This window comes from Melospiza melodia, chromosome Z (assembly GCF_035770615.1).
Source record: "Melospiza melodia melodia isolate bMelMel2 chromosome Z, bMelMel2.pri, whole genome shotgun sequence".
NCBI classification, from domain to species: domain Eukaryota; kingdom Metazoa; phylum Chordata; class Aves; order Passeriformes; family Passerellidae; genus Melospiza; species Melospiza melodia.
Window position 1 is genome coordinate 24906721 of NC_086226.1, and position 288358 is coordinate 25195078.

The 288358-nt window shown below is 37.6% G+C and overlaps 2 protein-coding genes and 2 long non-coding RNA genes across 10 annotated transcripts; 1 reads left to right on the forward strand and 3 right to left on the reverse strand.

Annotated features, from left to right (window-relative positions):
- The first annotated feature begins 16555 nt into the window (after positions 1 to 16555).
- FER (FER tyrosine kinase) lies at positions 16556 to 171708 on the forward strand. 7 transcript variants are annotated; one of them, XM_063180765.1, is made up of 20 exons: positions 16558 to 16603; positions 29516 to 29629; positions 34759 to 35017; positions 38711 to 38884; positions 42235 to 42334; positions 57660 to 57843; positions 60749 to 60886; positions 61718 to 61837; positions 67589 to 67711; positions 71106 to 71295; positions 94254 to 94346; positions 100770 to 100973; positions 104447 to 104569; positions 119035 to 119091; positions 122013 to 122128; positions 123716 to 123810; positions 137590 to 137713; positions 160490 to 160644; positions 164347 to 164469; positions 167871 to 171708. In XM_063180765.1, exons 3-20 carry the CDS (start codon positions 34811 to 34813, stop codon positions 168011 to 168013), a joined length of 2469 nt encoding a protein of 822 aa, XP_063036835.1. In that variant the 5' UTR covers positions 16558 to 16603; positions 29516 to 29629; positions 34759 to 34810; the 3' UTR covers positions 168014 to 171708. The 7 variants fall into 7 exon arrangements, with proteins under 7 accessions (XP_063036842.1, XP_063036841.1, XP_063036835.1 ...); XM_063180766.1 differs by lacking the exon at positions 16558 to 16603 and adding an exon at positions 17000 to 17124; XM_063180767.1 differs by lacking the exon at positions 16558 to 16603 and adding an exon at positions 22212 to 22340.
- On the reverse strand, positions 109424 to 120801 carry LOC134432249 (uncharacterized). Its single transcript, XR_010031276.1, has 3 exons — positions 120673 to 120801; positions 114852 to 114956; positions 109424 to 109634 (listed from the first exon to the last, which is right to left on the reverse strand). It is a non-coding gene; the product is annotated as an uncharacterized LOC134432249 (long non-coding RNA).
- An 11818-nt stretch (positions 171709 to 183526) lies between the features above and the next one.
- On the reverse strand, positions 183527 to 198993 carry LOC134432279 (uncharacterized). The gene is made up of 2 exons (XR_010031281.1): positions 194550 to 198993; positions 183527 to 186818 (listed from the first exon to the last, which is right to left on the reverse strand). It is a non-coding gene; the product is annotated as an uncharacterized LOC134432279 (long non-coding RNA).
- Positions 198994 to 213913: 14920 nt separating this feature from the next.
- On the reverse strand, positions 213914 to 235182 carry PJA2 (praja ring finger ubiquitin ligase 2). Its single transcript, XM_063180813.1, is given in 10 exon segments — positions 213914 to 214005; positions 214008 to 214083; positions 215308 to 215423; positions 215713 to 215827; positions 219984 to 220092; positions 222135 to 222320; positions 223722 to 223907; positions 228428 to 229439; positions 233063 to 233254; positions 235163 to 235182. Coding segments are annotated over 9 exon segments (2043 nt in total). The 5' UTR covers positions 233253 to 233254; positions 235163 to 235182; the 3' UTR covers positions 213914 to 213952.
- Positions 235183 to 288358: the final 53176 nt, after the last annotated feature.

The window sequence follows — 288358 nt, forward strand, 5'->3', positions numbered from 1 at the left end:
ACCAGCTTCTACTCGGGAACACCATGACTTCCTTGTACTCTGAAAGAGGGAACAAATCAAACCTCAAGAGCTGGTCCTACCTTTAAAACCAGTGTCCCTCCCACCAGAAACTTCTTTTTCTGTTGTGATAGATGAGTGATGTGATGATTGACTCTCACAGTTAATTGACAAATATCATGTATATAAGTTAAGAAAAGTTTACAGATTTATAGTTACGCTGTACCCCTCGTGTGGTTATCAAAGGACAGCTGGGGTTGGGACATCTGGGAGGGCTGGCTTGTCGCTATGGCGACACCTGATCCCAGTCAGGATTTGAGGAAGAGCTCTCCACCACTGGGCAGTGAAGAAGGGGTTGATGGACAGAACTTTGGGAGGGGTTAAAGGGTTAAAAAGGGAAAGCCTCCAGTGTGAGGGGGCTGAGCACATGGCGAGGAAAATCTTTTGCTGCCGGTGCTGTAACCTTTTTTCTTTATTCAGTCTTCTGTTGTATTTTTGATAAGGTTTAATAAACCTTCCTAAATATGAAAAGTGAGTGGCTATTTCTCACACTGTGCTCTGCAACCCTCACTCTTTATTACAATGAAATGCTTCTTTTTATTAGGTTTACATCTGTTCCATATGCTTTTATGAGCTTTTATGCCTTTTTATCTATATATGTTTAATGCCACTATCTGCTTATTGCGACATTCCAGGAATCCCTTTTGACTCTTCTCTCCATATTCCTGCGGAAGGTCAGGTCACTCTGGGTTTTAAAAAGATATTCTGTAAATATGTCTCTTATACCTACATCTCACATTACTGTTGGTAAGGCCATTTGACAAACAAAAATGCTGTTATGATGAGATGCAGGACAGGCTTCAAGACAAAAGACTGGAGTATTAGATATTAAATTGCTCACCTAAATCCCAAAGATGAAGAATTCCCAACTTTCTTTCACATTGATCTTAATGCTTTTCTAAATAATAAGAGGTCCTTGTTTTGCTGAAACAATCTGTTCCCTCGAAACCTGAGAATTCACAGGTTTCAGGAGCAGGCAATTTACTAAGTACTGATCCAGTTTTTTGCTCCTGCTTTGTTACATTTTTAATCAAAAGTAACTCTTCCCAAGCTCACCTAAACTAGGAATATTGAAATGCACCCCAAATTTATAAGCCTTGATGAGCTGGTATCCAGCCCTGTTTAGCAACCAGTGAAGAGCTACGACAAAGAGAAGGAGTCCAAGTTGTTGAGTCTGTAATGCCTGTAGAGTCTGCATTACTCAGCCAAACTGGCAAAGCAGCCTGGCTGTCCTGAAGAGAGGAAACAAGCACCAAACAGGCACAACAGCCAGCATTCACTGTCACTCCAGAAAATCTGAGAGGCAGGTCAAAACAAACAGACAGGGCCAGAATTCCTGTATGGGAGGTTCTTGTACAGCAGGTTACAAGATTAGGCTCTGTACACTGGTGAAGCAGGTCTTGCATAACAAGTTTCTCAGAAAATTTTCTTCCAGATATTTCTAATGCTTACAAAGCTGTAATAAGATACATGTCACATTCATGTGATGGTTCTGGGAAACAGCACGCAGATTATATTTTTATTCCAGTGGAATTAGCATGCATCCCTCCATGGAGATCAAGAACAGCAGCTCTCTAAATTTGGCAGATCATGGGTGGTAGCCAAGGAAAAAAAAATATAACGTGATTTCTGAAGGGTAACATGAGGTATGCTTCTTGACTGTATCAATCAGAGAAATCCAAAATTTGAAAACACACAAAACCAGGATATTTTCTGTTAACTATGGTTGAAAAGTACTTTTCTTAAAAAAAAAAAAAGAGTCCAAGAAGTCCATAAGTGACATAAAATCTGAAAATTCTCTAGCTGTCATAAAATACTTTTAGTTACGGTAATGTGGTGAACCAACAACATCAGGATTATAAGGCAAGCAAAAAAACTCAGTAGGGATTTAGTAGAAATAGCAAGATTGAAAAAAGCAAAATAAAAGGAAAAAAATTACTTCAATACAGTTGAAAATTAAGAAGAAAAAAGGTTTCATAGAACAATAGTCTGTTGATATGCCAGTGCACAGAAAGGTTACATCAGCAAAAAACAACAGCACAGCTCTGGATATATTATGCCATCAATATGCACAGCCAAACAGAAAATAAATTACAGCAGAAAATTACTCTTGCATAATTGACATTTAGTAATTATTTTCTGTTCCTTACCTTTCCAATTTCACTGTAGCAGAATTTAATCAGAATGTAATATTCTTTACTAGACTTACCTATGTGAGAAACAAGACAGGTTCTTCCTATCTTCAGAAATAAAAGGGATAAAATGAGCATGAAATAGAAAGCTATCAGAGCTTCTAAAATGGACATTTCATCTCTAATATACTTATGGCCATATGCTATAGTGCAAGATTTAAAGTAAGATACAGTTCAAGGGTAAAATTTTTACAATATGGCACAATAATTTTGTCTTACTGTTGCTAAAGGATTTGTGCCACTTTCAAGTGATCCATTATTAAAACTCATATTAACCAGATTCCAACTTGGAGTGCTTGTTTAAAGCAGATAGTGTTTAGAATTTTGAATAAATTGATGCAAATTCCCCTCCCCTCCCCTCCCCTCCCCTCCCCTCCCCTAATTACTGTCAAATGTAGGTAAACAGTTTTTGTTTAAAATGAGACATATACAATGAAGGACTAAATAATTCATAACTACAGACTTCATTCTCCAGGTGTAACACACGAAAACTTTTTGAATTGTATCTGTTAAGATGATCCCGATTAATCTGGTTGTACAAAGAAAGTTTAAATCTGCCCTTAGCAGATACTGTCAGTGCTATAACACCTTTCAACAATCCCAGTATTTGGCCATGAAAAAAGGGTTTTTGTGTCCTGCTGTTGGAGCTGTCCATTTGGACTGTGGCCCTGAGGCCTCATTAATAAAAGAGGGATAGAGGGTAAACATTTTTTTCCAAGCAAAACAGCTTACAATCAACTCTGTGATCACAATCAGTATTGCCTGCCCTCAGTAGAGAGAAACATCAGAGACCCTGAGCATCACACAGTTGGTGCATGACTAATATTTTCTATAATATTTAATGTATGAGTATGAAGTCAGCACTAGTCAGGAGTATTTCTGCTATCTGAGGGATGCCGACATACTCTCATACTCTTCCCTTGCTGCAGTGTCAGGAAATAATGACAGAGGGCAATGTAGGCAAATCTTATGGGACTTGCAGACTGGGATTTAGGGAATTGGTAGCTGGGAAATAATTTTATGCTACTTTGAAGATATCATTCTGACAAGGGGCAATTTTTATGTCACTTAAGCATGCACAAAGAAGTGTCCATTTTAGAAAAACTCTCTCTTGTCCAGTAGATATGAGAGCACCCTGAAACAGCACTGAGGAAAACTTCAGGTCCTGTCAACCTGCTCAGAAGCACCAGTAAATAAAGGTACCAGGAAAATATTTGTGATAATGAAGGCCAACTGGCACAAGAAGACTGCAGCTCTTCCAGTCAAGTCTCTAGACAGGTTTCCAAGAGAGGAGCTGCAAGTAAGCTACCTGTCAGAAGTGGAGGGGCCTGATGAATTCTGACTCCCAAATCACACCCAAGGATAATTCTAGGCAATGTTAAGCAATAGAAAAAATATGCCAGGAAATATATGAGGGTAGACAAATCCAAAGAGTTTAGCAGGCTTTGGATCTAATAGCTTTGAAAGGAACTTTTGTGGCTTATTAGAAATGACTGCGCACACAGAGCTAGACTGCTTTGCTGTTACTGCAAGCCAGGAACAGAAGAGTTCTCATTTTTATACCATTGCTCCTTTCAGTGCCCTATAAATTTTGGAGATTTTATTAGTTGGCATTTCTATCTTAAAAGTATTTTTAAAAGCATTGCATGATTTATGCAGTCTTAGTAAGAGATTTATGTCAGAATTCAAGGCTATCACCCAGGAGCCTGAGAAGAAAGTTTAAAAATTTAATACACAGGTGGAATGTGGGACATTTATCCTTCTGAAGTAAGAGGTAGATTCTAAGCTAAATTTCACATTTCTTTTTCTCATTTAAAGTGCAGGTTATTTTATAAGAAAATTAGAAGAATGACTACCAATTAAATAAAGACAAGTAATTTTGGAGTTGAACAATTGGAATTTGATAGTTGCCTAAGTTGGTGACCATTTTACAATTAGACAATCTTGTTGCCCATGAAATCTATACTCCCTCTCAATTTGTCAAGTTACAATTTTTAGGACAAACACTTATGGGCCTGTTTTTTTATTAATCATCAGTTCATTTTAGATTATGAACTGATAATTAATACATTAATAATTAACTGATAATAAACAGATTATTTTCTTAATAATCAGTTCTTCAAATAATATTTTTCAATAATTTTTGGCTGTCTACAAGTTCCTTCCAGAAATAGTATAACAAAGTTAACCTAAACCCCAAATGAATATACCACACACCTTGCAGGTCTTCTGAAGAAATGCTACAGGCTTTCACAATACTGAATGAACTTTTCAGTTTGCCCACTGGTGAGACTCGACATTCATTATCTTCAGAAGCTTATTTGTGCCAAGCAATGAGAGGAGAAACAATTTGTTTCTGAATTTGACTATAGTTACATCTCAAAGCCATCAAGAGAATTTAGATTTAAGGAGGGATATGATTCCATAGCTTACTTCAAAGTTATACCAGATTCTCTTGTCGTGCTAAACTGTGACAGCTGGCCATATGCAGGTTTGAAACTGGGCTATTCATATGGCACTTGAAGATGAATGTGAGGAGCATTTTTAAATGCTGCTATTGTCTTTAAACAGCAGAAAAAATACATACAGCATTTACTGCTAAAGTCAAAGTCAGAAAATTACTTCTGTGCTTCATAAGACCAGAATTGCAGGGAAGAGGAGGACTTTATGAACTCAGATGAATTCTATTTAATTGCATATGAGGACCTGTGTCTAAATAAGCTCATTACAGTTGACATATCAGGTACTCATCAAGTACACATCAAATACACCCCAACACAAGGAGCCAGTGCTGGGGTGAATACTTTCTAATACTTTCATCAATGGCATAACCAATGGTTATCGAGTGCACAATAAGCAGGTTTGCAAATGACACCAAGCTGAGTGGTGCAGCTGACACTCCTGAGGGACAGATGCCATCCAGAGGGACCTGGACAAGCTCGAGCAGTGGCCCATGGGAATCCCATGAGGTTCAACAAGGCCAAGCTCAGGTGCTGCCCCTGGGTCAGGGCAATCCCTGGTGCCAGCCCAGGCCGGGCATGAACAGATCGAGAGCAGCCCTGCCCAGAAGGGCCTGGGGGTGCTGTGGGTGAGAGCTGGACATGAGCCAGCCACGGGCAGTGCCAGCCCAGAGAGCCAAGTGTGTCCTGGGCTGCACCCAGAGCCCCTGGGCAGCAGGGCAGGGAGGGGATTCTGCCCCTCTGCCCCGCTCTGCTGAGACCCCACCTGCAGAGCTGCCTCCAGCCCCGGGGTCCCGGCACAGGAAGGACATGGAGCTGCTGGAGAGAGGCCAGAGGAAGCCACAAAAATTATCAGAGTCAGAACTGTTTAGCTAGGAGAGGAGAAGGCTCTGGGGGAGACTTTTATGTGGCATTTAAATACTTAAATGGGCCTGCATAAGGGGAGGGAGTCTTTAACAGGGCCTTTAGTAATAGCACAGTGATGATTTAAACTATAAGAGGACAGATTCAGCCTAGATAAGGAAGAAATTTTTTTTTTGTAATGATGGTGAAACACTGGAACCCGTTCCTTAGAGAAGCTATAGATGACCCATTCCTAGAATTATTGAAGATCAGTCAGGATGTTACTCTGAGCAGCCTGATTTTTTTGATGTTGCTGCCTATTTCAGGTCATTGCACTACTAGATTCTTTGATTCTATGAAGAATTAAATTTGTGGTTCTCAGAACATCTACAAGTAGGGAAACACAACATAAAGGCTGCATAACAAAGTGACTAACTCTGATTTGCCTTAACCTTTATATTTTTAAACTACTTTTTACCTTTGCAGTTTCCCATTTATTCACTGACTTGTAAGATTTGAACATTCTCCTCTACAATACTTTTATACTTAGAGTAGGATGTTATGGATGCAACGACAAACAAACAAACTGGAGAGCAGCTTTGCTGGGAGAGAGATGAAGGTCCTGGTGTACAGCAATTTGAGTGATTCAGCTCTGTGCCCTGTAGCGAAGGCCAACACCATCCCAGCCTGAGTGGGATAACATAATAACATGAGCACAGGTTAAGGGAAGTGATTATCCTGCCTCATGCAGCTCTTGTTAGACCACATTCAGAGGACTCTTGCCTCCAGTTTTGGACATACAGTGAAACAAACATTGACAAACTGGAGCAAGTGAAGCAGAAGGCCACCAAGAAGGTAGCTAGCCATGTCAACCAAAAATCCCTTCTTGGCCATCTTCTGGTGCACTGCTAGTTGACCTCTGGGGCACTAGTTGACCTCTGCAGCTCTGCTCAGCCTCATGTGGGACCCTAATCCATGTGACAGACTGCCACCTTCTCCCACAGGCACAGAGTGACATTCAAGGAGTGCTGCTCTTCAGCCTCACCTGCCCATAAGTAGGGTCTGTAGAGCCATAGATTGATCTTGGACCTGCCCTATCCTCATAGATATGTGAGATGCCCTGGACTTGGGATTGCTCTTACTTTTAGCCCATCTGCACTGAGCACTGCCCTGCTCCCTTCCTGGAGTGCTGAGATTGATTGCAGCGAGATTCCTGTCCTGACAGAGATGGGATCCCCTTGTCTCCCTGGGCCTGGGGACACCCTGGTTCTCTCCTGTGCTCTGGCACCTAGTTGTGATAACATTTTCAGTTGGCTGGTTCTCTGCAATCACAACTCAAATGTTTAGACATAGGTGACTAGAAACAAGGCATTGTCATGTGGTGACAAACATGTGTGGAGTTCACAGCTATCCTTGTCACTACATAGAAAGTTCAAGGTAACAATTCTGACATGCCTTGCTTGAATAGAGAAAAAATATGTGAAACATGGATAGTTAAAGATGTTTATTGGAATAATCCATAGAAAAGGTGCCAATGGAAATCTTGGACTAATGCAGCAAAACCAGTCTTGCTACATACACTTCTTTCAAGGTTAGACATGTTGTTGCATTTATAAATTATACAAGAAGACACTCAGATGAAACACAGAGGATGTGTCTTTAAATGTACTTCTCTCATCTTCTGGAAGTATAAAAAATCAGATCAAAACAGAATTTCCTGCAGTTGAAAAAGATTATTTTTTAATTAAGCACAAAGCAGATATCTAATATAAACTAGCCAAGAAATTTCTGTAATTTGATATTGAAAGTGAGGAATGCTGATAAGCTACAGATATTATATTCTGTGCACTTCCATCAACAATTTAAGAGCAATTTCAACTAAAATGGTATAAACATAATCCTAGAATATCTCTGAGCAGGGAAAATCCCATGTTTTACAAGACACACGCTTCATAATTACATACAATGTTAAAAAAGAAGGGATTATGTCATCATCTATGAAACAAAGCAAACTATTTTGATAAATGCTTAATTTAAAATATATTTTATTTAAATAATGAAACAGAATCAAGTCAGAACTTGTTTTATCCTGCTATGGATTCTAGAGGGCACAATTGATTAACTGCTGGTGATTAGACAAGGGCAAAAAAAAGTAAAAACCTAGAAATACATTTCTTACAGCTTCACCTACAGGTATTCAGAGCTGGAAGATGGATATCTGCCTATTTGTCATTTGTTTCATATTGCTGCAAGCTGCAGAATCCGTAGTGCTGGCCTTTGGGAGCGCTCCCACTCTGTCAGCGGTGATACACGCTGGCTTCAATGGGCAGGGTATCAGCACTTCCCAGGAAAGGCTTCCTGCTGTGTGGAATAGTGCTTGCTGTTGCGTAAAACTCTTGTTTGCAAATCCTACTGCCGGTTTCAGGGTGATTCTCTTGCCAGAGGTCCACGGAACTCTGTGTGTGTATTCATCCATCCTTAAGACATGGTGTAGGCCTGACAGGCCTAAACTGTATAAATGTGATATAATCTACTAAATACTCAGTACAAGTCTAGTGGCACAACATATTGGATACACTAGCAAGCGCCAGCTTAATTTCCAGGGCTAGGATCTAGTCAGCTGGCCATAATTTACCAGTAGCAGTTTTAATAGTTGTATTAAAATCTGAGAAAACTGTTGATCTGCACTCTTTCTCTCTCTCTCTTTCTCTTATTTTAAAATATTTTTCTAAATTTATTTTCCCTCCCAACCCACTTTCTGAGAGAATCTATTTGTTAATGTATGTATGCTTATTCACAGACCTGACTAGCTGGTCTTTCCAGGCAAGATGTGTGAGCTCTTACCTAGTTAGAAACTGTTTGGAATGGACTCTGAGAGTCAAAAACTGTATGGCAGATAGCTCTTTGTACCCAGTTATTATTGCTGTCCTGAGTAATACTTGAAAGACAATTTTAGTTGTGAAATACACTGTGCTTTAAAAAGAGCAATGCTGTGTAAAGTATCCCAGGCAACTAAGCTCCACGAATCTAAAGCAGTTTCTGATAAGCAGAAATTCGGCTTTAGAGAACTTCTAAAAAAATCCCTGTGTCTCTCCATAAAAGCTCCAAAGTAAATAAAGTAAATAATGGCAAAATTGACATTTTTTTGCCTTGGGAGCTCTACTGCTGTTTCTTTCTAAATTTTTCAGCTCCATACTTTGCAATGACATGGTGTCCCTCCAGGTATTCTCTTTCTAATAGGTACTGAAAAAATATTACTGGACAGGACAGTTCTATTACAAAAAGACATAGGATTTTAAGAACATGTTTCTGACATCAGGACAACAATAATGCTTTGGCTTTTCCCTTAAGGTTTATCTATGTAGCATAGCCAAAATTATAAAATATGGGGCAACTTATACCCCACTGAGGAAAAAACTCCCAAGTATGAAAATGAGGAAACGAGAAAAATATTTTAACAGGTTTTAATATTGAAATTACCCTTGGCACCAGAAAGGTAAAAATAACAGAAGAGTAATCCAATTTCACAAATCAAATCTGTGCAACCTTTTTTGTTACATCTAAGGAGAGGTTTAGAGGAAGAGCTGCATCTCTTTGTACACTGGCTCTGGGAAACACCTCCATCACTTTCCTATAGAGATGTCAAGTCACTTAATCAACCATGGTGCTGTGGAAACAAATTTATATAAACTCTTCACCCTAAAAAAATGCTTTGCCTTAAAGGAACAACATTTAAGAAACATGTAATCTTATAAACTCTGTTTCATGACTGCCTTCTTGGTGATTTTAAGTTTAATAAAATTTACTTTTATCTTCTGCAGCTGCTTATATTTTAGAAAGACTCCTTTTCTTTACTGTAGTAAATATAAACATTATCTATCAAGAATGATTAAATCATCAACCTGTTCTGCTGTCTCAAGGCAAAGACTGAACTTCTAGGCCATGAATTAACAACTTGTGTTTTAGAGTGTTTTTTGTTGTTTGCTTGTAGGATTTTATTTAGTTCTATCAGTTTTCTTCACTACGTAATCCAACCAAAAGCTGTGTCAGCACAACCTAGGGTGGTAGCATATTGCAGCATGGGAGGAGGAATGTACATTGTTTGTGAGATGCAGGAATACTTTAAGGTGGAATTTGTCCTCAAGTTGGGTTTTCTTAATACACTGAAAATTGTTTTATACAAATGGATTCACAGTGATGGCCATGATTTATTTAATCATATAAAGTAGCTTAGCCTGTGCATTACAATTTTGTCTTCTCAGAGTAGAAAAATTTTTTTCCTATCCCAGGTTTGGATAGGAATGATGACACAAAAGAGGTAATTCAACCCTGTTGCTTCAGGAAAGGCACGCTTTAGTGGCAATGATAGCAATTGGCACGCTCATCCTCCTTCGCCGACTCCTCACTGCGTGGCTGAGTTGTGCCGGCCCAGCTCCTTCCTGGCTGTGGTGTTCAGCAGATAGGGAACACGCTTTGTTTGAAAAATCGTAATAGGACTTACATAATGAAACCATGTACATTTTAAAGTGACAATACTTTTTTTAAGCCCGGTCATCTCCCTAATGTCTTTTGCAGAACATGTGCATAAACTTCTGGTGCACTTCTGGGAGCAGAAGTGAGGAAAATGCTGAAGACTGAGGAGGGAAATACCTCTAAGGTGGAGGGCGTCAGAGGAATCGATGCTGACTTCAGGTATTGTATCCAAAGATTTAAAATCATTAACTGCAGTCGGAAATAAAATACCAACAGAAGGCTCAGTGGCCTTTTACCTGGGTACATTCACACACAGCTGGCCTGCTTTCTTGCAGCTGGGAAATGAATTTGCTTTAACACCATTGAAATATTTTAAGGTGGTTTCTGTATCATCGGAATGTTAAATATTTACCCTGTTTTCCAGTCTGTATAAGTAAGTAGCAAGATTACCATGATTTTCAAGGAGAGACATTTATTCAAGGAATTATTATTCCATTAGCTTAAGAGTAATAACGAGCTCTGGTTTTGTTGATGTGTTAGATCTTTGTTTGTTTTTGTTTTTGTTTTTGCTTTTTTTAATTAGACAGGAGCATAATAACATAGATTAGCAATGCTGCTCCACAGAGCTAGAGGTAGAAAAATTAAATCAGTGTGTCAGTCTGTAATGCCACTTAATGCACAGGATAAAACTTGGATAAAATTTTATCCCAGGATAAAACTTGGGCTTGTCATATCAGTAACGTGGGATCATTGTAATGACATTGCAAAAACTCTGTAATTATTTTTAAATTTATTTAAATGCTCAGGAACTTACCTATAAGTCTCCCTCCTCATCACAAGTTGATACAGGATGTTCTTTAAACTCTGTTTGATTTCAGTGAGTGTGTTCCAGTATTTGAGCAGTGTATCTGTGACCATCTATTAGGTTGAAGCTTATGACTCCAATTAAGGCTAAATTTATCAGGACTTTAACCAGTTTTAGGAAGTCAGGTGTTTGAATGTAAAATCAGAAATTCGAATGCAAAATCAGAGATTTGAATGTGTGTCTTTAGCTTTGGATTATGAGTGGAAACTCCACTACTGCACACTTGTTCTTTGTACTCAGGCATTAGCAAGGATCAGTAGCAGCTTTTAAGAAAAAAACCATTAAATTCCCTCACACCACTGGGAATCTTCCCTATTGTCTTCTGAGTTTTAATTCATTATAAAATTAAACTGAATTTGGTGGTTCCTTTGACTTCTCTGAGAAGTTCTCTGGCAGATTATAGTTTACAGACATGAAAAACAAATTGTGTATGTGCACATTGAGCCTGCTTATTTGTTTATATATATACACATATATGTACACATATGTAAATATTTATGGAAATAAATAAAAGTAAAAGTATGCTTACTTCTGTTAATTCCACCATCATTTATTTAGCCACCATAGAAAAGAAAATAGTCAAATTAATGTGAATTGGGATGGACAAGCATTGGCAAGTATCAGGATTTAGCAATATGTATCTGCACTATAGTTTAGAGCTGGGAAAATCCTGTCAGGTTATTCTAAGGAAACCTCCAGGCCCCTTAAACACAAAATGTGTAGTTTTAAATAGCACAGCATAGATTTGAAAAGGGTCTGAAGGCAGCACTAGTCAGATCATGGTGTTGCCATAGCAACAGACATTGAAATTCAAAATATGAAGTACAAAATGGGGGTGGGAGAAAAAGAAGGGTAGAGAGGAGAAAAATAGCAAGTAATAATGAAAATCTCTAAAAAGAATATGAAAATAAGACTTCTATAATCAATGACAGAATAACTATAATATCCTTACTTCGCTTACTATTATTTGCATTTTTTCACCTTTTCCACACAAAAATTTGAAAATGCTTTGTAAATATTAACAATCTACACCTTCTACCATCCTGCAAGGAAAGCATTGATGTTGTCATTTACAGATAGAAATACTGAGGCAGGGAGTGCTTTGCATAAGTAGAATACCTATGGCAGAGGTAAAAAGGGAGTTCAGCTGTTTGCTTAGCTCCGTATTCACACGCTTTTTGCTTCATTGCTTTAACATGCCTCAGTTTTATGATGTTATTATCTGGATATGCAATAGAAGAACCAGAATAATTTTCGTAAGAGCAGTAGCAACATTATTCTCCTTCTGACACAAAAGCTCCGGTGCTTTAATACACATTTGGTATAGTTATTTAAAGGTTTCTTGGTATTTCCTTACGATGATAGTGACAGAAATTAAGAAAAGAATGAGTAAAATGGTAAAATGCATTTTTTTTCAAAGATGTTCAATAGTTCAGAAAAAGACATTAATTCATGCCTAACTCATCAAGCTACTGCAGCAAATCTGATTCAACAGGAAGGAATTAATACGCCTTTGTTGGGGATCAAGGATACATACTGCAGGTTAAAAGCCTGAGCTAATGTTTTTGTTAGGTATTCTTTGAAAATTTATTATTTTATCTTTCACAGAAATCTCCTAAAAGTCTTTACTTCTGAGTGTATATCTATATTAATCTTTCTGTATTGCTGACTTGTATATAATAGAATCCTTTAGTATATCCAGGAACTTTATTTAATCTTGAATTTTGCAATGACTCCCATTTTACTTCAGCACTATGATGGAGTGATAATGAGGAACTTTCCATCTCTCTATTTCCTACATTTATATTTCCCTTCCAGGCATGTAATTTAGCTTACAGTCATTATTCTTGAAGGAATATAATACTACAGTATGTCTCCTAAGAATAACTTTGAGGTTTTTCAACATCAGTATCAGCAGTATAGAACAACTGATAACTTGCATGCCACATCCAGGAATTTTAGGCAATGAGCCATAAACAAAGAAACTAGATAAAAGGTAGAAAATAAAATATGCTGACTGAATTACAGACTTGCAGTGTACCAGAGGAGTTGCAGCAAACAGAAGAACAAAGGGGAGAGAATTCTTGAAAGTTATAGCTTATCTGAATAGGACAAGAGTTTTACTATTTAAGAAGCAAAACTCTGGTATTTCTGGGATCATAAAGGTGTGTGGATAGATTATGACAGACTGACAATTCTCTAGCAGCTGGAAAGCCAGAAGAAACTGAAGCATGAGCTTACAGAAAATGAGTAATGTGAGAGGTAAAGAATGACCCAGGATAGTGAACTCATTTCTTCAGGTATTTTTAACCAGAGAGCTGCAATCATTTTAGGTGGTTGGGCAATGAAGTAATCTGCCTGGTAGCTGTTGAGGAGTTGCACCATGGAACCCAGCACGTGTCCAGGTTCTGCTGAGGTTTTTCTGGGAGGCAGTTTTGCAGTAAGGTCTGAAATAATGCTTCAATGCCACAATCATCCAAACCAGCAGGTTTTAAGTACTGATGCTGATCACCTCTGGTCTAGCATGAAGATATTATGTGTAGGAGTTAAGATTAGGAGCTGCTGAGGGCAGAATGGAAAGTTTCAACAAGGTTTATGAGGGAAACCCTCCTGCTGCATCATGATGTTCAAAAAGGTTCTAGCTTTCTAATGATCTCCTCAGAGAGGAAACCAGGTGTGGCTGGATCCACACCCAGTCCCAGACTTGGTCAAGAGTTTATGTCCAAAGATTTTTATAGGCATAATTAAACCTTAGTACAGCTTTATCTTGGAGAGTTAAGGATTACAAGACAATATAGAATAATTATTCATTTTAATTGATGAAATCAAAATGCTTAATCAGAATTTGTTACTACACAGTGAACAGTTATAACTACTAGTATAATGCACAATTTATTAAATACTGAAGGAATAATATTAAAGCCAACAAAACAATTACTAAGCAGAGATTGATGTTACCCACAACAACAGAGGGCAAATTTCTTCTGTTCAGCCTTGAGGAGTAGCCTTGAGGGGCATCCCTGTCCAGGGATGGAGTATCCACAGTCGCTCTGAGAAGTGGTGTGTCAGAATTCCCTGCAATTAAAAAGAGGGGCTGGGCTTTTGTGGTACAAGGTGATTCACAGTCAGATGTCTCTGGGCCTGCAGCATCACCTCAGCAGCTTCAGGTTATCAGCACTATGACCTGATGGTGCCTCTCATAGCAACTTCACCTGGCACATCCTCACCAGTGCCAGTTCATGTCAGGAAATGTTCTTCACATCCTCAGAATGTTTCACTTTGGGACTGATCAATCAGGCTGATTCTTCAACACCAAACACAGTATGAGGCCCCTTCCCCACCCAGTACTGATAATTTTTTCAAATAGGGTCAATTTTGAGCTGTTTTACCCCTACTTAGGCAGAGCATCCTGCTACAGCAGCAAAGGGGAGTGGCTGGAAGAAAGTACAGCCAGAATGTGTTGAGGCAAGAATATATAAATTTCCCTGATTCTTTTCATCTCTTCTGGATACTTGCAGGAAGCAGCCTCTCCAATTTTGTACTTAGGCAGTGGGCCCTGGGTCAGGCTTGGGAGGAAAAGGGCAAAGGAAATATGTACTGGGCTGAGTGAAGGAATGTGTGCAGAACTGGAACACTGGGATAGGGAGGATCCTTTTACAAATAAACTTGCTAATTTGGATTTTAATTGCATGTGGTGATAAAATTATAAAGCTTTATGTATTCAATTAATAACTGCACTTTCTATATAAAATTAACAACTTGATTTTTAAAATATTTTGCATATGTCTAGACTACACTGCAGTGACTATAGTATAGGAACATCTCTTTTTCATATTTATTTTAAAAATATTTGAAAGCTGCAGGGGAAAAAAAGCCATCCCTGTTACATGAAAAAGCACACAGAATCCTCCCTTCCTCAAAAATCAAGTAGATTCTTCAATAAAGTTTAAAAATTTCTAATCAGAAAACTAATGAAGAAAGGTTTTTCTACCCTTGTATCATTGCCTACCAGTTTTCACAAAGCTGAAGGGTCTCAAGGCCAGGTAAACTACTGAACTGTAGACAAAAATCATGCAACATCTGCAGGCACACGAGACTGATAAGACATCTGCCCAATAAAATAGTCTGTGTTTGAATATAGCTGAAGAGACTGGCTCATGCTGTTTGCACCAGCATTTGTCATAAAACACTCTAACTGATGACTTACAGCAAATTCAGTACTAGCATATAAGATATTTATCCCAGATCTAACACAGTTGGAAATTTACAAATGTAAATTACAACTTAAACCCCCATTTTCTACAACTAAATAGCTTTTTTGTTTTCCTTCAGTACAATGCAAATTTGTTTATTATTGCATATAGGTCTCAATTTGCCTCAAGGTGCATAGAGACGACGTACGAAGGAATGTAATTTTTTCTTATTTGATAAAGAGGTCAATCCAAAGGAAAATATTTTTATAAGTTGTTTGGGAAGCAAATGTGTGAATGGTTTAACAGAGGTAGAGAACTGCACACACCAAATTTCATTAGTTCTCTTTAAACACTTGGGTCTAAAAAGAAGCCATGAACTGGAATATGAGTGCTCTGTGCCCATTTCTGTTTTTAGAGTCCTGAATACCAATCACTACCAATCTCTCAGAAAAAAAAAAAAAAAAAGAAAAAACAAAACAAAAGATACCTCTCTGTAAGTTTAATCTAAACTGTTAAGGGGCTCTTCAGTATCTCTGAAATAGATAATGCAATCTGATTTTGTTATTGGTACTTCATTAAATTGACTTTTTTTCATTTGTTTTCAGCTTAATCTATTATAAAAGACAGTATTAAAAACTTTAATATTAATGGAATTTCCTGAAACCTATCAAGGGGATTTTTTTCCTCCCTCTTTTTTTGTTTTTCTTTTTGTTCTCTTTTCTTTCCCTCCCATCTTTTTCTTTCTGTTCTTTTTTCTCCTCATTTTTCCTTCTAGTTTTTCTTTTCCCCTTTTTTCGTTTATTCCCTTCTTTTTCCCGCCACTTTTTTATCTTTCTTTTTTCCTGCCATCTCTCCTCTTCCTTTTGCCTTGTTTTTTTTCTTCCATTACCCACCCTTCGTTTCTATTTTGTTTTTCCTTCCCCCTTTTCTTTTTCCCTTTCTTCCCACCTCCCCATTCTTAAATTTTGCCCCTTTTATTTCTCCCCCTTTTGTTTTTCCTTCCACACCCAATTTTCTTCTTCACCGCCTTTCTTTTTTCACTGCTCGCTGCCTCTCTCTGGCTGAGCTGCTGCAGCACCAAATCGCCAAATTACTCCTCGTCCACCTGTGCGGCAGCTCAGGAGTCACTCTCAGTCAGCATCGCGCACCGCTGAGCCTCGCACGCCCCCCTCCCCGCCGCTGGCGCGGGCAGCAGGGACCTGCGGGGACACGGGGCTGTTCCCCGGGCTGTTCCCCGGGCTGTTCCCCGGGCTGTCCCAGGCGTGTCCCCAGGGAAGTGGCTGCCCGGGGGCGCGGAGCGGGGGCGCGCGGGGAGGTGCGGGGAACGTTGCCGGGAGGCGTTGCCGCGGGAGCGCGCCCCCGCTCCCCGCCCCTCCGCGCGCGCGCGTCAGCGGGAGGCGGACCGCGCCGCCATTGGCCGGCGGGGCGGCGGGCGGCGCCGCGCGCATTGGCCCGCGCGGGGTCACGCGGCGCGGGCGGGCCCGTGACGCGCGCGGCGGCGGAGGGGGCTCGGCTTGTCAGGTAGGGACGGTCCGCGCGCGCCGCCCGCGCCCCCGCCGGCGCCGCGCCCGCGCAGGGGTCCGGCCGCCCTCGCCCCGCCGGCGCCGCGCCCGCCCTGCCCCGGCCAGGGACCCCCGGGAACGCCGGGACCCCCGGGACCCCCGGCCGGCAGGGGGACGCTGGCGGGCCCCGCGCCGGCTCTACCTGCGGGCGGGGCGGGGCGGGCAGCGGCGCCGCTCGCGTTCCGCTCTGCCGGGGCGGCGGCGGCGGCCGCATCCGGTCGCGTCCCGGTGGCGTCCCGCGGGGAGGTGTCGGAGGCGCCGGTCGCCCGGCGGCGGCTCCGCCCCGGCGGGGCAGGGGCAGCGCGGCGGGCGCGGGTCCCGCCCCTCCCCGGGTGCGCCGCCGAGGTCCGGCCGGGGGGGAGGCAGAGGGCGGGTTCGGCCCCGGTCCGGCGGTGCCGGGCCTGTCTGTTCCCCTCCCGTGCTCCGGCCGGGCTGGAAGTGCTGGGAGTAATGGGAGGACGCGCCGGCCACCGGCAGGAGGTACGATGTGTGACCATGTCTGCTTCCCAATAAATGCAGCAGCCCCGGGAGGCGGTTTGGGGTTTTGAGTTCCTTTCCTCCTTGGTGCCGCCTGACAGTTCTGTGCAGCACAGCGGCCGCCTGCGAGAACTTGTGCCTTAGTGCTGGAGTCTGCACGGTGAGGCCTTGTCAGCGTCGCTGCCCTGGCGCTCTTCGTGTGCCTTCTGATGCATTGTGTGTTTGAGACTGTGGGATTTGCACGTGTACCGAATACTTATATTTGGTGTTCGAGTGGGCATTAAACATCCCTTTTCATGTTGGAGTATGTTTCTGTTTGGTTGGACTTCACATGAGCATACACATCCCTAAAATGACACCTCTGTGCGAGCACCAGGGTTTTGTAAGACCTTTAAAACAAGCCAGCTCATTTTCTCTTTGCAGGAGGGCATCACTGCTTTTCATGTAGGTGAAATAATTTTTCCCTGCTTTGCAACAGACCTGCTCAAAGTGGCTTTGGTGGTCTGCTCTGTTGTACTGCAGATTCCTTCAGGAAGTTGCAGTGTGAAAAATGATGGGTGATGCATGAAACTAGACAAAAAAAAAAAATTGGGTATTAAAATAAGTTTATTAAAATAAGTTAGTTTTACTTGTTTACAGTACCTAACAAGGAGATTGCTTCTACAGTTTATTTTATGTAAATGGTAGTCTTTGAGAATCTCATGGAGGTGGGGCATTCACACATCATCTGTTCACAATCAAATCAAATTGCAAATGATGGACATTGTAAGTTGAGTTAGAGTAATGATTATTGTTGTTGAGACCGATGTCTGTTCCCTCTCCTTATAAATTCCTTGTAATGTGTTGACTAAAATTGTCAGTACAATTAGAACTTTAAAATACAGGCGTGTGGAATGTTAACCCTAGTAAACTTGGGCTTTGGAGATATTTCATTGAGGGAGAAGATTAGGTCTCCTATGTACAGTGTCACTTACTAGCGGAGTAAAAGCTGAGTTATCCATCAGATTTCCTGATTTTCTACAACTGTAACTTCATGTCACAGCTGAGTCCTTTGTCCTTTGTCAGTTGGTATTTGGATTGCCAGTGTATAAAGTGATCATGTAGAAATAATTCTGATCCTTGAAAGCAAGACAGGCTAGAGAAGGCAATGAACAGAGTATAGAGAATAGAAATTTTCAGTTCCTCTGGAGTTGTTTGATGGAGCTTAAAGATTAACTTGCAAAAAAGAATGTATCAGAGTGTGCACAGGATGTCGGGCCAATTTCAAAATCAGAACTTTAGTAATGTGAAGGTGAGATGGGCCTTTGTAAGAGAGGGGGAGTGACATTTGCTTCACTAGATTAGAGGTACTTAACTAAGAGCATAAAAGGGAAGAAAGGTTTGCCTTCAGGAGGTGCACTGCAGTTAGGTAACATGGGATGCATTTCCATACTTAAAATGTTCAGAGTTCAGTGTCATTCTTCCTGCAGTGGCGAGCAGAGGTGCTTTGGTGGTAGGAGAACGGGGCTGGCATCTGGTGGCCTGTTCTTTGTCCATGGGAAATCCCCTCTCCCTGCCTGCTCTGACCTCCCAGTTGCCGCCTGTCCTCAGTGTTCCCTCAGCTGGGAGCAGCAGGGTGAAGGAAGATATGTTTGCCATGTCAGGCTGAAGGCGGAGAGAGCTGGCAGCAAGTCCAGAATTGCTCCATAGAAGGAGATGGGCTAGGAGCATGAGGTCATCACTTTGCAAGGAGGAGGTTCTCTTTGCAGTGTGTGGGAAGTAGCTCTAGGAAAAGAGACTTTTTTGCTGGCGGGGAGAAGAAACAGAGCAGTAAGGGAAGAAAGACTAAATGCATTCCACTGGGAAGTAAACTGCATAGATGCTCGTGTTCTAAGATAAAACTGTCCACTTAGTCTTGCCCTAATTATATTGGTGCTGTACTTGCCTTGTGAAAATAGATTTCAAAAACCTAGTGGAGAGCTTTATTCTACGGTAGAGATAGTCTTGAAATTGTTGAGTATTCACCATTTTATTAGGGAGTTAAAGGATTTAAAATTTGGAGCATGAAAATATGCAGAAAGTCTATGCTGTTTATCATTTGTGTCAGATAAATCTAGCATTTCTTTACAAAGGTGTATTTTTGAAACTTTTTTGCAGTAGTGAATCAGTGAAATTCATAGCTTTGTTTCCAGGGTTTGAGAGAAGATAGTCACCTCTTATTTCAAGAGTGTATGGTATCATACAGTACATAGGAAGTTTTGGTAAGGATTCTTAAAAACCAGCAAGAGTCGTTCTAAAATGGCGTTTATTTTTGTGTTAGGGAATTATAATTTTTTTCTTGTGGAGCAGCTTCACTGGATGGAAGGCTTTGATTGCTGTCAGCTTGTAGCATGAAATCATATTTTTGACCATTACGGTAATTCTTCTCTATTTTCTCTTTCAAGTTTAAGTGCAGAGTTCAGTTCAGTGTAAGGAGTCTGAAATAATATGGAATTTTTAAATTCCTGTGTGTTTCCCTGATACTAAAAATAAATTCACAATAATTTAGGGCTTAATGCTGTTTTTAATCTGAGTGAGTGAACTGTACCTCTTGACATCATTCTACATTGGATTTCAGACTTCTGTTTGCTCTATAGTAACCAGCTTCCCTTGCATTGCTGCTTTCTACACTTGAGAGAAAATGCCAGGTGCTTTAACCACATATAATTTCAAACTTTTTTCTTCATATCTGGGTTTCTTACTAATCTGCTTACAATACTCAGATGGGTGCCTTAGCAGTTTGTAGAGACAACCCTCTGTACTCATAACTTTACTGCGGTTCAGTGTCTGATTTCTGTCGCCATGTATGGGTTTCACAGAATTACTAATCTTTGTAGTGTACTAGTTGGCTCTTTAGAGCATTGTTGATGTTGTGGGCTTGCACCTTGAGCAAAAAGGATATTTTGTTAGGATATCTGGTATGGCTGCTCTCATTTTCTGCTGAGGGCACAGTTACTGCTTGCACCAGATAATTTCTTCAGGTTGTTGACAGGGCGAATGTGGAGTAACAGCACTAATTGCATACTGTGAGAGCTTTCTGCCATGTAGCCCTCTGTTACGACAAACACATGCTGTCAGCTGTTGAGGGGAAAATAGAACAATCCTGTGTATGCTGTTAATCTGTTCTTTAGGTATGCTGTACAATACGGCCTGCAGAATACTGTAGTCCACTTGCAACCCTCTCTTAGTATGAGCTAGTAAGAAAATACTTAATGAATAAGTTCTTAATGGTTCTCATGTATTTGGCATTTTTCAATACGGCATTCAAGTCTTGGTCTGAAGACAGGTAGCTGTCTTAAAATTGTCTTACTTAATCTTAAGAGTCTCACAACTTTTTTTTTTCATTCTGTGATTCTGTAAGTGATTTATTTCAACATGAGGAGCTGAGACATTTAGAAATTATGCTTAAGCATAAAACTAAATTACCATAATTTAGACTTAATGAAAAACTAGTTATCTTGTAAGTAGTGGCAACCTGTGAAAAGTCTGTGATTTGTTGCGTATTACATGAGCACTCTTTGCCAGAAGTAGAAGTTAAATCCAGAGCAGTGTTAAAGTGCATTAATCATGAGCCATTTGTTCCTTGAAATTGCCTGTTTAGTAAATGGGAGACACACAATTATAGCAATGAGCCTGATAAGAGTCGTGAAGATGAGCCCCTCTGACAGAGTGCTGAATCATACTCAGAGCACTCCATCCTCTCTAATAAATGGGTTGGGCATTTCTGGAGAAAAGCTCTATGAAAGTAATTACACAATCACATAGTGCATATTCCAAAGAGGGTGGAATTTGGGTTTGCATCCTCATTTTGTGAGTCCTAATTTCGTACTCGGTTTGTCAGCTTTGCTGCTTTTTGTCAGTTCTGTTTATGCCTAACTTTTTGCTTTAGAAAATTTGGAAAATCTTACTGCATACATTGACAGCATATTGTAGCTTACATTGTCTGTCATCACATTTGTTATGCTTGCTGTTTGAATTGAGAGTGGCAGTTATAAGTTGTTTTCTTTCTTGTAATAGAGAGCTGGAAAGGACATAGATTTAATGGTTATTTAATAAGACAGGAATTATTTCATTGAATATTTGGTGCTTTAATACTCAGGCAAATAACCTATTAATAATGTCTGAGCTGGTGGGTGTTGTTAGCTGCTACACTTGTAAATCACAAAATTTACCTTTGGTAAACATATAAACAAGTAGGAGTAGCATCATAGGATAAATCCTGATTTTTGAATATATTAAGCTTGTTTTATCTGCTGTTACATTGTATAAATTTGTTAAATTATGATCATTGCAGTGTATTACTATTGTGTCTGCTCAAGTACAGCTTTTTAGAATTATGCTAAAGCTTCCTTTCTAGATTACATGTGTCTTTCAGATAGCATCTGACTTCCTAGTTGTGGCTTCTGCTTTCAAATGTTCATGAGTGTAAAATAATAAGCTGCAGCATTTATTCTCTAAGTTTCAGGAAGTACAAATAAGGGTTACAGTCAGGCAAAGTGGTTAAGTTCAAAAAATGTGACAAGCTTTGTAAAAATGTGAGAATTGCAGTGTTAAGAAAAATCATACAACTTTACAGCAGCTTTTTACTGGTTAAAAAATAGAAAACATGGAATCAGATAAACACATCCTTGTTTATTTTAGGTATATTTGTTGTATGTCAATGCTGTGAATGCTGTGTTACCTCCCAGCTTTTCTGAAATTTTCATTATATTGTTGATAAACTGAAGTTCATCAGATAAAAGAAAACACCAAATACAGAGAAAATGGTGTCAGTTGAAGTGAGCATCTGAAAAAGCAAACAGTTCTATAGGGTCTGTAACAAAGATAGAGGAAAGCTATACAATACCAGTTCTGCCTTTTGGATTAGGTGGATGTTGAAATTGGAGCGCAAAATCTCTCATCAGTGAATGTGTTAAGTAAATTTGAAGCTACTATTTTAATAAATTTAATTGGCATACAGATAATCTAATTTATCTAAATGATTTTTTTAATGAGAGAAGGTAATTATATGTCATTCTTACTGAAGTCAAAATCTCAGAGTCAGTTGTTGTGTTCTAGCTTCCAGCTCTCCGTCTCTGGAGCCAGGTGGTATCCTCTGAAGGGAAGCGAACTGATGGCAGTTTACTCCAGGCTCTGCTTCAGACACAATGTGGGAACTCATTGCAGGAGATTTGTGCCCTTTGCAGAGCAGTCTTCAGGAGGTATCCTGTCCTTGTATGCCTTGTGTCCCAAGGCCTCATGTTTCCGGGAAGCATGCAGTGCATACCCTGTGCAAAAAATCAGTCCAGTGGGCTGTGACACAGCAATTTCTTGTGCTCTGGTATTTCATCACCAGTCACCCCATCCAGGCTTGGGGAGCCTGAGTGGGGCTGTAGGGGTTAGCAGTGTGGGTGTGGTCAGTCTGCTTTTGGTGGGGGGGAGCTGCCATTTCCAAAGCTCTGATTAAGCAGATGGTTATCAACATTTGGCCATTACAATAGTGTGGCTTGTGTCTCTCTACAGAATTTTTATCAGATTAAGTTGGGATTTCTGGTTTAGAGATGCAGTCAAATTCCCTTTAGGTATCTCAGAGTACAGTAAGACAAGAATTCTGAGGGAGCTAAATAACCCTTGTCTACAGTACAACAATATTGTCATCTCTAACTTGTTTCTGAATGACACTATGTTATGAAGAATATTGTCCTTTTAACTGAAATATTGGCTGCCTGGTATAACCTCTGGAAAGAACACTTTTGGGCGGCAGAAGGAAAGGCTGGATATGAAATAATAATCTAGTTCAATAAAGATCAGATAGGCTGAATCTTATGTATGCAAATAAATTTCCATGTGAAGACTCCAATCATGCATGTGCACTTCAGGATCACTTGTCCAGACATCTGGAAGATTATGTCTCTACCACTTTTATTTGTTTGTAATAGCATCCATTAATTAAAGCTAATACATTTTCAAATGAGAGTAATATTCTTCAGAAGGAATGTTCTTTAGCTAGGATGGCTGATGAACCCAAACAGAACTGACTGGAACTAAGAAAAGAATAGGTAGGTTTTACATTTTGGTGTATATCTCTAGAATGCATGTAATAAAATTTGTTACACACTTAAAGCATATAAGAAGGTTCAACAAATGCATCTTTCAGTCATTTGCATTTCTGGTGAGAGTAACTGTGTCCCATTTAAGACAGAGAGTTATCACTGTATGGAGATGAGAAGGAGCAGTCAGTTGAGGAGCAGCAAACAGAGGCTTGAGGCAACACCTTTCTCTGAACCACAGGATAGGTTGTATCTCCCGCAGTGCAACAGCCTGGAATATCAGTAGTTAGGAAGAGACAGTTAGGAAGGTCTCATGGACCTATGGTCCTCATGGCTAGTATTTTCTGTACAAAATACTGTGTAATCAAACTACATTAAATGTGCTACAATGATGCCAAGGAAATAAGTGACCCCAAGAAGACTAAATGAACAGTGAGTTAACTAAGTAGAAGGTTTAATGAACCAGAAGGATGTGATTATATTAATGAAGGAGGCAAGAGGAAGAAACATCCTGATTGCTCTTTCAGTTTCTTTCCAAAGAGCAATAAATACTTGGAACTAGATTATGTTTCTCCTGAGGAGACCATATTGTCATTTATTACAGACTAATGGCAGATGTCTTACCTAATTGTTTTGTCTGAAGTGAGACATTCTGGCTGATATTGGGTCATAGGAAGAAATGAAATGTCTCTAGACTTTATAAAGTACTTCACATCCTGAGGATTTATCTTTTTCTATGGCTGTTCTTGAATCTTGAGAGCTAAGACAGTGCTACTGGGAGAAGCTTCTGGTAGTACTCTGGATTTCTAAGTTGAAATGTGCAATGGCAGCAGGCAGTGAATTTTGGGACTTGAAGTCTTCAGGAGAAGTCTTAGGTGTAGCTTTGTGATGGTGAGAGGCCCCCAGTAGGAGTATTCTTCAATCTTGTTCCCCTTACATAGGCAGCTATGCTTACATAGGCAGCCTTGGGACTCAGGATTTGCATGTGGGCTTTGTGTGTGTTACTTCTGACTTGCTATGTATTCATATCGAGACTGATGATGGATACCAGGATGTGAAAGGCTGCTTTCAGAGGTTTGGGGTATTTTTTCAAATACAGGAGGCTGCTTCCTTCCTTCCGACTAAAGAACTTGGTAGCTAATTGAAATCTAAATATCTAAGAGAAATCAGCAAAGATATAAGTTAACATGCTTAGAATAACTCTTCAGTTGAGATGGTTACTACAGGTACTTTTTAATTTCAGTGTTGACTTTTTCTAGAAGTTTTTTCTACCTTCACTAGTTGTCTAAGACAAGAAATCCCTTGAAAATGCAATAGTTTAATTTTCTTTAGCTTCTCTTTTTTTTTGCTCAGAGGTTTCTTTAATACACTGTATAGTACACACTTTAAGTGAGCTTGAGTCACTGATGTATTTTTTATTCTGTTTTCAAATTGTGGCAAATTTTTGGATATTTTAACATTATGTATTTCTTCGTAATTCTGGAAGTCTTTCTCTTTAGCTGGTAGAATTGGTTAACCAGGCTGGAGATGCACAGTACCTGCCCTGTGATAGTCACTTTTAGCAGCCTTGTCCTGCTCAATACATTTTTCTTTTAGGATCTAGTGTGGTGATACATGTTGGTGGAACACTGCAGAGTTGAGAGGTCAGTAAAAATTTGTCAGTCAGGAATTCTCTATTGAGGCCATGCTTTTCTCTGCCTTTCTTTGAGTCCTGGAGCTGAATTTAAGGAAAGTGTAATTCTTGGAAAAATAGAGGAAGGAAAGCTTTTTCTTTCTTGTAAACTCATGAAAGGTAATGGGAAACTAGGTGTGTTTAGCTTTGAAAGCAAAAGAAGGGTGTGTGGCTCATTTTGTCACTTTCTCAGAGTCAACAAGACAAGAGAAGAGTCTTGAAGCATTAGTGACAGGATGTGACTTCTGTCAGCTGGACTAGCTCTTTTCTTCTTAACCTGTATCTGCCTTCACCTTCTTGTTTGTCTGCCTGATGAGATTCAGTCTTGCTATTTAGCTGTGACTGTAAGGTAGAAACTTCTGTCGGGTGGAAACAAAGCTGGTTAAGTAACTGCACCTAAAAAGCACTTAGTGCATGGTTTGCTACCAGATGTCAGCTCTACCCTTTGCCCATTCTTTCACAAAAGGCCTGAGATTATAAAGAACATGCTGAGCAAGTTACCAGGCCATGGGAAGTAGCAAACAGCTGAAGATGGGGAGGAGAATGAGATTACTGTTTCAAATAGTCTTGGAAAATGGAAGATGTCATCTGGAACAAAGCAGAGGTCAGTGAGTATGAAAGCTCACTGGCTGTTTGTAGGCTGGACAGAGTGGATATGTGGTGGTGGAAGATGAAGTTATGTGGAAAAAGAACATGAATTTTTGGATAATGAACAAATAAGGATATATTATCAAGTTGTTAGAAAGAGGGTAAGCACATGGGCAAGGAGCTTGAAAGTAATTTGAACTAATTTCTTGTTCTTGTCAGAGTTGGTTGGTCTTACAGTTGGTCCTACAGTTTCAGCTTTTGACTTCTTATGTGAGATGGAGACCAGTTGCAGGGTGTTCAGAGGAGAGCAGTGGTTTAGAAAGTGGTTTAAAAGGAAAGATTGAAGATTGAAAAAAATTAGAATTGTCTTGTGATTCTAGGTAGAGAATCTGGGGGCTGTCTTTTTGGGCTTCTGTCTGTTTCACTTTTTTTTTTTGGATTGCTGCTAAGTGTAAATCCTATTTTTTGATGAATCCCACTACTTCTTATTTGCATTTATTTTTAATAACATCACAGCTGCAGGAACTGCTAAGAAAAAATGTGGTCTTTCTACAGGTGCACGAATGAAAGAGTGAGAGTGCACTGTTTGAGGATGTTAGTGCCTGACCAAGTAAAATCCATGTATCTTAGTACTTGCTACTGTCAGATAAGAAGGGGCTGTTGGCATAGACTAGTAGTTCCTGTTTTGCTTTTACAGTTTAGAGACATCTTGAGATGGAACTCTTACTGTTCTACAGATCTGTTTTTAAAATGAATTTTTATGATAAATTTGTACTTCTTTGTTTCATGGTCTCAGAAATGTCTTTAGGCATTGAATTATCTAATTATTTTCTGAGCAAAGAAGGACATAAGAGCAACTTTTTAAAAATTCCATTTGATGTTCTCGAGTTCTTCTGGAAAACACTTTGGGTATTTGACATAGCATATCACTTTGTGCTACAATGATTTTTCTTTTGGTGTACTTTGATCTTACACCTGTCATTCTTACATTTTTTGTGAGCTAAAAATTCTCTTTATGTGTAAGCTGCTCCATGCTATGATCAATATTATCTATATATTTTTTTGTGCTTTAAGTTTTTCTTTAGCTAGAAGAACTTCAACATACAGGGATACCACTAATCTATCAGCAGCATAAGGCTATGTTATGTTTTCCCTTACCTTCATTAAAAAATAGTTTAATATTCTGGATGGTTTCTAACCTGAGTGCTTGAAAGCACTGAACAAATGTTTTTGAAGCTATGTGTTCTGTTACAGTTTTTTCTGGCACTGTTATTTAATAACTCCTACCAGTGTATTATGTGGCATTTATTGACATGTGACTTCATCTGCTGCTTTCTGTGCTTGCTGCTCAGTGTTCTGAGGTTTTGCAAGTTTTGTAATGGTTTGTTGGTTTTGATGAATCAGAATAATTTTGTATAAAGCACAGATGCTTCTGTTATGATGTATAGGCAGGTAACCATTCTGAAGAGCAGTCCAAGTCCTGGCACAGATTATGGAGAGGCTTCTGAGCTCTTTCCCCTGTCAGGCTTTGTCTCTTAATCTTACCCTGCAAGGTCTTCAGTTCTCTAGTAGCTTCCTATCAGAGACATCAGCAGAAACTTCCTACTTCCAACACCTTTTCCCACAGGATCCTTGATGCCTTCATAGAACTCTTCAAGTTGTGAAACATGATTTTGCTCTGTAAAAGCTGCGTTGTTCTTTTTTCCTTTTGATTTATTCTAGTCTACAGATTCTTAGGCATGGTTTTAACCACCTTGTGCAGTATCAGAGTCAGACTGTGTTGTGCTTCTGATTGCCTTGTCCTATCTGAGGAAAAATTTATTTATTTTCCTCTCTTGATACTTCTTTGCTTGGCTCACCTTAAGCCCAAGTTTTTGCAGAATTACTATTTTGGAAATTTCAATGCTTTGGCTCAAGAGTGTTGGACTGGTGAATTCTTACTGATAATTTGATATTTTTAATTGCCTCTTGGATGCTTCATTTTTAGAAAATGCATTATATATCCTAAATCTGAAGAGGATCTGATTTGGGGATTGGCCTTAACTGTCTTGTTAGTAATTTCAGAAAACAACAGATCATCTAAGTTTTCTGTTCTGTCTTTATCATCTTATAAGTTTGTCTTTTATACCTTCATTAGCTAGTGAATTATTGCATTGAGGTAGCAAGATGTTTGTAACTATCAGATTCTGCTATGTTTGAGCTCAGAAATAACAGTGGACATATTGTGAGATTTTATTGCCTCTGGCAGATGGCTGTGCAATTCACTGGAAAGCTTTTATTATGATTTCATGTACTAGCTAGTCTATGCCTGTCAATTGGACTTGCATTACCAGCTTTAAGTTCTACTAATGACCTGTGTACATATGAAAAAATGCACATAGGTAAAAAGTTAACAGTAACAGGAATTCTAAAGAAAAGTGGGGCTTGCGTTTAGTTTTCTTATTGACAAAATTCTGCACTCCAAAATACGTGATAGCTCAGTTCTTTAAAAAGAGAAATAAAGGTGTGTTGTTTGTGTTCAGGGAGCAGAAGATAGAACTTTTTTTGTGTTGAAGTGGCTCCAATCTGTTGTTTCATTTGATAAATGGAATTTTTTTATGGGCTTCATTTTACCACAAGCAGTTCTTCACATCTGCATCAAACTTGAATGTGCCCAGGTGCTGGTGGTGGTATTTGTTCCACTTTCATGAGTCCCATTTGAATGGGGATTAGGATTTATGTTCCTGTCCAGTGACTGGTGCTTCTTCTACCCACTTTGTATTTATGTTAGTAAGATGAGCCAAATTTACTCTAATGTTTTGCTCTTGCTTGTACTTTTTTGCTAGTGGAGACTTACCCTTGGGCTGTGCAAATTTGGAACAGATTATTTTATATCTGTTTCTTAGAAATGTGATTAATTTTATAATGCTTGTAACCTCCTGTGTGTTTTTTTTCTCCTTTCGTATCTACTTGCTGATCCTTTTCAGTGCCTGAATCTTAGCATCACTTAGTCTTTTCTATTTTTGGTCATGGAGAATAGAAGTTTTGTATTTATATTAGGCAGTTCTTTGTTTCTCAAACATACTAAGTAACCAGAAGGGAATACTAAATAATGCTGCTTGAATGTGAGCTAAGACTGTCCCTTCTCAAGGTTTTATGAATGTGTCTGTGAGCAGTGCTTTGTTTTAAATAATGGAGAATTTGAAAATAGTTTTGTTTTCTTCACCCCTACACACTTGTCTTTCTTTCAGTTTTGCTTTATGTGTTTTTTCCTATGAGGGCATTGCTAAACTGTTATGGAATGTCTCATTTGAAGTTGGACATTGTGGTGTGAGATTGTGAGTGAATGCTTATCATGGGTCCACACACAGAGATTATACAGTATACCTTACACTTGTAAGTTGTGTGCAAAGCTTGTTCTTTATCATTCTTTAAACCCAATATATTTTTTCCTTAATATAAACCCTCAAAACCTTCTGTGTCAGTTTGCTTCACCTAAATTGTGGTCCAGATTTATGATTTGAAGTTTTGGTCCTGCTTGTCATCCTAACTTCTTGACATCCTACTTTTCTAGATCTTAGAGTAGTTAGAGCCAGACAGAAATGTATGTGTCTTGAGTGGTTCCTTTCTCTAGTTGCCACTTGTTTTCTTCCACTCTTATGAAATTACCACTACTAACTTGGTCTTTCATATAACAAATTTCGGCCTTCTGTGCTTTCATTTTCCTTAATAGGTTTCTGTTTTCATTTTACCAAGGGCAAGATTCATAAATAGGTAAAATTGTCTAATTTTTCAGCTACAGTACACTTGTCATAAAAAACTTCCAAGAACTTAAAGAAAAATCTTCTCTTACATGTGTAGAGACAAAATTATTTCTTCACTCAAAATTATGTGTATTTAGTGATAGTATACTATTGCTAGCAGTCATTTGAGAAATCTGCTCTTTTCTTTTAGTTGTACTGTCTGTTTGTTTTTGTTTTTTTTTTTTTTAAAAAGCTAGCCTCTGGTAATCTGAAAATGCAGGGCAACTTACCTAAGTTTGAGTTTTGCAATGTATTTGAAAATGGTGAGATAGTTAAAAGAAGTTTGATATGTTTTTCTTTCACAGAGTCCCCAGAAAAGAAAAAAAAAAAAGTATCTTTCAGTAGGTGAAAATCAGAGGAAGTAGCTGCTGACGTAGGAAAACTGTACTAAAGGACATTTCTGAAGGAAAACTTTTAAGGTATGTGGGCTAAGTTACGCTTTGCGGAAGGGCTTTCCTGAAAATTAGGTGCCTGCTTTGCTTTGAATGGACCAGTATTTCAAGTCAGCTTTGAAATAATCAGGCAAACTTTTATTACCCCTTGAGATGTTTATTGTTGACAAAAGCTCTGCAGAAGGGTTAGTTTTACTAGTTTATGTTGTATGCATCATATCTATGGATACAAAAATGATCTTATGAATATGAGATTAGTGTACACAAAGGGTAGATAATGTATGTGTTTTGTGTTTCATGGTCTTGTGCATTCCAGGAATGGATCCTACACTAACAGAAATGTCAGTTGTTTGACTGTCTAATTTTTGTTTAAGGTGTGGATGGAACACTAAGAATGATTTATTTCATTATTTTAATGGAATATAATTATTGTAAGCCTCACATTGAGAAATTGAGAAGGACTGTCTAACAAATTCATAATCTATTGTAAAAACGCTTTTAGTTTGGTATAGAAGCCTTGATTTTAAGGATTTGTCTCCTGAATCCAAATCCTCTTTCTTTTTGATTTTGAAATATTTTTAATGTTTGTAGAAACTGTTTGCACAATAAAAGACATGCTGTATTCTCTATGATTTGGAGCCCATGCAGATTTAGGAGTAATCTAAATTCATGGTCAGCATATGAAGAGTGGGAGAATCCAGATCTGTGATGTGCTTTCCTATTCCAAATTTAGCTGGGGGCCAGGTGTGCTTTCTGGGTTTGTGGTTTTTTAGTTGCCTACCTTGTTGCTGGTACTGTGAAACCACAAGTTCCAACTTTAGATCCATCATTATTTTAAGTTTATAAAGTCACAGCCTTGGATATAAGTGATGGCAATATGTAGCGGAAGACACCAGTTGTTACAAGTGGAAGTGTTGCATTGTATCTGCTCTGTTCTTCCTTGCTCATTTGATTTCAGTCAGTGTCAGACACAGGACCTTTGGTCTGACAGCGTGGCCACTTTCCTGTGACACAGTCAGATTGCAGTCTTTAAATTAAACGTACATGGGTTATGGAAACTACTTTCTTCAGAGTTGCTGCTGGAATCCAGCAGCATGACTAACTGGAATGCTGGTTTTATTTCCTGAGGGGAGTGTTACAATGTTGAAGGATTATGTGACCAGCAACTTCCTTGAAGTTTCTCACTGTTTGGCTGAAAAAATTTAACATTGATTTGTTTTGAATCTGACTGCACCACTGTGTTGATGGTTGACAGAAATTTTAAATTGTCTTTGGTAACTCTGCTTAAATTTAGAACAGGTTGAGATCTGCTTGCTCATTCACGCTATATTATTGAATGTACATTCAGTGTGTACTTCCTGTGAGTGATTAGTTCGTTGTTTTGAGCGTAACACTGTAAAGAACATAAGTCCTACTTTCTTGGAATTGATTGTGAGATGCATTTTACTCCTAAGTTTAACAAATATTTTTTGACTAATATACAGGTACAGTAATTTTTTTAGCCATCTGTATCTATGTCTGTAATAGATAATATAGGATATGTAATATCTTCTAAGATATTGTATATATCTTATATTTCAAAATATAAAAAAATAGCTGAAGCTCATTTGTCTTATTTGGTGGTACTGGTATTTTATTGCTTTTACAAGACGTGGTGCAATTCTGTTTGAAACTTCACTGGCGTGTCAAATTGTGCAAGCTATGTTCACATATGGAAAAATAGATAAACCTCATGGATATCTGCCAGAAGCAGAAGAAATCTCTTCACAGTAAGAGTAAAGCAATTCCTGAAGGTTTCTATTTCTGTATGAATTTAGCATATCGTGTTTGTTATTATCACTTCTCTGTCTAGTTTGTTTTAAAACCTCATGCCATCTCTGGTTTTTCCGTTAAGATAAAATACTCTCCCATGTTTTTTTGAGAATTTTTTTCCCCCAGAATAGCATTCACACTGTATTTTCATCTTTTGAACGTTAGAGAAGAAAGTATGCTTGTGTCTCAAACTCCTCATATCTCATACCAGTTCCACATTAAATCTTTTCTGGGTTCAGATTTTGCTGGTTTTGCTGATTTTTTTTGCCAGTGGTCTGTGATTACAAAATCTGTCAGGGAATCTTTGTCTTTCAGTGTGAGTGTTTTAGTGTTGTGTGGTAAAGCCAAAAAATATGGGAATATTAGTATCCCATAATCCAGTAGCTGTGAACGTGGGGAAGCACAAGGAGAATCACACCATGAATAGCAGCCCAGCTAGTCTGCTGTTCTTAAATGTCTTGTGGTGCCATGGTTGGAGACACAGGGCTGATCTAAATGCATTGCTGTGCCTGGGTGATCACTGTAGGTCCCTTCTGACTGAAATATTCTGCTGTATTGCTCTGGCCCTGTAGGGCAGCTGTCGTCTCATCTGTGGTCACTAACGAGGGACATAGCAAACTTGGAAAAATACCTGTCTGTGTTGGTGCTAGATATAGTATTTTTGAACACTGCTTGAAAATTTGCTTGTGTTTTTTAAGAGTATTTGAAAATCAGATTTGTGTGTTCATGTGTTTGGTAAATCTTACATTTCTGACTTCAAATTAATGTCTGTGTGATCTGTACTGTTTTCTGTTGTTTAAAAACATTAAAAATCAGAAGTGGTTTAAAGCAACAGAATTAGTTTTTAGTTTATCAAAATTTAAGCTTAGTCAAGTGGCTTAGGTCTTGAATACTTCTTCACCATTTCTTAGCGTCCAAATAAAGCACTTGAATTTGGCTGGATGTCTTGGTTGAACATGCTCTCAATTTACATGGAAGTCACATGGCAGCTGACTTACCCATTTGGGAGTCATCAGTTCTCAGTTTCTGTGCTTGTTAGTTTTAGCAAATCAGAATTGTACCACTTTTGCAAAACAATTCTTTGCTGTGCTGCTTCTGTCACAGAGAAAGGAATAATTTAAAACAAAGATGATAGTCCACTATGTGTACGATGTTTGCCTATGTATCCAGGCATCTAATAGTGGAATTGGAAAAAAAATCTGTTTACTGCTTCATGTAGGGGAATTTAGCAGGCTGCAGTAAGATATTGTTGGGTCTTTTGTTCTATTGATTTTTGTAATCCTATATCTCTTTTGTATGTCACTAGAAGCAGACTGAAATATCACATGCTGAGAATATTTCCTCCTTCCCTTCCCATACTGCCTCTCAGTAAAAAACAGAGGCTAGGGTAAAAGCAAGCAAGCCATTTGTTTACTCATAACACAAAGGCGAACTTCACTGTGAGACTCATTTCCCATCTCTTCTAAATCTGGATATAAGGAAACAAGGGTATTATCTTTTCTCACAGCTATTCTGCTAGGAGAGTTTGGTAATGTGCTAAAATAAGGTAGGAGAAAGATGAAAAGTCATAAAAATGGGTTTAGATGTAAAGGACATTGAAAATTCACTACTGCAGCTTTAGTCATGTTAACAAACAGGAACTTTAAGGTTTTTTTTCTTTGGTTCATGTTGCTAAAATGTTTGTAGTTCTACAAGAGTGTTCCTCAATTTTAACTGTGGAGGTATTTTCATAATGCTACTAATAATGACATAGTTCATAAATACAGCCAACATAAACTATTTACTGTTGCTGCGTATGACTGAATTCCTAGCCATCAAGAAAGATTCTGACTAAAATATACAGCTTCAAATTAAAGAGTTTATGAAAGCTTACAGGTTTAAAGTTACTCATACAGCTTTGACTTGTCTGTATTGTGTAGATACATAGTAATGTGTCACAGTTCTAGTTTTCTTTATTGGATCTTTGTTTTGTTTTGTAGCAATGTTTGTGTTCTAAGAATAAACACATAGTACATGAGGCTTATTTCAGAGGTTGCTTGAGGTTCTAAATTGCAAAATCTTCAGAAATTTTGTGCAGTCCCTGAAGCCAGTAACATATTTATTTTTTCTGAATACCTAACATGCTAAAATGCTAGGCACTCTGAAAAGTCTGTCTTTAAGCTTTGTACGTATTGGTGTGAGCTGCCACAGTGTTGACATTAGTTTATGTGTATCAGTTCTTAATGCAAAATAAGAATATTAGACCTACTTCCCTCAATGCACTGCTAGGAAGATAAATTTGTTAATGTTTGTGGAACACTGCTAATTTAAGTGGTAATGTGTAAAGTCTATTAAGAAATTGGTATTTCTGTGTTAAAAAGAACCAAGACTTTGCTGTAGTGCAGGAATTAGTGAATAGGCAGTGCACAGGCTGTGGCTGCACTGCAGTCCAGACATAAGGGTTGCAGTTTATATAAGTTTATCTTACCTACTTGAAGCTGATTAATATAGGAATGGGTGGTGTGTACACAGAAAAGAGGGTTCAGCCCACATTACAAAACCTTGTGCAAGAGTGTGTAGGAATTACTTCTTTGTGTGGTTTCAGCTCTTCCACAATGTAGCTGTGTGTTTATCACCATCAGATGCAGGTGTTTCAGAGCTAACAATTGATTCTGCTACAGGGTTTCACAAGGCAGCATATTTAATGTGTTTATCAATCTTAGTTTATGTCAGTTTGGTACAGTAAGACTGGCCTGTCCTAGGGTAAAATGGTGTGAACTAAAGAACTCTGACCCAGGGGACTAGTGTATGGTTGGATGGGAAACCTACTTTGGGATATTTTCTGGTTTTTGGGAGGTTGAATCTGCAGGTTTAATGGCCTGTTAACTCAGGGCTTAGGAGCAAGCTAGCTTCTAAATAGTTACCAGCTTCTCACAGATGCAGTGCTTTATGTGGATTTTTCTGTGCTCTTAGGAGAGTAAACATGAGAAAAAATGTTTCAGGTCACCAGGAGTAGAAAAGTGCAGCTGGCAGCTTGTCTGGAGATACTGTGCTTATTTGGTTAAATATGTAGATTGGTCTTAAGTGTTTGTCTTAGATGCTGTTATGTTTACTTTTATACTGTACTTTAGGTTAGGAAGGAATGATTTTGCAGAAATGTAAACTGGAATTCTAAGGCTGAAATTTTTTCCAGTCAGAGTTTGTTGTGCTCTGAGCCTCCTTTCAGTTTACACTGAGGAAGTTAATGTGTGTGGTTAATCTTATGATTAGGTAATTTCAGGGTTCAGGCATCAATAATTGCCCTTTGTCTCACCAGAAGTTTTTTCTTTTGATAATTGTCTCATCAGTCTTGTTCTCCCTTTCAGATGTGGTGAAGAGCCTCTATTTTCCCCTGTCTGGTATATAGTGCCTTAAAAAATGGGGTTTGGAGGTGACCTGAAGTATTCTCATGATGCTTTATTAAAACTGCAAGATTGGGAACTACGACTGCTGGAAACAGTGAAGAAATTTATGGTAATGAGAGTAAAAAGTGATAAAGAATATGCGTCCACTTTACAGAATCTTTGTAACCAAGTAGATAAAGAGAGTGCTTGTCAATTGGATTATATCAGCAATGTGTCCAAGGTAAGTCTGAAGTTTGAATTTGGAATATCCTTGGGTTTTGGGTTTACTTTTGTTTTTTTGGTTTGAGTTGATTCCTGCCCATTCAGTTTCTTGAGAGTTAATGTTGACAAAGTATTTAAAATGGATTATTTTAGTTTCTCAGTGAAATATGCATAAGTTGAGCTCTAGTCTTGCTTTGAAAAAATTAACTGAGTGAGAATCAATCCTGATTCTTAAAACTCAAGTGTTTTACATAAATGGGTTGAGCCTGTTTCTTTGTTTAGCTTTGAAAATCAAGTATGCTATAGTAAGCTTTTCTTTTAAGATAGGAACTATTGTTTATGCTATATAGAATTTGTGACAGAAATAGAAAAATGCCAGGAAACCAAGGCAAACCCTAACATTCCAGCTGTTGCTCACACTGCAGCATGTGTTGTAAGAAGAAAACATTAATTCAGGATGTTTCTCATAATTGTGAGGTTATTTTGTATTCTGTTTAAAAGAACTATGTTGACTTTTTTAAAAGGTAAGGCTATTCTCCAAATTACTGGTTTCTAGATTTAGAGCAACTCCAAGTAAATGTAATAATTAAGCAAACTTCCCTTATCATCTGTTTGAAAGTTTTACTCCAGACCTGGAATCTACTGAAAAGAGAAGACAATTCTGTTTTGATGGCTTATTTGGTTCTGGCCCTTGTTCTGTAGCAGAGGTTACACAGTCCATTCAGTCTGGAGGGAATCCTCATTTTCTCTCTGCAGGAAACACCCTTTCTGGGTCAGGTTAAATTTCAGACAAAGCAGTTTTTATGTCATGGGCTTATTGGATGGCTGCTTGGAAAGTGGCTGTGGTGTAGCATTAGGAACTGGAGTGCTCCTTGTGCGCAGGATGGATGTATACAGGGTGAAAATGGCTGTGTGTGACTTGGAGGTTGTGCTGATATAGCTGGGCTGCTTCAGCACTGTTATATAAACTGCAGTGTTTATGTATAACACGTTTTGTTGTTGCTTCCCTCCCTCACAATAATTCTTGCCTTGTAAATTGAAATACTGCCCTTTTTTTTCATTGGCACAGAGCATTTAGCATTATAAGGTTTAAACAACCGTTAACCTTCACATAGGTATCTCAGTCTAGGACAGATCCTGTTAATAACATGAGCACTTCTTGTGAGCAGATAAATCAAAAAAATCTGGAGATCTGACTTAAGCCATCTTCTTTTTGCCTTGAAAAGAGGTGTGCATGTAACATTTTGAAATCGTTTTGAATGAAGGTGCTCAAGTTGTCCTTCAGCATCATTTTCATTCCCTTTTTTTTTTCTCTTAAGGAGGTGTAATTTTTCAGCGTTGCATCTCTGATTTCTATGTTTTCTCTGTTTCCCACATTTTAATAGCAAAAATATTCATATGGACTGGCTGATCTTTTATATGGGCTTGCCTTATAATTTCACTGCCACCTTGGATTTTGCAGTTGTGTAGTGACACTTTATGTTACTGTTTTTGGCAGTTAAAAAGCCTGAATTATTGATTATTTAATAATCTCATTCCAATTTATTTTAATCCTTTGTGATACTTTTTTCTCTCTTCCTGACATTTTACAGAACCAAAGAATGATGAAAATCTGGGAAATAAGTCTAGTTTTTACATCTTTTAATATATAAAATACCTGTTTTTGTTATTGTGGTATTATTTGGCATTTTGTGGCATTAAAACCCAATAGCAAGCTGTTTAATTTTTAATGGGTTTTGTTTTGTTGGTTTTGTTGTTGTGATTGATTGTTTTGTTTTGATTTGATCTCTAAGTGTACAGTAACAATGAGCACTTATAGAGAAATGGTGTTTGGGAAAATCTGTCTTCTGGTTTGTTTCATGTGGAGATAACAAACTTGCTGGAAGGCATGGTAGCAGGAACTGGTAATGCTAGAAAAGGGGTGTTTTTAACAGCTTCCAGACTGCTCTTTTCTGTGTGTATATGTCTGAAAAATAGTGTTAAAACAAACAACAATGTGTTTTACTGCATTTGTTGAACTGTGGTCATTTTTTTGGGGAAGGAACTGCTCTTTACTTTTTCTGCTATTCCCACCCAGCTTTTTTGTCCCATATAAATCTCTGTTATTGAAGCATTTTCATGTCACCTTCTCCTAATTTAAAATAATAAAAACACAGCACAGAAACTGTGCTTTACTAATATTTCCCTATGGAAACATCACTTTCCCCTTTTCCTGATGGAAAGAGTGATGTGAAGAACAGGGAAATACATGATTTTTTTTTTTAATAGAAAGGGAAGTAATTGCTATGTTTCTGACTTATTTAAGCTCATTTGGTGACTTATAAACTAAGCATTTCCTTAGAATACCTGTACTGTTGAAAAATGCTTTTGGTGTGATTTTTCAGGATTCAAACAGTAGTTGTTTCATCAGTAACAAATCAGCCTTGCGGAAAATGGATGATTCTAACTACATTTTCACCTCTGAGAGCACTTTCATGAACTCTTCTGCAACCAGAAAGGCCCACTCTTTTCACATGTGTTCAGTGCTGTTTTATCCTATGCAGCTTTGCAGTATGGCTTCTGAAATGGTCTCCAGCCACAGCAGGAAAGCTTTAGGCCTTGACATTTTATAACACCACACTTCAAGCAGTCCAGATATCACTGTGCCAATCTGTGGGACATTTACAAGCTGGAAGAAATGTTAAAGATAGTCCAGTATGTAGGGGAGTCAATTGTCTTCTGTTCTGTATAATCCAGTTTCTGTTGCAGCATTGTCATGTAGAGATGGAAATATTAGGTATATATATTTGTGTGCAGGATATAAAGAAACCCCAAAGCTAAGAAACAAATTATTTTCTAAAGTTTTTATCTCAGATTAAGAGCCAGGATAAATGCCAATAGAACTCTTGCTAATGCTAGGTGTCTTCACAACCTTGTAACACTGTGGCATGTAGCCACTCTGAAATCTTAGCTATAGCACAGCATTCATTGTCAGGGAGTTATCTTTAAGGAATCCAGTGTATGACAGCAATCTTGAGGGTAAGCAAGGTTTTATTTGAACTGAAGTTTAATTTCACATTTGTGTCTCTGCTATCTGTAGATGTATATCTGTATTCAGAGCCACTCACAGCACATTAAGCTGTCCTGAAAACTGACAGAATGTCCGAGCAAGCTATTAAAGCAAGGGTTCAGAAGGATGCTGGGTTACAGTGACAGATGGGTGTTGTGTCTGTGCTTTGATACTGGTGGTCTGACTGATGCTGCTGTGTGAAGCAGCTGATGTAATGGTGTCCTCTTAAACCACCACCCCTCAAATGCGTATTGCTGTCAGGTATTCAGACAAAGGTGGAAGTCAGCTTGGGCAGAGCAACTATGGGGGGAAACTGGAGGACAAAGGATGTTGGAACGTGGTTCTCAGGGATGTTAGGGGTATATTTAAAAAAAATAAGGCTGCAGTGCTTTCTTTGGTGTAGAGAAATACTATGACAATGCTGAAGGGTGAATATTCAATACTGTATTTTTCTCTCTGGTGCTTTTTTATGATTTTATGAGTGAGATTGAGGCATGATTTTCCTGTTGCAGGAGGATCTCAAATGCATTTGGGTAAGCTTAAAATTATTGCTTTACTGAATTTTTTTAAACAATGATGCATCTTTTCCCACAGTTCATATTAATTGTATGGTTATTGTGAGCTGAAATAAATAAGTGCTTTTCTGTTCTGACTTTTTTATAGTCTTGGCTGCTTGTGGTACAGCAAACAGAACAGCTGAGCAAAATAATGAAGACACATGCCGAGGATCTTAATTCTGGGCCCTTGCATAGGCTTACAATGATGATCAAAGATAAGCAGCAAGTTAAGAAGAGTTTTGTAGGTGTTCATCAACAAATTGAAGCGGAGATGTACAAGGTATTTTATTCATCTGTGCTTGATAAGTTGATTATAATTCTCATATTCAAAATACTAAATTAAGAGTGGGTTTTTTGGGTTTTGTTCGTGCTGTGGTAAAAGCGTAGTGGGTGATATGTAGAATGCTTAGTTTAAATTTTAATCATTTTCTTCACAGATTTTCTTTTCCTGCTAGTTGATAAGGCAAAGATGGAAAGGTTTCTTCCATGAATTTCCGTGGACAGATGGAACTGGAAATGTTATTCTAGTAGAGGATAATGAATTCTTGTGTGACGCTTCTCTATTCCATCTATTTTCCTGTTGTAATTCCACTTTAGACATTCATGGGACCAGGGCACTGTAAACTGTTCTCAATGAGTGCTCTTGGCAGTCCAGACTCTTTTGGGAGGGGACAGGGTTCTAGTCCCTATTCTAAAATATAGAGCAGGTGTAAACTAAACATTGAGACTGCAGGTAAAACTCTTCAGAGTGTTTTCCATGACATGTCTGTTATCCTGCTTGTGTTCAAAGTGCTGTATCTTGTCAACAAAGCTGACAGAAACCACAGTTTCAGATGCTCTGGGGGAGATTTAGCTACAGATGTCAAAAATCAGAGCAATAGTCTGAAAGGTCTACTGAGAGAAGGAAAAGCACTGTTTCTTCTTTCTTCCAGCAGAGAATTTGGGATTTGAAGTAGTGTAATTAAAATGTAAATCTGAGTAAAGCAGAAACACTGTCACGGATTGATGAGTAAAAGATTCTTGGTCAGTTCTGAGAAGAATTTGGAGCTATTCTGTATTTAAACTAAGACTATTTTAAGTTAAATACATTGGCTCTAATAAGATTGCTTCCATAATATGCTAGAATCCTGGCGTCTTCCTCAGGAAGGGACTATGGGGATGTCTTTTTTGATGCATGGTCAGTAGGCTGTCATTATCTGATAAAACTTCAAGCCAAATGACCACTTACTGCTACTTGTGAATTGGTGCACCTCAAAAAAGTCAGAATGGGAGAAAAGGAAAAGCTGGTAGCATGTGTTAGAAATAATAGAAGTTATAAAGAATTGCAGAAAGAGAAAAAGAAAGATAAGAAGGAAAGGCTGAATGGAGTAAGAGTGCCATAAGCTCAGGTGTACTTTGAAAAAAGACTATGCAATGTTTTGTTTTCTGTTAATAGGCCAAACTCTAATAGAGGCTCTTATAAAAATGTTTTTTAAAATAAGACTTTTCCAAAAAACCATAATGCATACTGAGCACTTGCCAAATGATTATTACAAACCATATTAACTTTATTTTATTATGGGTTGCATAGCCATGAAAGTATTTTGCATCCTGCTGATTAAGCTTGCATTGTTGTTTGGTTAAAGGGTTTTTGGGGTTGTTTTCTTTTTTTCCTCTTGCTGAATTTGCAAAGAAGTATTTGAATAGTATTCTCCTATTGTTAGCTGACACTGTTCAAGGTTTTGTGTACCTGGAGCACTGTAAGAATGAATCCCTGAAATTCAAAAGACTTCTGATGTTCTGTGGTAATATTTCTGATTGTTATGCACAGAGGTAAAATGCCAATTATATCTCAATACAGTATGCAAAGTTTGTGAACATCAGTGTCTGTGCAGCTCCTATTTTTAGGATAAGATGGCATAAAAATATGTTTAGTTGAAATGGATGTATGTCGTCCTTTCTTATTCTAGACACCTCTACAGTGAGCAATCTTACGGGGCAGATTCTTAAGAATAGTAAATAACATGGCTTTTGCACAAATGTAGTGGACTTGTATCTTGTAGATTTATTCCAGTTTCCATTAAGATGTTGTATAATTTTCTTTCTTCATGAAATTTGAAGGGAAAAAAGTACAGTACTGTGCTAATTAGGTGGGTAAGACTTTTGAAATAAAAATGGAATTTAAAGAAATCCTTGACTGTCTTAATTCCTTAAGTGTTCTTTGGGAACAGACATGCTCTTGGTGTTGGTTTTATCTGTTGGAAAAACACAATCTAGATTAAGAATCATAATGTAGTTATTATAAAGGTTTCCTAATGCTAGTGCTGTTTTATTTTTCAGTTTTCTGTAAGAGAAGCTGTTCTTATTATTTAGGTCTTAATTACTTCCTAATTACATCTTTTTCTCCATTTGTGATGATGTCTTTAAATACAAATTGTCATAAAGTTATTTCTCCTATAGTGCCTCTATTGGTGTATAATAACAGCAGATGTGTATAATTAACAGATTGTAGAAATATGAGATGAGTATATGTGATTGATGTGGAGAAAAGGTTCTGCCTTCAAATTAAATATTGCACAGTTGGCCCAAAAATAGAAGCCGTAGACAGCACTTTGTTGGATCTTTAAGGAATTTCATAAAGTTTTCAGATGTTGATGAAAGTAGTGTTATCTGGGGCTTGCATCATGAAAAAAAGGGAAAATGGTGAACTTCAGCCTTCTTCCTGCCAGCTGCAAGAGGAACAATTTTTCAGTAGAACAAATTTCTTTTTCTACACATTCACTGAGAGGAGCACTTCCATTAAAAGTAGTTAATAATTTCTCTTCCATGATTTTCCAGTTGATGTCTGTTATTCTGTTGGATTTTTTTTTTTGGTTGGAATTTTTTGTTTTTCTTACAATATATGGTAGGTGATTTGGTATTGTGATGGCTGGTTTTGTTTGCAAGTTCATTATTTGGGATTATTTCTGAACAGTGCACTACTTTTGTCACACACTGAATGAATACTGGCGGAAGAAGAGAAAACTTTAATTTTGTGATCAAAAATGTTGTGTTCAGTGCTCAGTTTCATGGTAGATGTTTCTTATTTGGTTAGTTGCTTTTGTAGTTGGGTTTTTGTTTGGGTTTGTTTGTTATTGGTTTGGTTTTCCTTTTAAGGGTTTAAATTTTACCATTGATAGATTATTTCATGCCAACTTACTGTTCTTAGTCAATTGTAGGAAGTGTAATGTCTAAAAATCTTGCTTTTTATTAGGTGCAAAAGAAATTCCTTCCTTTGCATAGGACATTCTAAGCCAGTATGATTTGTTAAGCATCTTTTTGATTTTTTTTGCCTTGTAATTGGAATAGAATGTTGTTGATGATTAGCAGGATTTTCTAAATATTTTTAATTACGTTGATGTGAATGGGGATTTGTGTCTTGGGCCTCTTACTAAATTACATGCATGTATTGATTTTGATTTCACACCATGTAATGTACACCATGTAATTTGCACCATGTAATATCCTTTTAAGATTTTCTCAATCTAGTAGAAAGTGTAGCATCCTTATTTTGGATAATAAATTCTGTTAATTCTGTTTTACTAATGCTATTTTTTTTAATGTGGTGAGAATAAGTATTTTTAATGCTTTTAATATTTCCCTTTTTTAAAGGTCACAAAGACAGAACTAGAGAAACTTAAATCTAGCTACAGGCAACTAATAAAGGAAGTAAATTCTGCCAAAGAAAAGTATAAAGAAGCTGTGGCTAAAGGTATGATTTACTTCATTTTGTGTATTTATTAGTGCTTTTTTCAAATCTGCTAAAACTCTGACAATGAAATAAGGTAATTTTTTTATTTTGAGCTGCTTGATTACAATATAAAAGATAATTTAGTATCTTAAGTAAGCCAGGCTGACTGTCATCATGTATGTTTGATATAACCTCTTAAAAATTAATTAAATATAAATGGTGATTCTTCTAAGTTCTTGTAGCATTCCTTCAGTGGATATTTTTTAAATCGGAAATTGCTCAGATGGACTCTGGTCTCACCTGTGTTGTAGCTACAGCCTAGTTGCCTGTGAATTGCTATTGTTGCTACAGTGGAATCAGCATCAGTTCTTGTCTGTGTAACACATCAAACCCTTGTCAACTTCATCTAAAAGAGGAAAATAAGTCATTTGCACACAGAGATTGAGCACATCACCCCCTAAAAAAACAATCTGCGTGGATTTTGATTCCTGTTGAATTGTGCTTGAATGATGAGATAAAAAAGAGCCGTTGTTCTATTATGTATTGAAATATTGTGCTAATAGTAGTTCTTATGTGTCCTTCTTAGATTTTATTTTCTTCCTTTAGTGAAAACTGTCTGGCAGTATGTAAGTGCGATTCCAAGATCCATCTTAAGGTTTTGTTTGAGTGTCTAAATCACAGTTAATCTTCTTGGTTCTGTTGTAGTACAATTATAGTAGCTCTCAGTGAGGAGAGATTTTTCTTTCCAAATTTGTCTCAAATTTGGACAAAACAGCAGGAGATAAGAAGTTATGCTTAGCACTGTTGAACTTTTACTGTTCTTTTTCTTTTACTGAAGTTCATAAACACTTAAAATTAAAAATGCATACTTTGATGTCAGTTTCATGCAGTTCCATGTTTTCTGTATGTAACTTAATTTGATTACTTGGTTTATTCTCAAGTAACTACTTAGCATTGCAATATGTAGTATCTATCATGGAAAATATAATAGGGTGTTCGGATCTTAGTATGTTATTTTTAGCCTGTTTTATCCTCTCTTCCTGTAACTAATTTGGTCCCTCTCTATTCCTGAAGCACCATACTTTCCCACTGGAATAAAGGAGTGTTTTGTCTGTCAGCAGCTGTGATGTTTTGATGTGGTTTTGATTAACTGAATTAATGTTTCTTCAGATAGACAGCAAACATAAATTATTTTTAAGACACATATCTCCTATGGTTTCTTTGACCTTCTCTTTCAGACTTTTATCTAATATTTGTCTTATATAATTCATACTTAATTTAATTTCTGGTAAAATCTTGCTTTGATAAACACTGATGCCCATAAAAATATTTTTCTCCCAAAAGTTGCAGAATTGCTTCTCTCCTGCTCCATCCCAGGCTCTGTTCCTGTTTATAAATACTTGTGCATTTGATGAGCTACTATAGTTTATTAGCTGCAGGTCAGCTGGGCTGCTTGAATTTTTCTAAGTCATGGTATTTCTGAGCTTGTACGTTGTCAAGCTGGTTTGCTGGTGAAGTGAAAAGTTAGGGAAGTCTTAAAATTACAATGCTTCATTACAAGGTATTCTTTATTCAGTAAGCTAAGCTTATCCACATTATGTGCTATTAAGATATATTACTTTTGTTAATGTACAAACTGTTTCAGTCTTTCAGGATTTGAAGAATTATTGAAAACAAGAGAAGAAATAGTGCTTACCAGAGCAGTGGGAGGGCATAAATAAGTATTGAAAATAAGCTGAAAACCAATTTTGTTAAACAAAAAAATGAAAATCTTTTCACATCAGCTCTTGCAAGTAATGTGTTAAAATAGCCCATCCAGGTTCATTTATGTAAAATGTTGTTTTAAACAGAATCTCTTCCTCTGAAAGGACTGCACAAGTCTTTAAGACAGTGACTGGCCTTGCCTCTCTGGAGGCAAAGGGGAAAACTGCCTCTTAGGACATAGAATTTTAGCTTTACCCTGGGGGTTACGTGCAAGTTCATGGAGCACCTGTACGAGCTGGTCCCCAGGAAAAGAATGAAAATCATACAAAGTAGACTGACAAATGTCTCTGTTTTGCAAGAGTAGTGATTTTGAAATGTAGTAACTTTTTCTGCTTTGTTTTAGAATAGCAAAGCTGCTTTCTGGTGAGAGAGTAGGTTTATTAGACCTAATAGTGAAAGAGGTACAATTGGTTCTTCAGCTTGTGAAGACAGTTGCTTCCTAGTTTTCTAGTTGAGTTATTAAAAGTGATGTTAAGCTCTGGGCTAAACACACATGGTAGAGGATATTAACTGATAAGGGTAAAGGCTGGCAAAGTCTGTACAGTTAAAAGTTTGTACATAACATCACTTTCCAAGTGATATGATTTTCTGGAATCAGGAAGTAGTCTCAGGTAAACTTGAATGTCTGTGTGTGATACTTTGCACCATGAAGTGGGTAGTCCCTTTGAATCAATGGCACCCTGCTGCAGGGTTACAGGTGTTTTCATTTTTTGGTGAAAACACTAGGAGGACCATTGGAAAGATTAGTAAGTGTTAAGGACTGAATAATAATACTGGTTAGTTATTGGAAAAAGGCTCCCAGTATTACCAGTTAGATTGTGCCTGGGCCAGTCTGACCCTCGCTGCTGGGCCAAAGGCAGCAACTGCGGTGTATCACCCCAGAGATACCTTGGCTTGCTGGTGGTTGCAGCTGGGCACTGAACAAGTCCAGGCTTGTTAGGAACTCCGTTTACCTCAGGAGGAGAACTTCAGGCGATGGTGAAGAGAAAAAGGAGAGGATTCTGCTGGAGGGTTTAATGTCCAGAGGTTTATTCCATGGTTACAGAGGTCTGAACGTGAGGACCTGCTCCAACAGAACCCCGGCCGCATGGTCTGATCACCTTTTTAAGCTCAGGGACAGGGGGAGGGGAGGTACAGGTGAGCCACCAACCAGGTGAGAGGGGCAGGGTCTCAGGGGAAGATGACACCCAGAAAGGCCAATGACCTTTGGGCATAGGGGCATCCTTTGAACTTGACCAACCACACAAAGCCTTGCTGGAATGTTAAGCCTGATTGACAGGACTCACTCAGCATGGGGGCGAGGGGGAAGGGAGAGAGGTATAGGCACACCTGGGGGAATGACCTGGAAGGCCAAAATGGGACATTACAGCACACCACAACAGTTAGTTACAGGTTTTGTTAGTGTTTGGGCAATGGGTAAAGCATGTGGTGGGAATTTTTGGATAGTTTTTTAGTCGGGAAAAGGGAATTGGTTTCTGAAGGAATGCAGGAGCTTCATTACAGAAGACTTTGTGCTGTCGAGATTTGGAGGAAGGTGAAAGCATCTGAGATTGTGTCCCAGGAGCTGTTCTGGGGAACCCTCTGCTAGCACTGCTTCTGCTTGTGCCCCAAGGGAAGCAGTGGGACTGTTGTGTTGCAGAGGGAGCACCACTGAGACTTGGCTGCCACTTCCACCTTGGGCTGGGTTGCACTGCCTTGTTGTGGCCACCTGTGTCTGCCTAATGGCTCAATCAGAAATGACTGAGTTATTTTGTTTGTTCTAGCCCTTACCCCAGTAAGTCATTTCTGGACCAGTGATTACCATAGGAATCACAAATGCAGTCTGGTTGGTTTTTCTTGTGCATGGAGGCTCCAGGTGTCAGGCAGTCTGGTCATTTGCATGATAATTTTCTGCCCTTTTTTCCCCCAGACATTCGTTCTTATGTTTTTTAATGTATGGTAAGAGATAACAGGCAGAGAGAGGATGAAGTCAGCAAACTGAACTAGTCCAGTGCCTCTTAAATGAGGTGTGCTTCAGATTTTGGGACTCTATGGACAGATTGGATGCAGTATTCTCTTCTGGATTAGAAAGCTTTGTTAAAAAAACTCCACAAAGTATGTGTAGTGGGAATGCAGAGCATGTTCCTTTGCAGAACTGGGTCATTGGAGTCATAAGGCATGCAGGGGTCTTTGGAACAAATATAAGACAAGAGCTTGTTATATTATTTTTCTTTAATGAAATTGACAGCCCTGTGAAACATTCTGTATGTGTGATACTGACAAAAAACAGTGTGAACATCTTCCAACAGCAGTCCAGAGTAGCAGTCTCAGAGTGTATATGAGTCTGCGTTTACAGGGCTGTGCTAATCAGTGATGCTGAGTAACAAGGTGGTTAGAATGTGGCGTGTCGATGTTGCTGCTGTAGAAAAACACATCAAGCCAAAATTTGTGCCAGGTGGAAAAACCATGATTTCACCAAAGAAGTCACAATTCTTCTGAAATAATTTAATGAATGATGTATTAAGAATACAAAATAGAGACTGTAGGACAACTGTAAATATCAAGTGTGATATTTCATTACATTTTGAATGTCATTTGGTTGGATCAGTAACTGCTTCCACTTAAGTTTGCTGTTTGCACAATTATTTTTGTTTCTGCTGGACTGTGCATCTGTAAGTATAGTTTAGTGTGTCTGTGGGGGTTTCAAATATTTTCATCCTTGAACCTTTGGATTAAACATTACTTACTGCTGTATAAATAAGGAAATAATGATAACATGAAACAATAATTTACTCAGTTCATTACAGGTTTTTAAAAAAGTTGAAGTGCATCAATAAAATTTAGCATCTGTTTTTGTAGCTTATTTTGGTGTTAGATGTTGAAGTGTGAAAGAGTTCCTCATATATCAGTAAATATTGCAAATTGGAACAGAGCCAGTGTAGCTTTGGGAGGTTTATACTGAATTTTAATACAACATACTCTTTAGAAAAACTACAGTTTTTGTGTAAATACATTAATTACAGGTGTTACTTAGTAGTCTTACTCCTGGTTCATTACTGATTGAATGTAGAAAATATTTTGCAGTGCTCTTACGTGACACAGTGGGTCTGAAATAAACAGTAAAGGAAAAATACATAGATTCTAAGTATTGAATACCATAATTTCATTTTATGCTGCTACAGCAGCATAAAGAATATTTCACTACATTTCTCTAGGCTTGTGTTCCCTGACAACATTGTGATCTAGAGGAGCCTAGAAATATTAAGTGTACACCTACCACATTATACCCCATTGCTTCTGCTGTAAGAATGTTTTCCCTGCAACTCAGGTGATTTAATACTTCAGAATTGATGTGACTTCTGTGGCACATACTGAAGTTTCACAGCAGCATAAGCTCACATCTATGATAAATAAGGGAGCTGTTAGAAAGCTTTCATTATATCAAATTATTGTCCTACTATTCTTTGTAAAGGCCAAGTGATCAGAAAATACTTACTAGGTGGCTGGTGCATTCATTCTCAGATGCCTGTAAAATTGTTATTATACAGCTACATTTCCTGGTGGTATATGTTGCCTGGAGTTGTTGCTGCAATGAGGGAAACTCCTAGTAAGATTTTTTTTTTAAGCTCAGCTTTGACTGAAACTCTCATATTGTTAAGACAAAACAAGTAACACTGGCTGAACTGGTCTTGTCTTACAGAGGCCAGCAGCCTGCATAGATTTAAAATTAATGCTCTACTGCAAGTGTTTCAACACATATTTACTACCAGTGCTTTTGCTTGGAAGGGGTCGGGTTGTTTTTTTCTGTGTAAAATAAAGCTTCTAGAGCAGGAAACCCCAGGGAGTGCAAAGAGATTGTGGTGACTTCTTATGGAATGTGAGACCAGCTGGGACATGCTGTTTCCTCTTAACACAGACATGCAGCACCAGGAGGTGCTTTCCTCACAAACCAGCAGGCACAGGGCTGAGAATTGGCTAGAGGTGCTTAATAGCTTGCCCTGACAGTATCTGACAGCAGTTCAAAATATAGAACATTCATGTTTGATATTTTTATGCTATGTTACTTACTTAAGATTACGCTGATAGCTTTGGTGAACTGATTCTTTACTCAGAAGTTTAGATGTGGTATTCTGTAAATTTGAACTCTTTAAATATACACAAATAATTTTGGGGTTTTTTTTCCCATTACAAAACTATTTATTATTTTCAGTCATTAATTTGTCAAGTCATAATTGGGAGAAACCTATCCTCTTCCCAGAAACTGGTTGAGTGGAGAAAGGAGTAAGTGATTTTACTTGTTGAAGAAATAGATTAATGTAACAATCTTGCAAGACATAAAAAGGAGGAAGACCTTTGAGATTGAAGGTGAAGATCCTATCTTGTTTCTGTCTTTGTGATTTTGGTGTTGTAAAACTTGTGTTAATTGAGACCACTCTGTTTGCATCTCTTGTTTTGCAGAATGATGATAAGGCTGGTCACCCACTAAACTTCTGAGCATGTTTCCAGAGACAGAGCTGACAGTCAAAGCTGTCCTAGTTTAATGGCAGCAGTTTGCATAAAAATTGCTTTGTAGATAGGAATATTTAAAAGTCTTAACTGGGAGTGGAGTGGCTGGAGAGCAGCCCTGCAGAGGGAGACCTGTTGTGCTGGTGAATGGCCCGCTCCACATCTGTCAGCAGGGTGACAGATGTCATCTGGGGTGCATCAAACACAGCACAAACAGAGAATCAGCAGTGGGATAGTCTTCTGTATTTAGTGTTTTATGAGGTCTCACCTGGAGCACTGAGAGCACTTCTGGGCCTCACACTTGAGGAAGGGTGTGAAGGCGCTGGGCTGCACCCAGAGGAGGGCAGTGGGGCTGGTGGAAGGGCTGGAAGGGCTGTCCAGTGAGGGGCAGCTGAGGAGTTGGGGTTTGTCCATTTTGGAGAAAAGGAGGCTGAGGAGTGACCTCACTGCTCTCTGCAGCTTCCTGGGGAGGGGAAGTGGAGAGGGAGGGAGGTGCTGATCCCTGTTCCCTGGGATCCAGGGACAGGACACATGGGAAGGGCTCACAGCCGTGCCAGGGGATGTTCAGACTTGACATTAAGAAACATTCATTCATTGAGAGAGTGTTTGAACATTGGAACAGGCTTCCCAGAGAGGTGGGTGATGCCCTAAGGCTGTCAGTGTTTAGCAGACATTTGGACAATGCCCTCCAAAACATGCTTTAGTTTTTTGCTAGCCCTGAATTGATTAGGCAGTTCAACCTTGTAATTCTTGTAGGTCCCTTCCAATTGGAATATCCTAGCCTAGTTTTAGGGAAGTGAAGTTGGGCTCGGTATGGGAGTCCAAATGATTCAAAAGTCATGTCACTGGTGGTTCTTTTTGGATCAATAAGAACTATTGTATGAGGAAGTGATTTTCATAATCACCTATGGTATTTACATGTTTCTAGCATTATAGTATGAAATATGGAATTTTATTAATTTGGATCAGAAAGGTCCTGAAATCACTTAAGTGGGTAGTACAGAACAATCAATTACAGAGCAAGTTCTACAACCTGTGTCTTTCCTATTGCACAATAAAAATCTGGGAAATTGAACAAACTATGAGGAAATAGAACTGGAGAAGTAGAAGATTGCCTCCAAAAGCAGGGTGCAATTATTTTTTTCTCAAGAACTAACTGTAAGTTGTGTAATGTACTGTGTTTGGAATCAATTTACGTAAGTATACATTGTTACATTGGTTTGATGTATAAAAGTAGTTTTTTTTTCCCCCCACCATATCTAGGCTTTTAAATTACTTGCTGTAATTTAGGTGCTTAGTCCATACTAAAATTCAGTTGAGATGAAGACCCTGTTCCACTCCAGTATCAGTCTGTGGAGTAGCTGAGTCAAGTTTTATGATTCTCTCATGTAAAAATATTTTACTGTGTTAAAAAAATATGTTTCTAGAAAAAGAGCTATTTGAAAGCCACAGCCATCTCATTCATGTGTGTAAAGAATGTGTTCAGTGTGTTTGGTACTATAATGTAAGCAAATAATGTAATGGAGTGTTGTTTTCCAGGCACTATTAAATATTGCTCTGTGAAAAGGTGTGTCTCCAAAGTTGAAATAAATAAGGAAGTTACTGTATTGCACTTTTGGAATTGATAAACAAATGTAAAGACAGCAAAACCCTCAGAAATGGTCTGTGCTGTTGAAAATGCTGGAAAAATGTGTAGATGGAAAGAAATGCAGTTCTGGAAAATTATTGAAAAACGGCAGTCATAAAGAATGGGAAATTCATTATAGATCACTGTATGCGTTGTCAGCTTTATAGTTTAGTGCTGGCATTTACAAAAATAAAAGTTTCTAAATCAAACCGAGGAAGAAAGGTTTTTTTCTGTCTTAAAAATTATTACATGCTCAAGATTTCCATACTTATTCAGGGGAAGATTGTTACTTCCTGAAAAAAAAAAAAAAAAAAAAAAGAAAAAAGAAAAATAGCAAAATCTCTGATTCTCTCCTCTTTTTCCATTTAAAAATTTTCTGAAATCAAATAATGTGATACTTAGTGAGATTTTAATCCAGAAAATTGCAGTAACTCTGGAGCCAAGCTGCTTAGTGTTCTGTGGGACCTCACCTGTTCCCTCCTTAATCCTAACTCACTGGGTCACTCCTTTGTCACCCCTCATCCATCTTGAGGCAGTGCTCCATGCACTCCAGCTGCTCTCTCATGTGAAGAGCAATTCTCTCCTTGACTTCCTGGACTGCTTTTCCCCAGGAGACTGAACTCAACATTGCATAGCTCTGGTTCTGCCTCCGTGTTCCTGACAGCATCCTGGTCCTACAGCTGTGCACAGACACCCAACTCACCACGTTTATCACCCACACTGCATGCAGGAATACACAGGAACGTCATGGCAGCATGCTGAGGTCCTGGAAAGGATTTCTGTGACTTCTCACATTTGTGCTTTGCAGGGATCTTCTTGCCCACCTGCACCTCCTGTTTTGTTTTCTTTGTGACTGATCCCTTCCCATCTTACTGTGCCCTTTCCTTAGCAGTCTCCTTCCTCAGGACTGTAGGTCACCCTCTCCATCCTGTGTAGTTACTAGTTTAAAGCCCTCCGAATGAGGTCAGTCATCTTACTGACAAAAATACTTTTACTCTGCTTAGGAAGGGGCTTCCTATCTTTCAAGCAGATGGTGGTCTGCAAAAAGGGTCCCATGGTTGTGGAATACACACCCAGGTGGCTGACACTGGTTCTGCAGCTACTTACCAGCCTGGATTGTCAGTGCTCTCCTTGCACCTTTTCTCTTCCCTGGCAGCACTAAGGAGGACACAGCCTGATCCCTTGTGCTTTTCATGTCTGCCCCTAGATCTCTGTAGTCACTTTTGGTACTGTCCAGGTTTCCCCTGGCAGCATCATTGCTGCCCACATTTCTTATGACATTGCCTTTGCTGCTCTTCCCTGTACTTACCTATACCCAGAAATTTGGATGGATTTGCTTTTTGCAGTGCCTGAACTACAAGACATGGTTATGCTCCTGACATATATTTTAGTCCTCAGTCTCTGTGGATTTTTAGCCACGGTTTTATTTACGTATAAAGACTTTCTTCCTTCTTGTTATTTGTGTAGATAGTCACCTTGTCCTATTTTTCATTTTGTTTGTCTGTTCCTACAATTTTAGCATATTTAAAGTTTCTCACTGTGTTTCTGTTGAAGGGATGTAACCATATATTGTGACATCAGATGTGTCATTGGCTCCTTTTGAAAATAAATGAACTTAATTGTCAAAAACTGGCCTTGTGTAATATTGTGTCATTGGTATGTCTACATGGGATGGTGTTCATTGTGTGCTGAAGCCAAAGGTCACGTTTCAGTACCGGGACTATAAATCTAGAAATTTAGTTTGTCTGTTGTGAGCTAAGCCTTTATAATGATCTCTGTTGAGTCTTTTGTGAATACTTTGTCATCACTTCGGAATGAAGGTCTAGCTGGAAGGAGTTGGAAAACCTGGGAAAACGGGGAAAAGCCTGAGCTCACTAGCATAATTATTTCTTTTAAAGCCAAAATATGTGTGAAAACTTTCTCTGTCTGCATTGTTTATTTCCTTAAGGTCAGCTTCCCTGAGGCATTTGGACTGTACATTGATGCTGATTTAAAAAAAGATTAACATTATGAGCTAAAATTTTTCTCAGTTTTTTGTCCCATCCAGTATTTTTTCTTCTATTCTAGGTGATTATTAGGCCACAAGAGTCTAACAATTATGGTTGCAAGAATTTGGGATTGGCAAATCTGCCTTTTAATTGAAAATAGACTAAAACATTCTTTTCCTGGATGGCTCTGTTGTACTGTATGCAGTAAAATCTTAAATGAGTTTCTATTAGAAACTGGAATACTAGACTCCAGAATGAGTGAAAAAGAATGCCAGCCTTTTCTCTGTAAATATAAAACTTCCATAATTGAATTTTGCAAGCTTCACAGTACAGTTTATGGTGTGACATATTGTATACCCATCAGTTTCTATTAACATTAAACAGTTTTGTCAACAGCTGATGGCAGTAGAATTATAATTATATCTATTTATGAAATTCATTGTAGAGATAAAGAAAATTGGATGTTTTCCTCTGTGCTAATTGACATGTAGAACAACTGTGTATGCTGCTTCACTGCATTTTGCTACTTTAAAAAATAAATTACAGTATGAAAATAATACTGTAACTATGTTCCCTGAATTAAATATAGATCCAAGGGTCTAATTTAAAGTTGAATGAATATGATAATTTGATTTATGTCACAATTAGTTGAGGTGTTCTTTGGAGGAATAATGTGTAGCAAAGGTGTTTAGTCCTTAGAACAGATGGGAACATCAGATAGTTTAGATGCTAATGAGTTATTCTGAAGGAGATGTAGTATTACTAAGTTGTGAGTTATTTGATAATTTTAGTGTAAATTTTCAGTTTAGTTTAGCTGTTGAAGGTGGTTTGCTGCAGTTCACTGGTCACAAGCCTGATGGTACATGGTATGATTTCAGATGTGCTAATATTTCATAAGCTGAAAACTGATAAAGAAGGTCTTTTAAACACATGCATAGACAACTTGTAGCTCTTAAACTATGACATATGGAGATAATTTTAGAATATTTGACCCAGGGGATGCTTGAGTATGAACAGGCAAACACAGAATAACCCAAGAAATGCTGCAGCATTTTTGCCTCTGCTACCACCTTGCCTGACTCTTCTGGCTTCCTGAACAGCGTGGACTGGCAAGCAAAACATTTCAGCCTTGGCTTCCAATAGTTTGTCCTCTCCTTTTTCATCCAGTCTTCATCCTCTACTGTACATGACCTGTTCCTTTCCCTTCCAAACTCTCTTCAGTCATCTTCCAGTATTTCCCGATGCTCCACATACCTTTCCTTCTCCAGAAAGACCTTATAGTGTTTATGTTTTACTCTGAAGATGACCAGGTTGACTCTGTAACCTACTGTATTTGAAAAAAGCATGTATGATACTTCTGTATAATACTCTGAAATTAGTTGAGGTTTTCTGGTCAGGAATAATGTACATACAGGAGGAATTTAGTTCCTAAGGCAGATAGGAAAATAGGATTTTACCCTCCTGTTACGTTGTTGTGCTGATGTCAGACATGCATATTTGGGGATATTTAACTTCTGGGATGTTATTCTCATGTGTTGGATTATTTTTTCCCTTATAAATTGTCTATATTTCATTTAGAAATAAATACTGATAAGTACGGTGGGGTTTTTTTTGGTGGGGGGGAATTGGTCTCCATATGAAACATAAGTTTAGATGATATGCCACAGACAAAACCTGCTATGTCTGGCTAAAGTTTAAGATAGCTTTGTGAATGTTATCTCTCCAAAACAGTTCTACAGAAATTTTTAAAGTGGATTGTTTCATTCATACCTACATGAAAAATTCTCTGGTGACAGCTCTGGAGATGTGCTTTGTCTTTGTTGCACACAGTAATTCAGATAAATTGTAATGTAAGAAATCTGTACCTTCCATGTACAAAATTAGGTCAGCAGTTGGATTGTTTTCAATTAAATGAAAGACATAATATCCTTTTAAAGTGATTTTTATTAATCTGTGTTTGAAATGCAGCTGACAGTGGTGTGAAGTAGCAAGTGTCTAGAGCGCCATAGGAGAGTACAAACTGATAGAAACGTGCTTTGGCTTCATGGTAATTTGTTACCTAGGGAGTTCCGAGTCAGAAGTGCTGTCCTAGTTCTTAGTAACTCTTCAGGATTTTTTTTCCCTTTATTTTTATTTTACATATACTTGTCCCTTCACATGTAAGTTTCTTTTTTTTTTGCTGATGATAACTTTTACCAGAAGAAACCATAGGTCAGCTGTGTGCTTATTGAAGAAGGTCTTTTTTTTTTGACTCTTTCCATATAATCTCATAAAATGTACGGTTTTTACATTGAAAGTGGTTGTGCAGATCTGTTAACTGTGTCTGTTCTTACACGTTTCTCCTCAGACTCCTAGTGCTTCAGGATCCTTCACTGTAGTAACTCTTCCTGTGTTTGTCTTGTTTCCCACCTTTCTGATGGTAATGCCCTTTTCTAAACCTTTTGCACATCAGATATATTCTTCTTGAGGTCAACAGATTTCACACTTTTAAGTGGATTTGATCAGTAGCATAACAACCCAGTCTACTCCTTTGCTAAATAGCATTGTGTTCAGCAACTGCTGAACACTGAGATCATATTCCTGTCAAGCTTGCTGACAGAAGTGCTGACCCCAAGATCTCATTTCTGTGTGCATTTAGATTACTAAACTGGAATAGTTCTTTACCCATGTGCACCTCTCTAAATATTCACTCTATAATTTACTGTTGTTTTAATCAGTACCTCTCAGGATTTTTATCTTGGTTTTGCATGGCCTGGTTTTGGTAGTGGGGGGCTAGAGAGGTGGCTTCTGTGAGAAGCTGCCAGAAGCTTCCACCATGTCCGGCAGAACCAATCCCTGACAGCTCTGAAGATGGACATGCTGCTGGCCAAAGCTGGGCCAATTACAGAGGTTGGTAACAACTCTGTGATGACATATTTAAGAAGAAAATCAAAACAAAGGGGACACAGTTTTTTCCTATCCAGAGAAGAGGAGGAGGGAAAACAACATGGAGACCCCAAGGTCAATGGAGATGGAGGAGGTGGAGCTGCTCCAGGCTTTGGAGCTGAGATTCCTCTGCAGGCTGTGGTGAAGACCACGGTGAAGCAGCTGTGCCCCTGCAGCCCATGGGTGCACAGGGAGTGCAGAGATCCACCTGCAGCCCATGGGGGAGCTGCCCATGCTGGGGCGGGTGGATGCCTGGAGGAGGCTGTGACCCAGTGAGAGACCCAGTGGAGAGAGGGCCCTTGCTTCCAGGCTGGAGCAGCCTGTCCTTGGAGGAGTGCACCCCCTGGAGTGAGCCCTGCCACAGCAGTTTTGGGAGGAGTGTCTGCCCATGGTGGGAGTTCATGTTGCAGGAGGTGCAGTACGGCTGTTGTTTGTGAGAGTGGACCCACACTGGAGGAGTTCATGGGGAGCTGTCTCCTGTGGGAGGGACGCCATGGCCTCACAGGGGAAGGACTCCTCTCCTGGAGGAGTGGAAGAACCCCTCAGGTGATGGACTGACCAAAACTGCCACGCCCTGTCTCCCTCCACTGTTGGAGGGAAGGAGGGAGGGGGTGGGGGAACAGAGGTGTATTTAAGGGCTTATTTGACTTCTCATTATCCTCCCCTGATTTTGTTAGTAATAAATTCACCTTGTACCTTTAAGTTGAACCTGTTTTGCCCTTGAAATGTTTTTTCTCCTTCCTTAACTCAAGAACCCTTCCTTAACTTACTTTCTCTCTGCCCATCTCTGTTATTCATTAAATTATTTTCCCTCTGTCCAGCTGTGGCAGGGGAGGTTGGGGGAGCAACTTTCATGGGTGCTTGGCATTTGGCCAGTGTCAAACTATGACAGCTTTTATTCCAGTTCTTCACATTTGGTTTCCCTGATTGCTACTTTCAGACAGCATCATCGTCATTGTCTTCATCACCTCATCTATCAGAGTCCAGCTGATGTTCCTGGGACACTCCATTGAGTTCCTACTTCCTCCTGTATAATCTAATCATAATATTTTAGATAAACTTTCTCAAGTACCTTTGAAGTTTCATAGCTAAGCACCATCCAGTCCTCATAATTTGTTCTCATTTCATTTATTCTCAACAGCCTCTTTTTCTGACAGGTTAGAAAAAAGAGATTCTTTGACTCTTTCACGAAGTAATATTTCATCCTGGAAATCTCTGAAGGTCTGAGGTAGTGATCACAGAAGCAAAAAAAAATCTTTTCTTGTACCAGCTCCTTTTATATGGTGACTCTTGTTTACTTTTTCTGACAAGGTTACTGACTCCAATGTATATGAAAGAGGATTTGTTACTGGTTTTCCCTCAACTTCTTTTTAGTGTGCCTTTAATGTTGCTCTGTTTTGATTTATTTGAGTTCACAGTCCCTTGTGTATTCCTTATATGACACAGCTCTTCAAGGTCTGCTTTCAAGCAGCTGTTTTGCCACTTAGCTATGAATGCTTACATTTTCTTTTTTCTCAGCTGCTTTGTGATGGGTAGTAGACGTGTTTTTACTTACATAAATTATTTTAAGTTTCTAAGAAATGCAGTAGTCTGAATGAGATTGCTTGAGGTAGTATATATTTATCTGTGCAGGTACTTGTGACTCTGTGCTTGATATTTGCAGATATGAGAATAATTTAAAATGCTCTTAGTTCCTGAAAAAGTAATGAGATACTTGGTAAATATCAAGAAGACAGCAAGGATGTCATTAAAAGCTTATGTGTGTGTTGTGGTTATGGTTATTTTCTTCACAGTAGCTGTTGCAGGGCTGCATTTTGGATTTGTGGTGGAAAAAGTGTTGATAACATACTTCACGTAGCTGTGCAGTTACTGTGGCAAAGAATGGAATAGGTGACCTCATGAAATACCTTGTAGTTCTGCTATTCAACTCTCAGCTGGTCCTGTCAGCTTGAACTTGAGGAATTCCAGTCTCAGTGGTGCAATGCTGGGGCTGTAGAGCCAATCTTGATCAGGATAGGGGAATGTTAGGGTGTAGGAGAGAAGCTGGGCATTTTGAGCAGGAGTAACAGTGTGAGGGTTCAGCTGCTCATGTGGACTGACTGCATCATTGCTTTATTAGGATTATAGGTAGCAATAGGAATGCTTGAATACAAAAAATAATATATTTTTAGTGCATCTAGTATAGGAGGACATCGCTTTATCTTCTAAAAATATGATTTTGCAAATAAAAGAAAAGTTTTGAGATAGAAATCCAAGATTTCTTTGTTGTTGATATTGTATTATTTTTATACTTGTGGTTTTTATATACTTTTAGATAAGAAATTCTTACATTTCTGCTCAAAGAAAATAACCTTTTTTCTTATGAAGTTTATTAACTAGAAAACCTAAACATTTGATCATACTAATTATCCGGAAGTGGTTGGATTTTACCTTCCTCATAGAAGTACCTTGGAAATTACTGCAGATAAAGAGGCAAACCTGACATAAATTTACCAGATGTGTCATCTGTAGGCCTGTATACTTTTTAAATCACCATTTTTGTTTTGTTTTCTCTCAGGAAAGGAGACAGAGAAAGCCAAAGATCGGTGTGAAAAAGCCACTATGAAACTCCATATGTTGCATAACCAGTATGTGTTGGCGCTGAAAGGAGCACAATTACATCAGCACCAGTATTATGATACTACACTTCCTCTGTTACTTGATTCACTACAAAAGATGCAAGAAGAAATGATTAAAGCCCTGTAAGATGTATTCTTAAATATTTCTAACTTGTAAAATTTGTATGTGTAGTATTCTAATTAATTTATAAGAATAAGTGAAAATAAGAAACTGTGATTAATTACTTATATATCAGGGGATAACAGTTGAAAAAAGTCGGTCCAATTGAAACATACAGTAGTTGTGAGTGCTCACTTAAGCCTATCAACAAGACACCATCTTTTTATAAATTCTTACAGATTGACTGCAGTGTTTATATTTGAGCTCATGACTTTTCCTTCAGTTTATAGACTATAGCAAGTTTGTTGCTTCTCTGGTAGTCATTATTATGAAATTCCACCAGCAGTGAGTTTGGTTTAAACTGCCCAACTGTCTTGAAAGTGATTGTGGAGGCGCCACAATCGGATGCATAGTTAATGGTATGGGTGGGAGGATTAACAGAATTATGTAAACTTGATCTCTCTGTAAGGAGTCTCCCCTTAAAAATACTGTGACCTCTTCCCTAAAAGATCATTCTTACATCATTACAGAGTACATGCAAAGTGGTGATATCTGAGAACAGATAGTGAGGACTTTCAGCCCTCCTTTCTGGTTTGTAACCACCATGCTGCCTCCTTGTCTTAGCTTAAAAAAGGGGTGGTTAGCTTTTTTTTGTAAGTTCTTAATTTAGATGTGAAATACTCTTTTTTAATTCATTGTCTTCCCTGTTCTGAATTCAGAATTCATCTTTATTTCAGTGCACAGGAACTGAGGGAGAGTCGGGGACTCCACACTTTATATGGTGCAGGAATCATTAGCTTCCCTGTGCAGTAACATTTTAATTTTTTTGTTTCAGGGGCTGGTATTGAAGTAAAGCTTTGTAGTACTCCCTGTATGGTCCTTTTAATTTTATATGTAAGATCACAGCAAAAGGTTACAATTAAATATGTGTGCTCTAATTCATGTTATTGTTTTAGAATCACGAGCTGTAATAATTAACTGAGGAAATTTATGATGAAACAAGAGCTTATTGAACTTATCTTTACTCTTCCTGGAGTAAAAACCTGTAGAAAATACTTTTTTCACTACATAGACTTTTTTGTGAGTTCTGAATGTATTGGAAAATGATTCTATTATATTAACTTTTTTTTGGTGCTTGTATAGAGATGCTGATTTCAGGTGTAGAGCTTAGTGTTACAACCTCTGTGAAGCAAATCTTCCTCAATAGCCCCAATTTTGCAGGTGAATTTGTTTTTTAGACCTGAAAAAGTATAGATTAATATTGCTGATGATATTTTTCCTCTTTTTTGTCATTGTAATTGATATAGATTCTCTAAGATATGGCACTGCTATTGTTGATGTTTATCTATCTGTTCATCACACTCCTTGAAGTATTTTCTAGAACTTTTTTACACATATTCTCAGAAAAAGACAAGATTTAATGCCTTCTCTTGCCTGCTTTCTGCTCAGAATTAGTGCACTGAAAAAATCCTATCACACCATTCTCTTTTTACAGAGCAAACACAACTTGAGATCTTATCCAGAAAAAATGCATTTACACTTTTTCCTCTGCATATTTGACTAGCCAAAATTCATCAGTGTTTTTTGAGTGGCCACCATGCTTCAGATCCTGGCAAGCTAACAAGTTTATCAGAGATAAAAATGAAATAGGAAATAATTATGAAGGTATATGATGAAGGAAAACTGAAAGTTAAGGAGAATAGGAGGGTGTTCTGAGTGTGTGTCACTGGATGTTATTAAACAAGAGTAGTGTCACAATACCACCTCTTCCTTTGCCATTCCTTTTCCACTTGGATTTTCCCACTCTTGAAAGCAGATGAAGACAAGGTTGGGTGGCTTGTACTTTCTCACATCAACTTCTTGGTTAATTTTCTCTCCTCTTGTAAATGTATGCTTACTTGTGATTTATGCCTATTTTTGTCTGAATGACGAATAATATACATAAAAAAGTTAGAACAAGATGGAAAGCGAGTGTTGAAAGGAAATGCACACATTTCTGTAAATCATTTTGCCTTATGCCAGAATATATTTTGCCATGAAACATGAAAACCTTCAGTATTATGAATGGGTAATGTGATGATTGGCTCTCACAATTAAGAGATTAATATTTTGCATATGTTAGGAGAAGTTTTTGTTGATGTATGGTTATGTTATAGTAGTTTGTTTGGTCACCCTCTGTTCTCCCCATAGTCCCCTTTTCCTTCCTGTATTGTTGCCATTGGACAGCCTTGGTTGTCAGGGTCATGTGGAGGGAGGGTGTGCACTTGTGCCCCTTGTATAGTGCCTTTGGGAATGGAAAAGCTTGTTGCATGACAACACATGACCTCAGTCAGGTTACAAGAAAGCAGTCTCCACCAGTAGATGGTGAAGAAGAGTTGACAGACTTCAGGAGGGGCCAGGGTTGGCTGATGGGACCTCCAGGGGTATAAAAGGTGGAGCAGGCATTTTGAGGATGAGCCTCTGGCAGTTGATGATGCTCCCAGCGCTGCCCTTTTTCCTGATTCAGTCCTTTGTTGTGTTTGTTGAAGTTTAGAAAACCTTTGAAATTTTAATGTGAGTGGTTGTTTCTCACTTTCAGTGTAGGTTATAACAAGCGTGGCAAGTCCTCTGTGAAGAAGAGCATCCTTTCTGAACTATATACATTCCCTTTCCTTGTAATCTCTCCAGTTTTTAGTTTAGCTATGCTGTGTGTTGGTGCACTGAGATCAACAGAAGGAGCATGGTCTTAAGAGCCAGCGTAAGCCTGTAGAAAAAGTCCTCAGATGATAGATTGTTTGTTTCTTTGAATAATATATTGTCATACTTTTCCCGTTTTAGCCAGCTGGAACAAGACTTTGTCAAAACAACAAATAGAAAATTTGAAGCATCTTCAATGCCATCTGTGCCTTCAGTGCCATATTATACACTAGACTTTTTTTTCCTTTCTAGAAAAGGGATCTTGGATGAGTATAGCGAAATCACCAGTCTTGTAACAGAAGAGATTGTGAATGTCCATAAAGAGATTCAGACCTCAGTGGAACAGATAGACCCTAACTCTGAGTATAATGACTTCATAGATACTCACAGGTGAGCATTTTAATCTCATATTTCTTCTTGAGAAAACACTGCAATAAACTCCTACTGTTTAAGTGCTTAGAGGAATTTGTTTCTGTTTGATTCCTTTTACCTTGTTTCTTGTAAAACTTCATCCTCATTTGAAAATTGTTTTACTTTGCAGATACAGAAAGCTGGCTGAACAGTCTGTTTGGCTGGTTCTAGAAAAACAAATTTCCAGTTACATGAGAATAGCCAGGACTTTGATACTGACAGCAGACTACACATTGCAGTCTAGACTCAATGTGAGCCAGTTTGCTGTTTATTTGCATGCAATTTGCATTCTGGGCTAAACTTTAAACTTGTTCTAGTTTAAAGTCAACTCTGCAGTTATTGCAGGTTGAGACTTCAGAGCATGCAGATAACACATGCTCTGTGTGTATTAAAAAGTGTATTTCCCGTTTACTGAACTGTTACTCTGTTTTACTGTATGAAAAAATAGCTCTACGATTTCTTTCGTTTTCTTCTTGTTATGGTTATCTGTGAATTCGTGGTCATCATGTGCAGGTTTGTGATGGAAGCAGATAACAGGCACCTGTTCACATTGGTAGTCTTTGAGAGTCTTGATTTTGCTGTGAACTTTATTCAAAGAACTGTAGTGTGTTTTATCTCATGAGACTTTAGAATTATGTTTTTTTTACAGGAAAAAGAATATGTATCCAATTGCTATGTATCCTTATATGTCATAAATAATTTTAGCTATCATCTAGTTAATGAAATACTTCAAAACCTAATGATCTGCTCTATGATCCACTCAAAGATACATGTTGATTTTTAAATGATAACAATTATTTACTAAATTAGGTCATCAGAAGTTGTTGAACAAGAAATAGAGTTTGATACGTCTTTACTAGAAGAAAATGAAAACCTTCAAGCTAATGAGATCATGTGGAATAATTTAACAGCAGAAAGTTTGCAAGTCATGTAAGTCGCTACAAATCTTTCATCCTTTGGAAATGCTATTCTGTGTTATATCTATGCTCACTTAGATCCTTGCATGGCTGTGTCTCCATTTTTAAGGGCCAATTTCTATCAGGGTACAGACTCTTTCCCATTCTGGTTGTACTGTTCTTTGCACAAAAATCCTTCTCCTTAGTCTCCTCAAAAACTTGTCCTTATTTTCAAAGTATGCAATTCTTTGTGCCAGTTAATAAAATGCCCCAAATCTATGATGAGTCCTCTTTGGGAAGGAGCTGGTTCATTTTCCCAAAAGTGTTTCCACATTCACTACCCTAGAAGCAGCAGCAAAATATTTTGATGAAATCACTGAGTAGAGTTATGTGATCAGTGATTTAAATCACTGTGTAGAAAATTTTCATGAATAAATTTATCTTGTTTTTTAAGTGTTCGCTTTTGTTTTCTAAAGGAGATTGTGCGTCATTATTGTAACCTTTAGAGTACATTAACTTAGTAACACAGATGTAGCAGTTGTATAGTGTTTCACAGTTTTAAGCTATATGGGGTGATGAACTACCTCTCTGTGTTTTCTTAATATATTGCCTAGTTAAATAGTTTCATTACTTTTACCAAGTTCGCCTTTAATCATTTGTTATGGGGAATGAATCGACTGCTGAGAGTATTATATTTGTATATTATTGGCCTCAACTTTTGACATAAAATGGTCCTGCGTGGTCATCTGTGGGATTGCAACTGTTAATCGTGCATTAAAAATGGGAAATTTAGAATTTCATTGGTTGATGTTTTTGCTGTGTCTACTGTATTTCAGTTCATGTGAGACTTATTTGAAATATTTTCCCCTTATAAAGTAAAACTGATGCAAATAAGACATCAATGACATATTGTGGGAATTTTTACATTTAGTTTTCTGTTCTTTAATTTCACTTCCTTAATCAAACTATGATCATTATTTTTTGTAGGCTTTTCTGAAAACCAAAATTAGTGTGAAGTATTTTCAAATGTAAACATATAGCAGTGTCTTCTGCAGGTTACTCTCCAGCCCCGTGTTTTCTCAACATGACAGAAACTCGGGATTTTATTAATTCCTTTTTAAGGCTGTTAATCATCCTCTCTTTTTTTTCTGTATAATTTGATTACTTTCTGTAAATCTATTCCCTTGGTAAGTACTGAAATATTTTTTTAATATGAAGTATCTGCCTTCTTAATCATGAAGAAGCTTTATCTTATGAAAAGATCCCATGATAATCAAACCCCCCCAATTCCTTTAAACATGCTTCTCTTTTTAATATATTCTGCATCATTACTGTATTGAGATTATTCCTGCCTAAACTCTGAGATGATGTACATCTTGATGTACTTAAGCACAGCAGCAAGAAATATATAGATACTAAGCCTCCTTTTTAAATGGAATATTAATTTTTTTCTAAAATTCTGCCTTTGGCTTGTCTTTTGTATCCAACTGTTTAGAAATATGACAGCAGCATATCTAAATAAAAGAGATTAAATCTTGCTTTTCTAATTAACATTTCTGATGAAGTATATAATTTTGTTATAAATGTATGTCGGTATATTTACCTACATATATATATATATATATATATATATATATATATTCTGTACAATTTTCATAGTATTCTCTTCATTCACTTGAAATGGTTCTGCAAACCATTCAACCACTTGAACCACTTGAAATGGTTCTGCAAATTGGAGAAATTTTATGGTGTAGCATTATTTCTGGAACACAAATCAGGTAGCCCTTTTTCGTGCTGCTGTCATTAAGTTGTTCACTTTCTGGTATATATTTAGGGTTCTGAGAAAGACAGTTAAGCCCTGGTAGGTCAGACCAAAGACAGACACTCAACTTTCTTCATTCCCATGTTAGATAACTGGGAAAAAGTGTTGAGAGAACAAAGCCAGGATGATCATATAATGCTAATTCCTCAGCCTCCCATAATTTTAACCTCTGAAATATTTTGAGATAAATGTCTTTAATGGCTGTGGAGGTAGTTTATAATATCCTTGGAAGTACTTTACTTCTGTGGTCTTTTTCAGTCAGGTTCAGTGTGTAAAAGTATCTGTTGTCCATAGAATTTTTGGTCAAGGAATTCCAGAAATTAACTTTCTATTTTGTGAACCTGCTCTTATCTTTTTCCATTTTATGGTTCTTAATCTGTTGTTTTGGAAGAGAAGACAAACAATCTGTTCCTTTCTGCCTATGATAATGTAAATTTCTGTTCAACTTCTGTTCTGTGATCTCTTTTTCAGAGTGATCTTTTAGCTTTAATCTGGCCTTTCACAAAGCTTACTCATCCTTTATCCGTCTGGTTGTCTTTATTTGAATATTTTCAAGGTTGCTATATTAGTTTTGAGATGAATAACTAGAATTTCACAGGTAATCCAGATAGAGAGTTTAGAGGGAGGCCTTCCAAGGTTTTCTGTGTTCTTGCTCTGCTTTGGTTTTAACAAATCCTAGAGAAGCATTCAGTTTGATTTTCTGACCTGAGCAGGTCATCAAGCAAGTGTTTTCAGGGAATCACCAACTGTATCTCCAAGATTTCATTTCTGAGTGGTAGTGGTCATTTGAGATCCATGCTCCATTCTCTACATAAATAAAGCTTTGGATTATTTTTTCCTCACTACATATTTGCTTATTTCCATATGTATTGAAATGACAGCCCCGGTATGGAGTGTCATAAGGTCCAGAATAATCCTTTTTTATTTTTCACATTCAGCCTTCCCCCTACCTCAAATAACATTATATGATCAGCATTCTTTGTCACTTTTCAAACTGTCTTTTTATTTGGGTTATTATGAATATAGTAGGGAGTGCAGATTATATATGAAGCTCCACTGTCCCACGGTACTGTAAAAACTGTTTATTATTATCCTGTTTGTCCTTTTGCTTTTTAATGCAGGTCAGAACGCTTCATTTTTTTCATAGTTCTTGGTAACTTGGTCTTTACTCATAGCTCTTGTTAACTGTGTTCTAGATATCTTGCCTTAAAGCCACTGCAGCCAAAAAACCTGTATTTCTGTCAGCTGTGTATGATGAGAAATTTGCAAGCAAGAGAAGTGTACTACATCATTTATCCATAGTTGATGACTTTTAAAACGTCGGCTTTACATGACGAAACAATAGAAATTTGACTTTTTATCTTCAGCATTAAAATCGTGGATTTGGAGCTTTAAAATGCTGCATTATGTTTCTGCAGAGGAAAACTACCTTCAGTATCTACCAAATAAAATAAATGCACATGACGGATTTATTACACAAACATTTAAAACATTCGAAAACTTATATTGATTTATAATCAATAGTATTTAGTTGAATCAGCTGTTTTATTGACTATGCAATGAAAAAATGACAGCTTTACTTACATAACTGTTTAATCATTTTAACAATGTGTATTTTAAGGGAGCATGATGAGAAAACTGGTTTTTAAATTTTAAGGTGAGCTTATATTTATGAATAAAATTTTGACAAAGGGAGGTAGTTAAAAGTCAGCGTTGACTAGCTAACCTTTCTAAAGAATGAGTTGTGGTGTCTCCTGATTAATATTCATAGATGTCACTGAATAGTACTGAGAAATTCTGAAAAGTGTAGCAGGGTAAGTGTTTATGCTTTGAAGAGAAGCATTAAAAGCTGAGAGGAAGCAACCTCAGCTAAAGGCTGATCAATGAGCATAGTAATGTCCAATTCTTCTGAAATATGAATTCTCTAAGATCAAGCATTTGTTTTAATTGATAGTTGCAGCAGAACAGAGCTTAAAACTAAAGGAATAGAAATGGAAGCTTTCCAGGCACGGGCATTATGTGGTTTTCAAGTGTTACAGTGATTAACTGTTAAGTCATAGTAACCCTTCTGTAAACTGATTGTATCCATAAGGCATATACAACACCACAAGAGAATTCCTTTGGTGAACAAGGGCCAAGATGATAGAAGACAGATGCAGAGTTGTCAGCTGTAGCCAGTTTGAATGGAAGTTATTGTTTAAACAAAGAATAGATGTGAAGTGCAAGGAGGCAAGTGGTTTTGATGTACCTGGTAGCTTCTTTTTTTTTCCCATAAGATAAATAAAAATCTTTCTGAAGTATCTCAGAAGTTTCAGGAAGAACTACATCAACTTAATGTTTCAATCTGATATTGCAATATAAAATGTAACATCTAATATTTTTGAAGTGGTGAAATAATAAAGATGTTGTGTCTGCATACTCATTCCTTCTACTGATGAAGTCTTATCAGTTTCGTTTTAATTTCATGACTGTTGATGCTGGATCATTAGATAAAACATGTGCTTCCTGTAAATCAGTTGTTAAGCAAATACAATATTGATTAAAATTTTGTTTAGAAAGCTGTTTAAAAAGCAGTTAAATTTTTTAAAATTACTTTCTTTAGCAAAGTATTAAAATAAAAAAGTTAGTTGGTAATAAGTTGGAGACCCAGTATAAGGAAATATAGAGAAGTTCAGCATAGAGATTTTGACAGCCTAAAACTGATAAAGTGTATATGGAAAGCAGAGCTGTGATGATGTTACTTTGAGGGAAATGTTTTAAGTATTTATCTTATCTCAAACACATGTGGAAGGTTTATCTTTTGGGAAATAAATCTTCATCATTCACTCTATGGCTTTTTTTTAGTGGTTCTAGTCTCCTAGAGTAACGTACACGACTGGGTACAGATCATATATAATCAACATTGTATAAAATATATTGGGAAGCAAGGACTTGATTCAGTGTTTAGAATCAAGTAACTCAGTTTGGCATATATGGACGTGTGGAATATGCCTCCTAGATATTTAGAGAGTTGGGTGTACCACTCCATGGTTTGGAATGGTTTTGGGCAGTAGATCTGTGCAATGGTAATTGCTACATATATTTTGCTTGTGTTCCACTTTTTTCTTCAGTAATTTTATTGAAATTGGGCTTGAAAATATAGGGAAAATAAATTAAGATAGTTAAAGATGTATAGATAAATGACAAAAAGGAAACAAGATGTATATGCTTATTTATCTTTAAGAGATTGTTCTGATTTAACAATCTTGATTGATACACATTTTAGAAGTTGTCATTATGTAAGCCATTTACATGCATTGTTTAGAATGCAAATGGTGTTGTACGTTCATGGAACTTTTTTTTTTGTTATTGGAGTATTTACCAGTATAATTATGAATTGTTAGTAATAGTTTTAAAGTGTAATACCCCTTCTCTGTTAGTATTGAGTGGTTTTACTTTTTTATTGAGTGGCTTTACTTTTAATTAAGCATTACCAGAGATTGTAACCTGAAAAGGATAATTGTAAAGAAAGATACAATCAGTATTACAACAGAAAGGGATCATTTGTACTTTTGCTATTTCTAGAAGTAAATACAACCCAGCTACTGATTCTGTGTATTTATTTAACACATGTTTTATGAGTCAGAAAGCTTTTGTCTTTCTTAAAGCATCTCACAAATTAGCAATATATTAGAAAGGCATTAATTCATGGAACTCATCACATATTCTGTAAAAATATTTTCTTGATAGGAGAACCTACAGACAGGAGATCATTCTGTAACCTTGTGTGTATACAGAGGCTCACACAAAATCTCTAACAATACAGATTAGCAACGTGAAGGTCCAGCCACACAAAAAAAGAACTATCACTAAGCACTGAGTAACATAATCTAAAAAATAATGCTCTTTTACGTCTTCAGGAAAAAGATTACAATGTACACAGTTTATGCATTCACAGGCTGGGTTTCTGAAATTTGTTTACAGGTTAAAAACAGTAATAGAAGAACTTATGCAAACGCAGCAAACCCTTTTGAGCAAAGAGGAACTTGTTTTGGAACTAGAGAAAAAAATAGAAGAGTCATCTAAGACATGTGAAAAGAAATCTGAGTAAGTTGAAATTTAAATTTCAAAATACAATAGTTTGATGGAGAAAAATGTCTATAATGCAATTCCTAAAACTTAAGTAAGAAATAATCTTCACTAATCTTGTTCTGCCTTTGTGTTTAGGAATTACTGTGAAAAACAACGGTAAGTTAATTTCTTGTCTCTGAAATAAACCTTGCCCACTGCAGACCCCAACTCACTGAAGAGCTGTGCAGCTCCATAAGTTTAATATAACTGCCATGGTTTGGCAAGAGCTTTTGGCTCAAGAGCTGGACCTTTCATTAATTCAATTCAGCTTGCTCAAAGAAGATGAGTGAGTTCAGTTGCCTCTCTGTTTGGCAGAATTCCTTGTGGAGGTGTAATTCTGTGAAAGGCTTTCAGAGCCTTGTGCAAGACTTTCTTATGCAGTAATATGTTTGCAGCTTGTCAGGTTAAGTTCATTCTTCTTTGCATTTCCTTTACAGAAGTGTAAATGTAAAGTACGTAAATCTCATACCCTGTAGTACTGCATAGTAAATGCCAAAGGTGAAACATTGGTGAATGTTTTAGTGCACCATAAATAAAACATTATTATAAAGAACCATTCCTGGACAACATCTTTAAGTATTTAGTTCTTCTACCTTTGGTTAGAAAAAATATTCACATACTCTTCTAAACTGCTGTCGGTACAACAGATAAAGAAACCTTTTGTCTGTAGTGATATTTTTCTGATTCTTGTTGCAATCAATCTTAAATCGTACTAATTTCGTAATAAATATTTGTTTACAGTACCAGTAGTGAATTGGAATGCAAGTCCTTTAGGTAATCCTTCATTTACTGAAAAAGTCTTGATGCTCTTTGTTGATGGAACCTTGTCACACAAAACATTGTATCACATTGTTCCATCGCACGAAACATTTAATTATCATCTGAAACTTTATGTATCTGTTGTCAGTGTTTCAAATAGATATTTTGTGTCCTTTCTGTGGTGAAGTTCACATGCACTCACAGTGTGTTTTCCAATTTTTGGTTCTTGACCTGTCTTCTTCGCTGTATGCTACTTAAAGGATGAACTATATTTGAAGTAGCTGAGTTTAATGGGGTGCTGTTTGGGTTTTTTCCCGTCGCTATCGTTTTGTTACAAGTTATCAGTCCCTGAAAAAAGTTTAGACCCTCACTGTGTTTCTTTCTGTGTGAAGGCTTCTGTGACTGATCTTTTAGCAGATGTTTGTGATATTGAGAAGATGATTTCAGTTCAAATTGCACCAGTACCTGTTTCTCTTATTAAAAGGCAGGGAATCTGGCTTAGATGTGTAGCTGTACAGTGAAGGCTTCCCTGAAGTCATCCTTGTTCTGATTTGTCATTGATCACGCCTGCCTCCAACAAACTCCCTTTTCACCTTTTAGCTGCAGTGCAGAGTTGATCAGGACATTTCAGGATGTTTACTGTCCCCAGAAATATCTTGTCCAACTGTAGCATTGGGTTTAATAATGACTGCATAAGGTCATACCTTATGACGATGTCTGGGTACTGTTGTCCCTACACTAATATTCCTTTCCATCTTCAAATGATGATATCACCTTCAACACAGAAAATGTTTTAATTGTATTTTATTTATATATGTATATCTCAAGCATACCAACTGCCCTTAAAACATGATAGCGTATTGAATATTTAGGTTTTGGTTTAGTACACCTTTTTACCACTTTCTCACATGTAGCTGTGATTTGCGGGGATCCTTCATAAAAGATGTCACTCTGTAAAGTTGCTTGTAGCTATTACTAGCAATAAGAACTTTGCAGTTTACACTCATGCAAGCCACAAGCAAATTATTTTATAGATTCTAATTCCTCATGCATGACTGGAGTGGCAAGCACTGAAAGTTGGATTTGGGAAACCAAATCAGATTGTAATCCATATTGCCACAGTTCAGAAAGAGACTAGCTTATGAGTGACTTTTCAAGATATTATTATGTCATGTTATTGTTGTGTCCTGTTTAGTTGAAACCATTCTGTGTTTGGGGATGTTACCCCAGCCAGTGTGTATTCACGTAAAGCCTTGCTGATGGTTGAAACCTGTTGTTTTCACATGGTGATGTCCTTTTTCTCTCATAAAGGAGACCAGATGAAAACACATTATCTTCAGGATGACTTCAGAATAGTTGTTCATTTGCTTCTCTGATGCATTTAAATATGTGCAAGTCTATGCCAAATCTCAGTTTCAGATTTGAGAATTGTGTCTGCATACCTCACACTTACTGTTTTTGGATGAACAATGATTTTGCTGATAGTGAGGAGTTTTGCTTATTACTGACTTGATGTAATATTCACCTGTATCAATACAATTTGTATCTTTTCCTACCAAAGAGGATTTTATGACATATGGTTCCCCTGGAACCATATTTGAAACCCATTTGAGTACTCATTTGACTGAGCATCACTTTGTGAAGGATCAATCCCTGCATGAACTACTTTTGCCTTTATTTTTTTTCTTCAAGGGTAGGGCTTGCAGAAGGCTTGTCTTCAAGGGGTTATCCTGAAGATACAGAGTAACACAATACTGTGATTTTTCTTCATATGGTCCTCATTCTTCATAGTTCTGGTCCATTCACCTCCTTCATCTATTCTTGTAGACTGTGAGAACTCAGCATCTCCTGTAGACCACATATTACTGGGCACTGGTTGAGTGCTTATAAGGGTGTCTGCATTATACTGTGAGTGATAGTGTCTCTTAGGCAGCTTCTGTCAGTCTTTGGTTTTGGTAGTTGTTTGGGACGATAGAGTCAACTGGGTACCTGCAAATACTCTACGTGCGTGTCCTTCAATATGATTTAATCTCAACTGTCTCAAGTATTCACGAGTATAAGTGGTATTCAAAGAAGAACTATAAAAATAAGCAGAAGATGAAAAGTTGCTTTTAGCTCCTCATAAAGATACGTTTATTTAGCTTCATAAGACAGTTATAACCCAGTCCAGAAATACTTACAGTGCAGAGGAAAAAACAGATACCTCTTATGTGATGCCGTATGAATGCATACTGGATGTGAGGGGAGTTTAATATTGCAAATTATTACTGCAACAACTACACTGATTGGAGTGAATTTCTCATCACTTCAAATCATTATCTAAAATTTACTTATTCTCCAAGGGAGGGGGAGCCCCAGTGTTTATCAATTCAGTCAAAATTGGATGAAAACAGGAGTTCTACCTATATTTATGAAACATTATTTTTTGTGATAGAGAGAGAGAATGAGTGTTTGCTTTTATTATCTTGTTGCTTTGAAAATTTTCTAGAATTGCTTCATCTTTGAATAAATGATTATGTTGAGTTGTCATGCTTTCTTCTCCCCAGATTTTATGAAGCGAATAGACTATTTTGATTCATGTACATTGTTAAATTTTTATTATTCTTTGCAGTATTGTTCTCTTGCTGAGCCAAAAGCAAGCGCTTGAAGAACTTAAGCAAACAGTCCAGCAATTAAGATGCTCTGAGGCAAAATTTGCAGCCCAGAAAGAACTACTGGAACAAAAGGTTCAAGAGAATGATGGGAAAGAGCCACCACCTGTAGTGAATTACGAAGAAGATGCCAGATCAGTGACTTCTATGGTAAGTTTTACATCTGTTTTACTGAATTGTGTAGCCCTGCCATTGTACTTCAGACCTGGGATCAGAGTATCAAGCTGAGGTGATTTCAAGTGAATGGGCTTCACTTTGCATTTCTGGGGACTTGTTTGGACAAGAAGTTCAGTTGCATGATATTTTTTCTTTTTAAGTGTCAATAATGCATAACAATCTGTCTGTGAGGACTTGGATTCGTCTTCTCTACACTTGATGCTTAGATTTTCATTACACTGTTTAACAAAGAAAAGTCTTAACCCTTACATAGATTTAGTATATGTGACTGCATAGCTGTTGGTAATTTCCTTGGCTGTGTTGATGAAATAAATTTACAGTTGTAGGTATAAAATTAACAGCAAAAGCTCTTGGAATTGCTGCACATGTTATCTAATTGAGAAAAATTAATGTTATATACTGTAATTACTCTTGTCTCAAACAGAAATGAACATTGGTTTCTTTACAACTTATTTTTAAGTGTTTACATGCTCTTAATAATTAAAAGGATTTTTTTTTTGTCTGATGAGACCTCATATAGTTTAAATAAGTACCTTACTTTGCTGATATTTTCTGTGACTTCCTTCTCTCAGTTGTGTGCATCTATATGCAGAGTTTGTAGGTCAAATAAAAAGGCAAACAAACAGTACCTGTTTACTGAAGAGGCAAACAGTTCTTGCCTTTGTGGATTAGTTTTGACATATTGGAGATATTTGTGACTTTTTTTCTTTGAGGTTTAGCCTCACATTCTTTTTGGCCCGTGGGGTAGTAGCTCTGTGAAATGATAATTAAATAGTTATTTCTGAGGGGAGAGATGTTTTTCTTCCTCTGTCTATTTGTGGAACCGTTTGATTCCCATTCTACAAATATACTTGATTGTCAGCATTCTCTTTTTCCACTGCGGTTTAATATTTACAAGGCACTATGAGATGGTTCTCATTTACACTGGTACAAAACATTATTTTACAAAGCTTGTATGCTTGTCATGACCTAGAAGGAGTTTAAAAAAGTACAAAAAGATGAAGAGAAAGGAAGGATCAGGATAATGATTGCAAAAGATTAGGAGGCTTGGAGTCTTTTTGGTGCAGGCTATCTTGTTAGTTACTTAATACCATATCCTGTAGTAGTGTTAGTGATTAGTGTCTGCTAGTATTAGTTGAGATGATGAGTCTAGTCATAAGAGTGGTACTCTTCCCCTTCAGCTCAAGGTGACTGAAGTCTGCTTTCTGGTGTCTAAACCTCTGTTTCATTGAGTGGGAGAAAATAATCCTGTGTGCTGAGCACAGGCCTACACGGGGCCAACAGGACAGAGACACAGCAGCTCCATCGCTGCCAGCACTGTGTCACCTCCAGCGTCACCTTCAAGGTGAGAGGGCTCATCACCTCCAGTGCAGCCACTGATGGGCCCGCTGTGCCCCAGGGCAGATGGCACAGGGTGGCTGGGTCTGTGCTCAGGGCACAGTGGCCTCTGCAGGAGGGCAGGGAAAGGGCGAACAGAGCCATTGGATGGTTTGGGTTGGAAGGGACTTCCAAGATTGCCTAGTTCCAACCCCTTTCAACAACCTTCCACTACAGCAGGATGCACCATTTACAAAATCTTGCCGCTTTAACTCAATGCAAGGTTGCAGAGAAAAGCCATGAGAGCAATTAGAAAGGGGCCTAATGATGAGAGGCAGTCTGGTCAGCTTCTCAGGGAGAAGGTAAAACGGAATCAGGAAGTTGGTACAGAAGGAGGCAGAAATATTTAACATACTAAGGTGATGTTGTGTAAGCTGAAATAGGATAATGTTGATTTTTGTTGTTTTATTTTCTAAACCAGTAGGTAAAATTTACTGTTAAGGCAACTTCAAAAATAAATCAGGTATGCATTTGTATGCCAGAGATAATGTTAACATTCATTTTTAACATGGTTTGTGTACTCTAAGTAACTTGCTCTAGTTTATGCAATTCCATCTGGCCTGTGTTATCTGAGAGTTCAGAGTGCCTTCACCTTTTATGAAAATAATGCAGATTATTCAAGCTACCTTGAAGAGACGACCTGTCATGAAGTGTGATATGTTAAGATTCATCAGAAGAATAAATTGTGCAGAATTACCGCTTTCCTTGCTTCAAGGCAAAGCTTGCCAGGAGGGCTAAGCCACTCTTGGACTCTTATTTTTTGGGTGCCAGTTGTGGAAGTCCTTGTCTTGTACAGGAGACTGAATGGGATTGAAAACAGGCATGTTTATTTGCACAGCTAAGTCAAGTTCAGCATTTACATGTACAGGATACAGCATTTACATGCAGGCCATTGGTACTGAGGCTGCCTTGGGATCAGCACATATTGCCTCAGAAAGGAGATGGTCGTGATCTACTGCAGCCTGCACTGGACCCTGTTCATTCTGCTGCTTATGCTGTTTTTTCCCTTCGGACCTGAAGAAGCTCCTGCACCTCAGTAAGGAATTCTAGCAGCTTTTAGACTTGAAAAAAGACAGGAGCTAAGCGTGCCTGATGGTGTTGATATTGTACTTGCTTTCTGAGAAGGGATTTGAAGTGATCGTTAAATGATTTGATGCCTGTGATGTTGGATAAGTCCTTACACCTGAGCTACATGGTAGAAGTGCTGAGAGGTAGTACAGACTCTGGGGCATTTTTCTCTCACACAGCCTATTCCCCAGCTGGTTGCTCCAGTGAGCCAGAAGTAGTCAGCCTGTTGCCTCTGCACATGAGAGGACTGCTGCTGTCACCCAGCAATGGAGCAGAGAGGATTAAGGTGGTGTTGGGTGGTCACTGTCAATAGTGGGGATGTCTCCTCTCCCACAGCTTGTGCCAGAGCTGTGTTCCCAACAGGGTAAGACTCTGCTCAGGTGCTGGAACCTCTCCTCTTTTAGAATAAGACTGGTTCCCCTTATATCACTGTCTGCCAGCCTGAAGAGTCAGCCTCCATCTTTCTTATGAGCTTCCTTTAAGTACTTAAGGGCTTCAGTGAGATCTTCCTGGAGATCTTCCTTTCCTTCTCCAGGCTGAACAACTCATCTCTCACCCTGTTGTCATAGGAGTGGTGCTCCAGCACTATGATCAGTTTAGTGGTTTTCCTCTGGGATTGTTCAATCTCTTTCTTGTCTTGAAGACCCCAGACCTGGGTGCAGTTTTCAAGATGGAATCTCACAGGGGCAGAGTAGAGGGAAATAGTCACCTCCATCATCCTGCTGCTCGTGGTGCTTTGAGTGTAGCCCAGGATGTGGTTGACCCTTTGGGCTGCAAGTGGATGGTCAGCCCATTTTTGTCTACCAGCACCCTGGAGTCCCTCTCTGCAGGGGCTGCTCTTGGTGTGTTCTTCTTTCCCACAGTCTGTGCTTACGTTTGGCGTCACCCTGACCTGGCAGTCTTGACTATATCTCAAGATGGAAAAATAATGCTCTGATGGGTTGTTTCTGTAAATAAACATAGTGGTGATTTTTAAAATGGGATTTTTTTTTTTTTTTAGTAAAACTCCTTAAAAATATAGGGTTGTAAAATATCAGAAACTAAATGTTCTTGCTGGTGATTGCTCATCCTGATTTAATTCAAGAGGATGACTGTTTCTTCGGCTATAAATTATGTTTTCTCCACTTTTTCTGAGAGCAGTTCATCTAAATGTCACTCTGATACACTTGAATGTAGTTATTTATTACTGTTCAGAAATTAATTGTAAACACTTGTTTTGCAATTTCTTTTTCCTAACAATTAGAAAATCATGGTTGGCTTGTGTTGTCAGCATCCATATGAAGCAAATTTTCATGTCCTCAATTCACAAGTAATTTTTTTGTTTTGTAATTTAAAATATAAAAGACGGATATGCAAAGCAATTTTGTTTCATATCTCCTAAGTATTTATATCATATAAATAGAGCCAATTTCATGGTGGAATAGTTTGCAAATTGTTTTGTTTCCCTTCTTTTACATTAGGTGACTGTATAATAGAATACTAACACAAAGTGAAATTCTGAAATGCTGTTAGATATGTTTTTATAGACAGTATAATGTTATGTGAGTGTTTTTACTTAGTTTCCATGTTCTTTTTTCCCTCCATTAAATGTAGGAAGTTTTGTATTTTGTTAGTGTCTCCCATATGGTTTGCTTTAGTCAATATATTTTTTTAAGTATATTTGCTGTGTATTGGTAGTCATGCACTCATTTAAGGAAAAAAGGAAATCGCCAAACCATTCTCTTTTTTTCAATCAGGATATATCATGGAGTGAAACAAAAATTTCTGAACATTGCATTTAACAGTTTTATCATTGTATATGGAAAAATGAAACATTTTATTGTTACTAGCAATTATACTTTTCTACTGACTTATCCATGCAAGACAGAGATAATTATAATTCTGATGTCACTAGAAGTTTAAAATCTTGTTTTTTAGCCCCCTAGAGTTATGCATTTATGCCATTCACTATGTTAATGGGAGATTTATAGTTCACATTTTTTTCTGTACTTTAAGTATGAAGATACTAAAAAAAAGCTGGTTATTCCATGTAAATAGATATATTTTGACAAAAATTCAGTAGTATCCAAAGTGTTATGTATTATGTCACTTCATAAAATTTAACTGAAAGCTACTTGAGCTAACTTTTCCATATTTAGGTGTTCAGTCAGTGGACGTAGGGCCTGTCATTTGTCTTGAGTTACGTAGGGTGTATTTTTGCTGTTGATGTGATCATCAAAGCATGGCAGTAGTCCATGGTAATTCAAATGAAGAAAACAACAGCAACAAAACTTTAATATGTCTGATGATCAGATTAGAAATAAAAACATCATTAATTTTTGAATATGGCAGTACCAGCTAAACATTTACTCAGGTAATTACATACAATTATGATAATTTGCATTTCATGGTAAAGCTTTAAACTTACAACATCGGTATTGCCTTGGAAATTGTTACTGGATAGGGAGTCTTCAGGGAGTTCTTAAACCAGGCAATAAATTCAGTTAATATAAAATAGTAATTAATTTTGCGTAGCAATCAAATAGTGAAATCCCTATACCACTTTAGCATATCTTTTCCTTTTTCCATACATGATAAAAAAATTATGAAGGCATAAACTTGTGACTTTTAAGAATATGTGTTTGAAATTAAATACTGTTCTCACCATAGAAGTGTTTCATGTAGATTTATTTTGCACACTGCAGCATTTTCCTGGAGCTGGTTGACAAAACTGAGACTTGATGTGCAAGCTCTGCAACACTTGAGAGACTTGTCAGCAGGTGGAGCTCAGTGCCAGAAGACTAGTTATGACTGAATAAACCAGAGCTGTTAGCATGAGCTCGGGAGAGATGCCCAGGGCAGAAGCAAGCTGAAGCACCATGGTACAGCCGTTGGGATCTTGTAATGCCTTGTGCCGGTAGAGTTCGAGGCTTAAAACTGTACACAGTAGAAAATGGTTTTATCTGTTCTAGCATAATGCTTGAAAAAATACCACAGAAGTTCACCTCATATCTAATCACTTTTGTTGTTTGTTATTCTTTTTTAAAAGGCTTCAGAGACCTTATCCTTAGTGATTACCTTAAAAATAAGATAAGCCAGCTTTTTAGTGAAGGTTGTGGTAATTAAAAAATTAGATCTCAGTCATTACACAAGGAAAAAACCCCTAAATACATGAAACAGAGCTGAAGTGCTATTTTATTTGTTTGTAAATTATTCTACCTAATGTGAATGTTTTATCTTTCCATCCTTGCTTTCTAGAATCCAAGACATGGTCCTCTAATTAGTATGATCTTAAAACCAATTGCCAGATTCTTGTTCTGCAGGTTTGTATTTGAAGAGAATGTGTTCAGAACTCTCACTAAAATAGTAATTGACAAATTTAATCAATTTGTATGTTTTGATTTTTTCACTGTCAGTTGTACAGGTATGAGAGAGGCTCTGCATGAGTTTGTGATTTCATTAAAGATGCTTCATTGCATACATTTTTGATGTTGGATCGCGGGGTCCTGAAACGTAATCTGCTGCAAGAACTACCACACTCTTGGTGGTTCCTTTTCCCCTGCTGTGTCAGACTATGCAGGTTCTTTATTTTGAAACAGATGCAAGGAAGTGATTGCCTTCTGAGACAGGCCTGCAATTGCAGCAATTGCAGAAAGCAGAACTGTAGAGATAAATTTGTCACTTTTCTTACTGATTCAGGAGATACATTCTTATGCTCTGTAATGCATCACCAAACATCTCCCTTATCTGTGTAAGTAATTCTCTACTGATTTGAGGCTCATGACATTTATATAAAACTAAGATTGTATTAGAGCATGGTAGGGGAGCCCTTCACAGTAATTTGATTTATATATTTATAAATCTTGTACACTTCCACAATGTTATTACAAAATCTTAACTTTCTTGTCAATAGACCCAGAGCCAGAGTTAGTCTGTGCAGCCTTGGTATCCTTATCTTTTATTTTATTTTAGTCTCTGCTGAGGAAGTGCTGCCAGTACAGTCATGCTGTAGAAATTTTTGCCTATCTATTTATTAAAGACCTGGAAATAAACAGTTTTATTTGGTGGCTGCCTGGACAGCTGAAGTTCAGTTTTGTTTATGGCCACCTTCCAAGCTTGCTGGCTTGGACCTGTGTTTCTGGCATAGAGCCAGAATTTGACATGGATTAAAAGTGTCCCAAATGTCAGATGCTGTTAGGAAGTGTGGAGAAGATGAATTCTATTAATCTTTCTCTCTTAGTGAATATATTCTAGCTTCTTTTTTAAATCTCAACTGCTGATGGACATATATCAGAGGAAGAACAATACAAAAGGAGATGACAAGGTAGTAGGCAGATAAAATAAGTCATGCTTTGTCCCACTGACTGTCCAGAATTTATAGGATAAGAGGTCAGTGGAGCTGCCAAGACTCTTGCCATTGAACATGCCTAGAGACTTTTGAAGTAAAAGGCTGGACTAAGTTCGCACACTAAGGCTCAGAACTTAAGTATTTCTTAAGGTTAGCATATTATCTATCAGAAATGTGTTGAGAAATTACTTGGTCTTGGGGAAGAGTGAAATTAGAAGTATAAGCAAAATTTTTGAGGAATTGAAGGAGGTGGATCATTCACAGAAACAGGACTCTTTAGAATATTTGAAGTGCAGAATTAGTTTACTCTTCTGTATGAAGGAGAGTTATAAGCACTTGAGATACCTAGACCTCTCTTGAGCTGCCAAAAATATTTCAAGACCTTTCACTTCTTCCTTGAGGAAGCAGGCTTCACCATAGTAGTGTTCAGAACTGCATACCCACTGGGGATTTGTTATTTCAAGTATATTCAAGTATATTTGATATTTCAGTATGAATCTTCTTTGTAGATTAAGAAAGCCTCACAGAGAAGTTTCCTTTCGAACAGAAATCACATAGTAGTATCCAGCATATGTTTCTCTGTGTGCTGGGAGAAAAGTAGTAATTCTTTGCCAGAATCATCATCATTGCCTTCTTGCATCTTTTTCATAGTGATGGGACTGAATTAGTGTGATTGCTCACTTCTCATAGCCTCTAGGCAGTGCACAGGAAGTAATATGATAGAATTTGGCTGCTTTAAATCACTTCTCTGTTTTTCTCTCTTCCTTTTTAAGTGCCTGATTAAAAATACCATTGTCCTTAAAGGCAATTATTATGCTTCTAAAACTCCTAAAGTCTGCTGTAAAATAATTATTAGAATTAGGATTTGTGTTTTTAATCTAGTGTCACTGGTAGTTTTCTGCCAGATAGAAGTGTATGATGTTATGCTTAGCTTCTGGTTTTTTTCTGCCATGTGGGGAAGTTCTTGCCTGCTACAGACTTGAGAAACCAGAATGGCAATCCAGTTTTCAGACCACTGTCTTCAAGTTACAGAGCTATTTTTTTGTTCTCATTTTTATTTTTTTGGGTTTTACTGCTGCTTTTTAACAGTGGGGTAAGTGAAATAGCATGTTTCAGATGATCCTTTCTTTTTGTTTTTGATCATCTAGCAGTCAGATGCAAAACATTTCTGGCCAGTTTAGGATCTAGGTGCTTGAACATCAGCACTAATGCCCGATTTTAGATTGCTTAAGGCATCCTGCCTGTGACATGAAGCTGTGACTCAAGTCTGCCAATCGCATGTAGTTGTCTTGGAAATCTAGGCCATGAAGAGCACTGGATATTAGTTTTCAAACAGGTGAAGCCCTCTTTCCAACAGACATTGAGGTTGTTCCTTGTTCAAAATAGTCTTTAATAGTAGGGAAAATTGAAGTTCTATGTGAGACAGTGGTAGTCACTGTAATTTTGTCAAAAAATTCCAGGATACTTATCTCAATTTCTTTTAAGGGAAGTATAGAAACAGGTCATCAGAAAGTTAATTTCTCTTTGGCTGTTGTGTTAGGGTAACGTGATAAAGTCAGTGGCATTTGCGTGAAGAAAATAACAGATATCCAGGAGTTTCTGAAACTGATATCCTCATCCTAGAGGAAAGAAAGCTTGGAGTATCACAGCCAAGATACGTGGAAATTCGTAATTCTTGAAAATTATTGAAGGTCTTTACTTTTAGAGCACTGTAGGATTTTGTAGACCAAAAGCAGGTTGTTTTCTGGAAGTTACTGCAAAATATTTCTGCAAGAAAAATGATTTCTTAAATCTGATTTTTTGTCAAGTTTCTGAAGAAAGTAAGATTTGATGGTGTCTAGAAGCTAGAGTATAGATTAGTAAAACTAGAGGGGAAAAAAGGAAAGAAACCAAATACAGGATAGAGTGGCAGAGCCAGACACTGGCAGCTCAAGAGGCAGCAGATTGTTTAGTCGGGGTCAGAGTGTGCCTAGGAGTCCTATCAGGAGCAAAATGAAAAGAGGTCAGGGACAGTGCTGAGGACAAGACTGTCGTGTTGGTCCAAAGTCTGTCCAGGACACAGGACCAAACATAGGATTGGAGAAACCTACCGCATAATCATGTAGGACTCATGCAGGACAAAGGGCTGGAGACAGAGCAGTTGTCAGTATAATTTCATGAGACAGTATGAAATTATGTGAGACTGTGGCTTCATCAATGCATGTTGCCACGGTGGTAAATTGAATGCTAAATCACAGCCTATATGGTATGATAAAAAAGTATACAGTATATAAAAGACATATATATATATATAAAATATACAAGAAAAGTATACAAGTAATATACCTGAGCTATGTCTGCAATTTTTTGTTTCTGATGTGCCTCAGAATGACTTGTTTTGTTTCTGGATCTTGGCTATGAATACTAAGATGAAATAAAATCACTTAATGTTTGGCTTTATGTATACTACAAACTTCTGTCATTCTCCTTTAGATTAAATTTACTTAGTTTTGCTAGTACTCTGTAACAATGAGGACTTTCACAATACCTAACTGAAATTATCTCACTCTGGAAACCTCTGTAGCATTTACTTAGCAACTCCTGTAAAAATGAAAATAAAATGGAAACACAAATATGTTGGTTTGGGGGGCTCAAATGAGATGCTTGACAGTCTTGACAGTTTCTGTATCATGTTAACCTGAAATTTTTGTCTTCTGTGGTAATTGCTGTTTAGAGCAGTTGAACATGTTGATTTTTGTACTGAATTCAGTGTAATGCAGTACACAAGGAGCTGGTGTGACTGAGCTGGCCATAGGCAATTGTAATGAAAGATGATGCAGATTTTGCATGGCTTTTAAGTGAGGGGAGATGTTTTTAGAGAGTTCTAAAAATGAAAAATTTTGAAAGTAACTTCTGAGCTAGAAACAATGAAACAAACAAAAAAAAAAAGTAACTTCTGGTTTATAAAACCGTAAGACTAAAAAAAGTAGCTCTGGGTTTAAAAAAACTAAAAACCTTTTAGGTTTGTATTTTGTTAGTCTGAAAGAGAAACACGCATCCTCAAGGAAAATCAAAGTGCAGCTGATATAAATTCAGTTTTCTTATGTTAATTTGTTGGCTCTTATAGCATAACACCGAGATGATGTTTTCTCTGTAGGGGGTAGGGAAAGACAAATCTGCAAGTGGAATTATAAACTTTTCCTACCTAATAGGATCCTGCTATGATGTGGTTGTGCTCATTTAGTGATGATTCAAGTTCCAGGCCACAGTAATATGTGACAACTACATAAGTACCATTAATGAAGGAATGATTTGTTTTAGACTAGTTTTGATACAGGCAAATGAGATAGCTTTTTGACAAAAATGCAACTGTTTTCTTCTTAGGCTGTTTTGTATTAGTATGCAAAGCTGTGACTGTGTGTTGGTCTGCTTGAGACTGCTGCTGCTTTTGTCCATTTGATCTGTTCACTCTATAGGGATTTTTTTTATAAAACATATAGAGTAACGCTGGTTTTGTGGATAGTTGTATGTGCAATTTGATCTTGGTGTCTCAGGAACTGTGTGACAATGAAATTTGTAGCTGATGCATTGAATCATGTATAGCTATACCTATAAAGTAGAAAATACTGATTTTTTAGGGTGGGGGGGGTGTGGGCACGAAAGGATTTTCTTCTGTAAAAGAAGAGACTGGTCTTTGATTCAACAAGCAGCTTGAGTATGCCAAATAAATACAGCTTATAAAATTTGAGGGAACGCTGCTTGGTTGTTCAGACGCTTTTTAATAACTAATGATTGAAGTAAAAAAAGGAACTCTATTGACTGAACTAATAACTCAAAGTCTTTGCATTACTGTAGAAAAAGTGCTGCCTTGTTTATTTTGTTTCATCATGCTAGATAAAATTTATGAACCTTAGCTTGAATAGTATTGAAATCTTTTATTTGGTACATTTACTAAGACTTACACACTGACTCTGTCCTCCGTGTTTATTTTGATGATGTTTATACTTTCAAAGTAGTCCGTGTTTGTGTCTAGGATTTGTAGCTGTAATCTGTGCATGAGTTCAGTGGACCATAGGCTTCACTCAGAGTTGAATTTGAGCACTGCCAGTTTTGAGGGTTGGCATTGATGTTGTTCTGTTGTTTAAATTGGCAGATATTTGTTGTTTTGGCACCCTCTGAGGATTACTTATTAAGCCTACCTCAGTTATGATGCTAAACTTGTGTTCAAGCTGTCACAAAGTTGGTCCATTATTTTATCTATTAACATGCAGGCTGATTTGTGCATAAACAAGTATCTGTCAAGACCAAAAGTAAACATCACATTCTGACTACCCTGCCAAACAGCTGTCAGACAGAAATACCTGATCAGATTTGAATCTAGGCATACTGCAAGCTCCTTCCAGTTATGAAAGTTTCAGTTTTATTGTTTAACACATCTAATCTAAATGTGGATTTGGCTAAGAACCTGTCATGTCCCATTTGACTGAAGCTCTTCAGAGTCAACTCCATGAAACTTTGTTTTGTTATGATAAAACAAATGTACCCTCTCACAGTAGGATTTTCCAAACAGGTTACAAACACCAGTCCATATTTAGTAATGCTGTTTGTTGGGAGAAGAAAAGGGCTTCACATCCTGCCTGATCACTTAACATATAATGCCATTTCTTGGTGCCTACTCTGCATTTGCCAGGTGGTTTCATTAGAGCCAGTCAGTGAGTCAGCTCAAGCCAGTTAATGAATTATAAGAGGAATCTTGATTAATAGATGCCAGTAGATGTGTAGAAGGCAGAAGTGAAGAAATCTTTCTTTGTACCCGTCAGAACACGGTGATGACAAACATAAAGGTAGCACCCCTCTGGTGCAATGACATGGTGGTTGGCTGGGGAGGCAGGATTTCTCTGCTGCCTATAAGAACTTCCTTTGAAGTTAGGGAAAAATTTGGTGGTTTCCCCTCTTCATGCCCCTAGAGAATAGTGTTTTCTGTAGGTTGGCATGGACTTCTGCTGAAGTTGGGCTGCAGGTCCCTGCCTGCAGCCCGGGTCTTGCAGCTATTGGATATTTAGTTTTCGATGTCTTTTGAACCATAGGAGGATCTATGGATTTCAGGATCATGCAATATAGTGAGGCTGTTCTTATTCTTTATTCTTTGCACATTGACTTCTGTCCACTGCTTCCCCAACAGCTGTTCAGGTTTCAGCTACTCCAATATATCTAATCCCTTCCAGGAACCAGACTTTCTTGAATTAAATGCCTAAGATCTGGACTCCACCACTAGCTTTGTAAAGCACTTATCTTCAGCAGGTATTGCTGAGTGTAAATATGGCTGAAAACCAACCATATCCATCAGTGTTTGAATATATTTAATGAGATCTGGAAAGACTGTCATTCCTCTTGTTAGTGAGTAGTGCATTCTAATTAAAATAATTGACCGATGTAGTAAGTGCAGTCACTAACAAATGCCATAGTCAGTTCATGCTATGTTTATAAATACTGCATTTAGATATATTTTGGGCTTAACCCCCTGTTGGCCCAGTTGGAAGAAGCATAATCTGCTTCATTTGCTGATGCACAGAGTACTTGCTCCCATAGCTTTACTTTTCCCTTTATGCAGTTGGTACAGCATCCAGTTAGTTGAATCAGTTGTCTTCCCATGTCTTTGCATACAAAATGCTGAACTTAAACACATGCAGTCCTTCTTAGAAAACCATGTTTTGGATGGAACCTTTGCTTGAGTTGAGGTCAGGAAATTTTTTTTTTCAGAATCTCTAGGAAAAAACTTCCCAAACTGTCCTTCTCACTGACCTGTTGCCTTAGTTCTCCATTCCCTGTACTTTACTGGAGCATCTTCTAACTAACCTCCATGGCAGAAATAAATCGCCTGCTTGCAGCTCATAGCTGTAATTCTCTTCTGTGCTGACTTATAATCCCCCCCCCTACAAACTGCTATACAGATTTATTTTATGAGATCACATTTTGTCAAGATACTGATGACATTGTACTCAGTGAGAACAGAGAAGCTCTGCCTCTGCAGATCTGGAATAAAAGAATGAGAACTGTTTTTGTTTTGTTCTCTGCAGAAATATGGCTTGACTTCCTGTTGTAGGGTTTTAGTTTTAAAATAACTAACACAGGTTGTAATGAGGAAAGGAGAATGGCTTGTGCTCTCAGTCTGCAGGGTGTGTAAGTATATATGGATTTCTGGCAAGCCTGTTACTGTTATTTTAAGTTTGTGGCTAGTAAAGACAATTTCCAGTTCCAGATGGCATTCTTTGGCATGCACACTGCTCTTCAGGAATTTGTCAACATGCTTGTGGTAGCTGTGGATGATCTTCATCACTTCCTTACTTCAGCTGCAGACTGTTGCAGAGAACATTAGGAGTTGAGGTATTTTGGAGATTTATTTGCAAGACTTTATGTTTACCAGTCTGGATCCTTGTGTAAAAATGTCCTGGACATTGAGTTTGTATTTGCTTGGCCTGCTGAGTTCATTGTGTTGAGAACTGTATGCATAGCTTTGTTCTTCAGGCACTTGCATTTTTATGCCTCTTGTGAAATGTAGCCTAGAGGTTCTTCACTTGTGGCTTTTTGTTATCAGCCCACAGAGTGGTGACTCTAGTTCTCTTTATTAGGCCAGTAGTTGTATTAAAGTTCTTTTGGTCCTTGAGTAATATTTACCGGTTTGAAAATCTTGATGTTAACTTTTTTAAAATTGAAGCTAACTACTGTACACCTAAAACTCCACCATTCTGTTGAGGAAGTGCCATTACAGAATACTGTAATTTTTGACCAAGTGCCAAAACAACTCTCTACCTTTATACTTGGTTTTGTGAATAAATGAGTATATGAAAACATCAGGACATAAATTTTATTTCCTACACTAATTCCCATCTCTAGTGGAGGAGTACTGTTTTCTTGGTTGCTGTTTTATCACAATCTAGTTCATTAGAGATGCAGTTTTCCAAGCAGGAGTCATGCTGCAAAACAGGTGTTTATGTAGAAAAAAATCAATTTCTTCTATTACCTTAGCAAGAATTTTCATTCTAGCTCAAGCTTTGTTTTGTTTTGTTTTTTTCTTTTTTAACTTGAAAGAAGGATGGCAAGACCAGTCTTTTTGTGCATAGATGCATATAAGTTCAAAAATATATTGTAATTGTAAGACTTGAGCACTTCAAATGGCAACTGTAGTGTTGATCTTGATTAAAACTCTGGGGCAGCATGAAGCACTACTACATTTCTCTGTTTTTCTGAGAATTCTGGTCATAAAACCCTGAAACTATTTCAACTGGATGTATGCAGTACTAAACAATAAAATTGGTCTCTTTGATTGAAAAATTCTCCTAAGAATTTTAACATTGAAATGGTTTGTGGATGCACATTTATTCACTGTTTTTTGACTTGTGGGTCTTGGTTTTCTTGAAGCAGCAGCCAGCAGCACAGCCCAAATGTTGAGCATGTTGTCCTAGCAGATGCTGACCTTCACCAGCAGCCAGTTCATCATAGCATTGTTTTTTTTCATGCCATTGATTTTTTGAATTATTAGCTGCCAGTGGATGTAAGATGTTTGCTTTCTTTTGTGAACATTAGGTACTGCAGTACAACTATGAGTACTCAGTGCAGTCTGTTTTATGTTCTCCCATTGCAACTTAATGAGCACAGAATTATAGCAAGAGAAAACTTGTGAGTATATTTGGAGATCTGTTACTGTGTCGTGGCTCTGACAACAAAGAGAAGGACCATGCCATGAAAAGATAGTTCCCTTTCATATATAGCAAGAGCAGTCATATACAGACTGAAATTTACATTTAATAGTTTTTTATTACTTGAAACAAGTAAAATGATGTTTTGAGAATTAATAATTTTTGTACATTCAGTTAATAATGGCATTGTTGATTAATAACACTGCTCTTGAAATCAGTGAAACAGTTCATATCTGAAAATGTACATACAAGCCTGAGGTTTTTAAAGGATGGAGGTCTTAATTTTCCCTGTTATATGTTTCCAAAGTTAAATAAGATAATAGTGTTTAAATTTATTTTTTAAAAAGTATTTATTTATTCTAAATTTGTCCATAGGCTTTCAAAAGTTTTAATTGGTTTGTTAAATTGCCTTTATTGATATCAGGTGTAATTTACTTGGCATCATTATGTAATCAATGGATAGAAGTGTCTTGGGATTTAGTGGTGTAGACATACAGTCATTAAACAGAGAAGGAATACTTAATTTTGGGGGCCTATCTGCACTGCAAAAACCCTTGTCTGGCTACCTTTTCCTTCCACAAAAACAGTTTTTATACAAGATCTCAGTGCCTCAGCTTAGGTGTTGAGGTACATTTAGTCATCTTTTTCTCTAGAGAGCTGTTGACATTCTTGACGATAATTTGCTGAAATCCAAGTATCATCTTTTTAAAAATAAAAGTGCTGTTAGGTGTATATAAGAGTTAAAATGGACTGTGTTTCTGGAAACATTATTGCTAACCCCCGTTAAGAGGTGCTCGACTTTCGTTAAGACATTTAATACATGTTCATGTGTTTGGAAGATTTGCTAATTATTTAAAAGATGAAGGTGACATTTCCCTGACATTTCATATGTAGCTTGAAAAATTAGCCTTCTGAAAGTCTTAATTAAAACAGAAAACAGAGCAGACAACTTAACTGTACATTCTGTTATGATAGATAGGGATTCAAAAAAGAGAGTGAAGGGTCAATCATATTGTAATATCTGTAATTCTTTTTTAAAAATCTGTAATTCTTTTTTAAAAATTAATCTATTTACACAGAGTGTTTGCTGATGGCCAAACCTTTCCTAGGTAAAATCTGCCGAAGATTTTTCAGGTTTTTGTCTCCAAATATTTCACCAGTCTCTCGCTTAATACTTTTTCTTGTTGCTGTTTGTAGCTACTGTTGTAACTTCAAAATCTGATATATAAGAAATGAAATACATAAAAGTAATCATAAGAGAAAAAAACTTTATTTTGAATGAAAACAAATATTTTTGATAATAAGTTAAATAAATCCCTGAACTTTTTACAAATTGTACGTATTATTTCTAACACCCTTTTAAAAACTTTTAACATTGACATTGTATTGTGTTACTACATTCCTGTATACCAGCCTGTAGTAATACTGCCTGATTTCATATAAACCATTAATAACTTCTGATTTACCACTCAAAATAACGTCTAAATGTTCCTGAAGATGTGAGGTCACTAGAAGTGATCAAAACCAAAAAGCATGCTAGAAAGTTTCAGGAAAAGAAGAATAGAGCAGAAAACATTACATCGCTGTACTAATTGATGTGCACGTGCTTCCCAAATGCCATAGAACTGCAGAATAATTTAAATTGGAAAAGATCTCAGGGGGTCCATCTGGTCCTGCTTCTTTCTCAGAGCAGAGCCATCTTTAATGTTATACCAGGCTGCAAAATGCCTTATGCATGTTGGGGTTCTAGCAGCTCCAGTGCTGGAAGTCCCTCTGGGAAACCTGTTTCAGTGTTTAATCACTGTCCTCATTGTGAGGTTTTTGGTTTTTTTCAGTATCTTAACTGGTGTTTTCCTTAATGCAAATTGTCCTTTTGCTATGTACCACAGAAGAGTTTGGATTTATGTAACTGATTGTATTTTCAGCTCCCTTAATTAAAAAACTGATGTAGGAGAATTCAGAAAGACTAAATAATAATGCTCAGATATGTGGAGGAGCTTCTGTAGAATTAGTGAATAAGTAGATTGGGCTTTACAGACTTGAGAAGTGCAATGAAGGGGATTGTGATAAAGATGTAGTGGGTGTGGGGATACCTGGGGGAAGTGAATAAGGAATAATGACTTTTCTTTGTCTTTGCAGAAGCAAGAAGTAGGGCTCATCAAATAACCACATTAGTCAAATGATTCAAAACAAGCACAGAAGCATGTTCTTCAAAAGTGTGTAATTAACTTGTGCAAGTGGTTGCTACAGTAAGGCATTGTAATAAGTTACATAAATTCAGAAAACAGCTAAAAAATATGGAAGGAAAATCCTTCCATGACTGTTGCATGTAGAAACATCAGATCTTAACCAGTGAGGCTTATCTTATACTACAGCTGCTTGGAGAACAAAGACATGCTCTGAAGAACAGTCATTCTCCTTTTCTTACAGGTTATTAGTCCACTGGCGTAGTCTAGGATATGCTTTTGGTCTGAGAAATTATAACAATTATCAAATTTCACACTAAGTCTTGTTTTTCAGGCTACCCCCTGCAATGCAGGATAGGTAGCATTAATTTTCATCCAGTGCAGTGTTTTATAATAGGTATACATCAATTATGCATAATTTCTGCTGCTTTGGAAGGTATTTAAAACAGAAAATGCTACCTTATCATAAAGTGATTTTTGAATACCTATGTTGTTTTAACTGGTTTCACTGTGTACATGAGATATTTTTAATTAGCTTTGAATATTTAAATTTTTAATAACTGTATTATATCTACATGGCTCTGCACAGTTCTAGATATCTACAGTAGTAAACTAAGAAAATGCATATTACAATTCCTGGAAAGGGACTCCAAAAAGATGATCTGCTCAACTCAAGCAATCAGCTTATATCCAACCAGCAACTGGTTTTGTGTGTGAGTGCCATGTTAATAATTTAAAATACTCTGTGTTTTTTTGTAAAGATGGCATGATTCTTTATCTGGTTTTCTGCATGTGGTCTTTCTGAGATACCTAATTCTGTCATGAATGGGACCAAAAAATCCCCTAAAAAAACAGAGAACAGTGTTTTGAGGAACAAAATTAGTCTTATTTCTAAAACCATGTCATAGGCTTTAGGGGTATTTGCCATGTTCTGCTGTATGCCCAAATTTTAATATGTCAGCATTTATATCTCTTTCAGTCAGTGCTAACAGCTGTGAAACAGACATACAAGACATACAAAGTTTTTTGTGGTTAGTATATCCACTTATCAGTTGGCAGGCCAGAGTTAATGTCACAGTAAAAATTTATGACATGCTTTTGGGGCCTCTCCTTAGTAACTTCTAATCTCCACTACTGAAGTGACTAATGCAGATGATCATTTTCAGAAAGTTATTTTCTCTATTTTGAAGAGTTTCTGCTTGTAAATCACAAAATATCATTCTCACTCCATACTTCCGTAGACTTCAAAAAACCCCAAAACTATTGTTCTGCCTTGTTCTGCCCATTGTCTAAATTTAAAGCCTTGAGATGAATGTTGTTCAGCACTTTTTTCATCGGGGAATGTGTATTATCAAACAAGAAAGGAAGCTAGCATTCCCTTTACAAAAACTGTATTAATTACTCTGGCAGATGCTGTCTGTATGCCTGTTTCATCTGTATGTTCATTCAACATCGTTTGCAGTAGCTGCTGGAATTTCCCTGTCTAAATTTATCTTAGAGCCCTTGTATTCTACTGAATTTTCATCAAAATGTCTGAGGACCAGTTCCCTAGCCAAATTACAGAAACAGTGATATCATTCTCATCTTTTAGATATCACTGATGAATTTCTTCTAATTGAAATCCCTTTTCTTCTGAGAGCATTTTCTCTTTCACTTGTAGAGTCATCATCACATTTCCTCTGAGTTTTCTGTGAAGGTTCTATGATTTGGTTTGCATGCCCACATTCAACTTCTGTATCCATAGGGACAGTTCACATCTGACTCATGAGACATTTTTTTCTTTGAACGGAGTAATGTTAGAGTATGGGCTTATTTATATCACTGTACATACATGGCTGACTAGTGCTTTAGGAATATTCAATATATGCTGCACTGTCCTTTGTCTCTTGCTGATAATCATGCACCTTTGATTTGTAGTGTTACTGTTTTCTTGTCTCTCAGAAGCGTTAATTCTATTTTATTTTTATCTTAGATCTCCCTCTAGCCTCTTACTTCATTGTTTTTTTAAAAAGAGTATAGACTATTTTTCTTTTATAAAAACATCTAAAATACAGCCCTAGTCCTGGATTTGTACCGCTAAAAAACTCTTCTGGGCTTTTACATCACACAGTTCAATTTAAGCAAAACCTTTTTTTCCTGTTGCTTTTTCTTGCCTATGTTCGTTGAAAATACTGTTGTGACTCTGACTCATCTGGTCTGCCTTTTTGATTGTATCACTCTGCTGGGTATATTGTTTTATTTCTCGTACACTGTTAAGATTTGCAGTGATTGCACTCAGTGACAAGACTGTGTGCTTGGCAAATGAGCGACTTGTCCATAGGAATGTATCAGTTAAAGGGCATGACCATGGAAGATAAACTGTAGTGAAAAATCCACTAAAACACACAGGATCTCACACTGCACAAGATCCCCCAAAGACAGTACAGGAAACACAGAAGCCCAGATTCTGGTCATATATAAAGATGCAATTGAGGAAATCCTCTAGTAAAATAGCAGGTGCTTCACTCATGGTTTTCTACTGACCTAAATCCTGCTCTTGTTTTTTGGTTTTTATGCTTATTTTCTTCTTTCTGTCACTTGTGAGAAGAGAAAGAATGGAAGAATGTCAGAATGGTTGTCTTCTGTTGTGGCATCTCTTGAAAAAAGCTGAAGTAATTTTTCCCCTCTTAAGAAGGAAAGAAAACTGAACAGCTTTTCATCCTTCCATTCTGACACTCCACCGGCGCTGCCCTACCATGCTTCAGTGATACCAGTGAGGTTATAGCCCTGAAAGTGTGAGCACATCTCCAGTTCTTCCTGTTTACTCCCCTGCTATCTGCACCTGTGTAGAGTCATTTCAGTGGGCTCCCAGCAAGGCTGACTCTGTGTCTGGGGTGGCTGAAATTCCCTGGTGTTCTTTCAGGTGTTCTCCTGCTGACCTGCCTGCCTACCCCAGGCTCTGGGCATCTCAGTGGTGTGTGTGGATGGCATCTCATCCCACAGCTTATCATTGTTAAACCTGATGATATCCCCTGCCTCAGTTATGTCTAGTTTATGATATAGTTAATTTCAGTTTGTTCTGGGGAGTCATTAGAAACATGGCTAGTTATAAAAAGGGAAATATCAGTAATGCATTTTTCATAATTTTTATTATGTGCTCCCATGACACAGATGTGTTTAAACACACTTAAAGAAATAGGTTAAAATGTTTTCTGATGACAGCTTGTATTTGCGTACATACCTAGCTTCTTAATGGTAGAGTACAAGTTTTTCTGTAGTAGTTCAGTTATTACATAAAATATTATGATCTACAGGTTAGTTTGCTTTCTAGTGAAATTGTGTTATATAAAATAAGTGAGAAATCATGTTGCCATTTTCTTGATGTCTCTGAAACTAATTAATTTGAGCTGAAATGAAACTGAATCAGCTAATATGCTTTAGTGGCTGTGTTGTGTATGCTAGTAAGTGTAATACTCCATAATGCTCTCTATAGCATCACTGGAGCAGAATTCCTAATACCTTTCCAGTGCCCAGATTAGATTGTTTAGTCTGATAGTCACATGTCTTACAACTTTGAAACTTTTGTCATGACTACATATTTGGCATGTTTGTTCTGTTTGGTGACATGATGTCTGTTGGAATGAGCACTGTGTGGAATTGTAATGAACTTTCTGAGTGAAGAGTGCCTCTGCTCTCTGCTAGGTTCCTTCAGAAATTTTAAGTTACCTAATACCCTGAAATAATTCTTTCAACTACAAAATCCTTTGTTGAATTGAGAGTGTCTTGACTAAGAGGTTCAAAATTTGGGGCTGGGGAGAGATCACTGAAAGACAGCTGTGATGTACATTTGCTTTTATTTTGTAAATCAGACTTAAAATAACACCCTGATTTAACTAGTAAGATATTACACACGCATGTACATAAATACATTTTAAAATAAGTAGATGGGATCTTCTGGGTTGCAGTTCTACACTAGTTCAGAAAAAAGATATACTTAATGTGCATTAAAAAATCCCTTTATACTGATTTTTATAATATTCTGAGTGAAAAAGAGGTTTCCTGCAAGATCAAACAAGATCAAACAGCTCCTTCTAAGGCACACTGCAGCTGGAAAATGGCAAAAAAAGTCAGCAGAAGACCACTGAGGTAGCTCTTTAGCTTTATCTAGGTGGCCCTAAAAATACTTGAATGGAATAAATAAACTCAGTACTGACTGCAGTTGTGTTTTGTCATATGTTTGGTTAGGCCTGCTTTGCAAATTCTGAATCTTCATTGCTGTAAGATATAGACTAGTTTCAATATGTCAGGGGAAAGAACTGTAGAAATGCTAAATACTGTTTATAAATGTGCTATAGTTGGAACAGGATGTGCTACATTTTGAACAAAGCCAACGCTTATCCCTTAAATCCACATTTCAATACTCACTCTATTTAATGCAGAAGTTTGTCTTTGTATGTCGTTCAGTGGTGCTTATCAAAGTTGTCCCAGGCCTTGAGCCTGATATTTTGAGTGAAAAAAGCCCCCTGTTGTAAATGTGTTTTTGTTAATGAGAAATCGGTGAATGTAGAACCTTACTTGTAGTTTGATGTTGTTGCTAGATAAGCAGGCTGTTAGTGTCCACTAGAAAGGGAGCGCTTGAATTTTGGTTGTGGGAAGTGAAGTAGAGTTTGTACATCTTTTGGTAACTTATTTTCTCCTGTTATGTAAGAAGTATACAAATAATTGGTGTTAAATCTCATGGCTCACTTCTGAAGAGATGTGCAGAGTGGATCATTCCACAACCAGCATGTGAGCTAATGTAGACTTTGTGTCTTAGTTGTTAATGAAGTTTTTTTGGTTTTGTTTGTTTGGTTGGTTGATTTTTTAAGAGTATTTTTGGTTTTTCTTTTTTTTTGTGTAAGCAGTTTAATTCAGCAGCATTATAAGAAAAAAAATCAGGTTTCAGCACAGAGTTGTTTTACTAAAATTAAATTACTTAGTATATGATAATATTGAGTCCGATAAAATGTATAAAAATGTTATTGATGGGTAAGTGGGCACCCGGTTAATGAGTATTTCTGTGACAGATGCACTCCCTATCAGAGTTCTCACAATTTGGCTGGTTTTTGCACTCTTTTATTCAATAGCGTACAAATTAAGGCAAATTGCAGACTTCTGCTAAAAAAATAAATAGCGTTATTTTGCTAAGAGAGCGCTTAACCTGTATCTTGTAAAATAAACTCTATTTGGAAATAATTTTCAAAGACTGCTAAATTTGGTGTGCAGATTTGTTGCTTGTTTTGAAATCTTGGAATAAACTGAAGCTGCATTTCTGAATGTAACTGAATTTCTTACATTATGAGATCTTTGGTTTCTTCTCTCAAAGGTGTACATTGGAAACTTGGAAGCAATGTTTCTTTGTAACACTGGCAGTTGTAATCTGTCTTCATTATCAGTTTTTTACAGTTTTGAGTTAACCTAAAGCATGAGGTTATTAATGTGTGATTTTTCTGCTTCAAGTTTATATAATTTATGAGTACTCATTGAAGTATCTTTGCTGTTTCTGAAGGTGATTTACAAGTAATAAACTCAGTTTGTCCATATTGAAAATACTTTTTTTTTAAAGGTTGTTATTACTTTGAGAGCTGATAGTAGAGATGAAGAAAAATACAGTCTTTGGACTAAGTCAGCTTTTGATACTTTGGAATTTATATTGATTTCTGCTGAACTAGAGATGCTTAAAGGCTGTTTCAGTGTTCCAGTCAGAACCCTCTTCTTGCAGAATTTTAAATTCAGGCAGTGGCTTGTCAGAAGTGACAGTGGCACTTAGGTTTACAGTAATATCAGAAGAGAAATGGCTCCAATTACTTGCACTAATGGATGCTAATATTTACAGGTAGTCTGCTGTTAGAGAAGGACATGTTAATAAAGGGAAAAAATCTAAAAATCTATTAAGTAAAGATAATGCACATACATAGAGTTTTTTACTATGTGGGGATTTTTATTACATATTTTCAAATCCTTGTCCCTTTAAAATTTCAGGTATTTCAGGAGAACTGAGACTTATGTCTCTTGTTTTTGGAGTAAAAAAGAATTTCAGTTTTCTTTATAGTTCAAATATTTGCACAGAATATTTTAGGAAATTTAAAATTTGTAAGTGGTTCAATTGATCTCTGCTTAATCCTGCTGATTTTGACACTTTCTGGCTTGTATCAATAGCAGTTCAGCCCTTATCTTTTATTTAAGTGAAATTCAGGATTCTATATTGTACATTCTCCAATAAATTCATGATTCTACAGATTTGCCTTTTTTCACTAAAGATTATGGCCTTTCTCCTAGGACAAGAAGGATAAAGTGTCAAGGTTTGACACTATACGTCATTCCATAGCTGGAATTATAAGGTCTCCAAAATCCATGTTGGGTTCATCATCGGTAAGTAGTACCAATACTGTAGTTTGTGATATTGTTTTTTCAGCTTAAATAAGATTTCTTTTTCCTTTAAACATCGTGCATTTTCATCTGAATGGACAAAAATTGCATTAAAACAATGTTATATAAACACTGTTCTGACTGATCAGCATACAGGATAATATCATGGTATAGTGGTGTGTCAGAACAACTTGCCACACTTCAGGAGAATCACAGTTTGTATGTTCTTTGCAGCTCCCAGAGTGGTGCTATATTGTTCAGAGTATTCTTCCTGATGAAGCTGATTTTCTTGAAATGCACTGTATGATAATAATCTCTATTAGGTTAGATGGCCATACATGTTTTACCAATTGTTGCAGAAATTGTATTACCCGTATTTTTTTAAAAAAAGCTCCAGTGTACAAGCATATTGTTACTATTGCTACTACTCCTGTACTATATAAGTTAGTTGAAGTAATCTTGCTTAAAGCCCTACTAAAAATGATTGTTGAGTATCTCTGAGATATAGTTTGCTTTTCTAGAAATTCTGTAATTGCTGGACAAATGTCCTTGTTTGTTTTACTTTTGTATTTACTTCTGTTTGTTTCATATGGAAGCTTGCAAGATTAGTTGGAAGCCTTGAACCTCTACTTGTGGATGTATGAGATTGTACTTGAAAACTTGAAAACCTTCTGCCTTTTTCTTGAATATGTGATCACCATAACCCTCCCAACTAAAAATAAAACAAAAACCGCAACTCAAAAGCCAAACAAAAGGGGAAAAAAAACTGGAAGAAATTTGGGTGAAGTTTTAAAAATTGTTTAAAATTGCCTTTTAATTGTGATCTTGTCACCTAAAATACAAGCTCAAAGTGGCATTCTTGAGAAAACTTCAGAAGTAATGGGTCTTCTATTTTATGCTGCAGGATTGCATCCAAGGACCCATTAAAGGGCACAGCAAACCATATCTAAGCTAGATAGTATTCAGAAGGGGTGGAAGAGATAACAGTTACATATGTGTAAATACACATGTTGTATGCAGAGGACAACTGTACATAGTGATGAAGGAATGGAAATATAAATATAATAATGAGATAAAATTAGGGTAGAAAGGCTTTTCCTCTGAAAAACATAAAAGTTGTTTGGCATTTGAAAAGTAATAGGAAAAACCTTGCTAAAATATTAAAATATCCTTGATGTTAAACAAAATCTCCACATTATTGTGATCTTCATTTTATTAAAGTTCTAGTTGTGGTAAAAAGGCAGCATTTAATATTAAAAACTGATTAAAATGTGTATTTCTGTGACCTCTGTTCTTTATGTAGGTGAGACAAAGTGTTCATCTCTGTTTCTCTGTATTACAAAACTTATGATTTCAAAATAAACCAAAAAGCTTCCACAAACCACAGAAAAAACTTATCTGAAACTGCTTCAGAGAAAATTTGGAAAATAAAAAAATCTTGAGATAAAAAAAAAAAACTTGAAAAAAAAATCTTGAAATAAAATGCTTAGGTTAAATCAGGGAAAGTCAATGTCGAAATGTCAGTTGGCTTAAAGTGTCATTTTAAATAGTCTATGTGCCACACTCCGATTTCATTCCATGTAAGCTGATGTAAATCTGGCTATAGTGCATGATAGATAGGATTGGTGAAACCTTGGAATGTATTTGGAAGAACTGAGATTGGTGTTAGTTCATTGAGTCAGAAAGTAAAATCTAGTAACAAGTGCAATCTTGATTACCTGTTTCTTAAATGACACTTAAATTACTTCAGTTACAATGTATAAATTTCAGCCAATTTTCACTTTTGCTTTGTATTTTGATTTAGCGGCTTTGTGTATGTTAGAAAAACTGACCATTGTGTACAGCTCAAATTTGCTTCATGAATTAGTACTTAGCTATTAAATGTGGTCAGCTATTTCCTTCTGACAACTACATAAGCATGTTTAATTGCTAAATATATAAACTGGTACTTAAAACTTATTATCCATCAACAAAGTATTCAAAATTATTACTGAATGTGTATTATAAAGTAATACTAACATCCATTAAAAAAAAATTTTTAAATAGACCAGTACAAAAAGGATGTCAAAGCAGATTTGCAAAAGGACTGGTACTGATCTTCTCATATAGTCTAGTCTAAAATGATCCTACCTACCTGTTTTCAAATTATTGATTTGAAGCATTTAAAGTTTTTAAAGTATTTCTAAGTATTTAATTTTCAAATATATTAAAACTTTAGAAATGGAACAATATAATGATTTAAATGTAGTGTTATATTATAAACACTGTCCAGTATTTTTAATTGGTGTAATAAATTGAATTTTGTTTGTATAAATTTGAGAGGACTAATTTTTTGTATGTTATCTGGAAAAAGTAATAGAGAAACTGTGCCATTGTAAAAGCAGACAGGGGTTTTTTGTGTGTTGACATTGAAATTCTGTATGTGCTCTCAGAATGAGAGGGTAATACAGGAAAAAAATGTTGTTTGAAGAGAAAGAAACAAGGTGAAGGATTCAGATAGTTTTTGGACAAAATACAAGCCAATTTTCTATAACAGCAAGAGATGTAACTTAAATGAAATGAGGAGAGGAAACACAACAGTGGGGGTATCTTTCATGTACCAGTAATGAAATGCTGTGAATAATCTGAATGAAGAGTCTGAACAAATTGCATCATGAATGCCAGCTTCTGCCCTTCTGCATATTTTTTTTATATGACACATTTGAGCTTGACAGAAACATCTGCTTTTATTTATAGGATTTTTTTTTACTGTTTATAGGTTAATAGGTGGAATTACTGCTTGTTTCTGATGGTGTACTATTAGCATGTGGGCATGAGCCAGGTACACAAAGACTAAATATTCCATAGGGTATTGTCTCCAATTATCAACTTAAATTTATTGCTTTACATTCTTATTTGTGTCAGTGCTATTCTTTTACACTGTGAGAGAAAAAATACCTTGAGAAAATGTTTTGTTTGCTCAAACATGGGAAATAAGAGATTACTGAACATTTGCATTCAGAATACACACAAAAATAGAATATTGAGCATGCTGTTAGTGCAATAAAATATCATCCCCATTATTATTTTTATTTAATTCTTGGTGCAAGTGCAGGAATAATATGAAATTTTTTGAGTAGAAATAACACACTGCTGTTTGCTCAGTTTTTTTCTTGAAATAAGGGAAGCAGCTGAGGACTGCTTCTTTTTACTGTTGGAGAAAAGCATATGTTTTAATGGGTTGTTACGCAGGGAGAGAGAAAGGAGCTTAGTATAAGGAAAGAGGACAAAATACATGAGGATTTGATGATGATGAAAACCATGAGAAGCATGGTGAAATACATGAGGACATCTTGTAGAAGAAAAAGTGTGATGAAATATATAAGAACACCCCCCCTCCCCCAGCCCCACCCAATAATCCGTCAGTGAAATATGGCAATAAATGGAGATCTTAAAGGGCAATGAAAATCTTAAAGATAGGCAATAAACAAAAAGTTGGGGAGAGGGAGAGTTGAAATTTGCAGTGTGAGTTCCTTTCTCTTTGCACAGTTTGGTTAATTATTGTGACCGTCCAGCAAAATTAACAAATCCTAGAAGCAATATTTCTTCCTTTAGGCTATTGAATAATTGAGTGCTTCTGTAAGTGTATATACAAATGAGCAAGAGATCCATCCCCAAATGAGATTGTAAAACATTATGGCCTAGAATATAAACTTGTCATATTAACTTGCTGGCTGATATTTAAGTAGAGTTTAAAGAAAAGCAGTGAGTGAGTTCAAAGAAAATTTCATTTTGTGCAGGTGGGGTTTTTTTTCCTCCTCTGTTTTCCTTGAAGACTAATCTGTTGTCTAATTCTAGCTATAAAATGCAGTAGAAATATTAGTACTAATAGTGATAAAATGAATTGAAATCAATATTGAAGTAGATATATATCCTGCATTGGTACTCTTTTTCTAGTCTTTCAGCCGTGTTTTATTCTATAGCCAGTTAGGGTCAATATTATATCACAGAGGAAATATGTTGGAATCAGAAGACTTGTTCATAAAAATAATGTGATTTTAATAACACTCAAGACAAAAATAATTGCTGCTTACTTCATCAGAAAAACCACCTTGATATGATAAAAAGTAAAGGTAAGGTAAATTGAAGGACAATCAACAAAGAAAAGTCCATGGAATTTCCACTCTTTCTTTCTGAAGTAATAAACAATACTTCAATCAAATTTTAAAGGGAGGGAAAATTTATGATAGAGTTATAGACAATACCATTGTTATCTGTGTCTAAAATTGTCTGTTTTCCTTCCATAAACTCTTTCTCTGTCATAAAGGCTCTTAAGATGCTTTGTTTTGGGATTTGATCCTGATTGTCTGAATGGTGCCTCAGCCTGAACCCAGTTTGTACATAAGCATATTTTACAATCTGGTGGCTTCATTTTTAAGATATAAATAAATTGCATTTCTGGTTGGTTTTTTTTTAACTTTCTTTCATGAAGGCCATGAAGTAGATTAGTCACCCTGTACAGTCCTTTTATCCTTAGGAGCATTCCCTCTCAAGTAGGAATCTGCTCCTGTTAAAGAGTTTGCTACTCTGAACATAACAGAGATCTAGGTTTTCTTTCAAGTCAAGCTCAGAATATTTGAATAAATAAATAAAAAAATACTTACTTGAAATAAATGTTCAAGTAAATAACATTGTCTAACATTATGAAAGCTTTTCTCTTTCTTTTAGAAATTTGTGAAAGAAAATGTCATAATGTCATTTAACAGTGGTGAAGACTTTTCACCTGGGATGTTTTTTAACTGTTGATGAAATTGAAAGATATGACTATCTTCTTGGCCAATCAGTATCTCTGCTTTTAAACTGCTCATTGTGCTGATAAACACATAACCTTGGAGTACAGCTTTTGCCTCTAAAAACTCTGTGCAATTTTTGTTCAAGCTGTAGTTATTTCTTACATAGTGCTTCCTATCTCTGACTCTGTAACAGAGCACAGTCTCTCTTATGATCAGCCTGTTGGTTATAGCACTTGTTTCAAATCTCAGGTGTGAAATTCTCCTGAATTTCATCCATGATGATTCTCTCTCTGTTGATACCTGAGACCACAAGGGTCTGTCAGGTTCTTAAATATGTTCTCCAGTTTTCCGTCAAGATCCTGACCAAGGATCCTGACAAAGAACTAAACTGGTTCTTTGAAGTATAACATAGGCAACTGGAAGCTAACAATGATATTTTTAACAGCTAAAAATATGTGCAAGTACTAAAGAATTGCAGATATTTGGAAACAAGAATTCCTGTGTAGATTCCCATCCTTGGATCTGCTCATTTCCACTCTCAGAGTCTGAGACCATTCCTAGTGTTTTTTGGACTAGGTGAGGCATTGTAGTCTAAGTATCTTCTGAGAAGAACCTTAAATGTACAGATGGCCCCCAGCCTGGGATGTTATCAGGACAGAGCAATAGCAGAGGTTAATTCAGAATGGTATTGCTTTGCTTGCATCTGTTTGACTGTGCTTCACTGAGACAGAGATCTCTGTGCCATTGCCTAGGTGCACTTCAGGAGTCTGGGAAACATCCACATACCTGTTCTACTCACAGTGTGTGCTGTGTTACATTGTTCAGAGCTTTACCACTCTGGCTGTGAGAATTTCTATGAGCTTTTGAATTACATACAGCTTAAATGAGGGCTTGCCTTCCTACCCAAAGGTAGGAATAAATAAGTCTGAAGTGGTCAGTGACAAAATACAAAGTTTTAGTCAGTGTTTTGTTAAACAATGTAGGCATGTTAAAATTAACGTGTGAAATAATAGATTAAAACTCATTAGCTTCCACTTATAGCTAATAGCTTCCATTTGCAGCCAATTCCATGTAGTGAAAGCAATTCCTTACAATCTTTGTGTCTTACAATAGAGTTCATAAGGACACTACACCCAAGTGTGTACTCTGCACTACAGGGTACGTGTTAGGAAAAAAGGCTCATAATTGTTAATTGATTTGGGATGCAATTGATGAATTCTCTGAAAACAGTTTATCCAATTCAAGTGCTTTGTATGAGTCAATGTGTTATGGTTTTGTCTGAGAAGTTTCTGTCTGGATAGACAAATGATTAATTTTTAGTTGTTAATAGCATGTCAGAATGTGTGAGAAAGAGTTGGTCAGTATGGCTTACGAAAAACTGCAAGCTAGATGAAAAATATTGCATGCTTTATAGATGATTCCTTAAACTTCTGCTTTTGATATATTGATTTTTCAGGTAAAATGAAAAGAAAGCGACGAACATGCTTTTGTGCAAGTGTAAGAGCTGTAAGAGCATTGATCTTGTTGGTTAATAGAAATAAATAATTTAGATACATAAACCAGAAATTATTGTTGTTTGTGATACTTTTCATGTACAAGGAAATTCTTAAAGTGTACTGTTATAGTAACATTTTTCTTCAATATTTTTCCCAAGTTCTTTGATGTAATCTCAACCACTGAGAAACCATTGGCTGAGCAAGACTGGTATCATGGTGCAATTCCAAGAATAGAAGCCCAGGAGCTATTAAAGCAGCAAGGAGACTTCTTGGTGCGAGAGAGCCACGGGAAACCTGGTGAATATGTCCTTTCTGTGTTTTCAGATGGACAACGGAGACACTTTATCATACAATATGCTGATGTACGTCTCTGACATAGTACTGAATATTCAATTTAGGATCTACATAGTTCGCTATAGCAAATGGATTTAGCCTTGATGTGCAAATATGAAAGCTGTTAGAAATATTTCCATCTGTGCTGTAATCAGGAGTAAAGGTCATTCTGGGAAATAAAGGAAAAGTAGGAAGCATCAGGTTATTCAGTATCTTTTGTCTTATACTGAAAAGCCAAGATATTTCTGTAAATGTTTTGAAATCTGGAAATTGTTACTGTTTATTTATGCATTTACATTTGGTTATTGATTGGTTGGTTACCCATTTTCATAGTTGGTGCAAATTTAGCTACTTCTAGTTCAGACTGTAATGATCCCACTGCATCTTCCTGAAAAATTGAAATAGCCATGCAGAAGAAAATAATGTGTGTTGTTTTTTATAAACATGGGAATTGAAGTCCCTGTTGCACTTCGGGTGCCTATTTTCTTTTTAGTCCTGTGATAATTGTTTTGTTCAGTATAACACAAACACTTTTGGATATTGCACAGTGTGTATGCTTCTAAGGACCAGAATTGACCCCCTTGTTGCTCTGAGGAAAAATCGATGACTTAATGAACAATATATTAATTATTATCTACCTTTACAGAGTGTGGGTTTTTTATTGTTAATGCATTGCTTGGTTTTTTTTAATGTATGTAAGTTTCTTTTTACCTTGCCGAATTTTAAACTTATTCAAAATGTGACAGTTCCCATAACATTGCTAGAAATTTTTCTTGAAGTATGAAATTGCAGCAAATCATTCTCAGTTTTGATTCAGTAGTGCTGTCTCTTCAGTCTCTAGTAATAAAGTTTCCCATGTACAGAAAAATTCTCAAATTTAATTGCATAATGATACTACACTTGAGGGAATTTCATTGCCTGAATCCCCAGATGATGCAGCATGCCTGGGGTAACTCAGTATTATGTACCTGGTTTATTTTCTTTTGAGAAGCAGTAATATTTTTCTGAGATTCACAGAGTTTGCAATGCTTCTCTAGGATTAATGATTATGGACACTTGTCGTGCTGGAAAGTGTTCATTAGTTCTCACCTAGAATTTTCCTTGTAGAAGTGAACACACAATCAGTGTTTATTTTATTTTGATTGTATGACCTTAAAGTATTTTGATATGTCAGACTGCTAAATGAGAAAATTAAAGCAGTAAAATTACCTCTACCTAGAGTCTTACAAGGTGCTTGGTGCACCCTGATCTGACCCAGCAGAAATAAAAGGACATTATATATGTGGTCTAACTGAAATAATTTTGTGCAAATCACTGTATGTGCAAGTACATCTTGAAGAGGTAGATTGGACTTCCAAGTCCAAGTTTCAACTATTACTTTGGGGCCTACCTGTATGCTGGCTTCATCTTTTGTGTGTCTGTGTAGGAGGGTTTCCACCAAAGCAAAACAAAACAAATGAAGCTATCTTTCTCTCCATAGAATCTAGCAGTTAAATTTGAAATGTAAGACTGAAACTGTTGCATGGCCTGGACAGTCCCAGCATTGTCAGGTCGAGATATTTACTTGCTTGTACATTTACTAATCTACAAGCATTATGTTCAGCTGCTCTTGGGATTAATTTGTAGTAGATTTTCTTGGCAATCATGGAAGTTAACACTTTCTTTTTTTCTTAAAGATGCTCTGTCCACTGTATGCATTCCTATTCGGTGAATTTTCTGAGAATGAGGAAAAAGTTTATTAGCTTTAGAAGGCTGTTTAGCTTTATTAAGGTCTAGAAAATAGGTGTTGGGAGTGTTAGGGTCACGTAATGAGGTATTTATTCATGGACATTTTTGTAGGCAGGTTTAAGGAGAGTTTAGTACAAAGGATTTGCTGTTTTGTTTACATTGGTATGAACAATGTAGAATTGGGTTTCTGACTGGTCAAACCACACTCTTGGATCATTGACAGGTTCCCTTTTTTTTTTCTGACTCAATTACTGAAGATTAGAGCAGGACATCTGTTTTAACAGCAATCCTTCAGTTGTTTAAGTGTTCTGTCTCTGGTTTTACCATTATTTTAAAAGCTAATCTTGATACAATTATGTGTGTGATAAATTAATTCATCATTCAGCTTTAAGCATAAAAATTCATTGCTGTCATTCAGGGCTGCCATTGTTTTCATTTCTGCTTATTTGAGGCTGTGCCATTTAAAAATTTTTGTTTGTTAGTGATCTTAGTAAGGGTCACAATTGGGTATAAATACACAGAATGAAAGGACAGTGGCTCTGCTCTAAAGGTTTTACATAAATGGCAGCAGATGGGCAGTGGCTGGATCTGGAATGAGGAAATTATAGGCAATAGTGGTAGTTGTGCTGAGGAGTCTCTTAGGACAGCAGATTTTTTGGATCTTCATCAGAAGTATGAAGGAGCTTATTTTAAAGGGATGGGAACTAGTGTTAGTGGTCAATCAAAGCTGAGTCACTATTTAACAAACAACAAAACATTCAGACTGTGGAAACGTTTTTATGATAGAGATCGGTGAATGTTAAAAACAGCTGACAAGACCCTGCTGTCTTTACCAGCAGCAATGAAACATTTCAGGAGGTTAATGCTTTAACTCTTAAGGAAACAATGAACTTAGAAGTCGCTCTGTAAGGAATTCAGCCCTTCAAGCTAGAAAGAAAGCATGCCAGTGGCAGAGATGTTCACTGCCCATTTGTGCAAATGAACTTGAATCACCACCTGAGCTCTGAGTTTTGAAAATTGCAGTACTTGTTCATTGTTGCATTGTCAGACTTGTGGCAGCTACTGCCTTCTGGGAAAAGCTCTCTGTCTGTAGATGCTGAGACTTAGGAAAGCAGGAGACTTTATCGTGTTTCACAATCAGCTGCAGGATCCTGCCCAACTTTTCTTTGAAGCCTGTGTATCACCTGCCTTTGTCTCTAGCTCGTTTAGACATTCCTGATAAATACTCTTTTTACAGACCAATCATGCATTCTATACTCTGTGCCAGGGATTTACTAATTTTAGGAGACACTAACTGAAGGAAGATGAGATTAGGATAGCTATTGTGTATCTCCCGTTTGTTCTATTGCTTGTTGTATTTTATCATATAGATCTTTTAGTTTGCTTGCTGTAATTTTTAGAAATAAATAAGAAATTGGTGTTGTTTTTTTTTCTGGTTTATAATATTTTTATTTCATTCTGTAATAATTTTGATTTTAACTGGCCTATCTATTTAAATTATGAGTTTAAATAGTTATTTTATCATATTGCCTTAAATGACTGATGCAGTCATTTTTCTTTTATTAATTTATCATTTTCATAACTGTCATTCCTGTTAAGTGAGTATAAATGCTACTCAATAGGTCAGAAAAGAAATCTAAAATAACTCTATAAAAGTGTACATTTTTTTTTCTGTGTTGTTACTAATGAAGAAAGTTTGGTCAAGCACTTTTGCAGTTTCTTGTTCAAACTATTGCTTATAGAAAAATAAGTTTTTCCTTTTGCCTCCATACAGAATCAATATCGTTTTGAGGGAACTGGCTTTCCAACTATTCCTCAGCTTATAGAACATCATTACACAACGAAGCAAGTTATTACAAAGAAGTCGGGTGTTGTTCTGCTTAATCCTGTTGTTAAGGTAATGCATACATTCCAGAACCTTTATTTGACAGACAATAACTTTGGGGGTTTCTGTTACTATTTAAATAAGCTTCTATGGAACTTCTCAGCAGATTTTTAATTTTTATTTATTTTGTGACTCTGTTCTTGATCTCTATTAAACTTCTCACCTCTGTGCAATACATTCACTTGAAACAGCTCTCCATCCTGATTTTTGCTATTTTGAAAGAATGGCATTCAACTTCTTATCAAGTATCCTCATACTTTTATTTTTGGTTTCACATTTGGATTTCCCTACTAAGTAATTCAAAGTAGTCGTTCATTTTAGTTCCTTTTATAAAGTAAAAAATCTATTTTATACAATGGAGAAGGTCTCATGAAATTTTGGAAGACTTATGACAACTGCATTTTGTCCCTATTTCATATTGCAAAAATAAGTTAGATACAAGAAAAGGTACTGATATTCCAGTATCAATGAAAATTTGAAACAAAAATTTACTTTTTAATCAGGAAGCTATTGCAGAAAGTATTTCAGGATGGAAATAAAAAGGACTAAATATTAAACTGTATCAGTGTTTTAAGAGTCTCCTTGAGTTCTTCCAGCAGTTTTACAGTTAATATTTATCTAGCTGGTACTTCATTCATAAGGCAACTCCACTTGTATCTTTGCATCTCAACTATGGATAAGCCTTTTGTTCTTGATATATTTGTTTTTTTCAAGACTGGTTACAAACCTGTGTTCATCAAAATTTTAGGAAGTACGACAATTTATATTTCACCATTAGTTACCTATTCCAAGATCCTAGTTTTTTCCTGCTAATAATACTAAGAAAGTCAAGTATGTTCTTTTTCTCAAAATTTCACTTTTTCTGCCCTTAACTATTCTATATAATTTTAAAATTTTAAGAGTGGGACATTGGAAATACACATTTTAGGTTAGTATCTTGCTGATTACCAAACTGATGCTTCATTGAACATAAGTTACTGCTTACATTCATTCTAGATCACATGTGAAAGCAGAGAACATTAATTTAAATGTGCAATTATTTTTGATATAAATGGTTTAAGCTACAAATAAGGGGTTGTCAAAGTCAAAATTAATTTTTCTAAAGACTTTTTGCAAATTTCTCTCTCTCTTTAATACTGTGTTTGTTTTAAATGTGACTGTACATAATGTGAGAGCAGCCCTGTTTTAGCAAATGTAAAACAGTAGTATAGAATATTATCACATAATCTTAGTTATTGTCTGATAAACTGGAACATCTTATCTGTAAAACAGCATTCATTTTTCATCCCCTATTGTTTACTTTGATGATAGGGGGTTTCTTACTCCTTTTTTGCTTCATTTTGTATTTTCTCTTCATAGAGTTAAGTTTTAATGTAACTATAGGCTTATGTAACTATAGCCGAATAATTTTTCTAGTCCCTATCTTATAGAAGAAACATATTCCCAAAAGGCATTCCTGGTCATTTCACCATTACTGCTCTGGTGGCAGCAGCGAATTCCCCCCCATGAGGCAGCTCCGACCGTTCTCCAGAGCCGAGGGAGCAAGATGGAGCTCGCAGCTGCCCCAGCCCTCCTTATTTCCAGCTCAGTTCTTAGGGTGTCTGTGCCCTTCCGAGAGAAAACCTCACATAAGACAGTAACTAACCGCACCTTTTGGGGACAACGTCTTTTTTCTTTCAAGTACCTGGTCATTATGTCTCTTAGCAACAAAATGGGAAATAATTCTCTACGAGAAAGATAATGAAAGGAAAACCCCAAACTTCCAACAGGCCTTTTGTTTTTCCTCTATTCCGGGGGAAAATGAAGTGGGTCCACTCCTCCCTGGGTTTGTTGACTTGAGTTAGTATCAACTAAGCTCAGTATTAACTAAAAATTAGTGGAAATAATAGTATTTCCTCTAGAATTGTGTTAGTTGGTAGTTGATCTGAGGTGCAGTGCACAACTACTTCAGTTACTCAGGTTTCCCAAAAATTATGCAAGTAATCAGCATCTATTTGTAAAATCCACAGGCTGCATCTGTTTTTTCATATGACTGACCTTTTCCTGGTGTGCATCAGTCTTAATACTCAAGAGTCCTTTGGGTTAGTAAGCCTTTCTACTTCCATTCTGATATGTTATGTAAAGTAATGGAAAGGGTGACTGTTAGTACTAAGAAAAGTATTGGGTGACAGGAAAGTGAATGTATAGATTTTTTTAAATATACATGTTGCAATTGCATGTAGGCTTTCATGAATTTATGAAATAGGATGTCAGTTTCTACAGCTGCTAATACTTGGTGTAAAGTAAAACCAATGTATAGTATACTTAGTGCTTCCTGACCAGCAGTTTGAGCCAAACAAGGCAGTGTTGAAAAGGGTGTTAGCTACATGATTTGAATTTTTTAAGAGCAACTGTTCTCAAAAATGTTTAAATTGTTTTGGTTTGAGCTATAATTTTATGGTGGTTTTACTTCTCCCAGATGATAAAAACTATTTGCAGTATTCTGAAAGATGTACTTCGGAGTTAAGCAAAAGATTGTTGTGAACTTTCCTTTTTAATTTGCATGAACTCTTTCATATGGGAAAGTGGAGACATTTCAGGTCGTTTTCAGAAGTAGCATATGCACTCTGACACCTAGTGTTGGGGGTAATTTATGCATCATGTGCTATTACCAAGATGTCATTAATCATTTCCTTAAAGTTCATTTGGCATCTGCAAAGACTGTTTTTGCATTATAGCTGCAGAGCAGTCATTGTCATTTCATGTAATCTTTAATCTTCTTATGCAAATTGCTGTCCCTGTAATAACCTATTTAGAAATTGAAAGTTAAATATGACAAACTTCACAGGAAAAAAAAAAGGTATTCTTTTTAGTTTGCTTTTGCTTTCCTTCCTTCCCACAGTCATTCATTCTCCTTTACTATATTAGGAAAATTAGTGTTCACCTTCTGTGATGTTGCCCTTGAAAGGAACAGGCTTAATTGTGTCACAAAAGGCCTGTCCCATGTCCCATTTCATGTAGACTGAATTGCCTGCTTGGAATTTTAATGATTCTGTAATAATAGAATTTAAATTAGAAAAACTGATGGCATTTAAAAGATATTTGCTAGTAACTTCTTTAATGGAAAAGTGTCTCATACTTATTTATAATCTTCTTGAAAAAAGTGTACATTACGTTCTTCAGGTTGTTATTGATGGATTGACTGGTACACAGAGCCGCTGAGTAACTCAAAGCACACCCAAGGACTTTATTATATAAAAATGCTGTTTTAACCATACTGGATGTATTTTAACCTTCTAAGATCTTTGACCTCCTGTTTTCGAGGGTGATAGATTTCTTGAAATATAATTCCTTTTTATATTTTTACAGATTACACCACCTGTATTAAGGTGTGAATGTGCTTCAGTTTGACTACTAGAACAGAGAATGATCAAAAAAATAAGGGATACCATTTTTATTTAAGTGTACCTGTATTAAAGTTTTCATTTGGATCGTAAATACACCTTTGAAGCAAATCTGCCCAGGATGCACAGCTGCTCATGGGAGGGAGCTCAGTTTTCAGAACCAGGAAAGATTCAGCCTGAAATGATGCTTTTCTCCCAAATACATGTTTCAGATTCTGAGCACCAGTTGATTTGCTCTGAAGATCTGCTACTATTTCACTAGTGCTGAAATACTCATGGTATATGAATGCTCTGTAGTTAATTCAAATTCTGAACTTATGGAAAAAATTAACTGCTGCTTTGTCAGATGAGTTAAGCCATGTGTTTGTTACTAGTAACTTTAATTTTAAAATTCTGGGTCTATTTTTATGTGACAAAGAAGCCTGTGATATGGTCTGATATGTTTTGTGTACATAGGAAAATGATGGATCAATCATAAATGATGAGGTGAAAGAAAAGTGCTGAAAGAAAAAAAACCAGGCATTTCTTATTAGTGTTTCTAGTGCTGATAAATCAGTTTGCAAGTGACGTGAGAATTCTCTGCAGATCTGAAGCTGTCTTGCAAGGTATGAATGTATTGAGGAGTTAGACTTGGAAGGAAATTGTGAAGAGCTGTAAATTTAAGTTAGATTTTCTTCATGAAAATGCATTAGTAAAAATCTGAAATAATGCTAATTTTTTGTTGATGGATTTTCTGGGGTGGTTTGTTTTATTTTAGCAAAGCAAGCTGAGGTTCACTGTTGCAGACAACACATGTACTTAGAGTACAGGTAGTGTGTGCCCCTCAGGCCAGCAAAGCACAGGAGGAGGAGGAATTGAAGGAGGCTGCCGAACAGTCTCCGTTTCAGGGAAGCACTCTTAAGCCTGCTGGGAGATATTGAATAGAAACAAGGAGACTTACAAAGGCCAAGTTAACACAAAGTAATGCTGTCACACAATTACAGATGCTCATTTCATGGCTGGAGACAATTAAGGTGCTGCAGAGGGAAGCAGTGGCAGTAATGGTGCTCCCTGGAGGGAAGATCATCTTGAGTCTGTTTGACCTGAGGACAACTCTTGAGGAACAGGAATCCAAAAGACAGAAGAAGCCTGTAGCAGGGAGTGATGCAGTTATTGCAGCTCTACCTTGGCTAGATCTGTCACTCCAAAGAGGATTCCTGTGGCACCCTGGCTTACCTGTGTGATACCCACCAATTTGGCTAGGCATTCTGTAGAAATGCCAAGAAGCACCTGGTGGTAGTGATCTTTGGGTGTTGGTTTTTGGCTTAAAGCTGTAATTTTCATGGGTGTGGTTAAAGTCTAATACATGCATTTTCAAATGTCAAAATACATCTTCAGTTTTCTTTAAGAAAATTGATCACCATTGAAAGTGAGTGTTTATAATACGCAAAAGACATACAGGAAATGAATGTATTTATTGTATGTGCACTAAATTAATCAATAGCCTGCAGCTATTGACATTTGAGAGCAGAGTTTCATATCCTAATATTAGAGAGTACATTTCAGTTACATTCTCATTCCTTCAGAATTTGGAGAAGTGTCACAGAATTTGCTTTTAACATTTTTTAGCAGAGATTATTGCAATATTTCTGTCAGATAACAAAAGGAATGCATCATCCTTAATGGTTGGTCTGTACTTGTCAAGGCATGTCATCCTGTAGAGAAAAGGGAAAAAAGAGAGTAATTTACTCTTTGTGCTAACAAAGTACTGAACCAAATTTATGTATAGTTTCAGGAATATTGACTAGTTTCAAAATTGAAAGGATTTATTTTCTCAAAAAATCTCATTAAAATGCTTTATAATAATGGAGGCAGATAAGGCTACCTGAACAAAGAGTAATAAGGATTGTTTTATATTCAGTGATTGAAGTTTTTTATCGTTTTTTTAAGAGGCCATGGCAATAAACATCAGCTCTGTTGAATGTTTCTGGTTCAGTCTTGTTTTTCTGGTATTTCTTTCCATGATGAGGTTTAGATTAAAATTGAAAGATAACCCTCCTAAAGGGTGTAAGCATTACGCTCAAACCTAGAAAAAAAAGTATTTTATCAAGTATATGAATTTCATTTTAACAAACACAATGTAATTTCTGACCAATTTAATAAAGAAAATTCTCTGTCCTTGAAATTTTAAACCTTGGCAACATGTGCATTCCTACTTTCTGTGCAACTTTTATATAAAAAAATTACAGAATGCCATACTGCTGTGTGGAGTGCAAATTGAATAAAATGAGTTATCTCAAACACAACTGAAACAGTAGGAAGCAGAAAAAATAAGCAAAATTTATAAAGCAAGAGATGGAAGCAAGCAATTCATTCTTAAAAAAATAAAAAGGTGTATTATTAGGAAAGGGTAAAAATTTTTAAATGAAAGGTTTAAGATGATCTTTTTTATAACTGATACCTAAGAGAATAAACTACTTCAATCAAAGCATCCTTCATCAAAGATTATTTAGATTTACTAGAATTTGCTGCTGTTCATTTGGCTATACATGTGAAAATCAAAGGATTGACTGTGTTCTGTAATATTCTGGGTGTAAATTGTGCCTTATGGAGCACTTTTAAAAACTGGGCCTTTTACCAAAAGCTTTATAACCAGATGTCAATATAGTGCAATAAAAAATTTTATTGGAATTGTGTATGATTGCAGCAGTTTTTCTGCTGAACTAAAACTCTTGTAGTCCTTGTAGTAAACTTCTTGTAGTCCTCTAATTATATTCTTATTCCTGTTTTCACTAGTGCAGTCAGGATGACTTTAAGGCAAATAATGCTTTGAGTTTTCAGTGTTTTCATAGTATGTGGCTGACAAGCACATAACCTTCCTTGAACACTGGCTCTCATGGGTCAGAAAACACAGTGTGTAGATTAAGAATAGGAATGAGTGTCTGTGCTCTTAAATTCCTGTGAAGTAGCTTGTGGTTGCTTAAGTAGTTGGCCTCCGCCAATTTAAGTGGAACAAAATGTTAAAAAGGAGCGAAATGGCATTTCAGCTGTGGAGGAATAAAGGATACACACAAAAAGGAGCTACAGGGTAAGAAGGATACGTTTTCTTAAATCTGGTTAGTGCATCTGATGTATGTAATAGTGTCTGAATTCTCAAGAAGATCTGTTTATTTAAATGTTGATTAAGGAGGAGTTCAGAGGTGAGAATAGGTAAGGCTTCAGGATTCCTTATTTGCAAAGCAAATACTGTACTTAGCCTACTATTGAGGGTAGTGCATGGATTTCATGCTCAAGTTCATAATGAAGTAAATGCTATCACCAGTTCTATCCTTTCTGTCGCTTGGATTTTTTCCTAATAGAGTTGCCAATGATTTACATAGTGTATTACTAAAATTAAGATCACCCCTAGAGGGTGGTGATCAGTTGTGCAAAGTCTAATTAGAGGCCAGTAACTACTGCTCTACCCCTAGGGTCAGTTGTATGTCCAATCCTTCCTTCATCCCCTTCTTCATTAACAAGCTGGGTGATGGCTAGCAGTCTTACTGATGAGACCAGTCTTGGAGAATGGGCTGATACACCAGAGGGTCAAGCTGCCATCCAGAGCAGCAGGAAAGGCTGGAGAAATGGATTTGACAGGGGCCTTGTGCAGATCAACAAGGGGGAAAACAAAGTTCTGCAACTGGGGAAGCACAACTCCAGGCACCACAACATGCCTTCACTCCAAACATCTTCCCCCTTCCTTCTTTTTCAGCAGCTTTATATGCTAGGAGTGATGCTGTATGGTATGGGATATCCCTTTGGTCTGTTTGGTGTCAGTTGTCTTAACTTTGTCTCCTCACAGCTACTTGTACAGCTGCTAGAATAGGTGGTAAATTCTTCAAAATATTCACGTTCACTGTTTATATTTCATGTTTAATTTTAGAGAAGGATGTGCACACATGCATGCCAAAGAGATTGCTTCATGGGTAATCATCTTTGTCAAGAGAATACTTTAACATGTAAAACCAAAATATAACCCCAGACTAGCAACTGTGAACAAAATTACCCCAGCCAGAACCAACACAGTAACAAAGATTACTGTGTAATCTGTCTGTAGAATCTGTAGATTCTACAGACCAACCACACAGGAAAATTTTGTCACTAATACAGGAGAAAAAAAGATTGCGGAAGACAGCATTTAGAAGATTACTAAAGTAATAATAGAATCTGCTAATATCTAGCAGAACCATTTCGTGTATTTGCTGCTTCCCTTTGTGCGTCCTTCATTGATCAGCTTTTTTTTCTGCTGCTAAGAGATTTTCCATTGCTTTTGCTATCTGAATATTGAGTTGGTGGTATGTGAGAAAATACCAATATCTTGTTAAAGAACTGTATGCATTTGATGTAAAAAACCCAGTGCAGCATGTTCTTTTTAAACTCTTGGCATCCATGTAGTGTTGTATGACTTCTGATTCAAAGCCAACATCTTACATGGAATGCAGGTCAAGCTCACTGGTACACTGAAATCTCAAAAGTTAAGGCTACAGTTTCCTTTCTGTGTGGCTTTGCCTTTTTCCTGTGCTCTCACAGTCACAAATCGGCTAATACATCAGAATATTTGAAATTTGGACAGTTTATTTCTGTTCCAGCTCAGTGGTTTTAACATGCTGTCTGAAGCTTATGAAAGACAATGCAAAATAAACATGTGTGGCTAGAAAAACTTAGGATGAAGAATCTTGGGGTTTTGCTTTGAAGAAAATAGTAATTTGGTGGAAGGTCTAATGTGGAACTGTAGCACTCTGAAGGGCATTGCATGCTGACCACTGAAACTTAAACATTATTTTTGAGGGATGAATTAAGCTTTTCTCTTCCTGGGGTAAAGAAATCTAAGTGGAAACAACTGGATATGGAACTAAGTATGTGGCTAAGTGTCTTATAATAGTTCAAGGAGACTGTCTTGGACATTGTTACAAACACCTGTAGTTCCCCCAGGCCCATTTGACATAACCTTTCCATATGTGGGTGGAAGTGAAAATGTGTTTGCACATATGTGAAAATATTTTAGCCTATTTTAATAATTTGAGTGTTTGGGGAGTGTGTTGTGCATATATAACATGACTCTGCTTTTCCATTCCTCTTTGTTTAAATTACATGGAATGTTTAACTGAAAAATCATGTTACCCCATGGTTTTGTTTGCCTTTGAGTGTTTTGTTGGTCATACCTGATCCAGAGCTGATAATTTTTCTGTTGGAATATATTTGGTTAATAGATGATTCAGAGTACTTTGTTTTGGTAGCTGAATTTACTGTATTCAGTTGAGAGGAATAGTGTGTGTTTTAATGTGCTTGAAGTATAAAGGTTTTGACATAAAGTTGACTTTCCTTTTCCTGTGCTTAAGTATTTCACATTCTATGTCTTTTTCTTTTCTCGGTCATTTTTTAAAACTTCTTTATTTTTCTTTATTTCCTGGAATATTTCCTTTATTTTTCTTTATTTCCTGTTTTTTTCCTGGAATATTCTTAGCATCATTTTAGCCCTTTCATAAAAAATAAAACATAAGTTTAGGGAAGTACTGCAAAAAAACCCTGAGGAAAACAGGTATTGTATGTTGAATTGTACAGTCGCTTTGTCTACTGATCTTCAAGAAAGAATGGTCAAAGAACAGCTGTGCAGGTAATCTGAGGTCACTTCTGCAGTTTATAAATTGCACAGTAGCTTTTCCAAATCTTACTTCTCCTGTTATATGATAATTCAGAATTTGGTTTAGCAGGAGGGTTGAACTTCACAGAGTTTTTATGTAATAGTAAGAAGTCAGATAAAATAGTACTTTTTTCCCAAGGAGCTATTATTCTCTTTTACAGCTCACATTGAGTTTCATCAGTGTGGCTTAATACAGTGCTGTTAATAATGCAAAGCAGCTTCTATAACAATTTTTACAGCTCATGAATCTTTATTCTGAAACAGTTTTAAAGAAGTTGCCAGTGAGGTTTTTCAAAACCTCTCCTGTAAAACCCACTTATTCTTATGAAAAATCTTTCCCATCAGCTACCTTTATTTCTGTACTTAATCTGAAGGACTTGAAACACATAGTTTATGATTCATGAAATTGATATGAACATTAGATCTACTGGCATAGGTGGTATCAAAAATAGTACTTCTCTAAAAAGACAATTTCTCATTCCAATGCTGATATGCCCTATCCACATGTACACAGCTGTTACTTTTTTTTTGTCTGGTTCATCAAGTTCTGATAAGTGAGATTTGAATACCCATCTGATGAAAATTGTCTGTGATTCTGATTTTCTTAGCCATAAAAATAATTTTACTCCAATTATCCTTAGTATTGGAAATGAAAGATTAACTTTCCATTTTTGTTGATGTGGAAAAATAGCTCTTAGCTGAAGTAATTCATACTACTGTATTTCCTATTTAACTTGTAAGAAGGAGAGTAAATAATACTTTCCAAAGTATTTTTAATGCATTTTTTCTGCTTAAACCATGAAGAAACAGGCATCATCTTTGTTTGTGCACTTGACTCCTGAGGTGTTGACCATATCCCTCTATTTTGAGTTTTTTTAGAAGAATGTTAAGGATTAATGTACTGGGATGAGGGAAAGGGGAAGGATATTTAGGTTTTTCACAAATGCCACATGCTGTTCTGGGATAGATTCTTAAGATTGGAAAGTCATATGTTTTGAGTTCTCTTAAAGCAGTAAGTTTTGGTTGATTCCTTCTGGGGCTCCTTAAATCAGCTGAAGTTTCCAGCCTATAGAGTTTTTTTCCAGCCTGTAGAGTTTTTATCGTTTTTCACTTTGCTACATCTACAATTAAGATGAAAAACAGTGACAGTGTTTGTTATAGATACTGCCTTCTGAACTAGGAAGAGTAAATAATGTGACAGAGAACATGAGATGAGTAAATAACAGTGATGATAACAAAAAGTCTTACTTACGCGCAGTGTTGGAGCCTGATCAGTATTTCCTCACTATTCCTCTTTGAAAAATCTTGTATTGGAGTTTGGGTAAGAATCTTGATGTTGTTTGGTGGTTCTCTGAAACTGAATACAAACACAGGTGGCTTTTTTCCTCCTGCCTTTTCTCTCTCCTTTTAGAAATGGTAAGATTTTTAGAACCAAGTATTTAAGCTGAGGCTCAAAAATTCATACCTAATTCTCAAAACATCTGTTTTTAAAAGTTTATTTTCTGATTGCTTTACTGCTGGTTTTTAATTTGAAAAAGTACCATTTTAGGATTGTTAATGATTGAAATTGTTACTGAGAATTATAGAAAAATAATGCTAAGGGAATTTGAACATTAAGTATTAGATCGTGATTATGCTTTCTATTTTATTGAAAGCTGTTTTAATTTACTGCAGATGATTTGTAAACTTTCTTCCTGGTATAGTAATTTGTGATCTCTTTGATGTAACTTCTCCTAATGAAGGGAGATGGGCAGTATAAAAACTGCATTTATGCGTTTTGAAGATGTTTAGGGTAACAGTGATAACATTTCAGTCTCATAGCTCAGACAAGGAAAATTGAGATTTCATTTTTTGCAGCAACCAACTGCCGTTCAAACTGTTTTCAGTGCCTTGCACACAACTCCACTGTATGCTCACTAAAGTAAGGAATGATGAACAATTCCATCTTTGCTAACAGTTCAAGGTTTGAACCTTATCATGGCCCAGGGAACCATGAAACACCCTAACATTATAAAGGAATGCTGTGTATCCAGGAAAAGAATAGTGTATATCCAGAATACTTTATTTTATGAGTAAAAGGAGACATTTCTTATTATTTCTAAGTATTGCTTTTCACAATTGAAAGTTTTATTTCTTTAATTACTGGTCTGTTTGAGGTTTGGTTTTTGTCACTTAAAATTAACTTCTGAAATAACTCTTCTCTTTGAAAATGCTTATCTTTGTTGAAATCAGACAAGTGTGCTGAGTGGTTGCCCAGAGTCTAGAAAGATAGTCACTAGCAAGCTGCTGCATATAAAAACCTTGTGTGTGATGTGGGTTATCAAGTGCCTGGCTGTTGGGTAGGAGTAACTGTCATGGCTGACCAAGTTCTCCCCTTTATGAACTGTCTGGTTGACAACTTGTTTCTCAATGTTTGACCAACAGATGTGGCAGTACCTCCAAAGTAAGATAAACTGATAGGATTCCTATCATCTTATTAGTAAACCTGTTCTTCAAGTGTGATGTTCATGTAATTCAGTTTCTCCTCCTGGGGGAAGCTAGAGGACAGAAATAAAGCAGAATGTGGTAAGCTTGTAGATGTCCCAAGTTATTCCATTTGGAAATAAGGTATATAATTAAGATTACAAATGAGTATGCTCAAATGCTAATTTGTGTGACTGAATTTTTCTGAAGTGTTTTTATATTCTGTGGTCCAAAATTAACAAGAGAAAAATCTGAACAAGCACAAGGTAAAGAGATAGCGATGTCACAAGAAAAGGGCTGCATCATAAGTGTCTTCCTTCTGGGTGAAATTAATGGGCATTAATAGTCTCAGGAGCTCTGCTTGCTGTCATTCAGATTATTTTCATTAGGTACAAAAATGTACTGGATTTGCTCCATTTGATTTAGAAGCAACTAACTATTGAAATGAAAAATTCTGTGACTTAGATTGATATGCATTAAAGTGTCTGTTGATCTATACCTACATTCAAGAATATTTTTGTCCCATTTTGCTGTCACATTTCTTTTCTAACTTTCATTATCTTTTGCACACTTGATGAATCTGTAGACTAATGGCATTTGACAACTGGAAAAATCCTTACATTCTATTCCAATCAGAATTAAGCAGTTAGAGAAGATGATGAATTTCGTGATCAGACACATTATTTCATAACCTTTGTTTATGAGTGCTAGTATTTATGCATTGATTTTGACATTGATAAGTGTGCCTTATTGATGTCTTTAATTACTGACAGCTATTCAGATTATTAATTGATGTCATATTAAACTCAGAGCAATTCAAGTAGATTTTGTGAGACAACAAACTTGGAGTAGAATGTCTTGTTATTTTTGACCTTACTGTTCATATTGTAGTTTACTAATTAAAGGCAATTATCTGACCAATGACACTGTGTTTTGAACACTATTTAAATTAATGTCTAACACATTGCAAATTAGAAAATTTGGTTTGTTTCTTTTTTAACGTCAGAATTGTACATTGGCATGATGTATTTGACTCTCTCTTCTGTTAGATTTTTTTCTTACTGTCTGCTGAAGGAACTGCTTTTGTGCAGTTTATAGGAGTAGTATCAAATGAAGCTGGTCAAGCTTTGACTAATTCGATGACTGTGAAAAATCTGGCAGAACCACAATAAATTAATAAATGAGTTAAAGTGGTATAAGAAATGACTGAAGGCTTTCATAAAAAGTACAGATTAATGTACAGATGCAGTGATAATAAATACTTCAACAGATAATTTGATTCCACTTTATGTTGTTATTTTCTTTTGTTAGTTCTCTGAAGAATTATCAGATTTTTTTCCTTCATAAACAAGCTTTTGAAATGTCATATTGTCAATTTATTCAAAAAGTTATTCACTGAAGTACAGAATCCTTGTAGTTAAGCAGTAAAAAATCCATTCAATTTTAATTGTCTAATTTGTCTAACTTTTTGGCTCTACCGCACTTATTTCAATGTTAAAAACTCTTATGTTAATACCTCTAGGTAGTAGTTTTTGTGGTGTTTTTCTTTTTTTTTTTACAGCTTTCTTTGCAAATTATTTTCTTAAATGTCAGTATTATTATTGAAAGAGTGTGCAGTTTGATGGCACTTCCTATCTATTTGTAGTATAACAGCTTCTGAATGTGACATTCATTCTGCAAAAAGTATCAACTGAGATGAAGGAAATTTCTTATGATATTTGATCAGTGAGGCTGTAGTTTTAAGCAATAATCTTGTGTATAGGGGAAAAATAAACTATTGTATATTGAGAATTTCCTCTTGAGTCTCACAGTTTCCCACCTGGGGAAGAGATACAGTAAAGATTGGTTTCCATCATGCAGCATGGTAGTGTGGTACAGGAATTCTTGGGATGGGACTGAGAGGTGGTGTGTGCTGGGAGTTTGGGTTAATGGAGGCATTCAGAGAGTCTCTGGAATGCACACTTGTAACATTCTACTTACGGACAAAAGCGTAGAAATCACAATAGCAATGATCCCCACCCCTTTTTAGATTTGCTGAATTCATGTTCGACAAAAAGTCTCCAGAGAAGGTGAATCCATGACCTCCCTATGCAGCTTACTCCAGTTCCTAACCACTCTGTCAGTTAAGATTTTTTTTCTAATTTTCAATCTGAACCTCCCTTGGCACTATTTAAGTCCATTTCCTCATGTCCTTTCATTTGGGATGTGGCAGAAGAGACTTATCCCCACCTAGCTTCAACCTCCTTTTTTTCGGACATAGCACCCCCAGTTCCCTCAGCTGCCTCCTATCAGGCTTGTGCTCCAGACCCTTCCCCAGCTCCAGTGCCCTTCTCTGGTCATGCTCCAGCCCTTCAATGTCCTTCCTGAAGGGAAGGGCCCAGAACTGGACATCAGTGCCCAGCACAGGGGAATGGTCAATTCCTGGACAAATGCTTTACCTGTCATGTGTTATCTTTTCAAGCAGTTGCCTGTATTATTTCCAACTTCCAAAAAAAGATATAAGATATGCAAATATGTGTCTTGTTGACAAGTCAGAAGATCAGTTCATTTCCATGTGCACTGAGGAGAAAAATGTGGGAGTTTTTTTTTTTAATTTAGTAGTAAGTTATTCATATACTAAAATGAAGTTTTCTTATCTAATTTTCACTTGACAAATGGTTAAAATCAGGGTGCTAAATATTATTTCCAGAGCTTGTGTGAAACTTTGCATAGTACTAATTTATCTACATACCATCATGCTGTAGGCTTAATTTCTAATAAAAATTTGCTATACGATACCACCCACTATTTTATTGTATAGCAAGATTTCTAAACTCTTGAACTATAAATGCGTATGGTTAAAATTTCTTGGTATGCTTGTGATTCAGTGCTCTAAATGTAATACTTCTTCAGCTCCATTTCTGAAATGTGTCTTAGAGAAACTGTATCTGGCATATTTGCACAGCCTGAAATTTCTGCTTTCCTTTTCATAGGATAAGAAGTGGATTCTCAATCATGAAGATGTCACGCTGGGGGAATTACTGGGCAAAGTAAGTAATAAAGTGAGCTAAATAACATTTGAGTAAGTATACTTTAATAATTAAGCTATTTCTGTATACCTTTTCTTTTAAATTGCTCTGGTATGTAATTTTTATGTCAATTTTTTACACTAATACATGAGACAATCTTATGCTTTAATCAGACATAAGTCACACTTACTAGTAAACATTATCATGATTGTGCTGAAAATATTTAACTAGCATACATATTTTTTTCTCTTTTGGAAGTGTTTTGAGGTAACCAGATTTCTATAAAGCATGATGTGGCTGTTTTACTTTCTGTAGTTGGAGACAAATGTTGCAAAATATAAATAAAAACACAGAGAAATAGATGTATGCTTATGCATTTGTGTATAAAATTTGATATGATGAGATGACTAAATAATTATTTATTAAAACAAATGCTAATTGCTTGTGCATGATTATTTTCACTCATTCATTGATGGAATTAGATAATTTCACAATCTTATTAAATCTTGTGTAGTTTATAAACATGTGGTTTACAAAGTCTGCTTAGGAACTACTGATCTTTAAAATCAAGCAACTCCTCACTTTTTTGGCACCTTTACACCTGCAAAGACCATTTTGGGTGCTGCTCTGGACACAGAGTAGTTTGAAAATATTTTCCAAAAACTGAGAAAATAAGATTAAATGAGGAAGAGACAAATCAAAGTAGTTAATTGCCTTCTTACTATGGTGCACACTAAAAAAAAATCAGTAAGAAATTCAAGAATGGGGGGAAAAATATTTCCATAAACTTCTGTTTCCCAGTATAAAAGATTTTTGGGAGATTAAGATGACAAAAAATATGACCATATTGAGCTGTGCCTTCATAAAATACAGATACTTAGGATCTTCACATTCTTAAACAGGATGGTATCAAGGGAGAAAAATGAAGATGTTCCAGCCACAAAAAAAGCTTTGACTTGTTAAAAAATAAATTTGAATTAGTTTTGAAAAGCATTTTTAGTAAATTCAATTTACATGGTATTGCATTTTTTTGGCACAAAGCATTTTTAACATTCAGTAAAGGCAGCTCAGAATTTTAATTATAGAAGGATGTTCTTTAAGAAATACAGAATAGGCTAAGAACTTTATTGGAACACAGCATGATTCTTATGCATTCACCTCTAACAAGATGTGTTCATACTAAAATATATAAGAATGACAGGAATATTGACATCTGTATGACAAAATGTGAAATAAACTATAGCCATCCACCACAGAAGTGAGAAATCAGAGTCTACAAAACCTTGAGCGGCCTGGAAAAGATGAGGAAGAAATCACAAAATTTTAATGTGTAAAAGATGCAAGCTTTAGAAAATATGCACCTCAGGGGTGAATGGTCAGTTTATTTACTCAGCGTTAATTCAGTAATACCCCACAAAATGAAAATTGCAGAATTGGAATGTGTTTTACTAAAAATCATCTATCCAATAATACTTTAATATTGTCAATAAAGAAGTAAAGCATTTTCAAGACTTAAATAAAGCTCAGGATAGATTCAGATTTCACTGTTAAATACTTCTGACCAGAATGGTAAAGTGGCCTGGGAGCAATTCACCTGCTTACCTTGGGTGCCTCATGCCATTTCAGATCTGAGAGGTAATGTGCTAGCCTCTGGAAGTGCTTTAGAAGGGCTGTCAGAGATCCTGAGCCTCATTTGCCGGCTACATCTTCCTTGTCCCAGCATACAGAAAACAATTCTGCAGGCGTGTTCAGCCCTGCATTTATTCCCTTGTTACTGGAAGCATGTTACTCTTTTCCATCTGTGAGTTTCTTTTTTTCCTTTTCTGTCATCTTTCTTTGGCAACACTAAATTCAGCTGCATGATGTAATGAAATCTTCATCACTCAGGAAAGGAAGGCAAACATCTCCAGCAGATTTTTTTGAAGTCACATGCAGCTCCAGACACCAGGACACAGAACGGTAGTATGTGTAGAAATTAATCAGACATAGTTTCAAAATTGAGTTGTGCTTATTCTTTGGGAAATACAAAGCTTACTAGATGTATCAGATCTGTAGTTTTCTTCTTGTTTCCTTCTCTTGAGGGTTTTTTTCATTGATACCAGTGCTTTATACCTCACAATTTCCTTCTTCTTTCAATTTGTGTCCTAATTAATTTTCCTTTTCTTTTCATTACATAAAAATGCATCAGGTGGAGTCTTTTATGGTATTTAGTACTTCAATTTTCTTCTATGAAAGCTAAAAAAACTTAAATTGCCTTGTGGGTATGTTATTCACTACCTAAAATGTCTGATGATAAAAGGAGCTGCTTTCTAAAGTCTTGTCCAAATGACAGCCTTACAGATTTGTCTTTATAGAACAGTGCTGAGCTTGAGTTTTAAAGAAATTCTGGATCACCATACACAGCAATACATTTTGAAGTGGGTTTAATTTATTATAAAAATTAATATTCAATGTTTTCCTTCTTCGTATTTTCTGGTTTTTCTTTCTTGTATATGAGAATGTTTATGTTATTTTGGTGTGTTGTGTCACAGTTTTTGAGATCAGTTTTTAGTCTCTTCCAGACTGCAAGTTAAAAACTATTCAGAAAATACAATTGTGTGAAAATGAAAGAGGGCAAGAGTAAGAATAAGAACAAAGTGCTACAGCTGATTTGAAAAGCCACTAAAAGGTTTTATGAGATAGTTCTAATTACTTAATTAATGGTGTTTTTTTCCTCCTTCCAGCAAGGTCAAAACAGAACTCATATGCTGTGTCCACATAATAGATGTACTATGTCAGAGTGAATGGCTTTGATTAGGACAGATACTGAAAGAAAACCTCATTTGGCTTCATAAACACATTCCAGAGTTCTGGTCCACTTTCAGTAGCTCTCTGCATTATTTCTTCTGGCAATTCATTAAGATTTTATTTACCTAGAATGATCTTTTTTCTCCTGATTTCAGGGTAATTTTGGTGAGGTGTATAAAGGAACATTAAAGGATAAAACCCCTGTTGCTGTAAAAACTTGCAAAGAAGATCTTCCTCAAGAACTGAAAATAAAATTTCTGTCTGAAGCCAGGTAGGTTCTCTAAAGTTACTTGTGGCAGTTTTTTGCAGTTTTTATCACCAGATGCATTTACAAAACCTGACCTTCTGAAAAATTCAAGAAAGCAGTTGTCAAACTTTTCTTTCTTTTCTCTCCCTCAGTACATTCCACAGCTGTCACCCTCGTAACTAAACACTGGCATTTTTAACGTGTGAATGCAGTAGCATTTTCACTTGCTGAAACCATCTTGTTGACAAAGCAAGCCATGCCTGTAAAATAAAATTTTGTTGTCTTAAGTGCTTTCATTTAGAACTTCTAAGATAAACCATGAGGATTGGGATAAGAAGAGTGGAAATGTTGTTAATTTAAGTGTGATTATACCAGGCCTAACTCCTGCCTTATATTCATGGCTAGTAGAGGTGATCAAATGTGCGCAGATTGCTTCTCTTAGTGTAATTCAGTAATTTTCTCTTTGTAAGAAGAGTTTGCTCCACTAGAGCTTTTTTTATACTGTGTCAATCAGCATGACATTATATGCTTATTTTCCAAATTATATGACATGATACAATGTGCAAAGCATTCTGAGTATCAGCTAATGTACATAGGTAGATTCTCAGACTCCAGGGTGAGGGCTATCTTGAGATAAATGTCATAATTTTTAAACTACCTTGCTCCTTCTTGTTTTGAGGATCCATATGCTTTGATTTCCACTTCCAAGTTAGTGTGATGAGTATTGGAAAATAAAAGACACCATCTGTGTTTATAGAATGAGGATCAGCCATCCTATCTGTTGAATAATTTAAAACAACTTGTAACTTGGCAACAGCAGAGATATGTAATTTTTTAAGCAGCTTGACTCTAATAGGAAAAAATGGTCTGAAAAAATGGAATGTGTTATTTTTTGCTAAATGTGTGTGTAGGCTAGTATTTTACTCTTGTTCCTTGGGAAAAAGGGAAAAAGAGGAGGTGCTTTGAGTCAGCAAATATCATCAGAAGGAACATTTAAGTTACAAGGTCTCTAGAATTTTTTCTTGCTCTTCTTTTCACTTAAAAATCATAGCATGCTGTTTTAGGCTGGAAATGTTCTTATTAAAGCATTGTGTCAAAAGATGTAAATAGTTCATTTAATTCTCAAAACTGATGTCCTTATAGTCTTCTCAAACTTACTGTATTAATTAATCTCTCAAAGTAATATTGTAACAAGTGTTCTTTTGAACAGTGCAGCAGGGAAACATACAGACAAGCTGTGCATACTGTTTTGATGTTGCTCTGTTTCTGGTCCACCACTGAAATTCTGATTATATACAAGCGTTCTATCAGGCCATTTTTTAGTTATATATAGATAAGTGTCACATAGACAAATGGTAAAATTACAATAAGAATAATTTTTTATTTATTAGTGAATCAGTTATGATATTCATTTAAAACAGAGTGGTGATTGATCTAACAGATTCTATCAAATCATTGATTTTGATAACAGTAGTGATATTTTTTCTTTGATAACAATAACGATATCTTCCATTAAAGTAACATTAAGGGTTTTAGATATTCTCCTATAATGTTTAATCAGCCTGTACAATAAAGTTTATTAATATAATAAACTTCTTGTGTGTTTTGCAGAATACTCAAACAATATGATCATCCTAATATTGTAAAACTTATAGGAGTTTGCACTCAACGACAGCCTATATATATTGTTATGGAACTTGTTCCAGGTAATTGGTTTTTTCCTTTTTTTTGCAGCATATTTCCATAGGTTTCATTGGTTCCATATTGTGAAATGTATTATTTTCTATTTGTCTTATTCTGCCTTCCTATGGCTGACCTCAAAAATCATCTGTATTGAAAATCTTTGGAAATGCTGGGTTCTACTAGCTTTGGAGTGGTTGAGCTCCACAAATCTGTTGAGAATTTTACTGTAGCCTTTAACCACAACAGAAGCTTCATTATTCTCCTCATAAGATATAAAATGTTATTTCCTTTAACAATAGAGTTCAGTATTGAATAAGAAGTATTTAAAGAAACTTCATGTCTGGGTAAGGTCTCAATTTTAATAACTCTTGTTTGGGTCACCTTTATTAATATATATTTTTTCTTTACCAGAATGTATTATTTCGTTTTAAGGTTGCTTTATTTTTGGAATTGGGTTCATTTTATTTAGCAATGGCTGGAGTGAATTTCAAATTACCGAGATGATAACAGCTTTTGGGCAATTTTACCTCTTTGTTGATTTTCTCAGCAGCTGCAAAATATGTTGGTTTGGTAGCCTCTAGTACTGCTTAATATGCAACACTGTATTTGTTTTGTATATCGCTGGATTTATCTTCAGAATTGTACAGCAAGCTTCTTTAATAACCATTTTATTCAGGAAGACTTAGATTGCTTATAATTCTTGAATACTGGCTGTAGAGCACTGATGAATTATTTGACCTTGTGGAGTTTTCTGCCTTTATTAAATTAGATTATATTAGATTATTATATTTGTATGCACAATTAACTTTATTAAAATGGAGACTGAAAGCAGTGTCCTCGGTTTTAAGGGGTACTTTAGTAATCAGCTTCTCCAGACATCTCTGAAGATAAAAGTAAATCCTGATCTTTTAACACCTTTATCATTCTGGTTCAGGTTTTCCAGAGCCTTGTACAAGTTGTTGAAACATGCTAACGCAATTGAGGAGGAATTGAGTCAGAACTTTCTTCTGATTCTTATGCCTATTTTGCAGTTCAAGTCTATCCAAACATTCTTGGAATTGAATTTGCTTCAGAAAGAAGCTTCTTCCAAAGAGAACTGTTGCCCTGTTTCAGTGGTCTGTAAACCCCCTGGGCTGGCTGCTCTGCCTGCACACCCAGATAAACAAGGGACTGCCTTCAAGCCATCACACTTCCCCATGTGCTCTTACTTCTTGGCACACTAAAAGACTGACCATATGAGCAGAAAACATAAGGATGCCAGAGAAATGTCAAATCACTTAGATGAGTAGAGAAGCAGCGATTCTGTTGTTTTTTCTCTTTTTTTAGTGACAAATTTGGATGAGATGACAAAAAATGGTAGTTAATATTGCTCTGACTTGGTATTTAACACTGCGCTTTGAGGAACAGGATAATGGTAAACTTGTCTTCTACTTGACACTAAACTTTCTCAGTATCTTCATTGTTTTGTTTTAAATGTGTTTATGCTTGAAGGGGTTAAAGCAGTTTAACTCTGACATTCTGTTTAATAACTAAAAATGTCAAGTTTTAACTCAGAATTGTGTTCTGTGAATGTATGCCTGAGGACACATGTAGTTTATAAATGTCTGACAGTTTTTTCCCTGAGGATAAAATTAGAAGCATCTCCATAAAACAAGGGATTTCTCCTGTGATTTTGGACTTCTGTCTAATGCTTGCAAATTTTCTTCCCTTTTTATGTCCCAAATACACATCGGCTGCACACCTACTGTGTCTTTTGAGACTCCTCTGGTGTGGTTCCATAGCAGCTAATTCTGCTTTGCATTCCAAATTATGATTTCAAATCAGAGTCTTAATTTATTCAGGTCTTAGAAATATATATTGAAGCTTAGCACTTTATATAGAGAGGTGGTGCTCTGTTGGTGATTCTGTTGTAAATTGGCTCAGCAGAAATATCTTTGTTGAAGGTGTAAATGGGATTAAAAGCAATGCACACAGGCATCAGTGAAAACGGTAAAGAAGGGTTGTAGATGCATCTTTAATTACGTGTCCATCCTTTGGTACGTGTAAAAATAGCCCAAATGTTGCCAGCAAGTAACAGAGAAACAAAGTTAAAGACAATTACTTACCCCTCTTCTTAGGGGTGTTAACATGAGTGATATGTCCTGTAATAAAGAAATGTCAAGATGGGTGATGTAGGAAGGATTAACTGAAATAGTAAACAATGTAGCATGTCATGGATATCTAGAATCATAGAATGGTTTGTGTTGGAAGGGGCCTTGAATATCATTCCATTCTAATCCCCCTGCCATGGGCAGGGGACACCTCCTGCTGGAACAGGTTGCTCAGAGCCCCACCTCACCTGGCCTTGACCATAACTAACTACATATTAGTGAGAAAAAAACATCCTTTGCTTACTGTTCACTGGCTGTTGGCCATACTGGTCTCACTGTACATGTCCTCCCAGTGTCAATCCATCACAGATTACTCCAGTACAGAAGGAAAGACTTGGTTGTTTTCACAATCTGTCTATCAAGATATTAGGGAAAGGTCTTAATGTATGTGTGTGTTGTACAGATCTCTCTTTAAGGGACAGAGAAAAATGCATCTGATCTCCCTGCCATTGGCTGGGTTTTTAGAGGGCCAGGTCTCTTCTCTCCTGAGTCTTTTCCTACAGGTCTTTCTGCAGGTTCCTCTACAAATGGGAACGAACATCTTGTTCCTTGCAGAATGTGTGCATTGTTTATTTATTGTAGAATTCAGATTTAGTGTTGCTTTCTATAAACTATTTTTTTAATTGTTGAAGAAATAAACTAAGTAAAATGTTCTTTGTTGTATACTAACAGAAGCTAAACTGTATGTAGCAGCAATTTCCTTCATGTATATATGGAAAGTTACCTGTATGCAAGAAATGAGACCCAAAACCACCATTCAGGAATCTGCAGTTACTAAAAGTTAAAGTTTTTTTTAATCCTAAACAAATTGTCTTGCTTTTCCTCCCCTCACCTTCCCAAAATTACCAAGATAGCCAAGGAAAATGAATCAATAAACTGTTACTATTTTTCTTATTAACATTTTATGTATTTGTTATTTGAGATCACACAAATCTGATTTGCAGGCTTAAATTATGCTAGCTAGTTTCTGTGAAAAAGGAGTCTAGCCAAGCAGATGGTTTATAAATTTTTGTGGTTGCATAATGGATAAATTTGCAATAACCTTTAAGGCACTCTTGCAAATAATTGGTTTTATTCTTTTTTACCTAAATGACATTGAAATACTAACTAAAAGGATAGACAGCCCGGATCTTTATAAGGGCCCAATGCTGTAGTTGCTGGATTGCTTTTCAACTATCATGTAATAATAAAACCCCCTGAATTTTACAGTGGCCTGGTTTTCTTCTGTGAAATTTATAGCAGACTAAGAAATGAGAAAATAACTCTACTTGTAAATTGTTATCTTTCTATTAAAACATTTTGTTATTAATGGAGAATGTACCATAGAGATTTCCCTTCTTCTGTGACTTATGACTCTTTCTCAATGACAACTGTTGTTCCTAGTTGGAAAACATTAGGACTGTTAAAAAGACTGCTGCTTAGATAAATCAGACCATTGCAACATGTTAGTGTCTTGTATGACTCTGAACATCATGTAGGTTGCTATAGGTTATTTTCTTTGTAATATTCCTCTTCATTTTTACTGCTTTATAGTGAAGTGCTGTTTAAGATGGGTTTGATAAGGTTTGTTGCAAAGGTCACATTTGGTGGAGTTTTTTTTCTGGTATCTTCTGATCTGAAAATAGGAATACTGGACTGCTTCATAACTGAATACAGTAAAATTTTATTAATCTGTTGTGATACACTTTAATTATGCAGTTTATCCTAAGAAAGAGAGAGGAAGTTAAAATGAGAATTGCTAATGAATTTTGGGGGAAGAAACTCTGTATGTTGAAACTTGCCAAATGCATGATGGTAGTGTAGAGCCGTGAGTTTGTATTGTCCTATGGACTTGACTAACCTGACTGAAAAGTAATGAAGTAAATGTGCAGCATGAGTTTTAAAGCTGTTCAGGGGGAATTGCTGCGTATTTGCAACCACTGGAATTTTCTAATGCAGATAATCCTTTGTTAGGGATTGTTTCCCACATGAAAAATAGCAGAACTTTTTGTAAGAGTTTATAGTGCTGTGTAAGAAAGAATGTTACTTTCCTGTAATGACAAGTCAATCTGAAAAACTGAGCATTATATTTATATTTTCTGTGTTAATTTATTAATTTTTCTTTGCTCTATGTCTGTTGTCCCAGTGGAATTTCTGTGCTTTATCTTGCATTGTTGACCTTAAAACTGAAGAAAGCGAAATAATTATGAGGAACTGCTTTGGTATTCAGAACAGTGAAAGAACTAATTGCCATTGTCTCTTTATGCCACACAGGGCATAAGGAGTTTTCGTAGCAGCTCATTTCCGGCAAATTTATATGATGATCAAAAAGACTGCCTGGAATACTGCCCGAGTCCAGACTGACAGCTGAGACAAATGGATGCTGTATTTTATTGGGGTGTGGAAAAGATTTATCAGGAGCATTCTGAAGGGGCTACAAAGCCTGCTTCCCATTCTCTTCTTTTCAAAGTGAACTCAACATATTTTCATTAAAAAAAAAAAAAGGAAAAAAAAAGAAACTAAAATCCCCTTCTCTTTTACCCTTTTTAACTGTTATCTTTCTGGCCCCAACTTCTCTTTTAGTGATCATGGGTGACAAAGTGTGTTTTAATTCATTGCATTACTCAGAATCATTAAACTACATTTTCATTTGCTTGTAATTTATCATCCAATCTCCCACGTAATCAAAAAGGAACTGCAGGAGTCCCATTAAAAATGTGAATGTTTTTTCCTCTTTCTTTAGGGGAAGAACAAATCAAGATCAAATGTAATCTGTAAGATGCAAAAAGCAATCCCAAGCTACAATGCTCTTTCTTTTCTTCTTTATGTTAATTTCAATTCACTTGAATCTTAGTCCTGAAAGGAGAATTTTATTTAGAGGTAAGAACTTGGTGTGTCCCTGAAATATGAGTTCTAGAACAGTATCTATTTTGAGGGTAGATGTGGAATCCTGTGGTGCAGTTACCACTTCATGCAACTATTTTAGCAGCTTATCTTACAGAATCTTCCATGGTGCCTCTGTCCCTCCAGCAAAGAGTGTGCAAGATAAGCACTATCATCGTGCTTGCACCAGCTCTCTCTGAAAAATTTGTCTAATTAAAAGTAGATGCAAACATCTTTGTGTGTTCCAGTGCTTGATTCAAGGTAGTAGATGGAAGCTTGAAGTCACATGTTTTGTGACCTCTTTCTTTTCGAAGGTGAAACGTTTAATCTCAAGTTGGTAGCCTGCTTTCTCTGTTTTGGGTTTCTATATATTTAAACATTTTTATAACCAACATAGTTAAAATTAAAACCCCAAAAATATCTTGGAATAATATTATTTCTGCTACGTCAGGCATTCAAATATAGGCAATTGAAGTGTCTGTCTTGTCTCTTGAGCCTTAAAATAGCTTCCTCTAGCATATGCATTATGCTAATATGATCCATGATGAGGATATTATATATTATGACATTATGAAAACTAGATGATATTCCTGTTCCAGGTCCAGTACTTCAGACAGTTCTAAACAGTTTCCCAGAAGTTGTCTCTTGGCTCCTGATCCATTCTGTGGCCACATACCATATTTAGTCTGTTCTAGCAGTGATCTGCTCTGATTTGATTCTCACCCCCTCTCCCCAGTGTGTTCATGGACATTTTTCATTCTCCTAATGCATTACATTTTACTGGGGTACCAGTGTGCCTTACTGATACCACTGTAGAATTCCTTTCTGATAACAGATACATGCTTTTAAAAAAAGCAACTTCCTTTTTAACTTAACAGTGAATTTGTGTTTGTTGTTTTAGCTAACTCTTGTTGGTGTGTTCTAAATGCTGGCAGCTGGAAGGAGGTAGAGCTATGCCTGTACATGTAAACAGCTATGGCAATATCCAGTAATCTAGTGGGAAGATTGTCAGAATTAGGTTTCAGCTATACTGAACTTATATCCAGACATGTGCAGCCAGCTTCCAAGGGGGAGCAAGGTCATAAGTTCTGTCTTTGCAGCTGGATAACGTAACCTGTAGAGGTCTGTTCTGAATCATTTGGGATGCAAATTGCCTGTGCCACTGATGCAGAAACAAATCAGAAGTGGCAGGTTTTATGAGCTCAGGTGCAGCACTGCTGGATGTGCCCTGACGCCCAGGCACACCCGGATTGAGCATGGCCATTTCTGCTGTGCCTGTAGCCAGTCACCACTCCTGGAAGTTCTCAGAAAATGACTAAACCTAGCATTTTGAAATATGGCTTAGTGAGCATGGTGGTGTTTGGTTGAAGGTTGAACTTGATGATCTTGGAAGTCTTTCCCAACCCAAGGGACTCTATGATTCTTAACCCAAGTGTGAGATTACCTCTGAATCCTGTTCATGCTGTCCTACCTGTGGTTGGGTTTGGTCTGGCTTAGTTTATTCACTCCCTGTCTTCTGAAATGTGGTTCCCATTGCTATTTTCTGTATGTTAGAACACTTTTCAACTTCCATGGGGTGTGTTATGTCAGAAATGTGCCAATGAAGTGTGGTGTCTTCCTGACCTACCAGGCTCACTTTTTGGCTTTTTTTGGAAAAGAGGGCTCCCGGGCATAAAGTGTAGGAATACCTACAGATCCATTATAGGTGGTGCTGGGGAGCTGATACAATTTACTAAATCTTAATTTACTTTTGTGGAATTGCTCTTATTTCCTGCACGTAGTGATAATCTGGAGTATAGCACCAAGCTGAGTTTATGCACTTCTCTTGTTACTTTCACTGGAACCAGTAAACCCATTTATAACTAAAAACTCAGTTCTGAGACTGAGATGTGTATAATTTGTTTATTAATATGAAACACAACATCCCTATTATCTTGAGCTTTTTGCTAAATTAATTCTCTACTTGGATAAAGGAGAGCAGATGCTAAGAGCAGCTGAAGACCATGTATATTGTGGCTTACTTGAGCCTTAGATTAGACCTCCTGTCTCTGAGGTGCCACTGATTTCATGCACAGGCCTGGAATTCTGGTTGATGCTAGGAAATATGTGAACTTTTACTTTCACATTGTGTGATTCAGCTGCTGTGTCTTCTACTTCAGTATTTTTTTTCCTCTTTCCTACTTTTGAAGGCAGTGAGATCTCTGTAGAGATCATTCATGTTTTTTTTTCCTAATTGCTTCTCTTTAGAGAGTCCCTTCAACTTTAAGAAAGTTTTGCATGATCTCACCCATTGTTTGTATTGGTTGTACGTCCTCTGTAGCTGTCTTTTGTGAGCAGATTTCAGATCTGAGTCCTATCTTGCAGTCACATCCTGAGTCTTTACTGCACACTGTCCAAAATTAATACAACAGAAAAAAAGAGGGATCCATCAAATTCCAATTAGAGATAAACTGCAGTGATAGTGACTGTCCGGCTTTGTTTCTATTCTGTTTCTCTTTTTTTCTCCAGTCAAATAAGTTATCTTCTTATTATTACTCGTTAGTGAAGCCATCTTCTGTCTACCCTACAGTTTCTCTTCACACAGACTCCTGTCTGCTTCTCTAGGTTTTCTCTCTCACTTTATCCTATTAGGTTTCCAGCTCCCATTTTGATTTGTCTCTGTGTCTCTGCAACTGGCTGTGCTTCTGCCCGTGCCACCTCCTGTTGTTGGGCGTTTCACTCAAAGAGCCAGACACCTCCCACAGATTCCTTCTCTCCATATGTCCCAACTTTTCCCTCTCCTCACCAGCCCTCGTGCAGTATGCACACAGATATGAACAGAACCTGTTTCTTTTTCCTTGCCTTGCTCATACCTCTGTAGGGCATATGGGTCTCTTCCTCCCTCTTTGCTTCATGGATTCCAGATTATTAAGAAAAGTCAGATTCCTTTGTAGGTGGTGGTGATTAAAAATTTCTTTTTTCTCCGAGCTACTGTTTAGTAAAACAGGACCAAAGTTCTGGTCTCTTTTTATAGTAGCATTTCAGACTATATTTCAATTTTTTATCTCTTCACATGTTCTAGGCTTTGATGTTACTATATTTTGTATCAATATTGTACAAAATCAAATCAGCAAGTAGATTAAACCAGAAATTCCATTTTTTAAACTGAATAAAACCAACCAAACAGAAAAAATTAGTGAAGTGTTTTGGTAGTTTCAAATACTTCTGTATTCAACTTTTTTCTTTTTATTTGTTGTTATTCACTTTTTTCTTTTTACTTTGCCTAGAGCAGTTTTTGCTATAGTAGGTATTTAATTTGTCTGTGTTTAAAAAATGTTTACTGGTTAATTGTTTTTCTTTAGATTAAAAAAATCCTCTGTTCTTCAGGTACATTCTGTTTCTTAACAGCTATCATGTCTCTGCAATACTTTTTGAGGCCTTTGATTATGGATTATTGAGCATAATCAGTTTACAGGAATTATTTATTGAAGAATGGGAAGGCCTTCCTTTCAGGTAGCTTCTGAAGTAGGTTTTATCTCCACTCACAGTGGGTATCCTTACAGCCCCAATACTAAAACATAAACAGTCCAAGTAGTCTGGGTAGTGTTGTTTTGGCAGCACAGAAGACAAGGGATGCTAGCTGTTGATGTCTTGCTATGATTTCTGATATCTTCTTGACAGGTGATTACAGATTCTGTTTTGGACAGGCACTTACGTCACACGGGACATTGGGTTCATGCTCTACCTTATTTGATCCTCCTGAAATCTAAAGCAGGACTGCTGAGCATAGTCAATATTTCCTTTATTTTGATAATCATATGTCTGTGGTCTGTCATCCAGTTGAAAGGAAGTGAAATAGCACGTATAAATGTGTTGTAACCTTCTTCTCATCTTTATCACAGTGCAGTTATATTTTGTGCTCATGAGTCATCTCTGTTCTGATCTCATCACAGGTGTCTGCTAAAAAGCCATCCACAGCACAGTTCTGGTACAAGCCACATTTTCTCTGTTTACTTCTTTGCTGCTGTTGCTCCTGTCCTTGGGTCTCAGTGCGCACTATTAGTTTAATTGGTTTTTTCTTTCTTCCTCTTTTGTTTTCACATACAGATATTTCCACTCATACTTCAGTACTGCCATTGTTAATACTACATTGGCAGCACTTTGCATGATTATAACAACTTTTATTTGCTTTGCTTTACAGGAAAACTGAAGTTTTAACTGAACTTCACAATAGCAATAGTACTCTCTATGCAGTTAGAAAAGTAAACCTTGGGTTTATTTACAATTTCTGTACTGTACAGAAAGTTATATAAATACATATAAAAATATGTAGTATTTCTGGTACTACATATATAAAATAAAAGAACAAAAACAATATTGAAGTAATGCATTGCACACAAGTGATGCATTAATTGAAATGTGAAGGTGCAGTACTTTACTGAAAATATGTTTTAGCATTTTTAAACCCTTGTACTTTAAATAGGTTGTCAATCGCTTCTTACATACTTAAAAAACTTATCTCCTAGAATTCCCTAGAGATGCATGTTTACTATTTTAAATTCATAGTTTTAAGTAACTCCATTTAGGCTTATGTTTTTGATGCCATGCATATAGTATTAAGATACTGGACAATAAAGGAAATTCAAAATTGCTTTAAGGCTACTTGGAATACTGACCATTTAAATTCTCAAATTTATAAACACTTACAGGTGTAGATAAAGGTAATTTCAATAATATTTCAATGGCATGTAAAGCAATTAGGAATACTAAGTTCTAAAGCTCCCCAGGGTTAGGTGACTTTTAGGACATACGGCCACAAGCAAGATGCATCTGCATGGTGAATGCGTGTATAAATATAAGAAGAATTAAGCAACCTCTTTAAACAAACACAATTAAAAAGGCTGTTTAACAAAGGAAATTACCCCACTTTATTAAAATTTGTATGTGAATAGGAATACATATAGCTTCCTATTGTTCATAATAACTGGTATTGTATTAAGACATATGTTAATATTTGTATAATTGTTTATAATATTATTAGGATACTACATAGAGATACTATATATAAAGAATGTATGTGTATATACCAATTCAGTGGGAGATTTCCCATCTTCATTTCAAAACATATTTTACTTGTGGTCAGCATCAGAATTGTTGTCAGAATTGTTGCCAAGAGTGCCTAGAGCAGGTGGGTAGGTGTCACTATGGACACTAGCTCAGAAAAACACTGAAATATGTGGTCATAGTTGATGATAAATGCCAGTCAAATCAGAGATTGCCATAACTTAATACTTTGTAAACCTATTTAACATTTTCCATTGTTGTTTCTTGCATTTCTGGTCTCTTCTCATAGATCACAGGGTTTTTTTCTCTTCCAAAGCAACAGCTTGCATTTTTGTGTGCAGAGGAGTGAACTGTTTTATTACCATGATATGCCACTTATTGTACAACAAGAAGTTTATGCTGTAAAGCACAGCCAATACTAGGAATTGGTGATGCGTGGTATTTTCACTCTCAGAATTCCAGCATGTAATGAGAAATAGTTCCCATCCAGAGCAAAATACACAAAGGACTATGTTCAGAAACCCAGTTATAACAGGCTGCTCTCATGGAGCTTCTGCTCATGAACTGTATTTTGTCCTCTACTTAGTAAAATAATTCTGTTGTACTAGGAAGGGATTCTGGTACTGTTATGTATCTTCCTGTAAACCCAAAACAGGCAAGCCATTTCTGCTAGATGATAATATATATAAAAAATGGTCTAATTTTTTTGATAATTCTTAGTGCTGTTAGATCATACCCCATTTTCTAGAGATGTTGTGGGCCATTAACGGGAATCACAGGTAGCTGTGCAGAATATAATGGAAGTTCCACATAAAAGAGAAAACATTGCTTACTATTACGTAGTCTGCTGGTCTGTTTATTTCATTTGTATCAACAGCTATTACACTGGAAATAATGCTGTGACACTCTGTGCTGCAAATGATGAATTAGGGCTTTTCATATTAAAATTTATTTTTAAAAGTACATAAAGATGTTAGCAAACCACTGCTCTGCACTGAACAGTTTGTAGAGAAATACTCTTAATTCAGCCTTGGAGATATTCATATGGGTGCTTTGCTGTGAAGATGAATAGTTGGAACATTGACCACAATAGAGGTCAGAATTTACTGAGAAGTGACTCTGTTACTTAAAGGACAGACACTTAAGCCTTTGTTAGTATCACAATGATGAGGATAATCAGATTTAGCCTAAACATTACATATAGTATACAGAGGGAGATGGGTGTTACTTGGCTCTTTTGTGTAACTAACAAAAGCTACTAACACTGCTTTTAAATTAATATTAAACAGAATATTTAGAAGACGTTTTTGCCATTTCTATGCAAGGGGAGATATTGAGAATATTTAGAAGACATTTTTGTCATTTTTATTCAAGGACAGGTACAGCAAAACGGAAGATGAAAACCCTGAGACAGATTAAAGTAATGTAATTAAAATTTAGTGATAGGCGTCTAGTACACTGTATACGGCTCGACATATGGTGCTGTTTTTGCTGGAAACTCTGGAATTTCATACAATGCATGCCACGCTCTGAAAATCAGCAAGTCTAAATCACTACCTGATGGTAGTGAATTGCATTGGCAAGTAACAGGCTTGTGCTTTTTGAGTTTGACATATTCTGATGTTAGGAACTGAGCAGCTTTTAATATCATTCAGAAACTGAGTGTTGAAAATTGGGATATTAGTGTGATTGCTTGAGCATATTGAGAAAGAATTTATAACATGTATTATTTTAAAAAAATTTAGTGGATACGGTTGGGTTTTCTTTTGTTTAAAGTTTGGTTGAAGTTTCCTTATTGTCTTTAATACCTTGCTACTTGAGAACAGATAGTTTCACTGTTGATTGTGGAGAGCATTATCTTATTATATAAAGAATTTATATGTATTGTGAGAATTATAGTTTACACTGGTGCTGTTATAGCAAGTTTTTTTTAAGTAGAGAACTTTTGCAAGATTTTAGGGGCATTTGTTTCTGCGTGTTTTTTTGCTTGTTTGTGTTTTGTCCTTTTTTGTTCATTTGGTCTTTTATCTATTTTATTTTCCCAGAATATCAAACTGAGCTTATCTGTCTTTTCAGTTCTTCCTACATGAAGTTGCTAGCAATTATTAATCTTCAATATTGAAGCACTGATTGATTGACAGTAGAGTTTTTTTTAAGATCTTAAATGCCTTTTAAAGTCTTAAATGTATTTTTATAAGCTGCCTTGATTTACTGCTCTTATTAAAGTAATCCCACAGTCTGTGAAGAAGGGAAGATTACACATTCATAAAGGCTTGTAGTCATACTTTCTCATTCAAAGATGATTCCTGCATAGAGAGCAGTGAAGTCTCAGCACATAAATAACAAAATTTTCGTCAATTTGTTATGTGTGTTGGAGGGGTGAGTTGTTTGCAAGTTTTTTTTAGCTGTCTGCTGTAACTAGAATCATTCTGTTTACATATACAAGAAATTACACATTATTTTTTGGAGTGCTTATCTTACTTTCCACTAGCAATACTTACTTTTTACCAGTTACCAGACTATGTCAGTAACCTCTCAGATTAAGGAAAAGATATCATTGCCCAGTCGGTTTGCAGAAGTCATCTGTCCTTTTTCACTGGAGTTTGAAAGTCAGTATAGGGTGTTTCTGACTAGCTTTAGAGTCAAGGCTATATAGTCACCTCTTGCTCTCCTGTCTATATGTTACCCAGTCTGGGACTAAAGAGCAGCTCCAGCATAATATCTGAAGGCTTCATAAAATCTGATTTTTTTCTTTAATATGGTCTTACTTTATTTCTTACACCATGAAATATAAATATAGATAGCCTCTTAAAAGAAATCACATATGAAACTTTTCATGTAATACCATAATTTCATATTTCTAAGAAAAGGCAGTAAATAAATTGTGTAACAGCTTAGAACAAATCCTAATAGTTCAGTCCTAAATGAACAGAAACAAATACTGGGGCAATGACTGGCTACTCACTATCAAATAACTGTGTTATACAAAAAGGTCTGCTGTGATTTTTTGGTCTTTGCCTGGAACAATAAAATGTATTTTGGAAAAGTCTTTTAATACATTTGTATCAGTTGGAACATGGCTTTGCAGTGTTTGTGTAACATTCTTCCAGCTTACCTTTGTCCTAAATTGGTTTTTCAGAATACTTCTTGCTAACACAGTTTTCTTTTTGGAAACTCTCCACCTTGACCCCTTCCACTTCTCAGATGAGAGAACAGTGCCTTTGCTCCTCTGAGGGCAGAGTAATAACTGTTCACCTTCTACTGCCCTGGTGAAATGTCCAGTTAACACTGCCCCAGAAGAAAAACACTTTGTTACTCCTCCAACACATCTGTGTAGAATTAGAGAAGCATCACTGCAAATGATCAGTTAAAGTGTAAATACTTTCATGTAGTTAACAGGACCTAACCTCTTTATTCACAATTAATAATTCTGTGATTAGAGAAAAATGTGCATCACAGATTATCAGTTATTTTTGTCAGCAGTTTGTGAGTCTGTATTTAATGTTCACTACTCAAGACTAGATGTATCAAAAGCATGCTATGCAATTTTCACTTTCAAGCACCTACTATTTAAGGGGAAATGTATTTTTGAAAGATAACTTCTTCCCTTGTTCTTGGACTGGCCTCAAACTTGGGATGAGGAGAACAGCTAATAACCTGCATTTTGTTTGGTCTTGCATGCCTAATGAGAAATGAATGTGTATGTCCTATCAGTCTGTCTCACTGTCCATCTGTCTGATTTTCTAGGAGGTGATTTCCTGTCATTCCTAAGAAAAAAGAAGGATGAGCTGAAAACCAAACAGTTGGTGAAATTTTCATTAGATGCTGCCTCTGGTATGGCATATCTTGAATCTAAAAATTGTATACATAGGTAAGGAAGATTTTTTTGCTCACTATTGTACCTTTGCTCAGTAGAATTGCAAGGTGTTTAAAGGTGTATGGTGTTTACTATAACAGAAGTGAACCTTACGATTTAAAAATACATACTTTTTCTGATTAACTGGTCATTATTACTTGTCTAACTCAAAAATATTCAGTTGGGTAACAAATATGTGCTACGTTATTTGATGTCTATAGTTTGGTGCTGTTAGTGTAAGTTAAAAATTATTTTTCACCATAATGATATGCATTATAAGGAACCTGATTCATACAGTGAGAATGAATCATAGTAAGAAGCAATCTGTGAGGCTTATGTCGTGTCTGAAATTTACAGATACTTGCTGGGCCAGCATAGAACTTACAGTATTAAATTAATTCCTTAAGTTTTAAGAACTAAAATTCTGTATTTTAAAATACTAATTTCCTGAACTGCTCTCTCAGAAGTATGGAAGATTATGGAGCATTATGCTGTTTGAGTTTCTTATTTCTGTTCATACCATTCCTTTTTCTTGTTTCTTCTCCAGTTTGACTCTGCCATTGCTGTTTATACTCCATTTGTATCAAAGAGGATGGAATTAGTTTCCACCTGTTTTGTTCTTTCAGAACAGCACAATGTACTTAATGCTGTGGCTGAAACACGAGATGTAAACATATTGATGACCTATTTCACAGAAAAATTATGGAGAACAAGTTTTCATTTCTGATCTTGATGTCTTACACTTTGTGAAACATGCGACATCTCATTTACATCATCAGTTCATTTCGGATTTAACGCCTTTCTGGTGAATGCTCTTACCAGAAACCTGAGTGGCATTTCTCTTAGATTTTCATCAGCAGTGAATGGGTCAGTTGCAATCCTGCACATTGAGTTAATCAAAACAATTCTGCAAGATCATGAACTATAAAAACACTGAGAGAAAAAAACCCGAATTCATGATCTAAAACTATGTAATACTCCCTTAGGGAAATCCAAGAAAGGGATTGTAAGCATTCTGTCATGACAGAATGTGTTTCAGCCTGGCTCTGTTTGTCAAGGATATAATGGCATAAAAATCAGAGCAAATAACAGCATTAGTGATTTATGCTAGCCTCATAAATGCTCCTGTGCTTAATTACAATCAGATCATTGTTAAATCTGAAGTGCCTGTTTAAGCTCTTCTGTTCTTAGTTAATTAAAGCAAAGATAAAAATAGCAGCTGGATAACTGAAGTTCGTTATTGCAATTATTGAAAAAACTTGCAATATTTATTCATTAAATGGTAGCGTGCTGCCTAATTATAAGTAGCTTTATATTTTAACACTGGGAAAAGGGTATTCCTACATAGATGTATGAAAAAGAATGTTCTAGTAGCTGTAGATGACATTGTGGCTTCACTGTAGCTCTAGAAATTTGCTCTGCTGGTTGGTGAATAGGAACTGCTGTTCCTAAAATTTTTTTACAAAGCTGATAGTGATCTAGAGAATGTGTTTCTGAGAGAAGATATGTGGAGTATTGTCTTACTATATGAAGATTTCAGTTTTTCATAATTTTCAGTTGAAAATCCGAATACAAATGTGTCATCGAGTTCCCGAGTCAGAAGGAAAAAGAGATGAGATCTGACACGTTTTGTTAGTGCCATGGACGTGCCAATGCAGTCTGGGTTACACCCACTGTAACACAAAGAGAAAAGAACTTCTGTCCCCTTGTTTACTTTTTAACTTCTAAAATATTAATGAAATTTGTTGGTTACTACAGATTGTCAGAGAAGGTTATCACAGAGAGCTAACACTTTCCTGAAGGACAAGCCAAAATTTTTAGGAAACCTATTCTAAATAAAAATAGTTTTAATGTAACGAAACAAGCAAACCATGCGTTCAGGAGAACTTCCTACTTTTATGAAACCCACAGATTTAACCAAAATATGCATTTCCAGTATTAGTTTACTGAAGCGGCGCGGCTGAAGACGCAGGCACGGCAAGCACGCCAGCACCGCTTGCAGCCAAAGGGGCACTGTCCCCGCCTCGATGCCAGGACAGCGCCTACGGTCAGCACCCACCGTTATAGTAGCAGGGCGGCCTTGAACAAGGACGTGGCCGCCTTAAAGCTTCCGCCCGCAGGAATATGAGAGAGTTACACCAAGTCTGGCTTTATTGCGAATCCAGGGAGGCCAGCAATCTGAAAGGAGGACAGAGGGATTACATGAACTTATAAAGGGAAGGGAATCCAGGGGAGGAGTCGTTCTCTGGACCAGTAGGGTGACAGGGGGGAGTGGGGTACAAGAGATTGACATAAAAGAAACACCAATTATAACAAAGTGAGGGAGGGGCCCCGGCCCCTGAACCAATCACTCAACGCCCTAGCTAGAATGTTCCAGAGAAAGAGGTGGGGCTGAAGAGTGACTGGCAGGGCACTGGGGTGGGGCTTGGAAGAAGATACATTGGTTTCTAAGGAAACTGGGGAGGGGTTCAGGAAAGGATACATTTGTTGTCAGGGCAACTGGGGAGGAGCTGGGAAGACTGACAGAAACAGGGAGGGGAGGAGAACCAGGGCAGAACCATTATATAAAACAGAGGGAAGCGGAGCAAGCCACCACACCACAACAGTTTACCAGTCTTATTTTCTTCCGTATACAACATTCTTTATTGTTTTATGTGGTTAGCTATAGTATCTGCTTACTTTATTTATGAGTTAATTTTTCTAAATTTAATAGGTAAACATAATGAAAATTTCTGTATCAGCAAACAACCAACAAAGTTTAGTGATTTTTGCAGTAATAATAACGAACTTGTGTTGGTTGGTTTTATTTTTAGTTGCTAACACAGGTTGATTACAAATGCTTACTCTGGGAAAGAATCTCCTGAAGTTCTAAAATGTATTTGATCAATGGCTAAACTGTAATTTGGTAGGCTTGGCATACATAGAATTTTGCTAGGTCTGTCCCCTCTTTGAGTGCTGATCCAAGATTTGTGGATACTCTGGGGAGTGGCTGGAGGTGCATCAGTCCAGAATCCCTGTCTGCTGCAGGAGCCCAGAAAAACAGGGAAAAATCAAGCTGTGTTATGCTCCATGAGCAAGTTCTTGGGTGTTCTAACTCAGAAGCCCACTGGAATTTCCCAAGCACTGGAAGTGCAGCCATCTGGCTGCATGGTCTGTACAAGAAATTTGGGAGTCTTTGCTGCCTACAGTTTAAGTCAAGTAGGACAGATTGGTCATGTGTAAGTTTAATGTTGACAGGAGGTCAGTGGGAATGGAACGATTTAATTCATAGCAGTAAGAAGCTTTAGCACTCTGTAAAAAAAATACAAAAAAAAAAGTGGTTTTCTGAAAGAACATTAAACTTGTTCTTTTTTTGTCAAAAATTCATCTACTGAAAGCGGTTCTCAGGTAAAAAAAGAGGTGAGAAAATTAACTAGAGGCAATGGACTAAGCAGTGGTTAAAAAACCTTAATCTTTTTATTTGTTTAAAGGTCCTTAGGCCTTGATTACTACTGCTTAAAGATCAGTAATGTGTAGTTAGAAATAGTTTCTATTACATAGATTGCAGTAAAGTGAAATTGGTTTGCTTCATGCTGTTATCTTTTTGTAGTGTTCAATTTAAGTTCTTTGATTTAAGGATTTTTTTCAGAATCCCACATAAATATTTGTAGTATTTTAGATGATTAATTTAGTACCATGCATAATTGGCTACCTGCTAAGAGAAATTAGGGCTACTCATCCCTTCATTTGCATTATTTTTGATGCTGCTCTTTAGTTGTAACTGCAGTAGCTACATTTAGCCTTTATATTTTCAAATTCTACCCCAGTTTGTGTTGGATTTTGGAAATTATTGTCTGAATTACACTTTAACTTACCCTTTAAGTAGTTGGGAGTGCGCCACAACTAATGTGCTGTTTGTTTTTCATTTTTTAATGTGTTAAATATATCAGTAGGTGAAAATGCTTACATTGGCATGTAAGTGATTATTGAATTATTATTTGATCTACATTTGCATTTTCTCTAGCATCCAGATATCACTTGTTCTTTGCTCTCTCTTTAAAGAAGAGAAATGACTTCACTTTCAGGGGGAAAAAAGCTGCATGAAAAGATGTTATTAAAAAAATGAAAAGAGTAGTTGAACATGCACAGAAGAATGTAGTCATTTCATCTCCATTTAATTAACATGAGATTGAAGAATTGTTTCTTGCTTTCATTTTTACCATATGCTATTGTTTAGATAGTTCAATTTTTCTGTTAATTAGAAACAGAAGATAAGGATGGAGATGTGATAATTTGAGTTGGCTTAATAAGCATTTGGGAGTGGCCTTCTTTTCCAGTACTTGATTTGCATATGGTGAATTCATTTGTCCATAATTTATGTTCAGGTTTCAAAGCTGTCTTGGGGGCTATAGGAGGGAAGCTGCAATTTCTGTTGGACTTTACTGGATGTGCAGGGATGTCTTCTACAAGATCAGGTTGACATTTTTGCAACAGATGCACTATGAATGTGAGGAAACAGGGACTAAGGTCCCTGCATTCAATGTCAGATTTTCCTTTCAGTCAATGAAATTATCTTCTGGAGGTGTCCTGTATTCTGAATTAAAGATGTGTTGGTTGGCAAGAAGATCATGTTTTCTGGTCTAGTTTTTCCATTTTTAGTCATATTGCTATTTCTTCTGTTTGCTTTGGTTATGTAGCTGTGAAAACACCTATGTTATGTTAAATCTGGCTTACTTTCATGTTATAAAATCCTGACTCTGTGGATACTCTGTGGATAGTAATTCAGGATTTCTAGAGTTTTCATTAGATTGTATAATTTAATTTAATTACATATAAATTGCTAGGAACATACTTGCTTCCCTGATACTAATCTAGTTTAGCCGATCTGCTCTGCTATGAGAACTTTTTTGCCTCTCAAGTTTGGTAACTGCCAATGTATAGAATTTTGGAAATAGAGTGTCAGAACACTTTTATAACCATGAACTTAAGAGCTATAATAAATAGTTAAGTAGGTCATTTATTTTTTGTGAATCTTCTGTTTCTACTTGGAACAACAGTTCAGTTACCGTGAAAAGGATTAAAAGTGATCCTTTTCAGTTTAACAAAGGTGCTGCTCAATTCTCTGTGTTTCAGGAGGGATTGGAGCCTCCTGGGAGCAGGAGAGTGACTGTTTAGCTCCAAAATGGAGCAGTCTCCTTCCTAAGAAGGAGGAACGACCTGTCTGCTTGATTTCTCTACTTAAATCCCATGAAAGACAGTGGCTCAACACTTCTCTGTGTATGCCCTTGGGAGGCTCCACACAACTCTGTGCTCCCTGGAATAACAGCTTTGGTTCTGTTCTGCAGCAGCTTGGGCACTTGTTTTTCCTCCTGGCCAGTTGCAATGCCTGAGACCTTTATTGCAGTTTCTGTAATTTTATCTGCTACTGTATGACTTACAAAGGAAGACAACATTTAGGTGGTAAAGCACCTCAACTCTCTGAGGTTTATTGCAAGGATTAATTTGCCATTATTAATTATCTTTTTATGATTCCTTCCAAATTACATGTATAAAACAATGATCTGAGATTCCATTTCTATAGCTTTCTTTCATAGAAAATTTATTTATAACTGAATGAAAAAGTATGTACTTCTGTGTTGGTAATACCTGTTGATCATGCTTCAATGAATAAGTGTTTGAGAGAATTATAGTCAGTGCTACAGTTGAAACACTCTGTAAATATAGTGAATAATCATAGTTTTGGTCCTTTTTTATAAGAAGATGTTTCTGCTTTATATAAAATGGTGTTTGAAATATTTTTTTTCACTATAAATGTTGGAGATGTTTCTATTCTGTTTAAAGAGAAAAACAAATGGAAACTTTGATGAAGAGCTGTTACTTTCTGCAGGCCACTTTATATAAGATATATTGTTAGGTTTAAAAAAATCCACTAAAATTTACTCTACTATGTCAATAAAATACTTTTAAATCAAACTTTGAACTTGATTGACACATTACCATGTGTTGAGCTTTTATTTCTTAATATGGGCATGCCTTTCTCTGTTGCCTTTTAACTGGTGAGGGTTTTTCACCAAAATGAGTATTTCCACTGACTTTATTAGATTATAAATATGCTGTGCAATTAAAGCATTGCCAGTTTTATACACATGATTGTTTTTTATTAATTCTATTGGTCATAAGTGTACTAATGAAGGAGCCATTTGCAAGATTACAAAAACCCTCCTTCTCGTAGTTCTGTGGTGGGTAAATAGGGATCTGTCTACTAACTCTTTCCAGAAAAAACTGAGTTCAGAGAGCTGCTCTTGGGACTCCCAGCTGTTGCTAAACAAATAGAGGAAGGCACTGTTTCCAGAACAGTGGTGCTGCTCATCTCTCAGCACATTAATGCCAGCACTCCATGGGTGCTGCTGGGACATTTGGTCTGCCATGATCCTTCTTTCATTAATGGCTATTAAAACTGCATTTCAGACCATAACACTGGCAAAGACAAATGTGTCGGTGCCTTCAAATGCGCCAGGAAATTATTTGTCTAAGTTTTCATTCAAAATGAGGTGTTTCCAGCCCTAAAATAACTAATACAGGGCTCTCCAACTGCTGTCATCCAGGAGAGGCAGCTGAACATTGCTGGATTTCACTAAGCTTGCCATTTAGGAATAGTTTTTAGAGTATTATATACCAGGTTTCAGCTTTTAAGAATAGATTTTTAAGAGATTCCCGTCTCTTTTTTTTCCTGCTGTTACATTGGTAAGTGTGGTTTGATCCTAGAGAAGTACATTTGCGATTTAATGTGGATCAGTTCTGAATTAGTATTTCTGGTTGTCTGAGATCTTACTTGAGCAGAGTGATTATTTTTTTCTTTAGTGAGCCTGTATGAATCTAATCTGAAAGTATTAAAGGGAAAACAACCCAGGAAACATGAGTATCTAAGCCCATGAATATTGTATACTTTAAACTCATTATAATAAATTAGAGTGAGTATTGAATTCGAAGTATATTGTAATGGAAGTGCCTGTGAGCTATGGTGAAGAGTTGCTTCTGAATAAAAATTGAACTTTCTTCTAATCTATTATCTGTTTCTCTAAGCTATTCATTTGTGACATGGTTGGTAACAAAAGAATTTAAAAGGAAGAGAAGTACAGTTTTTTCCTTGTGGATGCTGTGCAATTGTTCTGCTGGTTGATACTGCTTTCCCTTGTGGGCTTCATTTGAAATTCACCCCAGGCTATAATAAAAGCAAACTAGGCATCACAGATTGAGCTTTGCCATAGCTGCACAAGGCTTGTAATTAGAGTAACAGGTGTGTGGGTTTGGATGGCCAAAGTGTGGTATAAGAAAGGTCTGCATACGTTTTTGTTTACTGTAAATCCCCACGTCATTCTGTCTCCCTAAGACCATGCTATCTTTATATATTCCTGATGTATGCTCAAGTTATTGCTGTTACCAGAGGAGTTAGTGTTCGCAATGTGCAGGAAAAACATATTTGAATTGTGGCTTTTTCATGTTACTGTATTAAATAAACATGCAGTAGACTACACAAATACCAAAGTATTACATTAACTTAATAATTGTTACATTAATGATAGAACTGGATGCTCTGGTGCTTGCTTTTTTCTTCTTTAGGAATAACATGATAGTTTATTCAGCTGCTATTAGGACAGATTTTATTTGCCATGGGGATTTTTCAGTACTACTTAGTTCTACCACTTACTACTCTTCTCTTAAAATATTAAAATATAAGGTATCTATTCATACTAGTGGAAAACAAAGTTCTTGTTCAGCTGTGGTCATTCTGAGGCTAATATTAATAATTTATTTTCCCAGAGGCCAGTTTAGTATAGGATATTAGATTATGCTGTTCCTGAGCTTCAAATGGCAAATTGAGGTTTCTTCGTATTAAATAAAGGGAAATTACCTTTTTCTTTCTGTGTTTGTATTTTCTTTTGAAAAGGCTGTTACAATGTTTCATCTTTATTTTTGCCTAATTGACATTTCCTTTAGCTTCCATTTTATGTCTGAAGATTGCTCTGCCTGTATATCAACTGAATGGCATCAGGGATAACCCAGTATGATCAGTTAAGCATAGTTCTTGATATTGATGTTTTGAAGTGTGTGTTAAAATACTCAGTAAGGCAGATATTTTCATTTTATTGTGAATTTTGCCTAGTGATCCCTATTCAGTATGTGCTTAAGTATCACCTTCCATGTGTTCTCCATAAAATGGGGAAAATATCCAGTCCTCTGATCTTTCAGTATTCCAGTTTTTCTAGGATGGTGATTTAAAATGTCATATAGTGTTAAACTAAAGATAGTAATAATTAAATTGGTTGGCATGTTATTGCAGAATTATTTTGTAGACCTAAGTATTTAAAAAATATTGTGTCAATATTGTCAGTAACTTGTATTAGTACAGATAAATGTGGTGATAGAATTCACTGATAACTGCTAATACAAGGGAAGCTGAAAATCCATTACTTTTCAGAATAGCTAGAAATTTATAATGTCTTATAGTTTTTCTTTTTGTTTGGTACATTTCACCTGTCAGTTAGCAATAAGAGGTTGGATATTTACCATTAGAAGGCAGATTCTTCATTCTGGTCAGCTGACTCTTGCATTTTTAAAGAACATTGAGCATTTATGCATAACTTATTTATGGTTTGAGGTCTTAGTCTCACAAAGAAGAACATGAAAAATCCTTGCTAAGGATCATATGTTGTGTGCAAATATAAAGGGACAGAAATGTGCCATTTTAAGGATAATATTTTGTAAGAAAGCGACCCTAAACCTTAAACTTCTTGAGGTTCTTTTACCTTCTGTTAGTCCAGGGCTTTTCCTTCTGAAATTTCACAGCTTTCCTTTACATTGCTCCTGCCCTTCTAGATTTTACTGTACAAGTGGGTAAGATAGTGAGTGAGAGAAAAAATATGCAAAAAGAAAATTTGTTAAGAAGGAAATATTTTTGTTCTTATTGCATAGGTAAATACATATTGCATAGGTAAGGTTGTATTACTTACTAGCTGATATTTCTGCTCTTACAGGTGTAAGTGAATAGCAATGAATCTGTTCCCTGAAATCTCACATAATGGTCTGCTCTTTCTGCCAGGCTGAATTCCTGTTTGGATTCCAGGAATCATCAGAGAATCCAAAAAACCAACACAAAGCTCAAAATATTTCCAGATACTGTAACAAAATGTATGTGATGAATATAGCTACATGATCTCATCCTTTAGAAGTGCATCTATGTTATTCTAGGGGGGCAGTTGTTCTGTGTAAACCAAAATGAAGTTATTAGAATTTAGTAACTATTTAATAGTTAGTGTTTTATAGACAGTGAGGAGAAACATTAAGTATTGAAAGCTAATTATAAAAAGGCTTATATCAGAATAAATTCTCAGGTAGAAAACAATCCGTAGGAAATGCCAGAGAGATTTAGTTTTTTTTTTTTCTTTGTCACAGAAATTGCATAGTATGAAAAATATTTATTTCTTGCCATTGGAGTTGAATTAGTCTATTTCTCATGAGCTATCCCTGATACAGAAAGCTCCCTCCTAAAAAATTAGTAACCTTTGCTAGGAATAAAGAAAATAAGGCTGAAAGAAGTTAAAGCAAATTTTCTTAGACTCTCTCATTCTGTTTAACAAACAGTAACATTTTAAGTGTAACATTATTGTACTGTATTTGTTTTTATTTTCTGCAGTATCACTTTCTTGTTGATAAATATTAGGCATCTACAAATATTGCTCAGTAAAATAATTTGAATAGTATTTTTAGTATAATAAATCTACTCACTGCATGAAAGCAACATGCTCTCTCTAATTAAAAAGCAAAAAGGAAAAAAATGAAAGTTACAGGCTGTTGAAACTAAGATAAAAATAACATGCTGTTTGTGTTAGTGGAAGCTGTAGTGCTGACCATAAAGTCACATAGCTCTTCTGGATAGTGTAAATAATATTTTCTCTAGTCTCATAATCCTGGTACAGTGGTGAGCAGTGAGTGAAATGTAATTACTTTCTAAGAAAGATGGGCTGCAGTATACCATTTGTGCAGTGGGCAAAGGAGGTATTAGTAGATGATGAACAATGAATTAGATGATAGGATAAGACAAAAGCAGAAGATTGAGGGAAGAGGAGAAGGGGGAGAAGGCAGAGAACTACATCAGTTGCTTTAAAAATGAGGTTTAGGGTGCTCTTTGAGCACAAGTCATTGACCACAGGGTGTGTCAGTGTTTGTATAGGGAGGCTAAAACATGCTTTCATGCACCATTTTATTTTCTTTGGGGATCTTTTCCTGGTTTCTTTCCTACAGCAGAAAATTCTAATCATTGTTTTTGAAAAGGAAAAATATGTATATCTAAGATACAATGCACTAAGATATTATCTAAGATACAATGCACTAGGATATTATGTATAACTTCAATATTTTCTTGGCTTCCTGATACTAATTCTTGACATTCCAAAGAGGAATATACCACAGTTGTCTCCGAGTGGTAACAAATTTCTTTTAATAAGAAATTTTTAGGCTGTATGTGGTAACAAACAATTAATTCCCAAATTGTTTTCCAGAGGAAAAAGTTATTTCTCTTTTCTGTGTTTTGTACATATACATACACACAAATATGTATATATATGCTTACTGGGTTACTCCTATTTTGCGGATTTGACAAAATATTAATCCACTGTTTTTCCAGATAGCACTAATGATAATATACTTTACGTGGTTTTTATCACTGCCTCAGGAGGTTTTTCAGAAGTGCCTGCAACCTTTATGGTGCTGTAGTTTTATTACTGATGTATCATATTCAGCATTGTTATCTGGCTGTGTATGTAGTGAAAAACAGATGAAAGAAGGACGTGTGATGGGTTTTAGTGTGTATTCGTGAAATAACTTGGTTTTAAAGTTTATGGAACTGGAAAACTTCATGGCATATAGGTCTACACATCAAATCATATAGAGAGGGCTGTTTTCTAGATCTTTTTGTAAAATCAGGACATTTTTCTTATAAAGGTAAGAGAAACTTATGCCTGTTAAGCTAGGTTCAAAGGTAAATTCAGTTCCAGTAGGTACTGCTCACAAAAAATGTTGTGATCAAATTTAAACTGTCTGAAAGAAATTACACTTGCTGAGGATGAGTACAATAAAACACACGGAAAGCTTAGTGCATGTTTTGTTTTTTGTTCTTTTTTTTGCCATTGCTCTGTTGTTCTCAGCCTCTTTCCTCCTCGTTCAGCAGAACTGTAGTGCATGGATACACTTTTACGAAACAGTATTTTATCACTGTGAGTTTTTATTCAAATAAGGAGTTACTCTTTGTCAAAGGCTATTTCAAAATCCTTATGCAAGGTAGTAAACAGCAAGAGAGAGCATACTGGCGTGTTAACTGGTTTGGAAGGTAGATGGAGATCATCAGGGTACATGGAACTGTGAGAATTTTTCAGTCAATGTTGCTGTATTTAAAGGCTCACAGATTTCAGCTGAGTCATTCAAGCCAGACATAAAAAGCTCCTGGCAATGATGGATGTCAGATACTTCATCAAGTGTCCTGGCTGCTGGGAAATAAAAATAGATGAGTGGAATAAGGCCCAAGCTCCAGTTTAAAAAAAAAACAAACCTCAAACTATATGTAGGAGTTAGGATGCTGTAAGTAAAAATACCTGATTTGAAACATTTCTGCTTTGGAATAATTTTGATTTTGGAGATCAGTAAGATAGTTAGCCTGCATGTGCTCAGAAGAAAGGGTTTGAACTTTACTGCTCCAAATATTGCATCTTAGTAGTTAGTTGGTAATAAGCATCTCCAGGCCTATCCACTAACAAATTAATTGACTGTCCTTTCTGCTTGGTATCTTAGACCTCTCTGACTTCTCATCTGCTTCCAGGAAGCCACCCTTGCTGCCCACCTTTGCAGACCATGCTCTCTTGTATGAGATTATCTGGACTAGTTTCTTACTCTTCTTCACGGTCATGTAAAATCCCACTCCCTCGTCATGGAAATTCTGAGTATCCCAAATGAAGGGCAAAATTGAGATGACAGGATCTCGCATGCTGCTATTGTCTTTTTTTGGCAGAACTCAAGTATAAAATATTAGTTTTGTTGTTACAAATATATATATATCTACCCTCATTGGTTTTTAATAGATATTTATTTCAAAGGAGTTATTAAACTTCTGTATATATTGTTAATCTTCTATAATACATCTCGACTTATGTTGTAAATTGAAACCAGTTGTTTTTAGTTTTGCAAGTCAATAAGCAATCTCTCTAACCACAAGAGAGCATTATGACCTTCAGATAGAGTCAGGTAGACAGAACTCTTAGAAATTAGACTGTAAAAGTCATGGAAGATTTTTCTATGTCGAATATAAAGACCTTAAGCAGGCAGTTTCTGCTTCTTTTAACTATCAAGGAGCTGTTAAATTTAAGTGCTTCAGTTCCCTTTTGGGTAGTATTTTACAGTAACTTATACAGAGTTTGGTAATCTCTTAGATTTGACAGTGGGCCAGTATTTTTCTCTGATGGTTTTAACCTATTCTTTAAAATGGCGCATTTCACCTCTGCTGATGTCCCAAGCCCCTTGCAGATGTCTGAACCTGGAGCTGGGCTCTGAATTGCCACTGATGTGCTGCTCACACCAGCCTGGGTTAGGAGAAGGGGCAAATTGGTACTCCCTAACGAAGCCTGCAGTTGAGGAAGCCAAAATTTGTGTGATAGGTTTGCTACACGCAGTGTGGGGCCACATTTGACTTGTGAAACTACCTCTAACCACAAATAAATACCTGAAGCTGCCTGATGGAAATCTGAGGAGACTCGGCAGCGGCTGTGTCTTTCTAACTTCATGGGAATCTACCTGTACTCGACTGGCAACACCCGTAACCCTTTTCTGTACAGAAATTAGTAGTTTGTGTCATTGCATTTGGAATTTTGTTGTTTCTCCAATTATGTGATTGGTTGAAAAAGTCACCTTTTCATATGATAAAATGAACAAATGCACTGGGCCAGGAAATTAATCATTCTTTGGGTCTCTCCCTCTTTGACCACTACCTTTTTGTTGTGTACTTACTTTAGTTGTGTACTAACAATAGATTCCAGGGCATATGACAATTCTAATGTTTACTGAAAGTCAGTAAAAAATTGGGTTCATTTACTTAATCCATCCCTTTGAAACAGACACTGGTCTGTACACCTGTCAAACTTTTTTTGGTTTATTAAGTAACTTCATTAATAAAATAGAATTTCTTACTTTTCCTAGACAGATTTCTCACAATCTAGTAGATAATGAGCTTTTATTTTTCTGATGCTTAATTTAATTCCTTTACTCCTATTTAATTGGAATCCATATCTTTTTAGGCTCTCTTTTTTTCTATATGATGGCCTAGTAGTATTTGTTTTTTACTGAATGTTTGGATTTAGGCTTAATTTTTTAAAATATAATAGTTCCTGTTTTACAGGCTATGTCTAACACTTATCCGAACAGATATGTTTTGTCCCTCTCTCCCCCTCTTCCTCCTTCTTTCCTTTCCTTCTTTTTATTTATTTGCCCTTACTGTTGCTTGCAGCTGCTCTTAATTTGATATTATCTGGAAATGTAATTAAACTCCTGTTTGATTTTTCCCTCAGATCATGAACAAAGCTGCTAAATGAAAACAGGCAACTCTAATTCGTTGCCCTATATTATATCACCTTCTAAGATATTTCTTACCCATGATTTTTTAAGCAGGAAAATTTTAAATGTTTATCAGTTGACTAGCTGGACTTCAGTTATTTTATAACCTTTGCCCACAATAAATGATAAAATGATTGTAACATTAAATGGCAAAGAGGATCCTGTCTTCCTAAAGTATAATGGCAGAATAGTTTTTTCTGCAGAAATATTTCAGAATAATAGCCAGGTGCAGTAAATCCATAGCTTTGCAATAGCTTTCTAATAGTTTTCTCTTCCTGTCTTACATTAAGCACAGGAAAGTGTTTTCTGCACCTCCAACAAACTTTGAATCCTGGTAGGACAAGGAACATTCAGATCTGTAGGGAGTCAACCCTATACAGGAGAGAACATGCTTCCACAGAGAGCAACCAGAGGCAGAGGAGCTATTTCTAAATACAGAACTCTGGATTTTCCAGGGCAGGGACATTCTTGTAACAAGCAAATGACTTTTGCTATCAGATAGCATAAGGTTTTAATAGAAGAAAAAGGATAGATTTCAGTACGTGATGAACTTGGAGCCCCTGGACTTACTAACATCTCTTCCTCTACTCAGCCCAGCTGTGAAACTCTACCATGGTGAATGTGCATGTGACGTGTGAGTTCATCCAGTTCCCAAAAGCTGTGGAAGTCCTATCCTGTCTCCAGCTATCCATATGAGATGTAATCATGCTCCTTAATCAGCACTGTCATCTCCTTTTTTTCTTCAACATCTCCCACTTTGAATGTCCCACTATAATTCCATGAAAATTCCATCACTTATTTCTTTTTCTTGTGATGAAAAAAGTGCAAAATATTTTCTTTCACATAGAAGTTTTATTTTTGAGTGGGAAAACTATTGTGGATTTTAAGTAATAGAGACAAAAGCCAGGAGAGAGGTTCACTTTATTTACTGTCTTGTTAATTTACAGGAAGTTAATAGGTAATTTTATTCCTCTCAATTTCTATATATATAATTCTCCGCAATGTGTTAGTCACCTGAAATTTCTTTTGTATTTCTCTAAGCTAACTGTGGATCTTACTTAGCTGTCTAAGACAATTAGTAAATTATTCCTCATCTTTATTTTCATTCATCCTTTTTTATTATAGTTACAAAACAGGCTATTTTTATTATACTGAAATATTTCAAGTATTTGTTGGTAATCCTTGATTAAAGGTAGAGAAATATTGTAAAGTACAAATTAGAATTTTTTTTCTCTGACTGGAAAATTATGAATTAGTGGGTTATTACTGTACATCTTTATCAATGGTTTCCATTATTAAGAATGCTTAGCTGGCATAAGTTACCTGTGCCATTCATCTAAATTCTTTTCTCCCTAAATAAGAAATGTTCCCAGATGAATAATTGCCTTAAAATATGGCTGACTTTCCTCCCTTTGCTATTGGCTTTCTTTGTGAGTGTCTCTTAAAAATGCAGGACATTTTATTTTTGCTTTCTAGCCACTCAAGTTAGGACTGCAGCACAATCCTCTTGTCTAGCAATGCTTGATTTTGCTAATTCTTTGTTCTGTCTTTTCCTCCTCATTTCTAATTAGACCTAATGTATTTGGTTTCTCTCTTATTCCTTGTGTATTATTTTCATGAATATGTAGTGTCTTGTACCTTAATTATGCTGTATGCTTCATTTCTTTGTAGCCTGATTATTACTTTTACCTTTTTTTACCTTCATTAACAAAGTGTTTCAGGATCTAATTCCTATAAAATACTTTACTGAAAATCATGCTTGTCTGTTACTTTTAAAATCTTAAATGATGCCTCTTGGTTGTAGGAACAAAAATAAATTTAAGTGATGGAAATGCATGGAGAGATAACTTAAACTACAGCTACTGTTTCATACCACATTATTGGTTCTGGCTATTGAAAAAGCAATAGAGTTGCTGCCTGTCTCAGATGAACTTTGATATTCACCTGTGGCAAGTAGTTAAATGTACCCTGAGAAGACTTTGAAATATTTTCTGTTTCATTAGGACTTCAAAGGCCCTGCAAATACTGCATTACTGTGCTATTTTATTTCATTCTAGTGAAAAAGGTGGGAAAAAAGTGACCCATATTATAATCATACTTTTGGATTTCTTGATTTCTTGTGCACTTGCAGTGTTTTTCAATTCCACATGCTCTGCTTTGAATTATTAGTCATTTGAACTTAATATATTATGATATTAACACTAGAAAATGGCTTTATTTAATAGAATGAAAAGTTTATTTTCTAAAAACCTTAATCATCAGAAAAATCAGTGATAGAAGCTACTCTGCTTTAGACATTTTCTTTTAATCCAGCATGCAGCCTTTTCTGTCACTGATACCTTATGGGCAAGGGAATGTGACCCGTGACCATATCTGGTCTGCCTCTTCGGATGATTACAGTTTTATAAACAAGTTAAACCAGTATTTAATGCTTCTGTGCAGAGATATCAATTACATTTTTACATTATATTATATAATAAGGTATAATAATAGAATTATTGTAGAATTAGTAGAATAAGGAAGAGATTAATTCAAAACTATATTCAGAATTAAGCACTAAATTGAGTGATCCTTCAGGTCTAAAAGGGCAAGGACACTCATTGTAACAAGACTTGTGTTATCACGTATGTTGAATAAAGCCATGATACTATACTAAAAATGTTCCTGTTAGCAAAATGTTGTGCTCTACTGTTGTGTTTCATTTTAGTTGCTTCTGTGAATGATACAGTGTAAATTTTTGCTTGAAAATGGTATTTTTCTTCCTATGAATAATACAATATCCTTATATAACTGGTTATGGAAATGGATGGCATTGTGATTGTAATTTAAGTCCACTGTAATTTTATCAAGCACAAAATGTAAACTTGTGTTCTGGTACATCTTGGATAATTAATTTTTGGAGACTTAGTTTCCCCTGTAATTCAGTTAATATCAAAGAGACTTTCCAGGACTGTTACAAGCCTTACACATTAATAAATGTACCCATATATGTAGTTATGTCCTGTAATGTTTCTCTTGATATCCAAGAGCTTAGGAATGGTTGCATGGAACCCAGCAGAGATGTTTATTCCCATGTCTGTTCTGTCATTAAGGATTTCTAGATTGTATATTTAATTTTCCAGTCACTCTAATACTGTAGGATCTCCATGAAGTTGCCTGTCTTCCTCTCTAATTACTGTCCAGACACTTCGTTTTTCACTAAAATGGGCACACAAAAGAAATTGGATTGCAAATCTTTGTTTCAAGATACAGCACAAAGTAAAAAAAAGGACATTTTGTTCAGCATTATACATATAATCAGCAGTGCACAGGAAAAATTGGTTATAAAAGTCTGCAGTGATATCAATGCATAGAAGACTGTTTAAGACCAAAATGACTGTGATGTCATTTTCATCAAAATAACTGTTCGGAAGAATACAGGCAATAACTATTAAGTTCTAAAACAGTTGAGAAACAATGCAGATAAAAACCATTTAGATGGTACTGATAGGAATGTTTCTGTTCCAGGAGCAGGCATTGTGAAGACAACCTTCGAAATAGGAAAAAGTGGGGAGGAATAGATGATGGCAGCAATTTATTGCTTCATTTCCGTCTTCATAGTCTACTGCTTTGATTCTCCTCAGAAAAGTGCTCATTGTCTACTATTCCCTTCTTTATCTTTCTTAAAATTGCTGGTACAGAAAACTTGCCCTGCTAGGAAAATGGAGGGCACATTTTTGGTAGCAATAGCCTACCAAAAAATCCTCAAAGATAAAAGTTTTCTAATGTGTCAGTAGATCTGTACAGTCCCTTGAGTCATATCTGGGTGGGAGACAGTAAATAAGATGACAGTTGTGTTCAGCTACTGAATACAATTTTTTGGGGGTTGTTTTGTTACTTTTCCTCCTTTTGAATTCCTTTCGCAAAATTTTTAAGTCTTTTGCTTAAGTGCGAAGTGCTTTATAAAGACTAATTGATGTCCACCAATGCTGTGAGGTGGGTGAAGTTGCTTATTTTATTTATAGTTGAGAGAAACTGAGCAATATCCGAAACTGGATGGCAAGCCGAGCACCTGACATTATTGAGAAATCACTACTGTATCCACTGTATCCAACTTGGAGTTTCTCTGGTTTGCCAGCACCGTTCATCTGTGGAGGTGAAGATGGACTTGCATTATATATGAGGAGCTGAGAGCAGTTATTAGCATTGTAGTTAATATGGCTCCAATATTTTCATAATAACTAAAATAATGTAAAGAAATAATTAAATCAAAGTTAAAAGGGGGAAGAAAACACAGAATTCATGAAAGGTTGTTCTTCTAACCCTCTAATATTTTCCCAGTCTCTTTCTAGGCACGTGTTATTTGTCGTACCCTCCACATACAGCAAAATTAGCATATCAAGAAAGTTCTGAAATAGATTTAGGCACGACTGTATTTTGATTTAGACATTATTGGAAATCACGTCAGGTGTATGAAGGCGAGGTATCTTACAGTTCACAAAAAAACCAGCAATTTATCTTGTAGTTTCACTTCCCACCCCTTTTTTTGTATTTAGGTAATAGACCATTTTCATTGAATTTAATGTGCAGAGGAGATAAACCCATCCTGTTCACTAATTAATTACTTGCTTCTATCACCTTAGAGTATTTTAACTGCATAATCCAGGGATGGAATATAAAATGGCTAATTAGTTCAGTGAGACAGTCTGTGCTGCTGATTTAGTAATGAGGAGTTTGCTCTCTAATTTTGATTTGCTTTAACTCATGGAATTCCATTTCAATGCTAGGTAGTACTTTCTCTGCAGATCCTGTGGGATGTGGAGGGGAAGAGGGGAGGGAGTGTAAGAACGTCCTTAGAGAAGGCTTTAGTTGGTTTATGTCTTTACTGACAGATGTGAATGCAGGTGGTAACAGCTCCCAGCACAGAGCTCTACTTCCTCCTTGAACTGGCTGTTGAATTTTTAGCCAAAGTCCTATGACCTGTCTCTTAAAGTTTCAGCAGATTTGACCCATATTGACATCCCTAGGAGAAGTCCTGTTTGTACTTACAGGAACTGCCGAGCAATGCTTAAAAAGGAAATTTCCAAATTACATGCTAGTTTTTACTTGTTAGTAGCTGGGGGGAAGAAACTTTGTTTCTAGCAGTACTAGGAGCTTATATAATCTTGATATTAAATAGTGAGATTCAGCTTCTCTTTTACTAAGGAGCTTACTCTGTAGCAGTTCAGTGTAATATGTGCCCAATTTGTAGAACTTTCGCAATGTAAATAAAGACTATTTTCTTGCTTTCTGTGTTAAAGATAAATACTGATTTTATGAAATTACTGCTTTAAGTAGCAAGTGCTTTATGAGAAAAAAAAATCCTAAACAGAGATACCAATTTTCATAGAATTATCTCTGTGTTTCTTCAGGACGTTGTCTTTAGAGAGCATTAGGGAGAAGGAAGAGAAAGCAAGCAGAATACACTGGTTTTTCAGAGGCAAGAAGACAAATAGACTGTAGTTGATTTTCGTGGAGTTTTTTTGTTTGGGGGTCTGGTGTGCTGGAGTTTTGTTGTCATTATTTTTGGGGGATTTGTTGTTCATGTGTTTGATTTGGTTTGGTTTTTAATGTCCATGTAGAAAGAGTAATGATTTACTATGAAAACTTAACCCTGATGAAGTCTATAATGTTGACATCTCAAAGTTAATTTTGGTCATCAGACCTCTGTATTTATATTTTCATGTTTCCCCCAACTCATGTTGTTTATCTTAAAAATGGAGTAGAACTCCACTGTGGATTTCTTATGGAAGGTTAAGAAGTAAAGGGTCTTTATAAACCCTTTGAAATTATTATATTAGAACGCCTATCTGTAGAAAATAGAAATTAATTATAATTATGGAAACTGAAAGAAAATTAATGTCATAATTTATTATTTTAAAGTAATGAGAGTAATAGTTGCTGCTGCCATTTTTTTCCCAGATTCTGGCTATAAATTCTGTAATAAATCTTGTTGACTGAAAGCATCTTCTGTATTTTTCTCTTATGTCTAGACTGAAAAATAAGATTCTTTTTAAGGAAGCTGTCAGACATAATGAAGAACAGTGAAGAATTTATTTGAAAAATACTGAAAAATCTTAACCAAACCCTCAGAATAATAGTAAAAAAAACCCGCCAAAAGCTGAGGTACCCGCAGCTTTCACTGTAACTGTTTAAAAAATGTTTTTAAGCATTACATGTAAAAATATGTGCAAATACATGTAAAAATTATCCGTAAAATTAAGCAACAAATCACTGAGGATATGAAGCAGATGTAAAATGACAGTGGAAATACTAAGAAGGTAATATAACTTTGTGACATTTATATGCTTGAGGAATGAAATTATCACATCTAAAGTATTTTATAAGTAAGTGGTAGTGTGAGCATATCATACTCAGGATGATCGAAGAAGGCAAATTTGCTTATGTCAGAAATAAATATATGAAGTGCGCACAAGACTTTATTAACAGAAATTATGTATTGAAAGTAATACAGAGTGTTATAGCATTTAAAATGGGAGAGTTTTAGCTAAAGGTGGAAAAAGGCATTAATACTGTGAGACTCAAAACATGCAGACATTTGATTTCTTCTTTGAGGTGTTAATTTACATGTATCCTGAACAGAGTGTCACAATCTTTATGAACTTCTACGAATGCCAGTTGATTTTCATGGAAGTGTTTTAGTCAATTTTCAGTAGGGATGAAAAGCTTTTTCTCTAGTTGATTCTGAATGAAAAAGAAAACTCATATATATCTCTATGTACAAAACTGACAAAAATTATGCAAACTGAGTGTAGTCTTTGTTTATAAGCACCATACTGTGCATATTATTTACTATCCACTTTCCCAAATAATCAGACTTATGCATGAGGAATAAACCTAAGTCAGCTCAGTATATAGATTTTTCTTAACTTGACTCAATATTTTTAAATGCTAGGTGATACTTCAGGTAGGGGGATGACTGCGCTTTCAATTAACTATAAATTTTCTTTGAGATACAACCTCATTACTTTTTCCACTCCTTATGTGCATCAGTTGCAAAATCTAGACTATATTGAGTAACATGATGAAAAACCTAATTACTGAAGTATGATTGGAACCTAAGTCATAAATTCTTGAAGTTCTTGGTGATACTTTTTACACACTTGAGTATAAACTATAACAATTTGATTTTGTTTTGCAGCTCGCTTGCTTTAACCAATATAGCTGTATGTAATGATACCGCATGCTAATATCAAGCTATGTAAAACAGTGCACACTGAGCTGTTTTATGCATTTGTGCACATCTTCAGCTGGTGCCTGAGAGTTCAGATTTGTTTGTAGTGATCTGTCTTCTCGAACCAAACTAATAACTTTGTTTCTATCACTCAAGCTCTAGAGCTATTAATGTTCTTAGTGGCAGAAAAGCTGTGTGAGTCAAATATGTTAAAATTCTTAAATCAAGTTATGATATTTAGGATCGTACCTAGGCTCTGACTACATATTGAATAACATAACCCAGTATCAATATGGATGAGCTGATTAAAGCCAGTTGTATGAGCTTCAGCATCCTTAAATATGGCTCAAGACTTTTAGTTTGGGTTAAGCGTAGTTCAGTCCTTTGTCATTACCGTGGGTAGTGCTGGAAGCTGTTTGCCACTGGTTCAAACCTTTCTGCATTAGCGGTAGAAACAAATTCCTTGGAAAGAAAATTGTGTCGCTAGAAAAACAAATTTCGTGCCTATCATGAGCAGAATTCTAAGTTAGTTTCTTCCAAGAGCAATGTAGTTTGCATGCACCAAATTCATCCTTCAAAAACCAATGAATGTGCATTAAGTGCTCAAGGGATTCACTTCAGAACTACATTACAGGTCCAATTCAAAATATCAAAGTTAATATAGTTTTTCTGGAATATTCATGTAAGCCATTTGTGAGCATATTAGCTATTTGGATAAGCAAAACCACAGTAAGGTTAGTTTAAAAAAATATTTTGTCCATGTTGTTCATAATGGTATGGAATTAATCCTCTTGCTTGACATGTCTCTCCCTGTTTATTACATTACCATGGGAATAATAATATATATTTTATTATGTTGTATTCTAATAAACTGTGAAACACTGAAATGTAACATACGTATAGTATGTTGATAATATATTATTAACATGTAGAGAAGTCACAGTAGGTCTTTTATCAGGTATTACTGCATGTCTTCTGATCTAAAAAATAAAAAAAATTGAGATGAAGGGAAGGAGTTGACTTTCTGAGCTTCTCATCCATCCATCACTGAGCCAAAATTTCTTTTCTATGCTGAGTAGCTTTAACTTTTGATAGAAACTCTAACGGGCAGAGGGAAGATGGAGCGGTTTCTCAGGTTTCTCACTGAAACACTTCCTGAACACATTTCAGGATCCTTCTTCAAATTCTGTTTCATTTTACGTAGGATCCAGTTCATTAATCTGGGATTTATTTTTGTGGAGGAGTAAATGGAGGGCAGTTGTGGTGGGTTAACTTTGCATGGCTGCCAGACACCCACACATATGCTTTCTCACTCTCCATCCTCTACAGGATAGGGAAGTAAAATAAGACAGAAACACTTGGAGGTCAAGATAAAGGCAAGGAAATCATCTACCAATTACCAGCATAGCAAAACAGAATGAACTTAGGTAACATGAACTTAATGTATTGCGAATTAGAGTTACATGGTGAGAAATAAAAGCCAAAAACTGAAATACTTTTTCCCTTTCCCTTCTTCTGAGGCACTCCTTCATTCTGAAATGCTTCACTTCCTCCCCTGAGGGGTGAATGGGAAATGGAGGTTCGGAACTCTCCATAACAGCTCGTGTCCTTCAGCCTCACACTCCTTCCCTGCTGCACTGTGCCTCCTCTCTGTGGACTGCAGGAGAGTCTCTGCTCAGGCACTTTGAGCATCTCCAGCATCCCCTCCCCTTGCTTTTTCATAGGATTATTTCTGAGATTTTTTTCTCCTTTCTCTCACTTCTGTTTCCTCATGACTGCTGTGAAGTGTTTTTTACTCTTTTGTAAATAAGCCTCTGAGAGGTACGACTGTCTTGGCTGAGGGGCTTGGTCAGTTTAAATGACTTCCAATTACTTTCAGACCTGTATAAATGTGTTGGTTTGGGTTTTTTTTTTTGTTTTTTTTTTTTTTTTTTATAATTTAGAGACCTGGCTGCAAGGAACTGCTTGGTAGGTGAAAGCAACATCTTGAAAATAAGTGATTTTGGGATGTCCCGGCAAGAGGACGATGGCGTGTACTCATCATCAGGCCTAAAGCAGATTCCAATCAAGTGGACTGCTCCAGAAGCTCTGAACTATGGTAAGAGTATAACTGGATTTTCTGGAAAAAAGAATAAAAAATCCGAAGTGCAGTAAAGAGCACCAGAGCTGCAATATTCGAGTGTATGTACATACAATTCTTTTCCCTCATTCAAATTAATGATGTTTAAAATAATTTTAGTATTTCAGTCTGATTTATGTAAAAAATGCAGTTGTGCTGCTGGAAAATAATAAGGCAGCAACATCAAAATTGCTATTATGCAGCAATAGCAGAGTGCTTTGGCTCTGTTGCTGACTCATTCTTGTAGACAGCCTCATCAGTCATCTAAATTATGATCGTTAGCAAAATGAATGGCAAGTTCTGCATATTTATAGCCCCTCACTGAAAACAGTAGAAAATGTTAATGTACTATAACACTGTGTTAGATAATTCATTGCATTGGTGAAAGATACAGTCATTGTTTTATTTTCAGGGGGTTTTAACCGCAGTTTTACTTTACCTGCATTTTTGTGTATCACTAGGTTTTTATATTGGGGATAAAAATTCATTATTTATCACTGAGGGAAGTGGTCCAAGTGGAACTACTTGGTTCCAGAATAGAAGCTGAAGCTGCTGCTCTTACCTTTTTTTGCTTATATGAAACTATAAAAATAAGTTCTTCTAGGTAAAGGGGACTGTGGAGAAGCAGCACATTTAATAAATGATGACATGTTTTGAATGTACTTCTCTAAAGCAGTTCTTTAGTTGAGTACACAGAATAAAATATTTTTGAATTCTTCATCTGAAGTGTCTATAAATATTTCTACCATCTCTTAAATTTAGCCTTTTTTCAGAAATCATGCATTGGAAGTCATAAGTTTGTGAATTATGATTGATAGCAGAATGCTTCCTCTCATTAGCACTTTTGCAGCAATTAATGACATAACACAGTAATGCAGATCTTCCCTTTAAAAGGCTGACAGTAAATTCAGTTTAGTAATTGATCCTGTATTACCAGTTACTCTAAGAGGTGTTAGTGTTGCCAACATTCACTGGTGAATGCTTTGCTCTTTTGGGTGTTTGATCCACTATAAAAGGTGGTTTGAGTTTTTATTTTTGTTATTTTGGAAATACATGTGGTGTTTTTGATGTATTATGAAAACCTATCTTTATAACCATGTGTGGTCCAGTTGACTGCATTCAGCAGGAAACAGGCTCTTGTGACCACACCTTCACTTTGTACTGCTGAGTCTGTTTTTTCTGCACAGTACAGGAGAAGAGGGGATTGTTGATTAACATCAACTTACGTTGTGTTTCCTAAAGCACATACATATTCCAGCAGCTATAGGTCATTGTCTGTAATGTTTGGTAAATAAGCTCCCTCAAACATGTTGATATGTCCAGCAGTCAGTATTCAACTTTCAAAATGTCATGGAAGATTTCTGTGTGTTTTTGAAGGATACATTTTTCCATTCCCTTGAAAGATACTAGTAAAACTTACTGGATTATGTTTTATTGTTTTCCATTCTAATAATAAGGTTGTAATAATTGCATTGAATTGTGTAGGTATGATTGGTGGTTTTTAAGATATCAAAATGAAATAAAATTAAATCTGTGGTATTTCAAAACTAGTTGGTAACCACTGGCCAGGTCAGTCCTGAATATCAAGATTCAAAGGCTGGAGGAAAATGAGAAATAGGATCATTTGGCCATTACATGAATGCCAGTGTGGTTAAGAAGCTACAAAAAAGTTCTTTTTTTTTGTCTTTGCTGAAGTCACTGTATATGACAAATTTAAGAGTGGTCACTAAAGTATGTTAATTTTAAAAAACCCCCAAGTTGTGAAGGCTAGGAACCAGGCTAGGGCAAATGTTGTGGTTCTGTTACAAATTGTGTCAGAAGTTAGAAGCAAAATTCAGATGCCACTGGAGTTTTTGAGAAATGGAAGCTTTGGTTCTGTGGGTGCTGTTCAGAGCCATTCAGCACCATTATTGGGAAGGCAAACACCATCACTCCAAAGAGTTCCCCTTTCTTCCTTGGTCCCCCCACCTCATACACTGAGCCTGATGTCACATGGTCTGGAATCTTCCTTTGGTGTGTTTGGGATCGCCTGTCCTGGCTGTGTTCCCTCCCAAGGACCTCCAGCTTCCTCACCAGCATGGCAGTGGGAAAAGCAGGGAAGGCCTTATAACAAAACCATCACTGAATTATCAAACCTGAGTTCAGCACAAATCTAAAACAGAGCCCTGTACCTGGTACTGTTAATAGAATTAATCCTACCCCACCAAAATCGGCACATATTTAGGATGATTATGGGGTATTTTTGCTTCCTGATCTTTGAAAATAAAATACATTTAATATGTATGTTTTCTCCCTAAAATATTTTGAGTTATTTGTGATGTTAGTAGTAATGTGGGGAGGACTTGGGTTTTTTTCCTAAACAGATCTTCTTTTTTTCCCCTCAGATAATGTAATAGCATAAAATCTAATTAACCGTACAGAACTTGTACTTTCTGTAAAAAAAGCCTAAAAACCAGCTAATCACTTATCTTGTATTTGCTGAATGCTTTCAGTGAAAAGTGTTAAATTACTGGATGCCCAACTGTGGGAAGTTGATACACAGACAAGAAAACTAATCTTACTCCAAAGAGCATAGTGAATATCCATAATTGCCAACCATGAGGCACACAAGCTAACATAGCACAGCTTGAAGTGATATTTAGTCTAAGAGTAAACTGAGATTTCTGACGTCAGAAGTTGTCACTGTCATCAACTGTCACTGTAATTTACATGTATTTTCATTTTTTTCCTAGTCAGAAGTGGCTTAGTTTGGCTTGTTTGATGATTAGAGATAAACAAGCAATACATTCACAAGTGTTGTTTTTAAGAATAAAGATATGTAAATACAAAGTAATAGTACACAACAAAGAAGAACAGTCATGAAAAATGTTGAAAGTGATGTTGAAAATGGATTTTTAAGGTAACATTTTCACTGATTCTGCTGCAGAAGGCTGGGAGTCTTAATTTTCTAATGAGAATCCATCAGGGACAATAGAAATATCTGCTCCAAAATGTCTCCCTGTAATAGAAAGCTACAATTCCACAAAGAGGCTTGGAATTCAGTTATCTATCAATTATCTGTTTTGCTATCTCTGAAGCATAATTGGAGGCAATTGAACCAGCAGGCCTGATTTTTTTTCCTTAAACTCATTGGGTGTGTCAGTTTTGCAGCATCCAGCCTTACTTTGATTTTCAGAGATCAGTTTCTCAAAGCATAAGAACCAGGCCTTCTTCACACTTAGAAGCAGTGTTGGTGGTAGCTCCTCTCAGAATAAACACTGCCATGCTAAAATGGAGAACTAGAAAAGGTAACTTTTTAAAGAATATTTGGAATTGAAAGCAGTTGTAAATGAGTAGGAAAACTCTGACCTTTTTTTGTCCTTTTATATTAAAAGAAAAATATTTTCGTACATTAAGAGGTAAAGAAATTCTTAATTTGCTTGACAAACTGGAGTTGTATACTGTGTAGAACTTAAAGTTAGCTTATGTTACTCCAGAGTGTTTGCTTTAATATAATTTGTTCATTCTTTGAAATACTGGAGACTGTGAAATCTGTAGAATGTTTTATTAGTAGCTACAGCTTTGTTTTGCCTGAAGATTGCCAGTGTAACACTTTTGCCTTTACAGGAAATTTGGGCCATAATTATCTGAAATACCAGTTTCTCTGTATGTTAAATTCAAGGTTTGCTTTCCTTTTTTTAGGGAGATACACATCTGAGAGTGATGTATGGAGCTTTGGAATCCTTCTGTGGGAGACCTTCAGTTTAGGAGTGTGCCCATACCCTGGAATGACCAACCAACAAGCACGAGAACAAGTTGAGAAAGGTAATTATTCCTTGAAAGTGAAACAAATGCTGGATAAATGGTTAGGATTCAGCGTAAAATAGCCAAGAAATAACATATAAGTTTTGTAGCAACTTTAGGAAAAACAGTATGAGGTTTCCTAAACTGCTGACAGGCTCTCTGGGAGGAGTAGGGTGATGTATATAGGCCTTTTGGAAAAAAAGGAATACACTGACCAGTAACTTAAACGTTGGAAGACTTACAGCATGCTGACTTTCATTATTGCAGAACTAACAGGTGAGATGGAAAGGAGGGATTTACTGCTGTGCAAAGCAGAAGCTTGAACAGAATGAATTATTTAAGATTATGCTAATGCAGGTATAAATATTCTAAACTGCCAGAAAAAAATCTCTATCATTCCATCTTCTTTATTAAATAATTTCACAGAAAGATTTAACAATTATGGTGGAGAATGGTAAGCTAGTTGAGCATTGCAAGCTGCATTTCTCTTTTACTAAATAATCAAAAGGTTAAAATAGCAAATAACTGTGGGTAGCAGTTCAGGAGTTTGATTTATTTTCATTGTCTTTAGTGACATTTCAGAAGTGTTCCTTCCTTACATAATACTACTGTAAAATTTATAAATATATTCTAAGCTAGTAAAACTTCCAAATTATTTAAAACAAAAACAAACGGCAAACAAACAAACTCTGGTTTGCTGATTTACACACATTGTCAGTGTTTGTTATAGTTTTATAAGCACTGTAGGTGATAATAAAGTTTCTCCTTAAAGGCCAAATCAAACCCTGGAGCCTGAGCCATATTTGTCTGATAATTTGTGGAATCGCAGACTCAAAGAATGTCTGAGGTGTGCAGGGAGCTCTGAATGTTGTCTGGTCCAACCACCCAGCTCAGCAGGATCACATCCAGATGACTTTTGCATATCTCTGTGTGAATGTGATTGTCTTTGGACAATCTGTACTCAGTCACCTTCACAGGGAAAAAAGTGTTTCTTGATGCTCAGGAGGAATTTCCCATGTTTCAGTGCTCATCACCTCCATGTCCTGTCACTGGGCATGGAAAGAGCCTGGACCCACCTTCTTTGCACCCTCCCTGCAGGTGTTTATATACATTGCTGAGATCCCCTGAGCTTTCTCCTCTCCAGGATGAGCTGCTCCAGCTCACTCAGCATTTCCTCATAGGAGAGAGAGATGTTTCAGTGCCTCCATCACCTTGGTGATCCTTCATGAGATTCTCTCCATTGTGCCTGTGTCTGCCTTGTACTGGGGAGCCCAGTACTGGACCCAGAACTCCAGATGTGGCCTCAGCCAGTACTGAACAGGTTGGGCAGATGATTTCTCTCAACCTGCTTCAGCGCTCCTTCTAGTGCAGCCCAGTGTGCCATTAGCATTCTTTGCTGGAAGAGCTCATGCTGGTGTCCAGGAGGAGCCCCAGGGAGCCCCAGGGCCTTTCCTGACAAACCGTTTCCCATGGGGCATTCCCTGCCCTGCTGGTGCCTGGGGCTGTTCCCAGCTGCAGCACTTGGTTCTTCCCATTCTTGAGGCTCCTGTCAGGCCCTTTCTCCAGGGGCTCCTGGCCCTAACCTCCTGCCTTTCTCCAGCCTGTCCCTGTGGACAGCACCACCACCCTGTAGAGTATCAGACCCCCTCACGGCTCGGTGCCACCAGCAAGGGGGACAGTGCTGTGTCACCATCGCTGAGGGCGCGCCTGCCCCTCACCCTCAGCCTTAGTGAACGTGCGACACAGGACTGGACCCTGGAGCTCCACTCAGACTTCGAACCACTCATCACCTCCCTTCAGGGCTCACTGTTCAGCCTGTTTTAAATCCACCTCCCTGTCCTGTCTCTAGCCCATAAATTCAAAGGTGTCTTTGTGGAATTTTACAGTGAAATCCCCTCATGTATCAGGCCACTCATCTCATCAAAGGAGTTTCTCACACTGGTCAAGCATGACGTGCTCTTAGTGAATCCATGCTGACTTTCTGCATGCTTACTCCTGATGACTTCCCTGTACTACCTGGAAATTGCTTCCAGCATTAGGTGGTCCGTCACCTTCTGGGATCACTGTGATGCTGACCAGCCTGCAGTTCCTTGGGTGCTCTGACTTGAAGATAGGAGTGGCATTTGCTTTACTTCTGTCTTCAGGTACTCCTCCCTGTAGTTGAAGCGATGTATGAAAGATGATTTGGAATGATGTGGCAGTCACATCAGGCCGTTCTCTCAGCACTCAGGGGTGCATCAGAGCCCCTTGACTTTACTAAATCTGGTGTGCTTAAGTATTCTCTGATCAGGTCCTTTTCCATCAAGGGCACGTCTTCCTTGTTCCAGCCTTTGTCACTGATCCCTGGAGTTTGGGATTCCTGGAGGCTGGTCTTGCTAGTAGGGGTTGAGATGAAGAAAGTGTTCAGTACCTTAGCTTGTCCCTGTCCTGTGTTGCTGAGTTGATCAGTGTCTCATTCAGCAGTGGGCACACATTTTTTCAAGCCTTTTATCCCCTGCATAGTGAGAGGAGCTCTGCTTGTTGTTTTTGATATGCCTGGCCAGATTCAAGCCCTTCTGGGCTTTGTCTTTCTTAGCTTCGTCCCTGGAGGCTCAGGCAGTGTTTTGGTATTCCTGCCATTACCTGATTTTGTGTTTGATTTTGTCCAGGAGCTCCTTGTCCATACATACAATCCTCCTGGCATTTTTCCCAACTTCCTACTCATTGAGAAATTGTCTTCACTGCTGTGAGTACACCTCTGTGGTTCAGGCTATTGATGATATGCCTGAATAGCCACTTACCTGCGACTTTTGAATGATTAGCTGCTAATTTACTTAACTGATTGTCCATTCTCCTGCTCATTGTCAAGTCAGAGAACTCCTTGGCTGATGGCAGCAGAGAAGTGTGGAAGACACTGCCTGTTTAAGCAAACCAGAAGAGAAAGAGATTTGAGATAAGATGGAAAGATCCAAAAGTCAAGAAAACAGAGGGAGGAAAAATTAATTACTAAAGTGCAGGTGGGGAAGAACTTCCTTAAGGAGACAAAAAAGGGAAGAAATGTGAGAATAAAAGTGGATACATCTTCAAAAGGAGCAAATACATTTACTCACATCTTCATTTTTATTATCAGTTTCCTCACTGCAGTGAAGTAAGGAAATACAACTGAAAACCAGAGGGTAGCTGCTTCCTAAGATACAAGAAAGAAATCTTTGTGAGTTGCTGCTATTAGGGATGGGCAGCATCGCAACTTGAATGTCACTGGTACTGAATTTTAATTAGTTTCATAATTATCTGTCATGTATAGGATACGTATTTAAGATGTTCCTCATATTGCCTTGAAGGTCTGTATAATATATTTGAACTTTGCTCTTATCTTTTTAGATTTGTCGATAAGCATCTGTTTTCAGTACTAAAAAGTTTTCTCCACTTTTTCTGTGTAACAGGCTACCGAATGTCTGCACCACAAAAATGTCCAGAAGAAATATATAAAATAATGCAGAGATGCTGGGACTACAAGCCAGAAAACCGGCCAAAATTCAGTGAGATTCAGAAAGAGCTGTCTTCAATCAAAAAGAAAGTGACATAGTGATGAAGAAGTGCCAAACTCAATGTCTGGGACTTTATTTTCCAGTGAAGTAATTGTTTCCCTCAAACACTATGCATTTATATAGCATTATTTGCAATATTCTTCTAGGATTACTTTGAAACTAACTGGTGTACCATCTTGAATGGTGCCTACACCTGCATTAAAGATATATACTGCAAAATGCTATATATCCAGTCACAGTAATACTGTAATTTAGGTTACATGTACATAGGAAAGCACATACTATAAATTTAAGGGACTGTGGCTTTTTTCTGTTTTACAGCAAATAACTGCTAGTGACATTTTCAGAAGTATTCTACTTTAAGCTGTGCTCCCACTCTGCTATCCCTGTCCTGTATGTCAGCATATTAATGTGGGGATTGTCATACATGTTGGCCTTAAAACTCAAGACAGTTTTGACAAGTATTTCAACTAGAAGCTTTTTTTTTTAAATTCTTTCTACATTTAATATATTTAGGTGATACTTGGTTTGAAGCATGAAGCTCGGTTAGATTCTGGATGCAATTATGCTTACCAAATGGAAAAATCCAGAATTTTTGGTAGTTGAATTACTTGTGCATCTGTTACCATACAGTAGAAATACTTCTGACTTTCTATGTGATCTATTTAAATAATGCCTTTTTTTCTCCTTCAGTGCCATCAGAATTCAGTAGCATGTTTCTTTTATGGTGACCTATGTTTATTTTAGGAAAAAAAAGACCAATATAAAGTATATTTCTTAGCACATGTTAAGAAATACTGCAAACTATCTGCCTTCCAAAAAATATGTGAAAGTACTAGGCCAAGAAAAAGAGGTTTATTAATGATAGCAGCAGATGACAAATATAATTGATCTTAGAGGCACTAAAAAAATATGCTGCTAGATTTGCTTTTGACCCTGATTTTTTCCCTAAAATTGGTAGAAATTCTCAGAATGCAGCTGGAGCATGCAAAAGTTTATTCTAAACAAAAGAACATTTCATGCATAGTGTCCAAAGGAAAATACTACTTCTGTATGGCATGAGGAAGTTGTGCAAACAACCAAAAGGAAAGACGTATGTTTAAAGCCTCTGACAGGGAACAGCAGAGTAGAAATACTAACCTTCTATTTTTCTTACACTATTGCAATCAAATATCAAAAGACTGGGGATAAACAAGGTTTAAATGCACCAAGAATATAAACCTTGTGTTTGTATATATATACATATAAAATATATATTAAAAAAAGCCAGAAAGAATAAAACCTTACTAGATAGTGGAGGGAGGAAGTGCACCATTTGTTACTTTGACTCTGGGTCCTCTTTGCAGCTGGAATTGTTTTCTAGGACTCCGAATAAAAATAGGAACAAGTTAGTGTATCCCTGTCTGAATTCCAGCATTAAGGTGCTTAAAATACTTCTAGGAATTTACTGAAATATTCAGATCAAGGGATACTAGTTGCTGCTAATGCAAGTAAGAAACAGGGATAGTAAGTAACACAGCATCTGGAATGTTAATTAGCCTTATATTTTAGTGTTACAGTGGGAATGAGATGTAGTGAAGTCAGTGGCTACATGACATTTTTATTTCTGTTAGGGTGGCTTTTCTATTGTCCACATCATCTTTTGCTCTCTAGAGTATATTTACAGTAGTGCAGAGTGGTGGTTTAGGGCTATATGTGACCAAAATATGTGTAGGCTAGAAGAATTTGTCTGTTACATAGGAATTAGTGTCCAGCTACAACAGTGAATGGTTGTGTGGGATCACATCACCTGCCTTTGAGGTGGTACTGTCAGTATCCAGCTGTAAGGAATGGTAAGTGCTTCTTGCATTTTGTTAAGTGATTTTTTTTCTTGGAGATAAGGAAGCATTTATATACACATACCCATTAAAGTGTAGTGCTTGGAAAACTTGGTGGCATAAATTAAAACTTCATTGTAAGTGTACTGGATATATTTACTTAGTTCTGTACTTCAAGTAGCCCAGAGATATTTTTCAAGAGCTATAGGAAACGTTCTTGTTAGCTTGTATGCTTCTAAGTAGTACACAGAGTCTGTGCCTTAATTTGCTAGTATGCTAATGCAAGTGCAAGTGTACTAAGATCTAAGAGATGTTTCACAATCACTTGGGAAAATCCATCCAACAGCGTTTCCTCACATATGCATCCCTGAAGTCTGCAAGTAAGGATGACAGTGTCAGCATTCATAGCTTTTCTGGAGAGTTAATATTCTTTTATTAGAGAGATGGACTGTTTCTTTGCCATATGCCCTCTTGACAGCAAGAAATACTGCTCCATTCAGATAAAATAAAATACTGTTTTATTTGTCATAATTTGACCAGTCACCATCCTGACTCTCATAGAAGGATAAAAACAGTACTAACATTTTATTCTGGAATTGTTAACCTCCATACATATATATCACACTTCTGTTTAAATTTGAAGTCTTTTTAAAACAGGGAATTTCTACAGCATTGGAAAAATTTGTTACGGTTACTGAAGTAGGCACCAGTTCAGTTCAAAACTAGTAATACTTTGGGAGAATACCAGAATGGCTTTGTAAGTATAGAATAAATTTCAACACAGGTACATGTCTTTTCGATTATTTAAACTTTTTGTAGCATTCATTTAACAGTTTGTGGCAGAATTTATTTGTCATGTCTGACTTGTAAGTGTTGAAACTATTCAATTTAGGAAGTGGACTCCGTACCTATAGCTACTGTAGGCTTCTTACAGGAGCATTCACAACCAAGCCTGCCATGCCATGAAATTTAAAAGAAAGACATGGCACTAAAGAAGCAAAGCTGCAATATCTTCTCAACATGGCCTCTTGATGACTTAATCTTGCCAGGTTAATCTTACCAGGTTAGCCAGGTAATTTGGCTCATGTACTGTGTTTAGGGAACTTAAAAAGAGAACTTACAAAGAAGTTAAGCTTCAGCCTCTTTGGCAAGCATGGATTTCAGGTTAGGTTGTTACACTGGCATTGTCACAACCAGAGGGACCCCGAGAGAATCCTGAATTATTTTATATTGTTAAACGTTGGAAACTCTAAATACTGTTATCTTCAGCTTGTAATGTGAGAGGGATTTCAACAGGTTTTCTCTTATTTTCATGTTTTTCCTAGCAATTGCATTCATTGTTGTAAGAAAATTGCTTTGACAGCAAGAAGTGCATCCTTAGTTTGTTTTTAGTAGAAAATTAGTGCATATTTTCTTCCAAGTCCAGTCCTCAGTGAAGTCATAAGTTTTTCTCAGCTTCTTTATTTTATGAAAAGTAAAATAGGGAAAGTATCTTGTCTGGAAACAAACCTTGGTTCAGCAAAGGGTGATGATGTAGTGTTAGCATCCCACAAAGGCATTAACTTTGAAATTAGTTCTTTGAAATTAGTGCATTTTCATTAGTTCTGTAAAAAAACAATGAACTAGCTTGTTGTTTATCAGCTACAGTTATATTGCATTTCTTCTTAACAAAAATATGCCCTTTTGCAGAATTGCTTAAAACTTTTTTGGAAATCATTATTGGGAAGTGCATCACCAGAAGGCCATCAGTGAGAACTGCAGCTGGTAAAGCCCATTCTCACTGACAGGAAAGAGAAAACTGGTTAAGGAAATACTAGGTTATTCATACTCAAGTATTTTTTCATTAATGTCTTTGACCACCTGTTATGCTTACTTAAATACAAGTACATGATTAAACTTGACTATGAAGTTACCTATTTATTATCTCTTTATAACTATTTTGTTACCCCTTTTGCACTCGTTGTAAATGTTATAAAGAAAACAAAAAAGAAGAAAAATCCCCCACATTTTTCTGAGGTTACAGTGTAACCAAGTCTCAGAAGTATTTACAAATGTCTCCCCTCCAGTTTTCTCAGATGTGCTGCTGCACAAATATTAACAACAGTGATGAAATACTAGCCCTGTTTCCAGTATTCTTGCTGTCATATCCTCTAAATGTCAGTGCTACTCACAGACTTAAGGGAGTGCAATATTTGAAGACCTAAGCTAGTGTGTAGATAGTGTCATCAAACATGGTATTCAGCAGTTCTGAGAATAATTGATTGTCACAAATAATAACTCATTAAAAAGATTAAATAAAGAGAAAGAAGCTGAGAGAGTCCACTTTCTGTGACAGCTGTCCTCTTTTTAGGCGCTAGAAATATTTGTTTGTGCCAGTGCTCTTGGATTTGTAACATTTTTATGGCTAAGCATAAAATAGTTTGCTATTAAAGGAAAAGTTTGCCAATTAATGTTTTCTTCTTGTAAAGCACAAAAGGACTTCAGATATTGTTGGAAGCTTTCTTCCTAGGCTAGTCAGGCTACCAATGAAGCAATGCATTTTTTCCCTCTTAGAGTGGTTTTCATGCAATCCTTCACTTCTAGTAATTAGTAATACAGGACCTCAATTAGTAATCAAAAGGTGCGTGGCAAGCACAGGGCAAGTCCAGTATTCCTGAAGTTCCAAACAACCATGAGTTTTTAAGAGATCTGATCAATTTGAAATATCAGCTCTATTGAAAATGTTTTCTTTCACTCCCCTTTTGCAGATTTACTGAAAAAAATTAAAAAAGCAGTCCTTAATAACCAGCAACAACTTACTAGGAAAGTGAATCAACCTCAGGAGCCTATCAAGGTTTTCTAAGAGTAACTATTCCCTGGGGTAGCTTCCCATTATAAACACATAAAGCTTAAAGGTGGAAAGCTTCAAATTGAAATGGAAGAATCCATTCACACGTCACATTATGAAAAGTCAAGTATTACTACCATTTATTTCCTCAAAGTGATACTGAACTGTTATATCCAGCTCCTATATGCGTTGCAGAGTTGCCTTTTAGTATGTTATTAATACGAACTTTACTTTGCTGAGACCTGAAATTTTAAACAACGGAAGATTCTCTCATTGAAAATTCCAGCAAGATCTGCCTGTAGCTCCAACATTTTTGCTTTTTTTCACATCCAGTTATCAGAGTCATTGTGTTCATTATAATAAGTACCATATAGAACAGGGCTGGAAGCCCCTGACTTTAAACTTTCAGAGTTTTGACCCTAGAATCCACCTTGATTTCACTTCTCTGTCAAATAAGCAAAAGAAATATCTGGTTTTCAGCCTTAGTACTACTCTATAAAACAGAAAGTTTCAGAGGTGTATTTACTGTTCTCTCCCAGGGAATGCTACCTCCACCAACAACCCTAAGTTACCATTATGTCCCCTTCTCTTTGATATAAAATTTCAGCTGAAATATATGTCCAAGTATAGAACTTGGGTGTTAACTCAGATTTGTTTTATTTTCAGGCATGTATATTTTTGGCTATTTCAGAGTGCCATTTTCTCAGACATCATCTAGGCAGGACTTAAATTAGAAGTTTCAGATGGTTTATTTGGGGGTGGGGGTGTGAGCTAAACAACTAATTAGTTCAGTAGCTGAATTGTTTTGTATGTGTTTGAGATTGTAGCTATGGAAGGGTGGTGCATTTAAAGATCTCAGATCCATGTGCCTTCCTCAAACAAAAAAATTCTAGGCATATTTAGAAAAAATTGATAAATAAAACCCTTAAATCTAGTTGACTGAGGTCATGAATTGAAAACATAGAAGAGCCATGAACTCTGAGCTGTTGCCTCAATTCTCAAAGAATCATTCTGCTCTCTAGTGAGGGTTGCAGCAATCTTACACTTCCAGCTGAGCTCTGCTGTAATAATCTTTACTGTTGCATCTCTCAAATATTTCCTAATTCTGAAGGCTCCATGTATCACAGATGGCACCCTTTCACTTATCAAATGAAATTATTCTGGTGACAGAAAAGTCCAAATACACTCCTGCTGTTGTTTAATTAAGAAGTAATGTGGTGATGTTAAACTTTAAAACCTGGGGCAGTGGATTTGTATGAAAATGGAAGTAACCATGAATCAAGGTAAAACAAATTGTTCAAATCACATTTTTAATGAAATTGCAGACCCTAGCTATATCACAAATTGTCCACATCATAAGATACATCGGAGGAACAACATTTGTTACTGTCTGGTTTACAATACTGAACATCCTGCTCCACATATGGAGAATTAAAGAGCTAAATATGCACCTTGACATTTTGCTGTCAGGCTAGATTGGAACAGCGTTTTCCAAATCAACAGCAATTACTTAATTCCACCTCAGCCTTATTATGAACTTCCTTCTTCTTAAACAGACCTTTCAGACAGTGTTAATTTTGATCATTTTGCTTTCAGGAATTTGAATTCGTTATGTCATACAACATTTATTTACAGAAATAATTGTACAGCCCCACCACTATTAAGTGCTGAACCCTGCAATTCCAGGAGATAAGCATTATTGTTGTGTACAGGGAACTGCTCTTGCACTGGGTCTCAGTTGAAATGCCTGTTTACATATCTGTTTCCAGTGTTAATTGTACCATTACCTGTAAATCACAAGTTAATTTGTTTTTTTTTTTTTTAGCAAGATTCCCACTTAGTTTTCACTAAAATGCTGAAAACATGTAATAGGAAAAAACTCCATGATAAAGGTTCATCACACAGGACACACAAGGCAGGCAGACTCCTGCAGAGAAACATTGAGGAGTGAAAGCCAGCATTAAACACCTGCCTTGTACCTTCTGTTAAAGGACTTCCAGGGAGGAAACTTGGGCTGGGGTTGTAGGACTGCTGATTTTAAAATTGCATGTGTTGCTTTTCCTTTGTTTAACTGTTGGCAGCTGGAGACAGAACAGGGGTGTTAGGGAAGGAGGGAAATTCACATCACTGGCTTGCCATCACAAGCCAGACTTTTGTCACCAGTAGCCTTGAGTGGACACAGATGCCATTTGCAGATGTCTTTAGGTATCCAGTTCTCAATTTTGTGCCAAAATACGCACCAGCAATATCAGGTGAAGCACCTTTTATGCTCTTTGTTGTTTAAAAATAATATATTTGTGAAACAGATCGATAATACATAACACTGGAAATGGGTCCTTCTTCCCTAAAGTGCATGTAAAATAAAATTTAAAAAAAAAGAAACAACATTTGTGAATTTATCTGGCTTTTAATCAAGTCTGAAAATTATAACTATGTTTTACAGTTGCCAGTTGTCGGTCCTTTATAATTTTAAATAGATCTGCATTTTAACTTTATTTATTTGCCAATTTTTATATACTTTTAAGTTACACTTTAGAACTCAAGCTAACTTTTTATTTTCCTAGGCTGTTATGTAAGAGATTTTCAGTCTTCTTGTAAACTGCAGACCTTTTTTGAATAGTTCTTTGTCTTCTCCTTTGGACCACTTACCACTAATGAGTCTGCAGTCCCCGTTTCACTGTACTCTTCCAATAAATGTAAAACATTTGTATCAAGCAGTCTCATTTTATTTGATATTTACAAGTTGTGTTTCTTCATTTGCCTCTGTAATCAAGTGGAAGACCAATTCTAGTAACATTGCTTTTGGGAATAGACACAATTCAAAATACTCTGTTTCACACAGCAGGGGGAGACCCAATTTGATTTGATTTTGTTTTGAAATTTCTGGAGATAATCTTTCTCTATGATCCTCACTCGCAGTTTTGCATTACTTTTGTTTACCTTTTGCATATCAGAAGAAATTGAAGCAAGAAGTAACCTAGAGGACAGAAGGGAAAGGAGATGTTGAAATGGGCTGAGAACTTTGTTATGAGAACATTATTATGCCTTAAAAATACAAACATATTTTGAGATCCTATGGGTAACATAAAGTATGAATACCCCTATATGAAGAACTTCTTCCACTGCCTAATGCTCCCTGCAAATGCACCTTGTTTGAAGACCCAAAACCAGGCAGAAGGATGTGATTTTGGGTACCTGCGCCTTACATGGTGTTGTTAAGCACTCTGCACACTGGCAGAGCCCTGTGATTAGTGCCTGACTGAGGAAGGAGTTTGTAGCATGTAAGGCAATTTACAGCTCTGGTTCCTAAGTGGGACTGAGGTACCTGGGATTTGTGTCAATTTTTTTTCTGATAGAATACAGTTGTTCCCTTTTAAAAACCTTTGAGGTGTTTTTCCCCACCATCTCCCAGTAATCATGAATGGATAATGCGTAAGTCCAAAGCTTGTCCACTGAATTTTCCCAGTGTGTGTTGAAACAGAAGACAGCAGGGCATGGGGTTGCACACAGGTCTGGTACAATTCTGCTGAGACTAATTTATTAGCAGGATTATTTTAGAAAAAGTTACTGAAGTTACTGCAGCCAAATCTGTTTTTCTCAGTGATGCCTGGCCTCCAAATAGAAATATGTTGTTTGAAAATCTGTGACTGCCAAACGCTGAGCAGCACAGGATGGTGATAGATTTCCTCATTTGAAGTGACACTGCAGTGAAGTCGAAATGAGGCTGAAGAAAGGAGCCTTGAAGGAGATCAGGGACTTTGAACAGTCCTACAGTTTCTCCAGTTTAGAAGTACAGTTAAAAGATTTGCTGTTGAAAAGATTTAGTTGATTAAGACTTCTCACAAGATCCCAAAGGACACTGGTGCACAAGGACTGCTTTAAATGGCAGAGCATAGCATTTCCCTATTCTTGAGATGGCAAATTTAGCCATGCAGGTACATCTTATCCTAACAAACCTCATGGCCTGCAGTAAGAAAATGCTCCAAGGTAGATACTCCCCAATTCCCAGGTGACCATAGCACCTTATTTTGTATTTCAGTTCAAGTTCTTCACTTGGGACTTTTTATGTCTTGCTGACTTGTGAGCCCTAATGCAGCTGGCAAAACTGCACACAGAGGACATTTGGACACAGAAGGTTTGATCCTGGGTAGCAATTCTGTTTTGGGGTTCTTTTTCCAGATAGCCAGCATGTCAAAGCTGGATCTGTTCTTTTTCTCCCTTTTAGATCCAAATACTGTGCATGCAAAAGTGTTTTGATACTTGGGTTAAAATCCTCTCTTGATATTTGGCAAAAATAACATTTTTGTTAAATGAAGGAGAGATTAATCTTGCTCAGAGACACAGAAGAGGCTCACATCTGAAGACTCCAAGTAGAAGAATGTGCCTGCCTTCAGCCTGGTGATGAGGGGAATTTGTGCAAAATCAGGGATGGAGAGAGTTGTTTTGGGGAGTGAGTTTTTTCAGCATATTCAATTTAGAGGCACACTAGGTTTGCTGACTTCTGTAAATGTTCTCCTAGATCCCTGTGTTTCCACCAGCTCCACACTCTGGAAGCTTAACTTAGCTGAGGACCATAGAGAGATCAAAAGCCAAGTATTGCTATATTTAAGATTTTTGGTAGATCTACCCCCTAAAAATAAGTCTGAGGAAATCTGCAATAAGATGCACTTAGTGTAGAGCTCAAGGGCCGTTAGAGATCACTGAGTATGAACTTTCACCAGGGCCGGAATTTTCTGATAAGCTCCTGATATGAAAATTGTTTAAAGGATTGTCTCATCACACAATGCAGCTACTGTTCAATCCTCCTTGAACTCCTGTTCCAGCCATTAGAAAATGCAAAAATGCAGTAACCTCACTGATATGGTCTTGATTACAGCTGGACAGTTTACACCTAAAGGGACATGATACAGATAACCACAGAAAATACACAAGCCATAGCACTGACACATGCACATAGCACTAACACTGCAACACACAGAGGTCTTTGATATTATTTCATCAGTATTCTCCTCCTCCATCACCCTCCATTCCTTGCAGGTCTACTACACTAAAGGCACTGCTGCTAAACTGTGTGCAGAAATGCATCAGGACTAAAGAAATAGCTCTGTCTTGAGAATACAGAATAATGAGGCACTGTGCTCTCTCTATTTTTCTAATAACTAAGCTCCCGTAGCTTTCAATGACCTAATCTGCTGCAAAAAGAGGTCAAGGGAGAGAAAAATCAAGCTACTAACTAGCTTAGAATCTTCAAAAGAATCCTCAAAGGAACAGGCTGCCATTTGACCAGGCTGTAACGGGCATGTATCTTCAAGAGACATTTCCAACTCAAGATGGATTAATTCTCTGACAGCTGAAAAAAAAAAAAGAGATTGCATTAGAAACACCTGGAGTATATTGAAATATTTTTCTACTCTCTATTTTAAAAGCTTGCAGTGCCAAATGCAATTCGCTAAAGAGAAAGTACAGAGAAGGGTTAGTAGGATAATCCAGTTGCTGAAATTTAGTCTGCAGTCAGTAGCTATGAAAGCCCATCCTGTTAACATTAAGACATGGAAGCCACAGCCCCTGTAAAGTCAGACAAACACATACCAAGCCCTTACCCCCAAGGGTCATAAAGACCTTCACTCAACTAAACCTACAGCCCTGTGCATTCAAAAATCTTTTCCACTACTCTATTGCCCTGAGTCTGAAATGAAAAGAATGCAGTGACCTAGATCTTGCTAAATATAATTAGAGAACCTTGAAATATGAAGGAGCTAGACAGCACTATTTCTCTCACTATGGACCCAGAGGGTCAGGTGTCTAAAGTCTGAGCCCGAACAGGGGTCATTTTTGTGCTATGCATCTGATTTTCAGAGAGATACCTTGACTTTCTGTCTTTCTCCAATACTTCAGGTGGACCAGGCCCTGGGGCTTTGTCAAGCCCTGTGAACGTTAGGATAGGATGCAGTTTTTTTTCCTTTTTATTGTTTTGTTTTGGTTGGGTTTTTTTTTGTTTTGTTTTAATACAGCAACAATATTTCAGCAGGAAAACTATGGAAAAACCCCTTCCGAGTCCTTTTGCACTCCCAGCTGGTCACTGCTGGGGTGGTATGAGAGGCAGGAAAGCCCTTGCCTTCGTGCTCCAGGGCTTTACTGCTCAGCAATAACTAAAACATCCTTGTGTTATCAACACTGTTTTCACCACAAATACAAAACACAGCTACTGAGAAGAAAATTATCCCGGCCAAACCAGCACAAGAGAGCACACGGAGAAATTTTAGGTCTGAGGGAGTGTTCATGCATCTCCTCAGGGTGCAGCTCACAGCAGCAGTCACACTTCACACTCCAACCCCACGAGTCTGAAAGTGTCTTTTGTGAAAGAGCTGCAGATGTGCTGGTTTAAAGCAGCAGGTGGTCAGGGCTGTTCCTAGGGCAGGGTGGAGGGATAAAATAAAATAAGCAACATAAGCACCCTGTAGGTGTTTACATCAGTCGCTAGAGTAGCTCCTCCAGCCCCATGAAGTCTGTATTTTCACAACAGGGAGGAGCAGAGAGAAAAGCCCTTGTCCAGCACTTGTGACCTTGGCTTTTAGGGCTGCAGGGAAAGGCCTTGAAACAAAGTAGATTGCCTCCCTGCAGACCCAGTTCTGGCTCTAGCTACTGAACTGGGGAAATGTCCATTTTGAGGCTCTCAGACATGCTGAATCCAGAAATGTGTGGGAGACACTTAGCTAAGCATGGAGGTGGCACCAGATATTCCCCAAGGGGCTCAATCTGCCCCTTAAAAACTGGCGTCTATGCCAACAGCAGTCTTGGACCTTGGCAGCTCCAGCATCCTGCATCCTTCCACAGCCCTGTCCCTCCTCTGAGCTGAAAATACCACCTAAAGCAGTTCCTGAAAGGCAGAGACTATAGATGACTTTGAAAAGCATAAACAACATATGCCACAGTCTGTCACTCAGGGATTATTAGGTTTATAGCTGTAACTCGTCTAATTACAAAATCACTGTGAAATACAAGGTTTAAGTGAATTTAAAACTAGCAAATGGGAAAACCCATGCAGCCTTTTAATTTTTCTGCAGTTTCTTCATGATCCACTTGTAAGCAGTATCTGCTTTAAATTCGGATGCTCATCTACACTGGTATAGGCAAGGTTTTATTGAGGGGAGGGCGAACAGTTCATTAAGGATTAGTTTCAGGAAAGAAATTGTGCCAGAAAATTACAGAAAAGTCAAAGTTCAGGCAGTTTTATGCTCAGCTACTTGATATATAGAGTGAATACTAAACTGCTAGATCTTTTCATACAGTGTTGTCATCACCAATGGTCCTTCTTCTCTCTGTTTTACTCTTCACAGAGATAATGGAGAAGTCAGATTAAAGCAACAAAATCAAAGAGTCAATATGCTATTATCTGAAACAAGCACCTGATTACTATGGGGGAAAAAATTTGAAGCAGATAAATTCTTACCTTTTTTTACAATAAAAGTAGCCTTCAATTTCTAAGACATCTTGGGGTGCTCCTGCTGTGAGGTTAAGGGCAGCTTTTATGCCAGAAACACATTCTCCTGAAACATTTTGAGGCAAGAAAATCTGACAAACATCAAAAATCAGAACATGGCCTATCTTTCTTTTATTCCTTGTTATTATAATATTCTTCAGCCACAAGGATATCAAAGACTTTTGTGGCAACGGATGCAATTTAGCTGCTCCCTAGAGATGGCTTTAGAGAATGCATAATCAATTTTAGAAATGAGCAGCTGGCCTGCACAGCAAGGTGCACTCTGCGTTTCACCAAAATGAATAATGAATTGCATATACTCTGTGTTAAGAAGATTGGCTTTCCTCTCAGAAACTGATATGACTAAGTCTTGTTTGTTTCACTTGTCGAAAGATAAACTAATGCCTGGCTGTTGCTTAGTGTACCCAATGTTTTTGCGTGGTAGCCAGCCCCAGCAGAGAGAGGCTGTGCTGGGAGGAGGCTCCCAGGCACGGGCCATGGTCAGGCACCCAGGTCAGCAGCTCATGGATGTCAGTCTGCCCAGACCCTGTGGATCCTTCACTGGAGACAGCTATCTGTAAGCCTGAGGCTCCAGCCTTGGACATTATCTTTTGCTGGCCCAACAAACTGATAATCTCAGCTAAATGGCAAGTATTTATTTTTATATTGAAAAAAATATTTCATTGCAGAAACATAAAAACAATTTCCAATGCCACATCTATTTCTCTCAAACTTAGTGATCTCTGTGATCCAGGACAAAAGTTTGCTCAGGCCCAAGGGCATTTTGTTCACTTTCCACTGGTCTTTAAGTCTATAATGTGATTTCTTGGGTCTCTGTGTGGAAATGATTTGTGACTCTCATATTCCCATTGAGAATAACCCATCCATTATATAGCCTCCAGCAAAAGCTGCACAGTGACACATGTTTGAGGTCAGACAGGCTACTGCAATGCTTCAAATGGGCAGCCATGACAGGCCTGCTGCTCCTCACAGGGCACAGAAAGCAAGCAGGAAGGGAAGCAGCAGAATGTGGCAAGTAAGAAACAGAGCATCTTTACAGGGGCACATTCATACTCAGATGTACATTTTTTTCCTGACAAGAAGTCTCTGAATAAATATGACTTCAGCTGCCCTACTCCAGGCCCCAGGAAATGTCCTTTCCAAACCAAGTCTTTCCTGAGATTCCTAGGTGTGGCCCATGAGATTTCACTGGCATTTACATTTTCATTTCTTATTATTAGATGTACTTGTAAGACAGCACTAAGGGAACTGTCATCACTGCTAAGAGCTGGCTCCAAGACATCTGTGGGGGTGGTTTTTTTTTCTGATCATGTTGGTGTTTTAAGAGAGTTGTGGCAACAGTGGTGGAAGCTGTGCAGACTTTATTCAGCAACAACATAAGACAGGAGAAAAAGTACACTTGTGGGAGCACATAGAAAGGGTGCTAGGCTCGGTGTTCCATGTGTGCTGCAGGAATTCAGCACACAACACCCCTGACATCACTGTGGCCCTGCTCCACCCCTGCACTTTCTAATGACTGAAGCAAAACACCAATCATTCTGTCTGCTCAGCTTTTAACTCTCGACTACTTTTTTTGACAGTTCAAGCTTCTGAAGATAGAGAGATGCAAAATGAAATGCAGCATCTAGTGGTCTCATTGCATCACTGCTTATATGGTAACTTCCCTCTTTTCACTGCATAGAATACAATAAACTTAGTCAAGACTTGAAGCATCACACCTTTATATGAACCAAAGAAAACCACGTGGAGACCTTGGCACATAAGTTCTGTTTCCAGCACTAAGGCCAAGGATAGAAGCCCTGTATGGAATAACACACCACCCTATGGTCTCCCAACCTTTGAGCAACCGTCCAGGATGTGATTAAGGCTCCTGGCTGTTACCAAAAGCTGGCAGGGCTCTGCTGGGAAACAGAGCTTTATGCTCATGACACACCAGCAGCTGCAGTCCCAAGCAAGCACAGCAGCTGCTCTAGTGGCAGTTCCTAAACTGCAGCACTGCCTCCACTGGCAGCCATCCCAGGTGGCCAGGCCAGGCATGGATAAAAAGGCCCGAGCATCCCTCCTCTTCCTCTTGCTGTTCTAGGTGTGAAGACAAGGAGCAGGGACCCAAACTGGGGTTTGGCAGCTGCTCCTCTCAGATGGCACCAGAGCTCTGTCCTGCACATCCAAGGCAAATTTTTGGATCCTGTTTGCCTTGTTTTACTGAGACCAGCCAGGTAGCCCCTCCACTTCTGCATTCTGCTTCTTGAGTATTCAGCTGTGCTTTTCCTCTGTTCTCAGATCAACTACTGATCTTTTTAACATCAATAATTCACAAAAACGTCATGAAGTACTTTCTTTCTAAGTTCTAAACAAGTTCATTATGTGACTACTAAGTAATTAGTCTTAAAACACATTTTTAAAGGCAGCTGTAGACAAGATCCAATCTGTTACTAAACCTTGAAGATATTTCTTCATGTGGGAAGCTTGCTTTGCTTCAAAAATACTACCACAGCCTCACTAGGAATGAGCCTGGTCTTTCTCTGTTTCTCGCTCGTTTCTGGAGAAATGCTCCAGAATCTAGGACTGAGGAGGGCATTATAGTACTTCAGTGTCACTGACACTCCATGTGCAGCAAGCAGACTTATCTGCACCCTCCCTTTTGACAGCAAGGCTGTTTTCCAAGGGGAGGCCAATTTGTGTGTCAGAAAACACATTTCCAAGTCTTTTTCTTTTGCTGTTGTGTTCAAGAATAAACAGCACACTGCAGCATGCCAAGTGGAAAAATGACAGGAGGCTGACACATTGTGTGCCATTTGGATCATGTCATGTCACAGAGTCTTGGCTGTGGCAGGACTGCCAAAGGGAATGGCTCCCCAGAAAATCTGGGACTTCATAAGCTGGAGAGAGGAGATCAAGTCCTCAGAAAAAAGGACAGAAATAGTCAATACAGGGACAAACTAATCCTTATGAACAATATATTTTCCTGTATGGTTTTTACTCCCTTTAGCAAGAATTCCAAATAGATGGCACTAGTCTTTAATTATTATTTAGGGGGGAAACCAGTGAAAACTAGTAAGAAGCATTATGCAGGACCTGACAAGAAACACTAGTTTTACTTTCTCAGTAAAATCTTAAAAGGCTGCTCTTTCATCATTCTCTCTGACAGCAGCTGATGTCATGAACAAAAGACTTGGCAGTCACCAGATTCTTCTCTGATTATGTAAATGCTATTACTCACACACACAAAAAAAAAAAAAAAAAAAAAAAAAAAAAAAAAAAAGTTAAAAAAGATGCTAAATTTTCAGATGTTTGAGATATTTAGCGTTTTTTGTTTTTTGAACAAGAACTCTTTACATACCTATGCCTGTTTATTTGCCTACCTATGCAAATTCTGAGGATCAAAAATGAGCCACCAACTTTCAGATACATTTAAAATAAATTTTATTTTTGTAAGTAGATGAAGCAGGTTATAACCAGGCAGCTTGGGCACAAATACAGCTATAAAGGAAAAAGGCTGATTGGGTAAATAACCTATAGTGCATGGGCAAAATGAGTGATGCACAGGACTGTGAGCCACGGGTAAGAGCTGCTTCTCAAACTCAGTTTTCACGTGTGCAGCTGGTCTGTGTTGTAGGGAGGGCAGGGCAGAGGGGTGGAAAGCCCACCTGTGGCACCTTGCTTTCCAAGGCAGAAGACCCATTTTGCACCAATTGTATTAAGAAGCTCATAATTAAGTGCCCTGTCAAATTTCCTCATTACCCTGCCTGTGCATGCAGAAGGTCAGTTGTACTCTACTCATTTGATAGTGGGTACATGCACCAGTGTCTGAGGATTTAGGTGGCTCTGTAGGAAATGTTCACTGTAAAAGCTAGAGGAAAATGTTCCAGCAATGGGAAAAAATATGAGTATTGCAATAAGGACCTGCATATCACCTCTTCAAGATGGCATCTTGATGCTGGTGTTAATATTTAGGGCTTTTCTCCAGTGGTCTGCCTGTATCCACCACCAAATCTTTTCCTCCTCAATCAGCAGGAGTTCTGTGCTGAAAGTACTAGTTAATTTTTTGTGAGAGGTTTCTGGTAGGATTAGTTGGATTAGTTCTTTGTTGTTTTTGTTGAGTGTTTGGTTTTTACTTTTGTTTTTAAAGAAGGTAGCCACCAATTTACACAATTATGAGAGGAAATAGAGCAGCAAAATAAAAGTTAAACTGGTATTGAGTTGTAGTCTTTACTAATAGGGTTTTTTTACTTTACCTAATAAAAATGAAATGTTTTTTCAGTAAGAAATAGGACTCTCACATAAGTCAGCAAGTATTACTTATGCATTAGCAGAGATTATTCAACAATTCAGTGCAATCCTCACAGCTGGTCTTTGAACAGAGGGTGAATAAAGGCAATGTAGTTTTTGCTAGATGAAAAGCACATCAGCAGAGCTCTTGTTAGAGCTACAATCACAAAAGACACACTTGACAAACTGCATCCTAACTGTGCTGTCCAAGGAATTCACAGCTGGTTTCTGCGCAAACATTATTCAATCAGGCATTTTTCTTCTGTGGTCACCCTGTGGGCAAGCACAGCCAGGGGGAGAGGAGGCCAGGATGTTACTGCTGGTACCATTCCTTCCCTTCCCATAACTGTTACTTTGCCCCTTGGCACTGCGAGCACATTGAATTTCCTCGCTATTGATAACACAGTAGGCGATGTATCAAAGGCATTTCATTGCTGGGTGGGAGCCCTGTCACTGCTCCAGCAGAAAAGGAGGGCAATTAAATTTCCTGAGGGTAGGTGGGGTGGGGTTACAGAGCACAGGCCCCCGAAGATCACCCCTGCTCAAAGCCTGCAACAGGACAAGTCTGGAATCATCCATGCAACATTACAATGGATGTCCCACCTGCTTCCATTAATCCTCCCCATCTCAGCTGACTCCTTGCTTGTCATAGTGTCAGAAAATACATGGAAGTTCAGCAGAAAAGTTTGGTCAGACCTCAAAGCACAATGATTTCTGTCTATTTTTCTTTTCCAAAACACAGGCACTGTTTCTCAAAAAATGAGATTTCACTTCAGTCTCTCAATTTGTTTAGTTTATATGTATGTTTATCCTGAAACTCCTCTTTTGATCTCTTCTACAGTGCTTGAGCCATGCAACAGCTGATTATTTCTGTTTGAGAGAAATCCATTCCTACAAGGCACAGGTGTCATCTTACTATGTATCCATACATACTTTTAAAGCAAATTATTATTAGAGGCGAGCAGAAGGCAGAGCTTCTCTAATTCCCTCCTGTTCAAATGTTAACATTTTAAGTCAAGCTCAGATGACAGGACTATGCTTCAGTGATACTGAGCACAGATGGGAAAAAGAGAGTGCAACAATATAGGTTGAGAAAAATAAAGAAACGTTATCTTCCATGTAAATTTGTAGGTTTTTCTCTTAATTAAGCCAGGCATGAGCTGTTAGTGTCGCTGTCCAGCCAAAGGGTGATGCCGCTGGGCAATCAGCTCACACTGAATTGAGGCATGGCTGTCCTGGGAAAGGGTCTCAGCCTTCCCCTATCCAGCCTCCCTGTGGGGGAGAGGCCAGCCCTTGGGGCAGGTGGGTGCAGTGGGCAGCCAGCTCTGACCATCAGGGCCACCCTGGCTCAGAGCAGGGAGGTGGCAGCTGCTCTCCAGATGGTGCCTTGGCTTCGTCCATCGCCCTTCATCGCACACCCCTCACTCATGCGTAAAACTGCGGGTAGGGATTGCACGGAAATCCAACATCAGTTGCAGTAAAATGCAGCCTCAAAGAACAGCAAAGCGCTTGCAGAAAAGCAAACATAACCAGGAAGAAGTTTTACTGTAAGTATTCTAGGTGTCTTGCCCATTTATAATTTCTTGATCATGAAGATCAAAGCTAAGCACTTTATTTTTATTTCTTTGTAAGCTTTGCTTCAGAGGTGCTTTACAAAAGAGTCAGAGGGAAGAAAAGGCGTGATTCTGCTATCACTACTATGACACTATTAAATCCACATGGAGTAGTTCAAATATGGAATAGCTCCCCCTCTGAAAATAGCATTCATCCCCTGAAGCTATAAGCTAAAGACACAACTCTTCCACAGAAGATGCTGTTAAGGTTAGATTGCTTCTGAATTTAGGGAGTTTTGTATCACCTTGACGTGTGGTAGCATCCAGGAATTAAGGAGGTTTTGGGTGGGCCCTCCAGTCATGCTGTCACCAGGCTGGCTCTGGGAAAAGTAGTGCCCTTAGCAGGGATCCCAGCCAGGCTGCCTCAGTCAGTGTCTCTCACTGCTGCTGGTGCTGATGAAGCTGCTGAGGTCAGGAGGGTTGTGGAAGGCTCATTTACACCACCAAATGTTCTGCTTTGTATCAGGCAGAACATTCAAACAGTGCATCTTGTAGCTGAGTGGTCTTCTATCTCCAGGTTCCTCTGACTGTCCCTTGCTGTAACTGGAATTGGCCTGGCTGATGATGGAAAGTTATTTCAAGGCTTCTGTAGCCTTCGGACTCAGGTTTCAAGACCGGAAAGAACATTACATGTTTCTCTTAGATCCCAGTCAAGCCATGGCATTGATTTGTCAAGGACCTTTCAAGGCTGTTGATTTGTCACTATCCATGTAAATCCCTACAGGACACATCTGTACCCACCAATTACTGCAAAACATTTTCCTTGCAAACAGGAACCTCCTGCCTTCCCACATCCACGTGCACTTAGACAAGTACCTGAAAGACACAGAAGTTTTAAATGTATTTTTTTAAAGGGATGTGAATACCATCAGCAAGAGTCAACTTTCACAACTCTCCCTTGTTTCAGCATCATTTAAAAGCTCTCAGATACTCTATAGAATTGAAAAATCAATTCTACTTTTCTGAGAGTAAAGAGAATCTGCTGAAAAAATCATGTTAAAATAAAAAATAGCACCGAAACCACAGTAAGTATGGTCTCTCTTTCCTTCCTCCCCTGTTGCTCCTGCTATTAAAATTCTTTTTGAGTACTTATTTAAGCACTTCTTACAGTGTTTAGTCATTCATTATGAAAATTGTCATGTCCTTATGTTCATGGTTTCCCGTCCTGCACAATTAGGAGACATCCATCAACAACATCGTAAAACATACACCTGCACTATAATCAAGTCCAATATTAACTGCAACAACCCTTCCAACAAAATATTGTGTGCATAGTTAGGAAATTTTAAAAGGGCACATGAGTCTTAAAACCTTTGCACTGAAAGAAAAAAGAAGAAAAAAATCCTGACTTCCAGCACCCACATACATAAAACATCACTTTGAGTCATAAAATGCTCAAGATCTGTCCTACAAAAGAAATGCTCTTAAATATCCCACCATTCATCTTGGAAACTTGTTTTTGAACCTTCTGTGAAGACTAGAAGGTGCTTCTTACCTATTCCCCAATTTATCCTCTCATTTTTTGTGCTGGTATTGTCTTCCATGTCATAAAGTTCTTTTTCTCCAACCCTGGCCAGTTTCCCTTCAGGGTTTGATCCAGCATCATTAAACCACCAATCAAGAACAGCAGAGAACAGTAGTTGAACAGCAGTTTAAAGTATTTTAACAGTAGTTGAAGCTCCAACATAGATAATACATTTCTGCAGTATACACATTGTGCAGGCTGTGGGAATAAATGGCTTGGAGTGTCTTGAACATCTGGTCCCTGAAAGCTGTGTCAAGTGTGGAGCTGCAGTGATGGACAGGACAGAGATCGAGACCTTCTCTGTGTATTTCACAGGGAGCTTGATGTGTCCTCTCCTGAGAGCCCAGCTGAGCGTCCAACCAATCTCCCTTCCACAGGTTAAATGGACACAGAAGAGCCAGCCAGTGAGTCTGCACTCCTGCCTTATTATTTTCTGTTTCATCAACTAACCTTTTCCTTTTACATTATGTTCTTTTTCTGGAAAAAGTATTATTTTATGTTATTGCAGACACCTCATGTAGCAACAGATTGAAACAGACCTTACACATTAAAGGCCCTTTCAGACATCTTGAAATGGAGATGTTTCAGGGCAAGAGCCCTGTTGCTTTTCAGGGACTGATATTGTCCAGTGAAAAGATCGAAGAAAAATGAGGGTAAAAGTGGGGGTTTCTGCAATGTTTCTCTTTTACCAACCAGTCTTCGTCCTTCTCATGACACAAAACTTACAGCAAAATGGAATGGTATTTTAGGGTACTGCACTACTGCAATTTGCATACTCAGTAATATCTCCTGTCCAGTTTTGAAAGAGCAACTTAGTTTTGAAAGAAGAAAATGATGAAACATACAAAAACCTCAAGAAGGTTTTCCATCATTGCATGCCACATTACAAAACCTTGAGAGAAAGGAAACCTCCTCTGAACTACTGCGAGCTGCACAACCACCTTTCCCAGCTACACCTCTGCAACACTGCCTGCAATGCAGCATCTACAGACCTGTCTGGCTCACAAATGTGGAGCTCTGGTTTTACTTTGACTTGTGCTGTAGCACGCAAGAGGCAATATAACAGCCAATACAAGCAAGAAAGAGAGAGGAAGGAACATGGACATTCTAGTTTCTTTCATTGTAAAATAGAAATTATCTGGAATGTATTAAATGACTGTACCCAACCTTTGCTCAGTCTATGGCCATAATGACAAGTAAATTAGGGAAAGAAAAAACATGAATAAGTGTTCTGCATAAAATGCCTCCCTTCAAAGTGTAAATTATCATGAGTCACTGTTGACTAATCTAAAAGGTCAATTTGCAAAACTGGAGAAGCACATACAGTCTAGAAAAACATGCTGTCAGCTCCTCCAAAACTCAAAGCAGCAATGGTTTTGTCCTACTTAAATCATATAATCCCAATTGTTGCCAGGTTAGTTTCATTCCCTGTAGAAAGTCACTCTAAGGCAATAATTAGATTCACACCTTTTAATTGCTTTTTTTCCTCTTTGGGTTAAAAAGGCCAGAATTTTTGCATTTCTGTTGGGAGGGAAAAGAAAGCAGAGACTGAAAAAAAGCCTGCCCTAAGAGATCTGTGACTTCTCTCTCAATCCAAGACACATTCCTGCTCTTATAACCTTTTCTGGGCACACTGAAGGAAGAGTTTCTGTATGATTTGGGAATTGCAAAGACAGATCCCCATATCAGCCACCTTATGGCCAAGGAGCAACAAGGAGAGGAGCTACCACATCTCTGGATTTGCTCACCTCTGCTGGGAAGAGGAGAATGCTGCATGTGCAGAACCAGGTCGAGGATGCAAACCAATGTAAAACTCCCTTTCTATAGTCCCAAATCTCTTGCCTCCTTTCTCAGAGAAGTGAACATCATAATAGAGACTAAGACTAATCAATGAGAAAGCAAGGGGGAAACCAAAGGCAGAGCAAATAACTGGGGAGGCCAAAAAATAAAAGGGAAGTTCAAAGAGCTAGGGGGAAAAAAACTAAGGAGGAGGAAACAATGAGCCAAATTCAGATGGGAAATAAGGGATAAAAACTTCACTGTAGTCACTGTTATAGAGGTATATTGCAAGCAAAATTCACAGTCCAGCGACTGCAGGATGAGGCAAAGCTAGTTAATACTGAACTGAACATCCCCACTGAAATTTAAATGCATCCAATGCATAACACAGGGGCCCAAAGCCTCCTGGAACTGTGGAATTAAACAGCTTTATAGTTAACAGAGTTCCAGGAAAGACTGTGAGACACTTTTAGGCAGTGAGGGAGCAAAGAACATTTCAAGCCAATAAGTCTTTGGGAAAAGTTTGAGTAGGCAATGAGAAGGACCAGCAAACCCTGCAGAATGATAGATGAAATTCAAAAGGAGCAAACAAAAAAAACCACTCTTGAACTGCTGAAGTTAATTTTTAAATGTGAAATAAGGTGGCTCTCAGATGTTCTGCACCCCTGGTAAATAGCAGTGATGCACTTAAAAGTGGGTGCTAGGGTTGCCCTGGTTATAGAAAAGTTGTGTGGTCTTAGCACTGTTTTTACATTAATTTCTCCCGTGTCTGGGACCCTCAACACATTGTTTGTTCCAGCACAGCTTATGTTGTCACTGAGAAGGCTCCAGCTACATGGAAACACTGTACAGAATAGTGGGGCATTAGCACTGGGAATTGAAATAGGAAGAAAAAAATATCACACATATTAAGAAAAAAAAAAAAAAAGCTGCATACATTAGAAGTTATCTAATTCCTAGCATAAGTAGGCTGAAATAAATTTTGTTCAACTTGGTTAGTTCTTGGGTTCTTTGGGATGATCCTTGCAAGAACATAGACAGAAATTCCAGGAAGAAAAGGCTTGAAATCAATGTTACAGCAAATACAGTCTAACTGACCTAAAGGTCTGGTTTATGTGAAGAAGGAACAGGAAAGCTAATTTTTTTCTCTCTGTATTTGAACCAAGGAAAAACATCCCCTGCTATGCTTGAATTACTCCTAAGTGTTTTCCACAGTCCACTACAAGTTTTCCAGAGCATACTTCATGTCTCCCTGCTTGTGCAGCATTCTTAGGGCAACTCTGGCAACCCACAAAAGTTTGGTTCTAATGTCCTTGCTTTTGAAAATCATCAAGAATGCATCAAGCTGTTTCCATTCTGGTTGACAAAGGTATTTTCCAGTTATCCCTCAATATTCTCTTTCCTGCCCACGCCTTTCCACATTTCCACCTTCCACCAGGGATAAAACACATTGCACTATACTAAACACAGAATTATCTCTTAAGAAATTCTGCTTGCTTGAAAATCAAACCAAACAACTAGAGGTGCAATCCTTGGTATCCAACACAGTGATCCAAGAAAAATCTTTGTCCCTTCCTGAAATCTACAGCATCCCTCACTCTGCTATAAACTGCAGACAAAGGTACCAATCCTTTCTCAGAAATACACAGGAGCATCCTGGAAAAACCCACTGCCTTTTAATCAAGTAGCACAGGTCCTCCCACCTGCAGCACAAATTCTTACTGAAACTGAATTTCTCTGCCAGCAGTTTTCTGTGTAAGAAGCAGCATTCCAATTCCACTTAACAACCAGCTTAAATTTTTTGCTCTGCAGCAAAATGGGCAATCCTATGGAGGATTAAGGAACATTAAGATTTTAAAGTGCAAAATAAGAAGGAAGATCAAAAAGCATAATATACCACTAGCTCACTTGGAAGAAGAGCTGCCTGTTTTGGACACAGCAAAGGATAAAACCAAGACAAGGCATGGGAAATTAGAGGGCTGGAAGAGGTAAATTTTAGGCCTGGATGCACAACCTCTTAACTTTACCAATAATAAATATTATCTGTGTATCATACAGTGATACTACTTTCTCAGTGTCTGTAGTACCGCTCTGAAGGAGAGATGTACCTTGCAAGGACATTTATCACTGTCTGCTTCTATGAAGTTTTGCTGTCCTAGGTCTTTGCTGTTCCTTGCTCTAGCCACATCAGCAGGACATCTTGTTACAGCAGGACAAAAGTATTAAGGAAAGGCAGCATGTTTTATTCTTGCTAGAGGTCAATACCCTGTTTTAAAAGTTGCAGTTGCATTTTTAGGAGATATGGCTAAAAGTATGTAAGCAATCATTTTTCTGAGGGCAAGGCTGAGTTAATGAATTGACATGCTTTTCTGTATTGTCTCTTTACACCATTCTTTGATACAGATATATGACAAATGTGCTCTACAGGGTGTTTAGAAAAAACTTAATGCAGTTTTTCCTCCTCCTCCAAAAGTAAGACTGGTTTCTCTGACTGTGATGGATGTGCTCTACTTCTGTTTTCCATTGATCCTAGATTGTAAAGGAATAGTAAAACAGCCTTTTTCCTGCATTTGCATCATCCAGCTACAGGTCAGAAATGTTGATTTAGGATTTCAAGCGCTATTTCTAAGCAGGGTTTGCAACAACAGTTCAGGAATTCCTTGTGTCAAATAACTCAGCAGCTCTTTTTTTTTCTTTGCCTCTTAAAAATTGCTTTTATCAGCTTGTCCTCAAATGAAGGCTAGTCTGTCATTAGTTAGAGCAAACAGGGGGTCTGTTGGAGATCACTGCACAGGGAAGCTGCACAGAAGGACTTCTGTGCTAAACATCACCCCCAGGGAGCCTGCAATAACTAACAATATCACAGCTGCCTGCATGTAGTTTAACTTTATTCAATGAACTTTTTGATAAAATTTTGATGCTCACTGGAATGCTGGGGAAAACAAAAAAATTCCACTATATGAAGGCATTATCACTGTTTTCTTATGGAAAACAACCTGTGTATGCATATTCCAGGACTTAAACTATGCAGTGAGTGTGCCAGTCAGTACATGAAAAGAAAAGCACGTTACAGCATTGTGGGCTGTACAAAGTAGAGGACAATAATATCTGTCACCAAGGCCTACGTTTGGGTCAACTTTGGTGAAAGCTTAGTTTTGTTTTGGTTTTGGGTGAAGAACAGGAGATCAGACAGAGACAGCAGGATTATTCACTGCCCTTGTAGGATTCAATTGCGCTTATTACAAGTGCAAGGGCCACCTTCTGCTTCCATTCCTCACACAAAACCAAAGAATAGAGAAAACCCACAGATTTCCTTGTTCAGTACAAGCATAAATCTCAGCATGATTATCCAAATGATAAAGGGCTCCTGTCACTGTGGCAGATGGCTCATACATTGTTCAAGGCAAGGATATTACAGGGCTTAGACAAGAGGATCCATGTCCTCAAAAACACCTCGAAGCCACCTTAAAAAACAAATTGCAAGACAAATTTACCCTTTTACTTCTGATAAAATCCCTTCTTCCTGAAACCAGTATGTTGTTCTTAGGCTGAAGGACAGCATTAGAAAAAATTCAGATATGTAAATCCTACACACTTTATGTTATCTCAAAGTTGTTTCTAATAAGTTGCCAACATCTCAGCTGAAAATTATCATGTACAGCCATCATTTAGTTTAGAAGTTATATGATGTCTCATTAATTGCCTCTGGCTGCTTTTTCCAAGACAATAATCAATAACCTGTATTTCAATTCACAGGTTTGGTATCCTGAGACATGCAGACACGTTTCAGTGACTCAGCTGGACCTGTGAGAAACAATATGTTTAGTTAGCTTTAGGTGACATATTACTTACGCTTGATCAAAATATGAACTAGGAAGCACCATGAAGTACAGCTTTAGCACTCACTGCCATGCCCACCAGGGTCATTTAGAGCATTGTGATTTTAGACAAGGACATTAGTGGAACAAGGCATACAGAGGCTGATCAGTCACACACAAGTTTTGAAAACAAGACAGATAACATTACCTCTCAATATTTCAACAATTGCAGTGCTCTGAATTTAAAAGTCCTTGGGTAGTGTGTTTCTGGGCCTGCAATTTCCTTCTGTGCCTAGGACTGATGTGAGCAGAAAGCTTTAGAGAGGATGTGGTATCCTACATTATCAGTGTAAAAGCCAGCACTATGCCTTACAAAATTTCACTACCTGGTCAAGAGATCCAAACTAAAATTTAAGTGGTATCACTGGATATTTGCTTCTTTAAAATAATTTAGAAATATGTAAAAAAAAAAAAAAAAGCTACAAAGCATTTCATTTCAAAAACATTTGAAACATAGCATCTCTAGCATGGAAAAGAAAATGTAGAAAAAATATCCTGCAATTATAGAATATTCTGAGCTGGAAGGGACCCATGAGGATCATCAAATGCAACTCCTGGCCCCACACAGCACCATGCCCAAGAGTCCCACCATGTGTCTGACAGCATTGTCCAAACACTTTGTGTACTCTGTCAGGCTTGGTGCTGTGACCACTGCACAGGAGAGCCTGTTCCAGTGCCCAGACAACCTCTGGATGAACACAATTTTCCTGATAGTTAGCCCAAGCCTCCCCTGACTCAACTTTAGGGGACAAGACCCATTCCCTTGGGTCTTGTCACTGGTCACCACAAAGAAGAGATCAGTGACTGCACCTCCTCTTCCTCTCACAGGGAAGTTGTAACTGCAATGTAACTCAGTCTCCTTTTCTCCAGGCTGAACAGATCAAGTGCACTCGGCCTCTCCTTGTATGGCTTCTCCTTGAGGCCCTTTACCATCCTCATGGTCCTCCCTTAGACATTCTCTAGTATCTTTGTATCTTACATGGTGGTACCCAAAACTGCCCCCAGCACCTTACATGAGGCTGCCCCAGAGCAGAGTGGGACAATCCCAGCTGGGCCTGATGCCCCCAGGACAGGATTGACCCTCCTGGCTGCCAGGGCGCTGCTGACTCAGATCCAACTGACCATTGACCAGGATTCCCAGGTCCGTTTCTGTGCTGCTTTCCAGCCTCTTTTCAGCATCTCCCAATTGAATGGGAGCAAACTTTAATTTACCTTTGAATCCTGTGTCTAAGTTTTTTATGAAGATCTGAAGAGCACAGGGATGAGGATGGAGCCCTGTGAAATCCCACTAGTCACAAGTCACCAGTGTGATTTCACTCCATTCACTGTCACCTTTTGTGCCTGACCCATGAGCCAGTTACTCACCCATCACTTGATCTGTTTATCCAGCTGTGGGCTGGGTGTTTTGTGTTCTGGGTGTTTTGTCCAGAAGGGTCCTGGAAGAGACAGTATTGAAATCTCTGTTGAAATCCGAAAGACTGCATCAAAACTGCATGGTTTCCCTTGAGCCCCATAGGTGGGTTACTTTGTCACAAAATTAAATCAGATGCAACCAGCAGAACTTTCCCCTCACAAAGCCATGCTGGCTGTGGCCAAGAGCTGCATTGTCCTTCAGGCATTTTTCAGTACCTTCAGGAATAATTTTCTCCATAATTTTACCAGTGACACCACTGAATGTGTGACTGACAGGCCTGCAGTTTCCAGGGTCATGCTTCTTGCCCTTCTTGAAAACTGGGACAATGTTCACCAGTTTCCAATCAACTCAAGCATTTTCACAGGCATCCTTACTCACAGGTTCTCTGAGCAGCCTGAAGAAAATATGATCTACTGAGACTGCATGGTGTCATCAAAAATCTGGACAGGATGAAATGGAGATCTATTTAAAAGTTAATCACCTTACTTCAGCTTTTAAAGTATTTTAGCTTTCTCATCAGAATAAGTGTGCAATTATTAATAAGTCACAATTTCAGCCCAAAACATACAGGGAGCTCTGCAACAATAATTAGTTTTTGATAGTACTAAACTCTGGAGAGGGGAATGAATCAATTAATATGAGGTGGGAGATAAGGGACCTGAAAGAATTGGAGGCAGTAAGTGAAGGGAGGAAGCAGTTTTGCATTATTTTTTAAAAGAACACCACCAAGAAACACAAAGTCAAGAAAATCTGCAAAAAGTGCAGAAAGTAGAAAAGATACAGACGAAAGGCAGCAGCAACACTTGAGAAGAATAAAAGCAAGATATTTTAATTCTGATTCTGTCACAATTCAGTGTATAGGCTTGGAGAAATGGTTTCTCCCATGACTCAGTCCTCCTCTGTTTGAAATTGGAATGACAGTTTTTCAGAAGTGTTTTCCCCCGACCTTTCCACAGCATGCTAATCACTGGTGAAAGAAAAGCATGTGAAGCCTTCTAGCAGGTTTGCAATTGCTAAGTAATGGTGTTACTGCCTGTAGTTTTGAAAATATTGGTAAGAAATCTAGTACTTGCCATGCTGTGCGGGACCTGTGGTATGTGAGGTCTCACTCCCTCCTGCACAGAGGATGCTTCTCTGGAATTTGCAGGTGTTCAGTGGAATAGTGGAAGCTGCCAGACACTCAGGACTGGAGTAGGCTATTGGCAAGAACAATGAAGAAGGCAGACAAGGCAAGAGCTGAAGTGACAGGTGCCTGAGTCATCACTGCAGGGACACAGACACCATCTGAGTCAGAGCCCAGGTCTGTGTGACAGCTCGTGTCATCGCACGGAGGAACTTCCGACTGAGGACTCGCATGTGGGGAAAAATGAACTGCAGTGGCTGCTAAGGAGCTTGATGTATGAGGCAAAAGAGCTATCACTCCTGAGCCCTCCTTGGAGACCCAGTGGGGCTGCCCCTGCAGCACTTGCCACCAAACCATCTCTAGACTCTCTGGCCTGAACAGAATCTCTAAATATTCAGGATCTCAAAACCTCAATGTTATGTCAGATACTGTGTCAAGGTGTCTCCTTGAAAGGAAAAAAACAATGACAAGAGCTAAAGTCATCTGCAAAATTGGGTTTAAAAAAGAAAATAAGTAGAAATTCCCAGCCAGCAGTGGTATGAGATTGAGATGTTTTTAATATAGAACTCATGTTGCAGGACCTGTGATTTACATACTGTAAATAACCAAAAGTAGTAAGGAAAAAAACCACATTCCAGTTCTCAGCAAAGGTTTGGAACAAGGAAAAAAAATTTTTTTGTCCCTTTTAGGTATTCACACTAATAACATAAGTGTTCTATAACTTTGATTAAAGGAAATAATTTCATCTTTAATTTCAACTTTGAAGTAATTTCCAGCACAAACACATTTTAATTAAAATAGGAGTGGACTTTTTTTCCTTGAATAGTAATCATTCTTTCTGTCCTTGGAGATCAGATGAGCATGTTGAAGTGTCTGAAATTACAGCAGAAAATTTTGATTGTTTTTAAGGTTAAATTATGTAAGACAGTAGCATAAAGCAACAGCTTCAGTATTGAAAGAAGAAAAGTGTTTATTTTTGAGCACTTGTTATGAAACTGTAATGAAAAAAAGAAATAAAAAACAAACCAGGAAAAAAAAGCACCCCAAGGTTCCTAGATTAGTTTTGTTTTTAAAAGCAAAATGGTTTGCAATCCTGTAGAAACCTGAAACTGCCTGAACACAGCAAGTCACTTGATCTGTATTGAATCTTAAAGTGGAAATAAAGCATTTTTTCATTTCAACCTAAGGCCCTCAGTAACACTGAGGTGTGTTTAGTGTGTGTGTATGTGTAAGTGTTAGGGAAGGAACCCATGCCAAGGTTTTTATTTGTATCCCATTGATATTGTTCAAGATCTTTATTATGGTGGTTTGTGTTGTAATATGCTTTATGAAACTTCCTCTGCCAATAATTTTCTATTAACAAGCTGGTGAGACACAGCATTGAGTGTTGAGCTCAGAGCAGGTATGACCTCTGCAGTGAGAAGTTGTCCTATGCTGGACAGTCTTCTTTGTCACTGTTTTCAGGCATGGCTGGTTTTGCTGTTGCTGATGTATTGCACCTCTAGTCCACAGGAGCTAAGCGAGGCAGAACAAGGACACCTGTGTGAGGTGTGTGACCAAGTGGATGACGGCAGAGCTTTGAAGGGAAGTGGACTGGTTAAGGAAACATCAGGGAGTCTGAGAAAAAGCTGCTGGAGCCACACACTTCCTTCCCTGAGACAGAAATAGGAACATGTGTGAGAAAAAACATCAAGATCCTGTATCCCACACCCTGCACCCCCACCCCCAACCACAGAGAAGGCAGTACCTTACAGTAAAGGAGAGAATAGAGGCAAATCTGTGCTTAGGGTGGCAGGTGAACCCTCTCCAGGTATCTGCCTCACCTCCTCTGGTGCCTCTACACAAGAGGTGTGAGGCTCTGGAAGCGGCAGGTCTGTCAGCTGATAATGAGGATGATGGTCCATCTACCCCAGAGGTGCTGCCAACCTCAGAAAAGCCAACCCTTGTGTCATGACCACCTCCATGAGGAACAAAAGATGGGTTACAATTGTTCCTTGTCCTTTCAAAATGCTTAAAAGGCATTCCTTATCACCAGACAAGACTTCATGTACATCTTACAAATATGCAAATTATAGTTTTACTATAAGCTAATTTGTGTTTATTTTTCTAGGAGCACCTAATAGGAAAGATACACAAAAGCACAGAAAATTGGAAGAAAATCCTTATTTTTCCCCTAGAGGAAAAAAAAATGCCTTGTGCTACACTTCTCAGTATTGAAAACATTTATCACATAAACCCCATGAATACATGCCTGAAGGATTTTACCAAGCAGAGGTGCTGAGGCACCTCAGCAGATCCCCTCCCCTGGTTTGGCATGGGGGGTTGGTGCAGACTAGCTCTCACTCCCAAACCAGCAATCCCTCTCCCACAGCCCCTGCCATTGCCTGGTGCTGAGAGGGGAGTTGTGATGAACAGTGCTCTAATAAGCAAGACAATAAACAAACAAATAAATAAACAATTATATAACCACAGTTATAATTAAAGCTGTCTGTATTTTCACCTCAGACATCTCTCTGCATTTCCCCCCATGAAGTATTAGTGTTTGATTTTATTATTGCTTATATATATATAATTATTATTTTTGTTTTATTGTTTTAGAGGGTTTTTAATTTTCTGTTCTCTCCTAGATTTCCTCAATTTCAGTGTCAAAAGAACTGCTTGACTGCCAGGCACCCAGGCTCCCAACAGCTGGATGCTCTCTAGAAGCTGCTGCTCTCCACCCAAAGGGCAGCCCAGCATCCCAGAGAAGTGAGAAAAGCGCCCCCCCACAAGCCAAGGAAGTATCAAGCGGCTGATTAATGGCAGGCAAAAGCTGGGCCACATGCTGCAGCTCACACATCCAGGAAGCCCTCTGGCAAAGATTAAGCTGCAGCTCATGGTCCAAGGAATTGCACCCTCTCTTTAGCCCTGAAGGGGAGTTTTTGTTGTGTTGCTCTCTGCTCACTGGCTCTCGTGCTGGGGCAGGCATTGAGGGGCTCATCCCCACACCTGGCCTGGGCCACCCTAGCTCCTGCAGCCCCTCAGAAGCCCTTTTCTATGCCAAAGAGATCTGCCTCCCTCGCCCAGATCCAGGCTGGGAGTTTTGACAGGAAGAGCAATCCTAAGAGTGTTTTTTCATAAAAGCACTGCTGACTAAAATACATCTGCCACTCAGTGGATTGAGCCATTTGATTTGACATTTAAATGCAGAAATCTCTTACTGTGAAGTGATTTAACACTCCACTGAAACATCATGGTTACAACATAATTTTCAGAGTAAGAAAAGTTTAAAGAGTCACCTGTCCAACTAAGCTGTTCCCAGAAGTTTAACAAGGTCTGCAGTTGTCTCTTTTTGGGCAGAAGCCCTAAAGTTGTTGCTGATGCTGGCAGCATTGCCTGTCCCTCTCCCTTCTGCTTTACAGGAGTAGACAGGAGCAGAATAGAAGGGAACAGATAGGCGCAGAGTGCTACAGCACTCCCTAGGCAACTGCACCCAGCCCCTCCTCTCCTCCTTCTCCCAGGAAAAGGCTAAAGGGGCAGCTTTTCTGAGCACTGTTTGGAGAGAAACGTGTTGTTGTGGCTGGGAAAGAAAAATGGACAGTGTAAGAGGGGATAGAGGAAAAGCTGAGAAAACAAGAGGCCTCTGAAAAATTTCATGACTGAACACAACACAGGAATAATGGAGGAAGAAATCAGTTCTTCACTGGAGAAAAATACAAAATAATAAATAGCAAGAGAAACTGAAAAATCCAAAATAATAGTTCCAAACCAACAGATTAAATCAATGCATTCCTCTCTGCCTTTTTGGCAGCACTAGGCTGATGATTGCCCACTTATCCACAGCTGAGGATAATACATTTCACATGAGGATTAATAGGAAGATTATATTTTTTTCCTCCTTACTATTTCTGAAAATAATATAATACATCCATCCAAAGCTAATACAACCTACTTTTCAAATCCAGAATGCATTTTCAGTGACCTTTTAAGGAAATCCAATATTGACAGTTGATGCACTGTAGAGTATAGTGGAAATATGGGAAGGTTAGAGGACAGTGAAAGACAAAAAATATACCCATGTTCCTCCTTTCTTGTGTGTTTCATTTTTCCTGCTCTCAAAAAAGAAAGGTTTTCACCTCATACACATCTGAGTGCTCAGAAACATGATGATGACCAAAAGGTTATTAGAAAGCATTTAACTTTCTGCCACTTTTACAAGAGATGTAATAGGTATGTGCTCTCTATCTTTCATTTTCATCGCTTGCAGCAAAATATTTTCCAGGTTTCAGCACAGTGCCTTTTTCCTTTTCTTGATGATGCTCACCACAGGACTATTTCTGATAAGGATAGTATGATTTCTCTCCTACACCTGCAGAGTTCTATTTGTCTAGTGTATAAAAACACAGTGCACTGCCTGGAGTTAATATGCCAAAGCAAACTAAGAAAACCAGACTGAAATCAATGCAGTTAAAACATGCATGGATTTGGTTCAATTAAAAAAAATTATTACAAATATAAGAAGAATCTATCTAAATTCTTCTTTTAATACCAATCAGACCAATGTCAACAATAAAGTTCCAGTAACCAAACAATAAAAATTTTGTATTTTCATCTGCACTGTATTAAAACAAAATTATTTCATTTTGTGTGGGAAAGCACTTCCAAAGATGCAGGAAAAATGGGCATAGATGCAATGAACAAAACATTACAGTCACATGCAAAATATAATACATACCAATGCATGTGCTACATTTGATTCCAATCATGCTTTTCACTTCCATGAACTATTTCTAAATTGCCTCATGTCATGGAGAAACTGTGCTACAGTTTATTATCAGATTTCTTTTACCCCTAATCTTCTTAGTATTTTCCTCTAGCAATCACTGTCACAGCCTTTACCTTTCTCTGGGGTGTTAGAAGGTGAATGGTGGAGCTAAAAATCCAGGGATGCAGAAAGAACAACCAGCTTTTAAATGAACCGTTGAATTTTGGCACTGAAAAAATAAAAAAAACCCCAACATCTGCATGAGCCTGTGCTAGAGCAACCCATAACTATATTCAGCTCTGGTCAAAACTGCATCACAACTTTTAACCTCAAATGTCCTATTCTAAAAGAAATGTGTCCTTTTCTAAGAGAAAATAGACTTACAGCCAAAGAAGACCCAAACAGAAAAATATTCTGGTTCTGAAGATATTTTAAGTGCACAACTGACAGAAATTTCAAGTTTTGTTGTGATGTTACATCATCCTCATATATGATACCATCTGGAAGCAACAGTAACACATCACAAAATCCCTTCACAAAAACAAAGTAGAGACCACCCAAACTGTAACCATTCACAGCACTTTTCCCATATGCCAAAGAAGTATACTTTTAAGTGAATGAACCATCAGCTTCTACCCTCTCATCTTAATGTCCATGTTTTATTGCTCTCTCCTGTGTACCTACATGAAGAGATGCAAAAATGTACTAAATTGCATTTAGTTACTCTAAAATCACATTGCTGAAATTACAGAAATGTACTCATTTTTAAATACATGATAAACACTAACCCATCTATATAATGACTTTTTAAACAACATAGGGTTTGTATCCTTCCAGTTATTACAACATAATATTGAGATTAAAAAAATACTCTTTTCTGACTTTTAAAACTCTTGGAAGGGCAAAATTTTCTTGACTGGAATTTGCACAAGTGTCTGTTGGCCCAAATTCCTTTTTGAGTATCAGGGAGCAAAGTCTCCTCCTTCCTTCTGTACATTTGGGAATAATGCAAAGCCCTGTTGCTCCATGCAAGCCACCTCCAACTGATCCTGGAGAGCACTGCAGCACTGGCAGCACTTGGCAGAGCAGCACAGACAGAAGGGCTACAAAGGACCTGGTGAATGTTCTGCTCATACATCATGATCCTATGGCTGCACCCAGGAGCATATGGCCTTCCATGCCACACTGTATAAATCTTCCTTGTCTCCTCCAGTCAATGTCAATTCAGTGATTCTCAAACATATTTGGGGCATGATTTTTGGACAGTATGGAAGTAGTATATTGTGATGACCTGTTATGAGTGTATTGTCCCATAATGGCGCACACTAAGTTTCTGCTGACTACATGGAGCAATAAAGGCCACCTTTGAGGACACCATAGCACAAACCACCTGCTTCCAGATACCAAAGAAAAGAGGTATGCTAGGGGTGCTAAACCAGGAGTCACAATTCTGGCAGCTCACCTTAAAAAAGTATGCCCCAGACTTAGAGGAAAATCACAAAATCATTGATTCATTGATTCATTGAATCACAGCATCACAGGATATCCTCACTTGGAAGGGAACCACAAGGATCATTGACTCCAACCCCTGGCCCTGCAAAGGACCATCCCCAAGACATGGGGATGCCCCAAGACATGGCCCTGCACAGGACATCCCTGTGGCATACCATGTATGCAGCACTGTCCAAACGCTGCAGGCTTGGTGCTGTGACTGCTGCCCTGGGGAGCCTGTTCAGTGCCCAAATATGCACAGGCATGTTTTCACTCTCTAGCTGAAAAAACCCTATTTCTGATATTTAATCTTAACATTTTCTGACTCACCTTTAGGCCATTTACTTGAGTCCTGTCAGTGGTCACCACAGAGAAGAGATCAAAGTCAGTCCCTCCTCTTCCTCTCACAAGGAAGTTGTAACTGCAGTGAGTTTCCTCCTCAGTCTCCTCCAGGATGAACAGACCAAGTGCTCTCAAGCCTTTCTCATACTGCTTGCCTCGAGGCCCTTCACCGTCTTGCCTTCCTTTGGACACCCTCTGATAGCTCAATGTTTTTCTTATGGTACCCAAAACTTCCCCCAACACTCCGGGTGAGGCCATGCCTGCCCCAGAGCAGAGTGGGACAATCGCCTCCCTTGCCCAGCTGGTGATGCTGGGCCTGATGTCCCCAGGACAGGGTTGGCCCTCCTGGCTGCCAGGGCACTGCTGACTCAGATCCAACTTACCACCAACCACGACCTCCAGGTCCCTTTCCACAGGGCTGCTCTCAAACCTCTCATTTCCCAGTGTGCTCATACATCCAGCGTTGCCCATCCCAGGTGCAGCATCCAGCACTTTCCCTCACTGAGCTCCAGATGGCTGGTGATTGCTTATCTCTCAAATTTGTGTAAGCTTCTCTCCAGGATTTAGCATACTTATGGCTACACCATGACTTCTGAAATCCAATATTTGGCCAGACAAAGTGCAGCAATAGTGTACACTGCAATAGTGTGAAGTGCCGGAGAGCCTCCTGTCCCCAGCACCAAGATGCCTTCTGGAAGAAAAGTGTCACTGCAATGCTACCTGTCAAACTCCATAAAGACTCTGTCTTGTCCTCCTTCGCAACCCGTATGAAAGCTCTGCAGAGATCAACCACTTTGTAATCTGATCACGCTGAGACAGCTGCTGAGCAAAGACTGTCCATTTGTATCTAAAATACATTTATTTTGCCGACATTTCAGTCTCCAGTAGACCATACACTCCTGCTGCACAGTTCTTACTAGTGCTTTGTGTAATCCCACACTATTTTATACAAGCATTTAGGAAATGTAATGTTTTTCTTTTTCTTTTCTTTTCTTTTCTTTTCTTTTCTTTTCTTTTCTTTTCTTTTCTTTTCTTTTCTTTTCTTTTCTTTTCTTTTCTTTTCTTTTCTTTTCTTTTCTTTTCTTTTCTTTTCTTTTCTTTTCTTTTCTTTTCTTTTCTTTTCTTTCAATGATCCCTAATGCTTTATCAAGTGCTCTGGAATTTACTGCATCAAAATTATAAAAGCCACAAACTAAAGGTTTATGAATAGCTAAAGAAAACAAATGGCATATGCCTTGAGGTAGTAGCAAATAAAAACTCTTAGAAGAACTCAGATGCTTCTGCATTGAATAATACAGTTGTGAAGAGAAATTTAAATCTATTTAATATTAATTTAGTACACTGATTTCAGTGGGAATATTGCCTGAAAAGGATGTCACTACAAAGATTTCTGGAAAATAACCAAGCTTTTCATTTTCCCTTGCACATTGCAGTCTGTATTTAGCTACTGAGGGACAGCCTTCAATCTTCTGCTTCCCTACTTTGAACTATAAATCACTTCCCAGTTGCATTACACAGATGCTCAGGATGAAAAAAAGGATAGTGGTCATGGTTAAGAAAACATAATAAAGCTCATAATAAAGACATTTAAAGGCTGAAAGATTAACACTTGAGCATCTAGTACTATCCTCCATTAGCTTTTTAAGTAGCACAGAAAGGAATGCAAATGCTTGCAGGCTTGTAGGCAAATTTGCAATGAATATGTATTTTAGAATTTCAAACTGAACTTTCACAACATCTTTCAGCCAGTTCTGCCATTCTAAGTTATATTCCTGAAATTTTGCAAAATTAGTCATCACCTCATATGTCAAACTGTCACACATACAGAGGACAAGAGACTCACTTAAGGAAACAGACAAAGGCTCAGCTACTATTTTGCTTTCTCACTCCTTTTTTACCTCAGGAAAGAAAAAAACTAATTTGCATCTGAATGAGGACATGTGTCATATAACAGCAACAGAGTTTTGCATTTGGGAACTGCAAATATATTTGAATTTTATGCATGGAAAGAGCAGCAAGAATTTTGAAGAATCAGACCTTCATCAAAGCTTAATTTATGTGATACAGGAAGACATAAATAGCATTCATAAGAATGATAGCAAAAAGCTGCACGAGAATAGTTTTAACTGTAGCAAATAAAAAAATATATATTTATTTTTTAGACTAGCGTTTTTTAATTAAAATGATGCAATGACAGATCACAATGCTTCAAGAAGTTCATCAATATTTGATATATTTTTTACTTGGATAATGAAAAGCCTGAAAGGATTTCTAACTGATCTCTGGAGCTTTAAAGTGAACTAGAAATTCCACCATATCTTGTACATAGCTGTGATCTGTTTTGAAGGCAGGTAATTATGCTAAAAAAACCCCAAACAGTTTATTCAGATACTGTACTTCAGTCTAGCCCTGTGGTATCAACTCAGTATTCAGATGATTATCCAATGAACATTGAAACCATGCAAAAAAATCTATGAAAAACTGGATCAGCCCTGACATGCTCCCCCCCCCCCCCTTTTTTTTAAGGCAATATTGTCTAAACTCTTTCTGACAAGCTGCTACCCTGCATTGCAGCACATTCCCTGAGTGCATCTGTTCTGGTACTGAAAGGAGTTGAGCCTACCTTGCACTCTCCATTGTGCTCCAATTCACAGCATAACAAGGCAACCAGAATGTTAATGCAAGTTAACTAATTATACTGCCTTGCTGATAACTTCAAAATGCAGCAGGTGAGTGGGAAAAAATTTAGTTTCTCCCTCATATGCATGATGTCATGCCTAACATAAGACAGAAGAAAAACAGTTGCCAGCAGTACTGGCATCCCAAGTACAAATCCTAAAACATAAAAATCATCTGTAATTGTTTAGAATGTAAGTTGCAACTTCAATATGTATTTATTCTGAAAATGAGACACCCATAGGTTGCTCTTGGTGCTCTGTGCTTGAATTATGCCCACAAAGAGACACCTTCTCTCTGGAAGGTGTATAGAAGGAGAAAATGCTACCCTTAGATACTTCACTAACACACACTGACTGTAGCAGCAATATATGCCTCTGATTACTGTCATTCATCAAATCAATTTCAGTGACAGAACATAAATTAATTTTTCTCAACAAATTAACTGATGCTTCTTTTTTTCAGTTAGATATGATAACTGATTCAGAGCAGGAGAGTGTACAGTGACACACTCTGAAGTGATAATTTAAGATAAAGACCCTTCTGCAGGTCACATGTGTCTCTTAACCTGCAGGGCACACAGGCATCCTTTCTGTGTCCCTGACACCAATAAATGCAAATTATTCCTCTCAGAAAAAACCTGTCTCACAGATAATGTAAGATTTAGACCAAGAGATTTTGAATCTATTTTAGTGATCAGGCTCCACATTTCCTGAAGAGCTAGAGGAGTGCAGTGGGCCAGTCAGCAATGCCTTGGGAGCTTCCATGCTTTCTGCTGTGGGACAGAGCTGCCAAAAGCATTTTTGTGCCACACACTAATTTTTTTTTAACTTCTTATCCTCTACTCACAACTGAATTTGGTCTTGGTTGATACTGTAGGTTGCCTAGATTCACTTGAAAGACCACATTTTTTCTGCTCCCATTTCTCCCCTTCCTGCTGGCCACTTTCAGAAGAAGACTGCATGAAGTGAACGGATCTGAAGGGCATTCCTTCACCAAAAGTCCTGGTGACCTAGAAATTTGTTTCAAAAGCTCCAAGGAAGATACTTGCTGTGTCACAGAGAGAAAGATAACTGAAGGACTGTGGCTATCTGCAGGTAACAAATACTACTGAGGATCCCTTGTTCTCTTGCATCACTTCTGTTTAAATGGTGCTATTCATTCATGTCCTAAAAGCTCACCATTTAGGAGCAAACTCTTTAGTCAGGCTATTTTGTTTTATTTGTGTGTGTGATGCTAGACTTGCTTTGTGTTGGTCCATTCAGTTATTCATATCAGAAGAAAAGCCTCACAGTCTTATGGAGCTTTAATGTAAATAATGAGGACTAAATCACATTTTTAATCTCTATAGCAAAACTTCCTTCCTTCATACATGACTTGTGATTCTGGGAGTTAAAACAATAAAGAAGACAAAGGCATGTGCAGTATGCAGGCTCCAATACATTTCACTAAAATAGCTTAAGAGGAACCTATTTACAGTATTGCTGACAAGAACATCTTCCTTGACTAGCAAAGCAAGTTAACACCTTATAAAAGGATGTCTGGAATATGCAAAAAGCATTTTCAAATCTGTGTCAGTGTTTCTGCAGCTGACATCCTCCTATTGCAGAATTAAAGAAGTATTAGAAAAGCATTTTTTATGTTTCTGCTTCTAGTAAGAGGAGGGAATTCCACTCATCCACAAAGAAACCCTTCTACCCATTGACAATCTTCCAAATTAGCAGGTCATACATATTAGCATAGTACTCAATGTACAATAAAGAAATACTTTCACCAATGATTTTTATATCCTAATAAGAAATTTATTTCCTCTTTAGGTTTTCTTAATACAAAGCTATGAAAGATCAGCCAGGTCCTAACTATCACCAATGAGTAGCACTTACAACACTAAAATTGTAGCCCTTGGTTCTTGTCAATCAGAAAATCTGACATAAAATACCTAACTTGCCTTGGAAAACATAATTCTCACCATCACATTAAATTTCATTGACTTCCTTGACATATTTTCAAAGGTTCCTGCCTGGTAAGCTAAAGACAATTCTGCTTCACAACTGAAAGAAGGACTTGTTTTTACTGTGATTTAAAGGTAGGTGAAGAAACCAGCTAGACTAATCCTCCTTTCTATTTCCTATGTACCTAATTGTCTTTTACGCCTTCTGGAGAGCCTTTTCTTTTGCCTCAGGAGGGCAAAGCAGCCGTAGTATACATGAAAATCATGCCTTTTACATTTTGGCCTCAATACATAATTAAATCCTCATACTTACTCATTAATAACTATTATTAGTTGTTTTGTGTGTAATTATTTATCATGCATGGCTCAGAGCACAGTAATTGTCTATCTACACACAGACTTAAGACTGAAAAAAAATTACAATTATGTGGAATTTTAGGACAATAAAATCTGGAAATACATATTTTGCTTATTAACCTATAAAAGGACTTATTTTCCACACAGTGATATTACTTCTCTTGTCTAAATAAGTAGGCATCTTAGTTGTCTGTGTGTACCACATTGACCAAAGGACTGCAGATAACTAACATATTTTTCTGTTTTTTATTATGTATATCCTAAAGCACTCACTGATACCAATAAAAAGGAAAAACACAGGGAAAAGAGCATGGATTGTAAAAATGTGCAGATAAAATAAAACTGAAATTACTGAGCCAGGGTTGTTTTTCTTTTTCCATTTTTGGCATTTTTCAGAACAGGATACCTACTGCATTCATCGAGTCAATTCAGATGTGCTCACATTAGTGCATCACCACAGAGAGATTATCCTATTAAAAGGAAAACATGGAGCAGGATTATTACAGTTGCACAAATTTGTTTTATGAAATAAACAACTCTGATGCTGCTGCTTTAAAATGTGTCCCTTATGGCAATAGTCTTAAATTCACCTAACCACAATGGGCTTTTTCAGGAATGATTCTATTGTAAGTTCAAAGAGAAAGATAATGTACCTAGAAATATGCTTTGGGAGTGAATTACATCCATGCCAAATACATCATATTCTCAGCAAAATATGTTCCTCTCTCTCCATTCAAAGTCATCTGAAAAACTTTGCTTCAAACTTAGGGAAGAGAACTTTTATTTTCAATTATTGTTTACACTGCATTTAACAAATGTAGCATGAGCTTATGACGAACCCTTGCACTCCCTGGGCTTTGACTAGTACCAGGCTTAGTTTGGACTGGATTTCAATGGCACAGTAGCAAAAGTCAGGGGAACCTCCAGGCTCCTGAACACCTTTAAAAGGTTTAAACAAAGGCTTAAGCCTTCATTACCAGGTCTGTACATCCAAAGGCTGCACAGAGATGACTGTAGCCCACTTGTCTCCTTGTAACACAAGACAAGGAGCCTTATCTACTAGTCCTTGCCAGCTGTTCTACAATTCAGTAATTGAGCACTCCCCCATAATGAATCAAGCCTCAGTGTAAAGAAGGCTGTGTTTTGTACACCTTCAGTGTCCAACAAAACCTCGTTACATCTGTTTCAATAAAAAACAACTGGAAAGAAAATAATGTATTTTCAAGGTAGAAGAGCAGGCAGGTGTTTAGGGACGAAACTGAATTTCGTTTGTTCCCATCTTTGCCTTGGCTTTCTGAGAAAGAATGAGCCGAACAACTACAGCGGTGTATTTTGTTCAGTGGAAATAGCAGCATCTTATAGGGAGGCTATAATATGAAGAAATTGTCTTGATCTTTAACAACAAAAAATAACAACAAAAAATTGACTAAAGGAAGCCCTGTATTGGACAAATTCTATCCAAAAGCCAAAGAAAGCCACACTTTTATCCCTGTTCTGTTCAAGTAAGAGAAACTGGAATTTTGGGAGAACACACCAAAGTATTTATGCAGCATGCCATGCAGCATCACTACAGTATTAATACAGCTTTTAGAATTCAAACTGTAAAGCAGTAATTCCCAATCAGGGGAGGTTTCTATAAGCAACAACAACAACAACACAAACAAACAAACAAACAAAAACAAACAAACAAAAACCCACCAAAAAACGAAAAACAAACCTGAAAAAAGCAGAAAAAAAGAAGAGTTCCAAGGTGCACTCAGTAGGCCTTGCTAGTGCCAACAAAAAAATCCACAATCCTCCAAAGTTAGGAAAAATTCTGTGCTTTGCAAAATAGGGCACAAATATCAAATCATATCATAACATCATGTCAACAAGTTATAGCCAGTTCCCTTCTCCAGTGAGATGTATTTAATCATCATTATTTTAATTTAAAATGGGTAAACCATCTCTGGAGTAAAAGCTCTCAAAAACTATACTCTTCTTCATGCCCAGAAGAATTATTTTGTTGCAATACTTATTTTTTGTGCAACCCAACCTTGCAATTCTTTAAAAAAAACTGAAGAACACAGGAATTTTTACATCTTTAAAAATACAACAAAAAGATAGTATCTTGGAAATAGCTAAACATTTAACAACCGATCCTAAATGCTGTCCCTAAAAGTTTGATCACCTACCTCACAAATAAGCTCAAGAGAAGATGTTAAAAGCAGCAGAAAGAAAATACTTTCAGTGTGTTCTAAAGCCAATCTGATGATCAATAAATTCAAGCCTGGAAAGGTGAGCCAGAACACTGATGCCCCAGAAATGTATTCTGAGGGGAAATGACACCATGTAGAAAGACAGTATCAATGTAGAGTATGAAAATTCAAGGAAAACACTAGGGCCAAAGCAGCATCACATCCTGGGCCTCCAAGGCTATCAGATAAGCCCCAGAGGTAACAGCTCACTAAGGGCCAAGCTGTAAAGTAGGAACAGTGGTGCACAGTTCTGAAACAGCCACAGCTGGTGAGTTCAGGCAGATGAAAAGCTGCCCATAGTGAGAGCTTCGGCTGAACACTTTCACTCCAAAGCAAGACCAGAGATGAGTGATGAAGCAGAAAAAAACCCAAAGAAATATAATGAGGAAATAATTGTGAGGAATTAAAATAAATAAAGAAATAAAATGAGGAATCAACTTAAGCTACTTCAGATCCCACAAATCCAGCAGGGAAATGGAAAAACTGCTTAAGCAAACACAAAGGTACTATTAGTTGAATGTTGTTGGTGTAAGAGCCTCCAAAGGCTCACATATTTGTGACCTGCACTAAATTCATGAAAGAGATTAAAAATTCAGCTATTACCGACCTCTTTACAGAAGATGAGACATAACCATGACCTGATTGCTGCTACAGAAACTTGCTGGGATGAATTGTACAACTGGAGTGCTGTGACTGATGGCTACAAACTATTCAAAAAGGACAAGCAAAAAAGACAGTTGAGGGAATTTTCCTCTATGCCAAAAATGAGATTGATTGCACAAAGATGCTTTTGAAGAGCAGCAGTGTGCAAGTCAAGAGCTTATGGAAATTAGAGACTACGCCAACAACAGAAACCTTGAGGCTGGTGTCTACTACACATTACCTGATCAAGGAGAGGAAGTTGGTGAAGAGCTCTTTCCTCAGCTGCAGGAAGAATCACAATTGCAGGCACAATCCCAATAGAAGACTTCAGCCACATAGATGCTTGCTGGGAAAATTGCACAGCCAACTGCAAGTAGTCCAGGTAAATACAGGAGAGCATCGAGGGTAGCCTTCTAGTCCAGATGATGAAGACAGACCAGAGGAGAAAAATTTCTTGACTTGTTTCTCACTAGTATGAAGGAATTTAGAAGGGACACCAAAACAGGAGGTGGCCTGGGATGCCAAAATCAGGCCCTGGAGGAATTTTCCAGTGTTGAGGGGTGAAGGTCTGGTAACAAGTAAAATGAGCACCATAAACCAAATATGGCATACAATGCAGTTTGAAAGAAGAGGGGAAGTTAGCAAAAAACACCAGGAAGAAATGTGAATAGCTTGGACAGTCTGCAAAAGAAGAAAGGAAGGAAGCAGGGTTCAAAAGGAAAATAGGAAGTGATGGTGCACAGACAATTTAGGGCTGTATCTCAGAGGAGGTAAACTGCAGAAAACCTGTAGAGATTTCAAAAAGAATGGGGTGGATTCAAACTGGATTTTTTGCCCGATGACTTTCTTCAAGGGGATCAGTTTCTATTCTTAGTCCAAGGAGTGAGATGAGTTGCAGAGATCTGCAGGTAAGATTGCAGAGGAGTTACAAGATGAGAAAAGGGAATTAAATGGAAAGGAAAGACAGGCCAAAGTGCTTGGACAGCGCACTCAAACAGAGACATGCTGACAGTGGGAACAGAACCACAGTCTGGGATCCAGGATCCACCACCCTGAGAGGAGTCCTTGATTTCTGTGCCTCAAAACAGCCTCCTCTCTAAATGGGAGAGACACAGATTGACAGACAGGACAGTCACAATCAAAGGGTTGTTGTCAATGGCTTGATGGTCCCAGGTGGAGACCAGAGACTGGTGGATTCCCCCAGCGTTATTGTTGAGTCTGGCCCTGTTGAGCACCTTTGTCAGTGACACAGGCAGTGGGATCAGAGCACCCTCAGCAAATGTGCTGACAACACCAAGCTGTGTGGTGTGATGGACACACTGCAGGCAGGGGATGTCACCCAGAGTCACCTTGACAGGCCTGAGAGGGGCCTGTGTGGATCTCATCAAGTTCCACAGAGCCAAGTGCAAGGTCCTGCACCTGGATCAGGGCAATTTCAAGTACAACATAAAGCACAGGCTGGGCAGAGAATGGATTGAGAACAGCATTTAGAAGTACTTGGGATGCTGGATGATGAAAAGCTTGATATGACCCTGCAACATGCACTGGCAGTCCTGAAAGCCAAACATGTCCTGGGCTGTGTTAAAAGATTGTGGGCAGCAGGTCAAGGGAGATGATTCTACCTTCCTGCTTCACTCCCATGGAGAATTCTCCCCTACCTGGAGTGCTGTGTCCAGCTCTGGAGCCCTTAGCTTAAGACATAGACATACTCAAGCAGAACCAGGGAGCTGGAGCACCTACCCTGTGAGGACAGGCTGAGAGAGCTACGGTTGTTCAGCCAGAGATGAGAATGCTCCAGGGGCACCTTAGAGCAGCCTTCCAGAGGGGCTACAGAATAGTTGAAGAGGAACTTTTAACCAGGGTGATAAGAGTGATAAGAGGAGGGCTAAGGGTTTTAAACTGAGAGAAGTTTTAGATTAGATATTGGAAAGAATTGTTTACTGTGAGGGTGGTGAGGCACTGGAGCAGGCTTGGAACAACCTATCTGCCACAGCAGAGGGATTAGTACCAGGTAATGTGTAAGGGTCCTTTCAACTCAGACACTCTGATCCAAACACTTTTCACAGCTTATATAAGCAGCTTATGTGGTTTGTATGGAGTTATTTTTTAGAGACAGAGAGTATTTGCATTTTGCAGCTTTACTTTATTAAAAAAATGTTGGTTTTGCTCAGATGTTCAGTCAAGCACAGAATAAGGAAAGAAAGGGAAACAGGAGTTTTCTGCCTTGTATAACATGGAAGGCATCTACAGAGTTTTGACTTATGAGGCAGCTTACCACGTAACTTTATCCAAAACCCTTAGAACTTTCTCTTTGACTTGAGGGAAATTATTTTCATACTATGTTAATTAGGATTGCTATGGCTAGTTAGAAAAAGGTTGTTACCTCTTTGTCTAATGGTCAAAACAAATTAACTTATCAACACCTGCCAGAATCTGAATGCTTCCAATGTACTAGTGGACGTATGGATAACATGAAACTTGGATAGAAACAAGCTTAATTTTTTCCATTTGTCTTCACATTCTTTCCCATCTGGTGGCCTTCTATGATGGAGTGACTACAGCAGTGGATAAAGAAAGTGTTAGGGGTGTCATTTATCTGGACTTCAGCAAAGCCTTTGGCAGCATCCTCCACAATATCCTTCTCTCTAAATGGGAAATGGATTTATGAGTGGGCTAAAAAGTGGTTGGACAGCTGTGTCCAGAGGGTGGTACTCAATGACTCAGAGTCCTAATCAACAACAGCTGGTGGGCCTTGAAGATCACTAGTGGGACCAGAACTGTTTAATGTCTTCATTAATGACACAGACGAAGGGATCAAGTGCTCCCTTTACAAATCTGCAGATGACACCAAGCTGAGTGGTGCAGCTGACACTCCTGAGGGACAGATGCCATCCAGAGGGACCTGGACAAGCTCGAGCAGTGGCCCATGGGAATCCCATGAGGTTCAACAAGGCCAAGCTCAGGTGCTGCCCCTGGGTCAGGGCAATCCCTGGTGCCAGCCCAGGCCGGGCATGAACAGATCGAGAGCAGCCCTGCCCAGAAGGGCCTGGGGGTGCTGTGGGTGAGAGCTGGACATGAGCCAGCCACGGGCAGTGCCAGCCCAGAGAGCCAAGTGTGTCCTGGGCTGCACCCAGAGCCCCTGGGCAGCAGGGCAGGGAGGGGATTCTGCCCCTCTGCCCCGCTCTGCTGAGACCCCACCTGCAGAGCTGCCTCCAGCCCCGGGGTCCCGGCACAGGAAGGACATGGAGCTGCTGGAGAGAGGCCAGAGGAGGCACCAAGGTGATCAGGGGGATGGAGCACCTCTGCTGTGAGGGAAGGCTGAGAGAATGGGGATTGCTCAGCCTGGAGAAGAGAAAGCTTTGAGGTCCCTTCCAGTCCCTGAAGGGACTCCACAAGAAGGATGGAGAGGGACTATTCACAATGGCTTATGACAGGACAAGGGAGAATGGTTTCAAACAAAAAGAAAGTAGGTTTGGATTACACATTAGGAGGTACTTCTTCACAGTGAGGGTGGTGAGGCCCTGGCATGGGTTGCCCAGAGAAGCTGTGGATGTTCCAGCCCTGAAAGTGTTCAAGGCCAGGTTGGATGGGAGTTGGAGCGACCTGGTTTAGAGGAATGTGTCCCTGCCCACAGCAAAGGGGGTTGGAGCCAGATCTTCTTTAGAATCCCTTCCAACCCACGCCAATCCATGACTATATATATCAATATTTTATACTGATTTTTTTTCACATTATAATTAAAACAGGCAAAATTTACATATTTATTTTGGTGGCAGATTTTATTTTCGACCCTAGTCTGAGGGTCCTGTAGCAATGTTAACAGAAGATGCTGAATCATCAATCAAATAAAAAAAACAGTGTCATCAGCTGCTTCGGGAAGTGCAGGTGCAAGGACATGACGACAAACAGGGCATGTTCCTGACTACAAAAAGAGAAAAAAAACCCAAGTCATTTGCACAGTTTGCATTCAATTCTACTAAAAAGCTAAAAGTTATTATTTATAAAGTATTTAGGGTCTCCACAAAAGCACCACCTCAAACTCAAATTTGACTGCATAGCTACCTAGAGCTGACAGCTACCTAGAGCTGACAAACTCAGAAGAAAGAGTTGTTTTGCTACGTAGCAAATGCATCAGGTTCTCTGCAGGTTCTTCACAGCATTGATTTTACAGGTGGGGCTTTTTTTTTTTTTTTTGAGGCAAAGATTAAATATAAGTTAGGTACAGCCCAAATCTAAGATGTTGAAACACCTAGTTTTCAGCAATAGCCGCTTACTATGACAACAGAAAAAAAAAGGCAGGATGTGTAAAACAAGAAAAATGCGTATGGTAATCAACATTATCACGGTAAAAAAAATTATAAACCCATCAACGAAATCCATCAGGCCTCCATGCTAGAGGTATTCTGATATTTATCCCATGGTAAAACCAATTAATCTTTCTCTTATACTCTTGAGGAAATTGTGTTACACTGTAAGCTCACTGAGAACTACCAAATCCAGGCTTGTAATGCACATAAAGGAGAGTAGAAGTGCAACTAAAAAAATCATACCAGTTCATTAATTAAAGTTGTTTTAGTTTAGCTTCAACATGGTGCAAGCCTTTTTAAGACATTTGGAAGCAAAGTGATTATAGATAATGAAAATTAAATCTAATATTGTATAGAATTAATAAAGGTAATTTTAAAAAAAGTTAATCTACAAGCATTTCACTATTTCCTCTGCCAGCCTCTGTCACAATAAACGGGCCTGACATTGTGGTAAGACAGATCAAACCCTTTGCTCTTCTCAGAGAAAATGACTTCATTGTCTTTTCTTCAAGACAGAAGTATAGTAAAGAAAGTTTTTCTTGTACCAAAACAAGTTATAACTAATCCATGTTTTTCATTCTTAGTAAAGGAAAACATGTTTTCCCTTACAGAAATATTCCCTCTATTGAAGAAACTGACCTTCAGGTGAGTAAAAATATAAATTTTTTCCTCACTTGCACTAGAATTTGGTTCTAAAATGCATAAAGTCAAATAATATTTCATAAATTCTTGGTATTTCATCCCACATTTTCAAAGAGTTAAAAGTTCTTCCAAGAAGAATACACAATATACACAACCCTCCCTGCCCCCAAATCCTCCACCAATCCTGTAGTACTTACTCTCTGTAACCAAAGAGTTATACAAGGTTTGTGAAACAAATGATGACAGGGTAACTCTGTAATGATTTCACCTTCCACATATTCACTGCAACAGATAGTACAACACTGCTCTTGACCTAAAGCCATGATGAAAAAAAAGCATTAATACCTTGTTTTACATCTCAGGGGAGCTCAGATTCAAGTACATATATTATCAACAGTATCACTAATGGTTACAAAATACAGTCACAGTAACTCCATTAAAGATTACTTTTCCAAATGGATCAAAATTATACTCAGATTCAAAAGATCTTAAGACAGCATTATGCAGTAATTACACTTAAATATTGCATCTATGGTATTAGAGAAAGTTGAATTTTTTCTTACGAACTTTGTGGAAATTATTTTTTCCTTATTTTTCCATACCATTGTAGTCACCTGTGACAACAATCTGTGGCAGGCTATCTATGGTCTGTTTTGTAGCAGGTGGATGAGTCTGTTCAGCATCAGATGTAAGAGACTCCAACTGTGCCAGAGCAGTCTGAAAGGGGTAAGCAGAGATCAAGTTCTATTATTCACCAATGTAACATTTCATACAAAACAAACAAACAAGCATGAAAAGGAATCACATTCTAGCAGTGTTACTTTTCAAAATGGAAGACATGTCTGTCAAACTAACAATTTAATAATTTTTATTTTTGTAATGAATGAGATGAAACTGAAGGTCAAAACAGCAATGCCTTGCTTTTAAAGCATTCTTAGAGTATGAGGACAGTGTCACAACTTAATCTACAGTGAATATTTGTTAATTTGAAAAAGTTACAGAAAAAGAAGCAAGTTGAAAATGTAATAAAGCTTGCCAAGCTAAAACTGTCCTTTCATTGTCTTCTTGAAAATAAATGCCTCATTAATGTGTTTCTTGGCTTCAATTATTAAATTACTCAGGCACAAACAAAAAATATTAAGTACCTTGGTTACACTAAGAGTGTAAACTTCAAGAAATAAAAACCCCAAGATCTATGTAGATATTTCTAATCTTAAAACAGACCAAATTCTCTGAAGTAACTTTTTTAAACTAAATTTTTTTACCATACAAAATCTTTAAGACTATAAGTCTACACCATTTTTGCTGTGTACATCATACATTCAACTGTGTAAGGCACTCAGAGGATATCCAGAAGAAAAAAAAAATTAAAATCACAGAACTCAGAATATGTGGTTGTATTTGCTGAGAAATGTACTAACCTGTTTGAACATCACGCAAACTGAAGAACACAAATGCTGGGTTCACACCCTGAATGAATTAGTCACATCATTTAAGTACAACTACTTACTGTTCTAATCAGCTTGAAAATTATTTACATTATTGGCTACAAAACTCTCTTAGTAAGAAGTATAAGATGGTGTGATAATTTTGTAATGTTAGGAATACACTTAAGTAAAAAGCTCTATATACTAGAAAAACAGTGGACTATACAGAAACCTCTCCAGTTGTCTTTCCTTTTAAACTTTCCCTGAAGTTACTACAGCTTCAAATATGCTTGGACTACCTGAAAACATGCTTGGACTTGGATTGCAGTGACAAAGTACCTCAAGCTACCACACTAAATGAGCAGTTTTATACCTACAGTCAAACCTTTGGGGCAGAGAGAGATCAGCAGGAGGCAAGAAATATTTACAGCTCCTACTGCCACAAGAAATCTGTCAGTTCAAGGGAAAACCTGGGGTTATTCGTAGTGTTGTGTGCAAGTTCCCCTACAAAACAAGTATATTGCTCCAATTTTACAGCTAATACCCATCAAATTCTGGTACAGCAGACAGTACTACTTGACTAACATTAAGACGATTTTATTATTTGTATTTGGTTTTTGCTCCAATTGCAATGGTCTGAGAATAAACAGTAGGTAAAAATACTACGCTTAATCAGAGTAACTACTACACCTGGAAAAGTTAGAAAAGATCCCAGGGATACAGAATGTTGCAATAGTGTCAAACTACTCTGTTTATATCCAGCATGAATATTCTCAAACTGAAAGATCTGCATTACTTGCTTGCTTCTGAAACCTACACAAAAGAAACATTATAGACACAAAGCCATACACTTAATCTGAGGCTGAAAGCCACATTTTCAAATCCAAAGTAGTGTCTGTTTTATAACTTTTATAAGATGTATCTTCAAAATACCTGTACTTCCTCTTATTGGTTGCGTGACTGCTTACTTCTCCATGTACCAAAACCAAAATGCTGGACATTTGGCTACAAAACAAGAGTGCTACAGCCTATGAGGGTTTGAGTTCCTCACATCTGTGAAATGGCACAGGAAATACTTATAAAGTCACTGATGCAGCAGGAGCAACTAGCCTGTACTGCTAATGAAGTAAACCAGACACTCCCAACTATGTAGTTTCTTTCTTACAGATGGAAGAAAAAAATATTTAAAATCACACACATATTCTATTAAGTTTTAGGAATTCAGAGCTATAAAAGCTATACAACACAGCTTTTCAGAAGAAGTATCTAGTATCTAATACTTTCATTACTTCTCCTGTCCAAATGTCATAATTATTTGGGATAGAGCTCTCCCACTCCATCCCCTCCAATTAAGACACACTTGAATTTTGGGTGCTTTATTGTGTCACATCCCTTTCAAGTATTTCAAAGAAATAGTAAGCAATTTTGCTCATATTTCCTGAACAATTTTAGTAACCATTTCATACTGTAAAAATGTGCTCTATATTCTGCTTGAGATTAGAAGGGAATATTTGGAATTCTTACTCAGAACCTGTGTTGTCTATGTGGTCACAGTCTATACAAGTACATACAGTCATCTACCTTTTATTTCTCAGTTACCACTTTCTGCTGACTAATTCCAAATACGCCAAGACTTCTATGCCTACCATAAAGTTTCACACGCTTGTCTGCTACTTTTAGGCACAAATGCCATGTAAGAGAATCGGTGTTTCCACATTCATAGTGCCCTGTACCACAGGTACCTCTGTCGTCATCTGCCTGTTTGCTAATAGTGTTCAGTGACACTCTGTTCCTGGTGACACAAATATAATTACAGCACCTCCTCAACCAGCCATGCACATAATCACCTAGGATTACTTTTACAGTTCACTCTAACTGGACTGCACACATTTCTTCTGACAGAGTACTTAGGCAAATGTTGTTATACAGGAATGAGAAATCAAAACTTAAGAGTCATAATAAACTCAGTCTCCTTCTCAAGTGTTAATGTGCAGATTAAAAAAAAAAAAAAAAAAGATGTGATTAGTTTCCCCTCTCTACACAGATCCTCTCATTTGGTGCAAAGGAGGAGGTCAACTGTTTTAGCAGTTCATCTGGTTTTTTTTTGATGTAGTGAGAACCAGCCACTACGCAAGAGACAAGAATCTTCTCTATATGGCTTCAAAACACTGCTTTTACAATAAGGGCATCGACAGACCTTCTCCACATTAATGAAGTGTGTCTTAATAAGTAATGCTAAGAAGATCCTACACAGGAGAAGGCCCTGTGATATTTGATCAAGAATGATGACCTCCCATATACCTTGGGGGACGTACAAAACCTGGAAACTGCATGACTCCCAACTTACAGGATTGGCCACATCCACTGACTTGGAAAAGACCTGGGAACCTTATTCAGAAAATCATTGACTTTGCACATATTCACGGAAAAAAAACCCGTTATCTATGATTGTTCCACTGTCTGCCAGCTTTAGAGAGCATTTCAAAGTGCCCTTGGTATTTTGTCTGCAAGCACACTATGACATACAGCCTGCCCGGTTCACCCCTTTAACTTGGGTGCTAGCAGCCAAACTGCCCCTTGTTGCCCTAAACTTACGTGACCTACAAAACATTCAGTTCAGCTGTTGTAACACCATATTATATGTCTACACATCATTTAGCTTTTATTTTGACAAATACCCTGCAGGGGAGATTTCTAGCAGTGCCAGAATTGTCATACTGCATCAAACTGGATCTCAGCTAGCTCTATATTCACTCTGACATTGACCAACCTGAAGTTAAAAACAAAAGACAAAGACCACAACCATGCTGGTTCTTGATAATAAATGCTTTGGTCTATATCCAAAAAATCAGACAGGTGATATGGGATACATCAAGGTAAAGATAAAAGACTTTTTTTTTTCAGGTGGTTTCTTTACCTGATTGGAGTTTTTTGTCTGTTTGTTACTCGATGGGTTTTTTTTTAAAACTCTTTTTTAAAATTTAAAATATACTGAGTAAGACAGTCAAACACAGAAAGCATCTTCTACTGATAAATAAAAATTTGAGGAATCCAAATACACTCTTGAAAAAAAAAAAAAAAGCTGCTACAATTCATAGGCACAGGTTCAAGCATAAGCTTTCCTTCGTTATGTAGAGAATTTGGCAAAATTCTTTAGAATTAAACGGCATACGTTTACACTGGTAGAAACCAGTAACTTTCTTGGCCTTATGAGCAAATAAATGAATATACTAAAAGAAGCAGGAACTGAGAAATGACTTCTTTTAGTACATCCTTTAAAAGAACTTTCAAGATGTATTTTCATGTTTGCTGACCCAAAAGTTCAAGCTAACACAGGAAGGTATCTGAAAATTCCCTGATTTTCAGATTAAGTTGAAAAAGGATTCAACTATAAATATTTATGCCACAACATCAAAGCTATAAGACCATCAAAAATATTTTAATACCTCCACAGCTTCTAAGTGTCCCTCTAGTGCCATATATGTGAGAAATTGAGGTTCCATGTAAGGAATGGCTTGACCAAGTCCTAGGCCATCACCAAACTCATCAAGTAGTCTGAAAAACATGGGTTAGGAAACATGGTCTTATTTTCAAAATTAATAGTTACAACAGAAAGTCTGATATATCAAATTATTGCACAACACCTGTTAGTAACAGCCCGATACCCAGCCAGCTGATCTCTCCCTCCCTTGCCTCAACTGGACATGTAAATAAGATAAAAAGCTCATGGTACAAGAATAAGGGCCATGAGTCATCAATCATCACCAAAGGCAAAACTGACTCAATTCAGGAAAAGCCTTAATTTAATTGAAAGGTTGAACCAGATGATCTTTTGAGGTTCCTTTTCAATTTAGGCTGCTCCATGATTCTATTAATTTCTTGCCAATAAAAATGGATTTGAATGGTAAGAAACAAAGACAAAAGCCTTTCTCTTAGCCCTCTCTTTATTTCCAGGCTCAATTTCACTCCTTAGCCCTTAAGCCCTCTAATTTTCCCTATCCCAAGCAGGGCAGAGAAAAAGGAACACGGGTTGTGGTCTGTCCAAGGGAAGTTTCTCTTTGCAATTACTTCCTCCTTACGCTGTTTCCCTGCTCCTACAGGTTCTTCCCACAAGCTGCAGTCCTCCATCAGCTACTCCAGCACATGTTTGCCACAGACACAGGTCCATCAGCAAATTCCTACCTGTTCCACCACGGTCTTCCCCGGCTCTAGAGCACTTCCTCCCCCTTCTTTTCTTACCTTGGTGTCTGCAGGGTTGCTTCTCTCACATTATCTTCATTTCTCTCTCACACACTGCTTGCTGTTCAACATTTTTTATCCTTTCTTAATACTTTCCCAGAGGCCCCACCCTATGGTGGGTCCACTGGAGTCAGCTGGAACAAGCTTTCTCCCACATGGGGAGGCAGTTCCAGCCTCTCAGAGACAGTTCTGCAGTTTTGGTCCCAGGACAGTGGTATCACATTCCCACAGTATATAATTCAGAACATCCCGATGGGAGTTCTTACTGTGAAAGAGTATAAGTTCAGCTAATATGTTTCATATGTATTGGTATTAAATTTTTTTACAACTAACAATCAGATTGTTATTACATCATGTGTCAGGTCCTTTGAGTTCTGTTTTAGAAATTCAGAAATTAAATCTTAAAACAGGCGCAAGTGAAATGATGTACAGGTCTGCATATGTTCAGCAGACCAAACTTAACAGATCATCCAGATCATTGTTACTTTTTTCAGTAACTAAGAAGCTTACCAAGGCCAACCTCCAACACTTAAAAGACAGCTTCTGTCCCTGTCACACAATTCCATTGCTAGCTTACTGCCTGACAGTGTAAGAATACAGGTCTTACTTCTAGTTTGGACTCTCATGCATTAGTCCCTATTATGCTTTTCTACAATATAACTTCACAAGGTGAAAACAACAGTGTTGGTATGTCTGCACTCAAGTCTATATTTTAATAACCAGAAGAGAGCATGTGTTATGTATCTCACTGGAAAACCTTTTGTCTATCATATTCTAAACCAACACATTATACTATTATACATTATACTATTTTGTATGTGGCTCCAATCACTTTATTCCTGGTATTTGAAGCATGTTTATAATAAATTGATTGTAATATACTTCAGTAATCTAATGACAGAAAATGGAATGAAGCATTCAAAATTATTATAATATTGGATAAGTGTATGGCATTTGACAGAGAAATAAAATAGATCTATAATGACTAACTTACACCAGTTTGAAAGGAGGAAAAGACCAATTATAAAATAGGACTGACTTGAATGCTGATTACATTTATACTGCCTTATTTCTGTTACACTTCCACTTGAAAATTAAATTAGAAAATAAACTCATGTCTTGCATATTTAGGGCACCACAATTTTCACAAATCACAGCCTGATTTAGCAAATCTATTCCCTTCTCTCTCATTAGAAGATAAATAGCACTTGAAATACCTTAAACTTTAAAACTGAGATTATTAGTCCTTGAAGCAACTGCATACTGATAGCCATAAGTACTTTTGATATCTTATACAGAAAACAAAATAGTAACTACAAAACCTCTGAAATGAAAGCAGACAACTATCAAATGCATACCTCCACTCCACATCCAGATCTTCACTCACACTGGAGTCATCCTCAAGATTGTTATTTCCATCCAACAAGAAGAATCCAAGATGTACAAAATCACGAATTGGATCATTTTCCTCATCACTGCTACTTTCTACTTCTTCTCGGTACTGTAACCAAGGAATTTCACCTTCCTCCAATAATGCCTGCTCCCTTTATATAAATAAATAAAAAGCTAAAACTAAAAAGCTAAGAGAACTTACAAACACATATAAGCAACAAAAGCCAAACAAAACAAAGACTAAACAGATATGTTTCCCAGACTACAGAGTCACAGATTAGGAATTAAGCATTTGTCATAAAAATTCAAGAAATTCACAGGGCTCACAATCTAATAACACCCATGATTCTGTGGCAAAGTTTTGTCTAATGCTCAAGGCCAGCAGTACAGTACGCAGTTTGTTGCAAATTTTCCCTAGTACAGACAACATCCCTGCCAGGGTTAATAAATTTGGCAATAAACATCTTATTTATCTACAAATTCCCAAAGGCACTACGGAGAAAGATTGTCTTGACACCCAGAGCAGCCTCCATGGCAAAGCTTGGCTTGACTGCAATGCAAAGAGCTACTGTTTGCAAGAGAAGCTATCTTGCAAGAGAAAGACTCCTCTCATTCCTGGATATTCTAGAGGAGCAAAAGTCACCTGGATGCAGAGTCTCATGGGGCTGTGAGGCCCACTTTCCTTATAGAAGGGAAAATAAGCACGAATTATGTTAAAGATGCATACATTTTTATGCTGATCATACAAAAAAAAGTTAAAAATCTCCATTATTGTTGTCTGAAAGAGATGAGTTATTATAAAGTTTTCATAAAGTCACACTAGTTCTTCAAGACCCAAGAATGTGGAGAATACTAAAAAAGCATTAACAACAAACAGGATTGCTTAGCAATAGAAGCACCTAACTGCACGTAAGAAGCTGAAAGAACACTTAAGTGTGGCCTTTGCTTTATAAAGATCCAAACTAGAGTCAATATTAAATGCTTAAAAAAAGCTAAGAACGTTCCTTTTATTTGTACATAGCTACAAATTTTGCCTTATAGCAAAGGCAGCTACAGTTGAATGACTAGAAAAATAAAGTTTAAAGTTACTAGAGCAAGCAAGAAATTCAAGTTTTCTTCAATCACCGATAGGGCTGCAGAAAATAAGGAGCAGCAGTGGAATAGGAGAAGCAATAAAGCAGAGAGATAAACAAGTTCTTTTCCAGGAGTCCTATGCAGTATCAAAGGATGTTTATGTAACATGTATATCTTAAAAATTAACTTGCCTAACTGGCTTTTTAAAGTCAATATTAAGTCTATTAGCCATATTGATATTACATGTCAATACACTCTCATTGTTTCTGGATGTTTCATTACAAAGAACTGCTTGCATGAAATGTCATTTTCCCTGACTTGAAATACATACAACTATTCAGATTATTGTGATGTAGGCAAATGATTGTTGCTAGCATGGTAACCGCTTTTAGATGCTATTCTATGTAGTGCTATGTGAATACCCTACTACTGGCGATGCTAGAAGCTGTAGGAAGTTAGCCAATAAAATAAAGGCATACTCTTCTTGGAAACAGAAGTCTGTGCTCTCCTCTGTCACACCACTGCTGCTCCTCTGCACACCAGGGTCACGCTCCTCCCTGCACGAGACAGTCTCCCAGCTTTCATCACTTGAGGACTGCTCTTTTTCCACAGCAGTAAAATAGGAGGGCACAGATGTAGACCATTCTCCATCACTGCACTCTGAGCTGCAATTTAAACAAGTAACAGAGTATGAATTCAAACACTGCTTTAGGGGAAAGAAAATAATTTCCTACATTTCTATCAACATTGCTCTCAATATCAGCAACTTTTTTTCTAAGAGAAATGAATCTTGTGCTATCTATAGATGCATTACAAATCAAATGCACATAGAGTTATTTAAAAAAAAAAAGAAAATTAGAATGTAAAAAAAAATTCAAACATTCTACCCATCCTACTTTGCAAAAATGTTTTGTTCTTCTCTTGCCCCATATGTAGAGTACAGGAAACAACTCAGAAACAGAAACCAGTCTCACTACACACATCTTTCTCCCAGATTAGAAAAATGGCAGCAGTGGCACTGCTTGATTAACAAATAATAATCAATGTTAGCCTTACCTCTCAGCCAAACAAATTTAAAGCCACAGATCTCAGAAAATATAAGCCATACAGAATGACCTTTTTTAACATAGAAAGATATAATGGATTACAAACTCCAAACTATTTGATTCACTACCCCAAACAATATGAACAGCAGGGAATTTTGAAAAAACAATTTTCTCAGCCACCACATAGGAAAGGGCAATAAACAAGCTTTGAGCAGCTTAAACAAAATAGTAGTGCTAGCACAATCTTAGGAAGGATAAACTACTGCTGCCATTGGTAATGGCACTTAGATGACTCACTCACTACAGTGACAATTACTGAAAATCCAAAAAAAAGTTAACTAGCTCTGTCACTTCAAAAAGTTAGAGAAAACACACATGTGAACAGCCAACTTGCTTACTGGACCTCATTTTATGAAGCAATCAACAACACCCACAGCATAGTTCTCTAATCTGCTAAACCCAGTATGTCAAGTGTATTGTTATTCCCCCACCTACAAACTCACTAATTTCCTCCCTTTATCGAATATTACAAATGTATGCCAGTAGAACTATAAATTTAAGGAATTTTCAGTGCTTTTGAAAAACTGCATAGTATATACTGCAAGTTTTACAAGAATGAAGAAGTTCAAGACAAAGATTATATACAAGCATTTTAATTTGAGGCAGGAATAAATTTTTCTACCACAATTTTGATGACTAAGAAAAGTGATGGAAATGAGAATATTCATTAATTTTGGGCATTTCATCTAATGCATTACACCATCTAAAGCTGAATATTGACTTTTTTTAACCTTTTGATCTGTTTGGTTCTTTGGTTTTGGGTTGGGAGTTTGGTTTGGAATGCTGTTTGTTTTTACCTTGTTTGATCAAGTTTTTTAATATATATTATACAATTTCATCTTAGATTAAATTGTATATAGCTGAAATATTCATGCCTTGTTTTAGTTGTCTCTATTTTACAATCTGAGAATGACTTCCAACACACTTTAGAACACTCCTCCTTTGCTTTTAGTCAAATTTGTTCTATGTAACGTTTATACACAAACACTAATTCAAACCAGAAAAGGATATACCTAAAGTCACTAACTCTAAACGACTGAAGAACATGAAATATTTCAGAACTTAGGATTTAACTCTGCTCAGTTCTGCATGGGTGCAGAACATTACTTAATGGTTAGAGAGTTACAGACTTGTCACTTGCCAAAAGCATAGCACATGAACTTAGCATCTGCATGTGGATTTGCTGACACTAGTCCCTCCCCCTGACTGAACCCCTTCCTAACCCGTACTTGGCATCCAGTCCAAAATTAAATGGATGGAGCTAATGGATATGATCCTCCTCCCTCCAACCCTGCCCTGGGACCTTCCACCACCCTTTGAACATACATGGTTCTGAGAAACATGCAAGACTTTCTCCTTCCCACACAGCTTCAACATGCTAACACCACAAAAGCTGTGCACCTCCTCAAAGAGAAAATGTGAGGTGGAGGCCAACACTGCAGCAATCAAAACGTGAATTTCTCCTTGGGTTGGGAATAAGCTAAAACTGACCTGAAGGATGTAGTTTGACATGTATGTAGCTTTTCATGCAGCTCCGTATGAATATAAAATATAGTTTAAATCTTTAAACATAAAACTCCACCTTTCAAGAGTGATCATATTACTTCTTTGTACAGACCAACTGACAATTTATTTCATAAACATAAGTATTTTTAGGTTTTAGAACATAAATTACGGGGATTCTAAGTTAAAAATACATGATTCCTATTTACTGGTTCAGTTACCGTCATCATCAAGAACATTTCTAATAATCAACCCATGTTTGTTTTTGTCATGCTACAATAATTCATCACTGTGCTTCATGGAAGCCAAAGTTACAATTGTAGAATACATTACACTTCCTTCATGGCATTTTAATTTTCTAGCAGCAGCATTTCAAAAAGGGAGAAGACTATGCATTAATCAAAATTTTTGAAAAGCAAACTTTACAAGGAAGTGATAGATTCATTTGCAAGTACCTTTATTAAGAATCACATAATTGTCAGGGTTGGAAGGGACCTTTGAAGACCATCCAGTCCAACTCTTTTGCCACCCTGCCATCCAACCTTTCTGCAGTCCAATCTGGGACACAGGAATGGTCTCAGGTGGGTTTGGAATGTCTTCAGAAAGGGAGACTCCATGACCTCTATGGGCTACCTGTTCCGGTGCTTTGCCACCCTCAACCTAAAGTTCTTCTTGCTGGGGTAGAACTCCTTGTGTTTTAGTTTATTGCTATAACTCCTTGTCCTGTCACTGAGCACCACTGAAGGGAGTCTGGCCTCATTCTCCTGGCACCCACCTTGGAGCTATTTATTTGCATTAGTGAGATCCTCTCTCAATCTTCTCCAGACTAAACAGACCCAGATCCCACCTCTCCTCATAACAGATGCCCCAGACCCCTCATCATCTCTGCAGCCTCCACTGGACCCTCTTCAGTAGCTCCTTATCTTTCTACAACTGTGGAAACCAAAAATGAACACACTACCCCGGTGTGCCTCACTAGGGGCAACTTAAAACTCTGCGACTTTTAAGTTTTAAAGACAAGATTTTACACTAATTAATTTTCATGCTTTTCTCTCTACAAAAATACAGGACATACAATCTACAAAGCAGGTTAGCTTATGAATGACAAGCACATGTACATCAACAGACAGCCACATCAATATCCAGAAGACATGTCTTGTGAAGTGGGAACAGAATCAACAAGATGAAAGCAAACTGCAAGAAAAGAGGGAAAAAAGCCATCACAAATACTACTACATCTCATAAGGTTAGAAATATTTTTATCCTCAAATAGCTCAGTTATATAATTCCAATTAATAGTGAAGAGTTCTAAGCTAACATTTTATGAATAGAAGTTAATCAACATAAAGTTTATCCAAATTATTTTGTCTTTTGGATGATGCCTTGGGGTGATTATATGGTGCTTGCATCCCCAATCATCTGTTCTGTTTATGCTGGATATTAAGCTTTGCACCTTTAAGACTCGTTCCAGAGAGTGAAGCGGGGGTGAAGAAGAAGTGTGCAGTTTGTTTTCAGGCACTGCACTCACTCCTCCACACTCCTGCTCCTGGACTGTGTTCTCTGTGGCATGGACGGACAGCGGGACAGAGCTCTCCTTTGCTTTTAGCTAGTTTTTAGCTAGCTAAGGCAGAGAAGTTTCCTGGAATGTGGTTTTTCTTTTACTTGGAATCGTTCAAGCCTGCTCTGGACTGAAAACCCAGAAAAACACCGGGAGCTCGCACCTGTTGGAGCCCGGGATGCTGTGTTCCAGTGCTGGAGGGACTAAGAGACTGGGGGAGCCGAGTTACACTCCACAACAAGGACTCTCTGAATTCTAATATTTTTTCATTTTATATTTTTGTGAATACTTTTCTTGTTAAATAAACAGTTTTTTCACTTTTCTCCAAGGAAATATTTTCCTGAATCAGTTGGGGCCAGGGCCACTTGGATCTGCTTTCTAGAGAGACCACTTTTGGAGTTTCCTTGAAAATATGCCCTAAACCAGGACAGCTGAAGAGCTCAAAGCGGGAGAAACCTGAACACTGCTTCTCGTGTCAAGGTTGGAGCAATTTGTAAATCTAAAACTGTCATAATTAATAGTTACTTTGGAAACACCTAGTAGTCTGAAGAATTTTCATTAAAATGGGATTAAAACACCCTATCAAGTTATTCTTCAGATATTACAAGGAAGAACAATTTCTTTCAAAAGAGACAATAACATAAATAGGCTGCCATGTAGAATACCAAGATTTGGAAGCAAAAAAACTAATTCTGAAGAGTAAGCCTAGAAAGAAACTTTCAAAGCTGAACAAGTCTCCCAAGTCTTTACTCTCTATCTGCTCAGTAAAAATGAAATAAAAATAAACAAGTAATATTCCTCAGTGATAAGATGCTCTGACTGCAGACATAAAGAAAGGCTTTTTCCATTACCAGAAGAGTGAAGGATAACTGAAAGGAAAACTTGGCATCTTGTTATCTGATCATATTCTGAAATGCCTTAAGTTTTTATGTCTCATCTGCTAACATATTGTTCAGTTTCACCCATTATTTACACAAAAGATTCAATACTAAAGAAGATAGAAAAATAAAACATTTACCTGTCTTCATCTTTATGGAACATTACGTAATGTGTGTTGTGGTCTTCAAACTCATTCCAAAAAGCACTGTCACTTAGAACATTGTTTTGCTCCCGAGTTAGTGCATTTCTTCTTAAGTCTATTTCTATGTTTTTTTGATGACTGCACATTTTTGAAAGAAAGAACATACCAGAACTCATCTCATCTTTGCCACCTCTCAAGGGACACTCAGGATGGCACTGCAGGACATCAGCAGTTCCGATTCTCCTCCAGGAAACATTTTCCTCTTCATCATCACTAGGGAGATGTTTTTCTCTCTCCAGTTGTTTAGCAGTATTTTGTTTTCTAATTTTAGGTCTCACTACTAGTTCAGATGAATTTTCTTGGTCAGAGTCTCCATCACAGATGTTTAATACATCAGCAGCTGGTACAGGGGTTCCAATTCCTACATCCACTATGTGTTTTATCTGCTGTGCTTCATAACTGTCATCAACCAGGCTAATTTTTGGTGTAGCTTCACCTTCAGCAGATTTAGGTCTCTTATTGTTTGGACATGCCAAAGGTGTTGGTCCTGCTTCTTCACAACTTTCTTTATAAACACTGTGGTTGAAAGCAGAGAGTCGGGACTCTAAGTCACTAATAGACTCCATGTCTTTTTGACACTGAGAAAGTATGTTATCTAGTCTTCCCTGAATAAGACCTGCTGCTTCTCTTATCCAAGAAAATTTGTCTAGACCATCCTCTTCCTCTCCATCACTGCTATCTGGCTCATAAGAGTCAATGTTTACAAAAGCAATTCCATTTTTACCATTCAAATCATTATGCCCTCCAGACGTGCATTCTGCAACGTCCTCAGATTTTTCATAAGGATTCATCAGGTCCCGTGAGGTTTGGTTGCCTTCTAGGTCATAAGAGAATACAGAAAGTGGTGATGTTTGGCTTGATGCACTTTGGCAAACAGGTTCTCTAGTGCCAGCATCTTTTGACAAAGGCTCAGAAACTTGAACGAATGGACTAGAATTTTCAGAGAAAGCTGTAAGAAAGAATGCACCAGAATAATCAAAACCAACAGAAATATTCTTGTCTACAACAACTGCTCATTTAAAAAGAAGGGATAATTTACTAGGACTGCCGTACAAAGTGATAGAAACATTTATCAGAGATGCACTCATTCTTCAGTAATATATTTATTTTCTCATTTATACAAACTAAGCCGACAGAAATAGATCTAAATTATACAATTCCAACTACAGATGTGATAGGAAAAAAAGTATTAAAGGAACACATATACAAGCAGAATTTTTACATTGTTTATATAAAAGGGAATTATAAGATAACAGGAAAACTGAAAGAACATTTCTCTCCATACTGGATTATCCATTCATTAACTGGCTAAATTGTGCCTTCTGCCACACTTAGATAAAGTCACTTATTGCTACTATAAATTGCATACTAAAAGAACTGTAATTTTTACCTGCACCTTTGAGTGAAACTCCTTTTAAGAAGAAAATAGCAGGGTTGAATGTGGTATTACAGGTAATAGCTGCTTCATCACAAATGCATTTTACTTATATTACACTTGAACATCTCTTGCATAGAGGGACAATAAACATCAAATCTAGCAGCAAGAGTTAAAGAAGGTAAAAACATCTATACTACTGCTACTACAAAATCAATACTTTTCAAGTAATTTTTGAACTCCTAACCAAGGCAATAGTCCAGACTTTTTTGTCCAAAATCTCATCTAAATCATTAGATGAGGCTCCATTACTAGGTAGGTGAATTCCTGGCACTGGAATCTTACGAGAGCTATGCCCCTCAGCACTAGAAGTCTGGCTTCTAGGAAATAATACTGTATCTAATTAGAATCTTGAAGCTCCTCCACAAAATTGCTATGAGCCAAGGCTGGTAGGCAGGCCCCTCTAGAGATCATCTACTCCATTCCTCTTGCTCAAGCAGAGTCACATATATTAAGTTACTAAGGATCAAATCCAGTCATATTTAATATTGTAAATAGTACTTCCTCCTAACCATCTTCTACAGTTTCTTAGATTCCTAAAGCACCTGGATGGTAACTTCATGGTGCAGGTACTAAAGGGGCCAACTAGAAGTGCCCTCCTTGATTTATTGCTTGATAACAGAGGGTCTCATGACCCAAGTAGAGACTGGTGACAGCTCAACGTGTGTAAGCAGCGCCCTGGCAGCCAGGAGGGTCCATCCTGTCCTGGGGGCATCAGGGCCAGCATCACCAGCAGGGATTGTCCCACTCTGCTCTGGGGCAGCCTCATGTAAGGTGCTGGGGGCAGTTTTGGGTACCACCACATAAGATACAAAGATATTAGACAATGTCTAAAGGAGGGCCAAGAAGATGGTGAAGAACCAATGGGGGGAAGACACACAAGGAGCAGCTGAGGTCACTTGGTCTGCTCATCTTGGAGAAGAAGAAACTGAGGGGAGATCTCACTGGGGTCTTCAAGAACCCCAGAGAGGAAGAGGAGGGGCAGACTCTGATCTCTTCTCTGGAAAACACAATGACAGAACCCAAGGGAATGGCCTGAACTTACGTCAGAAGAGGTTTATGCTGGGCATCAGGTAAAGGTTCTTGCCCCAGAGGGTGTCTGGGCACTGGAACAGACTCCCCAAGGCAGTGGTCATAGCACCAGCCTGACCGAGGGCAAGATGTGTTTGGACAATGCTGTCGGGCACCACAGAGTGATTCTTGGGAGTGTCCTACAGCCAGGAATTAGACTCAATGATGCTTGTGAGCACCCTCCTATTCAGAAAATATGCAGCATTTTAGGTAATACCTACCCACCCAAATATAATAACAGATGGGGAAAAATGTAGCCTAGGGAGACAAAAAAAGTAAATCAATCCAAAATGGTTCTGTAAGATAAATTTGAAGAGTTGCAATATACACACAAACAGATGTAAAGGAAAGGCATTTTGTTATTAAACTAATTTACATACAAAGCAACTTGGGAACAGGGAAATAATACACCCTTAAGCTGCATATATCTAATGACCCACAAAATAACTACATGCATCTCTGTGTAACTGAAAAAAGAAATGTGGTAGCATTATATAGAGACTCCATTCCAGACTCAACACTGCCTTACAGGAAATAGACCTTTAACTAGATGAAAGTATAGAAAATGTATGAAGCATGGACAACAGTAAACACACTTCAATTACAACAAATTAAAATCCCCCTGAATACAAAGCTAAAACAGCACTATACCATTATCATTTAAAAAGAAAAAAAAATTAGAATAAGAAAGCAGTTTCAAAATAGTCTATAAGGGAAGGAGGGGGAAAAAAGTTGCGTTGTAGAGCAATAGAATCACTTATGCTGGAAAAGACCACTAAGGTATCAAGTGCAACCATAAATCTAACACTGCCAAGTCCACCATTAGACTATGTATGCACACCTTTTAAGGACCACCAAGAACTGACAACTGCCACTTTTCTGGGCAGCCTCTTTCAACGACTGGAAAACCCTCTGGTAAACATATTTTCCCTAACAGCCAACTAAACCTCCTCTGGTGCAATCTGAAGTCATTTTTTCTTATTCCATCACTTGTTATTGGGCAGAAAGAAGCATACCTGCCTCACTCCAGCCTCCACTCAGGCAATTGCACAGAGCAGGAAGGTCCCTCAAATCTCCTTTTCTTCAGGCTAAACACCCCCAGCTCCCTCAGCTGCTCTTCATTTGACTTGTACTCCAGACCCTTCCCCAGCCCTGCTGCCCTTCTCTGGACACATTCCAGCCCCTCAATGTCCTTCCTGCACTGCGGGGCCCAGAACTGGACACATCACTTGAGCTGTAACCTAACCATTGCCCAGCACAGGGGGATTGTCACTGCCCTGGTGCCACACTATTGCTGACACAGGCCAGGTGTCCTTGCCCACCTGGGCACACTGATGGCTCATACTCAGCCAGTGTTGAGAAGTATCCCCAAGTCCTTTCCCCCCAGGCACTTTTGAAGATCTAAGGCTATATCAAATAAGGTTTTTTAAGCTGAAAACCTCAGACAAAGAAATGGGTCCATATTTCTAATCCAAGAAGGCCTTCTGTATTCCTCTATTAAATTATTATTCAGATGCTAATGTGAAAGAAGGCATTTTGGTAAATACTAACATCCAATATGCATTAAACAAGCAAGGACAGTGGTCTAACTGGTATACACAAAAAAAAGAGTAACTTTTAAAGATGTTTTAGAGGCTTAAACTAATTTTCACTGTGGTTGACAAAGAGAACAACCTGGTTCATGATGCATAAAATATTTCACAGCCTCATTCTAAACAGAATGTTAGAATAGGCATTTTCTCCCAAATGTGAATTTTAATTTGGAGACAAAATATTTTGAACTAAACAATGTTATTGTTTTCTAGTTTATTAGAATGTATTAACTCATTATGAATGTTCTTCAACTAAAACTACATAGCTTAATACAGATTTATTAGATTACTTATATTTTATAGAATGAAATTTAGTATAAAAGCAAAATAAAGACACAGGAAATGTACTTTTCATGTTATTTAAGTGGCTCAATAACATGAGCCACTTATATGGCTCTCAGTGTGCCTTTCTCCTCCAGCCCCAAGCATCCCAGTTTGCAACAAAATGGCACATACACAAAGATATGTACATACATAAAGAATTCTCTTTCTGAACATCTTCCAATTCTAAATGTTTGCAGTCGTCGCTCTGTTGATGTCCATCTATGTCTTGATTATTCAAAAACGGTCTAAACCCAACAAAGGAATGTCTTCTTCCACCTGTAAAAGTCTGATATGCTCCTGCAGGTTTGGGCCAGGCATATTTGCCAAGTCCTTGGCCCATTGCTACACAAGATTATGGAGGAAAGAAAAAGACAGAGATATTTGTTAAACAACAACATGTCTTTGCAGTTTCTCTCTCCCCTAGAAGTTTGATAGACTTTTCTATCAAGGAATTTTCTATTTCTCTAAAGTCTTAAGCTTCATTTACAATATGATTATTAAGAATATAGAGTGCTCTGGGACCATATATTATGAAAGCATGTAACTGAGTTTTCATCTACGCTGAATAATATTGACAAACTCTGATTGTACCCCCATCTTAACATGTTTTTAGTACATAACAGAGACCTAATAATTAGGTTTTTTAAAAATCCATCCCGGACGTCCCAGCTTTTTTTTTTTCCCACTCTGTTAATAAATCTGACGCAACACATAAATCAGCTTGCAGAAAAGATTTGCAAGCACTACACTGAAAAATCCTTTAGGTAATACAGCACAATTCAAGCAGCTCTAGCTAGCTTATCTTTGTGTCTGGAAAAGTATAATTAATCAAATCACATCTTCTAAAATGAAAGTCCCAGGGAAACGTCTTTATTCTTACTGCTAGAGGTAGTATGTTCAGGTGTGGCCATACAAAGCATTGCCCACATTCTGCTTCTTCTTGCAGCAGTTTTTCATGTTAATGAAACTTACAGCTTTTACCAAGAAAATACAGGATAAGGAGTAAAAATGAACTTGAGAAACGGTCAAAAAAGGCTGCCAATATTGTAATAAAGAGAGATTTTAATACCGCAGTATTATCAGGATTAATAATCTAACACAAGGGTTCATGTCAAAGCTGTTGCTTGTACAAATACAATTAGAAGTTCACTATTTCAGTTATACAGTGACTTCTTTGTGTCCCTCTAAGTCACTTTTAATCTTTAATAGATACAGAATTAAAAAGTTTCTGTTCTTGAAACTCACCAAATTAAAAAGTTAACATTAAAGACAAGGAAGATTAAACTTGCAGCCATTAATATAGAGTATTATAAACTTCAGAAAAATATGGAAGATTTTTTTATTTCCTGGCTGTGCAACTAATCTCTTCATTACACTTACAAAGAGTGTCTATGGGCAGAGACATATGAAAGAGATTGAACCTTGGAAGAAAAAAAAAATAGCAAGTATCTGAGCCCTTTTTTTCCTCATTCATCTATGAAGCTCTATGTAGTTTGATTACACATAATTTTCTCTGGAAATATATTTGAGTATTTGTCCAGACCTGCCCATCCTACATTAAAAACCAGAACCTAAAATGTTTGTTTTGTTATTAACTATAGCATTCTTGCAATCTTTAGAAAGGTGAAAACTCTGGTGTCTTTGCAAAACAAAAATCCTGGCAAATAACGCAAGAAATAACAGGACTGACAATTCATCTTCCTATCTAGTCAGCCAGTAGTTAATATTTTTATTAAGTCTATCAGCAAGTTATTTATTTTCAACCAAGCTCTGACAATTCTGAAATTTCCCTTCATTGAAACATGGTTGATCAGCAGACTGCCAGAAGGAGCTGACAACTAGCAGCCACATTCAAATGTGCATAATAAAATCCAATAGTTAAATTAGTAAATCAGAGTAGCAATGCAGAAATCTGTTCTCTAACAAGTGGTTGAAATAAACAAGGTAAAAATACAACAAAATTGCACAACTCTTAATTTAATTTGTTCTCTAAAACATTGGTATTGTTCAAAAACAGATGTCCACTCAACAGAGTCAAGCTCTCTGAATGCAAGTGTTTAATTTTTAAAAAACTGATGTTGACAACATTAAAACTTAATGCAATACATTTTTTGTTCCAAATAATGCTCTCGCATACAGCGTCCCTCATCATGTATTCAGTTGTTTCTAGAAGATAGAGCAGGCAGTTATTGTTCTTCTGTCCTGAGAAAGACTTACTGGATCAAGACAATGTAAGTTTTAACCACTTACTGGAGGTATGGTTGTCACATTTGGTTTTCAGGAGAGGCTAACTTCTACCCAAATATAAAACATCTAAAAAATAAGAGATGGAGGCATGAACTTATTTACCTACATGCTTAAATTCAGCAGCATTTAGCCACATGAATGCAGAGATGAATTTACAAGAAATCCTTCACACAATGAAGTTGTGAAACACCATATCCTCTCTCCGGTATTTCTTCCAGGCTAGCTCAACCTAAGGAGTGGGTACTGCTTCAGAAGGTCTGTTCATTAGACCTGTTCAAAGCACACCCAATAGTTCCTGACAAGATGTATTTCTGCACAACTGACTAGTCTTAGAGAAGCAACACACTAGTGAATAAATAACTAAGGTATAGGGCAAACAAGATAATTATTCACGTCTCTGGCTGAAGATGTTTTTACACACATCTCCATACTTCCAGAACATTATTAGAGCCACCCCAATTCCTCAAAAGGATCATGAACAGGAAAGCATTTTGGATTACTAGCACTGATTAAAAAATGGGAGTGTTTGTCTCATAAAATGCACAGTTCACAAACACATAGGTCCAGCCTTTAACAGGCACTGCCTTAATCACTGACAGAGTGGTTTGCTTCCTCTACTTCTACCAACACTGCACTAAGGACACCACTCCCTAGTGACAGCAAATTATAGGCTGCAGCAGAATCTAGAAAGCCTCAGAATCTAGACCAAATCCTAACCAACTTGTCCTCTTCCACAGATTTTAAAGAAGGAAAAAAATCCCCTTTTTTCCAGATGTAAGTGTTCAAGATTAGAGTAGATGCATGCCTTCAAGTGTTCACAATGTAGCACTGTAACTCAAGTTACAGAAATCATCCATGTTCTTGACCACAATACTACATTAAAAAAAAATCTCAAACCGATTTACAGAGCTACATGTAGGACTGGAATTTCCTGCTCAGATGGATGCTGGCAGGATCCCGTCCTCCTGACCACTGAAACCTGGTCACCTCCCTTTACTCTCCTCTCCGTTACCTTTTGATCCCTCCTATCTCCTCAACTCCATCACATCCTGCGCACTAGTGACAAGAGCAGCAGCTCTCTTGAGTCAAGGAGTGCATGACTGAGGGCCACAAAGGTGATCTGAGGCTAGAGCACCCCTCCTATGAAGACAGGCTGAGAGAGCTGGGGCTGTTCTGCCTGGAGAAGGCTCCAACAGGACCTTACAGCAACCTTCCAGTACCCTAAACTGGGGCCACAAGAGAGCTGGAGACGGACTTACAGAAGGAAAAAGCTTGGCAGAATGTGGTTGAGGAGCCCAGAGGGGACTGGGCAAGAAACTGGAAGGAAACAGTTCCAAGTTTGCCCTTCTGCTGCAGGAAGTATTTAACTAGCTTTTTTTTTTTTTTTCCAAGAAATGTGAAGTTAGCCTCAAATACTTCTAAGAACTATATTTGCAATTTTTTAACAAATAATTTTTTAAAATGTTCCTCAGATTTTCCTAGCATTTGTAAAAAAAAATTGCATGCACATTCTGGACCCAATCTCAACACTTGACATAGAAATAAAAATAAAACCTTTATCCTCCACAATTGCTCTTTTTTTCTCTTATACCCATGAATTACAGAAAATATTTTCTCCTACAAGACAACAACAGGATTTCACATTCAAAGTTTTAAAAGGGAATGCATGTTAGACTGACATGATTACTGTTTTCTAGGTTATCATCTTAAAACAAATACATCTGCATTTATTCCCAGAAGTATATGAATTCATTTGGCTGTCAAATGGGCAAAACTTAAAACCAACCTCCCCCATAACTGACTACTTCTGAATCATAATGAAATCATAGCTCTGATCAACACAAATAAATGTTGCAGGAAAAGTATTCAAATTCTTTAAAACTGCATTATCCAAATTTTTTACATGGAACCAGTATTCTACATCTCTTTCTTCCCTGCAGGTATTGAAAGCTTGTAAGTGCAGATGAATTAAAAAAAGAAAATAATTAGAATGGAGAATTTTCAGTTGCTAAGCACCACTGCTCAGGATTTCAAACAGATTACTTCATTTCAGTTAACAGAAGGAAGGCACACAATAATCCCAAAAATGAGAGGAATATTTCAATTTAAATAAGTGAAACAACATTCTACTGTCACAATTTCCTTCTCTTGCCTCTATGGGCAGATTATCACTGAAATTATTTAAATGTTTTACAATGCTTACAAGCTTCAGACTACATACACTAGCAGATTAATACTCAAAGCAAAGAATATTCAGTTAAAATTTACTTTGTGGTCTGATATTAATCTCAGCCTCATATACCATAGAATAACCCCAGTAGGCAGCTAAGCACCACACAGGTGCTCACTCACTCTCCAACCCAGTCGATATGGAGAGAGACTAAGAAGGGTAAAAGTGAAAAAGCCCATGGGCTGTGATAAAGGAGTGTTTTGGAATTTGGGGTTTTTTAGGGAAACAATAGATAAGAAGACAAAAACATAAAAGCAAGGAAACAACACAAATAACCCCTAATTGCTCACCAGCAACCCAGCAGCGCTCAGAGTGTTACAAAGTCACAGCAGCCTGGCCAACCTTCCTCCCCTACCAGCTCAGCATGATGCCACATGGTCTCGAATAACCCTCTGGTCAGTTGGGGTCAACTGTCCTGGCTGTGTCCCCTCCAGCTCCTTGTGCACCCCCAACCTCCTCAAAGGTGGAGTGAGAAGCAGAAAAGGTCTCAGATAGCAATTACAGAAACATCCCTGTGTTATCAACACTGTTTTCAGTCAAACATACAGAACATTATCCCATGCAAACTCTCGTGTAGAAATTCAGCTCTATCAAAGCTTAAAACTTTACACTGGATGATAAGCAAAAATCAAATATTTTTCTTATGGATCCAATCCATTTAACCTTCCTTCCTCAAACTCTCTGGTTTAGAAATTACTTAAGTCTCCTCACTAGGATATTTGAGAGCACAGCAGCAATTATTTTCATAAGCAGTATCAGCTCAGCTACAAGTACATTGACAAATGGAATATACTTCAGGGACATGCTTTCCAGGCATTGTCTTTTCATCAGCCTTACAGGTCATTTCGAACTCTCCTTTGAGCTACAGATTCCACTAAGTCAATTTTTTTTACTCAATCTAGTTCCCTCTCACTGCCTGAGGCTGCAAGTAGCCTGTAGCCCAAATTCAATAAGCTGTCATGCTGGTCCACTACTGATTTAATTTTAAATTAGAATATTGTTTAGTTGTGTTTTTTTACCTCTCACATTACATTTAAAAAAAAAATAGACCTCCAAAAGCCATGATCATATCAAAATATTCTGATACTGATCTGAGACTCTTCCCAAAAGAGGCAAAAGATCACCAGCAAATAACAAGCAGCTTCCTCCCACTTAAATACTAAATGGTTTCTGTTTTGCATTTCCCTAAAAGCCTGCAGTTTTGCGTGCAATTTGTGCCATAAATGCAAAACTGAAGTTCTGAATTATGACAGTCTATTAATATTACACATATTACTATTAATTTTACAAATAATTAAATTTCTGCATTTACCAAAGCATTAGTCAACATGAAGGCTAAAAGAAAGAAGTTGATTACTATTTTGGACATTGTCTGTATACTCCCAATCTCAATAAAGACCTCCTATAAACATCACAAACAATTCACAACTCTACCCAAATTATAAAAAAAATTTGCCAGACTCAAAATGGAGCAAGTGCTGCCACTATACAAACAAGAGTGAATTAAGTGTATACATGAAAGTATCAGTGGTTGCTCTAAAAGAAATGCATTGGATATATTCACAGGACAAGTCACAAAGCAGACACAAAAATTCTTCAAGTCCACAACTCCCTTAATAAGTGGAGCCCAGCCATCACCTTCCATACAGAGGTGTCTGAATGGGCAGGCTGCTACAAACAACCAACTTGAGGCACTTCCTTTCTGTCCTTAAACATCCTCCTACAGCTGAAGATCCTGAACAGCTCCTCTCATCCAGGCTCTTCTGACCAACACAAGAGCACAGAATCCTCCTAGGCTGATGTTTGCGATCTGCTGACTTCAGCCAAGGAACCAGAGTTAGGGTGGCTTGCTCTGATGCAGCTACAGGTGTCACTGCAATGGTTGGCTGTCAAGCTCTAAAGCAGCCTGCATTAACTTACTCAGCTCTGCCAGATCTTTTTCTTTGAGAGTCTAAGTCTGTCTTCATTTTTAAGAAGCTCAGCAGGCTGTTGCATTAGCACAGCTCAGGTGGTAGAACTGAGCCATTCCAGTACTGATTTTACACCATTTTCTGAGGGTCTATCTGCTTCAGTGCTATACACAACTCCTGCATTATTTCCAGGTTTTTTATACTGACTTCCTCTGACTTCAGCCCAGTTGTCTTTACTTTCTTACACATTACTGTAAATAGTTCGAATGCATCATTTTCATTCCCCTGATGAAAATCCTCAATCCTCTGTTTGATCTGATAAACTGACAGCTTTGTCTTACCACTGTAATAATCAGTTTTACAGCTTTTATCCTAACTAATAGCTTCACCAGAAATTACACATTAAATCTCAAGAGGGAAGATTAAGCAACTGCAGTACTAAAAGCTTTTAAAGATGAGGACCATGTATGCCATGTACTAACCAAGTAACAGCAAGCCCCATCCTCCCATAGAGAGCTAGCATTACAACTTTGAGAATAAAAAGCCTAACTTCACCAGTGGTCCCTGTAGCAATCTATTCTGTTAATACAGAACACTATTATGTGCTGCTAATCATCAGGCAAGCTTTCTTATCTCCCTCCTTCCCCAATATCACAAGTTTTTGTATTCTAAGTAGGTGTACTAAACTAAGAGTGCAGAAGTAGTGATTTTTACCTGCTACTTGTCGGAAGACATACAGAAATTCAAACACTAACCACCCACCTCCATATCTCTCCTCTCTTCTTATGACTTTCACATCTCGTATTCTTTTCAAGTTCTGATTATAAACTTCCCAGAGGAGGAAGCATGTCTCTGGACGTGAAACACTTCAAATAGAAGCAAATAATCAACAAAATGAAAAGACTTGTCTACACTTCGAGCAAAAAAGGTACACTTTCACTTTTGTCAGTGCAGATGACCCCAAAACACTTTTAAGAAACCAGAACAATCACTTCCTTTCCTCCTGATAAACACAGCAACTAGAAATGACAAAAGAATCCCCAGGTGGAAGTGCAGGCCCTGGAAACTCTTACATGATGGAGAGATACAATTCATCAGACTAGAAGACCAGAAGATGTGTTTTTGCATTGCTATCATCTTAGGTAACTGTCTTTATTAATGCAAAATGAACCTAAAACATGTAATCAAACCTTATTCATTATCAGAAGCAGTAAAAGCAACTTTTAAACCTTTTGTCAAAGCTTAGAGGCATTTTGCTTTGTTGTTGGTTTTGTTTTTTCCCCTGAAGAACAGTGAGCACTTCAAACTCTTCTTCTTTCATAAACTTAATTCTTTATCTTGGATTCAAGGGTAACAAAAGCCTCTGATCCAATCAACAGACAGGAGCGTTCACCTGAAGTGTCATGAAACAGAATCTGAAGTGATTCCAATAAACCTGTGAAGAAGTAAAATCATTCTCAAAAAGAGAAGCATGAGAGATTACTGTCAAGTAGGATAAAACAACTGAGGGAATTACTAAAGGGGGAACAACTGGCAATGTTCAGCTAAGCAGAAGGGCAGTGGAGGATTATAGAGGACCACAATAGACAGACGTCAAATCATTGCCTCCCTCTGTTTTGGCAAATAGCAACGCACAGAGCTGCATTAGAGTGAAAACTACAGGACAGGAAAAGTAACACTTGTATCCTGACCAACAATGTAAATCAGAGCTTATGCTCTGCATATAGTTTTAAAACACCGTGCTTCGAAAAAGATCACTGTTTTCCCTGACACACAGAAACAACACATGGAAATGACACAAGGGAAATATTTCTACCAGTAAGGATATTGTATCCCTCAAACAGATTGCCTGGGGAGGCTGAAAAATATCCATCTGAAACACAGCCCAAAGAAAAGTATTCAAACAAACAAACACCACGTGAAGAATCACTGGGAGGAAGGGCTGGGAAAGAGGAAAGCCTGACAAGTTTGAGGTCCTTACCAGCTCCACAGTAATTTCCCTAACCAAAGCTCCAGAATTTCAGATATTTATTCTGCCCCCAGGCTGGAATCACAGCCCTACTTTTGGATGGAGTGGAAAATCTGTGGGTTTTTTCCTCCAAATGTGACTACCTATAACTATTTGCCTGTTTTCACACAGAAGATAAATCACAATTAATTTTTATTACTTTTACACTTCTTCTCTTTTCAAAAATGTTTAAAAGGTTACACAATTGATATGCTGTATGAAATTGCACTGGGTTTACTTGGTGTGGTATAAGTACTTTTTTTTTGTCATCTCCTTTTAAAAGACACTACTTGGCACTTAAAGCACTTTATTACAATCATGGAAGCATACTACAATCCATTACCTAGGAGCCAAATTTTAGGCCTCAAAAATACTGCTGCAGGATCCTGACAGTACTCTCAGAACCCTACACCACAATTTTTTTAAGCTTCAAATAATAAATATCTGATTCACCAGACACATAATGAATAAAGATCTAGTTAACATATGAAGTTGACTATAGCATCACCAAAACTAAAGGCAGATTTTGCTACTGTTTAAAAGCACCTTGGTCAGGGAAATCTCTCTTGAATGTTTTGGAACATTCTGACACTAAGCTGACATGATAGGACACTTTGGTATACCAATTATCACTAATCTCCTAAAAAATAATCCACAATCTACCCTCACAATCACTTCTCTGTATTACACTTTTCTACAGTATTGACTAACGGCATAATTTAAATCTCAGATTTGTTATGATCTTGAGTTTTCTTTTCCCTGCTTTGCTCCTAGCAGAGAGATATTGATGATGTTACAGCAATACATAAAAATCACAGGGGACTTCAGAATGTGAACCACAAACTTTTGAGGTTTTGTTTTAAAAATTTTTAAGGACACACAGACATGTGCCACATGGAATTCTCTCTGCTTCAACACTCACATATTTAGTTACCTGAAATGTTACATAAGGATTTAGTATAAAAACATCACACTGTAAATTAATAAAATTTGAAAAGTTGTTTTAAAACTACTCAGAATGATTAATGCCATTGGCAGCAGAATTTATAAGTACTTTTCCCATCACAACACATGAGCATTTAGCAATTTACATGATCATCTACTCTGTCATCCTAGCACAGCATTGCACTCATTACCACGAGCTCATCAATAATTACCTCAGTTTCCCATATAAATAAGTCATTGCCCTGCTCCACATAAACAGACAGCCAGGTGTGGCCTGTATGACAACCCAGGCTCTTGTAAGAATTACTGCATTTTGCACCTTGACAACTCAAATAACTACCCCGGAATTAAACGTGCACACCACCACTACAAGAGCTTCAGGACATTCCCCTAATAAACTGCATGGTGAGTTTTGTTTGAGTCCAGGCTATCAAAACCACAGAAGCTGAAGTTCCAGACACTGTTTCAGGCGAGTGTGTCCTTTAGGGACAATCACAGTACCCCCTGTCCATGGATGCTCTGAACAGAAGGCTGAGATGAGCTCACTGTCCTTCTCTAGTAGTCAGGGTTTATCTGCTTATTCCACATTTGAAGTTGTTTCTGTAACTTGAGGGTTTATTTCACAGTAGTAACTGAAGTCTTTAAACACATTTTCCAACTGAAATAAATGCACAGTAGCCCTTTAGAATCTATAAACATACAGATACAGGATTGCTGAAGCACCATTGCAACTGAAGTGGACTCTACTGGGTTTACACACATAGCCACTAAAATGCAGGGGGCTTATTACCGTATCAGTGAATTAAATTAATCAAAATCAATTTGTTCCCCATATTTTTCAAACTAGAAATGACAAAAGAATCCCAAGGTGGAAGTGCAGGCCCTGGAAACTCTCATATGATGGAGAGATACAATTCATCTATCTCTCAAGGCTTGTCCTAGCAGTATTTTGAATACTATTCAAAATACTATTAGGACAAGCCTTGAAAGAATGGTAAGTTATATGGTCACAGCTCCAAACAACATCCATACCTCCAATTACCTCAGATGCCAAATGAATGTGACTCATCCCGCAACCACCTGTCTGCCCCAAAAACAGCCCTACTGCTGTACAGCACAGTAATACTTTGGGTTTCATTCAAGCCTTCCTAAGAATCCAAGAATCAAAACAAACACAGCTCAACAAGTACTATGGGCCACCAGGGAGATGACTGTGTAAAAATGGTAGCAACGCCAGATCAACTTTTTGCAACAAATATCCATTACAGTGTTTGTGGAAGTCATCCAGTACATCCTATCAGTGTTTGTCACTTGCTATGCTAAACTACTCTTGTAAAGGCACACATCTTCCTAGGATCAGTTATCTTAACAAGGCAACAATTCATGAGTATTTCTTATTTAGATGAGGTTTTGATCTGTCAGGAACTCTTGCACCTTACTACACTGCCATTCACTCTACCAGCAAAGGAAATTTTAAAAACAAGCCTATTTCAAAGAAGTTTTCTCATCCTGCATTTTAATGCAACTTCAAAATAAAGATTTTTGTGAACAACATTTTTCCAGACTTCTTCCTTTCTTAGTGAGTGAGAGAAAAATAAATTCTGTGAGAGACTGACTCAGCTTCAAGAAAACCTATTTTATTATGCACATTTGCTTACACAATTTTAAATAAGCATACTTCTCCCAAATGAAATTTCAATCCATAAAGTATGTATTCTTCATTTCTGCATTAAAGAGAACACTAACAGTCTGACACCATTCTTCACTGCTACAGTACACATTTTTTTTCTAGATAGTATGGCAAAAATCTAATCAAAAGTCATTCTTCTAAACTGCTTAACTGTGTGCACAGACAAATGCAAATCAAGAACTACACTGGAAAAAAAAATGTGCTGAATATGTTACAGCATAGAAAAAGGACCTAAACGCAGTCTCTAAACACAAGCTTTCAAACACATCCCCTAAAGTACACAGCTTCTAAACTTAGAATAAACTTCCTAAGTTTCTGTGCACCACGGAGATTGACATTCTGTGCAACCCAAACGCTTCAGTGCTATTGACGAGCAGTACCCAGTAAAGCCCATGAGCAGGTCAGGGCATCCTGAGAACACTCAGCTCCACCATAGCCAACACGGCTCTCCACGAGCATTCAAGAGAACTTCTAGAGGTGCAGCAGGAGGTGCTTTCCTACAGGTGCCAAGAACCATCCCGGAGAGTGTAACTAAGGTTAATTAATTTCACTCGTGCGGAAGAAAAGGCGCTGACAAATCTCCCCTGGATTCTGGGCCCACAGCACGTTCCCTCTGACCCTGCGTTTGAGGGTTGCTCTGCTGGCTCGGACATCCTCTCCTCAAGCAAAGAAAGAAGTGTGAGTGTTTCACAACCTCGCTGGAGCGATGTCAGCGATGTCACTCTGCCAGTGGCTCTCCTGACACCCGCGGCTGCTTGCATGGCACAGCGCAGACCCCAGGCCGGGACCTCCCCTTTCCCCGGGGTACTGACTCACCGCCGCGGTGGTGTGGGAGAAAAAATAAAAATAAAAAAAAAAAAAAAAAAAAAAAACACAAAAAATCCCCAACCAAACAAGAACAAACCAAACCAGCAACAAAGAACGGAAATTGATTGCAAGCCCTTTGCCCCCGAAGGCCTGCCCGTGTTTGCTCTGCCGCTGCGCGCCCCGCTGGCTGCCCCGCGCCCACAAACGGCCCCGGCCCCTCACGGACGGGCACTCGCGGGGTCCCCACGGCCCGCCCGCGGTGCCTCCTGACCCACCGGCTGAGGCCCCCGCCCTCGGCAGCAGGCCCGTCCCGGAGGGAAGGAGCAAGGCGGCTGCTCCACAGCACAAACGACCGTCACCACGACCGCCAGCGGGTCAGCGCCACTCGGCCCGATAACCCCGGCCCCCGCCCGCCCCTTTTTATGGGCGCCCCGCGGAGCCGGGCCGGGGCCGGGGCCAGGGCCGGGGCCGCACTCACCCCGCCCGCGCCTGCCGCCGCCTCCCGCCCGCCGCCTATGCCCCGGCCAATCCCGCCGCCAGCAGCGCCCGTGCCGACCAATCAGAAGCCAGGGCGGAGGGCAGCGACCAATCCCGAATGAGGAGTGGGGCCCGGGGCGGGGCGCGGCGAGGATCCGGGCCGGGCCGGGCCGGCAGTGAGGGACGCCGCGCCTGGAGCGCCCCGGACGGGCCTTCGGCTGCTGTTCCCCACTGCCGCTTCTCACCGCTGCCGCTTCTCAGCGCTGCCTTGAAGGGTTTGCCGTGCTTCAACCCCCGCAGCAGCCCAGCGCCAGGCAGCTACTCCCTCATTCCCCACCAGCAGGACTGGGGAGAGAATTGGAAGGGTGAAAACTACAAAACTCATGCGTTGAGATACAGACAGTTTATAACAGAGAAAGCAAAAGGCCTGCGCACAAGCAAGCCAACACAAGGAATGAATTCCTTGCTTCCCGTTGTTGAGCCATTTCCAGCAGAGCACAGCCCGTCGCACTAAGGTGACTTGGGAGTACAAACGCCATCAGTCCAAACATCCCACCCTTCCTTCTTCTCTGCGCTTTATACTGACTGTGATGCCATATAGTCTGGAATATCCCTTTGGTCAGTTTGGGGTCGCCTCTCCTGGCTGTGTCCCCTCCCAGCCTCCCAGTGAGGTGATGTGAAAAGCAGGAGAGGCCTTGGCTCTGTGCAGTCCCTGCTCAGCAATAACAAAAACATCTCTGAAAGTCAGCCCTCTGTTCAGCACAAAACCAAATCACAGCCTTATACTAGACACTGTGAAGAAAACTACCTGAACCCAGTCAAAACCAGCACAGACATGACTATTAATTTTTATCAATATTAGTCACTCATCAGGGAAATCTCTCAAAGTCAACTTTGTGTGGAATATTTCAACTGACTAAGATAAGCTGACACTGTTTGACACTCTTATCTGCAGAAGTATTCCTACCCTCTGTTCCAATGATAAACAAAATCAGCTATTGGAAAATAGAAAAAAGTATTAGATTGTGGCACCCTAACCTGCTTCCATCTACATCAAGTGTTTTTTTGGCTATTCAGTATTACCATGTTGGGTACACTCTAAATGGTTAGGAATGCCAATATCTACATATTGAAATATGGCAACCATGAAAGGGAACAAACTTTATCCCCAAAGAAGAAAACAAGTGATCACTGGGCCTAAAGAAATGTGATTTCTATTAATGTAGCCCATATTTGTGCTACCATTCAGCAAAAAGAGTAAAAAAATCAAACCCCTTCCTTCCTCCCTTACATTATCAGTTCAGATCTCATTTTTACTCATTCTGTTCTTTTGTGTTTTCTTTCATAATTTCTCATGCCCCTCCAGTTTAAGCAAGAGAAGTGACAGGATGCACTGCAGCTAATTTCTAGTATTCTAATACCTTGGCCAGTATGTGCCATGCCAGCTGCCGGCCTCCTGAATAGCTAGCTGGGGAATTCGTGCCCCATAGAAATTCTGATTTTGGTTTCTTTCTCTTGTACATAGTTGCTAATTTTTTGCAGAACTTACAAAAGTTTATGTGTGCTGAAGATGGTCACCTGACTAATAGGGACGAATAAAAAGCAGAAGCATTCAATGACTTCTTTTTTTTGCTTCAGTCTTTAGTAAACTGACAGGCCTTTTAGCAAACTATGTGGCCTGGTCCCCTGCGTCAGTACCACCAGTGTGGGAACAGTCAAGTTCTATTCCTGCACACTAAAATTGTAAGGGATGGTCTGTATGAGGTGAATGTTCACAAGTCCATGGAGTTTGGTGGATTCATCACAAGGTTCTGGTGGAACTGGTGGATGTTATGACATGACTCCTCTCAATCATCCAAGAAGTCTTGGGAGGTCAGGGAGGTTCCCACTGACTGGAAGTTGGCTGTTTTTTTCCAATTTACCCAAAAGGGTGTGGGGGAGGACTTAGGGAACGACAGACCTGTGGGTCTAAGGACTTGGGAAAGTTATGAAGAACAACATGCTGTGTACCACTGAAAGACAGTCAAAGAGCAATACAATTTTCAGGCACAGTCAACATGGATTCAGAAAGGCAAAGTCCTGTTTAACTAATTTCTATCCTTCTATGCTAAGGTCACCTGCCCAGAGGATGAAGGGAAGGCTTCATCCAAAGTGCATGTTGGATTTTTTGGATTTTAACACTGTCCCTCACAACATCCTTTTGGACAAGTTCTCCAGAGAGAACGTACAAGCTGCACTGAGTAAAGGTCTGGGATCAAACGGTTGTTGTGATTGTGTCTGATGTTGGTGGTGCTGTTCCTCAGGGCTCAGTTCTAGAGGCGGTTTTATTCCATGTATTTATCAATTATCTGGATGCAGGAATTGACAGATTTGCTGATGTCACTAAACTGACACCCTGAGATCAAGTAACACCAGGCACTATCCTGGTGTTAGGAATTGGGAGAGGATTGGCAGAAAGGGGTCTGAGGGTTCTGGAGGACAGCAGACTCCACCTCAGTCAGCAGGAGGGGAAACCCCATCCTGGGCTGTCAGACACAGCACAGCCCAACAGCCAACAGAGGGGTTTGTCCTGCTATACTCTGTTGGTGAGGCCTATTCTATTCTATTCTATTCTATTCTATTCTATTCTATTCTATTCTATTCTATTCTATTCTATTCTATTCTATTCTATTCTATTCTATTCCATTCCATTCCATTCCATTCCATTCCATTCCATTCCATTTATTCTAATCTATTCCAGAGTTCCTTTTTTCTAAAATTACTTTTGCTAAGAACAGCTGATGGTTCAAAACTGTTAGAGAGGGGTGCTTACAGGAGTGTATGCAGACAGACTTGTGGAAAGGCAAGCCCAATTCAGATACTTTGAGGCAATGATGCAAATTATTCAAAACAGTCAAGATAGGCCAGTGTTTGCAGACTATCTCTATTATTAGTAGAGCCTAAATCCTTCAGCAGCAAAGGATGCAACTTTTCAATTCAGGCTTCTATTGATAAACATCCTCTTAAGGAGTCAACTCCCCATACCCACAGACTGGCATAAAAGGAAACAGGAGAAATGAGGCACTAAAGGTTAAAATGACCCTCTGTGAATTCTCATCATGGTGCATCAACTCATCATTCCATGGCAATACAAGAAGTTTTGGCTGAAAATGTCTGTCTAAATGGAGGAATGCTACCACTGTGCAAACACTTTGCTTTTGTATCTTCAGCTGAGGAACAAGGGGGAATTCTTTGGGAAGACTTGCTTTGCTGATTGATGGTTTTAATCCAGTAAAAACAAGATACATAAGTCCATTAATTTTTTTCTAATGAATTTTTAATAGTTGCATAAGACCCTTCTGATGCAACTGATACATCCATGCTATCATTCGTGTTGTATTCAAAGGACTAAATAAACACATAAATAGAAAGATCTGTGCAGGTAAGCATTTAGTATTTCATAACTTTTAAAATCCTCCAGTATTCAGACCATGCGGATTGTTCTTCAGGAAGCTAAACTGTAGCTTCTCATACTGATGCTGCACCCAGAAAAAGCATACATAATTATAATATTATATCAAAATCACTGTATCAAGGAGTGCCATGCCACCTCTTTTTCAAACCCTAGCTTATTATTCTTTATAATGATTGAAAAAAGTTATTATGAGCATCCTTCCTCACAGAGGATTTCAAAGAAAACTGTGACAGAATACTGAAAGGCAGACATGAAAATATGATTCCTGTAAAAAAATTCTATTGTAAATCATTAACTGTCATGCCAATGTGCTTTCTTGACGTGTGTCCCATTTTCTCTGCAGAAATTTTGTCTAGTAGTTTTCAAGTATTTTCTTTTTTTTTTTTTTTTCAGGTGCTTAGTATCCCTACAGTGTGCATGCACAGCAGCTTAAATTGGAGTTGTTCTATGTTAGGAATGTTGTACAATTGGTTATTTCAGGATGTTTCTGAGCAAACAAGATATTATGTGTACTTCACAGCAGAGCAAATATTTCTTAGAAGGATAAGAATTATTGTATGTACATACTACAAGTGATTTATTTAAGTACAGTTACTCAGAGGCATCCCCCAAACTCTGAAATTACAGCACAAGAAGCTGTAAAAATACCTGTAACAAATACAAAACTGCAAATGAAATCTTGGCTCCAGAATATTCAGATGGCTGTAAGTTTAGGAAAGCATATTGTATTCCAGTTCAAAACACAGATAATGTAAATTTAATCCCATGTGACAAAAGAACAAAGAAATGTTCCATTTAATAAAGTAAAGCTAGAAAATTTTAAACTCTTTAAAATAATTTAGCTGACACATTGTAAAACTAGCCAAGGGATCTGCAAGGATGTATTACTTACAAATTGTGTGATTTAAAACTATCATTAAGAACAAGTGTCTAGTAGAATATAAGGTATACTTTACAAATTATGGAGATAAGGTCAACATCTAATTTTACATTAGTATAAATAACAAATGCATACCAACAGTTATGGAAGGAATTATTATAAATCTATGCCCAGAATTCTAGATTTCAAACTATTTTTAATTGATTAAGAAGAGCTATTTCTTCATGATTGGATTATTTCCTGCCCTTGTACTTCAGAGTACTTCCCCAAGATCCTTTTATTCCTGCTGCTCTAACAAAGACTTAACAAGATTTAAGTTTTTCCTTCACTCACTATGGCAATTTTTATGTAACAAAACATTAATTTCTGTATTAAAATCAATTAAATAGTCCTGCAAATACACAAAACCAGCTTAATAAAAATATTTTTATTTCTTAGAGCTAAAATCACTTCCTTTGCATTGCACTAGGACTCAGCCTACTGAGCTGCTAAACAAACTAGCTACTGTTTCAGATCTTTTTACATCTCCAAAAACAAAGAAAAAAAAAGTAACAAATGAAATATGGTTTTATTCGAGGTCACATTATCTAGATAATCCACTTGAATGCTAAAGCACAACTATAAGATTTAAAATATTGCTTGGACAGTCCTCATTTGTGCTGGACATTTAAACCAGGCATGAAAGAATAACAATATTTAAATGATTGTTTTATTGGTAACATGGTTGTTATTCATAGCAATTACTAACTGGTTAATAAATGTATGTTTTATATTGGAATAGAAAAAAAAAAGAATAGAATAGAATAGAATAGAATAGAATAGAATAGAATAGAATAGAATAGAATAGAATAGAACAGAATAGAATAGAATTAGAATTTTCAGTTGTAAGGGAGGGACATAAAATGATCATCTTGTCCAATTGCCTGACCCCTTCAGGCTTGACCAACAGGTAAAGTGTATTATGAAGGGCATTGCACAAATACCTGTTAAACTATGGATTACAGACTTAGCCATGTTCCTATCATCCAGACCTCCTCAAATACCTGTTGATATGGTTTAGCAAAACCTGAGCTCTGCAGCATAACTCAGACTATTAAATTAAATACTAACTAAGAAAAATTCCCTAGGCAACTATAACAAATTAAAGTTTCATTAAAAAGATTGAATACTCTACATATATTTGTATCTCATGTTATATCAGGATACACACAGGATGTTAAGTATGAAAAAAAAATATTATATGTAATCTCTCTATCTCTAAAAGTAATTTCTAAAGAAAAGCTCTTTGTAATTTGAATTCCCAACAAGGTCTCTGATTAATTCAATTCATTTGGCAGTGATATGTTGAATCAAAGAATAGACCCTAGCACATAGGGTCTAAAACCCATGTATTGAAAATACAACCCCCACAAAAAACCCTCCAAAATTTCACAATAAGATTCTACACAAACAGGTACTCTACTAGTTAAAGATCTGAGGCTTTCTTAATCAATATACAAATATATATCCTGTTAATCCATCAATAGAGCACATATCAGGATTGCAATTCAAAAGGCTTTAGTCAGGGAAATGTTCTTCATCAGGAAAGCATTCAAAGAGATACAGAAGGCCTATGCACAGACAAGTCAAAGGTTCCCTTATGGTTGTGGAAATCGCACCCTGTACCTCCTTCCTAAATGACAGGAAGGAGGTTTTTAAACAGAGGCAACCAACTTTTTCTGTCCTGGACAAAAGAATGTTAAAAGACAACTAAATGCTTTTATGCCTCTCCTTCATCTACTGTAACAGCTACAGCTGTTGCTTCAAACTTGCTATGTTGTAGACATGCAACAGCCTTTAACTAGTCGTGAAAGTTCCAACAAAATTGGGTGAAATAAGATCCTGTAGCCGGGCAAGACTCCTCCCCTCTTCCAAATGTCGCGGGTGTCAGTGTGATACTGTAACACAGTAAAATAGTCACACTGCATCCTGTAAGCACACTGACAGAAATGAAAACTGCCACGGTGATTGATTTGGTTTTCCAGCCAAAAAATATGAAGAGATTCTAGGATTAGTTTATAAATATATAGCAAAATGTTTCAGCCACTAGTTTCAAAAATCTGTATTTTGGCCATTTATAGTAAGTGAACCAGCTTAATTGGAAGTCCTAACAACTGTTCCAAAATGGATAACTTTTGCTTTTCACAACTGAATTATAAGGTTTTTTTATAATAATCAAAGCCCAGAGTAGCTGAAGCAATTCTGTCATTATTCTCTGAGGCTGATAGTAGTACAGCATGTATATCTATGTATGTGTGTTACATCTCCAGATTCTGGCACAAAGTCAAATTTGTCAGGTCTATGAGTTTGAACATCTTTGGTATTTAGTTGACAGAGTAAAGAAGTTGAAGTGAAGGGTGAAGAGCTGTTGGAGTCCAAGGTGGCCTCTCCCACCAGTGCAGTGAGGAAAGCTGGAGGGAAGGACTTGTCCCCATAGTTCCCCCAGGGGGAATTTCCAGCTGTGGGTTTACTGCTGGTGCTACAGCTGTGCAACAGCTGGTCTGGGCATGGTCCCGGACCTTCCCCTGTCTGGCCCAGAAGCTGGACCCTTGGGATGAACTTCCCAGCTCAGCCTCACCCTGGGCTGTGTCCAACTGGGGTCAGCAGCCCTTGACCTTAATTCTGAGCTCCGTGATTTTGTCAGTGAGGCCACTGCTCCCACCTGACTTGCTGTCACACTTGGCTGCTGGCTTGCCTTCCTTTCCAGAGCAGTCAAGCCTCACTATGCCCAATGCAACTCTGAGAAGCTGATTTGTCACAAAGAAACAAATTTGGAATTTAGGACTAGCAGTTGTTTATTGAGAAGGATCTCAAAGCCTGAGAGATATGCCTCAAGTTTAATACATTAGGACCCAGGTAAGTTAAGAGGTTTGCCATGCTGTCATTATTGGTGTCATGGTAATAATAAAATTTAAAAATAAATCCTGGCCTAGTCAAGGACAAAGAAACAAAATATTGGAAAGCTTCTCAAAAGCTCAACAGAAATGCCTTCTGAATTTGCTTGCATGAGGATTTCTGCTGATCAGAGAATAAAAAGATTACTATTCCAAACCTGGGGAAGATAAAGATTACCTTTCTCAAGTAGTCATAAGGAAAACCATTCCTGTGTCTCAGAATCTGCAGTCCTCAGCCTGGCCTTTTAGCAAAAAACATAATGGAAGAGGAGTTTGTCTTAGCTTATTGATCTGATAGATGTATTTATAAGTATTGAACATAATTCAGCTTTTAGGTGCAGAGGTGCAGGTTCAAGAATAAACAACATTGACGCAGTTTTATTTCTGACTCCATTTCTGGCAAAGGCAGTATGATCCAGGGCGTTGTATTCATGTAATTGTCGGTAAAGTCTGAATTACTGTACTTTTTTCCAAGTTCCAAATTTCCTTTTCAGCCTTTTTTTTTTGACACACTTGAATACACAAATGCTCAAGCCTCTCCTTTCTCCTTCTTGAAATGATGGAATATCTTGTATGAGAGAAGGGAGACTAATACATTAAGCTCCTCTTTAATTTACTAGGTGCTATGGGTGAGGAAAACTTGATCCTAAAATGGAAAGAAAATAACTGTATGACTTGTATTGCTGCTGCAAGCATGTCTTTCAAACCCTTGTATACTATATTTAGACAGAAAGTACTACAAAATGACCCCATATTTTAAAACTGCCTGGTTTGTTTTTGTGGGTTTTTTTTCCCTGTGAGGATATGTGTTTATGTCCACAGAGAATTGATTTTTAAATTTGTTTTTCTTATGAGTGAACTGGGATTTTTTCCATCTTAAGCTACTGAAGTTGAAAAATCCCTATCCAGCTCACTGACACCACTTTGTAGTACTGTGAATCTATTTTTCACTTCTTCAATATACTTTTCCTTACTGAATCTAGGTGATAATCAAAACTTTCTAAGCAAGTCTGCAATCATACATAGAAAAAGAGGTCTTGGCTTAACAAAGGGGAATAAAGTTATTTTAGATTATAAATGCACATATGGTGATCTTACTTGTAGGTGTAGTGGTTAAGGTTTTCCAAAAGGCTCAAAAGAACTGTGTGCATCTTTCCCCCAAAAAGAGTAGCTTATATTTAGTAGAATTTGTTCTCCCATACCTTTTAGTATGTTTTTTTTCTCAAACTCAAGACTGTCTGAGCCTTTACAAGTTGTTCTCTGCAGGTAGTGCAATACTGATTTTCGTGTGCATGGCTAAGAAGGAATTTAGGTGTCTCACTATAATTACAGAGTAATTACAATAATAATATAATAATATAATTACAAACCCTGAAAATATGGAGCCTCAGCTTGCACCACCCCAGAGAAACTGGGACTGCTGCCTAACACTTACTGCTGCACACAAAACACCAGAGTCCTCCCTCCCTAACACTGCACAGCAGAAATGTGAGAGATATTTTGGCTGAAGTCTCAGACAAAGTCTGCACTTGTTTTGGAAACAGAAATTTTTATCCTTTTAATTAAGATAAGCCTAAGAAGAGCAAATATTTTTGCAATGAAAACTAATTTTTGAAAAGGGTAAAATCTGTCAGTTTTCAGGTATAGCTTCATCAAAAAGCTAACTGATAAAAAAATTGACATGGCCTACTTATTAGAAAGTTAAACTATTCAAATTCCATGGTTAAATATGTCATTTCTGCAGTTTGGTTTCCTAATTAATCTGATTATTTGTCTGTCTGCCTGCCTCAGAGTTTTTTCAAAGGCAGTGAGTAGAACAGGCTTCACTGCAAAAACACAGTCCAGAGTCCATGTGGAATAACTCCTATGTTTGTCCAGCACCAGTTCTTTCATCCACAGGAGGCCTGACCCATCAGTTCTCTTCATAGCACAACTGATTTAAGCATGGTACAATCAACATAATTAACAGAGGAACTGAAAATTCAGAATGGAAACATTCCAGATTAAATAAGATGGCATAAAGCATTTGCTAGAGTTTGATTTTTCAGCAACCAGAACCTAGGAGTTATTATAGGAATTATCTTGCTACTTATCTTCATTCTGTTTCAGTAACAGCACCTGCAAGATCTTATTGATGTAACTAGCAAACCAGATGGCAACTTTGCTAAATTTTTTTGGGGGGGGGGAAGTGATTGATTTTATTATACAGTCATTGTGCAGGACAACTGGAGAATATTAAATTGGATGTACATATTGACCTGTATTAAATCAAGCTGCCTTGTTATGTTTGTTGATAATCTACTATGCTATTGATTGCTACATACTTCCCTATCCTCTAGAATCTGGTGGCTGTGTTCATATCTTTAATGTGCAAGACATCAGGAGACCATTGGCAGAATCTAAAAGTTATGCATGGTTTCTGCAACCCTCACAGATCATGCTGGGAAAGCCAAGTCTGTTTTGTTTATTCTGTAAAACACTTCAAGCTAATTTGTTTCCTGGCAAAGAAAGTGGCATATATAAACAGTCTGAATTTTCTTTATTTATTGAGCTCATAATCCTCCCGGGCCAGTCAGATTACTTATTCCAACTCAGCCAGTTAATAACTATACAAAACACAGTTATCTGCCTTAAAACAGTTGCTGTAATGTGCAAAATTATGCCCAACTTTCTTAATCCTTTTTTTACTGTTTCTATATACTTTCAAATATACTGTGTTGATTTTCCCAGTACTAGTATTTTAATGTATCATCCAGGAAAAAAACAGTGAAAGAATGTTTTCACTGCAGCAACATCTCATCTAATTTTAAAGGAGAAATGTCTACTGACAACCATTCTACTCTTCTATGAGTATACAAGTTTAGGTATTTTCCACATATTGTGTATGTAGGCAGGGAAAAGGTACCAGTCAGGTCACATTAAGAAGCTGTACCACAGGACATGTTTAAAGAGTCAGGATTCAGACCTTCGTGACCCAAAGATGACATTAAGGAATGAGATGTCCAATGATACTGTCCATATGTAATCAGAGAATAAATACTGTGGAAGTGGTCTGGCTCTCTGCCTTAAGAAACAGGCTTTAGGGAAAAACTCATCAACAAATCACACAGAAGGCTGTTTTGCAGATTTTCCCAAATCTTATCTCTTATGTTAAAATAAATAATAGACAATATAATGACATTATTATATGTGGATAATCTACAGATTTTGGGACTTTATTGTTCAAAGTGAACATAGAAATCAGTGAAGCCCACTACAACAAGGGGAGTTAGAATAAAATACAATGAAGTCTCTCACAACACTTGCAGACATCAACAACAAAATCTGAGTGTATACTCATTTGACCAATATTTCATGGAAGAATCCTGGTGATCTATTCTGCTTGCAAAGTCTCATTGGAATTCCTTTCAGCAATAGCTTATGCAGCTTTAAAAAGTGAGTGAGTAAAGACTTTGAATGGTTTGTAAACCAGTGTGTTTTTCCAGCTTCTAGGGGCTTTCTTATATAAAAATTTTAAATAATGCAATATGCTGTTGAAACAGAAAAAAGCTAAAAAATTTTAAATAACGCAATATGCTGTTGAAACAGAAAAAAGCTAAATGCTGAAATTCCAAAATGGAATTTCTCAGTTTTGCCTTATGACACAGTCACCTTATATTACACATTTCTAAATGCATTTTTCCTAAATAGAGACATTTCTGTGGAGGCATTAATTCTGAAAATCTGATATTTTAAGAAGAGAGAGAGAGAGAAATGTCAAACATGTCTGCCCTGCATTTCCTTCACCTGTATGAATATGCAAATATCATAGCACAATAGTTAGTATCTATTATTACCTGGTTTATGTTTTCTGTTGTTTCAGACAAAAGGAAACATAAGTGTTTGTCCCAGCCCTGAAGAGCTTGCAGTGTAAAGGTGAGGAGCCAAGAGAGGAGCATTCTTAGAGTACAAGAGAAGAATGTCAGCTGGAAATTGCCCTCATATGCTTGGCATCAAATTTTAGAAATGGAAGAGTTTTTTCCAAGGGATTTGGTATGCAATGCATTCCTACAACTTAACACTAATGGTCAGCTAGCCTCCTGTGCACTTCAGTCCAAATTGCAGCCAATTATTGTGCTGAAAGTCTATCCCCCCATTTAGAGCAGAGATCTATAGAGGATCAGGGGGTGAATTGCACTGCTGCCTAATGGGCCTGTTAGCAAGCTGTGTCAAGGTTTCTAGCAGAGTCTCCGTACACACTTTATCCCTGCCGTTAACAAGAAGGAATGCTAATACTAAGGGATAAGTCTAAGGATCTGACACAGCCTACAGACTATCGCAATGCTCCAAAGCACCCAGATATTAAATAAGACAAAACTGTGAGGTTTTGGTCACAGATGAAGATACTTAGCAGCATATATAGGTCTTAATCCTTGAGCAGCAGAGGTGAGGGCTGCTCCTAGACCAATTCTCAGAGGCTGTGGTGGATGCAGCTGTGAAATGGTTGACATTGTCAGCTGCAGGAGGAAACTCCACAATCTTGAGAACATGACTAGGATCCAATTGCAGCTCACAGGAGGAAAAGAGGGCCAGCTCTTGCTGAGCTCCCAGCCACCAGCACCTGTTTTGGTGCCTCAACCTTGCACTGCAGCTGCTGCCAAAGATGATTTTCCCGACCGAGTACTCCTGCGAGCCTGCCGCTCTCGGCTCGGGCCCCCCTGCAGCAGGGACGTGTTTCCCTCTGCCAGGTGAGGACAGGAAAAGCCTGCCGCGGGGGCGCGGGCAGCAGCTGTCGGTATTCCACGAATTCCCGGGACGCAGGCTCCCAGCCCCGCCCCGGCAGTTCCCCCGCACGGCCGCCAGGTGGCGCCGCGCGGCTGCCGTGAGGCCGACCCCGGGCCGGGCGGGGAGCGCGGACAGCCTTAATTAAATAATTAACGAAACAAGTAAGTGAAGGGACGACAGCTAGCCGGACAAATACATAAATAAATCGACAAACAAGAACAAGATCGAACTCTCTTTTGTAAACCTCATCCCTTCCTTCTTGCCGCAGTGAAGTGTTTCTTGCCCTCAGTCAAATCCCTGTTGTTTGTGGAATTGCTGATTCGCACAAAATGACACCAAAAATGAGCTGTTTAATGGAAAAAGTTGTGTTCCCAGGCTCTGCCGTGGCAGAACATCACACCCAGGGACACTTCACATGCACATGTGAAGGAGCTGTGGAATTTGTGGGGCCGCACCTGTGCAGCCCTTACATAAATTCTTTTGGTGATTGTCTTTGGTAATGCTTATCTACCATTTAAGTTTCTTCAGGAGTGGGATTTGGGAAACATAATTTAATCCATATTTTTCAGAATATGGGAAGTATCCAAAGCGTTATGGCACAAGCAGCTTAATATGCTGCAATTTCATGATACTGTGGTGATTTGGCTGCCTTTTTTTTCTATGTCCAGAGAGGATACAAATACCATAGCTGACAGCGGACTCGTGCTACATCACAGCATAAAGAGGATTACACATACAGATTACAGCTCTTAGTTTACCATGGAAATATCTAACACAAGCAGTTTACATCTGAACTGGAACTGTGTTGAAGAACTGAAAGTTTGCACAAGTCCGTGACTCTCACAGGGCTCACATCTGCAAGAGGTGAAACACAACATGGAGAGGAGGCCCACAAAGTGTTTGACTCCTTGCTGAGCTAGCAAAAGCAGTAACAATAGTGCAGGATGTCACTTCTTATCTCTAGGACCTTTGTGATAATCCACTGCTGCTGTTGCTGTGGGAGCTTGACATGTGCTTGAAATCCATAAAGGCAATGTTCCATGAGATCAACAGACATTGGCTGACCTCATGAAGTTAGTATGCTGAGAAGTCTGCAAATTAGGAAGTTGGTAATAAGCACCTAGGGTATCCAAGGTGGAAGACAATCTCTTGTAGAAAGACTGCTGAGGAGACAATTTTTTTTCTGGTTTGTTTTTTAATGCAGAACAAAGTTTGTGAGAAATTCTTCATCCGAGTAAATGTCATTAAAACAGTAGCACAGCTCCAATCCTCTAAAAAATGAATGAGGATTAGGATAATTTGTATGTCAGTACGGCTTTAGCACTCCCTTCTAACTTCTTGATTTCTGAATGTTCCAAAGCATTTGACAGAGAGGATGCAAGCACATGGTGAAAACCTCTGTATGCAGAAGTGTGAAGGCTGCTATACAAACACACTAACATTACCGTCAGCTGAGAGACAGAGTCCATTTTCTTCACAGTAGCTGCTACAATAATGTGGATTTTGTTTTCAGTGTGAGAATTATGTTCCTAACACTCTATGTTTAGTTGTTGCTAAATAGTGCTTCTCCTTAGTGAAGGACTTTTCAGTATCTCATGCTCTGCCAGTGAGGATCTTCAGAACAAGTTGTTTGGGAGCATGGCCAGGACAGCTGACCCAAACTGGCCGAAGGGATATTTTATAAAATAGACTGTCATGCCCAGTATGTGAATTGGAGGGAATTGGCTGGGGGCGGGGGGGGGGGTGGCTACTTTTTGAGGATGGGCAGGGCATCTGTCAGCAGACAATAATTGCATTGTGTATTTCTTGTTTCTCTTGGGTTCTGTTACTCTATCTCTGCTTTATATTTTTTAAAACTGTTTTTATTATTGTTATACTTGTTTCAATTATTAAATTGTTCTTATCTCAACCCATTAATTTTACCTATTTTTTCCAATTCTCCTCCCTACTATGATGGGCTGGGGGGAGTGAGCAGGAGGCTGCATGGTATTTAATTGCTGTCTGTTATTGAAGCATGACAATTAGGTATTATATATTTTTTTTTAAACTGCAGCCATTCTGTTTCAATGCTCAAAATATATTTATTAGCTAGAGAGAGGTTGTTAAACTTAGAGGATGTTAAGTATAATATGAATCTCATTAGTGGTCATTCACCCTGTTGCAATTAGCAGACAGTGTGGGTAGCTTGTAAATTTTGTTTGATTTCTGCTGCTGATTTATGTGCTGACTTTTTTGGGAAATAACACCAGAAAATTCTAAAGATGCAGCATTATGAGGGTAAGGAGGATTCTGAGGACACTGCTGACTGCTTACTTGTATTTCACTTGACAGAATCAGAGAAGGCTTTGGGTTTGATGTGAGCTCACACATTATCTACTTCTAGCCCCCCTGCCAAGGGCAGGGACACCTTCCATGGGCAAAGACATCTGCCACTGGACCAAAGACATCTGCCACTGGACCAAGTGACTCAAAGCCCCATCTAGCCTGGCCTTCAACACTTCCCAGGATAGGGCATCCACAACTTCTCTGGTCAACCTGTGCCAGTGTCTCACCCTACTCAAAGTACAGAATTTCTTCTTAAGATCTATTCTAAAACTATCCTCTTTCTTTTAAAACCATTCCCCCTCTCTTTGTCCTGTCACTATATGCTATCCTCTCCCTCTCCCTCTCCCTTGATGAGATCCACACAGGCCCCTCTCAGGCCTGTCAAGGTGCCTCTGGGTGACATCCCCTGCCTGCAGTGTGTCCATCACACCACACAGCTTGGTGTTGTCAGCACATTTGCTGAGGGTGCTCTGATCCCACTGCCTGTGTCACTGACAAAGGTGCTCAACAGGGCCAGACCCAACAATAACGCTGGGGGAATCCACCAGTCTCTGGTCTCCACCTGGGACCATCAAGCCATTGACAACAACCCTTTGATTGTGACTGTCCTGTCTGTCAAATCTGTGTCTCTCCCATTTAGAGAGGAGGCTGTTTTGAGGCACAGAAATCAAGGACTCCTCTCAGGGTGGTGGATCCTGGATCCCAGACTGTGGTTCTGTTCCCACTGTCAGCATGTCTCTGTTTGAGTGCGCTGTCCAAGCACTTTGGCCTGTCTTTCCTTTCCATTTAATTCCCTTTTCTCATCTTGTAACTCCTCTGCAATCTTACCTGCAGATCTCTGCAACTCATCTCACTCCTTGGACTAAGAATAGAAACTGATCCCCTTGAAGAAAGTCATCGGGCAAAAAATCCAGTTTGAATCCATCCCATTCTTTTTGAAATCTCTACAGGTTTTCTGCAGTTTACCTCCTCTGAGATACAGCCCTAAATTGTCTGTGCACCATCACTTCCTATTTTCCTTTTGAACCCTGCTTCCTTCCTTTCTTCTTTTGCAGACTGTCCAAGCTATTCACATTTCTTCCTGGTGTTTCCTGCCACCTGTATCTTGTTAACTTCCCCTCTTCTTTCAAACTGCATTGTATGCCCTATGTCATTTTCCCATTTCTACTGATTTCGCTTTCTCCATCAGTCATATGTGATAGAATAATTTATTAATTATGTGATATTTCAGTATAATTTCTGCAATACATACTTTACACTGACTTTCATTACTGTATTCAGTGTGGACTCAGATAATAAACAGAGAGAGAGAGAGACAAAGCAAGTTCATCAAAAGGAAACAGGACTTTTTTTGTTGAGGACCTTGCTGAGGAGTTAACCGGAGTGGCTGCCAGGTGGCTCTGAACTGTACTCTATTTCATAATTTCATAGCTATCAAAACTCTTCCACACCATCCACATCTTCCAGAATTTGACTGCTCTTGTTGCTGGGCAGCAGCCATCAGGTAACAGCTGTGGTCCCCAGCACTGACACCATTCCAAAGGTCATCCTGTACAGCCTGGAAGTTATAGAAATGGGTAAATTGGTTGGAGTTATGAAGAGTAAGGAAGGCTGTAGAGAGCTGTCCTAAGAGCTTAACAATTTGTTCATAATTTCACCATGGGTGTTTTGTTTCCAGTTGTTCTCTTGACCAAATATTCCCAACTAGGACTGCATCCAGTCATGGTAACACAGCAAGATTTTCCACAGAAATTATTCCATTTAAGTTATTGTATGAGAATGTTAATGAGGAACAAAATGAAACAGAATGGCTTTCCTGGAAAATGGAAAATTATTTTACAAGAATATTGGTAAAAAATTAGTGTTATAAGTTATGCTTTCTCTGTATTTTAGTGTTATTTTCTGCTACATGGCATCATGATCTTTGATAGTGTGATGACTTTGAAAAATACCCCGCACTAACAGCAGTTCTTGCACATTTTTTGATACAAATTTGGTCTCATAAATTCTTGGCTCCCAAAACATTAAAAAATCTTTTCTTACATCTATGCTCCTTTCATCATGCAAATGCCTTCTACTGGTATAGTTACAGGTAATTCCTGCTGAATAATACCGCTCTACTCAAAGAATTGTGGCATGACACTCAGGGTAGTAGGCTGTCCATATTTTGGCCTCAAAAAATGATGAGAAATAATAGATTGTTTAAAGCTGTTGCTGCTGGCATAATTTCTGCATAATGTTATATCGTGTAATATTGTGAGTCTTTTTAAAGGCATAGGACTTGTGAAGTCACAGGACTTTGTTTGCAGTCTCTTAAATAAGTTGTGGGCACATCATAGGTAAATACTAAGGAGTGAGAAGTGATGGAAAAATAATAGTCTGCAATTTGCTACTGCAAAGAGTGTCTTGGTTCTGGTGCTCATGAATAGTGACATCCTTGTGACTCAGCACCGTGTTCACTGATTGCACCCCAGATGTCAGCATGGCAATGGTTAAAACTCCTTTTAAATTAAGGAACTTAATTTAAAAATATGATGTGCTGTAGATGAACTGTTCTGTTCCTGGAATTTTCCTCTGCTCTCTTGTTTAGCTTCTCTTAATGTTAAAAAAGTAAAAAAAGAAAAAAGGAGAGAGACCGAGAAAAGAATATTAAATGAGTTTTCACTTTCTTGCTCAAATATGAGTTACAAAAGAAGGAATGACCTTCCAAAGCATTAGGATTGTCAGATCTGTCCATTAGTATCATCCCATTCAAAAACAGTATAAGAAAGGGCAAAAGCTAAACCTAGTCAAAACTTTGTGTTTTGCCACCTGGTCCAATAAGCCTGCTAGGCCCTGGTGCTGACTTATGGAGCTCTGTTTTCCTGCAGGATCACCATATGTGAAGAATCCTTCCAGCTTTATGCTTTACTTGGGCAGACACCAGAATTTACATGCACTTAGACATGGGGCAGCAAGTGAGAATCCCTGGGTACATTTTTGCTGAGTAGGCCAGGTTTTTACTTGATGTTGTTGTTATAGCTGTAGTCTGCATTTCCAGTAATAAAGACAGAAAAAAGAATTGTGTCTTCTTACAGAGGGTGAGGAAGACAACAGGAACAGAACTGAATATGCACTGCTCAGTGCAGGACAGAGCAATACTCACAAACATCCACACCCAAGTGACTGAAGCATTTTTTTTCACCTTTGGCTTTCCTCAAGTGTTGCAAGGGATCTTTCCTGGAATTTCCATTACCCACTTATACTCTACACTTGGACTGCCTGTCAGCTGCTGCTGCCCCCACAGTACATTTAGGAGAGAAATTTGACATTTGAACTAGTAGCTATGGTTGCAGGCTGTTTGCTTTGTTCTTGGTCTAAAGGAGCCACAAATTAAGATGGCTTTGCAGCAGCTGGATAAACATTGATTTCTGTCTACATGGAACATCCATCTTTACTGATACCACTTTTACTCTCTACTGAGCACACTGCAAATTTGCATAGATTAGGTGAGTCTGTAGATGACGGATCATACTTTCTGGCTTGGGAAAATTTTCTGCTTTCCTCATCTGTTTGTGGATTATTGTCTTATGCATTGAACATGTCTATGTTTCCCACCTTACACATCCTTTTCTTAAATACAAATTAGTATCTTGTACCAATTAACTGATGGGTGTTTCCTTATAACAAATGCTGAGTTTATAATTTTAAGATCTATTTCAATTCAGTTATGGTGCATGCATCGAGAAGAACAAACCAGAGTAGCAGTAAAATGTCATATAGTACTCCCATGAGTTAAACGTGAGTTTAAATTTGGTATCAATGAGAAAGGAATTAGGTCCATCAATTTGATATTTCACTGAAAGAAGCATGGATAGTCTATTACCTGTGTGTAACACCATATAGTGAGCAAATAATTTTGTTCCTCAAATCATTATAGGAGGAGAAAGACTTTATGAAGCTAAAAAAATAAAAGAAAAATAAGGTATGTGTAGTCTGTGATATATATTGCACCTAGTACTCTAAAGAGAAAAACCCATTCATTTAAGTGACAGAGAACATGAAATGTGAGGCAAACATCATCTAAGCCTGCTTTTCATACCAAGCTGGCACAAACCATTAGTTTCAGAAAGCATTTCTTCTCTCCTGACTGTATCCCTTGAATCTATCGCCCTAGGCCTATTGCTAATGATTAGAAGATGCTAATCATTAGGATGCTTCTAAAAATACAAATATTCCTATTCCTCATCTCTGGTACTTCCTTATATATCTATATACCTCCATTGTTACTTTCTCTAAGTGCCCAGTCCTTATCTTAAAATTAGTGATGCACACTACCTAAGCAAGAATTATCGATACTTAAAACCTCGGAAACTATGCTGTTATGAGAGACATGATTCCCTCCCTTTCCCAAGAGACAGGGAACTTAGTATGTTGGTAGATTCAGACTCAGAAATCTCTGCAACATTCACCTAACTCCTAACAAACGTTTCCAACAGAACTGCAGCCCATGAACCATCTGACTTGACGAGCCTGATTCTGTATGTGATCTTTTGTCTTGGTCTCACCATTCCTGTTTTGGGTACCAAGTCTGGATTTCTGTACGCTTTTCTTCTGAAGCTCCATCTTCTTCTTCCTGTGAGCAATGTATATAATACACTTCAGAGCATTTTGGCAAAGAATGTTGAGTACATCAAGCAATTTCAAATAAAAAAGCATGCTGTTTAATATTAATGTGTTTACTCTGTACCAGGTTTGCAGAACTCCCAGGTCTATTCTGAAGTTTACTTGAATGACCACTTGAAAAAGAACTAATCTCTTATTTCAACAAAGTCCAGAATAGCAAGTGGGGAAAACAAAGTTTTGCTTCACTAGGGTTTTTCCATACTTGTCTACATTTTAGACTCTCAATTTTTAAATATTATTCAATGAGACTTCACTGCATTTCATGCTGCTAACAAGCTTTATCTGCAAAGACTTGGGAAAATGTCCTCATCATTTCCACATGTACCTTGTTATCCTTAATTTGAATTGCAGCCATTATAATGTCTTAGACAATACAAAAACTGAAATAACATCAACTGGTAATATAAAACAATATTCATCAAAATGTGCCATGGAGGTAATTCATTAGATTTTACAGGATAGCAAAACTCACCAAGGGGGGTGTGTGCGTTTATGTGCACAATCTGCTGAAGCTGAAAAAACAACTGCTTGATGAGTGTTTTTTCCTTTGTACCAGCATACCCACTGAGCTGGTAATTATTCCTGCTTTTTATCTAATCATGATAAGGCAGAACACAATCTCTTTTCCCTGCTTTCTTCCTTCACATATTACACATAAAAAAGCATCTGTATTCTGCATCCATGTTTAATTTTTCCCTGTCCTTCACATTTAATTGAAAATGTTTTAAATTACATGTACAGTAGCTAGTGTTTTGCAAAAAATTACAGTGTCTATATAGGTAGTTGTACTGATCAATTCTCACAGATATAAGTCTGAGGCAAAACCCCTGGAAAGTAAAGAAAAATCATGTGTATTCAATCAAAGTGTGTCAAAATATTCAGGAAAGCATTAAAGAAGAAATAGCTAATCCTGGCCTTTTCTCAAATAAAAAAAGTTGGCTATACAAATAACATTGAAAAGCAATATTGACAACTCCTTTTAGATTCATAACTGTGAGACATTTAATAGAATACAATTTTATAATCACAGAAAGCTTGAATTTCAAGACAGTCTAAATCCCATTGAGAGACTAAAATCCCATTTAGAGATAATAAATTTCATTGAATTTCCTTTTAAAATTGTATTTCTGTAGTGGACTAGAAGGAACATTATTTATTTATATATTAGCTTGAGCATATGAACTTCGTGTAACTTCGTAGTGGAATACTTCTACCTGAATGAAATTAACACATTACAAATTCTTCAAAACATAGGCAATTGTTTGTTTTACATCTGTGCTTGGTACTGCCGGGGCCCACAAGCTCATTACACAAACACAGCAGCAAGAGTAGCAGCTCCATTAATTCTATTTTTTCCTATATTCAAATCAGAATGCAACAGATTATAATTCCATCTATATGGGCAAATGTATGCCTGACATAAAATGCCATGTGAATGCTGGCAGTTTAAAGCCAACTATTGTCTTAGATGCCTGTGGTTGAAGACTTCATTATTTTTGTTTTCCCCTTGTATTGAAACCAGAATGGGATAAAATACATTTGGATTATTTTAATTCTGATAACAAACAATACAAAGAAGTGAAATGAAAAAAGAGATAAGTACAGGAGGAAAAGGAGAGGGGGAGGGGAGAAAAAGTGGAATGAGAAAAAGCAAGAGAGAGAAAGAGGTACAGATGTTCAGTAAATGTAGAAAGCAAAGCCAACCCAACAGTATTTATGATAAAGATTTCTATCTGAAGTTATTTTCATACTATTTAAGTCAATAATGTGTTATCCTTCTTATTTGACCCCCTTTTTAGGCAGCTGTTGAATCCTTGTGGGTTTCTACAGTCTCTCAGGTTTCTCCCAAAGATTTCTACCTTGTTAGTAATCAGTCATTATTCCTCCCACAGAAGATTAGTATTTTTCTTTCACTTACATAGAAATCTGTTAGTCATCAAATTTTATTTATCTTGTTTGTATATGTAAGATATTGAAAAAGCATCTTAAAAATCTGCTAACACTGGTGCAATAATATCATATTTCCATCACATCATGCTTGAATTCCTATTGCTAATACTTAAAATTTCCTTGATACACCTAGATTAAAAGTAAATAAAATAATATCATAATTGCATTATAATTATGAACGTACTGTAATATAATACACATAAAATATACACCAATCCTGAACAACAGAATCAAAAGACAAAATAAAATGATACATGTAGAAATGCTGAGAAGCAACAGAGCAACCAATATCCAGAAAGGAATCCAGGGAAACCACATGGCTTGAATAAAAAGAAAAACAAACTGAGTGATGGAAGACATGCTGGGCAGAACAAGCAAATACAAACAGCATACTGTAATGTACAGAAATGACTGAAATAGGATACCAAATATAACAAAAGGATTAATGAGGCAGACAGAAAAATGGCTACATAACAATAATGATGACAGGGAAGGAGGAAATGTAAGGGCAGTGTGTCTGAAGCAAATATGTTGTACAACGTCCATAATTTTGCCTGGTTTTGCTTTGACAAATATTTAGCACAAGAAGAGTTTTGCCTAGGGAAGTAATCCAAGGCACGAGGCTGAGGAAATGTCTTTGCACCCTGCTGGATACCCTCCTTGAGAGGAACCCAAAGAGAATATTGAACTCTGTTTCTGGAAACAACCAATTTGCAGAGGTGTACAATTGCTGTATAGACACCTTATAAATTTATTTTTATTAACAATGTACTGTCATGGCATGTGTTTGAGAAGACAGAAGCATAGGAAGGAGGACATAGGATAGAAAAAGGAGGCAGATTGTAGAGCTGTTGGAAGAAGCAGAGTGCCACTATTCTGTTTTCATTTTCATTTTCAAGCTGACTCCTAGCGAAATGGTGTCAAGCATATTTCTCACCAGTTCAGACACCAGAAAAATCAGCAGGCTGCAGATGAATGGAGATTGTACAAGTGTAAGGAACGTTTACAAGTTATCAGAATGAAAATTATGATTAATTACACAAACTGTAATTGCTGTAAGAGATCAAGAATATGTAAAGCAAGAATTCTAGTGAAAAAGTAAGAATTTCAATCACTGATAAAAAGTTTAATGAATCCACGGAAAAATTTACACTTAAGCCCCATTTTGGTGGCTCAAGTAGACTTCGTTCAGGATTTTTAATGACATTATAAGTAATTTTAGCTATTTCACTAATAAAAGCTTTAAAATTAATTACATTAGAACTAGAAGCAGTATAGATATGCTGAGCCTATTTTTATTAACATATTAATGTAGGATGATGAAAACACCACCACCTTGTGATTTATCTCTTCTTAAAGAGGTAACCCCCCATGAACAGCTAGCCAGAAATGTGGAGGGGAGCACTGGTAAAACAGATGTTAAAATCTGGAAGACAATGAGGAAAGAAAGAGGAAGCTTTTGGGTTTTTTGCAGATTTGCTTCTCTGAAGGTTACTCAGAAGGAAAAGCCAAACAGATATCAGATCATGCGAGTGTTTCAGAAGGCTACAAATCTCTCTGAAGGGGGGAAAAACAGATCAAGGTGAAGGAATTTGCTGTAAGGATTAAGCAGCTGTTCAGGTATGGTCTGAGAACAAAAGCCATGTCTGCGGATGGGGACCTGCACTCTGACAGCTGGAGAGGAGAGCTCCCACCGCACGCCAGCCAGGAATGGAAGACATGGAACCACCTTTACAACCCATCACTCGTGCCCTAGAACCCCTAGAACTTTCTTATCCCATCACCTCCCACCCAGCCATCTCCCAAGTATCTGAGATACGATCTGTGATCCAAACCAGTCCTGCCAATAACGGAGAAAACAGTTCAAATCTGTTTTCTTTTAAAAAGTGTATTCATGCAAAGGCCACAGTGGGAATTGCTAGTTCCAGCTGTAGGAATAATCTGCATGTGTCATTCTGCAACTGCTGCATTATCAGAGACAAGTACTAGATGTGTTACTCCCACAGTTGCACCAAATCTAACTTTTTTAAGAATGAAGCCCCCCAAAAAGCAGTAGTAGTCTGTATTGTCATTAATAATGCCAATGAAATGAGAAAATGCTGGAAATAATTTTAATGTTTAAAATTCCATCACTTCAATTCTAGTGGCTTGCTATTAATGCAGATATGTATTTATAAAATTTGTAAAAAACTTTGAGTATCTGATAATTTTCTACTCTGTTTTTTTTTTTGAGGGGATGTTCTTTGTTGTTGTTGGGGTTTTTTGTTTGTTTGGCAATTTTTTTTGCTTGGTTTTTTTTGTTTTGTTTGGTTTTGGGAGGCTTTTATTGTTGGGTGGGTTTTTTCTTTTTTGTTTTGGGTTTTTTTTTTTTTCTTGAAATTCAAAATTTTCTGGTAATATCAAACACTCCAAATGCTTTGTTACTTCAAGTAGGCACTATGTATCACTTGGCTGTTCAGTTTATAATGCAGACTCATTACCATACTCATTATTGTGAATTATGGAAGTTTCCTGGCTGGTCTTCATTAACCATCTGGCACTTAAGCACTGATTTGTGTTTATATATAATGTTAATTTTATGAAAGCACCTGAACATCCACTGGTAACATGCATTTAATGTGTTTCTCTGAATTTTTCAAAACCTCAGTGATTGCCCCAAAGCAATATTTTGCTTTACCTTTATTATTTTATTTGCATACATGGATGACATAACATAATTGTGTGCATGCAATAAGAGAGATAATTTTGTTCTCCTTTTTCCACTGCTTTTTCAATAAAGTGGTTATTCTTTCTGTCTTAGATAGTTGATACCTTAATGAAGCCTTAACCAGTATCAGCTTTTCAGACCTTGTTTTTCACAAAGCAGTAGTTTTGGACTCAATACATTACAACTTCACTTTATTGCTTCAGATAAATTTCCAAATTTCGTTTATAATTTTCTTCTGAAACATTGAGAAAATATATTTTGAGAAGTACAAAATTCAATAATTACATTCTAATGCCCACAAAGCATTTGGGTGTACTCTTAAAGGAGCTGACAGAAGAATAACACAGGTAAGGCATAGCTCCTTTTTCCTTTTCAATTTCTTAACATTGCTTTTCATTCTAGGTTTTGAAAATTCATAATTTTCAGTGAAAAAAAATTATGTGATATCATTAGTGATATATATATGTATATAATGATATAATGTGATATATATGTAGAATGATATAATGTGATATCATTATATATTATCATTAGTGATAATGCACTATCATTATCAAATATAGTAAATCATCAAGGTTACCCAACATTCACTTAAAACATTTCAAATACATTTTATAAATATTTCTTTGCATTAACAGCCTGGAAACATTGGGAAATATATTAACCTCAAATTACAATATCTGCATCTTCAGCAAAGTCTCCATCTTTCTAAGAAGTATATTTCTTCAAATTATTTGTGTGAGCCTAGAGGCTATTATTTTTTTGTCATGAGCATTTCCAGCTGAACTTGTTTTATCTAACTCATGGCCTTGTACTACTGGACCATTAAGAAAAATCACCCCAGCCCTGAATAGCTGCACCAGGCCAACAAGGCCCCACATGATCAAACTCAGAGATGAACCACCCTTTCTTAACAATTTTCAGAGGAAAGCACTGTAAGCAGTGTGACTAAGAAAAGTCACTGATCCCTTAAACACTACTGGGGCATTGGCTGGTGAGCTGAGGTAGCAGAGCCCTGTGAGAGAAGAGTTTTACACCTAAAGTGGGACAAGTATGTGTGTGGGGATTTAAGCATTTTGAACTAAGTTTGGATATTTTTTCCTGATCTTGGATGAAACTAAGGGGAAGACCTGCTGCGGCCCATTGCAGATGAGTTCAGGACAAATGCTCAGAGCCCATTTCAGAGCACTTATGTTATTTTGAAATGAGCTGCATAGTTTCCTTCTTTTTCCATATTATGCTCTGTTTTCCCCCTTACAGAATACAAATGCACATTTTCTGCCCTTTTTTTTCCTTAATATTTTGCTGTGTATAAACTGCTGTGGTTAGAAGAGCAGGTGGGTGGTAAAGCTGCTGAAGCCGTGTCATTATGCGGCAGTAAACAAGAGAGGACCTGTGCCATCTTGTGAAATATTTATCTGGAGGACTTACATGGCAGCATAGCCTGAGGTGTTTTCTCCTAACCTGGTTTTTATCATGCTCCATGTATTGTCATGGGTGAATTGCTAGAGTAAATTCTCTATGATTCATACCTCTTAGTGAGGCCACACTTAGGAAAGAAGATAACCTTACCAAGAATTTTAAAGAAGCGCTTTTGGCCTCCTTGGTAACTGCTCCCAGCAGAAGGGGAAGCATCTGAAGCATCGGAAGGACAGGATTGCATCTGTTACCTCAGCAAAGCCTGCAGACAAGCGCTGGGTGTGTTAATCGACCATGCTGTCCACATGCACCAAGGTGCCTGGGCATAATGTCAGCTGGGTTCTGCCCTCCTCCCCTGGATCAATCAGCCAACCCAGTCTGTACCTGGCTGTGTTACTAGCAGTAAAAGAGTTTTTTCCCTACCCAAACTCTCATTTCCCCCACACCTATGAGAAGCATGATGGTGTTTTTAGAGCAAAATGCTGTCCAAAATGAATGAAGAGTGCGGAGCCACCAGCATAATAACCTGCTTACAGTGTGCCTAAGAGCAGTAGTGCAATAGTAAATCATAGAGTTAACATAGGTGAAAATTGGGTAATTTTTGTATTGTCCTGATTTCAAACAGATTAATTCCGCTCCCCTGCATTTCCCCTTGAACTATGCTATCGAGTAGATATATTGACTATTCCTCTGTTTGGAACATGCAATTTATCTAGAAAGTGCCTCATTAGTTTGTCCTGGGCCTACATATTAATTGAAATAGATACTGAAACATAAGGCTGACATAGCCAAAATATCAGTACTGTTTGAGAGGCTGACAGAAAGCTAATTGTAATATAATGAAAATGTATACTGCAGACATCCTGCAAAAACTTACTTTTAAATTGAATTACAATTGAGATGCTGCATTAGTGATCTCAGCAAGTATGTCCTCTTGCCTAGGATTGGGATTTTCATGCAGGTATCACTATGCGATGGGGTAAGTAGCAGGACCTCTGAGAATCTGTGAACAAGCCCTTGGTCTTCTGACACCTGGTAAACCTGTCAAGGACTGAGCACTTCAGTAAGGTGTCATATTCACCAACCTCATCAAAACTGACCAGGAGTTTGTTCCTCAAAAGCGTGAAAGAGAAAAATCATTTGACAAAATGTATGTGAACCTGCTCACAGTGTGAGGATAAGGCTCGGTGTGTTCTACATACAGCAGACTGACTATGTCCAAGCTGTGGTCTTTTTCTGACACAAAGCAAGTACACTCAAACAATTTCATTTTGCAGATTCCTCCTTCCTTTGAGGCATTTTCCACAGCATTTCTGTCTGTACAAAGACCCCTGGAGGTCTGTGAGCACAGGGGTGCTGCTGCTGAAATAACCCTGCATGGCTCTGCCCTTACACTCTGCTCTTGCTGCCTGCTTCTGACCCCCATTAGAAGTTCAGCTGGGTGGAAAGGTTGATCCTTTATGGCTTGTTTTTTATGTCCTCCTGTGCTTTCCTCATGCATGCAGGAAGTACCCTATTTCCTTTTTTTTTTTTTTAAATAACATAATTTTAATTAATGCTTGCATTACCTCCTTCCTCATTTTGAGTTCTGACTAGTTAAATTCTTCTGACAGTAGGAAAAGCCCAAAGAGCATGGTTTACAGACATTTGCAGCATTATTCATTGTTTGTATTAAAATTATCTTACTTAAAATAAGGCTGTAAATTACTAGTCCATTGCAGTAAATGAAATAGATTTCCATTCATAATAATACCAAATGACTTTTGTGCAATTATCATTATTTTTCAGCTCTCGCTCTGCCTTTAGATTCTCAAAAAGTCAACCCTTCAAATAAAGAATTTGTGCCCTTTGCTGTACTGATGCATACAATTAAGCTTTGAAGATAACAGGTCTTCAGATTCTGATGGCATCAATTAGCTATGATATTCCTTTGGGTAAATTGCCAGAATGATAGAAGCATGATGATAGAAAACAGAAAATTATTTGGTTAAGTGAAACTGTGCTTCTCCAGACTGTAATATTCCCATCAGTGGTAGTTGTGGAATAATAGGAGTAAACGTTGTAGGAGTAAACGTTTTTAAAGTGTATTTAATAGCAATAGAAAAATCAGCTTGTATGTAATCAATGTGTACTGGTATGCTTTCAAAGCAATTCACAAGCTAACCTTTCGTGAGGATTTTCTGTTACTTGCTGTTTCTCTTAAACCAACATTCATTACTTCTTGCAACTTCTGAAATATTCAATGAATTTTCATATAATCAGAATTGAGCAATTATTACTCTAACCATCTCTGAAACAGGAATTGTCTTTTAAAGTAACTATACTGTTTTCCTAATTTAGCCCTTAATGTACGCATATCCAGAACTTTCAAATACATTTCATAGTGTCTATTGCAAACCATTCTGTTCTACAAGAAAATCCCATTTGTTTCTGGATTGTACTGTCACTTTTATTGATCTTTATTGCTTTAGTCAATACTGTCACAACTTCTCTACCTTGTTCAACAGCATGTATCAGTGCAGCCCTTTCCTTTGGAAGAAGACATTATATTTTGTCAGAGGTTAAGGTTTTTGTTGAAACAGTTGGTACTGCTGCTGTAAAGCTTGTCTGTATGGAGACTGGCCAGTAGATTGCTTATTTGATCTGAAGCAATATGCATACATCTTTCAGGAAACATTGTTATTGCATGGGTAAACTTCAAATTCATTTCACTATTCTGTGCAGCTGCACACTGTGATTAGGTGGCAGAAGTCAGTAATCACTGGGTCAAAGCTGCTCTGTATTTTGGAACATTTGGTTTTGGGAGTATTTGTGAGAGCCATTAGAACAGACATTTGGGGGAGATATTTTAGAATAGGGGCCTTAGTCATTGCCTCTGTTGTGGGTTTGTACAATGCCTCTTGTTTTGTGTTCAGCCTGCAAGTTCCTGGAGAATGGCTATTTATTGTAAAACCTCTTTGTATACAATGTTGAAGCAGCAATCTCTGGAGGACAGCAGTATTACCACTGTTGAGTGTGATTTGACTTTGCATAATTACCTATGTGTTCTTCATTTTGAGTGCCTCTTGTTCTGCTTAATCTTGTATTGCCTGACAACTTGAGGTGAAGCCATAGTTAAGACTAAGTGTGGTGCTGCTTAGTCTCTGTGCTGGCTCTGCAGACTTCCCAGTGAGTCAGAAAAGCTGTCTGTCAGCATCCTAAAACCTTGTCTCGGCATTAACATGGCACTACTAATTTTTTCTCACATTCCAAATGAACATCAAACTGCTCAAAGTCAGGGCATCAGTTTCTACCTCCATCTGTGAACATAACTGAAAATAAAAAAGCTAAGTATTGTATTTGACTGCAGGATTTGGACTGTGCAAGGAACACTTTGGACCAGGTTTTCTGTTGGATGGAGCTACAGATTCATTTGAGTTAAAGGTAAATAGGGATCACAGCATGCATACATTATCAAAATTTGTACTGCTTTTCTTTAATCTATCCAATGAAATATATATATGTGGTGATCCATTTTTAATCTAATCCCTTTCATGTTCCTGAGCAGAATATGATTGTAGTGGGCACTATTATCTTCATACAAGACACTTCTTCTTTTTTTTGGAAGTTTTGAAATTTAGATACATATATTTAATGTATTATATCATTATAATTTTGTCATTAAATACAGAGCCAGCTGAAGTACCTTGCTGAAAGAAAACTTTATGCAACTACACAGTATATTCAGATATGTCATACATTATAAAATAAATTACTCCCCTTGAAGCTCCATAGATTGTACTGGCCTTTGGGTTTCATTTACAATGACCCAGAACACTGGCAATTAAGTAGTGAAGCCAGTCCACAAATATACTGTTGGAAGTATCTGCTATTTTGACGAGGCAGATTTAAAGGAAAGAGAGCACAGAAAAGGGCACATTCATTTTCTGTCATGTTTTGACAGCCCAGAATACCTAAAGAGATTGCTTTTTTACAAGGATAAATACACTTACACTTACGGAAGGCTGCCAAATGGATTCTTAATAGTTGAGAGAGGACATCTGGTGACATACCATTTTAAATGGTTAATGATTATTTTTTCCATCACTGTTTGCTCATAGTAATAATATTTAAATTAATTTTTACATTTTTCTTATAGATTTTGAAATTTAATATTCACCTTCAAAAGTATATTACTTGAACCTTTGTATCTGGGATAAAAAAAAATGTATGGGTGACAGTATCCTATTGTTTAATACCTATCCCTGTCCCCTCTCTTTCCCAGTAAATCTGTCTAGAAGCTAGATTCTTTGATGTAGAGAATATGATGGTCAGACACCAACATAATACTTAAACTTGTACTCAGCTGTCACTGAAGCAGGATTTAAATGTAGGTCCTTTGCCAAGAAGGAAGCGTTGCAGAAATAGGGCTCATAAGCACATTGTTAAGGAGGTCATTTCAACACCCTTTACTATTTCAAGAGATTTTATTTATTAATTCTATTATCTACACCTCCTGTGGAAAAAAAAAAATCATTTAAGCTTACATTAAATGGTCATTCAGGTAAGGATATGAACTCTGGGGAGAATGAAAATGAAGATACCTGTCTTCATGTCTTCACTCACTCTGAAGAGAACAAGTGCTAATTGGAAACCTTCACAGCTTTGACTGAAAATAGTGTAACCCAATTTTTTTTTAAAAAGAGAAATTGGCACAGAATTAATATTTTGTGTGGACAGTTGAATCCATAATGGACAGTGGCAGGGAATCCAAACATGAACCAGCGGCAACATTATGGTGTTAATACATGATTGTGGAGAGTCCAGATAAGCAAGCTGATCTACATTTACTCTGAGAGGCTTAACAAAGTGAAGTCTTCAGTCCTCTTACTCACATAATTGCTGAATGTGGAGTATATGAGCTTTCAGTGATGGTCCTGGGAGGAAAACAGCAGGGTTGTTTGTTGAAAAATTTCCATATGAACTGAAACTGTAGGGAAAAGAAATATTTTGGTTTGGGAAAATCTCTGGTTACCTGTTACTCAAGGAAAACAGCTCACTGGGTATTACTGTGGAGGAAAATCTTCTTAACAAGGGAAAGTTAAACAGTAATTTATTGCCCATGAGTCAGAAGGAAAATAGTACATAAAACACTATTGTCCTGGGCCACTGGAATACACTGGCTGTATTGAACCCAGTGAGACAATATAGTCTAGAAAAGAAAATATTCTAATTATATTAACCAGAAAATTATTAACCATGTAAAACCTCTTTTTTCACAGTGCCTTAGAATCTATCCTGAAAGCCATTACCAGCTAATTATTCACCCTTGCCAGGGCCCTGCTACCAAAGCCATCTCTCTTTACTGTCTTCAAGTACTAACACGCATCACAATGTTTCCCCCATTAATAATAAGGCGGTGAATAATAATCTGCTCTTTTTTGTAGGCAAGGTCCTTTCTTCCCCCTCCCACCCTTCATCCTCGTTTTTCTTTCCCCTTCAGGTTTTATAACTGCTTGAAACATTTCATTTAGAGCCACAGCAATTGTTTCCAGGCTGAAGAACAACTTGTTGTTTCTTTTAGATAAGAAAAATGGATTGCGTGTCTGCTAGCCCGTTTTTTTCCCCCAGCAGTATCAGTTAGTATAATATGGGACATAACCTCTCCCAGAAAAACTTTTCTCCAAAAGGGAGAAAAAACTTTGCTCCACAGGGACCTTAAAATTCATTCAAGTACACTGACTGAATTATGAGTGCTGTGCCTGTGAGACACAGATGGACACCTGCATTGTTTGTTTGTGGAGTTATTGCTGGGTCTAAAGGCACTCAATCACTCTTCAGACACTATCTAGACTGACAGGTGAAAAAGCTTAAAAAATTACTGCATGTTTATATTTTCATGGGCAGCAACAGTGTTCTTAATGTGTTTGGGGAAACATGTTCCTAAAACTGGGCAGTATGAGAGTCATAAAGCAATTTGTCCATGTAAGCCAGAGATAAACCACTGCAAACAGATTTTCAAATTTCTCAGCCACCTACCCATTATAAAGCATGGAGGTCTCATATGTGGTTAGTCAATACAGTATTATTTTTACACAGCTTATGTTTTTAAGAGTCTTGTATAATGCAAAGTTAGGAACCTAATAATTTTTGAAAACACAATGTTACAAAGCCTGCCTTTCATGTAAAGTTATTTTAAAACAAAAGCAATCAGAACCAACCTCAATAATAAACATCTTCAAATAGTTCTACTGTTAGACAAGAACTAAAGTTTCAAAAAGGAAAAATCAATTTAAATGTGGCCTCGCAGTGTAGATAGATATATGCTATAACTCTTCAGCTGCTGTGTTCAATAGCCAGCAAGATAGGTATGTAAACTATAAGAGCAGCCCATAAGTGAGTGCTCCAGTTACAAACCACAGAAAGTGATGACCAGTTTTTTTCTTTCTACTTCTCAGTGGAAAATCCAATTCTGTTGGTCTATTCCTGGAAGCACTTACTCCACAAGGTTTTAACTTTGGAGTAATTACAAGAAAGGCAGAGACCTTGGATCATTCCCTTCACCACTCCTGTTTCTCACTTGAGGGTAATGGTTTTCTGCTAAAAGCTAATTTTCTTTTTATTTTCTTCTGCTAATCATAATTTGCATAGCAGTACACTTAATGACACACCAAAAGCCTGGCTAAGAGATCCTGTTCTCTAATGTATTTTAATGTCAGTCTGTCTTACTTTTCCATGAATGTGCACAGAACTCAAATATTTGCACATGCAAATCTTGTAAATCTAGTAGCTGCCTGAGTAAACAGGAGCACACTATTGAAACTCCCCAAGAGCTTTTTTAAGAAGTTCTGCTGTAAGGACCTGATTCAAGGTCTGACTTTATTTGACAAAAGAGTGCAAGCCCATGCAAATAAAAAAAAAAAAAATCCTACCTTTTTTTAACACTTATTCATAGACTGTGTAGGTGGGCATTGCTAGTTATTTACCATTCTGCCAATTTTTCTGCATTTAAAATACAAATGTAATTTGTTATGGAATGATACATTACTGTCTCACTGCTGCCCAGTCTCATTCCAGGAACCCTGCCTGTAGCACTGGTGTTTTCCCACCCCCTCCTCTGCTCTCTTTATCCCTCTTCTCCATCTGCTCTGGACTTTCCTGTCCTACAGTCCTGTTCTCTTTCTGCAGGATGTGTCTCATCTATGGAAAGCCTTCTCCTGATATCTACAGAAGGGAAGAGAGATAACAGTGGAGAAGTTCAGGACTACAGCTGCCATTTTCACGACACTCTTTACACCTTTTCCTTCCTCTTCCTCTTCATGTTCTCCATCCCCTCTTCCCCTGTGTTGGGGGGTGGAAACTATACCAACCAGTTGTCTTTTTTTCTGGGTATATGGGTTCTCTGTCAGTGGAGAACCTCAATATTTTTAAAATCTTTGGGCATAAAGAGAAAAAGAAGCCTGTAATGTTGCATGAGTGGTCGATCAATATCCATCATCGTTCAGGCTTGCAGCCAAATCCAGTATTAGTCCGATTACACAAAGAGCGGAGCGTCTGAAGCACCTTGTGGATAAGTGCTGTATTCTCAAACAATGGGACTTGCAATACATGTGAGCGATTATGTGATCTGAATGGGTAAACGATACAGATTCTGGGTGATAATAGTGACATGATATTTTATGTACTGCAGATTGAAAACATTGCTGCAGCAAGGAACAACACATTTTTAACATCCTACAATTTCCCAAGGCTAATTCCCAAGCAGTCATAGTCTGCATATGACATAACCAATTTTCTTTCCAGCAGGTAGAAAACTTAGCAGTTATAAGTAATGAAATCTTGGCAGCTGGATAACTAACTTGTTTGTATCAGGGTCCATGGAATGAGGTGGGAACACAGAAGGGTTCTGAGTGTGGTGCAGGCACATACATGACTGGGCCTGGAAGTTTTATAAGGGTCAGTAGAAAGTCCTCATGTGTTTGAATTCTTAAAAAAACCCAAATACCTTTTTCTTGTAGACTATAGAAAGTACAGTAGCCAACAATGCACAAATACTAGATGTATTCAGCCACAAAAGTGTTTTTTCTTATTTTCTGAAGAGGTCATTTAATAATTTAGGTGTTTTTGTATAAAATATTTTCTCATGCATTATAAGAAGAAAAGTTACAGCTCTCTCTATTCTTTTTTGCTATTATATTTGTGAATTATTATATTAGAATTATGTCCAAGTAGTGATGAAGACTGCTTTGTGTTAGATGGTTCTCCATTAACTCATTTATTTATGCTGTGTTTTGAATAGCCCTAATAATATTTGCAGAATGAGTCTCAGAGATATGTTACAGACCCACTGTGGTATTTCAAATCACAATGTTAAGTCTCAAAAGAAAATTAATTACTTTATCGCCAAGGTAATTAAACTTGCTTGTAACAATTTTAAAATCTGATTGGAAAAAGATTAGACTAACAAGTGTCACTGAAGTACTAAAAAATGTTACAATGAGTTAATTTTTCCCCCTTAGCTTCTGATATTCTGATAACAAAGACAGAAAAAGAAGTTGCTTTAGGGAAATATCACGCACTATTTTAATAAAGATATAAAACAGCCAGCTGGGAATGTATATTTATATTATTGCTTTTGATAAAACATATTCCTTGCAAGCCCATAAAAACTGAGGGGAATATGACTGCGTGAATCTTCAAAGATAATCTGCCAAGACTTCTTTTATTTCTCATTTTTTAATAGGTCAGTTAATGACAGAAATAGTTTAAACTGAATATTTTACAAAAATGCTAGCAGATACTTTTATTACTAATATGTGTGTGCATATGGATGCATAGCTATACATGTTTATACACGTGTGTGAATGTGTATGTGTGCATACAGAGAGTAATACAGATGCACAAGTGTGTATATGGCTCTGCAATGCTAATTCACACTCAAGTGTTTTGGCTGCTCTGCCAATGGTAAAGTGGCATAAGACCACAATATTTCTGATATTTTCGTAGTCAAATTTTTTACTTCTTGTTTGCAGAAAAGACATTGAAAAATAAGAGCAGAAATAATCTCATAAATTTTTTATAACCTGAATAATTTTATAGCAACATTTTAGAACATGACCCTGAAATTGTTGATACCTTGTAGTCCAGTGAAGGATTGAATGATGAATATACTGCACCTTGGAGACAGAAGAGCTGTGAACTTTTCAAATGCTTTGGCAGTGAAGTGATTTGTCAGAAAGAATAAAAGACTTAAATTTATCATCCAACATGAAGCAATTGCTCTCTGGGTGAACTTTTGTAAAAATCACACTAACTCTGTGCAAAATTAATCCGTGGAATTTCAAGTGCATAATTCTGGAGGTGAATATGTCCTCAAGTATCTAAAGCGATGATATACCCTGAACTTACAATCTAGAGACTCTTACTGTCCATTTAAAAGCTCAGAATATGTGATCTTACAGCACATAATGGTTATCATAGGATATATATCTCATGTAAGATAAAATCTTCAGGAAAAAACCTCTTTTCTTGATAGGTGAAGAGATGTCGTGTTATTGTATTTTTTTTTTTTTTTGTTATTGTATAACAATTATTAAAAGTAATTTCAAGACTGGTGTTTATTTATGTGAAATTTGGAGAGATTTGCCTTTGTCTCCTGCATCTCAAGTACTTGATTCTGCATAAGAAAAAACACCTCATGCCCTGAAAGAAATGCTTCATGCTCTGGAAGAAGGTCCTGCCTTCATCTGGAAAATGCTGAATGCAAGGACCTCTTCTTGGGAGTTACCACTGCACCATTGTCTAGTTCTTGTTTTATCCTTAGACATCTAAGCCTAGGATGTAGGCTTGAGACGGAGGACTAGATTAAATGCAGAGGATCCTTGGTCTGATTCATTATGACTGCTCCCATTTTCTGTTCACACAGTCTGCTTGAACTCACTCCAGCCCCGAGAACACAGAGCTCTCCAGGGAGACTGCTGCACTTTCTCCATTTCACCTCAATCTGGGGAAAGTTGGATTTGCTGAATGAAGCTTTAATTTAAGTCAATGTTAGAGAAGGTGATATTAGACCTCCATCTCTCATTGCACTCTTACACCATCATAGTCTTCCTCAAAATCTCATGTGTTGTCCCATCTCATAGAGTCTGTGTCCTTCTGACAAGCTTAGTGAGAGCTGAAGAGAAAGGTCTGTACTGGCGATTTCTCTTTAGTCCTGTTCAGAAGAGTCCAAATGGATGTATACCACTAACTGCTGAAACATTTCCAAAATGTGTCATTTTAAATTTGTTTACAATTACTTTCAGAGGCGTCCATCATGAATTCCCAGCTGTAAGAACAGTACAATCTTGTGACATTTTTCCTTCAGTGCACTGAATGAAATTGGAAGAGAATCCTAAATAAAGTCATTAGAGCTGCTTCTAAGTTAAGGTACTGCTCTCATTGTGGAGAGAATTACTGATCTTCGAGTACTGTGGAAAAAAACAGGAAAACAATTAATTTGAATATTTTAGAAATGCTAAAATCATATAAAGATTTTACTCTCTGATCCGGTTGCATAAATTCTCTGAAATGTTGCTAATGTCACAAAAGAAAATGCAAACATAAAGTAAACCCATTCTTTTGGCTTTCAATAGGGTGAGAAAATAGCTGGAGATGACTGCTGTTCATGTTCTTGCACAGATAACAAATAAGCCATTCTTAACTGTCAGGTAGAAGTGTTGGTCAGTCTTCAAGTCTGTGAACAGGAGACTATGTCCAACAAACAGAAGTTGTTGAAAAATAAGTAACTGAAATATCAGACGCGAGGTGGTAATTTGTGTTCAAATGCCTGCTTAGTAGGTATTTATTTGTGTGTCCAGGCCTATAATTCTTTTCCAATTTTGACATGTGTATCCAGATGTCTTCCCACTGACAATTGTTTCTTTAGGATTATTTCAGAAACAAGTATCTTTTTTGCATAAACACATGCATTTAAATGTTGCTGAACTCTCCACTTTCTGCTCATCCATTTTGTGGCAATTTCTTGTGATTACAGGATTCAGTATAGTGACTCTTTCAAATTAACCTTGTAGTACTGCCAAAAAGGAAAAGAAGAATAAGTGTTGTTGGAGACAGAAGGAATATCTGTAGTACTAAGGTTATGTCTACCCAATATGCTCCTAACTGACAAGCCTAAATTCCATTCAGTGCTATGGAGATGCATGAGGGCTGTCATCCCTTTGCAATGGACATAACAGATGTCAGCAATTTCCAGAATATGATTAAATCCTTTTCCCTTTTTACACACCTTTCATGTGTCCTACTGAAATTCAACATCAAAGGAAAATAGCTGAGAGACAGACTTTGTGAAACTGATTTTTGCAAATTCTTAGACCAAGAAATAGGTTTCCAAGTTCTTTTTTTGATTTCTTAGTCAGGCTAAGACTGTTTCTTACAAGCACGATCCCTTCTAGATTTCATATCCAGGCTACTGCTACACATTACTGCTGTACAAAAAGTCAGATGAAATTATCTATTAGAAAATAACTATCAACGCAATGGTCAGAACCACTTTCCTTTTTTAGGACAAGAAAAGTACTGAATATATATTCAGGAAATGTCAACAACATGCACTAAACAAAGCATTTCCATTAACACAGAAACTCCTCCAGGGCCTGAGGGGAAGAGTTGACAGTCAATTCCATAGCAGAGATGAAGACTGAAGAAAATAGTGAAACTTCTCCTGTGCAAGTCTGAGGGCTTCCACACTTCCACATTCCTACTCTTTAGTGGTTGGTAATGTAGCAGTTCCAAGTCCTTTATTAATCAGCCAAGAGAAAACAGGCATGCAGAAAATTCTTAATGTTTTTACCCTGTGTGTTGAAAGTTTTTTTGCCTCTTACCATATTATCTCTGTCTTGCTTTCATTGTAATAGAAAGTTAAATTGTGATCGTCAAAAGTTAGAAATAGGTTTGTGGAGAATGAATTTGCTAAACAAAGAAGGACATCTTTATATTTCTAATTTGAATTCATTACTAAGCAATATACCACCTTCTTGTGTAGTTTTCTAGTGGACATGTGCAGAAAATATGAAAAGAGTAGGTCCAAGTCTTAGCATTATTCATACATAAAACAACTGCAGCATACAAAGCTGTAACTCCTGTGTTTGGGGTATTTGTGATTCCAGAAGAGCAATTTTCTTTCAAAATTTTTGCATAGAAGAAATGACAGTGAACTCAAATTGTTCAGGACAAAAGCACTACTGAAATTAAAATGAAAGCACAGCAGTTAGATCATATTTACATTTCCAACCAAAAAGGAGTTCACTAAGGACTATCAAAGCTTCATGCTATGTAAGTGGAAATATTTTATGCATGCAGATGGTCTATGGTCTACCTGGCTTATTATTACAGTGAAACAGGTAGGAACATAATGGTATCTTACATAAACACGTTCTTTTTGATCATTTACAGCTACTTTTCTTGTTTTCTTTCACTGTGCATTTGAGCAACTGGTCATTTCAGTCAAGGATTAAATTCCTCCCTACTAAAAGAAGTGTTTAGTACTCAGGAAATCTTTGCTAAATAGAAGAGTGCTAAAAATGAAAATTATATTCTATATCAAAGGCAGATTATTACAGTTCACTAGCAGGTATGTAGTTTAAAGCCAGGATCCCAAAATATTTGGAATCACTATTAATTTATGAAGTCCCTTTCCCAAGAAGGAGACAATAATGAAAGAAATGGTGAGTCATGAATTCCACTATCACCAAACCTACAGCTCTATTTCCTTTTATAGATTATTTCAACTGAACACGCACACTTCTTTTCCTTCCAGCTCCATAGAAAATGTGAGGAGCTGTAGTGTAGGATAGAGAGAGAGCCTTAAAGCAGTCAAGAGAAGAATCTCCCACAGGTGAAGAAAATCTTGTAAAATTTGATGTAAAATACAGGGTGATTTTGCTGAGGAGACATGAAGCTTTTCAACTAACATACCCTGTGAGGCACATTATCTGCAGGACGTGAGAGAGCACAAGATTTCATCCCATGATCTTTGTGCCTGTGGAGTTGCATGTTGCCATTCCATTTGTCTTTCAACCTCTGAAGAGAAGGGTGCAAACCACAGTCACTTTCTCAAGCTGGTATTTTTATTCATTGCATCACAGTACTTTAAAAATAAAATATAGTACTTTAAAAATAAAATATAGCAGAATTTCCCATTTTGAAATAGATATTTCTCACAGTAATAATAATTTTCAATTATTATTTTTATTATTTATAACTATGCCATTTTTTACATGCTCATCTGAATTCCTGTTTGAGGCAGTCTTGGTGTCTTTGTACCACGTCAGAAATTATATCTTCATTGTTATCCCAGTGAACTTCCAAATTTGCCTGTGATTTTCTGTGTTTTTGTTTCCTGTACAGCTGTTGTCATGGAGTACATTCCTTTCTGGTTTTTTAATACATCTGCAAGAGAGCCATGAGAGTCCATATGCTTAATGCCCTCCTGCAACGCTTCATAACAATATGGAGCTAAGTGGCAGCCAGAGAAATTGATGAAAATAACTCACTGTCATTATTATTCTTATCCACTAATTTACTAAAATAATTGTTCTCATCAATTATCTCTAATTTATTTGCAGTTACTTCAGCATATTTTTACTTTATACACATATTTAACTGCTTTAGACACATTCTTTAGTTCCTCCACTGCAGGCAATTCTTAAATTTTTGTTAAAAGAAATGGAAATCCTAATCCTGTGAAGACTTCAAAATTCATATTTTTTTTCCAAAAGATACATTCAATTCTGAGATACACTCAAGCATGAATGGAACAAAACAATTCAATTTATTTTTATATGGTTACATTCACACGAAGTTTCATAAAATTCTATTTTTTTTTTCTGAAAGACAAGAGTGATAGCAAGATAAAACCTTGCAGAACTGACAACAGTCTCTTTGGTGCATGCAGAAAGTGACAAAAGAATGGTGTGATAGATTAGAAAAGTAATGCATGTTAAAATAAAAAACAGAGGCAAATATTTTGTCACTGTAGGAATAGAATAATATCGATGTCATGAGAAAATTACAAGACTAGAGAAGGTGATTGTGATCCATACAACTTGAATGTAAAGGTAAGAGAGATATTTGTGAGAGAAAGCTGCCAATCAAGCATTTGGAACAGAGGAGAAGAAAAGGGAGAACAGAAGAGGGACACAATCAGCTATAATCTGCATAAGGAAATCTGAGAATTTCTTGCAGATTAGAAAAATATAAATGGCATTTTTTTTTCATCTAGATCCAAAATAGATCTAATTTCTCTGTATTTGTTCTTTGCTGTCTGGTGCAGGCTGTGCTGTACAGGTTGAAGGTCTGGCTGAAGGCTGTCAGCCTGTGAATGCTGACACTCCTTTTGATCCCTCTCCTTAACTCCACAGAGGCACCATGTCACTTCACTTGTCCCTCCATTACCTTCTGTCATCCTGTTTTCTCAGATGACAGTAATAGGTGAACATGTAGCTTTTTCTCCAGGTGCATGTCCAGTTTTTAGTCACTAGTCCCATGTCTCTGCTGACCAAAGGGTCAGAGTTAGCTGAGACTGAGCTGGTTGTTGTAATATTTCACTCTTGATGCACAATTTGGGTCAGTGCTAACACTCAGCAGGTGCCCAGGTGATGATCAAACTGCCTGCATTGCACTGTTGTTGTAATAGCACAGGGGCAAAAAAAAAAAAAAGTAGGAATAGGTAGCAGCATAGCAAGAATATTTTCTAAGGTCTGTGAGGGTCAGAAATGAAAAAAAAGATCTTTAAAATTTTGGACAAATGAACATTAGAAGTGGACAAGGCAGGATCTACAGCTGTTGAAGAGCAGGACTTCCACAGCTGGGGGAGTTGACCTAGCCTCTGCTCTGCAGATGGAGAGATGGAGGAGGCACAGGGAGGCCTGACAGCCTGACAAGTGGAGGTTTGAGAGGAACAGGAGGAAGAGTTGGAAGTGTAAGACGTATACATCACTTTTTGTAGCACCCATTTCAAAGAGAAGTGAATGCTATTTGTTTGTATTTTGTTTTTGTATCTAGAACATTGATACGTACTTCAAAACTTTCACATATTTGCTTTTTTTGTATGCATATTTTCTTTTCAAAACAATCTGCTTGGGTCTTGCTAACCATGGTGCAGTAGGATTTTTGAATCTATATGCATATTTTAATTGTTAATTTTCCTGAAAATGTTGTAGCTTGCTTGGCAAAATACTTGAAATCCGTACAGAATTCCAGCCTATCCATTTCAAAAGACTGAATTTGTCAAATTGGAGTTACATGAACTCCCTAAATAGACAAAACCAAGCATTTTGTATAAAAATAATCTCAAGTATAATGGAATGGATGATTAGAGTTTATATCACATTACTTCTTTAGTACTTTTAACACACCCATAAAAAAATTGGTGTGCAATATTTTGCACATATAACAACATTCCAGGGCTAGGTTGCAATGTCTTTAATTACATGAATACTTTCATTGATTTATACGAGATGTTTCATATAAATAACCATAAAAAATATGTCTATTCCCTATGCTCACGTTCTAGCTTGCAGTTTTATAAGGTTATGGTAGTGCGAAGTGCTCAATATTAAATCCTTACTGACAAATGAGGAGGTTTATTTTACTGACCAAATTGCAATGTGTGCAGATTAATAAAAATATGACTTACTGGGTTCCATGTCATGTGTATAGAGGAGCACAGAGAATTTATGCAATTCTGTAGGGGGAATGCTGTGTTCTGAACAAGTTTATGAGTCCTCATCAAGTGGAGAAACACATAAGTTATGAGCTTCTCTTTAAAACACTTATTTGCAGTAGTAAAAATGGCCAGCTTCCCTGGCTGTATGACATTCATACCCCACAGTCTGGGAAGCTGAGGAGAGAAAGGACAGCAAAGCTGCCACCAAATGGAAACCTCTACCCAGTGGAGGAAACAGCCAGCAGGAACCTCATGGAAGTCAAAGATTCAGTGCTGAGTCCTGCACATGGGAAGGCAGAACATACAGAAATACAGGCCACCATCATACAGGACTGTACTGAGAGCAGCAGTCAGCGGCTGGGGGAAATCACTCTCTGTTCTGCTCAGAAATACACTGATCACCTGCACTGAAACTGGGCTTGCTCAGCCTCAAGAAGAGGACTGTTTCACGGGAGGACCCAAACAAGAGCCAATACCTGTGAAAAGATTATTGATAAGATGGAGCTGTGATCTTCCCAACAGTGCATGGCAGAAAGACAAGAAACAATGAACACAAACAGCAATAGCAGAGGTTCTGAATGGATAAAGTGACAAAAAACTGTTTTCTTCATTAGGGCAACCAAGCAATGGCACAGATTGTCTAGGAAGGATGTGAAATCTCTATGCCAGTTTACAACAAAACACAAGGCTTTTGCACAGCCAGCTGGGTGAAGCCCTGAGGAACCTGGTCTGACCCCTGCTGGACCTGCTGTGAGCAGGGACTTGGACTGGAGGTCTTCTGAACTCCCTTTGAACCAGAATTGGCTCTGTAATCCTTCACAGCCATTGCTCCACTAGGGATGGAAGTAGGTAGTACAGGATGTTTGGATGTTCACCTATACCCCAGGAAAGGCCTGTGAGAGAAATTACAGCTCTTCCTTGCTCACTTTTGCTAAAAAAAAAAAAAAAAAAAAAAAAAAAAAAGTACATAGGACATCCTAAAAACCTCACTCTTCCATTTATCATGTGTTATATGTCTGGTGTGAGAGACATCAGTGTGTCAATAGCCACAGCCTCATGATTACTGGGATATGTCTTATGACACAAAATGAGTGAAAACTGAGGCAGTCGAGATGGAAAGCCTCGTGCAAATCCTTAGAAGAAGGGGGAACACTGGTTTTCAAAAACTGCTTACTGATACAAGAATAAAGGAGCAGGAACCTTGTTCTTCAGCCTGAGGATTGTGTAAGAAAGGAATAGCTGGGAGCTAACAGGGTCCAAGAGGTGACTGAGGTAAGCCTATGGCAAACCTCAGCTGCACTTTTAAGGAGCTCTCAGTCAGTTCAGTGCCAGCAGCACTCACTGCAGCTGGGCTGCCTAAAAGAAAACATATCCTCTGCTTGCTCCCTTCTGTGCCAGCAAAGTTACCACTCTGACAAATTGATTATGTTGAAAATAGCATTGCTATTAACAAAAAGCCTTGCTCTGTGCAGTCTTCACAACTGGGTAAGACATGATTAGGTACAAACAAAAATATGCACTATAGAATATTTAAGATACTAAAGAACATTCTTGCAGCACATTAGCAGAAACCTATTAATAAATCTTGATAAATTTTGTCCTTTTGAGTTAAATGTGATTCTTGCTCCAGTGGAGCTTTTCCTGGAAAGAAGGAAGTCAATACAACATGCTGTACTAGAAAAAAAGTTATACTAGAATAAAAAAAAAAATGATTTCAAAGTAATCCACTTGCTTAATGATTTTCATTTAAAAATTGGAATAATCAGTGTAAGGAAAATCTCTTACCAGTTTCTTGTATTATAAGTTAGGTCTGTTATGTACTCATTCTAAATCATATGTCTAAAGAACACTTCATGAAAACAATTATAAAAAAAGCACTGATTAATTTTGCATCTCTTCCTGCTTTCATAATCTTTGTCAAGTGAATGGAATAATTTGTACCATTTATGTTTCTTATTACAGTATTTGTCATTAGAATGAGGTGTCAGGAAGCATTTAGACTGTCTCATATTTCATGAGTTAAAATAGTGTGCCATATTAATGTGACCTTTTTAATTTCCTTTATTTTCTTCTGTTCCTTTAGGTTGCTTTCTTTCTCTGTGTATCTCCTACAGAGAAGGGCAGTGGAACTGGTGAAGGGTCTGAGGAGCAGCCGAGGGAGCTGGGGTTGTTTAGCCTGGAGAAAAGCAGGATCAGGGGCAACTTTATCACTCTCTACAGCTCCCTGATAGGCAGGTGGAGGTCAGCCTCTTCTCCCAGGCAACCAGACAGGACAACAGGACACAGTCTCAACCTGCTCCAGGAAAGGTTCAGGTTGGACAATAGGAAG

Bases quoted from the DNA above. Each gene is read 5' to 3' on its own strand.
- FER (XM_063180765.1), top strand. From the start codon at position 34,811: ATGGGGTTTGGAGGTGACCTGAAGTATTCTCATGATGCTTTATTAAAA. The intron at 57,844-60,748 runs GTAAGATGTATT...TTTCCTTTCTAG, and splicing joins GAAGAAATGATTAAAGCCCT to AAAAGGGATCTTGGATGAGT. The intron at 61,838-67,588 runs GTAAGTCGCTAC...ATTTGTTTACAG, and splicing joins GCAGAAAGTTTGCAAGTCAT to GTTAAAAACAGTAATAGAAG.